General features: G+C 32.0%; 9 protein-coding genes and 1 long non-coding RNA gene across 26 annotated transcripts in view; 2 read left to right on the plus strand and 8 right to left on the minus strand.

Annotated features, from left to right (window-relative positions):
- Positions 1-8,578: 8,578 nt before the first annotated feature.
- On the minus strand, positions 8,579-32,654 carry LOC139513732 (uncharacterized). Of its 2 annotated transcripts, none has more exons than XM_071302486.1 (4): positions 32,521-32,654; positions 31,904-31,964; positions 30,844-31,074; positions 8,579-9,558 (listed from the first exon to the last, which is right to left on the minus strand). In XM_071302486.1, exons 2-4 carry the CDS (start codon positions 31,938-31,940, stop codon positions 8,696-8,698), a joined length of 1,131 nt encoding a protein of 376 aa, XP_071158587.1. In that variant the 5' UTR covers positions 31,941-31,964; positions 32,521-32,654; the 3' UTR covers positions 8,579-8,695. The 2 variants fall into 2 exon arrangements, with proteins under 2 accessions (XP_071158587.1, XP_071158588.1); XM_071302487.1 differs by lacking the exon at positions 8,579-9,558 and adding an exon at positions 26,624-27,540.
- A 4,402-nt stretch (positions 32,655-37,056) lies between these two features.
- LOC139513734 (uncharacterized) lies at positions 37,057-58,689 on the minus strand. Of its 5 annotated transcripts, none has more exons than XR_011662505.1 (4): positions 58,464-58,562; positions 40,292-40,405; positions 39,675-39,746; positions 37,057-39,047 (listed from the first exon to the last, which is right to left on the minus strand). XR_011662505.1 is itself a non-coding variant. In XM_071302492.1 (4 exons), the coding sequence occupies exons 1-4, from the start codon at positions 58,672-58,674 to the stop codon at positions 38,920-38,922; spliced, it is 399 nt and encodes a 132-aa protein (XP_071158593.1). In that variant the 5' UTR covers positions 58,675-58,689; the 3' UTR covers positions 38,903-38,919. The 5 variants fall into 5 exon arrangements, 3 of the variants coding, with proteins under 3 accessions (XP_071158593.1, XP_071158595.1, XP_071158594.1); XM_071302492.1 differs by lacking the exon at positions 58,464-58,562 and adding an exon at positions 58,590-58,689 and having other exon boundaries at positions 38,903-39,047; XM_071302494.1 differs by lacking the exon at positions 58,464-58,562 and adding an exon at positions 57,904-57,934 and having other exon boundaries at positions 38,903-39,047.
- Positions 58,690-59,147: 458 nt separating this feature from the next.
- On the plus strand, positions 59,148-87,207 carry LOC139513729 (protein boule-like). Its single transcript, XM_071302484.1, has 11 exons — positions 59,148-59,263; positions 69,788-69,910; positions 70,147-70,238; positions 70,554-70,611; positions 71,254-71,337; positions 72,332-72,350; positions 75,389-75,519; positions 76,749-76,832; positions 77,306-77,356; positions 78,152-78,316; positions 81,765-87,207. The coding sequence occupies exons 1-11, from the start codon at positions 59,261-59,263 to the stop codon at positions 82,152-82,154; spliced, it is 1,200 nt and encodes a 399-aa protein (XP_071158585.1). The 5' UTR covers positions 59,148-59,260; the 3' UTR covers positions 82,155-87,207.
- A 2,128-nt stretch (positions 87,208-89,335) lies between these two features.
- LOC139513727 (dynein heavy chain domain-containing protein 1-like) lies at positions 89,336-198,577 on the minus strand. 9 transcript variants are annotated; one of them, XM_071302473.1, is made up of 102 exons: positions 198,472-198,577; positions 195,331-195,503; positions 193,947-194,048; positions 193,536-193,623; positions 193,022-193,123; positions 192,099-192,269; positions 191,447-191,537; positions 190,591-190,664; positions 190,140-190,238; positions 189,543-189,692; positions 188,847-189,016; positions 188,339-188,449; positions 187,379-187,426; positions 187,037-187,120; positions 186,542-186,631; positions 185,872-185,952; positions 185,424-185,581; positions 184,822-184,987; positions 183,967-184,196; positions 183,482-183,635; positions 182,451-182,625; positions 178,511-178,729; positions 177,932-178,054; positions 177,403-177,564; positions 176,608-176,673; positions 175,294-175,395; positions 173,888-174,085; positions 173,004-173,192; positions 170,895-171,138; positions 170,402-170,473; positions 168,889-168,924; positions 167,478-167,638; positions 166,322-166,456; positions 164,454-164,549; positions 163,541-163,901; positions 161,985-162,158; positions 161,168-161,387; positions 160,552-160,706; positions 159,700-159,897; positions 158,987-159,243; positions 157,755-157,887; positions 157,120-157,232; positions 155,185-155,298; positions 154,324-154,462; positions 151,772-151,968; positions 151,464-151,601; positions 150,396-150,501; positions 149,716-149,996; positions 149,275-149,475; positions 148,826-148,867; positions 147,900-147,935; positions 146,201-146,395; positions 140,113-140,380; positions 139,469-139,513; positions 138,250-138,415; positions 137,792-138,018; positions 136,636-136,801; positions 136,272-136,461; positions 135,654-135,752; positions 135,254-135,470; positions 134,868-134,999; positions 134,289-134,467; positions 133,671-133,854; positions 133,024-133,203; positions 132,563-132,678; positions 129,983-130,235; positions 129,371-129,520; positions 128,251-128,319; positions 127,766-127,798; positions 126,461-126,541; positions 125,148-125,323; positions 124,819-124,912; positions 124,239-124,381; positions 123,219-123,314; positions 122,288-122,459; positions 121,943-122,017; positions 120,956-121,123; positions 120,313-120,470; positions 119,659-119,868; positions 118,871-119,041; positions 118,410-118,505; positions 116,974-117,119; positions 116,074-116,344; positions 115,651-115,773; positions 114,062-114,863; positions 113,262-113,406; positions 112,421-112,459; positions 110,765-110,955; positions 110,274-110,459; positions 109,369-109,553; positions 108,599-108,911; positions 108,051-108,295; positions 106,692-106,793; positions 106,331-106,429; positions 105,779-105,947; positions 104,795-105,009; positions 104,369-104,549; positions 103,513-103,637; positions 102,792-103,079; positions 102,155-102,324; positions 101,411-101,966; positions 89,336-90,330 (listed from the first exon to the last, which is right to left on the minus strand). In XM_071302473.1, exons 2-102 carry the CDS (start codon positions 195,486-195,488, stop codon positions 89,968-89,970), a joined length of 16,593 nt encoding a protein of 5,530 aa, XP_071158574.1. In that variant the 5' UTR covers positions 195,489-195,503; positions 198,472-198,577; the 3' UTR covers positions 89,336-89,967. The 9 variants fall into 9 exon arrangements, with proteins under 9 accessions (XP_071158574.1, XP_071158575.1, XP_071158577.1 ...); XM_071302474.1 differs by lacking the exon at positions 176,608-176,673; XM_071302476.1 differs by lacking the exon at positions 121,943-122,017.
- Positions 198,578-198,722: 145 nt separating this feature from the next.
- Positions 198,723-229,049, plus strand: LOC139513733 (coiled-coil domain-containing protein 34-like). 3 transcript variants are annotated; one of them, XM_071302488.1, is made up of 6 exons: positions 198,731-198,865; positions 209,806-210,069; positions 210,417-210,949; positions 216,823-216,840; positions 223,929-224,603; positions 227,886-229,049. In XM_071302488.1, the coding sequence occupies exons 2-5, from the start codon at positions 209,822-209,824 to the stop codon at positions 224,072-224,074; spliced, it is 945 nt and encodes a 314-aa protein (XP_071158589.1). In that variant the 5' UTR covers positions 198,731-198,865; positions 209,806-209,821; the 3' UTR covers positions 224,075-224,603; positions 227,886-229,049. The 3 variants fall into 3 exon arrangements, with proteins under 3 accessions (XP_071158592.1, XP_071158591.1, XP_071158589.1); XM_071302491.1 differs by lacking the exon at positions 216,823-216,840 and having other exon boundaries at positions 198,723-198,865; positions 223,929-224,601; positions 227,930-229,049; XM_071302490.1 differs by lacking the exon at positions 216,823-216,840 and having other exon boundaries at positions 198,726-198,865.
- Positions 214,431-221,840, minus strand: LOC139513728 (mRNA export factor GLE1-like). Its single transcript, XM_071302483.1, has 12 exons — positions 221,736-221,840; positions 220,454-220,884; positions 220,040-220,240; positions 219,708-219,809; positions 219,115-219,483; positions 218,674-218,846; positions 218,271-218,401; positions 217,522-217,641; positions 217,084-217,238; positions 216,300-216,500; positions 215,873-215,971; positions 214,431-215,267 (listed from the first exon to the last, which is right to left on the minus strand). The coding sequence occupies exons 2-12, from the start codon at positions 220,880-220,882 to the stop codon at positions 215,064-215,066; spliced, it is 2,184 nt and encodes a 727-aa protein (XP_071158584.1). The 5' UTR covers positions 220,883-220,884; positions 221,736-221,840; the 3' UTR covers positions 214,431-215,063.
- Positions 229,050-231,131: 2,082 nt separating the features above from the next.
- Positions 231,132-233,913, minus strand: LOC139510724 (uncharacterized). Its single transcript, XR_011661973.1, has 2 exons — positions 233,833-233,913; positions 231,132-231,645 (listed from the first exon to the last, which is right to left on the minus strand). It is a non-coding gene; the product is annotated as an uncharacterized lncRNA (long non-coding RNA).
- A 4,502-nt stretch (positions 233,914-238,415) lies between these two features.
- On the minus strand, positions 238,416-241,434 carry LOC139513692 (uncharacterized). The gene is made up of 2 exons (XM_071302405.1): positions 241,391-241,434; positions 238,416-239,428 (listed from the first exon to the last, which is right to left on the minus strand). Exon 2 carries the CDS (start codon positions 239,423-239,425, stop codon positions 238,523-238,525), a length of 903 nt encoding a protein of 300 aa, XP_071158506.1. The 5' UTR covers positions 239,426-239,428; positions 241,391-241,434; the 3' UTR covers positions 238,416-238,522.
- Positions 241,435-261,824: 20,390 nt separating this feature from the next.
- Positions 261,825-273,082, minus strand: LOC139513693 (uncharacterized). Its single transcript, XM_071302407.1, has 5 exons — positions 272,947-273,082; positions 267,407-267,584; positions 264,475-264,623; positions 263,487-263,607; positions 261,825-262,090 (listed from the first exon to the last, which is right to left on the minus strand). The coding sequence occupies exons 1-5, from the start codon at positions 272,984-272,986 to the stop codon at positions 261,922-261,924; spliced, it is 657 nt and encodes a 218-aa protein (XP_071158508.1). The 5' UTR covers positions 272,987-273,082; the 3' UTR covers positions 261,825-261,921.
- Positions 273,083-283,396: 10,314 nt separating this feature from the next.
- The window catches only part of LOC139513694 (uncharacterized), a 9,665-nt gene continuing 4,703 nt past the window's right edge, over positions 283,397-288,358 (minus strand). For both annotated transcript variants that reach the window (XM_071302409.1, XM_071302408.1), the window contains exons 5-7: positions 285,707-285,868; positions 284,808-284,892; positions 283,397-284,098 (exon numbers count right to left, since the gene is read on the minus strand). In XM_071302409.1, coding sequence (XP_071158510.1) covers positions 283,854-284,098; positions 284,808-284,892; positions 285,707-285,868 — 492 coding nt within the window. In that variant the 3' untranslated portion in view covers positions 283,397-283,853. The remainder of the gene's footprint in view (positions 284,099-284,807; positions 284,893-285,706; positions 285,869-288,358) is intronic.

The following is a 288,358-nucleotide window of genomic DNA, read 5'->3' on the forward strand; positions in this document are numbered from 1 at the left end:
GCATACATAAACGATCAAGGCTCCAACTCGTATTTCCGTATTACACATAGGATCCCATGAAAATAAAGATCTCATTTTGAATTTAGTGCTTTGCTGTAAAAAAAATGTACATAAAAAGTTTGGCACGACCTCCGAAAACAACAAAAAATAATAATAATAAAAAATTGTGAAAAGTCAATGAAAAATCGCTGGCAAAAGTAGACCGTTTTTTTTTTTTAATCTAATATTGGTCAGTTGAGCTATTGTTGAGTCAATGAATTAAAACTCGCACATTTCTTGTTAATTATGGTGATTGTAGATTGACAGGGGTGGATTTATGCGGTTTTAGCTTGAAACTTGAATTTCTCGCTTATTTTAACACAAAATATTCGCCACGTTTTGCTTGCCATGCAAGATATCTACATTGCACCCTCTTTAGAAGAATATTCCAATAACTTCGATAATTATACCTCAAAAATGTTTTAGCCTCGCTCCGCTTTTGGCGAAATTTTAACATTGCGCCCCCCCTAATCTGAAATCCTGGATCCGCCCCTGATTATTGTTTCTTTTTTGTAGTTTTACACACGTGTAATTTTTTTGTTGTTGTTGTAACATTATGTGACATGTGAGGAGTAAAAAACATGGAGACAATTTTAATTCCATATTTTAGTAAATTTAGGTTAGATTGATTCAATGTTCAATTTTGGGCTTCACATATGCTGCAACTGATTATTTTAATTTTGTGAGAACACCATTGCACAAACGACTGTTCATAAAAAAAAATAAAAAATTATTATTTTATAAGTAAGCATGGGATTATTTTGCATATCGTGCTGCTGGTATCCACCGCAGCCGATACCCCGCTGCTGGTATCCACCGCAGCCGAAACCCCGCTGCTGGTATCCACCGCAGCCGAAAAACCCGCTGCTGGTATCCAACGCAGCCGAAAAACCCGCTGCTGGTATTCACCGTAGCCGAAACAATGTTGCAGGTATCCACCGCATCCTATAGTTAATAGGTTAATTTTTAGAATAATGTTTCAAATTATTGTTTAGATTGGGTAGATTTTTTATAAAGTGAGTAGCCCCCGAGAAAGCCAAAAAATAGATACATTTATTGATTATATTGTACTATAGACAATAGCTTTTACTGATTGTCATTTAGAGAACATGTATGCTTATACAGTCATATAGATTTAACATTTGGGTTGTCGTAATTTGTCTTTGGTTAGTCGTTTTTTCAAGTCACTTATACTTAGAAAAGTATGATTGTATAAAGTTGAAGTAAATAGTCCTTGAACTTCTCTGTCACGGCCCACTTCAACGCTAAAAACTCCTGTTTATGTACGGGATTATTCTTTTCAGCTCTTGTTAGACCTCTGCTTGCATAGGCTATTACATTGTTTAGTCCATGATGTTCTTGGTATAAAACTGCTCCTAATCCATTTTGACAGGCATCGGTATGTAATTTGAAAGGCTTGTTGAAGTTTTGGTGGTGATGATAAATGTTGTTTTAGTTGACGGAATGCTGTTTCTTATTCTTTATTCCATATCCAAGGTTAATGTTGTTGCTTCTGACCTTTCTTTCCTCTTATTTTTCTTCCTGTTGATGGCCTAATGTCAGTGAGTGGACGTGCGATCTTTGAGAAATCTCGTATGAACTTTTTGTAATAACCACGAATCCAGAAATTGGCGGATTTTTTTCGGATGTTGTTGGTTTTGGCCAATTGATCTTTCTAAATCCGGTTCTACTCCATCCGCTGATACAATGTGTCCGATATATTTCACCTTGCGTTGAAAGAAATTACACTTCTTCGGAGACAGTTTTAATCCTACTAGTTTTAATCCTACTTCTCGGAGACGTTGTAATACTCTTTCTAACCTATCCAGATGTTCTTCGAATGTACGAGAGAAAATGATCAAATCATCCATGTAGATAAAACAGATTCTAGTATGTAAATCGCAAATGGCCAAATAGTAAACGCAGTACGCTGTTTGTGTTCTTCGGAGATGTCTACTTGATGGTATCCACTTTGCATAACTAAAACTGTAAAGTGAATATTCCCTCTTAGTGAATTTAGCATTTCTTCAATGCGCGGAAGAGCGTACGAATCCTTTATTGTCCTGTCATTCAACTGACGATAATCTACGCACATTCGTATTTTTCCATCCTTTTTCCTAACTAGTACAACGCGACCACGGGGAGTGAGAGCGTCTTATTATTTCTGCCGAAAGTAGTTGTTGAAGATGATAATACATTATATGTGTGACAGTTGTCATATGGTCATGTTCGTTGGTCAATGGTAGTATTTATGTATGTATTTAATGGCTCTGCAGACAAACATTATGTGTGACAGTTGTCATATGGTCATACATGTTTGGGTTTTGTGATCAAGTATTTCTACTTGGATTTGAAAAATAATTGGGACATATGGGTTGCCAAACTACGGACAGATCTGACCATTTTTTATCAGTGAAATGATATACAAAATACATGCACATATATATAGGAAGATGTGGTATGAGTGCCAATGAGACAACTCTCCATCCAAGTTACAATTTATAAAAGTAAACCATTATAGGTCAAGGTACAGTCTTCAACACGAGGCCTATGCTCACACCGAACAGCAAGCTATGAATATATAACTTGAATGAATGGCAAATTATGCATTTATATATGCAAGTTTGGGGGCCCTTTATAACATGCATGTATATATATATATATTCATAATTTGCCATTCGTTCACTGTATATATTTGTAAGACAGAAACACAGGTGTCGTCTCTCTAAAAAAAAAAGGCATGGATATATATCTGATTATGGTTTATAGGATTTTTTGCGTGAACCCCTGAGGGTTCACGCATATTTATTAGTTAAAATTTGGTCTATGGAGGAATATTCGGAAACTTTCTTTTTGTTCATTCGGAACATTTTTTCTTCTTATCTGTGTTAGCATCCTGCAATTAAGAGCACCTCCATACGGGGTATTCAATATATTTAAGACATGGCAATAAAGAACTTTACACTGATTGCTTACTCACTTATATGCTATATGATAATAAAATATATAGTTGAAAATCTATATAGAAAAAAACGAAATAGCTATCCATACGTATAATTTTTAAAGAATAATAATGATTCAAAACATGGACACATGTACCTCAGTCTTCCAAACATTCATAAAATTCATTTAGAAATAATTAATGAGGCATTGCGAACTGGTCAACTAATATGATACAATGTACATTAATTAATGTTCCTTACGACCGATCATCAATAGGTGTTACTCTCCCACGGGATGGATTGAGATTGAGAAATTATTTGACCTAATATTATTATTGAATGCGGCATAACTTTAGAATTGAATTCTAGATACAACGGATTTCATTAATAAAATAGAGTTACACACAAGATAATAAGGGAATGCTTTCTTATTGCCTATGATGTAACGTAAATGTACTCAAATATGATCATGGTAATTTAAAAGAAACGGTTATCAATGCAGTAGAATTAATTGATGCACAAGAATATCCTTCAAAGATTCCCAACAAAAAAGGTTTAACTGCATTTGTTAAATTATTTGTAAGAAACAATGAATTTGGGTTTAATGGACAGTTATACAAACAAGTTATAAGAGCGCCCATGGGTGGTATATTTTCACCACTATGCACATATATGCATCAAATTAATGGCATTTTTTTTTATGCCAAACAACGATAATAAGCACAAAAAAAACCAGGCTCCTGATTTCGGACAGGTACATTAAGTATACATGTATAAGCAGCAAATAAAATGTACTTGCTGGATCCAAACCCATTTCTTATGTGGAACAGGGTTTTACGGCATGCACAAACAAATGATAAGTAAGTTGCTTTTGTCTTATTGGTAGGAATAAACATTCCATATTCTATGAAGCAAAATAATCCGTACTTTAACGTTTAATCCCGCTACAAATGTTTGCACCTGTCCTTAGTCAGGAATCTGATGTACAGTAGTTGTCGTCTGTTTATGTAGTTCATACGCGTTTCTTGTTTCTCGTTTTTATATAGACCGTTAGTTTTCCCATTAGAATGGTTTTATACTAGTGTTTTTTGGGGCCCTTTATAGCTTGCTGTTCGGTGTGAGTCAAGGCTCTGTATTAAATGCCGTACCTTGACCTATAATGATTTACTTTTATAAATCATTTCTTGGATGGAGAGTTGTCTCATTGGCACTCATACCACATCTTTCTATATCTATCTAATATGGGTTTTTTTCACAGAAAAGTAAAAAAATGGCTGTTGGACTTCGGTGAAATATTACCTATACCAATAAGAACCCTAGAAGTGTCATCCATTGGTAGTATTTTGACCTTTCACGTTGGTACAAATTAATATAGAAATAAAAATATTAAATATCTCCTCATGCATTTTATATTTAACACCACTCTCAACATACCTAAATTTGTCCTGATTTACAATAAAAAGAAAATATTATCCTCCACACAGATGATAATGAAAACACTGAGGTATAATTTACAATTCAGTTGAAATAAGATTTGCATAAAAAAAAAGTTCTAAGGTTCACGTATTGACTTTTTTTTCTAATAAAGCAACTTGTTTTTCTGTTCAGAAGGACAAGTTCACCCCAATTCCTTAGTACAATGACAATGTACCACATACGTTTCATAAGTTTTCCCCGCAAATATCTTGAAATGTTATTGCTGATGAAACACCCTACTAATAATGAAAAGTGAGTCTTTTGGAAATAATGTCAAACATGTTGAAACTGTGACCATTTAAACTATAATTTTGATATTAGTCCAAGGTTGAAGTATGGTCAAAATTCACTAGTAGAAAACATATTTGATTCTTGGCTATCTAGTAGGACTTATTGGGTTAGGTATATAAGTATAACCGTAATACAAAAGAATTGACAATAAAGGAGTATTTAAACCAAGATTAATAAGGGTTCCATTATGAGGTACGACAGACACTTAATATACGTGTTAAAAGAACCAGCAACAATATCAATGTAACCAAACGACATCTAGAAAGTAACAGACAGTCTTTTCGTACGAGTTGTGTTTACATTTGTCATTTCGGGGCTTTTATAGTCGACTATGCAATAGCGGTTTTACTCATTGTTCGAAGCTGTACGGTGACCTATAGTTGTTAATGTCTGTGTCATTTATTATGACTGTCTTGTGAAGAGTTGTCTCATTGGCAATCATACCACTTCTTATTATTTATATATTAGACAGGAGTAATACATATATACTTTAACATACATACCCGGCCTTGTCAGACACATATATATTTATTGTCCGTATGAGGACTTCTGTTGCCTTTATTTCCTTCATATCATAACTGGTACTGGTAAGACAGCTAGATGTGTCAGAGATAATATATAGCAGAGTTACTGCATTTGGAAATTATCGCTCAAAAACTTTATAGCAAAACTTATAGAAAAATCCATTTCATTGCATATAATATGAAATAATTGCCACTGGACGTTAAACAAACAACACTTAATCGATCATCACCTACAAGAAAACTGATCTGACCCGGAAGTACGACATATTCTCCTTTTTACATGTTATTGAGTTTTTAGGCAAAAGTTTCCAAAAATAACCAGTTCGCTTAAAGTGTCATACATTGTTTAAAAAACCAATGAATACGATCAGAATGATACATTTTGTGTTGTCTTTATAAATACATGTAACATTTTTCTCAGGTATGTGTGAATTTTCGAACACTGCATTATGTGCACATTCTCCAGGTGATTATTTGGAAACTGTTATGCAATGGTGAATGTTCCTTTGTACTGCCGATGGTATTTACGAAGAAATTCATGTAGAGGTTCAGTGGGTGTTCCTTTGTACTGCTGTCTGCCGATAGGATTTTTGGAGATAATCAGTTTATAGGTTCAGTGTGGAACTGTGTTGACGAAGGATAACAAGTCGTAAGGGACAGTTCTCCTATTGGCCTGTTTGGATCTCTTGATCGTATATTGTCAGAAGTTGATTATTTTGCAGTTTTGTATAATTATGTAAACTCGAATTTTGATAATAATATAATTTGAACTTAAATGAATGTTCTTACAATGCTTACATATATATATATATACTCGTCTAAACATCAACCCAACAATGTTAGATCTGTAAATTTGCTTTCGCAATTTTTTTTGTTCTTCCCTCGCCGGGATTCGAACCCATGCTACTGCGATATCGTGACACCAAATCGCCTGCACTGCAGCCGTCTCGCTAGACCACACGACCACCTGGGCTCTTAAAAATATATTATTTTATTTGATCAATTTTATTTGGCAATCGCCAATGGCAGTCAGCAGGGTTAAAGAACATCAGTTGTTCAACCTGTTAGTCAAATGCGTTTTGTTTAAATATACTTTTTCGCTTTTTTGGTCTTTTAGAAAATGTTGTTTGTGCTGTATTTAGACCCTTCTACAACGAAATTTGCTTTACATGCACACGTATAAAAATTATCCAACGCAATCATAGGTTTGAACGTAGTTTTCAATTTAGACTTGTTTATATTTTTTCGTTTGGGCTTGTATCATATTTTCCCTCCGGTTTATATGATCCGTTCATCCTATATTGACTCTTAAAATTCAAGAGTCTATCTTAAATTGAGGGTAAATTATATGGCCTTCCAAATACCGTTTCGATCCCTAACATCACTGAAGAGACATATATTGTCGAAATCTAGATCTGCTGTACAAAAAAAATATTGACACCTTATGTTTGTGGCATAACATCTGGGCCACAAGTTCATTGTTTTCTGTTTAGTATTAAATTTATATTAAGATCCATTTTATAACATCTCGTGATCAATTTTATTTGGCAATCGCCAATGGCAGTCAGCAGGGTTTAAGAACATCAATTGTTCAACCTGTTAGTCAAATGCGTTTTGTTTAAATATACTTTTACACTTTTTTTGGTCTTTTTAAAAATGTTGTTTGTGTTGTATTTAGACCCTTCTACAACGAAATTTGTTTTACATGCACGCGTATATGAATTGCGGTTTTTATCCAACGCAATCATAGGTTTGAACGTAGTTTTCAATTTAGACTCGTATATATAATATATAGCATGTTGTTTCCAAAAATGAATGTGTGCACAATTATTGTAAATAATTTAAACTAAACAAACCTTAATGTCAGGAAAAAAATGAAACTTACACAACAGATTAAAAATGTTCAGCTTCAGAATTAGATAGATTGGTTTTTTCAAGGTCATGAATGCATGCGTGGGTCATGGACCAACTTTTTAATAAACACAAATTATTGTTGGGTTTTTTCTGACAATTCAAACAAGTCAAGTAGTCAGTGAGAATAAAGTCAAGTAGCCAGTGAGAATAAAGTCAAGTAGTCAATGAGAATAGATACTTATTTGTGCGTGTTAACCGTAAGAAACATCACCTAGAGCAACTTTTTATAAAGAAAAAATACTTTTAACAAGTAAAGCAATCGCATTGAATCCGTATATTTTATAGCGTAAAACAAGTATAAAATCTTTTTTTTTTTAAATTGTCATTTCAGGGCCTTTTGAAGCTTTCGTTGTAGGTATGAGGTATAACTTTTGCTCATTGTTAAATAAAAAAAAAAGGTCAATTGATGCACTATATAGTCTCTTCCTGAGAGTTGTCTCATTGGCAATCAAATTACTTCTATTTAAATTCAAGATGCAAATTTTGTGTTCGCAGTTACTACTGTTTGCTAGTTGAAAGCCAAATATTACAACTAACAAATAAATAAACTTTTCCCAGACTAAAGAATCAATCAATACCCATCCAACAGATTTAATCTTGTTTGTAAAAACCACAACCTAGTATCGACAAGATATAGTACGATAACTGCATATCCATAAATATTTAGTTTTAAAAAAAATTGATTGAAAAAAAATCTTTGAAAGAGTATCTGCTTTCCCCATTATGTTTTTATCGCGCCTTTCTTAGATATATTAACGGTCTATGCTGTTGACTTTTCGTCCTTGATCCTACCAATCATACCACATCTAAATATCGTAATGTCTATAAGTCAAACTCTAAGGAAAAAAGTGAAGATCAAATCGTCTTGTCTTGGACATGGACTTGTATCGAAGATAAACTCATCGAAGATACAGGATTGAAATTTTATATTTACACCAGACGAGCTTTTCGTCTACAAAAGACTCATCAGTGACGCTCGAATAAAAAAATGTTAAAAAGGCAAAATAAACTACGAAGTTAAAAAGCATTGAGGACTAAATATTCCTAAAAAAAATATGCCAATTACTGCTATTAAGGTAATCTATTCCTGAGATAGAAAAGCCTTAGTATTTCAAAAATTCAAAAAAGTTTTGTTAACAGTTAATTTATAGTTATGAACATAGCAATGATAACTCAAGTCAACACAGAAGATGATTCTTAATATTCTTATACATATTGTTATCCGTAATAAATTAACTTTATATCCTGAAATACATAATAATCAAACTCAATAACTCCGAAATCATTTTAATTTTGATGTCGTAACGGGTGGCAACAAAACTAATCAGACAACAAAGACGTAAAGACGTAAGTTGCTCGAGAAGATTTGTCTGCGGAAAAAACAATAAAATATCCATGATAAATATGTTTATTATATATATACATATTACAACTATAGTATTTTCGAAAAGTTCAAGTTATTTGATGGCAGAAGAAATCAGCTATAGCACATGTATGAATGACTGACAGCTACGCATCGAAATTGGCATGACGATTGAATCCCCACATCTGTTGTCCAAAATAAGGACTGCCATGATAACTTTGAACATGTGGATTATGAAAACCTTGGTAATACTGATTATGTCTGTACACGTTTGGATTGTTGTTGGAACGTTGCTGCAAATTAGATTTTGGACTTTTTGCTGAGAAATTAGGGTGTGCCACCATTTTTTGGTGCTGATGATGTGGAGGTGATGGGGGTGGCTGAATATAAGCTGTAGATTCTTTATTAGGCACTGGTACAATGGCAACACCAGGAGGAACGTATTGTTGTGTTGGAGGTGGTACATATGCCATTTGTGGTGGAGTTGGTGGCCCGGTGGGAGGTGGTACATATGCCATATGTTGTGGTGTTGGTGGTCTGGTTGGTGCCGGTACGTATGCCGTTTGTGGAGGAGTTGGTGGTCGGGTGGGTGCTGGTACGTATGCCATTTGTGGTGGAGTTGGTGGTCGGGTGGGAGGCGGTACATATGCCATTTGTCTTGGAGGCGGTTGTTGTGTGGGTGCTGGTACCAAAGCTATTTGTCTTGGAGGCGGTGGTTGCGTGGGTGCTGGTACAACAGCCACTACCGCTGGGGCTTGTTGCTGCTGTGGTGGAGCTACAATAGCAACGACTTTTGCAGGTGGAGGTGGTGGTCGAGGATTCGCTACCACTACAACTGTATTGTCACCATCACTACCAGGTCTCGCGTGATTACAGTAGGCATACTGGTCAACTGGATGTTTAGTGCAGTGTGCGGAATTGTCTTGTCCACAAAAACAATTATTAACCAAATCAAAACTGAGAAAAGCTTCTCCATTATGATGTTTCTTACCACCATCGATACAGCTACCTGAAAAAGCAATATCGATTTATCAGTCTATAATCAAGTCAGTCATCTAAACAAGTGGATTAGAGACTATAAAGAGCCAGTGTCGCTCACCTAGGTCTACTATATGCCCATTTTCAACAACTGATACTCTCCCACATTGTAGAAAAGAATATAAATCACAACTAAATTTTCTTTTCGGTTGATTTTAAATTGATTTATTTTTTATTTTTTTAATTTTGTTGCTATTTACAAAAACTAAGGACATTGGCAACAATTAGAAAACAAATAACAATTTCATCAGTTGACCAAGTTGCTGCATGTCTTGATTTGCGGATCATTTTTGCTTTTAAATTTCTATCTATCTAATAGTCCAATATGCAATGCAAAGGGATGAAATTAGTCATCATTAAGACCAATAACTGATATACTGAGTTGGTCATCAATGTTTACTGATTTGTATATCTTGTTTTGGTATGGTTTTTGTTCTTAAAAAAAATCTTTTCCTCAATTTGATGTGGAGGGGGGTTATATTGTGGTCAAGCTGATGACCAAAAAAAAAATCTATCTATTTCCAGATTTTCCTATACCTTATATGAAATTGATAGCGCAAAAAAATATTTGTATCTTGTCATGCTAATTTTTTTCGTTATTTTTGTCTTTTCTCTGGCTATTTCAGTTTTCAAGGTAAAAGGTAGACAAACATTAATTATTTTAGAGCTTTCAAGAGAAGTCGTCTGCAAGTTTTTATACAAATGGCAGTAAGTAGATCTCAAGGTTCTGATAATTGTTTACCTATTAGGTCAAACTTTCTATATTCTTAGCGTTTTCCAGCCACAAGGTTCTATTTTTAGTCACATGATGGGAAAATAACTCACTTTTCCCTTCGGAGAGTGTTAGATACAACAAAACAATATCAATTTAGAATACGATACACCAGTTACCAAAATAACACTATATCAATTTATCATACAAAATAACACAATATCAATTTATCATACAAAATTACACAATATCAATTTATCATACAAAATAACACAATATCAATTTATCATACGATACGGTTACCAAAAAAAATAAGGAAAATATCAGTCTAGTTTACAATACAGTTCCCTCAAATAAAGCAATATCAATCTAGTTTACAATACAGTTCCCTCAAATAAAGCAATATCAGTCTAGTTTACAATACAGTTCCCTCAAATAAAGCAATATCAATCTAGTTTACAATACAGTTCCCTCAAATAAAGCAATATCAGTCTAGTTTACAATACAGTTCCCTCAAATAAAGCAATATCAGTCTAGTTTACAATACAGTTCCCTCAAATAAAGCAATATCAATCTAGTTTACAATACAGTTCCCTCAAATAAAGCAATATCAGTCTAGTTTACAATACAGTTCCCTCAAATAAAGCAATATCAGTCTAGTTTACAATACAGTTCCCTCAAATAAAGCAATATCAATCTAGTTTACAATACAGTTCCCTCAAATAAAGCAATATCAGTCTAGTTTACAATACAGTTCCCTCAAATAAAGCAATATCAATCTAGTTTACAATACAGTTCCCTCAAATAAAGCAATATCAGTCTAGTTTACAATACAGTTCCCTCAAATAAAGCAATATCAGTCTAGTTTACAATACAGTTCCCTCAAATAAAGCAATATCAATCTAGTTTACAATACAGTTCCCTCAAATAAAGCAATATCAGTCTAGTTTACAATACAGTTCCCTCAAATAAAGCAATATCAGTCTAGTTTACAATACAGTTCCCTCAAATAAAGCAATATCAATCTAGTTTACAATACAGTTCCCTCAAATAAAGCAATATCAGTCTAGTTTACAATACAGTTCCCTCAAATAAAGCAATATCAGTCTAGTTTACAATACAGTTCCCTCAAATAAAGCAATATCAATCTAGTTTACAATACAGTTCCCTCAAATAAAGCAATATCAGTCTAGTTTACAATACAGTTCCCTCAAATAAAGCAATATCAGTCTAGTTTACAATACAGTTCCCTCAAATAAAGCAATATCAATCTAGTTTACAATACAGTTCCCTCAAATAAAGCAATATCAGTCTAGTTTACAATACAGTTCCCTCAAATAAAGCAATATCAGTCTAGTTTACAATACAGTTCCCTCAAATAAAGCAATATCAATCTAGTTTACAATACAGTTCCCTCAAATAAAGCAATATCAGTCTAGTTTACAATACAGTTCCCTCAAATAAAGCAATATCAGTCTAGTTTACAATACAGTTCCCTCAAATAAAGCAATATCAATCTAGTTTACAATACAGTTCCCTCAAATAAAGCAATATCAGTCTAGTTTACAATACAGTTCCCTCAAATAAAGCAATATCAATCTAGTTTACAATACAGTTCCCTCAAATAAAGCAATATCAGTCTAGTTTACAATACAGTTCCCTCAAATAAAGCAATATCAATCTAGTTTACAATACAGTTCCCTCAAATAAAGCAATATCAGTCTAGTTTACAATACAGTTCCCTCAAATAAAGCAATATCAATCTAGTTTACAATACAGTTCCCTCAAATAAAGCAATATCAATCTAGTTTACAATACAGTTTCCTTAAATAAAGCAATAGCAATCTAGTTTACAATACAGTTTCCTTAAATAAAGCAATATCAATTAATGAGACGATACATAGTCAATCAAATTATATAAAAACAATATCAATTTGTCATACTTTATTACAAAGTCTTGAAATAAAGCAATACGACACAATAACTTCAAATGAACAAATTGTAACTATGGTTTTAGAATGTTAAGCATTTTCGGCCAAGTATTTGATATATTTTACTAATGCAGTGATTTGCAGTGTATGCATTCTAGGCTTCTTAACTTAAACTACAAACCATTAAAGGGCGGACAGATTAACAGCACCTTCTAACCTTTCAAGGGTGTTTAACGTGCTCAGAGTGTTGCACTCTCTATATACATGAAATATCGGATGTACAGTTACAGGTACGGTGGCAGAATGCGGCCATGAAAGAAAAAAAATTATGTTGTTCCCTCAAGATACTATGTCGTTCCCTCAAGATGCTATGTCGTTCCCACAAGATAGTTATTTCGTTCCCTCAAGATACTATGTCGTTCCTTCAAGATAGTTATCGCGTTCCCTCAAGATACTATGTCGTTCCCTCAAGATAGTTATCTCGTTCCCTCAAGATAATTATCTCGTTCCCTCAAGATACTATGTCGTTCCCTCAAGATGTTATGTTGTTCCCTCAAGATACTATGTCGTTCCCTCAAGATGATATGTCGTACCCACAAGATAGTTGTCTCGTTCTTTCAAGATACTATGTCGTTCCCTCAAGAAAGTTATCTCGTTCCCTCAAGATATTATGTCGTTCCCTCAAGATAGTTATCTCGTTCCCTCAACATAGCAATACAATTATATTGATTTATTCTTTATTTCCAACTTCGAAACGGTGGAGTAAAGACGTGGAGTTACTTCCAATTCACTTTTTAATCAAATGCGGAACAAATTATGCAAGAACGAGAAATTAAGACCACCGACACGAAACACGGTAAATAAATAAGGGTAAATACGAAGCACGCACATCGAACCAAACACGAGAAAACGAGAAATAAAACACCAAATCACGAAAACACGTAAAATGAAAAGGCCGAAAACGTTGCACGAAAATAACCCTTTACCACCCTCTTAGAAAATAAAATTAAAAATGAGCCACAAAATGTTTTATCATCTCCTATTCCTGGATTTCTAATACATTAACCTAACTGTTTGTGTTGTACATGTGCATATGTATGTAATCAGTATCTTCCTTAGATTTAATTTTCAAATGTTAAAAGGGTGAAAAATAATTCCTTTTCTGTGTATCCATGGCAACATTCTGCATTTATTTACCATAAAATATTGCAAAAAGGGGGTAAACATGCTTGTCACATATCCCCCCAAAATTTGGATCAAACTAGAATTTCAATGCCTTTGAGTGATACCTTTTTAGAAACTGTTTTCATAAATCTTCCTAATGATCAAATAAAAAATGGGTGTCTTTCGCCTAATTTTTTCGTAAAATCTAATCACAAAGTTCGTGCGACAAAAAGTTGGAAAAAAACATTACAAAAATTGCCGGACCAATGTATGGTATGGACATACAAATACGGACTGTCATACAGAAAACAGCCTATATTACATACATTATATGATCTTGGTGTTCATATAAACCCAATACGAAGGCTATTTTAATACTCAGCTATCCAAAAATGAATTTTATTGCACACTAGCTCTTACATTTGAAAAATCCTCAGGGGCCAAAATGCGAAAATACACATCTAACTGTGGAGTGCTACCTTTACTGGGACTCCGGGATCGGGTGTTTTTAAGCTCGGGATTTCGGGATTGACCCTTTCGGATCCGGGAATTCTTTTTTTCGAATTACGGGACGTCGGGATTTACTTTATTTAAATTCGGGATTTCGAGATTTCGTGTTTTTAAGCCCGGGATTTCTGGATCAGGACCCCTCCTATCCCCTCTCAGTTATTCTCTTTAAATACAGAATTATTATATCATTATTATTATGCAAATATTCTACTTTTGGGATCTGGCCACGTCTACAGTTCCGCTTCGAAGGGCGAAATGAATCATATATCAATACAATTTTAAAATCTAGAGGGAACCAGATAACTATCTTGAGAGAACAGCATAGTATCTTGAGGGAACGACATAGCATCTTGAGGGAACAACATAACATCTTGAGGGAACGACATAGTATCTTGAGGGAACGAGATAACTTTCTTGAGGGAACAACATAACATCTTGAGGGAACGACATAGTATCTTGAGGGAACGAGATAACTATCTTGAGGGAACAACATAACATCTTGAGGGAACGACATATATATAGTATCTTGAGGGAACGAGATAACTATCTTGAGGGAACAACATAACATCTTGAGGGAACGTCATAGTATCTTGAGGGAACGACATAGCATCTTGAGGGAACGAGATAACTATCTTGAGGGAACAACATAACATCTTGAGGGAACGACATAGTATCTTGAGGGAACAACATAATTTATTTTTCTTTCATGGCCGCATTCTGCCACCGTATACAGGGGAGGTAATGACGTTGCTAACGCAAAATGATAGTTTCGCGACGTCAAACTGAAACAGTTTGTGAATTAGATGCATTTTTCGACGGATTTTTATAATTCAAACTGATTTAAATTAAAACAAGTTCATTATCCCTTATCTTTTAAAATGACATTTGGTTTCATTATGTCAGTCATTTCAAAAAAATGTACATTTTTCGGTTATTGTCTATTGTCTGTTTTATTTGTAAGTTTGACATATTTTTTTAATTTAACATAATAGTTTACATATTGTGCAAGATAGTACATGCAAATATTAGTGTGCAAAAAGTTTCATATTTTTTTTATATTCGTTAAAGTATGAAAATTCGACAATTTCCATGCGTTCATTTTTGATAAATAACATTTGCTTTCAAATTATCTGTACATAAAACTGCATTTAAAGGTAAACAGAATGATTTTTCTACATTTAGTAACATCATAATTGAAAAAAAATAACTTTCCATGTTTCAAATCATGACAACTTTTATTCCACAGTCCATGGAATGTTTGTTCATCATAATTTGTCCTTCCTGTTACTATCTATTTGTTTACGGAATAAAACTAGTTTCTCCCTCAAATAACGGCGGTTTTTTATGGTGACGTCGTAGGCGTAGATACAGGACGTAACGACATGGTGAAATTTTTTATGTGGAAAGATTTTGGTCATCAGAATCTAAAGATCGGTAGGTATTGATATATGCGTACCTTTTGATAATGTCTTTAATGTTACCAGTTGATAGATAGTTTTTAATTGCATAAGACTAATGAAACACTTTTTACTGTAACTTAGGCATGGGCCGGAAGTATAAAAACACTACATCAATTATTAGGGAGCGACTATTTTAAAACCAATTTAAGTTATGTACTAATTTTTCCATCCTGTTACTGTCCTTCCTGTTACAAAGACAGTGGTAACAGGAGGGACAAAAATGGTAACAGGATAGACATACTTTGTAAGATAACTCAAAATGCCTCATACATTATGGCAAATAAATTGTTTCACATATTTATTACCGTACGGTATATTAATTCATAAAATGAACATTTGTATTGAGGTATTTCCAAAACAAGTCAAGTGCTACCTTGACTGGTAACAGGATGGACAAAATTATTAATTGTGCAACTAGTATTTAGAATTCAGTTGCCGATATTACTGTACAGGTATTATTCAAGTGTGTCATATAGAATACGCATTGTTTCTTTTCAATACTCTTTGAATGCTTTACCCTTAGCGATTTGTACTTAAATATTTTCTTTAGTACCTGAACCTAATTTGGTTCATTTTGTTCCTTGATGTTTTATTTTGTTCTGCTTGGGTTGTAAAACTATCATTATATTTTGCCAACTATTGTACTGGTTTCCTAGAGACATGATACTTTCTCGTTACAGGCAAATAAAGATACAGACCTTGCGAGACGACAGCAACACTTATCAAAAACAAAAGAATGTCTTTTATTCCAAAAAAAGGGGGGTGCACAACATATAAATGTCAGTATATTATACCTCCGGTTGTGGTTTGAACTCCCCTGCCCTATTCATTGAATAACAATGTGAAAATCCCTTCTCCGTCACATATATATTTCACAGCTACCACTATCATACTTAAATGAGATGATATTAGGAGATACAAATATTAGAACACCAATTTTAATCTACAGTAGGTGCGCATTATGTACGTATTGGTCGACCCATTATTTGATATAAGAATTTCTACCCATTGGTTTATTGCCTTCTCAAAGTTGCAGGTCATTGATATATTTGCCATTCCAAATATAAATACGCACACCAGCGGCAAATCTGTGTGTATTATTCATTTTTATAATTTTCATAATGACATACCCCCCTTTTTTTACGCCTCCGTGCTTTTCTTAGCCAACATAATTGATAGAAGCTGCTACAAAATAATTGAGAGACGCTGCTACAACTTTAAGAATATAGGCTATCATTCCGATTCCAAACAAAATCAGACTCTCTTCATGAACTTATGGAGATGATCCAAAAATCCAAGAACGACAAGCCTTCAGTGTTAAAATGTGTCAGAAACTAGATACATGTACTAGTATATCAGAATCATTGACAATAAGAAAAAAAATATTTTGAATTTCCGTTCAGTTGTATTGTTGTGTTCTTTAACATGCCCTCTATCCTGTTTATAACATATTAAACTAGTTTTGCTTTTTACGACTACATCTTTAACCTTCTCTAAGACGGTACGATGGGTGGTTGTTCTGGTAATTGGTTAGCCTCCAGTAGACACTTAATAAATGAATAAGAACTAACATTCTGAACTTGGTCTTAAAAGCGGTAGTTCACAGAAAGTCATGTCATCTTATGTACTGATTTTTACGACTTGCGGCAACCAAATCTTACTTCATATATATACTTAGCGAAAAAAACTAAAAACACCAAATGAATACTGATTTTTTTTTTTTGGGAGGGGGGGGTTGATACACGTATAAATTGTTCGTGTATAATGTTAAGATACTTATATCTCCCGTTCGTATCCCTATAAAATTCAAAATCCAGTTGTTTGTTATTGATTTTTGTGACCTAACTTATGTTTTGTCTCTACTGTTACCACTTTGTCCTCCCTGTTACTGCCCTTGTTCGTTCCTGTTACCCCCAAAAATGTGTAAAATAATTTTTACAATCAATATAACTGATCTATTGACTAAGTTTCTCGTTAGTATAATTGAAAAGGGACATACTAGTAAATTTTCAATGCCACTGTCTCCACAATATTTTTTTACGAGTGTTTGAAAAATAAGAAATGAGATGAATTTCCTGAACGCAACGACTATCTGCAGATTTTTTTTGGATAATCTACATAAATGATAAATGTAAATGTGATTTCAAATGAACGCTGCTATGCAAATGTGAGCCACACTTTTCATTCGATATTTTCTTTTCTATTATCACTTTTGCTATCAGTTAAAAAAAGTAACAGGATGGACAAAATCTGGCACAAGCTGGCACACAATTTTAAAATAAAATTTTCTCAGGTGTTGGTAAGATTGCATTTTTTGAAAAAATATTAACAAATCCATATGCTATTGGTTTTTTAAATTAATTTGCATTTATTTTAACTTTTTTTTTCGAAAAGTTTAGATTCCGAATTTGTACTTTATTTTGAAATGACTGATGTAGGGAAATTATGTGTACTAAATTTTATTAAAAAAAGACAACAATGCAATCTTTTTAAAGATAAATAATTATACTGCAAAAAATTAATCAACATTTGCATCTTAGTTAGCCAAGTGCAACGGAGGGGAGTGGATCGTGAACCTTGGCTAGCAAAGATGGAACATTTGATAAATATACATTGGAATTGACATTCATTACGCAATGAAATGTATCATTCATGATGACACGGGGTCCCACAATAAAGTGCACAGGTAAATTAAATAAAAACCATTTCAAAATTGAGTTAAAATTGCTCATATTTAGACGGATTTTCTGCCTTTTTGAATATTTTTTTATTTAACGGCCGTTGTTGTCTTATTTTGTTTTTTGGTTTCTCGATATATCGCCTTAATGTTTGCTGGCTTATTGTTCGCTAGCTGTTGTTCGCTAGATGCAGCCTGGTGTATAATATGGCGAATTTATATAGTTTTAATTATAGTACTTGACGGTCCGATAAAATGATATAGTTTTATTTTAGGTAACTGTATTGTACGAAATATTGATATCCATTTATTTTAGGTAACTGTATTATATGATAAATTGATATAGCCATATTTTAGGTAACTGTATTATATTATAAATTGATATCGCTTTATTTAAGGTAACTGTATTGTATGACAAATTGATGTAATTTTATTTATGTATCTGTATTGTACGAAATATTGATATTGCTCAATTTTAGGTAACTTTATTGTACGATACATTGATATTATTAGTTACACAGTGTGCAATTGTCCTAATACGAGAATTTATCGGTTCAATAAAATTCATATCGGGTGAGGCGAAGCCAAACCCGATATGAATTTTATTGACCCGATAATTTTTAGATATTAAATAAAAAAATGTGAAAAATAAAAAATATTATGACTACATAGCAACTCAACTGTTTTTTTGTTTTTTTATTAGGTGAATGGTATAAGGGAGATAATTCCAATTGACGTAATAACTAAGGGAGATCATTCCAATTGACGTTATAAATAAGGGAGATAATTCCAATTGACGTGATAAAAAATTGTACTGAAATTTATTAGGACAATATTGCGAGAAATTACTCTAAATCAGGATAATGCTTTATTTTAGGTAACTATACTGTATGATAAATTGACGTTTCCAAATTCTAGGTAACTGTATTGTATGATGAATTGATATAATTTTATTTTAGGTACCTATATTGTATGATAAATTATATTGTTTTAATTGAGGTAACTATATTGTATGATAAATTGATATTGCTTTTTTTTTATGTATCTGTATTGTACGAAATATTGATATCGCTTTATTTTTGGTATCTGCATTGCATGATAAATTGATATTACTTTATTTTAGGTAATTGTATTGTATGATAAATTGATATTGCTTTATTTAAGGTAACTGTATTGTATGATAAATTGATATTGCTTTATTTTAGGTATCTGTATTGTATGATAAATTGAAATTACTTTATTGCAGGTATCTTTATTATAGATAGGTTGATATAGTTTTATTTGGGTAACTATATTGTATGATAAATTGATACAGTTTTGTTTTAGGTAACTGTATTTTATGATAAATTGATATTGTTTTATTGCAAGTGTCTGTTTTGTATGATAAATTTATAGTTTTATTTTAGGTAACTATATTGTATGGTAAATTGATATAGTTTAATTTTAGGTAACTGTATTGTATGATAAATTGCGCATCTGGTGTAAGAAAATTGGTACCGTTAATTTTATTACTACCACTGGGTCGATGCCTCTGCTGGTAGACTATAAGTCCCCGAGGGTATCACCAGCCCAGTAGCCAGTACTTCGGTACTGGCATGAAAATACGGATTTTTTTGTGTTATTAAAATTTGCTGTTACAAAATGATAGAAATTATTATAAATTAAGGAATGTATCTCCCTCATGCAAAGCTCTGATTCCTTTCACGGATTTGGCTATACTTTTTGGACCTTTTGGATTATAGCTCTTCATCTTTTATATAAGCTTTGGATTTCAAATATTTTTTGGCCACGAGCATCACTGAAGAGACATGTATTGTCGAAATGCGCATCTTGTGCAAAAAAAAATTGGTACCGTTAATTTTATTGATATTGCTTTATTGCAGGTGTCTGTTTTGTATGACAGATTTATATAGTTTTAATTTATGTAACTGTATTTTATGATAAATTGATATTGCTTTATTTTAGGTAACTGTATTGTATTATAAATTGATATTGCTTTATTTTAGGTATCTTTATTGTACGAAATATTGATATCGCTTTATTTTAGGTAACTATATTGTATGATAAATTGATGTAGCCATATTCTAGGTAACTGTATTATATGATAAATTGATATAGCCATATTTTAGGTAACTGTATTGTATTATAAATTGATATTGCTTTATTTAAGGTATCTTTATTGTACGAAATATTGATATCGCTTTATTTTAGGTAACTATATTGTATGATAAATTGATGTAGCCATATTCTAGGTAACAGTATTATATGATAAATTGATAAAGCCATATTTTAGGTAACTGTATTGTATGACAAATTGATATTGCTTTATTTTAGGTATCTGTATTGTACAAAATATTGATATCGCTTTATTTTAGGTAACTATATTGTATGATAAATTGATGTAGCCATATTCTAGGTAACTGTATTGTACGAAATATTGATATCGCTTTATTTTAGGTAACTATATTGTATGACAAATCGATGTAGCCATATTCTAGGTAACTGTATTGTACGAAATATTGATATCGCTTTATTTTAGTTTACTATATTGTATGACAAATTGATGTAGCCATATTATAGGTAACTGTATTGTACGAAATATTGATATCGCTTTATTTAAGGTAACTGTATTGTATGATAAATTGATATAGCCTCATTTAAGGTAACTGTATTGTATGATAAATTGATATAGCTTCATTTAAGGTAACAGTATTGTATGACAAATTGATGTAACTTTATTTTAGGTATCTGTATTGTACGAAATATTGATATCGCTTTATTTTAGGTAACTATATTGTATGATAAATTGATAGTTTTATTTTTTGGCAACAGTATTGTATGATAAATTGATATTGCTTTAGTTTAGGTATCTGTATTAGACAAAATATTGATATCGCTTTATTCAAGGTAACTATATTGTATGGTTAATTTACGTATCCATATTCTTGGTAACAGTATTGTATGATAAATTGATATAATTTTATTTTAGGTATCTGTATTGTATGATAAATTGAAATTACTTTATTGCAGGTATCTTTATTATAGATAGGTTGATATAGTTTTATTTGGGTAACTATATTGTATGATAAATTGATACAGTTTTGTTTTAGGTAACTGTATTTTATGATAAATTGATATTGTTTTATTGCAAGTGTCTGTTTTGTATGATAAATTTATAGTTTTATTTTAGGTAACTATATTGTATGGTAAATTGATATAGTTTAATTTTAGGTAACTGTATTGTATGATAAATTGCGCATCTGGTGTAAGAAAATTGGTACCGTTAATTTTATTACTACCACTGGGTCGATGCCTCTGCTGGTGGACTATAAGTCCCCGAGGGTATCACCAGCCCAGTAGCCAGTACTTCGGTACTGGCATGAAAATACGGATTGTTTTGTGTTATTAAAATTTGCTGTTACAAAATGATAGAAATTATTATAAATTAAGGAATGTATCTCCCTCATGCAAAGCTCTGATTCCTTTCACGGATTTGGCTATACTTTTTGGACCTTTTGGATTATAGCTCTTCATCTTTTATATAAGCTTTGGATTTCAAATATTTTTTGGCCACGAGCATCACTGAAGAGACATGTATTGTCGAAATGCGCATCTTGTGCAAAAAAAAATTGGTACCGTTAATTTTATTGATATTGCTTTATTGCAGGTGTCTGTTTTGTATGACAGATTTATATAGTTTTAATTTATGTAACTGTATTTTATGATAAATTGATATTGCTTTATTTTAGGTAACTGTATTGTATTATAAATTGATATTGCTTTATTTTAGGTATCTTTATTGTACGAAATATTGATATCGCTTTATTTTAGGTAACTATATTGTATGATAAATTGATGTAGCCATATTCTAGGTAACTGTATTATATGATAAATTGATATAGCCATATTTTAGGTAACTGTATTGTATTATAAATTGATATTGCTTTATTTTAGGTATCTTTATTGTACGAAATATTGATATCACTTTATTTTAGGTTACTATATTGTATGATAAATTGATGTAGCCATATTCTAGGTAACTGTATTATATGATAAATTGATATAGCCATATTTTAGGTAACTGTATTGTATGACAAATTGATATTGCTTTATTTAAGGTATCTGTATTGTACAAAATATTGATATCGCTTTATTTTAGGTAACTATATTGTATGATAAATTGATGTAGCCATATTCTAGGTAACTGTATTGTACGAAATATTGATATCGCTTTATTTTAGTTTACTATATTGTATGACAAATTGATGTAGCCATATTCTAGGTAACTGTATTGTACGAAATATTGATATCGCTTTATTTAAGGTAACTGTATTGTATGATAAATTGATATAGCTTCATTTAAGGTAACAGTATTGTATGACAAATTGATGTAACTTTATTTTAGGTATCTGTATTGTACGAAATATTGATATCGCTTTATTTTAGGTAACTATATTGTATGATAAATTGATAGTTTTATTTTTTGGCAACAGTATTGTATGATAAATTGATATTGCTTTAGTTTAGGTATCTGTATTAGACAAAATATTGATATCGCTTTATTTAAGGTAACTATATTGTATGGTGAATTTACGTATCCATATTCTTGGTAACAGTATTGTATGATAAATTGATATAATTTTATTTTAGGTATCTGTATTGTATGATAAATTGAAATTACTTTATTGCAGGTATCTTTATTATAGATAGGTTGATATAGTTTTATTTGGGTAACTATATTGTATGATAAATTGATACAGTTTTGTTTTAGGTAACTGTATTTTATGATAAATTGATATTGTTTTATTGCAAGTGTCTGTTTTGTATGATAAATTTATAGTTTTATTTTAGGTAACTATATTGTATGGTAAATTGATATAGTTTAATTTTAGGTAACTGTATTGTATGATAAATTGCGCATCTGGTGTAAGAAAATTGGTACCGTTAATTTTATTACTACCACTGGGTCGATGCCTCTGCTGGTGGACTATAAGTCCCCGAGGGTATCACCAGCCCATTAGCCAGTACTTCGGTACTGGCATGAAAATACGATTTTTTTGTGTTATCAAAATTTGCTGTTACAAAATGATAGAAATTATTATAAATTAAGGAATGTATCTCCCTCATGCAAAGCTCTGATTCCTTTCACGGATTTGGCTATACTTTTTGGACCTTTTGGATTATAGCTCTTCATCTTTTATATAAGCTTTGGATTTCAAATATTTTTTGGCCACGAGCATCACTGAAGAGACATGTATTGTCGAAATGCGCATCTTGTGCAAAAAAAAATTGGTACCGTTAATTTTATTGATATTGCTTTATTGCAGGTGTCTGTTTTGTATGACAGATTTATATAGTTTTAATTTATGTAACTGTATTTTATGATAAATTGATATAGTTTTGTTTTAGGTAACTGTATTGTATGATAAATTGATATGGCTTTATTTTAGGTACCTATATTGTATGATAAATTGATATGGCTTTATTTTAGGTAACTATATTGTATTATAAATCGATATCGCTTTATTTTAGGTAACTGTATTGTATGATGAATTGATATCGCTTTATTTTAGGTATCTGTATTGTATTATAAATTGATATAGCTTTATTCTAGGTAATTACATTGTATGATACATTGATATAGCTTTATTTTAGGTAACTGTATTGTATAATAAATTGATATTGTTTAATTATAGGTAACTATATTTTATGATAAACTGATATAGTTTTATTTTAGGTAACTGTATTGTATGATAAACTGATATAGCTTTATTTTAGGTAACTGTATTGTATGATAATTTGATATTGCTTTATTTTATATCTCTCTTACGTTAAACAAACACACGAAAAACGAATAACAGACAGCAACAGACGACATCCACTGTAACATAAACTGTAAAAAACAGTCGAAAATAGCTTGACCCATCAGAGACGACATATAAACAAAACACAAAATGCTTTTCTACTAGTATGTGTAGTTACTAATAAAGAGGGGGGGGCAAGGGGGGTCCCCATAACAGCAAAACAGTGAATTGATTTGGTGAAAAACAGATAACAAGGAATTGAAAAAGGACAATAACAGATAACAGTAAATGAAATATGAAAATAAATCTGTCCAGGACCAATCCAGTACTTAGATGACTCGTAGATCTTAGTATATAATTTGAGGTATGGACCTAGAAAATTGTAATTTGTGTAAACAAGACGTTTCGGCCGTTGAGGCAGTTCTGCCTTGGTTGATTTTTTTCCGTAACTTGTACAATAAGTTATAGTATGGATGTTGAATTTTTCTGAACAAAATTACTAGTTTCTGTTTTTGATATACGGATATTTTTAATCTATGGCATTTGAGGGATCAATTTTTAATAATTTAGGTTTTTTTATTTAACTTTTGAAAGTAGTGCAGCCACACTTTATTATCAATTTGATTTTTAGATTATTTTTATTTCTGAAAAGCAATATATATACTTTACAAGTAATAAAAAAAAAATGATGCACAATCATTTTTTTGTATTTAATGACCTCATGATAAAACTTACTTATAAAATACAAAAATACCCAGATCAGTGGAGACAGGACATGTAACTGACACACGCATGCCAGTTATGGTTATTCTAATAATAGAAATTGACTCAAGTGACAATTCTGATAGTATAATAGAAATTGGACCTAGTGAAAATTTGGATGACACCAAGTGAAACACCAATCATGCATCTTTAAGTGAAATTATAGAATTTGGGTACAGCATTGGAGAAGCTGTAGGATTTTTAAAAGGGTACTTGTCGAAAAATTAAACTAAAGACACATCTTTATTTGCATCAATGGTTTCTGAGCTTCAATTTTCGCCATGTGAAGCAATTAAAAAGCTTTTAAAAATATGGTGGTCAGGGTTCTCTTTCATGTAATCGAAAAGAGAGGGAGTAGCACTTATAATATAAATGCTAAAAGAAAAAGATGTATAATTCCCAAAGACATAATTCAAACCCATATGATACCACTTAGTAATGTAAAACAATTCAAAGGAGAAAACTAACTGCCTAATTTATCCACAAAAATAGTGAACGAGAAACTTAGTAACACAGTAACAAACTACAACCACTGAATCCAGGCTCCTGACTTGGAAATAGGCACATACAGAATGTAACTGCGTCAACTTAAGCATACTAGTTGGTGTCCAATCCTCCCCTAATCAGGGACAGTGGTGTAATAGTACAGCATAAAGATTACTATGTGGTCATTGAATAAAAAAAAATCTATAGGGTGTACCAATGCTTTTTTTTATAACAAAATCCATACTATAAGTTATTGTACAAGTAATAAGTGAATTATAATTTGTACAAAATTTTACATGTTCACAGACAACGGAATTTATTACAAAGGATAATAATAATATATACTGGAATGGTCCTGGGTCCAATTGATTTTAATATGTTTATGAGATGTATGTTACTGAAATTCTTCTGCAAATACAGGGCCACCCGATATTACCAGTAGAAAGATCCCAATAGATATGAATTGTAAGAAGATGTGGTAAGCGTGCCAATGAGACTATTATCCATTCAAATCACAATTTTCAATTATCTTCAATTTCTACGGAAGATTGGCTGTCAAAATGCTAACATTCCAATTTTCAATAACAGTTAACAGCAAATAGATTCTCACAATAACAGATAACAAAATAGATAATAGTCCTATAACAGCTAACAAAGAATAAGACAATAACAGTTAACAGTAAATATATTTTCAGAATAACAGATAACAAAGAATTAAAATGCCCCATAACATCATAACAGTTAAACCCCTTGCCCCCCCCCCCCCCCCCCAATAAAGGCTAGTTCAAAATCAATTCCAACTAATGATTAGATCATTTTTTCCAAAAGACCAAAGATCAGTCAATACACATCCTACGTTTTTAGTTTAAAGACGTCATAAAAAGTTTAAGAACATCAAAAACTTGTGCAATACCAAAATATAAGTTAGTACATCGTATTGACAGGATGCAAGACATAAAACAGGGGTGAATGATGCCAGAGTGACATTCAAGCTACTTAAACGAAAACAAAAACAAAAACTGACACCGCAATGGCTAAAACAAAAAAGATAAACAGACAAACACTGCCTAGTACACAGAACACAACATAGAAAATTAAAGAATAAGCAACACGAACCTCACTCAAAACATACTAGCAATACATATATCTACGTTGTAGTTTAAATTTATTAAAACAAAATCAATGATAGCATGTCTTTGTATCTCTTCCTTTTCAGCATTATGTTTTATAGCAACATTTATATATCTCTCCTAACGTTTATCGCGCTATTTATAGCTCTCCTAGCGGTCTATGCTGTTGAAAAATTGTCCTTTACCGGACCATTTAATACAGGATGACTCATTAGCAATCATACCACTTCTGAAAATCATGATGTCCATCAGTGAAAATGCCCATGAAATAAGGAACGACCAAATCATATCTGACATGGACATGCAAGATTGATTTGTAAGGAAACTTAAGGTCCTTATACGTTTTGTATTCATCCGTAAAATACTCAAAATTCATATTCTAAAATAAATATCACCAATCAATACAAAATTATTTAATATGATAATTGTAGCTACAATCACTCCGAAATCCTTTCAACTTTGTGGTCGTCTCGCCTGACAACTGATAGAACAACACAGTAGTAAATTGTTCGAAAAAAATGTCGGCTTAAAAAGAAACAATAAAATATCCATGAAAATTGTTTATATATTTTTCTTCAACTACTGTTCTTTGGAAAGATTTTAATTTTCTGAAGACAGGAATTAAAGTCAAAACACTTGTTAGAATGGCTAATAGTTACGCTTCTATTTCCTTATTAGAATTGAATCCCCACATCTGCTGTTGAAAGAAAGGATTTCCATGGTAACCATAAAACTGTTGATTATTTGGAAAGCCTTGATAATACTGATTATGTCTGTACAAATTTGGATTGTTGTTGGAACGCTGCTGCAAATTAGATTTTGGACTTTTTGCAGAGAAATTAGGGTGTGCCACCATTTTTTGGTGTTTATGTTGCTGCATATAAGCTGTCGATTCCTGATTATTAGCAAAAGCAGAACCAGGAGGAACGTATGGCTGTGATGGAGCTGGTACGTATGCTCTTTGTGGTGGAGTTGGTGGTCGGGTGGGAGATGGTACATATGGCATTTGTCGGGTAGTCGGTTGTTGTGTTGGTGCTGACACAAAAGCCATTACCGCTGGGGCTTGTTGCTGCTGTGGTGGAGCTACAATAGCAACGACTTTAGAAGGTGGTGGTGGTGGTCGAGGATTCGCTACCACTACAACTGTATTGTCGCCATCACTACCAGGTCTCGCGTGATTACAGTAGGCATACTGATCTACTGATTGTTTAGTGCAGTGTTTGGAATTATCTTGTCCACAAAAACAATTATTAACCAAATCAAAACTGATAAAAGCTTGTCCATTATGATGTTTTCTACCACCATCAACACAGCTACCTAAAAAAAGTAATATCGATTTATGAGACTATAGTCAGTCAACTAAACCAGAGGCTGTGAAGAGCCAGTGTCGCTCACCGTGGTCTATGTCCATCAAAAAGCAATATCGATTTATCAGTCTTTACAAGGTCAGTCAACTAATCAGAGGCTACAACAAGCCAGTGTCGCTCACCTAGATATTGGTAATCTTCAACATTGGACACTCTCCAACAATTTAGACTAGAATAGAATTCATAAGCACAGACAAACGACGGACGCCAAGTGATAGGAAAGCTCACACTTGTCTTTTGTGACATGGGAGCTGAAAAAGTAATATCACCTTTTGGTCATGGGAGCTAAAAAAGCAATATCAATTCAGCAGTTACATTAAACAAGACAATACAGACGATACAGTGTCAGTAAAACTAAAAATAAAGCAATATCAATTCAACACCCAGTACAACAGTTACCTTAAATAATGCAATATCAATTAGGCATACAATACAAGAGTTACCTAAAATAACGCAATATCAATTATACGATACATAGTTTGACAGATAAATATTTTGTCCAAATAATCAATTGGAGGAAACTCGTCTTTACAAAGTAGAAAGTGTTTTCTTTATTTTACTAACACTGCCATTCTATTTTTGATACGTTATGTTTATAAATGAGCTATCTATACTTTGTTCATGTCGTTTCTTATCCATTTTGGATATCATTTTTGTTACTAGATAATTTTTATACGTTACATATGTACAACAATGGTTAACATTCGTATAAGACTTATCTGGACAAAAGTAGCGTTTTACCTTCCTTTGTTTTAAAAGACTTATCTACTTGTACAGAATCATTCTCCGTTCATTTGTTTAAAATACTTATACCTGATACCTGGACCGAAGTAGCATTTAATTTCTCTCTTCTTTATTTAAACTACTTACGTGGATCGAAGTAGCATTCTCCTTCCTTTGTTTAAAATACTTAGATTGATCGAAGTGGCATTTTCCCTTCCTTTGTTTAAAAGACATACCTGTCCAGAAGTAGCTTTTCCCTTCCTCTGTTTAAAATACTTACATCGATCGAAGTAGTATTCTCCTTCCTTTGTTTAAAATACTTACGTGGATCAAAGAAGCATTCGCCTTCCTTTGTTTAAAATACTTACGTGGATCGAAGTAGCGTTCTCCTTCCTTTGTTTAAAATACTTACGTGGATCGAAGTAGCATTCTCCTTCCTTTGTTTAAAATACTTGCGTGGATCGAAGTAGCGTTCTCCTTCCTTTGTTTAAAATACTTACGTGGATCGAAGTAGCATTCTCCTTCCTTTGTTTAAAATACTTACGTGGATCGAAGAAGCATTCTCCTTCCTTCGTTTAAAATACTTACGTGGATCGAGTAGCGTTCTCCTTCCTTTGTTTAAAATACTTACGTGGATCGAAGTAGCATTCTCCTTCCTTTGTTTAAAATACTTACGTGGATCGAAGTAGCGTTCTCCATCCTTTGTTTAAAATCCTTACGTGGATCGAAGAAGCATTCTCCTTCCTTTGTTTAAAATACTTACGTGGATAGAAGTAGCGTTCTCCTTCCTTTGTTTCAAATACTTACGTGGATCGAAGTAGCATTCTCCTTCCTTTGTTTCAAATACTTGCGTGGATCGAAGTAGCGTTCTCCTTCCTTTGTTTAAAATACTTACGTGGATCGAAGTAGCATTCTCCTTCCTTTGTTTAAAATACTTACGTGGATCGAAGAAGCATTCTCCTTCCTTTGTTTAAAATACTTACGTGGATCGAAGTAGTGTTTAAAATACTTACGTGGATCGAAGAAGCATTCTCCTTCCTTTGTTTAAAATACTTACGTGGATCGAAGTAGCGTTCTCCTTCCTTTGTTTAAAATACTTACGTGGATCGAAGTAGCATTCTCCTTCCTTTGTTTAAAATACTAACGTGGATCGAAGTAGCATTCTCTTTCCTTTGTTTAAAATACTAACGTGGATCGAAGTAGCATTCTCCTTCCTTTGTTTAAAATACTTACGTGGATCGAAGTAGCATGCTCCATTCCTTTGTATATAGACTTACTTACCCTGAATAAGCATTATCCCTCCATCCTTTGTTTAAAATACTTGCGTGGACTGAAGTAGCTTTCTTTGTTTAAAAGACTAACATGGCACGAAGTAGCAATTTGCCTGCCTTTGTTTTAAAGACTTATTAGGACAGAAGTAGATTTCTTCCTTCTTTTATTTAAAATACTATCCTAGACAGAAGAAGCATTCTTCGTTTCTTTTTAAAGACTTAATATAGAATGAAATTCAAAACAGTGTGGCTGTGGCCATTGATTGACACATTAATTTCATCCATTGACTGGGGCAATTTACATGAACGTTTGTCTGTAACGACCACTGTTCACGACGTACCTACGATAGACATTTAAACTGTGGGGTCACCAAAGGTTTCTTAACGCCTTAAATTATAAAATAATTCAAAAAATTAATCAGGAATAACGTTTATGTTTTGATTTATATAATTGATATAAATCAAAACATCGTGTTATTTCTGATTAGTTTTTCGAATTACTTTATTAAGGTGTTGAGAACCTTTGGTGACCCCATAGTTTAAGTGTCTTCAAAAAGTACAAAGTGAGCAGTGGTCGTTACATACAAACCTTCACCTAAATTGTCCCAGTCAATGGATGAATTTAATGTGTCAATCAATGGCCACAGCCACACTGTTTTGAATTTCATTCTACATGTCGCATCGTATTCTCCTTTCTTTCGTATACAAGTCTTACCTGGACAGAAGTATAGTGTAGTATAAACAAATGTATCCAAACAGAAGCAGCATTCTCCGTGGCTGCTTTCATTCGACTTTAAACTTCGTTTAACGACATTTTAGGATAATATTAGCATTCGTCGTGCCTTCTTCTAAAAGACGTAGGATTTTGACAAGACAAACATTTTTAATTAAGAAATAAATCAAAAACACAGCTAGAGAACAAGATTTTTTATTTAACAAATGTTGTATTTCTTATTTTCAATAGAAGTTTTACTTTCCGTCTAAAAAATAAATTTTGATCAAGTAATTCAGAAAAAAATTGAACAAATAATAATAATAATAAAAACATGCCCCTCCCCTACCCACTTCCCACACACACAGATCATTGGTTGATGCCTTATCTCGACAGTAGCATTTGCTTAGTCCGAAATTACAGCTTGTCTGGCCAAAACAGCCGTTGGACGTCATAGTAATCTCGGACTAGCATTTGTTTTGCCTTGATTTAACAGACTGACCTGAACAAATGTATAACTTGTCGTTCTTCAATACAGAAAACTTACCCGGGCAGTAATAGCATTTCCCGTACAAATCCTTCTTTTTTCCTCGGCATTTTGCAGGCGGACAATGATAGAATTTACAGAACTGGTAACCTGCTGTGTTAGTAATACATGAGCTCTCTATGCCCTCTAAGTCTGGAATTCTCTCCCCTGGGCAATATCTAAGACACTCTCCAAAATGTGTAAAACATGGCGTTTGTGGTTCTAGTGGAATTGGCACCAAAGCAAACACATCTAAAACAATAGGCAAGGATAACGTATAAGTTTATAACATGGCCGTGTGTTCCTGTACTGGACAGGGGAGGATTTGATACTGAAAACCAAAGGAAATACAGCTAAATTTAATATATAGAGAGATTATATATAAATTTATAACATGGCAACTTGTTCCTGTCTGACCTGTCTGGGCGGGGGGGGGGGGGGGGGGGGATTTAGTACTGAAAAGGCTGGTTTATTAAACTTCGCAACAATTATCATGAAGATGGAAAACAGATATCGTAATTTGGCATCTAAAGAATGTTTGTTTTGCTTTTATTGTTACGTTCTTGGGTTGCAGTTTCATTGACGTGTACTCATCTTATTTTACTATTCAAATAGTATAATTGAATATTACTGTCAAATGATTTGTAATTGTGAACACCTATGTACTAAAAGTTACCTCAATAAAAAAATCTAACTCTAAATATATACAAAAAAATATAAGAATAATATCACCCTGAGCAGTACAACAGATCACGTCAACTTTGAACACCCGAAAAACTGGCGTACAAACATGGACGAAAAACAAAGGAAAACACAAATATATAGCAAATATATTTCATCGTCTAGTTGTTACCAAAGGAGACGCGGAGGAAAATATGCCAAAACATCCGTTCTCTACTGTTTGAAGGTTGTTGTATCTGGAAAGTGAATTGACTCTTTCCCCGATATGGTGTCAAAGTTATAAAAAAAGTTCAAATTGTATGTTTTCCTGGAAAATTAATAGGAATTCTATCTCTGAATAATATTGGAAGTGGGTATCTTACTGTGATCATTATTCGAAATTCACAAAAATATAACTTACTGACAACACAGATAGAGGTGAAGAAAACAAAAAGCATTCCAACTGTTCTCTGTTGTCTTTCCTGTTGTAAATGAAAAATAATTCAGACAAATTGTTATCTGTATCAATACAATGCATGACAGAAATGTTTTAGCTAATTTCCAATCTAAACAATCAAGTTGATATATAGTTTGTCTCGTTGGCAATAAAACCACATTTTATTTTTATATTTTATGTTAACACGTGTTAATGTACAAAATGTATTAAAATGTACAGCATGTATGCAACATGTTTAATTAAAACAGAGTAATTAATATCATGCGACATATTTGTCAAATAAAAATTATGAAGTCGTGTTATCTTAAATTGTTTTCAAAAATACTCTTAGTTAATCTTTAAATGAATAATTTAGAAAACGTGATTTTGCAGAATTTAAAAAAATAGTTCAATTGTATTTTAATATCATATTGCTATGTATATTAAATTCCTTTTTTTACACGGCTGTGATCAGTTTTTATTTATTTATGTGTGGATGTCACTGAGTGTTGTTTGGAATATGCTTTGTTAATACCAATTTTTTTTTAACTGAAATATAAAATATTAATTGATAGAACTAAATATCAAAAACATAAACTCACCCGTTCAAACTGTTTGGTCAAAAGATGCTAAAATCCACTAGAAATTGAAATAAAACGTTATGTCCTAACTTTGGCGATGACATCAAAAACGTGACAACAATAAAATGTACATTTTAATTACATATGAACCTTTCAGTCCTTCCTTGCAATTTGTTTATTAATTAATGACCGCATGAAATAATATTCATTAATTAATACACAACATTTGACAAGTTTATTTGGACCTTTCTATTAGATCCATTTTATTTGCTATTCACACGGTTGTGGTTTTTCTTTTTTGGGGCATTCATTTATTTTGGTAAATTGTTTTTTTTTTTTTCACGAAAGCGGCCATTAAAGTAAATATATATCACAACACATAGTAATTAATGGTGACCCGGTGTCCACATAAAATTCCGTATTCATCTTTTCAAACTATCTGTTTCATATCTAAAATTTAAAAATGAAATATGGCAATGCTAATTCGTCTGCATACCGAGTATCATTGACCTACCACTAGCATGACTAGTGGTTGTCATTAAACTGACATTAACTCGCAATAAAACATTGTTGACGCCGCCGCCGACGCCGAAATCAGAATACTCGATTTTCGACTCCATCAAGGCAATCAAAAAAATGAAATGCATGATTTGTAGTGATTTATTGTAGTTTTGAAATAGAAGAGTCCTGTTAATAGGCATATAGACAGCATTTAAAAGACTACGGACATACAAATGTTCGCTATGTAATAGAAATTGTCGTTGAATCGAATGTTCCTTGGCCACACCTTTCAACCATATTTTAAAACTGCCCAAAAGTTACCAGTTAATATCTGAAATTATAAACAAGTCACCCATTCATTGATATATTTATTCTTAGAATATTGGAGTCATTTGTCACTTGTTATCGTATATTGGTATGTGTGCTAAACAGAAAAATAAGATACCTAGGGACAACCATACACAAAACAAACGGAAATGGACTTCTATAGGTGCTCGATATGCAGACAGTTACGAAACCACTATAGTTGCCATGCACGTTAATTTGTGTGATGAAGACGAGAAGAAATCCGCACCGTCAAGCAATCCTGATAGAAATCACTAGCTCTGGAAAAACATATCAGGTGTGATATAAGTTCAATATTTTAGTCTTAGATGCATGATTATTTATAGTTGTTATTGGCTTTGAACAAGCCCAGACTGTCAGTAACTGACAGTACTCTCAGATATGTACTGAGTGTCCTTTTGTTGTTGGGATGAACAAGTACCCGGTCACGCCAACGTGTTTTTGTTATCTGTATTTCTACTTGTATCCATCTGCTGAGTTGATATTATAAAAAAGAAGATGTTGTATGATTGTCAATGAGACAACTATCCACAAAAGACCAAAATGACACAGACATTAACAACTATAGGTCACCGTACGGCCTTCAACAATGAGCAAAGCCCATACCGCATAGTCAGCTATAATAGGCCCCGATAAGACAATGTAAAACAATTCAAACGAGAAAACTAACGGCCTTATTTATGTAAAAAAAAAATGAACGAAAAACAAATATGTAACACGAAACAAACGACAACCACTGAATTACAGGCTCCTGACTTGGGACAGGCACATACATAAATAATGTGGCGGGGTTAAACATGTTAGCGGGATCCCAACCCTTCCCCTAACCTGGGACAGTGGTAAAACAGTACAACATAAGAACGAACTATAAAAATCAGTTGAAAAGGGCTTAACTCATCAGATGGACAAAAATACAAGTGAGCCTTTTTCAACTGATTTTTATAGTTTGTTCTTATGCTGTGCTGTAACACCACTGTTCCAGGTTAGGGGAGGGTTTGCGTCTTCAAACGAGTTTAACCCCGCCGCATTTTGTATGTATACAAGTGCCTGTCCCAATTTAAGTCACTGGTTGTCGTTCTTTGTTGTGCAACATATTTGATTTTTGTTCACCTAAATTATTTTGTACATAAATTAGGCCGTTAGTTTTCTCGTTTATTTTTTTTTTACAATTTATCATTTCGGTGCCTTTCATAGCGGACTATGCGGTATGGGTTTTGCTGAAGGTGACCTATAGTTGTTAATTTCTGTTTCATTAGTCTCTTCTGGAGATTTGTCTCATAGGCAATCATACCATATCTTTTTTGATTTTAGGTCTTTATAAAAGTAACAAATAACTGAAATGATACAAACAAGTCATACTCAGGTATCATGTCCAGTGGCGGATCCAGCAATTTTTCAAAAGTTGGGGCCCACTGACTGTACAAGACACCTCTAGTCATGTATCAGTGGTTTCTTATATAGACACCCCCTAATTTGTCTATTTCATTTACTTTTCCCAACATAGAGCTTTATTTGCTATTGGCAAAGTATACATAGAACTTCAATCTAATTGAGATAAAGTTCTCTGGTTTCGATACACTCGTATGACTATAATATACGAGCACGCGAGTTGATATCATGGATCAGAATTGTAATTAGATTGCGAAACGCTTGCCGCGTGACATTTTGTAAAAACATCAGTCCAGATTTTTGTTTTAATGCTGTCGCGACGATGTGACTTCTGCGACTTCAAAATAGGCATACTAAAGTGTTTTTGTGCTAAATACTAGTATGCAGAATTTAAGAGTAAGAAGAGACTGTCGTGTACACAGTTCGGTTTGAAAGTTACGTCCTTTTGTCAAGATTGACTTCCGGCCTAATGTTTCTCGTGAGTCAGAACGTTTGAAACACGATTCAGCTTATATATCTGCCAAGTTTACAATAACACGTACTAACCTTCCTTCATATTTATGTAATATTACGCTATAACTTTCTTTTGATAAAGTAAAGATAAATATAATACTGTTGGTTACCCATTCAAACTATAGTATTTTTTGGGAACCTTTATAGCTTGCTGTTCGGTGTAAGCCAAGGCTCAGGATTCAAGAAGACCATACCTTTTATATACGTAGAGTTTTCTCATTAGCAATCATACCACACCTTCTTTTATTTTTATTTTTTTTTATATTTGACCCATAATGATTTACTTTTATAAATTATGACTTGGATGAAAGTTGTTCCATTGACACTCATATCACATCTTCTTACATCTATAGAATGTAAATATGTGTTTTATTGACTTAAAAAACAGGACAATTAGTTTTTCATGCAAAGTCAAATATCTACATTTTTCTCGAAACAAAAGCAGCGATTCCTGTATTCAAAATTTGCAAAAAAGTGCATTTAATGACAAATTTTAACTAAAACGAAAAACCAACATATTTATACAATTTATAAACACATGACATTAAGTGAAGTTCATATCAAGTGGTAACCTTTTGCACGTGTGACATTTCGTGCAATTAATGTTAACTCTTAGCATATTTTTTTCATGTGATTACGTTGTCTTATTCAAAATTGCATCTTTTAGAATATACAGAAAACTCAATTGAAATAATACTGACATGAAGTTATTGCCCTTTGAAGTTGATCGCCAAACTATCAATCAATAAATAAATCAATAATTCATATTATTTATTATACGCTACTTTATGTCAGTTTATTCATGATATATTCTTTACATATGTAACTGTTTGTAGTAAGTACGACAAGAACACCCACATGTTTTCGGCTCAAATTTTATAAATAAATAATTTCTGAAAGTTAAACATGTTAAAAATAATCTACATGTCTGTAATTAAGAACATGTCAGTATACATTAGTACTTACCTTATTTATATAATACATTATCAAGTTATGTTTGATCTTTTCGTCAAATATTTGCTACTGTAAAGTCGTTTTTGATTTTAAGGACAAGTAAGTAAATTAAGCCAGGGATTTGGTTTCCATAAATAACTTACAATCTCTACTAAATTCGTTCATCGATACAAAGGGGTGCAGAACTACATTTTGATTTTATTCATATATTATGCATATATGTAAAATTGTGAAACACTATTTTTCGGTATATAATCCGGATTCGTTCAATTTCCAGAAGAATTTGACAAATGTTAAAAATTTTAACCCTGTGAGTGGAAAATTTGCATGATGAATTGCCCTCTACCTTTATGGGGGGAGGGGGTCTTTTATGTTATAGATACGATTCATGTAAACAATCGCGTTAATAAATTAAATATTGCTATACAATTCAGGGGCGGATCCAGGATTTTAGATTAGGGGGGGGGGGGCAAAGTTTAATAATCGCCGAGCGGAGAGAGGCGAAATTATTTTCAGGTATAATTATCAAAATTATTGAAATATTCTTATAGAGAGGGTGCAATGTAGATATATCTTGCCAAGCAAAACGAGGCGAGAAATATTTGTGGTAAAATTAGCGAGAAATTAGAGTGTCAAGCTAAAACCGCATTAATTCACCACTGTCAATCTACAATCTCCTTAATTAACACGAAATCTATGAGCTTCTTTTCATTGACTCAACAATAGCTATCCTGAACAATAAAACAAAAAGTTCTACTTTTGCCAGCAATTTTTAAATGTCTTTTCATAATTCTTTTTTTTTTTTTTTTTTTTTATTGTTTTGCGGAGGTCGTGCCAAACTTTTTATATTCATTATTTTTTTTTTACCGTAAACCACTTTAATCAGAATGAGAACTTTACGAAGATATGTTTATTTTCATGATACCCTGTGTAATACGGAAGTACGGGTGGTACCTTGACCGTTTATAATGCATGCTTCGGCAAACTTTACAGGTTGCAAATGAGAAACATATACTGTAAACCAACTTATTTTCGCCACTTTCGCGAGTAGAAACATAACGTGAATATAAATCGTCGCCAATATGTAAAACTTGGATATTTGCTTATCTAGTTACATCAAGTAAATTTGAAAATCGCGAAATTATATCTTCACTAAGTGTGATAGAAAGGGCAAAACGCAAAATAAAGGATCCGCGAAAATACGTTGGTTTACAGTATTGATAAAGATATTAAATAATGATACAAATTAATAAACTAATAAACCTTTCGCTTGAACCAGTATTTCTATCTTTCATTAAGAAAGAATATAACCTGGACAGTTTTCTTGTCCGTGCAATGATAAAATAACCAACCCAACCGTGGGTAGGGCACTTTTACCTACTTCGTGGGAAAGTGAGGTAGGAATGTTTTTGAACTTCGAGTATCAAAGAAATTGTTTATAAAATCCGCAACTACACTGTCACAATTGTTTTACTTTAACTGCTAAAAGCCTATAATATTTGTCACCAAACGCAGTACCAAGTTTGACACCTTTCTTTGAAGTAATGATTTATAGAACTTATAAATAAACCGTAGGTTAATTTATTAGTAATCACGTTGATTCTGTTAAACTTACTGTTTTATATACTGATCTATACTTCTTTGAATGTTAAATGCGACAACATTAATTTACCTTCGTCTGTTCAGATACTCTATTAAGCCGAGGACAACCCATGCGTTGCAAATTTTAAGGGGCGCATGCCCGACACGCCCCCGCCTAAACCCGCCCCTGCTGAATTATTAACATATATGTGTACATTAAGTGGATACTTATATATGGTGTCATATTCATAATGGCACATGCACAATCATACAACACCTTTTCTTTAATTTATATAAATGGTACCTATGCCAGAAACAATTAATGAAAAGGGTAACTTTACGGACAACAAAAATAAGATTTCAAAATGCATTTTTGGGGGGAATTTCCATGCATAGTCAATAAATGATTTGTCTACAATTTAATAAACGATCGCAGTTATCTTGTCTTTAAAGCGTTATTTTCGTAATTAACATGTTTAATGACTCATAAACCAATTTGAACTAATAACTTTCGATCCTATCCTATATATCTACATCAGACGATTAACATTCTTGATCTTTTGTTGTTTTCAAACTGTTACGCCTATTTCATACGAAATTGGTATTATTTCCCCCACTGTAGAAAATGTCTACTTCTAATGATATTTTTAGTTCAAGTATCTGCTGTTTAAGATATAAAACAAGCTGGAGAACAACGAAGATAGCGCTGCAATAATTGTGTGTCATGTTTCTTTCTTAGTTATCAAAACATAAACAACTGGTTAAAGTCCATAACATTACGTAAGATTACAATTGTCGCAAACTAGTGACTTTAATAGGACTATACTATAGTACACAGCCAATAGCCAACAGCAGCGCTCATGAGATCCCAATGAATCTATGTGGAAGTCATGCAAATTCTTTTTGGATATTTGCATAAATTTGTTTTGTAAACTTATAGAGTAACATGGAAAAATTATGACTACTTCTTTTTACAAACTGATAAAAAGTCTGACCTCCATCATTATGCAGCCAATTGTGCTGAAATTGCATTCGATTTTATAGTATAGCCTCAATTTCTGTGTTAGGGTTTGTATTTTATAAAACTCTATCTCGGAGGTTTAACGTAGCAATTACAAGAAAAAAGTAAATAGCATATCAGGTGTACCTGTTATACTTGCTTTCATAGGCATAGATACCCCAGTATCCACATGCAAGTCCATATGTTCCATAGTCTTTTATAACAGATCCAACTCTGTATGACTTGTTTCCATATATACACATGTCTAAAAATATATGGTGATTTAAAGGAAAAAAAGATGTTGGGTATTTTCAGGAAGACAGCTGAGCCTGTCACAAAGAAGAACTTAATTAAGACACTTATTATTTGCTTACCTGTCCCAAGAGAAGAACATATATGCGGTGTTTGTACATTTGCCATATTTCATTGTTTTGTTGCTTGTAGAATTTGATAGTATTTGGATTTATTTAAAACTACTATAGGGATAACCAACCCACCCCCAACCCCCCCCCCCCCCCCCCAAAAAAAAAATGGAGGAGGAAATACAAACTTTGGTTGCATAGTCTATTAAAACGTTAAAAGTTATAAATCTCATGTCTTAATTGCTTCCTTTACAGATGTTCTTCAATGAACTTCTTTTTTATGAAACACTGAAAAAAGCTGTATGTCTTTGTACCAAAGGCAAGAATTTTAAAACATCTCAACCATATATTTTTGTATATGTTATTCAGTAAACCTTAAAAAAATAACGATTTCAATCTTTGTTAACAGAAGACACATTGAGCATAGTCTCGCAGGATAACCTTATACCCGCAGTGGTGATTGGAAACAAATTCAGTGAACATTGGACCTATACCCCCTTTGTTGTGTATAATATATTGAAGTTCCTCACCTTCTTCTTTGTGTGTTGTTGGTTCTGTTGATGATGTTGAAAGTTTAGTTGTCTTTTGGTTATGTGATTCGTCTTAAAATGAAAGATTTAAAAGTCTCAACGAACTTAATAAAATTGAGAAAGGAAATGGGGAATGTATACATATAGATATAAAAAAGATGTGTTTATACATATAAATTCAACAAACTTCGAATTGAAAGCCGGTAAACATGCAAGGAACTTGTAAGTGAATAAGACATATCATAGTCTTATTTCTTTTATCTTTATACGTTTTAAGAATAACTTACATATGGTATTCTTCGTAGGGCACCTGCCTCGGGGAGGATGAACCTACAACTCCTTACACCTATCTTAAATCTTTACTCAATATCATGTTAAAGAGGACTGCTATGACGATGATAAGATCTTCTCCTATTTGTCAGTTTTTTGTTCTATTTGTACTTTTTTCTATTATTTTGACTGTTCCACATAAGCAGGATAAATAATAAAACATACCAACAAGGCACGTACATATATCTTAACTTTACATTTGACTGCCACATAAACAGGTTTTAAAAACCCACATTATTTAATGTTTAAACTACTTTTTCCATCTTGCAAAGGTTTTAAAGAAATACCTTGGTAATTCTCCCAAGCTGTTATTCCCCATTTTCCACACTGAAGTCCATAATTTCCGTAGTCGTTTATCTTTTCACCAACTTTATAGTGTTTGCCTTCATACACACAACCAGCTAAACGTGAAAAAATATCATTTATGCTATAAACCGATCAAACCACACTTTCTGAAAATTGAATGTCACAGGGTAAATGGCCACTTGGTCTTTCTAAATAGGGCGTTGAATATTGTGACTAAATAACATGTAGCAAACCATTTATTTCACACTGAAAGTACATAATAATAATAATTCATTTCAAATGTTAACTTAAAGTTTCCTTATAAATTGAACTATGAATAGGATATAAGTACATGCATATGATAAGGCCTAAAAGAAAATGTGCTTACCTGAAAGTAGGGGAAAAGTTAGGTCTCCCTTATGTAGCGTGTGTGCTAAAGTGTGTGAAACTCGCATTAGTACGAGTTCACCGTATATATAGTGCTAGAAAAAGTGGCGATGTTGCATGCATAATAACTTCGTGCAGAGTAGTATATAGAATAAAGTCTTTTTCTAACTGTCCGTAATGAATGAATGAATGAATGAATGAATGAATGTATGAATGAACGTAGTAAATATATAGTACACACAACATATAGTGTAGTACTAGTATATAACTGTACCCTAATAAATAGCTACGGTGACACATTCTCGGCCCATGGGGAAATTTCGTCCCCGAAATTTTTATCTCATAGCATGACTAGTTCAAAAGGAAAATATAATAGTAAGTAAAATTATCTGCCATAATACATAGCAATGACAAATTCTTTACACACACACACACGAACAAAATGAACAAAACGAAATCATATGATCCCGAATTTAGGAAAAAGGACAAGTAAAAAAAAATATTCATGTGAAATTCCATCATACCAAAGATAGGCTGCAAGTGCAACTCTACCAAGGTAGAATGGTGGAAATTCATAGCATGACACATATAGATCTTATCCTTGTATCAAAACTCTAAAATAGTATCTACGAAAAATAAAAATGAAATAACGCAATATATTATATAAATATGTAATGTATACATGAACACAAAAGACAGTAACCCAACAAGGATCATTTCACAGTGGTACCAGACAATTTTGTTTCATTTTCCGAAATGATTCTCTCCATATACAATCTAATTAAAAACCGATCTCTCATGCTCCCGTTTTCTGATATGTCGCGTGGGACATATCAGAAAACGGGAGCATGAGAGATCGGTTTTTAATTAGATTGCTCCATATACTGAAACCATTTACAACCAAGATCCTCCGAGGGATGTACACCATCCACTAGCTTGGAAAAGATATATTTTATCTTATCACCCTTTTTCTCGTGTACATACGTGTGAAGGAAAGGAGTGATCATATTGTTTCTACAATTAAGCTCAGTTATGAACTTATTTATTTCCCGCAAGATCTCGTGTAACTTTTCTTGCATTTTTGGATATTCCTCCTCATACAATAGATATTTTGTTTTATTTATCCTAAGCCTATGGCTATTCCAATCCCGGAAACTAGACGTTGTAATAGTTGTGAATACAACTTTTCCCCCAAACTCCTTAATTCTACGCTCAGTATCCGAAATAATATCTTTCATTTTAGAAACATAATCAACTTCCAGATCTAACCAAGACTCTTCGTATAAATTAAATTGATCTTTTTTCCTTCACACGTATATAAAAAGAGGTAAAGCTTTCATCAACTTATATGAATCATAGTTTACTTTATGTCTAAACTTGTCAAAGACCCGTCTTAGTTGCATATAATTGATAAATTCAACAATATACTTACCGTTTTCTTGATGTTATATTTTCGTTAAATTATCAAGAACTTTCTAAATAAACTGCCGAACTTAGCCCAAAGGAACGTACTTTAAATAAACCAAATATAAATTATAACAACGGTCCTTTCCCTAGATTAAAAAAAAAATCAGTTTTACACGAGAAAACTGTACACTAAAAATTATGACAGAAGGATAAGATTTTTCGTTCCCTGTTGTTCCTTTTTTGGACGGGGATGTTCCATTGGCATTATCTTACGGTATTTATATATCACAACTCGATCGCTTTTCCCCGTGTCTGTTGTGACGTTTTGGATATCAATGAACCTGCTCTATGTATTACTGCATGGTAAATTAATTATTTATTAAGTCAGGGATTTCGTTACCACAAATTTCTTAAAACCTTTACTAAATCATTCAATAAATATAAGGAATTGGTTTTGAAGTTTGGTTGTACATGTAGAAAACTTATTTCAAATTGAATAGCATATCCTCATTTTCAACTGAATTTTATAGTTTGTACTTTTGTTGTATACTGTTACACCACTGTCCCGAATAATAGGATGTGTTGTGTCTTCACAGTCTGTATGCACCTGTTCAAAGTCAGGAGCCTGTAATTCAGAGGTTGTCGTTTGTTGATGTTTTACATCTTTGTTTTTTGTTTTTCGTTAATCATTTGTACACACAACTAGGCTGCTAGTTATCTCGTCTGAATTGTCATTTCGGTGCTTTTTATAGCTGAAATTGTGTATGGGCTTTTCTCGTTGTTGAAGGCCGTATGGTGACTTATATTTCTGTGCCATTTGGAGAGTTGTCTCATTGACAATCATATTACTTATTTTTAGATATAAAAGTCCACTTACGTTTTCCTGGTTTGGCATGCACGAAATGAATAAATAAAACAATATGCAACAAAATATGCATTGTGAAATACATAGTGAAGGTTTAGTCCATACACAGATGCAGTTATCTCTGGATATAATTATTACTGATTGTGACAAATATCCGGGCATAACATCCTGCATGAGATTAGAGGTGAAATTGACAGGAAAATCGATTTGTTAAGCAGACACTTAAAATTATTGATAACCATGTATAAAACATATAATGCACATGTACTATATATTAGTACTTACATTTTTTATGTTTAGATATGTACATCAAGTTGCGTTAATGTGATGTTTTACTATAAATATATTCTTGATTTTGACTTGAATTAATACTTTTTAGGGTATATTAATTTTGAGAGTTTGTTCTTATGTTGCATTAACTTTCAAGCAAGGACCAAAGCTCATAAACTCGGTAATTAATGCAACCCTTGCTTATTTGTCGTTTGGGAACCTTTTATAGCCGAGTATGTCAAATATGTGTAATGTGAAACTCTCTGAGGGTAGAGAGATACCTGAAACAATTTATTTGGCCTAATTCATTTGACAGAAGAAAGAAAAAAATAAAGTTCAGAATTAACAGTAAATTATGCAATTTTATTTCTTTATTTCCTTTCATATAGTCCAGTCTGATGCTTGGTCCATAATGATACAACGAATACTGTTCACGGGCCAGTTTTCCTTTTTTTTATCTGCCGAGAATCTGTTATGTATTATGTATAGCACCGTGCAGAACACCACATGAGGGGTGTCGGCTATGTTTGACACGGTATGGTGGTTTTGAAGCGAAGAAAAACGATCGTGGTTAGTTAAGTTTCAAAAGCTTTTTTGAAAATTGTTTGTTCTAAATAATGTATTACACGCGGTATGAACCGAACCATAATCTATTTCCAGCAAGCAGAAACAGACGTGTTCAGTGCTCTGCTTTACCAAACACCTCTCGCTAGTTTTACGAGTTGTAGATTTTAAGTCTTCATATTCAAGTTTCAGGATAAAAACAACAACTTTTAACGATTTTCCTCGTATGATTTACACAAATGTCCTACCATGATATTTAACGATAACCAATTGCCATCTTCTCAGTAAAAATCAGATTTATCGGTTTTAAGACAAGAACAATCAAAACCAAGGAGTAAACAAAGACTCACAAAACCAAAGGACATTTACATCAACAGTTATAAATCATAAATAAGAAACAACACGAACTCCAATAAAAAAACCGGGAGTGAAATCAGGTACTCCGGAAGGGTAAGAATTTCCTGCACCGTATACGGCACCCGTCGTGTTATTTCTTTGTTCAGTTCGGTAATGATGGAAGGTTATTATGACTGAGGAAGAATCTCAGATATGATTTCGGACACACTTTTGTCATGATGGCCAATTAGCTCATGATGGCGACCGTAAAATTTCTTGAGTGATGACCTTAATTTGATTGATTCATATCCCTGTCTTAGCAACTTTTGAGAAAGCAGTATTCCTCGTTCAACAAAATCAACGTACTGTGAGCTAGCTCTAGAGTAACGTATCAATTGAGACACATATGCTCCATATGCTGGTGCCGCTGGGATGTTGCTACACAGAAATGGAAAGTTGACTATAGGAAAATTAAAATCATCGCGTTTGTCATAAATTTTGGGTATTCAACCTACCATCAGTAGTCATTTCGAGAAAAAGGTCTAAATATGAAGCAGATTTATCAGATAATTTTTTTGAGGTTAAAATAATCAGTTATTGAAATATTCTTCTAGAGTGGGTGCAATGTAGATAGATGTCTTGCCAAGGGAAGTGTGGCGAGAAACATTTGTGGTAAAATGAGCGAGAAATTAAAGTTTCAATCTAAAACCGCATAATTCAAATTACAATCTACATTAACCATAATTAACAAAAAAATCTATCAGTTTCTGTTCATTGACTACCTCTATATATTTACCAGAAAACGGGACTGAACAAAAGTAGAATAGAAACAATTCTGAGTACACAAACTGATTCTCCATATAAAAAAATTAAACGAATTTTATGTCAATGGTTGCTGGGAAAACTGGTGCTAACTGATTCTCCATATAAAAAAAAAATAAACGAATTTTATGTCAATGGTTGCTGGGAAAACTGGTGCTACATTACTATAATTTAATCGAATATATTCGGTGGAAAATGAAGTAGGGACGTCGTATATGCACGCATACAGACAATATTGTCAAATGAAATCGGTTAACTTAAAAATTTCAATACCGAACCAAATATCAAGTGACTGACTGACCGATGGAGGGACAGAGGTAAAGCAATATGTCTCTGTTTCTGCGAAGAACATTTGAGGTTTGATGACAAGGTATCCTTAAAAATTGTAAAATCAACAAGCTACTAACAACCCTAACTAATTTCTTTAAGGTCTAAGGGATTTCATATTGCGTATATAGGTTCATATATATATCCATTGAATGATTCAAGTTTTATTAAGCCAATGGATTTAATAGTAACATTCGTCTAGGATATTTCCTAGCAAACATGTCCAGAACAGCGTGGATGTCAATGTCAATATCCTTGCAGAACTAAGGCATTAAACCGATCCTCACTCATAGAACTTCTGAAGGAATTCTTTACGAATCGAAGTGAAGAGTTTGCTCTCTCTACTGAACTAGCTGTAACGGACGTAAGCAATAGCAAATTCAAGACCTTTGTAATGTTCGGGAACAACAATGGGCATACTCTGCTGTCAACAAGAGTGTCTTTGATGTTATTGGGGTTATCCGTCTGTGAAGACCATTGCCTTTGCCATAAATTATACTCTTGTTGAAAGCTTGAAGCCATCGGCAAATCATCTTTGTAAACCTCCAAAAGATCGTCAATTTAAGCGTCTCTGTTGGTTTGTTCTAAATGAGCCGGTATCAAAGCCATCGCTTTAACTGCCTTCTGAGATAGACTATTAAAACGACTACTGTACTCTTGGATCAAAGCATCAATATATGGTAAATATACGGCCCTTTTAAAGTAAACTTGTGGAGTATCTCCCGGGACGTTACTTCGCTGAGTCTGTCTACCACAGTGGCGAGTATAACAAGTTCGGTGTCTGCTACCTCAGCCATCTGTTCAGCTTTTTGATAAACATTATCATACTCTGCATCATTTCCTCTTGCCGATATCAACACACTCTTAATGTTATCTACCATTCAGTAACCTTGAAGTAAGTCTAATGCAGTGCCTTGCAATTTCCTACTCAAACCATTCAAATAACCGTAATAGTACATGGCAGTTTGGAAACATACAATAAAGGTTGCATTTGTAATACGCTTTAGAAGTCCCTGTGACTCTGTAACGGCTTTGGTATCCCATCCTCTTTCTGTACCGATTGCTGATAGACAATCAATAACGGGTTGATACATTGCGTTAAAAACTTGTATTGTAGTAAACTTCTCTACCCATCTTGTTTCACAAAAGATTTTAAACTTGGCACTTTTGATTTTTGAATCTTCTTCCCTGGTGTTGTTTACATCAGTAATACACTTTTCTAGACGTCGACATCATCGAGTATCGGAAAAATATCCCTAACTGTTTTAACGCATCCAGCATAATATGGATTTCTTTTTCTTTGCTGCTTTTGCATAGTACTAAGTTCAAATCATGTGAACTACAGTAGTGGTAAACGGTGGTCCACTCTGAAATTAAGCAATTCTTTGAAATTTCCCTTGTTAGTACTGCTTCCCTTATCAGTATCGTCATCCCTGTGGCCACGCAGGGCAATACCTTGTCGTTCACAGAATTCCAATGACCTGATTATGGACATGAGTATCTGACGGTTTCGCTGAATAATTTCTTGATTTCCAGAAGTTAGTGTTGCATCAATTCTTGATGAAGGCTCAAGATGTGTAGTACGAAAAGCCTCAAGTTTTGCCATCGATGACTGATGATAGTCTGTTGTAGTGTGCATTTTCATGTCTTCTTTTGCGTGTTTACAATCTCTGTAGGGTTCTCGTATTAATTTGATGGGTCGTCGATGCGATGAATCCGGAAACAAACGACAGTCCAAACAATATAGACCATCTTGAGAAACAGAATATGATATAAAATTAAAAACGGAGAACCATTCCCGCACACATTATCTTTTGAAATTTCCAGATTTCCTTCTTTTATCCGTGTAAGTTTTGGACGGGAACTTGAAGGAAATATGTGGTTCTCTCTGGCAGTATAAACGGTATTTCATGTCATCTGGAGCATCATGATCATAGTCATATATATCACATAAAATAGAAGCAGTACTACTCAATTGAGATTGTGTATTTATATCATCAACGGGAACGTCGTCGTTCCCTTCATGGTCACTATGATCACTTGCATTTTGCTGACATTGAGTCACAGGTGTACTTTGTTCACTGCTTGTTGTTGCATTTTCATTCACTTGTGAATCTACTCCAGCTTTAACCGAAGGATCTTGAACGTCTTCACATGGTGCAATCGGTGAGTGAACAGTATCTAGTGGATAACATGCCTCGAATGGCATATCTGACGAAGACAGCGATTCACACATTTCTCTGATATAAGTAACAAGCTGATCTAAGGAACGAAATCTAAGTACAACTGCTTTCCCATCTCGGACCGATTTTCCAGATTCATCTCTGCTATGCGAGTCCATTACCAAGTACATCTGATCAGCTGTCTTTTTTGTACTAATTGTACAACTTGGATAGTTCCCAACTGTCATAAAACACATATCTGATTCCTCATAGCAGCGCTTAAGTGCTCCTTTGATACTAAAACACAAGGCGTCCAAGTGTTCTACTGCATGAGCTGTTGATCCGCCTCTCGACTCTATAACACGAAAGAGTAAACTTCTTCCCGCAAGATTAACGGTACTACACTGCAAATATTGCAGACGCCTGACGCGTCTGGACGCGTTCCAATTTTAAACACAATATGTTCAGTTATTAACATTAGTGTTCCACATTGAACGCTAGCGTTAAAGAATATAACACATTGTGTTCAGTCTTTTAACGCACATATTCAAGACAAGTGTTCTAAATTGAACACTAAAAATGTTCTTATATTGTAATGGGGAGTGAAAAAAAAATTTATCATTTCAGAGTCAAACAGACGATGAATAAGGGTGATTCGTACTATGATTTGACGATAAATGTATTTTAGCTGTATCGGCATATAAGCAAATTATAGTTTGGTAAAAAAAAAATGAAACATTTTACAAGAGCGTATTTATAAGCGTGCAAATGATTGATTTTTAATATGAATCTTTTTCTAAACGACTTAAGTTCTTAAGGTATTTTTTTAACAATGTAAATGCGTAAATGCTCATGAAAACGTTGCTCTTGTAAAAGCGTTCTGGTGTCGAACATGATGCGTTCAAATTTACCATTTTCCCTGAACGCCATGTGTTCCAAACATATCCGCGTACATAACAGCGCGTGACGTATTAATGTACCGGAAGTTTGGTTTTTGATCGTGATTGAAGAAGCTTCACTGAAGAAAATTAACAACAAAACTTGATACAATAGGTATGTTTATCTATATTTATCTACACATGACGAACATAAAAAATATTTTTTTTAGTCATGAAATCAACAAATGTCTACTTGGACAGGACACACTGAAGTATAAATGGAAGAACGTTTTGTTCGAACATAAAACTGCCCCCTCCACTTCCACTTAACTGTGCTGTCATAATTCGATTAGCGGTTCTTTGAGAGATTACATTCAAATTATCATGTTTAAAAAAAAAAATTAACCTCTGTAAATTTATACGTAAATGTTTTAAAAATGCTATCGTTGCTATCGTAAATGTGTTCTGGTCTCGAACATGATGCGTTCAAGCTAATCGTGTTCTCCGAACGCCATGTATTCCTAACACGACTCAAACATTGTGTATAGAAAGCATTAAGAAGATCAAACGATCATCTACACTTTTGAGGATGTACATTTTTTTAATTAAATAAAACCAATGCATAAAGATTTGTTCACAAATGCAAAAACTGTCATGACATTGCAATGTCAAGACAGAAGTTTGTAAAAAAAGGCATACTGCAACACTAATTTTAAATTTCTCATGTATATGTTATTTATAATAGCTTTGTAATTAGTAATTCATTTTAGCAAATGTCCACCCTTGTGCACTGCATTCATGTATTGTAATGTATTCCTATGTTACTTTTATAGGGTACACACCCAACTATACTGTACTTAAGGGTAATTGTTCGTGCATACCTCGAGAATAAAGAGAACATGTTGCAGTTCAAGAGATGACTACTTATCCTGCACCATAAAAGTACTATATGTAAGTTTAAGAATTTTGAATAGGAGTGCATGTCCATTGACTTCTTACAAGTGTTGTCAGTGGCGTAGCCAGGGTTGAAATGATGTGGATGTTTCGCCGAGCGGTGCGAGGCGAAACAAATTTTGGAGCTTCTTATGCAGAAAATTATTTTTATTTAAGCACATGTACTTCCCCCAGAATCCGACACTAGTTAGATTTTTGTTTAAATTCAAAATATCCACCAATTCATATATTTATATTTTTAACTAAATTTTATTGTTTCCTCGAAACTACCATCATTCAATTCATAAATATTTGATGTAAAGTTTCCCACCCAATCTTATATTTGACATATCAAAAACGGACCCCATTACAGCGGCACTTCTGTATAATTTAGAAACTTCGGAATATAGGAACTAAAGTGATTTCTGTTACCAGGAATTTGAGTCTACAACCTTGAGTTGTTGATTTTTTATTTATACTGAGCTAAACGTGTTGCAGGAGACATAAAGATTCCGGGCGTCCAATCGTCCGGTCTTGTTAGCACTCTCATGTGTACAATTCTTGTCAGATTAAGTGAAACTCCTATCATAAGCAATGTCTTTAACAATTTGGAAAATAAGTCGTAATCAAATATTTTTAACTAGTTATGACCCTTTGAAATATAAATTGTAATGGAAATCCCATTTCATTTGCTGCGAAGCTTTTATTTCTCTTAAGATATTGAAAAGAAAAAAGAAAAAGAACAAAAAAGTGCTTTTTTAGTTATTCCCTTGTTCCTTGCCCTTTGATAGATAAAATATGACATCTAATGTGCATGGCGGGGAACATTGGATCTTTGTTCTTTACTGATTGAAAATATAATTAGTATTTGAACCTAGATAGAAAAGGGAATTCATAAGCCCAGGACTTATCACGATCTATTACAAATTGATTTTTTTTTATCACGTCGTTTACCATGTCGCAAGAAACAATATCAGGATATGGTGTTTTAGTTGTTAGTTGCTATAGTCAAATGAGAAGCCATCACTCCACTAGGTTCAATTTCAGATGAAACATGTCCACGGGTCTGCGTATCAGTCCACTCCGCTTGCATTAGCCGATTACGTAGACTTCTTTTTACGAACAAAAGTTAACTTGAAACACTATTCTGTGGCTATCTTGTTTACATAAACTAAATTATCAAATGAAAGACCAGGCATACTGCTTCGTAAATGACTGGACGTTATCCTCATATCCTCAGCCTTGTGAAATTTGGATACTTCCGAGTTAATAAAATTAACGGTACCAATTTTCTTGCACCAGATGCGCATTTCGACAATACATGTCTCTTCAGTGATGCTCGTGGCCAAAATATTTGAAATCCAAAGCTTATATAAAAGATGAAGAGCTATAATTCAAAAGGTCCAAAAAGTATAGCCGAATCCGTGAAAGGAATCAGAGCTTTGCATGAGGGAGATACATTCCTTAATTTAAAATAATTTCTAATATTTTGTAACAGCAAATTTTAATAACACAAAAAAATCCGTATTTTCATGCCAGTACCGAAGAACTGGCTACTGGGCTGGTGATACCCTCGAGGACTAATAGTCCACCAGCAGAGGCATCGACCCAGTGGTAGTAATAAAAAACTGCTGCTATTTTTTTTTGTGAAAATGATGTGGATGCTTGAGCATCTGAGCATACATGCAAGCTACGCCACTGGTTGTTATTGCAGATTTATCAATAAAATGTGCACCATTCACTTGTTTACATTAATCAGAAAGCTATTTGAGCTAAATTTGATGCAATTTCATCATCCGTCAATTATCCGTATACAGATCATAAGTGAAAAAATTACTAAATATCTTTCAAAATAAAGCCAAATGGTAATTAGTTTCTTGAAATGTTAGCAGTTAATTTAGTGACAAGTCTAAGTTGACGATAAAGTTTTGCCTAAAAACATAATAGCACTTGCTGGACACTTTCTATCATTTTTTTAAAAAGATATAGAACACGAGAGCACATTTGACCACTCAATTACCACTCATTGGCAAATGCATCTTATCTTATAATGCTGACAAGTATAATGGAATTACAAAAACGAAATAAGATTTTCTAACATTCTTAAGGAATGTCGACATGATGAATAATTTGTTTACTCATACACTTCATATTTCACATTTTAGAACTTACGGTTGATGGATAACAAGGTTAAAGAATAATTATAACCCAAGGAGACGAATCCTCTAAAAATGGAAGCTCAAAATCAGTTGTAAATGACTCAAATCATGTTTAAAAGTGTCCAAGGAAGCAGTGTTACATGAACACCGACTCGACTACTAGCTTCATATACACAGGGTATTTTATGTTTGATATTGACTATCTGAGTGCTATGCAGCCAGTGGATTATGGAACATTTTGGTGATAAAAGAGTCAGTGGCATCAGTATTTTGTAAAGAAATTCAGAACAGTTCTTGACTTAGGAAGTTGCAAACGATGAGTTAAACATAAGACACTTGACTTTGTTGTAACATAATAATTTTAAATATATGACGAACATTTTGTTTATGAGTAAATATTTGGACACATTTTGCAAATTACAAATGTTATATTTCTAACTTGTCTAACTTGTCATTTTAAAGTTGCTTCAATATTTCACATTTTATTGTACTTTTTTTTTTTAAATGTTGCCTTTTTTAATCAATTAAAGACGTTTTTAATCAATTAAAATATTTGTTTTACAAGACCACAATAATGTTTCAGAGAATATAACACTTTTTCTGGAACATGTAAAATTGTGTTCCAGTAATATACACTATGTGTTCTGGATATTAACACATATTTCTGGAACACAGTCCGAGCGTTCCAGAAGTGTTACAAGGCTTAGAACGCGTAACGGCATACAATTTTGCTCACAAGGACATGTTCCAGATTCAAACACTAGGCGTTCAAGAAGTACACGCTATCCGTTCAAGAATAACACATAGCGTTCGAAAGATGCACACATGATGTTAAAAACTGGAACACGAAAGTTAATATCTAGAACACTGTTACGCGTTCCAGATTCAAACACTAGGTGTTCAAGGAGTACACACTATCCGTTCAAAAATAACACACATAGCGTTCGAAAGATGTACACATAATGTTAAAAACTGGAACACCAATGTTAATATTGAGAACATCGTTACGCGTTCCAGAAGTGTTACAAAAGGGCGTTCAAAAAGTGTTCAGATTCTTAACACTTTTATTTACAGTGTAGGTATTTCATTTATAAGCATATAACCCCTATGTGTGGATATTGAGTGGTATAGATCTGTACCAAGTTGAAGGATATGATCAACGTCAGATGGAGTAGATGGTTCGTGGGTGACAGATGCCAGGAAACACAGGGAGACACAAACGCATTGTCTTCCACCATCTACTAGCATACCTTGATGGTGTGATCCTTTGCAAACCAATCTACAATCATGACATCAGCACTTGTAAACTCATCTATACTGAGCCAAAAAAGTTTAGCAACAAAAAATATAAAATTTTATTTTATTACAAAATCATAACAACATATAATTTTAATAAAAAAAAAATGGAATTTTGACATGTCAGAAGCAACATGAATGTTTAACACTCATATTCATTAGGATATTTTTTTTTGTATGGAGCGCGGGAGGGTCAAAAACCGGTAATGAGTATACTGATATTCAAAAACAATTTCTCGGCCATGCTCTAAGTGCATCAATGAAGGATTGGCAGGCACACAAGGCACACTTAGTCAATGCACTACTCTTGTGGCCAGAAACACATTGTCACATGTTGACGTAAAGCGAAGGCAGCGCTCCTCCCTTGACGATGGTTGTTTTCGGTCTACGACATATCGACCTATCCTGTGTTGTTGCAATTTGTTGATATCTGTTTTTTAGTCCCTAAACTGTTGACTTATGCACATTAAATCGATCCACGACGTCAGTAACACTCATGCCGGCATCAACCATTCCAAGAGCCATCTGACGGTCATTTTCGGAGAGGCTTGGTTGACGCCCCATGCAATTTTTTCAAATTTTTATGTGTTTTTCTTACCAGTTGCGGGTTTCTGAACGTTAGTGCAAACACAATTTAAATTTCGTTTTAAAAGTACAGGTACAGAAGGTAAAACATCAATTACACGTGCAAAGCTGAAATGGCGCGAGATCAATCACCTGGAAAAAAGTACGATTGTTTAAAATTACAGATAAAACTAAAGATTAATTATATCAATGATGTTTAATAAAAAAAATTTCGAAAAAAAAGTGTTGATAAACTTTTTTGGCTCAGTATATTTAGTAATATTAGGTAAAATCTACACTAAACCTTGCAAGATTTGGCTTTTCTCATTGTTGAAGGCCGTATGGTGACATATACTATAGTTTTTAATTTCTGTGTCATTTGGTCTTTTGTGGATAGTTGTCTCATTGGCAATACCACGGCCGACACTCGGCTAACCGAGAGATTGGTCGGTTAATCTATATTGAGTATGCGGCTATATCGGCGGTTGGTCTGTTAATCGGGTTGGCTAAAGTCTGTTAATCAGGTGTAATCGAGAAAATCATTGCAAGGTCAATATGTTTCATTGTATAACTTTTTAATTATATTTATATCATAAAAACTATTCATGTCTGACAAAACGATTTGGAGTACTGAATCCAGTGGTGTAATTATTTTTTTTCTAGCTTCAATAAACGATCTATAAAATTAAAAGGCGAGTTACTCATCGGTAAATTTATACACATTTTACACACACACAATGTACACAAAAATGACAAGTTGGTTGAGTTTACTTGCATGCAATATTTTGAACATCGGAAAAAGACAGGCATTATGTTTGTTTACCATATTAACATCAATATGTGAAAAATCTACACGAAAAACTGTATTTTGGTGACATAAATCAATTTTTGATAAAAATGTGGTCTGTTAATGGGTCGGATGTATAAAACCCGGTCTGTTAATTGGTCTGTTAAGAGTTATGAATGACATTACAAGTATAATTTAATTTTTAAGTCATTATTTAAAATCAAGTGTGATCTAATCACTTCAAGTTGCTACTTGATCTTAATCTACAATAAACTATGGTGATTTGTTGCCATTAATGCATCTGATATTACATGCATTGTATCATCACATTAAGTTCCCACACGTTTTCCTAAAGTACTGATAAATCGATTGGTAGTTACTTTGTAGTGATCATACATCGCGGAAAACTCAAATTAAACGTTTAATATTAGACTATAAGACCATGTGCATAATTTAGTTTTCACTTTTGATTTTTTTTTTATCAAATGAACTGAAATATGTTTATAATGCAAACAAACATAGACAAGCCTTTCAACATCAACCTTTCTCTACACCACCGTGAAGGTCACTCAATAGAAAAACAAGCACGTTTGCGGACTGCGAGTCGGCTAAATGACTTACGATATCATAGGAATACATCATTACTCGAAAAATAAAATTAATATTATGCATTTATTGTGATTTCCAGGAATATGATTTTTTCTTTTTGTTACACATTAAATCAGCACCCAACACAAATATAAAAAAATCTTACTAATGTCAATTTCTTGTTTAAAACCACGCCTTACCAACGATTAGAAGACAACGATCATTCCGTACTTGGTACAGACATTTCCTAAGGCGGCAGAAAATGAGAATGATGACTTGGTACAAAAGACAATACATACCTGAAATAAACTCCTTATAGATACCAGGATTAAAATTTTATATTTACGCCAGACACGCGTTTCGTGTACGAAAAACTCATCAGTGACGCTCGAAAAAAATGTTTAAAAGGCCAAATAAAATACGAAGTTGAAAAGCATTGAGGAAACACAACTAATACCGGAGTCACACATCAGCGTATAACTCCGGCGTGTTCAAAATCATTTACGCTGCCAATACGCTAGTAATTTTGGATGCATTTAACCTGTCAATCATATTTGTAACGTGTGCAAAACGAGCTTTAGGCGTGTATTGGGCGTACTAGAAGCGTACTTAAGCGTTTATCCGGCGTTCAAGAAACGTATGTTGCCGTATGTTGTATGCTGCATAAAAATTTCCTCGGGTTGTAGATAGCGTTCATCAAGCGTATTTACTTTCCTTCATTGGCTAGAGGTATAGGAGGAGGGTTGATATCTCATAAACATGTTTATCCCCGCGGCAATTTTGCGCCTGTCCCAAGTCAGGAGCCTCTGGTCTTTGTTAGTCTTATATAATTTTTAATATTAGTGTCTTGTGTATAATTCGGAGTGTATTATGACGTTATAACTGATCTAGTATACATATTTTTTAAGGGGCCATCTGAAGGACGCCTACGGGTGCGGGAGTTTCTCTCTACATTGAAGACACATTGGTGGCCTTTGTCTGTTGCCTGCTCTATGGTCGGGTTGTTTTGACACATTCCCCATTTCCTTTCTCAATTTTACCTTTGTATTTCGACGTACTTCAAACTTATGCAACGCGCTTTGAACGATTGCTAAGCGTTCACATGGCGTGCAACTAACGTATACCGACTTGTCAATTTTCTCTGTACGTTTGGTGCACGCCGGTCTATACGACAATGTGTGTGACGCCGGCATAAGGTAATCTATTCCTGAGGTAGAAAAGCCTTAGTATTTCAAAGAAAACGCATTGAATTTAACCAGCTGCATTGCAACACATGACAGATTCATAGATGTTACAGACTTTGAACAGACAAAAAAAGGCTGATTAATAACTTGGCGTAAATAATAAATTCGTGCGAATTCGAGCGGCCAATCAGTCAAGATAACGCTATATTGAAGTGACACACCCTTCAATGAAATGCAAAGAAATTAAATTAAAATAAAAGTGCTCTTTCTATAAGGATACTGTTGCACCGTATTGTAATTTTTTCGTCACAAGTACATCTCATTTTTTTCAATGTGAAAATATAAACTTAAGCTAGTAAGACTATAATATATATATATATATATACAACTCGTCTAAACATCAACCCAACAATGTTAGATCTGTAAATTTGCTTTCGCAAATTTTTGGTTCTTCCCTCGCCGGGATTCGAACCCATGCTACTGTGATATCGTGACACCAAATCGCCTGCACTGCAGCCGTCCCGCTAGACCACACGACCACCTGGGCTCTCAATAAAAGAGCTTTCGGTGGGCATGTGTTACCTTTCCACGTCAGTTTTAATCTAGCGGCGTACTACAGTACATGATATAGAAGGCATGAAGATGTTATTGTTACAGATCAGCTAAATTATCTATAGTAAAGGATCCTACAAATTAATGTAAGATACAGTCACAGAAAATAATTATATTCATAAGTACGTCTGAGTCAGTGACAACCCTACAACAGATGTATCCATCGGATCGCCATCAATGATGGTGATACATGGCTGTGTACATAATGTATATACAACTCGTCTAAACATCAACCCAACAATGTTAGATCTGTAAATTTGCTTTCGCAAATTTTTGGTTCTTCCCTCGCCGGGATTGTCGTAGCTAAATAACTCTTAACTGACACGATTGAAATTGTCCAACCCATTAACAGACTGTATTCCCCTAATATTCATTAAAATGTGGTATTACTCAACTTATATAACAATTATGAAATATTTATCAATGACAATTATTTTTTTAGAACCAAAGTACTATTTTGTGTCCTTTAAATCATATCTAAAAATGTTTTTTAGCCTTTTATCCAAAATATTGCTATGCGTACAAGCATAAAATTCACATACTTGCGCGACGCCTTTTCGTTTTACTTAAAACTGCGCAGGCTATGCATTTTGTTTACTGGTGGAAAATGTTCTATGATAGATATCATTTTGTCAGACACTTTTCTTTTTTTGAAGTGGTTCTCATAATATGCTGAAAATCTGTATATTTAACAGAGTTTAACATTAAATTGTGAGTTTTACTCTTAACAGACGTATAACCAACCCGATTAACAGACCAACCGCCGATATAGCCGCATACTCAATATAGATTAACAGACCAATCTCTCGGTTAGCCGAGTGTCGGCCGTGAATACAACAAATCCAAGTTTTAAACGTTTACAGCCCTTACACGGCCGGTAGTTGCGACCTACAGAGATACAGGATTTCCACAAAAATAATTATCTCTTGTTTTGCACAAAGTGGATGTGTCTAAGCCAACTGTACATGGTTTCAATAATGTGGAATTAAATCGGTGAACTTTAAAATTACTTTAACTCTACATAACCACTAGCCCTGCCAAACTTCAATTTAAAAAAAGACGAAGGAAATGTGAAGAGTTGGCTGATAGACAGGCGGACCGACAGACGCAAAGTGAGACGAAGCAAATGACGATAGCTCATCTGACCAATATAAGATTTTGAAAACGAAAATTATAACTGGTACAGTTTATTTGTCAATTCATAATACATGTACGTGTTTTTATTTTTGTTCTATTTTCGGAGGTCGTGCTAGACTTTTTACATACTGTAAAAAAAAAATTGGCCGCTAACCACTAAAATCAAAATGAGATCCTTAAAAAATTGTGCTTATTTTCTTGGGATCCCATGTAATACTGTAGTACCTACGGGTTTGGTCCTTGACCGTTTATGCATGCTTCGGCAAAATTTATATGTTGCAAGTGAGAATCATATATTGTCACAGAGATGATAATGAGTCAAATTAACAAACTAACCTCTCGCTTGAACCATAATCTTTATCTCTCCTTTAGAAAGAATCTAACTTAGACTGCTTTCTTGGTCGTGCCATGATGAAATAACCCAAATAGCGGGTAGGGCACTTCCACCATCTTCGTGGGAAAGTGATGTAGGGATGTTTTTGAACTTCGGTTATCAAAGAAATTGTTTATTAAAACTGCAACTACAATGTCACAATAATAATTGTTTTATTCTAACTGCTGAAAGCCTATGATTTTTGTCGTACCGCGTTTGACACCTTCCTTTGAAGTGTAACAAGTTTATAGAACTTAAATAAACAATAGGTCAGTTGATTAGTAATCACGTTAAATAATTCTGTTAAAGGATCTTAAATTACTGTTTTATATAGTAATACTTGTTTGAATGTTAAAACAGATTGAATGCAACGACATTAGGCTAGCTTTCGTCGTCTCTTCGGATACTTATTACGTGCGGACAACCCATGCTTTGAAAATTTTAGGGGGGGGGACGCACGCCCGCCACGCCCCCGCCTAAATCCGCCCCTGATATATACCTACTCTAAATAAAATTTACTTACTTACTTACCGACACATACGGTTTTGGTTGGGAACTTGTATCGGTCCACTCGATTAAGCTCAACTTGAATATTTATATTGAGTACATCAGAGTTGGGACACAATAAATTGGTTAATGTGTTGAATACCAAGTCGTCCTCTTCCTCTAGATGATTGTGTTGGCCAGCGAACAATGGCATGGCATTTTAGTGTAGCCCCACCCCCCTTCTGCATGGTACTGTTATAAAAACAAAGTATTTGTTTAACTTTTTTAAAATGGGAACTTTTTGAAACATTCGTGTATTAGAAAAAGTAAAACTACAATACGTAGGTTGGTAAAAGTATTTTATTTAAATTAAATCATCCTAATATGCTCACTCAAACCGCCTTAAGAGTGGACTATGTAGTGGATGGATATTGCCAGGGGAGTTCACTGCATGGCACCTGGACAATTTTGGGGAATGATAACTGCTCAGCAGGCGCGAAATCATCCGTCACTTAGGATTAGATTATTCCATTTATGATGGGATGGTGGTGCTTTGTTATTTCAAAACTAGTTAATATAGAGGTTCAAAAATAAAAATGATATTCAAATATCATGATTATTGCATAAAGTTTATCATATTATTCCTACAAAGTCCAACAGTTCACGTTTTTACGTATTTTTAGACATACTAAAATATTCTGAATGACACATCGCCCCTCTTTTAGTTTGGAATATTCCAAAAACTTTTCTTGCACACATTGATTAGATTCGGCTGCAGATCATCGGCTGTTGTTGACTTAGAATCAACTTGGAAAAGTTAAAAGATCACAGAAAATGGTAAGATTTCACTTATCAATAACCTTGATTCATATATTTTGTGATTTATAGAATCCATTGGTGAGGTACTTTAATTCAAGAAAAAGTGTAATTTTCCTTGAAAATGAAGATTTACACATTGGAATGTCGTTTATTTTTTAACATGGTAATCGTTGAGTGTCAAAAATCTGGATGCTCAGAGAGTTTTTTCTCGACAAGAAACTCGTATTTCCTGACATAGAAGTTATAGTCTATATATCCGATGTTATTATTTATTGCATGGTTTCTAAATGACACTACTGTGCATGCTCTCTGTCATATTTTTATGATCAAATGCTTATAACAGAATATATATACAGGTTGAAAGTTATATTTAGAATATAGTAGCAAACCATTATATTACTGTACACCAGGGCATGGTTTATTGGCTATTTAGGACCAACTATAGAATTGTGTTGCCTTGTACAGCTTTGGAACTCCCCTAGTCCAAATAATTATGCCTGGCAAGCCTATTTTATTTTTTTCTGGGACGCCTTCCCAATAAAATAGCCTTGCCAGACGTTATAATTATTTGGACTAGAACTTCAACTCCCCTCTCAAATGAGGGATATCCCTTAAACAACTTTACGAGGGCCTGTCCCTCAGACAAGGGGTCATTTTGCTGTTGTAGAAAATGAAAAACTTTATTACTTCAAAGGTGGGAAATTCAAAATATTGAATTTTTGGAACTTTTCTAAAAAGGGGGTCCACTTATTTTTGATTAGATTTAACTTAGGGACGTCATCATAAGATCAAAAAGAGGATCCATTTATTTTTAATGAGATATAACTTAAAATAAGTAGGAATATTACAAAATTCTTGGACATGTTTTGACCATATCAAGACATTTCTAACAATTGTTGTAATTTTATAAATTTAAATAAATCTTCTAAATTTTATGGCTCTTGACCCAAGAAAATGTTACTCTTATGGAAAAACTGGGCTGTTATATTTGTGACTGTTTTGAATTAAGGAGATCAGGTATGAATAGAATAGAATAGAATATTTTATTTACCAAATTAGGGCCCCAGGAGGGCATATGATACAGACAATATTATTATAAACAATAACATATGCAATACACACACAGTAAAGATATGTAACAAGTGTTATGAAAATAATAAAATAAAATAATATAACACAGAAAATACACTCAACGAAATAGTAGCAATGTATTATTATTCAATGAATACTATGTTGAAAATGACTCAAGTGCACCCGGTAAGTGTATCTTCACTTTGAGAAGACAAACATGAGGCATTAGTAGTTTGTGCGGAGAAATGTCAATATATAAAAATACAAAAAAATACAAAAAGAACCCAATAAAAAACAAAGCAATTAAGCACTCCCACATTTGACTATGAGGTGTACTGCAAATAACAAAGTTTATTTAATAAAGGATATTTAATATGACTTATCTGCAGAAAGCACCAAGAGTCGGTGCTTAAAGGGGAGTCCCTACTTGTACTTAATGCAGATGAGTCAAGCTCCTTAATTATTGAAAATATATTTTTAAAACATATTTCTAAGATTATAGATTCTGTGTCCAGCCAGCAAAGATCATCAAGGGACGGTGCCAAAGAATTTGAAATTCTTCTTATGATCTGTGCAGGCTTAACAGGGTATCCAAATTCATATTAAAGAGTTATAATGAATTAGTTATTGCAGATTAAGTTGTACTTTAATTCTTAAAGGGAAACTTCGCAAAAAAATCAAAAATTGATATTATGTTTATTCTGTATAAAAATGCTCAAATTCATAGATATTAACGTTTTATTCTGCTATATAAGAGATCACCATCGATTTTAAATTTAGAGTATCAATTCTCTGCGGTCAGCCATTTTGTCACCTTCTCCGATTTGCAGTCACGATATGTCTAAGGACCAAAACTACAGTAACCCGATGTAGTCGTAATTGCGTGTCGATATCTCGTCAATCGTACGGTTGTTTTATCCGACTAGTTAACTAGTTAACTAACTTGAAAATGTTCTTCTTTTTTTTTTTAAATAACCATGATCTCTTATTTTTAGACTGATAATATAGGAATTTAATAGTGAAAAAGTCAAAATTTCAAATCATAAATAAGTCTCCCGTGAAACTTGAATTGTTTTCGGAAATCTAATTAGTTCATAATTCTTTTATGTAATAAACTTTATTCAAATAAATTAGGATCTTCGCTCCACTGATCACCCGCATGGCTAAAGGTATTACTCCCAAAGATATTGACTTTGTAGGGGGTGTGAGGTGACACGTCCAGGTATTCAAGCGATTTCCTGTCGAGTTTGCAAATTCATGCATCGTTTCACTTCTTAGTGTATTGATAAGTGTACACGGCCGATAACTTATAACTTTCCATTTTGAACTATTAGGTGTATAATATGCATCTCTATGTTACGTGTCCGAAAGTGATATTACTAAACTCATACGCTTGTTTATGAATAACATTTCTGATGAAAAGAAAATTATTTATAAAAATATAAATAATACCCCCAAAAAAAAAAAACAGATTTGATGAAATAAAAATTTATATACATATTTTTTCATAGGGTAAATTTGGTAAAATGTAATAGATACTCGTTGTCAATGGTGAAGGCCAGAAATATTGATTTAAAAAAATGTACGCACTTGTCGACCATTCGTATATACGCCTGGATTATAAGTTACGGACCTATAGCGCAAATTAAAACATATACATGTATACATAGAACATAAGAAAGAAACATACATTTTGCGTAAATTGGGGTAAAAGTTTTGTAAAATGACAAGTCCACGTATGCCAACAGTATGTAATCATCAAATGACGATAGACTGTAGTATACCAAAAGAAGAAGAAGAAGAGATTTAAATACAGGTCGATATATAACTTTATTTGGCTCATCGAAGTTATGGACATTTATATATCAATTAGATGGTTCTCGAAAAAAGGAAGACATTCGCCATCATCACAATTGTTCCGACATGCATGTAATATATACGCAACTGGAAGTACACTAATACCGAGGGATGTGAATATTTTCCAGGAAAACTATAGAGTATCAAAGTTTCAAATCAATTTCGGGATTTATTTTCTCTCTTGATATTCAATGACAGCAATTTAAAGAATAAACTGCTTGTCCGTTTTAGTGGTATTCTTGCCAGTTGAAACAGACTTATAATTACATTTAAAAATAGGGAAAGATGACATTTAATTCGTTCATTTTTTTTAATACATCGTTGGTCAAATAGCTAAAGTATTATATATAGTTACGGTGTGAGACAAAGAGTATTTTAAGAAGGACATTCCCGATTATGTATAAATTTTGTTGATGTTTTTCACACTTGAAAAGCATATCTGTTCGTAATTTGTAGATTTCATTCCAATTTGATCCTTTAATTTCCTGTCAATTTTTTAAAACATCTGTTTTCAAATATATCTGAAGTATTCATGTGTTGTGAGATTTAAAATATTTTGATGAGCAGTTTAATTCCTCAATAGGTAATTAAAGATCACTTTGGATGGACTAAATTATATAATTGCAATTGTTAATGATCTGTTTGAAATATTTAAGGCTGCCGTTCCTAATTTGAAATAGTACAATTTTTAGTTCATAAACTCGTGTTTAGAAGGCTATTTTTATTTATAAATTCTTCAATTAAAATAATTCAGTATTTTATCGTTACTAAAGTAATCAAAAGTCATAATTCATTAAAAGTGATCTTATGCAAAATATAAAAATATACAACAGCTATCCAGTTATTGTGCGATCTTATTATTCCCGTTAATTAATTTTAATTATTTTTTTTTACATTCATGTGTCTGAAACTTTGTCTGACTCCCGTTTACAATTGATACGAAATGTTGTTCACACCTGAAATGCAAGTGAACCGTGACGCCTAGATTTCACTGAATGAGGATCAAAAGATTAGAATTAGATAATGCTAATCTTTTAATTACCTTGAGTTAAACTATGCATTCCACATTCTTTAGGTGTCACAAAACAATACACATTTTATTGTTTCCACCGTACAAGCAAGTGAAAATGATTGCTGGAATGAAGCAAAAAGGTCAGAATACAAACATGTATTTTTAATACACTATCGATCATGTCAGTTTCGTATGTTTGTTTCAAGTATTTTTAGAAAAAAAATCATAAAAATGTTCTATTGTATGATTTACTTTATGATTAAAATTCGTTTTAAAAAATCCACACGATCTTATTTTAAAAGTTGCATGGCTATCACTTATTTTTCGTTGGTTAATAGCTACATCAAAAGTCGTCGATGCGCTTTAAATCGGGTTATTAGATGGTTAACGAACAAGACTTAAATGAGATATTTTCACTCCCGGCATGCATCAAAGACTTAAACTACGTCACATAAGTCGGGAAGTTTCAAAAAATAAAATTAATAATTCCCAATTTTCTTCTTTATTAGATTTCATATCAAAATAAAACTTGGTGAATATGTTTTTTATGGTATTATGAACATAATAAGATGAAAAGTGAAAAATCACGAATTATCCCTTTAAGTATCTTCTATATATTTGTAAAATGCAAATAGTACATTAGGATCCTCATTATTCATTATCCAAATTAATTTGTTATCAATATTTAAATTTTGAAAGTTTGGACATGATTTTAATATATTTTGCATCATTTCCTCTCTTTTTAATAAATGAGTGTCACATTTAAATAAAAAATGAACTTCATCCTCAACCTGAACACTGACACTAAGTCAAGTAAATAATTTGAGAATAAATACATATACATGTATAATGTAATTTTATTATTCTTTTATTCACAATATATATGTGGTTTTTAGCTTGATTCTGACCAATGCTTATATTCCAAATATATATGTATATGCCTCTATTGTTGTTGTTACCAATTATGTAAATCAATTGTATCTGATTTTATGCCCTTTATGGGCCCTGTAATTTTGGAAATAAAAATATTCTATTCTATTCTATGCATATATTAATACAAGATGCATGTATAATTCTTTAGGGAAAGTTTCTTCAAATAACATATTAAACTATATAAATAAAAAGTGGTTTTTACAACAACAAATTTTTGTTATCACTTGGTTATTCACCAACCTAATGGCAAATAAGGGTCCCTGTTTTTTTGCAAATAACATGTTATAACATGATATATCTGTTCAATATAATCTTCCATGTTCAAGAAAGTTCTTAAACTAATGGATCCAGATTGTCTGATAGGGTTTGGTCATTTGACCAGTGCACATCTCTGAACACCCCAAAAGACCACTAACCCTAAGGAAAACAGGATTTTTGCAGAATAAAATGATGAGATTGATTTTGAATTTATAAGTAAAATTTTAATCATCATTTTTTACTTGTGCGTTATTGTAGAGAGAATGCGTAGAAAAAAGATACAGTTCCATACATGTTTAACATTAATTACTTTAAAAAAAGCCATTTGCCAATGTAATAAAAAGAATATAAACTGATTAAAGAATTCAAATATAGAAAAATATTCAACTCGTGAGCGAACAACACTGATATTTAACTCATGAGCTACTCGCATTCGTGAATTAATGTGTTGTTTGTTCACTCGTTGAATATTTTTCTCTATTTGAATTCTTCGACTAGTTGTTGAATATTCTATAAATCATTTGTCTACTTTTTAATTTTTAAATATGAAATTGATGAAAACATTTTATTTAGATAAAGATTATCACAATAATCACTTGTATAAAAAAGTGATATTAAAGACTAAATGTGAATAGTTCTGGCATCAGACTTTGTATTCAAAGACCAGTTGAGATGACTGTTTTATTTGGTATTCTAGTTATTATTTATTATTTAGAAAATATTCATCCTTGTTCAGAAAGTAAGTGAAATAGAAAAATAAAGATAAAAACAATATATAATTGTCATATTGGAGTCTTTAGAACTGAGGGAGTTAAACCCATGTCAGACAAGCTTATGAAGGTTTTTTTTACATAGATTTATAATTGAACTCTTAAAATATGTTCTATTATTCTATATATTGTATTGTATTACATGATTGAACCTTATGCCTTATGGGTTTAATTTTTCAATAAAGATTATTATAATTTGTCTAATAGATGGTATTTTCAGTGGCAGATCAAAAAATTTCATAAGTGGGAGCCCACTGACTGCTTAAGAGGGGGCCCGCTCCAGTCATACTTCAGTAATTCCCTATATAATCGACCATTTTTTCTCAGAAAATGGGGGCCGGGCCCCCTGAAAACCCCTCTAGATCCGCATCTGATTTTGTTATGTTCATTGGTGAAATGACCTACCCTTTTGTGTACAAATAACAACACAACACATATTGGCTATGTTGCACCCTAAATGCATTTTTCTCAAAATAACATTTATTCCTAGAAAAACTCCCTGGATAATCAAATTCTTGTACAAGGTTGCAGTACTGAAAACATAGACTATGCAATTTCTAATACATTTCGCTTTTCATCTCAAACTGTGCCACTCAATATAAATTTTCATAAAAATAATCCTGAAATGAAAAGTTCACATGCACTTCCAGTTTTCTAGGATTTTAATAAGGAAAGAAGTTATCAAAAATTCACTTTCCCACAAGTTTACTGAACTTTCCCTGAATTTTATACTATTTTAAAAATGTTTTCATAACTATGTTATTAATCGCATGTATGACCATGTACAGTCAGCAATGGTCAGTGGACAAAAGTGAGTTTCAACTAAAAAAATGTCCTATCATTCAGGCCTCTACAATAACTTTTTTTTCAACTTGTCCCGTAGGACAAGTACATACCAAAACTTACTTGTCCAAATGAAATTGTTACTTGTCCAATTTTTTTTTAAGTAAAAATAACCTTTTTACATCTCAAGTTGATTAAAGGAACAAAATGAATTAAAGCAATAGAACAGAATTTGATGTATTTCTTTTTTATGGTTAATTAATGAATACACACACAGGCACTGGTCTCAGAATTTATTATATAAAGGTATAAGACGAGTGCCTGTGAATACACATTGACATATCCGTTTTTTTACAGTTTATATGAGAAAATACAAAACTGGCAGAAGGTTTAAAACGGAACACAAATTAAACCTGCAATTGCTCCTCAGTGAATAAACCAAATAAAACAGCTAGCAAATAACCCTAACCCTAAACCAAATAAAACAGCTAAACAAAGAAAGAAACATATTTAAGATGGAAAAAAATCTGGGGTTGCTATTGCCTAAATATTCAATATTGTGTTGATGAAAAACCCAATACATTAAGGAGCTTGGTGGTGAAAAACCCAATTTGATATTAACATGAGGGGTGAATTGGAATTGATAATGCAATTAAAAAACTTTATCACCCAATTATATATGAAAATGATGGGTAAAAAACCCAATTTGTGAATTCTTATCTGGAGCTCTGCATGGTGTCTATTGTAAAAAATCACTCATTCTCATGATGATACTGATAGATTTACTTGGTAATTTTTTGAAAAATATTAGTTTTAGTTTGAGTGGGATAAATAGGCAGTGGAACCTTCCCATTAAGCCAAACAAATGAAAAAGAAGAAATATAAGCAGAAAGGAAGGCTTGGCTGGTCTTTTTCTGCAAGATATAATTGACATATTATATTGCTTTGTCAGACCATGACTGACAGGTCAAAAAATGTTTTTGCAAATTCAGACTACACAAAATACGTCGGACCTTTGGACAATTTCGGTGAATAATGGATCGGTCTGGTAAAATTTTGTTGAATTCCGGTCCGAATATCTGGTGTTTTTTTCATGGATTTTTCTAAAATTCTAGCAAAATTGCCAAACGATCTCAAATTCATTTTCATCTTTATTATTCATCACAGCGATGTTTATTTTGTTCAACCGCTAGCTTTATGCCGAACATCGCCAACCAGTAATGTGTAAATCGGGGTAAAAACATATCTGACTGTCAAAAACAACAATTAATGGATGCCATCATTGGCACAACCGGAAATGTAAATAAAACTGGATCAGATTCTAGGAACGGATAATGATAATTCCGGGTTTGCCGATTTAAATACAATAAATGAATAAAAATCCAAGCAGATCACAAAATTTAGCTATGAAATATAAACACTAGAATTGAAAACCGAAAGATATATGAAAAAGAAAGAAGAAACAGGAAACAATATTTTATACAGAAACTCTAAATTATGTTTATTTCACAAACATTGTCAAAATCCAATAAAATGGGACATTACTCTTCACTGAATTGCATTCAGGCAATTGTGCACAACTTTCATAACAATATACCCTCTTGTTACATCATTTTGTTTTATTTTGTGCATTTTGGGGAGGAGTAGGGCACAACAAAGTCATATGTTTGTTGTTTTTTGTCGGATAATATACAATTAGATGTAAAAAAAATTGGTCTGGTAAAATTTCATTCGGTCTGGTAAAGCTAGGATGCTTGCCAGACCGAATGTCCTGTAAAAATAAAATTCATTCGTGAAGTCTGAAATTAGCTTATTTTACACTTCTAAAATGGAGTCAAGCTTTTTGCCAGTGGGGCCATTTGTGTTGTATCTATACATCTTGATTTTTTCAGGCAAATAAGTTTATTAACTAGATGTCCTCAATGCTACCAACAGTGAACACTTCAGGCTGATCAAACATCAGACATTTCATAATTTACTGGCCTTGATATTGACATTCCAGTGTGTGAAACCTTTTTTTTCTTGAAACTTGCCAAATTGTCGAGCGGATTTTCATTTCAACTCCCCAAATTGAAATCCCACTTGCCAGCTTGGCGAGTGTCCAAAAATTTGAACTCGCCATCATATTAAGAATTATTGTATTATTATTATTATTATTGATTACAGTGCTTAAGGGGGTAGACCTTGGTTCAGGGAGATAACTCTTTAAATCAGTAATGCGTTTGTAAAAGTCGAGTTTCGTCAATGAATTTTAAGCATTTACCTGAAACAGATTGGAAATAATCTGTGTATCCAGGAAGCTTAGAACATATTTATGAAAATTGCTGACACAAACGTACTGATGATTTTAAGAGTTATTTCCCTTAACCTAGGTCTACCTCTTAAATAAAGCACTTATCTAAATAAACATTTACTCTAAGCGCTTTACAATGCATAAAAAAACCAATGATACAATAGAATAAAAAATAGAGACCATAAAAAATACAACTCAATATATGAAAATTGAAAATTATTCAATAAAAATAATTTTAAAATATAGACAAATTGTTTTATGTATTAAACAATTTTAGAAATAGCTCCAAAGTTGCTACTGTTACCCTAACTAATGCTTTTTGTCGAGCCTGCAACTTTTGTTGCAGAAAGCTCGACATAGGGATAGTGATCCGGCGGGGGCGGCTACGGCGGCGGCGTTAGCTCACTTCTTAAAAGCTTGATATTTTAGAAGGTGGAAGACCTGGATTCTTCATACTTTGTATATAGATGCTTCATGTTACGAAGTTTCCGTCAGTCACATGTCCAATGTTCTTGACCTCATTTTCATGGTTCAGTGACCACTTGAAAAAAAAGTTGTAATGTTGAATTCTCTCTTATTATAAGTAATAGGATAACTATATTTGATATGTGCTTACCTTGCAAGGTCCTCGTGTATGTCAGACAGTTTTCACTTGACCTCGACCTCATTTCTTGGATCAGTGAACAAGGTTAAGTTTTGGTGGTCAAGTCCATATCTCAGATACTATAAGCAATAGGGCTAGTATATTCGGTGTATGGAAGGACTGTAAGGTGTATATGTCCAACTGGCAGGTGTCATCTGACCTTGACCTCATTTTCAAGGTTCATTGGTCTCTGTTAAGTTATCTTGATTAATGTTAAGTTTATGTGACCGTTGTAATAAAGCTTAGCTTTATACTTAGGACTATCAACATAATATCAATGATTAGTATAGAAGGCGAGACATTTCAGCGTGTGCACTCTTGTTACAATATTTATGCTATGAGAAAAACAAATATTGTTCTGCTATGTACACTGTAAAGATTATTTTGCTGACCTTTGCCTTCTTTTCATGTTATTAAAAAGCTGGATTAAGGTTCATCAAATGGAGAAATATGGCCGTATTTTTACCTCAAAAACTACTCTATGTACAGACTTACCTGTGCAGTTTGAAAAGTTTTAAGGCCTGGCATCCACTAGATGTGTAAAGGTAATTGCATTTTGTGTTTCAGAAAGATAAAATCATTTTTGGATTTTGATGGGCATTTCTTTTGGTATCATCTGGGCCCCAGTTTAAATAGAAGTCAAGGATAACAGTATAGATTTTGCAGGAAAAATGTTTTTTGATACAATCTTTTTGATGGCTTAATTCAAAGTCGTCACAGAAGATCTACTTGCCACAAGGGCGAGTTCTATTGAACCTGGACTCACCAAATATGATTCTTACTCGTATTTGGCGAGTTGGCGAGCGGAGGTTTCATACACTGCATTCTTGTATACTTTTGACAGTTCTGTGGGACAATGTACTTGAATCCTACATGTAATTAAACATGTTAAATAAGCTAATGTGTTTTTTCTCAATTGTAGTCAACATCAGCAGACATATCCCCTTGCATAACCCCATCAACAACACCTTTGAGTGGGACACATGCTCCAAAATATGGGACAGTGATTCCAAACAGGATATTTGTTGGTGGCATAGCAGCAAATGTAAGTTAATCTATAGTCATTGTCATTTGAATTGCTTTCTCCATTTGTTAATATTTTATTAGTAAAACAAATGTCTCATTAGTATCCCTATATGTGTACACATTGTTTTGTAGACCTACAATGCATACATTTTATACATGTTTATCAAGTCCCATTGATATGTTTATGTCTGCATATAAAACATAAATTTAAACTGGACATGATTAATCTGTTAAATGTTCCCCGATTGTTTATAGACAACTGAAGATGAATTGAAGAATTTCTTCTGTGCTTATGGAGCAGTCAAAGATTCCAAGATTATTGCTGATAGAGCTGGAGTTTCTAAAGGGTAAGTAAGATTTACAAAAATATATTTTAAGCTGTCATGCATGTACTCCTATTAAACAAAAGTTCTGGAGTGAAAACCTGATTGCATTTGTCACATCAAACAACAATTAATAACACATTGTGCAGATAGTCTGAATTGTAACATGCACAAAATGTAGTGGTCTGAAAATATTCAGGAATTCTGCCAGAAGTAAAGTATAGATATTTTAATTGTAAGGTTGTATTTACATGATTAAACTTGTTGTTAAAACTCGAAAGATGTATTTCTGTAAGAGTTACTGAAGTTATATGTACAAAGAATTTGTTTTTAACATAGGTATGGCTTCATTACCTTTGAAAACCAGGAAGATGCTGACAGAATAATTAAAAATGAAGTAAGTGGACTGTATATAGTTGGAATACTGTATTTCTTTTTCATTGATTTAAAAAAAATTGAAATATAAAGGAGAAGAAATCTATATTCCAGAATAATTTTGTGTATATATTTATTGTAACAATGTTTTAACAAATGCAAATTGAAGTCATCCGGAAAATGATTTAAATAGAATTGCTTTTAGTGTGTCTGTCTATGCATCTTGAATGTTTTTACTTATGTATTTTGCTATAAGATGTTTTTACAAAGATGCTAATGGCTTGTGTGAGTTAAGTTTTTTTTGAGTAAGGACTTGGGTTTTGACTATTTTGTCAAAACTATTCCATAAAACTCTTATTTTAAAAACTTGAATGTTTTTACTTATATTTTTAATTTCATGGGCCAAATAATACTTCTTTAATAAGGAGTAACCCGTCATAACAATGATCACTGAAAGTAAAAAAAAAGAAAAAAGATTAAAAATTGTGACCAGAGTTTATATAGCCAAGTTAGTAGTATAAGTTACATTCAAAATTGTCCTGTTTTTTGCTTGCATGCCTTCATTTCTCTACACTTATGAATACTGTTCAAGTGTTGCAACAGGGTATAATGAATTGCTGTTCTTAGATTCTAGTGATTACCTTGATATTGTTCTTTATTTTAGTCGGAGAATTTGGTATTTAGAGACAGAAAGTTAAATATTGGACCAGCAATAAGAAAACAAGTCAGTTTGGAACAAGAAGCTGTGGTTAGTTACTTTTATATCATTTTAAATGTTCTTATGACAGGATTTTTAAAGACTTGTCTTTATTGCTGCTATTGATGCAATATTAGTTACTGACCTATTGATAATCTGATATCTGAGAGTAAATTCTGTTTTATCATTGTTTTTTCCGCTCATCAATTATTTCAAGACTTATTTTAAAATTAACATTTAGTCATCTATTTTGATCTGTCCGTAATTTCAGTATTTAAAAGAATTGAAATTTATTCGCTTTTTTTCATTTTTCTTAAATGACCTACTTAGTTATTTCCTGGCAAATAATTGTGTACATAACCTTGATGGGTTTGAATATTATAGCCATCAGAATTTATTATATGATTATAAATAAGGAATGAAAACCAACAATCAATTGGAAGTATAACTTCTTTTTTATAATGTTTACTTGTGGTTTTTAAATATGACTGATAATAGTTTTCCTGGTGCTATTTATTTAAAAATTATTTAATATGACCTATGATTTAGGGTCAAATCTTGTACTTGTTGAAAAATAGGGGGAGACTTGCATGTATATGTATTGCATAGTTATTAAAAGCAAAAGTTGTTTTATTGCATAAGTTTTAAATTTAAAATCTGGGCTTTCAATAGGCTTATTGAAACTTTTTAAATGATGTGAATTGTCTGTATTTGATCAATATGATATTCAAGTGTAATTCCATTAAAAAACATAGGAAATGAAAACTAATAGTCCAGAAGCAGTGAGTAGTTGACATCTGCCTTCTTGTGTCTCAATCTTTTCATTTTTAATTGGCACACTTGTGAAAAATTAAAAAAGTTGATACCAACAGTTTGTTATAGAAACATATTGAGATACTAAACAAGTTTTAAAATATAAATCAATTATTAGTGCCTTTCAAAACGATGAAATATATACTCATCATCACTGACAAAACTTCAAACAGTGATGGTGGTTATTTTTAATTAGAAAGTTGTTATATAATTTGCATGCTTTTTGTTACAGATAATTCCCAGAGCCTATGGTAAGTACAAAAAGAAGTTTAATGCACATCAACACACTGTGACAACATACTGCATGATAATTACACCTGAGTGGTAACAACATCTATAAATAGATACCTGATGATGACTTTTACAGATCACTTCTAGATAATAATGATGAAGTGGTTTACCTTGGAATTTATTTACCTTCTATAACAGGAATAATATCAAATACTAAGTGGCAATAAAAATTACTATTGTATTAAAGAAGCATGGGTATTGCTGCATACAGAATGTGGCGGGTTAGACATGTAAGCAGGATCCCAACCCTCCCCTAACCTAGGACAGTGGTGTAACAGTACAATATAAGAACACACAATAAAAATTCAAGTCTGTTTGAAGCCACTATTAAAATTCAGAATTTAAAACAAATTTTAAGTTAGAGAGGGGGTCAATATTTTTTATGCTCCATTTATGGGCATTATGTTTTCTGGTCTGTTCGTTTCGTCCGTTCGTCTACCCTGCTTCAGGTTAAAGTTTTTGGTCGAGGTGGTTTTTGATGAAGTTGAAGTCCAATTAATTTTAAGCTTAGTAAAACATGTTCCCTATGAAATTGTCTTTTTAATTTTAAAGCCAAATTAGAGATTTTATCCCATTTTCACGGTCCACTGAACATATAAAATGAGTGCGGATGGGGCATCCATGTGCTATGGACACATTCTTGTTATTTATTTCAAATGATTGGTATAAACTTAACTGTGAAAGAGTGTTATTAGTAATTCGAAATGGAATTTATTTGTGATTGATTGATTGGTGCTTACTTGTAAGTCACCTCATTAGAAACTTTTACAATTTTCTCACTGTTATTTTCCAACCATTGGTATGTCATGGGAGATTATTGAGATTCTTTATATAGGAATAGACTGTAAATTGAAGACTGGTTATGATTTTTTAAATAATATGATTACAGAGTTCCCAATTTTTATTTATGTTTTAGGATTTATAAGTTATTTAAGATGAACACCAAAGTTTTTGAGATAAGTTGTTTGTAACTTGGTTACATTTTAATAAGTCTCTATACTAAGAAATGATATGATTTTTGGTATGAAAACTTACAATATTTTGTTATACAGAGTAATCTTATTTTAGATATCTTGGACAGTCACTTCCTGTTCAATGATATTTAATTTTATTATTGTACATGCTAAGCATGTTTTTTTATCGTTTTGCACCTGACACTTTTCATTTTTTGCTCAATTACAAAAAAAAATACAGTACTTAAATTAGAATGGACTAATGGTGAGGTCTGTTAAAGTAACTATTTCTATGAAAAGTTACCCTTTTTCTTCAGCTTGAAGACAGCACCCAAGAGTATATAAGGTAGTTGATGCCTGAACGTTCAAGCCTGCTGACTGATGTTACTTTGTTTCTGTTCTGTACACACAAAAACACTACCGTTATCTTTTTTGCAGTTTTTTTGGCATGCAGGGTGCACTATCGAATTGAATTAGTATTTTATTATTCATTATACGATTTTCCCAGGTAAAGAAGACAAATCTAAATCTTTTGGCTATTTTGAAATTTATCTTCTCATAGCATTGTAATCATTTATAAAGGAAAATGACAAAGACTTAATTGCTTTGAAATGATGCATAAAGATTGTATACATTTTATATGATTTACATGTACATCGTGTGCATGTATTTGGCTAGTTGGTTTGGTTTCATTGAAATTATTTCTCAAAAATGTATTGTTGAAAACCTTTGGACTTTTAATTGTATTATTGTAAATTAGATGCATATTTCAATCTTTTATGCATCCAAAGCACTTTCACAAATCTTTGTCATGAGTGTCCACACTGCAAAACAACAAATATTTTAGTTATCTTGTGTTGTTAGTTTTAACTTTCAATATTTTCAGTTGCAAAATTTTGTTCTGAATTAAGAACTGGGGAAAGCGCCATAACAAGTAGTTGACAGTCACTTTTTGGATATAAACTGAAGTTTATTGCATTTTAAAATTGTTGGTTATTACCCATGTTTTATTATATAATGATGTAATCCATGTTGTTGTTTATAGCAGAGTTAGCATGAGTTGGACACCCAACCTTAGCGTAACAACACTTCACTAGTTTGTGTTAAGTCCATCAGAAATCAGTCATACAACTTCTCTCAAATCCTTCTGATATTCAAAGGAAATGTTCATATTAAACTTTGACAAAGTGTATATTATGGGTCTAAGCCATTCTATACACCACAACCTTTTGGTTAGTGTGTGGTATATATAAATTATCTGGTAATATAAACTGTTGGTAATTTTACTGGGGGGGTATGTTGGCAGTTAGATTTGTATGACTGGTTTTAAATGGTGTTGAAATTATCTGCATATTGCAATCGTGCTAAATATACATATACTATTTGATTTTACTGTCGGGTGCAAAAGGTCAACATTACACAAATGTAAATAGAAAAGTATTTTTCTTTTTTGTTTAAAATTGTTTTGATATAAAAATAAAGTTATTAGGTAATTCCCCATAGTTGTGCAATTCCCTCAAAATTAAATGTATTTTGTGTGTCTGAAAATGAGAGGTGAAAGATATCAAACTCTCCAGTGCTTTTCTGGACAAACCTTTATCAGAAACACTCAAATCTGAACATGTGGAAGCAAGGGATGAGAAAATAGGCAGAAATGTAAAATACTGGTTAAATTTATGATTTGATTTCTGTAACACCACACATAATTTTTCTCATAAAAAACCCACCCCACCATCAACAAAGTAAGATCTTTCTGTAATGACATTTTTAGTGATGCAAGAATAAAACTCTCAGCATTTATATTGCCTAAAAATAAATCTTCATTTGAAGTTGTTTTAATTTATCTGATTTATCCTTGCAACAAGTTTTTCTTAATTTGAAATTTGTTAATAACATTAAAGACAAAGTTTGTTATAAATATTTTAAATTTATAAATAAGCACTTGACAGTAAAATCTGCACCATAAAGCACAACCTATATATATATATATAATAGTTTGAATGTATGTATATATTGTATGAATTGCTAGCTAACTTTATTTGTAGATCCTACCCTCCCAGCAGGATCTGTCATGTACTCTAATGGCATACCATATACATACCAGAATGGACTTGCCATATTCCAGCCCCCAACAGAAGGAGGCTACCCTATACCTCAGCCACAGGTACAATCACAGGTAAATATTTTCCAGCAGAATTGAATCTAATGCTATACTTAACCCTTTCACCGATTGCTGCCCAGACAGAAGCTACTCTGAGACGATGGCTTCCCTGGTTACTATATCTGAAGTGGGAGATCTTCATAATAAATGTCAATAAAAACTTGTTTGTAGTTATCATTCACTAACACCATGTTCACAGTTTTGTTCATGTTTTGATAATTTTTTCTTCATAAAATGTTCAAATTTTCAAATTTTCGGCATTATGTAGGTGAAATTCTCAAAATTTTGCTCTTTGACCCAAAAGTGTAATTTTTTAACCCAAAACGGCAAAATTTTTAAAATTTTTATGAGGCTGTACAAATTCCTCACACTGAACGATGTCCATTCCAAGTGTTTTGTACATAAACAACATTTTATGTAAAAAAACTATACTAGTTTGGCTTCAATTCTTCCATATTCTTTCAAAAAAAAATGTTCCCTCATTTCAAATTCTCGTAAATTCCGTAAATTTCCTCTGATTTTGACACGGTTTTCAACAAACAGAAGCGCCATGTTTACACTTTCATCCGGGTATTCATCAAAGAAAGATAACTCATGTTTGCACTGTTTTGAGCGGGAAATATAAAAGAGGTATTTCGATCCCGGTAAAACCGGACTCATTGTCAGCTGTCTGAAGCGTGAATCCCAGTAAATCGGGACTCATCGGCGAAAGGGTTAAAAAACATTTTTTTTTATCATCCTGGACTAATATTCCAGTCCTTAAGGAGGGGAGGTTCCCAAGTCCAATTACAGGTTAGTATTGACTATTCCAAGTATATATATCTGACATTTGCCATTTTCCCTTGATTTCTATTTCACATCCTTCTGGGGTTAATTTTGCAGGTTGATCATTAGTAGCTATACATGTCAGGTAATTTTTTGAATTATCAAATGGTCTATAAAGGACTATTGTGTCTGTGTCATTACCTATAGGCCTTGACTTTGTGGTGATATTCAAGTGGTTGGTTAAAAAATGTATAAACCATAACCCCAAGGCCAGTATGAAATGTGGTATGTTGGTAAAATTTTCCTGCAAAGAGGCCTTGCTTCGCTTGCCATGTACAAATAAAGAAGTTTTGGTTAAACCTTGTTTAGACAGAAAAACTAGGGTGCTTCAGATGGGTATGCATTTGTTGCTTCACAAGTTGCACCTGCCATATTGCTCATGCCAGAATAAGATTTCTGATTGTTTTATTTATCTTCAGGCAGCAGCAGCATACTCTACTCTAATGTTACCACAGGCTTCACCTCAAGCATACTATATTTCACCACAGTATGCATATCAGCCAGTAAGTATTTTAGAGGATCTTAAGTCACCAAGTAGATATCTTCTCATAAGATGTGGTATCAGTGCCAATGAGACCACTCTCCATCCAAGTCACAATTTGTAAATTAATAGGTCAAAGTACAGTCTTGTATAACATTTGGGAGTACAATAAGTCACCATAGTGTCTTGGTAACATACAGGAGTACACAAATTGTGTCTTGTCTTGATAATATTCAGGAGTACACAAGTAGATTATTGTAATCATTGCAACTGTGCAAACCAAAAAAAATATTTTCTGGATCTGAAAAATATGAAATAAGTCCAGAATTTAATTATCATAATCAACAATCTTGATGACAACTGCATGAAGGCTGAATGCTGAAAAAGTGAACCATATTTCATATGGAATGTTGTCAAACTTTGGCATTGTATACTTTGGCAGGAAAAGCCCAGAGTAAGTCATACACAATTTCATGTACATTCTTAATCTTGTAGGTCACACCACAGTGGCAAACAACAAATTCTCAGTGGAGATGGGCACCACAGGTAAGATGGACCAAATTATTTTTATGCCCCCTTTATGAGCATTATGTTTTTCTGTCTGTTTGTCCGTTTGCTGTTTAACTTCAAGTTCAAGTTTTTGGTAGAGGTAATTTTTGATGAAGTTGAAGTCAAATCAACATGACATGATCTTTTTATTCGAGTTTTGACCCCTATTTAACAGTCCACTGAACATAGAAAATGATAGTGCGATTGGGGCATCAGTGTACTGTGGACACATTTTTGTTATTCAATAATTGGCGTAAAGGACCTTAGTAGCTTTTAAAACAAAAAAGCTTATATGTAACATAACACAAGATAACTAGATTTTATCAATTTTTACCTAACTGTCTATATTTAGTCTATTCAAATGGTTAAATTGAACAAAAGTATTTGTCAAAAGACAGCAACCAAACCAAAAATAAACAGAATACATTTAAAGGACTACATACAGTCTTCAACAAAAGAATTGTTTTTATTCACTGTCAAATTCCCCCAGTCTAGAAAAGATATGATTATATTTAACAGATACAATTGGAGATCTGCCATTATCTAAAAATTAAGGTTAAAAATTATTTGTGAACATTTTAATTATGGAACTTTATCAGTTGGGTATGTGTATATTTTTCAAGAAAGGAATTTTAAATAGCAAAAAAGCATCAGAATTGAAAATTTTGCCTCAAATTTATGACTAGTGAAGGGAAAAAGAAAACTAGTAGATCTCATATTTATAAATGAAAGTAATATTTATTTTAATATATATAGTTACTTGTTTTTAACTTTTTGTTTAAACTTTTGTAGAGTCCAACACAAGCAATGACTGGATCTCCAGCTTATTACTACACAACTATGCAGACTGCCTCACCTGAGCAGCTTATGTATGCCCATCAACAGCCACAGTTAACCCTCCCGACAGGTGAGGTGTCTGATCCTGGCACTGCACTGATAGACGCTTCCTCTATGGAGGTAATCCCTCACTATGCATATTAATCCTTTAACCAAGTTACAGAACTAGAGTCACAATGTAAATGGTATATGCAGAAAATTGTAACAACTTGGATGGAAAAAATCTCTCAGTAGTATCTCACAGTTCTGTAACTAATTTGCATAATTCATTGTTTCATAAATAAGTGATTGGTATGTTGTAAGTTGTTACAAGTTGAGAACTTCCAATGTTATGACCTGAAGTATATGTGTATCTGGATATTGTTGTTATTGATAACATTGTACAGTAAAGCAAACATTACATAAAGCAAGCTGTCCTCTAGGAATGCAGTGGTGCATGGTCTGATCATTCCATTATTATTTATTTCCTTTCGTGATTAATTTGTGATGCCTGCTTGTGTGTTGATTGATATAACTAAAAAGAATATATTTATTTACTATTTATTTATTTCAATGTTAAGTTTATTTTGAGTGTTTGATTGAATATATTCCTGTTTTTGTTTTAATTTGGTTTCCTCCTTGCTTTTAATTATCCTTGGGACATTTTAGACTTGGATTCAGGGTTCTGGATGGTTTTAAGTTTATAGAATCTACTGAAGATGCTACTCCTGATTTTTATTGAGATTTATGTTTGAAGTTTTAATGATGGACAGAAGATGGTTAGCTTGGTGAGACTGCATGTGTGTAATTAATTTCTTCACTTTGTAGGTACGAGATGCTAACCAAAAGTGTGTCATGTCCTACCCATCCATGATTCCAAGGCTATTTACATAAACATGTATTATGCATTTATAAACAATAGTGCATGGTGGTTGTCTTCATTGCTCTCTTTGTAGCTTAGTGTAGATTTCTTGTAGTCATATATAGTATTAATCATGTTAATTGCATGAATTTACAAATATTAGTGCTTAGATGTGTAATTTTAAAAAAAAACACTTTTTGAACAAATTTTTGGAAGTAATTTGATGTTCTGGTTGTCATGTTTTGTTTGGTTCAGTCATCAGTTTAATTGAATTTTTGGTTTGTATGTTATAAAACAATGAACAGCTTCTGGGAAATCCAACTCAGTTTAACTTGTTGGTATTTACAGCATTTTTAACCACATCCTTTTTGCAAAACTAGGGGATTCTAATTTGACAATGGCTGTGTAAACTGCTTGTATATTTATGGCAATATATCTCAGAAGATAGAAGACCTGAATACTTCATTCCTTGTATACAGATGCCTCATGTTCTGAAGTTTCCATCTGTTATATTTTCATTGACCTCATTTTCTTGGTTCAGTAACTTCCTTAGTTTTTTATCACATGATTTTTTTGCACTAATAAGTAATAGCCAGGATAACTATATTTGGTATATTGGGATCAGTACAAGGTTTACATGTCAAATTGTAATGGTTCATTGATCAATGTAAAGCATAAGTCATCTATATATGTCAAGTGCACACGTCCATCTGGCAAGGTTCATCTCATTAACTATGATCATGGATAATGTTTAGCTTATGTAATACTTGTTTAAAAAAAAGCACCCAGCAAAAAGTTTTTTTTTTTAAAGAATAATTCATACAAATTTGTCGCACTTATTTCTTTCAATAGTTTGTAAAGAAGGAATAAATGTTGAAAACTACCAAAGACCTTCTATCAGCTGTCCGTCTTCTTGGTGTATATATATATTTTGATATTCTGCATATTGTTTCACCTCACTAACATCTAATATCTTGTCATCAACTGCATATACACCATTACTTAAATACATAATGGGCTTTAATTTTGTTTTTCATTAGTGATTTGTTCTTCACAATTAGTATTGCACTGGAGTTTAATGGTGAACATATAGCAAAAACAATTTCTTGAAGAAACATGAAAAGGCAATATTATAGTTGATGCTTAGTTTAAACAGCTTTTTAGTTCACATTCATTGTGCGAAATATGTACTACTTGCTTAAAAGGCATTTGGACAGTGTAAACTTTTCTCTAGGTTTTTGTTATTTAAATAATGGTTGAATATACTTCCAAGTAGATGAGTTATAAGGGATAACCAAGGAGGTTATATGAGAAGGAGAGTGAACACTCTGCTTGATACAAAATTAGCATCCCCAAGATAGCAGTTCAATCAGAGAAAAATGATAAAATTATAAAGAAACCGACATGTTTATCACCTAGTTGACATGGCCCTCTGATGTACCGGCTGTTACCGCGAGCAATTTCGGACTATTAGAAAATCGCATATGTCACGTGATTGTTATCAGTGACTGGGTCAATAAAGTTCAGGTGTATTTTTGGTAACAAAGCAGTGTATAGGTGTTTATGATATGGAAAAAGATTTGACGCCCAATTTCAAAATCAATCGTCTGTCTACGGTGAAAAAAGATAAAGAAATGACAGTTATGAGGGTTTAAAGGAAAGTTAGTGTGCGATTTTTATTCAACACTACATTGCTTTCAACAAAGATTTTCGCTTCACCTTTCAATTTCTGTTTATGAGAATTGGCAGGTAATAATCATAGAAAATATACGAATATGCTAAGTATATTAGTTACGGTGACCGGTAATGACCGGAAGGAATATTTGCAATTGAAACAGAGAAATTTATCGAGAACAACGTAAAAGTGACTTTCTGTTGATATAAACATTGACGACAATAAGATGGATATTAGTTTCATTTCTATGGTAATAAGTTTTCTTTTAACATAAAATTTAATTTTTAATTACTTAATAAAAAATTTCACATCTTATTAAAATGTCAATAATTGTACTTGCTGTCAGTTTATGACACCTCAGGTGTTTCTGTTCTTACTCGGGTATGTAATTAGGACAAAATCTCCCTCTGTGACAGAGTCTATCTCAACTATTTAACACCCACTTGCAGAAAAGTCGGTAACATTTTATGTGTAAATATCGTCTTTCGTCCTCTCTCCTTCTCATATAACCTCCTTGGGATAACTATGGAAATTAAATTACAATGTGACAAAAGTTTCAGGGCTTTTAATCAGATATAAGATGCAGCTCAGACAGTTACTTGGCTGTTTATACTAATTAAAATATAACAAATTTAAAAAATGTGGCTTTTGGAGAAAACGACTGCAGAAAAAACCCACTTTCATTCACCAACTATTTAAAAAACATTTTGAGGTTTCAGCATCATTGAACATTACAACTGAGTATAATCATTCAAAGAATTTGTCTGCCTAGCTTATTGACATGTCCATGAGTTTTTTTGGGGAAATAATTTTTAGTTATTTTAACTACTTCTTTGGTTATAAATTTAGCAAGTCATTTATGCGAACCAAAAAAAAAAGGCAAACAAAATTATTATTCTATCAAAAACAAAAAAATAATTTCTGTTCTGAATTAATGGAAACTTATATATAAGACTAAAAATTATTTGGCAACAAAATATCAGCTAGTATATATGTATAATTGCATGTAATATATTGACACATTAAAGCTTGAGGAATGCACCTTGTTTCAGGGCAGCTTAGTCCCGGTGTGCCCTGCAGACCTGCCCCGCACATATGTCTCTGATGTGCCTGTAGACCAGCCTGTGAGCACCACTGTACCTGTCTATCCGTCATCAGTCTGTTCTTCAACACTGCCCAGTAAGTCTACTACCACTGTACCCTCTGTTGCACCTTACACCAAGAAAACCGTAACCACAATCCCAAGAAGGACATTCAGCAGTCCTACAATCCTTGTAAAGCATGGTCACAAAGTTCAGAGAGTGATGATGCCTGCTAAACCTGTTGCTAACACTGGAGCTATACCTTTATATAGACCTGTTGAGATGGGGGCTGGGGATGCCTCTGATGCATGTGCTCAGTACAGCTACCTTGCAACTTCACCACCTCCAGAGTTCAAATGAAAGATACTAACAATTCATGACAATTTTATTTTTTATATGCAGCATGTAATATAATTATCAGGAAAGAAATTTTAAAAGTGGGTATTTTATTGGTACATTTTGTTACATGCATATGACTTCTTTTATCCAATCCATAATCATCTGGTTTATTGCATTAAGAATCTCTTGTACTTTTAGAAATGCTTGGTTAATCCTCAAGTTAAGGCCATCTTTTTAAAACATTTTCAAGAGATGCATGTATTTTTTTTCTTGTTCAAAGAAATCTTTATTTTGATAAAATAAATGGAACTATTTTTCTTATTGTAAAAGTGTATTCGAAATTAAAAAAAAACCCGGGATAGATTATTTAAATTTGATATATTGTGTAAAGTGTTTTTTAATTTTCTCATTAGAAGGTGGTCTTAAATTGTAGGTTATAGCATGTCCATGTTTAGAAAATGTCTATAAATGGTTTTCAGCTTTTAATGTCGACTCATTTGATCTCAAGTTTATTGTGTTGTTCATTAAATGATTGTTTGAAAATATAAATGATTTCAATAAGGGTGTATTTCCTAAACAGAATTTATGTGTTATACTTTGTATTGATTAATATTTCAAAAGCTATTGACTGACCGCCTAACCTCCTTCCAAAAAACTTTACTCTTTTTTAAATGTAAACTGCAAAAAAAAAGTGGAGCTGAAAGCCAAGTATTTAATTTCCATGGAACATATTAATTTGCTGCTTTAAAATAAAATGGCACAAATCCTTTAAAGAAGCATTACAATAAACTGCCAGTGCATCTTTCTCACTTTTTTGTTTTACAAATAAAGACCTTGTGATTTTTTTGGAGTTGTTTCTTTTCATGTTGTCATTTTTTTTCAGTAAATAATATTTTCAAAGTTATGAAGATGTTTACATTCATGTTCATTGTGAAAAGAGCAAAATTGCATTTTACAAGTTTTTGATATATTATTCTTCCACAATATTAATCTTCCCTTAATTTAACTAGCATTGGATTATTCTCTTGTTACTAATAAAAATGTAAAAAAATCATCATAAAAACTTTTGGCTAAAAGAAATAACTCCAAAATAAACTTGCTAGCAGTTTGATTTATGTAGTGAGTAGATGGGTATAGTGTTTGCATCGTAATATAATAAATGTTCTACATTATTTCACTGATGACTTGGGGTGTAATAATAACATGTACTATAAATTGTTGAATTTATGTATTAAGGGGTGGAATTAAACGCTCCGTTACCTGCAGTGAGCAGAAATTGTACTGGGCTACCTGTTGATAGTCCGCAATATGTCTGCTTAGCCACAAGAATAATCTTGTATCTTCCCCTGACTAGTACACTAAAGGCACAGCATTAAACACAAACATTATAAACATGTTCTCCATTAGTAAATTTAACAATAGCAAATCATTTTATTTGTTATACTTATAAAACTTGTGCATTTCATTTGAAGAAAACTTGCTTGTCAATAGATCTTGGAATTGAAACTTTTTTAAAGGATTTGTTTCAACACTAAATGATTTTGCTGCTGTGCCTTTATTGTGTAGGAATGTAAATTATTTATGAAACTTTTTCTGTTTTTTTTGTTTTTTTTGTTTTTTTCTCAATTCATGACAGCATAATCCAGATTGTTTAGTCTTATGTTAAACATCTTAGAAGTTATGATAAACTGGAAGTTAGGTTATTTTAAATTAAAAACCAATAGCGGATTTTTATGTAACTTTTATGCTGTTGTTATTAAATTGTTGACTTTTGTTTAAAGATGTGAAGTACATTTTGTACTATATCTGTATTGAACCTTTTAACCCAAAACAAATTTACATACAACGATCATGTATTTTTTACAAATTGTTGTTTGATACACCATTTATTCTGGAAAATTGTTATTATACAACTAACTATACAAATGTTTTAATTATTGTAATCGGATATGTTTGTTAATGTATGTTCTTTACGGATAAAATTATTTTATAAGAAAACAAAACTTGTTCCAAGCTTAATATTTTTAATTGTGAAAATTATTAATTGTTTCCTGAGATGAGGTCCTCATTAAAATTCTTATTTATCTTCCCTATTGGAACGAATGAAAGTAAAAATAATCAAAAACTTGTCAAAAGTAAATTCTGAATTTTAGAAGGTATTGTTTTTGCAGGCAGTATGTTTCATTTTGTCTTGGGGTCATCAGTTTTGAAAAGAACTTGTATATTTATATGAACTTTTCTTGATTGTCATTTTTGTGTCTTACAAGATCATTCCCATTTTTGTACATGTTCATTACAATGCTTTAAAAATTGTTATGTACATTATATGATTCTATGCATAATGGAGAAGTGCCTTGTATAACATGTAAATTTACAGAAACTTTGTACTTTTGTATGATATGATTGTTTGATGTATGTATTGTTTGGTATCAGTGTCATCTTTTTATTTTTGAGATTTCAAATAATGCATTACAACCACTCATAGTGTGTTGTAACTTTAAAATATATGAAAAACTTGGGAAAAAAATGTAGAAAAACATGATGTAATGTAACAGTAGACTTAATTAAGATTGTATTATGTATAGTTATTGACAATTATTATGAATATAGACCACTGCGTGGCAGCTACACTGGATATTGGTTCTAGCTGACACAGAGAGAGGTTGTAAAATTTTGTAGTAGAAAATTAGAGTTCAAACTTTATTATTATATGTTGGGAATTGACCTGTTTTCAAAAAAAGTCTCGGAATGTTAAAGAAGATTAAAAAAAAAAAACCCATCTCGTACAGGAAAAAGAGTTGTTGATTACTTAAGTTTAAAAAAAAGAGATTGTTGATTGGATATATATATACATATAAGCTATTATTCAATTATGACCCACTATTACGACACAAGACCATAATTTTCAAGAATTTTGTTTTAAAAGTAAAGTAAATCACAAATACTGTGTTTTGACAGTGTATGACAACTAATTTATTGATGTGTATGGCAGCCTGCATTTACAACCTCTCTGCTTCAGCTAGAACCACTATCCAATGTCACTCCCATACAGTGAAGATATGTTTTACACAAATAATGTCAGAATTCAGAAATAGCTATTCATCACAGATTTGTTTTACAGTATTAAGGTGTTAAGATTATTGTCTAGTCCATTGTTAAGGTGCTATTTTAAGTTTGGAAAATTTTCTGATGTTGTGAAATATATATCAACCGTCCAAAAAGACCAGCAATTGTTTTTGTTGCATGGACTTTTTGAACCGTCCAAAATCTGACAATCAAACTATATTAAGAATTTATATTTTTTTTTTATTTATATGTAGTGTTAGTATACCTCTGGTTTATGAATGCTTGTTGTGTGTAATTGTCTCATTTCATGAGAATATAGTCTTGTCCTTTTTTACTGAATAGATGACCTCCAAACAATTGAATTGGGTTAGACTTTCTTCTAAGATTAACTGTTTAAAGAGTTAAGCCCCTAGGAAATATTAATTATATATAAATTTGCATGACACGTACATTTCCAGTTGGTTTGTTATGAAATTTTTACCATAGATTCAGTGTTCGTCCATCAGAAATAGGTTGCTCTTTGACTAATACAATAAAATGACATTATGGGTAACATGGTCTCAACAAGCAATAATGATACATCTATATACTTCAATAATTGATTATGCAACCAAAATACCTCACTGGGAACTGATTTTTGATCTTTAATAGTTGAAATAATAATTAGTGATGTGGGCCAAGTCAATAAGACAGTAATTGAAAGTCGACATCTTTTTTAACCAACTTTAGTTAGCTTCTGCACTCTCTTGACAAATATTTTAGTGTGCATGGTTAAGCTTTAAATTTCAAGATAAATCTACTTTAATGTGTCCTTGAACTTTAAAGTGCCCTTGAACCTCAAGTACTAGAGTCAAAAAAGCATTATTTTGTTCAGTGAAATTGGACATGTGACACAGTGAGCTAATTGAATATGGTTCATTGTTCAGTTTAGATGAGGGTTTAATTCTGTTATGGCATATAAACTCAGGGTTTGTCTTAACTAGAGGTATAATATTGGTTGTGTGTTGTTGTGTTTGTCATTATTTTGATGTATATTTTGGTTTAAGTTATTTTGTTGGCATAATTTATTAAACATTTTGTTTTTTCCCTTGAATGTGAGATATCCCATTCATTCATTTATATTTTTTTATATTTCATGTTTTTAAAAATGTTTAAACATATTTTTTTTGTTTTAGAAAATATATTTCTATATATACATCATCCTCATATCTATTCACCTTAATTTTTTGTAAAATTTGATGAAATTTCCACTATTATACAAATAAAGAGAAAAATATCATTTATAATCAGTTGAAGCAAGGCCTGACTTGTGCTGCAATAGCTTTGTCTGTAAAGACCGCCCTCTGGCAGACAAAATTAATTTTATCAAATATTTACCTCAACTACATTTAAGACTTTTTAGGGTAAAATTTTCCTTCAGATAAATTTGTTTATTACAGAATAATCAAACGCCTGAATCATATTTTAAAAGGAAATAGTGCTTGGTAATATATTTTGTAATTTGTATCTAAAGAAAGGCAATTGAATAGGGGGTAACTTTCATATAAAGAAAGGCAATTGAGTAGGGGGTAACTTTCATATAAAGAAACTAAGTGTCTATTAAGATTGATATGTTTTACTTATTATACTTTTGTGCTTATACTATGTCTTTGAAATCCTATGTACATTCCACATTTTAATGATTAATGTATAAAAACCATAATAAAAATATTTTGAATTTGTATTTCAGTGTGAAAATCAGTATACTATATGGAGAAAAATAATTGTCATTTCTTTGCATTTCGTATAAAATCATAAAAAAAAAAGATTTAATGTTATGATGGGAATTGCACCTTGATTAAAAGAAATGCTCAGATATTTTCTTTTTCTTCATAAACTGAGTTGTCTTGTCATATTGTCACAGGGTATCATTAGCCTTACTGGCACATCTTATTGCTTAACCCTGTTTGTGTGAAAATCATGTGTATGTATGTACTATGTATGGTCAAGTAATAAATGTCTTGTCTATTTTGTTTGTTATCACTAAAGCCATTAGGTCTAAAAGAACAGGCAACACTATCTAAGGTTAATTTTGCTGAAGGAACTGCAACTTTGGCTTTAGTGCACTTGACAAAATAAAAAAAAGAACGAAAATTTACAGAACAAAAATGTATTTTGCCAAAAGCAAATCAAATATTAGGTATGATGAACCACCATCTTTTGACAAATATTCAAATCATTGACTATTATTAGGTAAGATTGACCTCCAGCTGTATTAGAAAAAAAATCTCAAGAACATTAGGTAGAATGGACCAATTACTTTGTTAGAAAACATGTACATTATTTCAGCATGCATCATGCAGCATAGCCTGACCATTTGAATAACCTTGCACTAGCTAAACTTGTGAAATATGAAATTGACCAGCCAAAACTGTTTGTGGTGAATATAAAAAAATGGCCTTCAACAATGAGCAAATCTCATATCAAAGTCTGCTATAAAAGGCCCAGAAATGACAAAACGTAAAACAAGTTGCTGCCTTGGCATTGGAAGTGGCAAAATACACTTGGTATGATTTCAAAAGGTTTTCCATTGCAAATGACCTTTATAACAACTATTTCATGAAGTCTTTAACCGTGAATATTTGACATGTTTTACCTGTCACTGAATTTAAGATTGAAAAAAAGTTCGAGGTTTCCCTACAGCTACATGCATCCAACAAAAATAAGGTAAAGGTCGGATGTCAAACGAGTGCACCCTGCACTTCACAACATAGCCTTATAAATTTGAGTACCGGTACAAAACAAATTTAAGATTGATTACCTTCAGTGTTACTGAGAAACTGATTGAATATAAAGAAGGATATAAATTGATAAATGGGCCATTATAGTTGGGTCCAAGGTCAGTTCAACCCATTCATGACTTTCAAACCTTGCAATAGAATCTATAGACAAAATGTAGCTGACTTCCAGTAACTGAAAAGGGTGACTTGAACCGAAAATGTTCTTAAATGAACAATAAAATTTAGGTCGATGCCAGCTGAATTGAATAATGAGGTTCTTCAGAATTCTCTCTTGTGCATCTTGCAATGGTTCTAATCACTAAATACAGTACCTAAAGTAAATGGGGAAGAAAAAAATTGAATTGAATTGAACAAAGAAAAAGGTAAAAGTCATTATAGAGTCCCCAATTTGAGAGAAATAACTATGACTGGAAAATGTAAGAACATTTCAATTCCGAAATTTTTAATTGAAGGACAAGATGAAGATTATTGCACTAGAGAAATCCTGCAAATAGAGCCACACTAACCTGATCTAAAACCAAAGATGAACTTTGATGCTGGTGTCAGTCCTAACCCCCTGGCTAAGAGTTTGCTACAAACGGAGCACCAAGAAATGTATACCATTATAAATGCACCATCCTAAATTTGATCACAACTGAGAATTTTTCACAAATTTCACAGATAAAATTGAGAATGGAAATGAGGAATATGACATAACATGACTTGATTATGCAAAAGCAGTTACTGTCGAGTGTGCGACTTTTGAGTTTTGAGTTTTGGTCTATTTTTCTAAAACAATATGCAATAGGTCAACTATATTTGGTGTATGGAAATGTTTTATGATCTATATGTCAGTCGCACATGTTTTATTTTTTCATGGTTCATTGGTTAACAATAAATTTTCTTGGTTAAGTTTATGTTACAGTTGTAATAAAGCCTATCAACATAATATTAATGATTAGTAAAGAAGGCGAGACATTTCAGCGTGTACACTCTTGTTTAGTTCTTATGTATCGTTACCCCACTGTCACTGGTTTAAGAGCTTTCTCATATCCCAACTACATTTGTACATTCCTAATATGTGTGCATGTCTCATGCCAGAAGGTTGTATTCCAATGATTGTAAGGCAGCCTTGTCCTTGGAACTTTGTTGGATACAGTGGCAGATCCAGAAATTTTCATAAGTGGGGGCCCACTGACTGACCTAAGAGGGGGCCCGCTCCAGTCACGCTTCAGTGATTCCCTATATAAGCAACCAAATTTTTCCCCAAAAAGGGGGGGCATGGGCCCCCCCTAAATCCGCCACTGGGATAGTTTTCACATTGGCAAGCCTGTCACATCTCCTTCATTTTATTATATTAAAGCAAAATATACAACATATCTTTCATATTTTATTGTCTTAAATAAAACATATCTGATATCACAGATAACCAGTAAATATTATAACTCAAAAACATATCACAAGTTGGCACCACGTTTGGTTCAGCAGGTTGGAATGAAAATGTTGGTTATATATAATAAAAATCAAATTCACATTACATTACATATAAAAAAAATATTGTGAATCCTACATGTAAAATATTTTAAGTAATAATAAAAAATAAATAAATAAACAAATCATAATTTTAAAAGATAGTTTTCAACAAACACAAAATTCAGCAGTATTAAAAGACATTTACAAGATCAGACTATAAAGTTATAAACAAGTAAAGCTATCACAGTTCAGCAAGAATGGTTTGTCATTAAGCACAATTATTACATACAATTTTGTTTTCTATTTAGAAAGTCTGGTTTACAAAAAATCTTCAAATGTCTGACTGGAACCCAGTTTACACCTCTTACTGGAGGCCGCCTCAGGGTCAAGTTTTAACTGTTTTAAGATTTACATTTTATCATTTCATAAAGATTTAGAACTTATCACAGAGTCAATCCAATTCTTTTTTCTATTTTGCATAAACAGCAGTGAAAAATACTGAAATCTTCCAAACTTATAAACTAATACAAATATCATTATTTCTGATTGCTGCTCAGACTACTTGACAAAAATACTCTATGCTGGCACCAAAAACTTGCTGGATCAAATGTTGGTAAAGGCAGATTTGTTACCAGATAATTATCACCATGACTACGAGGATCATCAGAGCAGTAAACTGGACAGTCATATAATGCATATTTTCTTGTAAACTTGGACGGAGAACTGACATCAACTGGTTTTAACCAGATATAAGGCATACTATGAGCTTGTTGATTTTCAGAATCATTTTCCATTAAAATGGCTCGTGTGGAATCCCATAATGCATTGTGCAATCGTAAACCTGTGATGTATACCCCATCTTTAGGTGGTACAGAAGGTTTAATTCCTGTTGGCATCACCTGGAAAAGACAAAAAATACTTTTGAGATGTTTGGATTTATTATTATTACTGTTATTATCATTGTTGTATATTTTATAGTAATTGCTAAATTGTTAAATAAAAACAAACTAAATGAAGAATGTGTCCATGGAACACAGATGATGCCCCTGCTTGCATATACCATTATAAAGGGACATAACTCAAGTGAAAATGATACAACCAAAATTTGAACTTGATCTGTGTTTTGTAGTAATAAGCATGATGTATAAATTTCATAACATTTGGTTGAGGCAAACTGAAGTTAAAGAAACTAATTTTGAGACATACCCATGCAAAAACTTAATACATCTCTGTTGTGGCTAGGACATACACATTGAGTGTCATTGGAAAATACTACTTTTTGCACAACTCACAATTATATTTTCCCCATTTCAATTCTCAATTTTATTATCATCCCAATGACAGATATCATTCTTCTTCTCTCATTCTTGTAAGAGACCACACACTTTGTAGAGATACTCAGTGTAATTTTAATTTTAGAATTAGAGGAGGATGTATAAACAGTTTCAGTATTTTTTTTCAAAATTTGTAATAATGGTAAAAACATAAAAAGTGATAATCTATGTTTTCATTTGACAGAACAAGAATGTTCCATCACTTCTTCCTATACATCAATGGTGTTTATCATCCCTGGAGACACTACATCAGATATAACAGCCACATATATATGTCTCTGGTTATAACTACATAACAATATATCAATTATCTGGAATTGTCATTTAGTTTTCTCTCCTTTACAAAGTGTCTATTCTATTTATTAGATAGATTTGATATAAGCATGATACCTATGTTTTTTGGCTACAGTGTGTATGGTATAGTTGTAAGTTTGGTGTAATTTTCTGCCTCGTTATGTACCTATTCTTATCGTTTGGAATTATGTACTTAAGTCTAATCACTGTGGATTAATGGGAATCTGTTTTACAGTTCAAGGTTAACTGTCAGGGACTTACAGAATTTGTGCCAAACATCATCTGACAAGCTTCACGTTCTATATAGGAATATCTATTGGCTTGTGTTCTCATAAAATGTTCAGAAACAAGAATGTGTCCCAAGTACATGGATGCCCCATCCCCATCCCCACTATCATTTTCTATGTTTAGTGGACCGTGAAAATGGGATAAAATCTCTAATTTGGCATTAAAATTAGAAGATCTTTTCAGAGGGATCATGTTTATTAAGTTTCAGTTCGATTGGACTTCAACTTCATCAAAAACTACCTCAACCAAAAACTTTAACCTGAACTGGGACGAACGGACAAATGGAATAAGGGATGAACGAACGGACGGATGAACGGACACACAGACCCAAGTTTCAAGTTTCAAATATAAACAATGTTTTAAAAGAATATTGATGGGGTAAAGTGGATTTAGGAAAGGGGGAGGGGCGGTTTTTAAAAGCACATTTAGAAGAGGTTATTTGATGTCAAAGGACTGGAGTATTGCTGTCTGTTAAAAAATATAAGGGTTGCATTTAAATATCTACATTAAAGACAGACAGACTTTAAATTTTATCAAGACAACCATCTGTGGCCTGCACATGATGTATGCTTAGCTTAGAGGCTTTAAGACTTTCATAGCATCATTGGATCTTTAATTTGGAATTCATTTCATAAACCACTAATTGTCTTTTCAACATCTTAAACTTACAACTGTTTGTGCAAATGAGTTGAAATATATCATCAGTTGATCCATGTTAAGAAATAAATTTGTTTCACAACTTTGAAACAATTGGTCCATTGATAAGCACAGTTAATGATTAATATTAAGTGACATGTTGATATTTTAAAAATCTATGACACTACTGTAAAGACAAAAAAAACTAAAATTGGAATTGTTTTGTTTGATCCCTAAAGCAGCATAGAAAACACAGGTTGCTCCACTATGTAGTACACTATAAATATGTAAAGTAAAAGTTCTATAACATTGTCTGGTGTAATCATAACAAATAAAAACTTATGATCAATGTTGTGTGGGAATAATTAGATTAACAGATTCTTTGTGGTTTAATTATAGAACAAGGAACAGAAGATAAAATGAAGTAAATAATCTGATGGTAGCTATTGTTAGGACAAGCCAATATTTTTTTCTGGTATCACATCATTATCTGATAATTACTTTTCCTTGATTCCAATGTGAATTAATCTTCAATTTGTTCAACTTAAATTGCTTAAATCTACTTCATTTGAATTCTGTTGCATAGATGTCTCACTGGCATCTATACAAATCTGACCACATCTCCTTATTTCATAAGTATTCTTTAAAAGTAATTTTCATTGATTTACTGTAAATAATATACTAGGTAAGCATAAGTATATTTATTAAGGAAACATAATTTGAACATGTTTATTAAAACTTAACTTTAAGGTATCTGTATGGCATGGTACTTGTAGAATACTTTTTTTTTATTTTGTTGGAACCAGAAAAAAAGATTTTTTTAAATGACACCAATTGGTAACAATAAAGTTCAACAGTTTGACAAAAATCCACATTTCATGGAAAATGAAATTTTATAAATATTTTCTTACATCAACAGTGGTTTTGTAGGTCTGGAGAGTGACTGAGTCGAAAGACAAAAATGCAACCAAGTTTGGTTGTTTGGTAAGAACATCATTTATGATTTAGAAAAAAGATACATCAAAGATAACTGTCATCAATTTAGTTCCAATTAAGCACAAGTAATTCAAGACGAGATTTTGAAAAAATTCAATGAACCACAACTTAATACCAAAAAATATTGTCTAAATAAGTAAAAACATAGTGTTGCAATTTGTTTTCTTCAACAGTCAGAACATAATTGTTCCAGTTAGTTGTCTAAACTAGTTAAAACATATTGTTCCAGTTTGTTGTCTAAAACAGTTAAAAGATCATGCACAAGTTAAAATACTCAAAATATATGCCTCTGGCCTATGTTAGTCTTGTATTATTTTTAATTTTAGTTTCTTGTATACAATTTGGAGTTTAGTATGGCGTTCATTATCTCTGAACTAGTATATATATTTGTTTAGGGGCCAGCTGAAGGACGCCTCCAGGTGCGGGAATTACTGGCTGCATTGAAGACATGTTGGTGACCTTCTGCTGTTGTCTGTTCTATGGTAGGGTTGTTGTCTCTTTGACACATTCCCCATTTCCATTTTCAATTTTATTCAGTTGGTTGTCCACAATAGTCAAAACATTGTGTTCTATCTAAGCTGTCAAAAGATTGTGTTCCAGTTTATTTTCTTAAACAGTCAAAATATAACAGTTGAGTTATAAGTTTTTAGTCTTGTCTACGTTACAGTCAAAACATTGTGTTCCATTTTGTTGTCTAACTTAGTCTAAGATTGTGTTCCATTTTGTTGTCTACCTTAATTAGTCTGAGATTGTGTTCCATTTTGTTGTCTAACTTAGTCTGAGATTGTGTTCCATTTTGTTGTCTAACTTAGTCTAAGATTGTGTTCCATTTTGTTGACTACCTTAGTCTAAGATTGTATTCCATTTTGTTGTCTAACTTAGTCTAAGATTGTGTTCCATTTTGTTGTCTAACTCAGTCTAAGATTGTGTTCCAGTTTGTTGTCTAACTTAGTCTAAGATTGTGTTCCATTTTGTTGTCTAACTCAGTCTAAGATTGTGTTCCAGTTTGTTGTCTACGTGAATCATAACATTGTGTTCTAGTCAATAGTATTTGTTAGTTTTCTAAACTAGTCAATACATAGTGTTTCAGTTTATTGTCTACAACAGTCAAAATATATTCAGATAACATGAGGAATATTGGAATATCCAATTAATTCAAATGTTCATTGTTACTTAATAAGAATATTAAAATTAAATTAAATTTCAATTATAATGGAGTGGTGAAGAGGCTTTATTTAAGTTATACATGTAGTACCGAAAAATCATCTATGTAAAATCCGAACAGAAAATAAAACCATTGAAGTATCCTGGATAAAGTTCCTGCTGATTCCTGACAGACAAATTAAGTGACAAAGCATGTAGTGAATGTAAACATCATTAAACAAATCTCTAATGATTATAACAAATTTATAGAAATACCAAGACAATGTTCACCAACAATTGATGATGATGCTTACAACAATGTACCTCTACAAAAATAATACAACAATTGTAATCTTGTCTTGTTTCATTATTTCTTATGTTTCTATGATAATGATCTACATATCTGTCTCCATGGGGGATCTACAGGAGATCGTTTCTCAAAGTTAAAGAGAAATTTATTTCTTCACAGAGCAGGCTATCAGTTGGAGTTATATCAAAGAGCTTTTAATAGCATATCTCATAACAATGCATCAACTTCCCCATAAAAAAGTCTGTTCCACTAAAATTCTCATAAGGAATACTGCCATATTGAACAGTCTTATAATGATTGACCATACAAATAGAATTGTGCTTAGATAACTCCATATTGTTGAAATCATTAACCCTACTTAGACCAGAATAATTTTCTTCAAAAATAATCTTGAATTCAGCATACAAGTAAAAATTTCTAACAGGAGTGGTACATACAATGAATGCCCTTGTCCTCCCTGGCTTCTTTCATGATAAGTACAAGTCAGGTATGAGGAGTAGTTTTTGTACAGCCTTAAAATTTGTTTTGAGAGGGAAGGATTTTATAAAAACTAATTTTATGAAACAAACATAAACACCATCACTACAGGTATTTAAATTGATTACAAGATAAGTCACCAAGTTATACTTCAATCCAGTTTACAATGCAACAGTTATGAAATATCAAAGAAAATATACATTCTCATTTAATCAAATCAAATTTTTTGTTAAAGAAATTATTGATGAAATCTTTTTGCAATTGCAATTTAGAACTATGATATTAAAGTGAAATAAGAGAAGATATTATCTTTTGAACTTTTCAAGATTAACATATAAACGTTTTAGTAGAGCTGGCAAATTGATATAACAAATGCTTCTAAAAATAAGATACAATTCTAAAACTTTTTTTCTCACTATTATATAAATTATCTATTTTAATTGAAATAACAGACTTTACATAAATACTTCAAAGTGTTTAAAGTGTTCCGAGATATAAATCTTCTTTCTTTAATCTGTACAAGCAGTGATGTAGTGATCTGGTACTGGCTAATTGGAGATCATCCAGTAGAATTGTTAAATAATCACAAAACCATACATCAGAAACACCGGGAGGAATTATTGAAAAGCATAAGAATAAATGCTGAGATTGAAAAGAAATTTATATGTTTTGTGTCTTTCTCCTTATCAAAATTACTTTTATTTAAAAAAAAAAAAAGAACTAAACTTTTTATTTTTTTATTTATTGAAAATGAAAGAATAATAGTCCACTAAGAATTATATCCAATTGCTTGAAGTAATTCTTACTGACTACATGTAGTAAAGAATCCAGTCATATCTAAAACATCTAACAGTTTTGACATTACGACAATAATTGAATTACATAATAATTTCTATTTACTGTAGGGGAGGGAATTAAGCTTGGTTAATAATCCAAGTATAATAATTTTCTTTGACTAATTGTTTCTAGATATTTTCTCTAATTATGTTATTAAAATATTGGAAAGAGGTAAAATGTTCATGTCAATCCAAACTGAACACTTCTTTTTTATAATAAAATACCATTTTGATTACACAGACAAACACTTCATGTCTATTATCTATCCTATTCCTGGGAAGTATCAATCATATAGGGAAGAGAGGGATACGTATAAGCTATAATTTCTGCATTTTTGGGCATTTTTTTATACCATGTTTAATATTTCAAAGAAAAAACTAGTTTGAATCATTTTTAACAAGTGAAACTGCGAGCTACTGCTCACTGATGATACCCCTGCCGCAAGTGGATAATATTAATAGTGTAAAAATATGCAACTGTTCGGTAAACAGGAAGTTGTCGAGTGATGAATCTGAAAACGCATCACACAGTATAGCTGACTTATATAAATCATGAAACCAAATTTCAGAAATCCTTGTATTGTAGTTCCTGAGAAAAATGTGACGAAAATTTTCAACTTGGCTATCATGTGTAAAATCATACAAGTGTTTGGTAAACAGGAAGTTGTCAAGTGATCAATCTGAAAACGCATCAGACAGTATAACTGACTTAGATAAACCCTGAAACAAAATTTCAGAAATCCTTGTATTGTAGTTCCTGAGAAAAATGCGACGAAAAATATTCATGGGACGGACGGACGGACGGACTGACTGACGGAAGGACAGACAGAGGTAAAACAGTATACCCCCCCTTTTTTAAAGCGGGGGTATAATTATTATTTTTATCAGAATATTTTTTTTCAGATGTGTATTTTCCCTTTAGTTATTTTTGCGAAATGTGACTATGGTGACGTTACATTCAAGTGATTTTTTGCAAAAAAACAAAAAAAAAATCAATAGGGCTGTTAGTTTTCTCATTTAAATTGTTTTTCATTGTTATTTCACGGCTTTTATAGCTGATTATGGTATGTGGTATGGGTTTGCTCATCGTTGAAAGCCATATGGTGACCTAAAGTTGTTAATTTTGTGTCATTTTGGTCTATCGTTGAGAGTTGTCTCATTGGCAATCATACCACATCTTCTTTTCTTATATTGTGATATTCAGATATCATAATCATATCACATTATTAATATTTAAAGTTTTGTAATGAAAAAAAAAGTATTGACAAACAGACATAAAGCCAATGGGAGATAATTCTTATTGTTTGTATTTTTTTATTCAAAAAAGTTTAATGGGAGCATTCAGACAGAAAGGCAAGTAACCAAGTTTTTATTGTTTGTAATTTTTATATGACCGCAAAAATTAAAAAATTTTTGGTCGTATATATTGATATCACGTTGTCTTAGTCTGCAACGTCAGCGCTGCCTGTATTCCGGATAATAACTTTTAAATAAGTAAAAAGAAATCAATAAAATTTTAACACAATGTTTATAACCACAAAAGGAAACTTGGGATTGATTTTGGGGGTTATGGTCCAAAAGGGGCCAAAAACAGCATTTATCTAGTTTCAGGACAAAAAGTTGTGTATTAGTAATTCAATTGTTCTGATATTGTACCACAATGTTTAATACCATAAGTAGAAGGTTAGGATTTATTTTAAGGGGTTATTGGGAAAACAGTCTAGGAATTCAGGGCAAAAAAGAGGCCAAAAACAAGCATTTTTCTAGTTTCGAGATAATAACTTGTGTGTAACTGTATGGATCTCTGTGACATTGTACCACAAGGTTCCATATAACACAGGGAAGGCATGAAATCAGTTTGGGGTTAATGTTTCCGAATATGTATGAATAAGGGGCAAAAAAGAAGCATTTTTCTAGTTTACAGACGATAACAAGTGTATGGATCTCTATAATTATTTACAAGAAGGTTTAATACCACTAAAGGAAGGTTGGGATTGATTTTTGGGGTTATGGTCCCAATAGTATAGGAATTAGGGACCAAAAAGGGGGACCAAAATAATCATTTTTGTAGTTTTCAAACAATAACTTATAACAGGCTATTATTTGAACTTGGAATTATTTTTAATTATGGAATTCACATAATTTCTTGTGTTTAATTTTTTTTATAAATTCCATGTTTATTTTGTATTATGATCTTTTGAGCGGTTATATATAATAACACTTTCCATACAATGTATTTTGGTTAGATAGTGTTGTGCGCGGCACAGTACATTCTATTGAAAATATACTATTTTCTTTGTAATAGAAAGTGTTGTGTGCAGCACAGAACATTTCAGTACAGAACAATCATGGAATTTTTTTAAAATTTCAATAACAAGAAATCAAGCAAATTCCATAGTTAAAAATAATTCCAAGTTCAAATAATAGACTGTTTTATGTTTAAGTGTATGAATCTCTCTGAAATTAAACCACAAGTTTCCATACCATGAAGGGATTGTTAGTATTGACTTTGGGGGGTTATGACTCAAAATGTTTCGGAATTAGGGGCAAAAAAGGGGAAAAACTAGGTATTTCTGGTCATTGGACAATTAAGACAATTTAGAAGCAGTATAATGGAGGTAATTCTAAAACATTTAACATACAATGTTGGGTATGTTCAGATTTACCTCCCTTACACTACTTGTATATTATGTATAAAGAAATTTCCGGTTTTGGACTAATTGCAAAAAAAGGGGGAGTGGTAGTTGTTTTCAATTTTATTTTTTAAATTTCTCAAATTCTAAATTTTTTGAAAAGTTAAAAGAAGAAATCTTTAATTGCACAATATTGCGCAATAGATTTGTAAGATCTGGACATTTGTTTTGTGTCAGAAACTCATATTATGTCAATCGCAATCCAAATTCAGAGCTGTATCAAGCTTGAATGTTGTGTCCATACTTGCCCCAACTGTTCAGGGTTTGATTTCTGCGGTCGTATAAAGCTGTGCCCTGCACTGCAGGGTTGTGGAAATATTTGTTGTGAGCACTTGTCCCTGGGCAAGTAAAACTATAAATTTTCCTTGTCCGGAAAATAGTTACTTGCCTGATGATCCCAATAAATATTGAAGTATTTCTTGTTAGCTAATATGTGATTCTAATTTTGCAGCAGTTTTTGAATAAAGATTGTAGCCAGTAGGTACATATACTCAATTTGAGGAGAGGACAGTAATTGAAGAAATGTAAACTAGTAAATAATATATAAACCATTGATGTTGCGGTGTTTCTCTCAACTGACACTCTTGTTATTGATTATTTATTATTGTCTTGATGAGCAATTAAAGCGTTCCTTTTAATTTACCACTTCGACAACAAATTATATTGACCTTTCATCAATAAATAGGACAAAAACTTAATTTATTTTGCAAATTTCCATCCTAGATAGCCAGAGGCAATCTGATATCCACAATGTCTGAATTTCTCTGTTTTTTATTTTAAATACTCTGTGTCCTCCATTTGCGTTTTATGTTTTCTACTCGACTCATTACTCTTTTTGTCTTGCTTGCCCGGCTTATTATTTAAAAGTATTTATCAATCTGAATTTCATTACAAAATTTAAAGAAATGACACTTCGGGTAAATGATGGATAAAACCTAATCAATGATCCTGGGTCAATGGACAAAGCCAATGCAATTTTACGCGACTCGGGTTTGTATACTTATTTTAATTTATTTTGGTAATCCGTCTATTTCCGGTATTATGTAATATTTATCGTCATGAACATTGATGTTTTTACTAGCTGACCATTGGTTTCTTTTACATAATTTAAACATTTTTATACGTTTAGAAATCAATTTTATATTTTTGTTGGAATTAATCTTTGTTTTGTATATTTTTTTACTTGTCCATGGGCAACCAAGACAAAAATAATTACTTGTCCGGTTGTTCAAACGAGTCGGGCGAGTCGGGCATAGCATTTCCACACCCCTGTGCAGAGCACCCGGTTTTATTAAAGTTTAATGGGAGCATTGACAGGCAGACAAGTTACCAAGGGGGGATAATCCTAATAGTTTGTAATTTTTCCATTCAAGTTTTTATTGTTTGTAATTTTTATATTAAAGTTTAATAGGAGCGTTGACAGGCAGACAAGTAACCAAGGGTGGATAATCCTAATAGTTTGTAATTTTTCCATTCAAGTTTTTATTGTTTGTAATTTTTATATTAAAGTTTAATGGGAGCATTGCAAGCAGACAAGTAACTAAGGGGGGAAATCCTTATTGTTTGTAATTTTTCCATACACGTTTTTATTGTTTTTAATTTTTATATTAAAGTTTAATGGGAGCATTGACAGGCAGACAAGTAACTAAGGGGGGATAATCCTAATAGTTTGTAATTTTTCGATTCAAGTTTTTATTGTTTGTAATTATTATCTCAAAATTTAATGGAAGCATTGACAGGCAGGCAAGTTACCAAGGGGGGATAATCCTAATTGTTTGTAATTTTTCCATTCAAGTTTTTATTGCTTGTAATTTTATATTAAAGTTTAATGGGAGCATTGACAGGCAGACAAGTTACCAAGGGGGATAATCTTAATAGTTTGTAATTTTTCCATTCAAGTTTTTATTGTTTGTAATTTTTATATTAAAGTTTAATGGGAGCATTGACAGGCAGACAAGTAACTAAGGGGGGATAATCCTTATAGTTTGTAATTTTTCCATACACGTTTATATTGTTTTTAATTTTTATATTAAAGTTTAATGGGAGCATTGACAGGCAGACAAATAACTAAGGGGGGATAATCCTAATAGTTTGTAATTTTTCGATTCAAGTTTTTATTGTTTGTAATTATTATCTCAAAATTTAATGGAAGCATTGACAGGCAGGCAAGTTACCAAGGGGGGATAATCCTAATTGTTTGTAATTTTTCCATTCAAGTTTTTGTTGCTTGTAATTTTATATTAAAGTTTAATGGGAGCATTGACAGGCAGACAAGTTACCAAGGGGGATAATCCTAATAGTTTGTAATTTTTCCATTCAAGTTTTTATTGTTTGTAATTTTTATATCAAAGCTTAATGGGAGCATTGACATGCAGACAAGTAACCAAGGGGAGATTATCCTGACTGTTTGTAATTTTCTGTTCTTATGAAATTTCAGAAAACCACCTTCCAGTGCAATGAGCTTGTAAATAGAGGACTGATACTCAATTTAAAAGAATGAATTAATACAGGAAAATAAAAAAAATAATGCTGAATGGTTTTTGTTAAAGTTAAAGCCTTTATCAGAATCACAGCTAATAATTGACTTACAATAAACGTTCTTCAGCAGAAAATTGATAGGGTCCAAAGACTCAAAACCTTCCATTGTAGTCATAAGGCACCATAATATTTTTTTGACATTAGGGACTGCTTTGATATTGCTTCATATTTACATTTGTTCAAAATAAACTTACTTTAGTTAGGAAATGTAGTTGACATGCTCCAGAACTACTTCATGAAATAATCAATATGTAGTCAAGATAGAAAAAGACAAAACAATCGTATAGTTATTAGTTGTTTTTGGTGACAAGTGCATATTAAAATGAAAATAACAGCTCTTTGAAAATCAAATTTTAGTCAGTGTATGATCAGATTTCGTTTTACAAATAGATAACCAGGTATGCTTCTTGTGTTTTAAGCTGAATAATTCTTACCTGCAATTCAAACTCTACTGAGTTGATATCAACAAAATGTTTTCTGGCAAACGTCTGCTTGATGGCCTCTATAAATCTGTCGGGCCTGAGAAACATGGAGAGATTGTAAGCAACAGGAGAGGGATCATTCACTAAAGCAGACATGATTTGGATCTTCACAGGAATTTCTTTTATCCATTTAGTCAGACTACTGCATGATGGGAAAGTTTGAGCTAGCCACAACTGTGGTACTCTATCTCTGTTCATTGAGTGAATGACATCATCATAATGTGATGGTGTAATTATTTCACCTTTTGACCTCCGCTGAAGTAAGGACAAATCTGATTGAACAGTCTGAATTAAAGTTTTATATCCCTCCACTTCATAATGAGTAAAGACATCAATAGGATACATTTGATTTTTGTTTGTCTCTGGTAATACAGAACATTTCTGTAAAGTAGATATCAGACTTGGTAATATACTGTCCACAGATACTTCACGATAACTAATGGCCGTGTTCACACGTAGTAATAACTCTGGAGCTCCAATCACTTGGATCATATCCTTTATTAGTACCCTGAAAATAAAAAAACAAAACATATTATGAAAGCTAACTGATTGAAAGAAGTGTAACTGTATTTATCAACTATTTGTTTCATGGTGATGAACTTGTAACTATTTTTATACTTAATGTATTGTAATTTTCATTTAAAATCTGCTTACATCAAATGTGGTGGTGTATGTGAAGCTTTGTAAACCACTAACCTGCTGTGAGTATACATGACATCTTTATCAGCTGTTTCAGGGAGACCATAGTTCTTGGCTGTCAGTTCCTCCAGTGAGTCAACAGCTTTCTTTAGAGTGAAGTTCTCTGGGGATTCCATCAGTAATGTACTCAGTAAGCCAACAATGTCATTGGACCTTTTCTCTGGGATCTGAAATATCAATAAATTTATAAATGTCTAATCATGTGGATTCATTTTTTTTTTGTGGGTACCAATTTTCGTGGATTAAAGAAAACTTGAAAAAATACTCGTGGATATTTAATTGTGTGGTTTTGCCTAAGTCTGCATAAAAGCCTAAAGAAAATTTGCAATTCGTTGAACATTCAATTTTGGTGGTTCACCTGTACCCACGAAATCCATGAAACTTTGTATCCAACGTATAATAATGAATCCACAGTAATACAAACATTTTTATGAAAAATGTTATATCTTCTGATACTCCCAATATTGTTACCAAAGACAAATCATTATTTACTTATAAACAAAATATGAGATTTTCTTCTCATTACAAAATCCAAATAGACCTCTTTCTATAGTAATAATCGTTCAAATAATGGCATTACAGCTGTTGTCAAATTGTTTGAAAGTGTAACTTTGAGTAAGTTAGGCTGACTAACCTGTTTGCCAGTGGCATACTGAACCAGTATACTGACCAAGGACTGGACAACTTTAGCATCAGTACTATCAGTGCAATGGTCAGAGTAAGCTTTAGCCACCATGTCCATTATTTTTTCTGTCGATGTAGACTTTGACACCACTTTTTTAAAAACATCAACAGCCATGGCCATGTCACTCAAAGTCCAATGGTGGTCATTGATAAATGCATTACGACCATAGAAACTTTGTTGTAACAAGAGAGAATGGAGCAAAGCCAAAGGCATTATTTTGTTTTGCTTCCCAGAAACCTGTAACAGATTAAAACAAATATTAAGTTAAGAACTTTCATTTTAACAAATATAAACTAGAACACACCCATGATACCGCAGGTATGACTGAATTAAAGTATATAACTATGCGTAAGCCTTATTTTAGCCTGGATTTTTTGTATTGGTATTGTCATCTGATAAAGTTATGTTGATTATAAGATGCACAGTTTTCTCTCCTTTCAAAATCTTTCTGTTTAAACCTGCGACCTGGAACCTATCAATTATTGGTAATATTAATTATTAAGAAAACAAAGGGCATGGAATGAAGTAATTTTTAATCAACAGCATTGTCCTATATTAGTCATAAATAAAGTTAAATTCTTTGACTCACAGTTTTACGTCATGCTGGCTAACTAATTGGAAATCACATCATTGTCCTATATTAGTTATAAAGTAAAGTTGAAAAGCTTACACTGTCATTAATATGTTTCCAGTTCTGTAGAAGGAATGCCACACTCCTGTATGATTTCTGCATGGTAGATTTAAAGTTACCAGTCTTCTCACATGTCACTTTGATACCATACTGTACAAGAACACCTGCAATTCATATTAAAAAGACATTATAGTGAGAGTTAAAACAAATAATGTTTTTTTGGTGTAAGATAACATTGTTCCACAGTGAACAGACTAGAGAGCATAAATATTTGGAACACACAATTGTCTTATTAAGCTCAAACTGGACTCACATCTATCAAAATTATAATGTGTCCATAAAAATTATGTTCTCCTAAAAGTCCAAATATTGGCATTCATGAGAGAGAATAAAATTTGTGAAATAACTTGTAACAGAGAAAATATCACTCTTATAAAAAAAAAACTCATTCAGATGTTTATAAGACATTAGACTGACTTTAATATATATTAAGCTACTTTTGATTTTAAATTTGCTATAAAGCTTTAAAACCTGCTAAAATAGCCTCATTTTGAGATCTTGTTATTAATATTAAGACATGAGCCACATCTGCATTTTGTTTTGTTTATTAAAATGTTAATGTGTGTTTAAAATTTTTGGGTAAAGCCTGGGCTCAAATCAATTTTTGTTTCCTATCTTTGATAACATCATCATGCCTCCTCATTTATTGTCTGGTTTTAGTAAAGTCCTAATATTGGTCATATGCTTTGTGCAGATAAGTATAATCCACAATCTATTTGACTAATTGATAAATTAGCATTAACTAAATGTCTAGTGAAAAATATCTCATACATATTAAGGGCAATAAACACAATCTGAATGTATTGTTGATATGTTGTGGATAAGTTGTTCCTACCTGGAATGAGTCTACCACTGTCTGCCTGTGTAGTAATCCACAATCTAAATGTATTGTGGATATGTAATTCATTGTCTTCATCTCCAGTTTTAGAGAAAGTAACCAAGCTATTTACGTCATCAGATATATCTGTTTTCTGTCTCTTTCTCTCTTGTTTTATCCATTTACTGTATACAATATCCTGTTAAAAGTAAAGTTACAGGGATAATATACTACACAAAGATTTAAAATAGCTGGGAAAAAATGTGATTGGAGAAAATTTCAGGTCCTGAAATTCCTAAATCACAAAGTGGTCTGCAAATTTCATTTTTGGATGTTTTAATTTTTCCGTGAATTTACATTCTATACAGTCAATCAAAACATGAATAAACTGAGAGAGATTTGTTCAATTAATCATTTATTTTTAAAACTTAGAAATATATTTACCTTTAGCAAAATATAAAATTCTTGCTCTGGTTCCTCAGCTAAATGATAATTCTGTAAAAGTAACCAGTATCCATTCTGTATACAATCCTCTAATGCATGTCTCACTTCACACATTTGACCTGGTACCCCGAAGTTCATTACTCTTACTTTACCTTCCATACCAATTTCCTTAGCTAACCTCTTCACCTCATGAGTGGGACTAACATAAGAATAGCCTGAAATAATTGTAATATATAAAAGACCTGAAATAATTGTAGTATATCAAAAGACAATTACCAAATGAGTATGATATACCTCTGCATATCATTATTTACCCACAAGGAATTGAGAACAGAATTTTAATAATCTAACTGACAAATGTTTAACCCTTATTTTTCTAGAGCTTTTGTTTCTTCTAAATTATTTTTTACTTTAAAACAAGTTATAAAAGAGAGGGAACATAAACCACAGGAACATTAAAACTAAAAAACAAACTGCCAAAACGACCAAAAGACATACACAGTATAAACACATCATAGTCAAATAAAGAGCAACATGAACCCCACCAAAAATGACTGGTGATCTCAGATTCATACAGATCCTGCTCAACATGATGCACCTGTATGTTGCTCAGGTTAGTACAAATCCAGTGATCAGTCTAAAATAATCACTTTTTTAGACAAATGAAACTTATTCTTGAGTTTTGCAACCTTGTTCTGAACACCTATTTAAACAACATCATCATTTGATACAGTACAATCATGGTTCTTCCAATCTGTATTATGGTCCTATTTCCCTGCTTCGTCATTGTTCGTTAGGCATATCATCTTTAACAATGGAAAAGGGGTTAAGTAAAGAAATTAAAACAAAAATGCAAGACCATTGCCCAGCTTTTAGTAAATGTTTAGTCTAGTTGGTTGGAAAAAAACCCAATGAGCAAAGAATATTTAAAGGTATTATAGATGAGAACAATAAATCTTGTGAGTGAACAACCTATATACTGACCTTTTGTGGCAGATGATGATCCTTTATCATGTGATGTATTTGGCATCATAAACACGACTGGTGTAGTATTGTTAGTGTAGGCATAGACATCTCTTATGTTGTAATTGTCTGGTAAACTTCGTACACTACCCATCTCATATAGGGTCATGGCGCTTGCTAACTCACACAGCTGTAAGATAACATAGTAAAGTATATATTAATGTCACAATCTCTGGCTTACAAGGCTCATTATGAGCAAAGTTCTAAGTCTGAATCTGTGTCAACTGTTTTATATATTAAAGTTTTTGTCATTTGGGAAAGTTAATGTCTTCAATAGTCTTTGTTAAATTGACAAACAACTTTTTTAGGCTACTACCAAATAGTGCTGATATAAATATGTGAAAACCAATAATATTGAAATACTTATAGATCTAGTATTATGTTGTCATTACACATTAACATTGTTCAAAGTAGCTGCTGAGCTCACAACAAATGAACTTAAAATCTTGATTTTACCTCAAGTGATACAAAAACTTCATAAAAATATGTGAAAACCAGTAATAGACTATTTACCCTTTGAGGTGCACAAATTTTCCACAGAATACATTTCTGGAATACTGATAGTTCCTGCATAGTCATACCAGGCACTGGGTTCATTATAGCAATGGGATGCTAAAAACAGTGTAAAATATCATATAAATTCACATTAATCAAGACATATAAAAGGTTTACAAAGAAACTGTTGACAAACAAAATAAAACCAGAAATAGTAATGGTTTGAAAATAGAGATTCTTCATCAAATGAAAAAAGATTTTCTTTTTTTGTAGATGAATCATTTCTCATGTTAAACTTCATGATATCTAACTTTGGTAGTTATAAGTGTTAGGATTAAATAAGAGCACATGGTAATAAGAAATGATAAGCATCACCTACCTGGAAGTACTCCTGCCACTGTATACCATTCTGTATCAAAGACTTCCTCAAACCATGATAACAATGGTGAAGCTGTTCTAGCACTAAACAATCTATCCATATCTGTAATAACAATTTAATGTTAGCAAAATTAACAATCTATCCATATCTGTAATAACAATTTAATGTAAGTAAAACAGTCTATCAAAATCTGCAATACAGTAACAATAAATATTATTAAAGTCATAAGAAACGAGTAACCGGTGAAAAATAATGTTCTTCCAATTCTTGAACCAATGCATACAAACATCATTAACTTAGTCTTCTGTGCACGAATTTATCATTTTTTTCGTGTAAATTTCGTATAATCGTTTTTTTTTTTTTCAATCGGTCAGTGTTGTTGTGAAAATATGGCAGGTAATTAAAGTTCGTGTTTAAGCCGAAGTTTAACGATTGTCACCTGTTTGTCAACAATAGACAAAAATCAACAAAAAAGCATGGAAATTGAGCACGTGTTTAACATGTAAATTGAGATAATAGTTTATTTTAAGTACATCCATGCGTATTGCGATCACCGGATTTTTACGAGATGGGTCACACTGAGGTCACTTTGCATACGGAAAATATGTCGGAGGAATTGCTTCCTGGAAGGAAGCAATTAAAATAAAGTAAACTTCTTCTAAATATGAATAAATTAAAGAATTTTCTTCAGAAAAAAGTATATGTACATAAGTTTTGTAATGAAAACTATCCATTGAGTTATAAAAAAAACATATGCATTATTTTTTTTAATTTGAGGTTTCTTATGACTTTAAAAACAGACAACAAATCAGTTTACTTTATATTAATGATATCAGCAAAAGAAATCTGAACTTTGGTAAACAACAAATAATATTTCTATATCTCATTTAAGGAGGTAGACATAGGTTAAGGGAAATAACTCTTAAAATCATCAGTACGTTTATGTCAACCATTTTTTAAGAATATATTCTAAGCTTCTAGGTTACATAGATTATTTTCAATCTGTTTCAGGTAAATGCTTAAAATACATGGATGAACTTGACTTTTACAAACGCTTAACTGATTTAAAGAGTTATCTCCCTGAACCAAGGTCTACCCCCTTAAAATATCAATATAAGTTATCTGAAATAAATAGGAGTTTATTTTACAATATAACAAAAAATACAATATCATTGTAAACCAATATTTCATAATACACATGTACCAACTATAGTCACAAAAATTAAAAAATGCAATGAATTGTCACTGATAGATGTTTGTTAGTTATACTTAAATGATCTCCTGAGGCCTGATGTAACAACATCATTTCATTATACAATTTAAACCCTCATACTTCTATACTTGTGCATGAATCCCTACCTGTCCTGCCATCCAGCCTGGTTTACTGTCCATTAAAGGTAGCTCATCTATTCCTTGTTTATCAAAATTATTAATAAATAAGCTTAATTCCTTGGTTGTGGCTTTCCCAGACATTCTTAACCTTTCCATGGAAACCAGTAACTGAAGCAATTGATAGTGTTGTTCAAACATCATCATAGACACATATTTAAAGATGGCTGCCGATGAAGCATCTGCTAACTCTTGTGCTCTGGCTTGAGGTGCTCCTGTGTTACAAAACAATATTACCAATGTGACATAACTTTGACCAATATAGTACTGATGATTTTACAATGGTTCCTACGTACTGTAGAATCTGAACATCTTGTTATAGCAGTAGTAAATGATAAATAGAAGCAATGTTTCGAAAAAAATAAAGTTTACCAATAAAAAACAATCTTAATCTACATAAAAATTATGTTTTTAAAATATATTTGTTTTTTTGATAATGCAGACCAATAATTACAATATCTCTAGTTATCATATAAAATGTTAAATAATTTCCGGGTCAAAGGTTATAGTTTACTTACCCACACTTCCCTTGCCCCTGTCCCTACTTTTCATCACACAACTGAATATCTCCACGAATACACTGAATGGTAGATAATAATAAGGATGTAGCACACACATCTTCTTTATCATGTTGTATAAAACAGTGATGTGTGTGATCATTATACGATAGTGTGCAAATTTCTCCTCCAAGTGGTCTCCCATGAAACGAGTTTCTTCTAGTATTTGCTTGTTCTTATGAATTTCCTCATGGCAAGCTAGCAGAGAATTCAGCATGGTCTGATCTTCCAGCAGTGGTCCATCTAAGTTTAAGGTCTTCTCTCGAATCAGTTCCTGTATAGAAAATAGAGCATATAAATATCTATATATAATTATTTTGCAAGTATGATGTGTCTTTTGGTTTCTTGTGGAGAGTTGTCTCATTGACAATCATACCATATCTTCTTTTTATATGGCAAGATGTTTGATAGTTACCTTGTGCATGTTGTGGGACATATTATTTAAAAAAAAATGTTCTTGTAAAGAGTTCAATTTTTAAGACAAAAAGGATAACAAAAACTATAAATCTCCTTTAATTTCTGTCAAATAGTAAATATCTGGGATTTTTTTTTGCTTTGTTTGCTAATGGCAATTCACCACAAAATTTACCATACATGAACATTTCACTTTGAAAGTATAACAATAATGAACACAATAGAGATCTAAATGAATCTTCTCCAACAAACCTGACCCTAAAATAATCTGAAAAATATAAGCCTTCTACAACCATAGGCAGGAATTAACAACTTACATGTTCTTTAGCTAGCCTTTGTCTGTGTAAGATAATGTCATTTTCATTGGATCGTTTTTGTCCCTCAAATTCTTTCTTCTCTACTTTCATTGTTTCACTGAGTAGGTGGTTCATTATAGCTTCATCACTGAGGGCCATGTTTATTACACACATTCTGTGTATTGGGATACTGTGTAATCCATCACCTACAATATCATATTTATGTGGTAATTAATAAAATTCTAACTGCTGTTTTGAGACTGAAAAATTCTTCTTGTCACTGAAATTTTTTACTGGTCACTTTTAGCATTCAAATACAATACAGTTTTTTTATACAATTGGAGTGTATGTTTAAGCAAGGATTTGTATAGATCTTTCTATACATATCCTTGGTTTAAGGTAGTCTTACTAAATTACAAACATTTTTTTTTTGCTAATTTGAGAAAAATGTGATTCATATAATGCTTTTTTAAAACTATAATATAAAGTATGCCTATAGACCTTTTTTTTCAAGCTACAGGTTTTGCGAAATGGTCAAATGTTGAATAAATTATACACGAACAAGAACACAACTTTAGTGTGATAGAAAGATCATTACAAGATAGAATTTTAAGATAAAATATCTTAGATAACATTTAAGATAAAATATCTAAATGTAAGTTATCTCCCCTTATAAACAATGTTGAAAAATTTGAATCATACAAATGTTCTAAATTTAAAAAAAAATATGATGTAACAATAAGATAAAACACATAATTTTCTTTCTTTAGATGATGTCTTCAGAATGAGTTACATTCCTCACTAAAAATTTGAATACTTTATTACAGTTCTATATATATAGCTAGATTGTTGAAGACATCCTATTCATTAATACAGTTGTAAAATACTAATACTAATAAGTTATCTCCCCTTCCTATTATATTTACCTTTGAGGAAGAGTGGAACAGATGTACTAAGATATAGTTTGAAGTTTGGATGATATCTGAACTCATATGTTCCAACTTTGATGATTTTATTTCCTTCTTTGTCAACAAAGAAATGCTTCAGCAATAATCCTCTAAATACTGGATCTAAGGATTTTCTCTCAATATGTGTAATCAGAATTGTTATACCTATAAACAACAAATAAGAATCCATTATAATGTATTAAGACTTTCTCTTTATATTTCTGGTTCTTTTGTTTGGTCATATTAGTTTTGTTAACATTATGATTGACATTCTAACAGTTTAAAGGATCAAATATTTACAATTCATGTTGAATAACAAATGTATATAAATTTATACACAAAATAAATAAAATACTGCAAAAAGTACTTTAGTTGACAATATGGGGGTTGTTTTATTTTGACCAGGAGTAACTGTTGTACTTTTTAAGATGTCACAAACAAAAGTTGAGTTCTAAAAAATCTCTACTCACCATGTACAATGGCATTTATAAGTTTACTGTCCAGTGAGGGATCATCAGCTTCTATTATCCACAAATTACTGTCTGGACGATCTAAGTTCTGTTCAGTATGGAGACTGAAGTTTTCCCAACTATTAGTAACAGAGGTCACAGGTCGAAGTTCTTCACTGTTCCATGTGTTACGTGAATGTCTTCCCATTGTACTGCAATCATAATAAATTAAACTTTTGTCAAATCAAGTGGGTAATGCCAGAGAAAATGCTTGGAGGAGTAATATTAAAATAATGCTTCATAAAATTAGTGAATCAGAAACGCATTTCTGGATTTACCTTCATCAGGAACTCTCAAAAGCTAAAATTACCAGACAAGGATTAAAAATTACTTTAATACATTTGGAGCTTTAAGGCCAAAAAGAGACATAAGAATAAAGAGGGGCCAACAGTCAACTTTGCCAGTGAGTGTCAGAATAAAGAGGGGCTAACAGTCAACTTTGCCAGTGAGCGTCAGAATAAAGAGGGGCCAACAGTCAACTTTACCAGTGAGCGTCAGAATAAAGAGGGGTCAACTTTGCCATTGAGATTCAGAATAAAGAGGGGCCAACAGTCAACTTTGCCAGTGAGCGTCAGAAGAAAGAAGGGCCAACAGTCAACTTTACCAGTGAGTGTCAGAAGAAAGAGGGGCCAACAGTCAACTTTACCCCACATTCAACTTTGCCAGTAACAGTCAACTTTACCAGTGAGCGTCAGAATAAAGAGGGGCCAACAGTCAACTTTACCAGTGAGTGTCAGAATAAAGAGGGGCCAACAGTCAACTTTGCCAGTAAGCGTCAGAATAAAGAGGGGCCAACAGTCAACTTTGCCAGTGAGCGTCAGAAGAAAGAGGGGTCAACAGTCAACTTTACCAGTGAGCGTCAGAATAAAGAGGGGCCAACAGTCAACTTTACCAGTGAGCGTCAGAATAAAGAGAAGTCAACTTTGCCAGTGAGCTTCAGAATAAAGAGGGGCCAAAAGTCAACTTTGCCAGTGAGCGTCAGAAGAAAGAGGGGCCAACAGTCAACTTTGCCAGTGAGCATCAGAATAAAGAGGGGCCAACAGTCAACTTTGCCAGTGAGCGTCAGAAGAAAGAGGGGCCAACAGTCAACTTTGCCAGTGAGCGTCAGAATAAAGAGGGGCCAACAGTCAACTTTACCAGTGAGCGTCAGAATAAAGAGGGGCCAACAGTCAACTTTACCAGTGAGCGTCAGAATAAAGAGGGGCCAACAGTCAACTTTGCCAGTGAGAGTCAGGATATTAGTTTTTAACTACAGATGCTTTTTATATAGCATAATTGATGACTACAAAATATTAACTACTTGTACATCTTTGAAGGTAAACCAGCCAACTAAACAATATCACACTAATTAAATGTAAGTTTACACATCAAGATAAGTCATATGAGAAAATATCAGGTTAATAAAAAGATAAATGGTAAACTGACTGAGTGTCAATGAGAGTGAGTGATAAGTAATAATGCTAAAGCTTAAAGCCTTAGAAATAATCATTCAAAACTGATTTCTGAAGGTAGATGCAGTATACTGCTGCATTGCTTCTTATAAATATTAAATTTGATTAGCTGAAAACTACTGAATTATAATACCACTACAAGAAAGAGAGCGATCAGCTGACTTACGACTCGTCTGATTGAAAATGAACTCTAACACTGTCATCTCTGAAATACATAACTTTTCAAATTGTATTTAATCTGCAAACTTATTTTATCTGCAAACTTATTCAATCTACTATGTATTTCTCATACTTCATCAACTTCTGTCTCATTTATGAATTAAAAAAAAAAAAATTGTTTCTAAAATAATCTGGAATTCAGGGGATGGGGTAATCAACAATCTACACACTTTTTAGTGACATAATTTTAGAACAAATAGATAGGTAATTTAACTTTTTCACTTCTTGAAAATCAACCAACAATCAATCTTACTATTAAAGTTTTGGGTTCATACAGAAATAAATCCCCAAAAATAATGAAATATTCCAAAAATTAAAACTATGATCAAAATTTTAATAAAATTTGAAATATATTATACATTTATTCTTTTAGGAAAATATTAGCAAAATCTTCATTGAAATGACTTAGGCATTTATCTACCTCAGAGCTGTCATTAGTTTTAAAATATTTGAAATCTAATCATTCTTAAAAAGGTAGGAGATCCTTAGGCAAATATATTTTTCAGGTTAGGTGAAATATTCTATCACTATATTAAAACCATTTCATGATTCTTGAAAAGGTTACCTAAAAATCTAGGTAGAAAATAAAATAATGCAAATCAAGTTACTTTTAATGGTTGCTAAATCATCTGGTCTATTTAAATAGCAATGAAGGTAAAACTTATACATCCAGGACCAAAATAAAAGACCTACATCTTTCTCAACTTCAGACCCTAAAAGAACTTTTACATTTGTTATCAAAACCTTTGACAAAATGGATTGATAATAAATGTAGGGTGAGATCTTACCTCTTAGTATAATCTGTAGTAGTAAGAGTATTGGTAGATGCTGTACGGTCATCAGTATACACATCAGAGTAAGTCAGAGTTGTTCCACGACTAGGTGGTAACTGACCAGAACTACTCTTACTTCTGTTGGATTCAAGAGGAATTCCTTAAATAATAAATATCATTTTATAAAATCAGTCAAAAATACTTAAGGAATTATTGTAATATTTTTCTGTCTATGAATAACATCAAAAATGTGGTGCACAATAAATAACCTGCGTAGCAGATTATTTTACAGTGTGAACCACATTTTTTATGTTATTTGGAATAGAAATAAAAAATATTACAGTTATTTCTTATAATTTAAATCTAAATTCCATTTTAAACCAGAGTAAACCATGAAAAAACGTTGATGACGTCACGTCACATTACTAAATTATGTCTACAAGATGATAAACAAAACAACGTCAGCCAATCAGAAGATGTGTTACATCCAAAATTAAATTATTTCTTAATAGAACAATAATTCACAAAGCAAACCATTTCAAGGACAGCTATAATTCTTTTTGTGGAAAGATTTTCTGAATCAAAATAACCTTAAACTTACCAAAATATATTTTACAATTGAGAATGGAAATAGGGAATGTGTCAAAGAGACATCAACTTGACAAAAAAACAGAAAAAATAATCTTTCACCATCTATCTGGCTTTTTACAAGAACAAATAAATAAAACTGACAATTGAAAAGATAAATAATTATTAATTCTAATGTTTTGGCAGAATCTAAATTTGAAAAAATCAGGAAATAATTTTGCACTCACCATCTAATTCATCAGGAGTACTCTCTTGTACATCTTTCTCTGTAAATACGTTTTTACTATTCTGAACTGTCTTTACCCATAATTCAGCCTGATTGTCTGGATCAATCAACATTGGCCAGCAGTGCTTACGATTGTGACAACTCACTCTCATCAAAAGTGCATTCTGTATGGAATGTAGGTCAGTTGGTAGATTGGACAGACGCCAATTACTCAACTCATCAAAATCACTGAGAATCTCTTGTAGAGTAAAATTATTCCTATTCATTAATGTGCTCTGCTCGTCCTCATCATCAGAATCTTCGAACTCAATAGTTTGTGTCTGATCATACTCAAAACTTTCTTGTTTCTTCAGTTCTGATTTGTAATATTTACTGGTATCGTAGACAGCAGGTGGGTATTTATATGTCTTTATTTCTGGTAGTGATGGCATGTCCAGAGTACTCTCACTACCTACACTACTTTCTGTAACAGTACGTGACATACTACTCGTTGTGTCAAACTCTTTATGTCCATCAAACAAACCCTCTAAGTTGGAACTTAATGGGAAAACATCTTCTCCAAGTTTCTTTGTCATTTTGTAAATTCCATGTTTTGATCTGTCCTGCCAATCATGCAGAAGTTCTGCTCGCCATTTATCCTCCAGAGGGCCATGATAACAGACACAAGCTGCTGTAATCAGAGCATCACCAGGTGATGTGAGCACATTACGACGGGCCTTTCTCAGCTCTGATTTCCACAAGTAATGCTGCATAGACATATGTTCCATCAGATTCACAGCTCTGGCTATCTTTCTCTCTATGGCCTATAACAAATATCTCAGTGCTAATAACATATATAAAAATATCAATAAAATATGATGTATTTTCACTTTTTCACTAAAAATATGGAGATTTTGGTTTCAAGAATATCACATAACAATATTGAACTCTTGTTCTCAATTTAGCTGTATTTTTTTTTTTGACAATCCTGCATACCATCTGGTATCTACTTTTAAAAGGGAACGCTAACAGCACAAAAATAACGGAGTTGGTTTTGGCAGTTCTTTATTTCTTTTTTTTAAATATCAAATTATGTAAAATATCTCATCTAATGATGAACAAATATCAGCTGCCTCTAAACCTCATCTTGTTTACTGCAGCAATTTGAAAGCCTGAATACTTCAATAATTGAAACATAATTTGTCAGTCCCCAAATCCTTTTTAGCAATCAAATATTGGTACAAATCTGTCAGTTTGTCTACATGTTCATTCCATGATTCTAAACATCACTATGAACTGCATTTCCCAAAAGTAAAATAAAAATCATTCTTGCAGTAAACTTTACTATATCCCAATTGAATTTCTTCCCCATTGATAAATATCTTGGTATCCCTCAAATATACAACATTACTGTTTAGAAACCCAAGAATTCAATGTGACGTTTTGCAGGCGTGGGTAAGGAACTTCTATTGTAACATCATTCTATTATGTTGTTGGTACTTTATATCTCAATGTGCTACTGCAATACAATTATACAGCTTACAACTTTAGTTTCATTTACAATATTATGGTGCCATGACCAGGAAACTAATTTCCGAATTACTGACTAACCTGCATATGCCTCTCTATTGTCTTTGCTCTCTTGACAGCAGCTTTGTGTGATGTAATCACCCTCTCTAGGGCACTCTTTATTCTGTTAGCTTCCACTCTCAACTGTCCAAGCTTAGCTTGGGCCTAAAACAATAAAGCTGTTATTATTATTTTGCAATACAAAGACAAAAACTACTGTCAGTTTTTTCTAAATATGTCAGGTAAAAATAGTCAAGCTTTGAGAAAATAATGTCTTTATGGAATTTTTATCTCCCAAATTTTAACCAAAACAAATCAATTTTGTTATTTTGTAAGTTAACAGATTTTTTTTTACCATTATGTGAGATTAAATGATTAAAAATATCATCTTTCAGACTTTGCCCAGTGAACAGATCTAACAAACAAAAAAGTATTTTGTGCATACTTAGCAATTGTTTAACAAACCTGAGTAAATTTATCCTCATGTTCCAGTAAATTACGTAATCTTGGCTGCATGTTACGATGTATGTGTGCATATTTATATACAGCATGTACCCAGATACAAACATTAGTCGCTGACAGACTGACTTGTTTGACTAAGTCAGGATCAAACAGAGGATTAAAGACAAAAGTCTTCAGTTCTTCAAAGATGTCATCTGGGATGTGGTCCTTGTCAAAGAACATCATCTCTTCCATAAAGTTATCTCTAATCAATAATAACTTAGCATTCTCCCAACTGTAAATAAATATATATAAATATAAATGTCATATTAGACATAAAAGGTAAGCAACATTTAAAGACTTCCGGACTACTGTATTGATGCACAATTCACAGTAAGTGAAAATAATTGGCATATAGGCAATCATACCACATCTTCTTGTTATAAAGAGGAAATATAAAATATAACTGTAACCTCTTTCGATTGAGATATTGTGCACAAATGAAAGTAATGCAAATGTGATTAAATTTGTAGCATTTACAAATGGTATTCTTAAAAGTATATGGTGGGAGATTTTTAGAGCAAATGGTCATAATTTTATTTTTGATTTTAGCTTGGAAGTGAAAAATATAGACCTTATTCATACTATAAACCATATTGATCTCATAAAGAAATGCCGGTTAGGACCTTTAAGAATCATCATGTAAATCAGGAAGGAGAAAATGAGTATGAGAATTGAAATTTGATGATAAAATTAAACAAAATCATTAAATAAGAGAAATAACTGTTTTCCTTTCTGACATCTAATCAATACTTATATGACTTCCAGTAACTTTGGAAAAAAGCTTTAATGACAAATTATAAAATGTCCAGCTACTCACTATGGATAATAGAGAAAATCTTTGATTATAAAATAAATACTTACTCTTGTGGTACTTTGAATAACAAACATAAAGCTTTGACAACAAATTTGACAAGTTCTGGTGGTTCTCTGAAAGACTTGACTTCCTCCAGATCATTTCTATTGATCACATTAAGGGCTGTCAGAGCTGCTTGGTAGTTGGGGTTCACCTGTTCAAATTCAAAAATTACATGTAAATTGTTTTGTCTGGGTTGTTTCTAAGTAAAGTTATACTGATTCTGTTGTAAGTTAGTTTTAGGAGATAACTGTATTGTATTTTAAACTCTGACAGCATCAATTGGTGATTTGGTGGTCGCAAAAGTAACAGGTAAACAGGTATTTGCGACCATCAAATCACCAATTGATGCCGTCATAGCTTAAAATACAATATTGTTATCTCCGTTCTAATGAAACTGACAGAAAAGATGTCAAATCATACATTTAAACTGAACTTTAAAAACAATGTTGCATTAGAATATCAAATGATATCTTTAATAATTAATTGATATTCATGTAGATATGCCTTTCTATCAATAGCAAAAATATGGAAAAATAAAAGAAGAATAAGATGAAACTGGGTTAAAACTATACATAATTATAAATAAACTCAGATGGTTGATTCTCTTTTTTGTGCCACCTCTGCCTTGGATTGCAGCATTCAAGATTTGGTCCAAAGTGTGATCCCATGTTATGGTACTGTATATCCATTTCAAGTCTTGTGTTTGAGTCAAATTCCAACTATATGTGCATAATTTCAACTAACTCAAATCACACTAATTTATATAATAACCACAGATTAATTTGGATCAACTAATATAACTGTGGTTTTGTAATAAAGCCATATTAAATGTGCAGGCAATATGCATTCAGCCAAAGCTCACTGAATTCAAATGTCTATTTTTTTTAAATACTCTACAAATTGTGGAACCAATATACCAGTGACATCATATTCTAGCAAAATAAACTACACACAAAAAGTTATAATTTTACCCTATACTGTGTCGCAGTGAAATATTCAACAGACTCCGAACTAGGAGATCTCTTGAAGAACGACTGAAGAAAAAGATTTACATGGTACTAGGTATAACTTAAATATGATATAGTTTTTATTTGCCTGTAAGTCCATAAATGTACAGTATTTCTCATATTGTGTCCATTTAAAATTGTACATTATTTTTGTATTTCTGCTGAATATGTCAGATATCCAGAAAGCATGAAAATGTTGCACAGAAACAACAATACAGTTTGAAAAAAGTAAAGCATAGATATATGTTCCTTTGCTTATCATCAAGAGGTTTAGGTTCACTATTTTAAGGAAAAATTTTGCAAAATAAGAGAAAGCAAAAGAATCGGGATATCACTTTCAGGGCAAAATAATTGAAAAAATCAGATTATATACAAATATGACACTAGCAGTTATAAATAGATAAATATCAGATACAATGTAAACAAGTGCTTACCCTATCAAAATCTGTTTGTGCCTCTTTTCTCAGTTGTTCTAGAGGTCCCTGTAAAGCTTCAATTTTCTGTTCTTGGTCTTTACATCTATCCAAGGCCTACAATATTTTAACATAGAATCTTTATTTATTGTTCCACTTTCCTACATCATTACTTCTATTAGTAACACAGTGAGGTTCACATATTCTAAGTCTTTCTTTCTTTCTTTCTTTAAATTAACATTAAATTATTATATAGTTTCTAGATTTTGGGATAAAATACTGCTGTGCTAATGCTAATTATACTGCATACCAAATATCATTGTCACATCATTAGTGGAAAACCTTTAACTCACATTCATCAACACTAACATTGTTTTCAATTGAATTTTTGATTAAAAAAATTATGAATGAATACTCCAAACCACATCCATACTTGTAAGTACAGTAAGTATTTATTCTAAACTTGAGTATAAGATATTTACAGCAATATATTGTTCTTTCTGGTCCTCGACTCTGGCCACCAGATCTTTGATTTCATCTGTAGCAGATTTGTACTTTGGTGTCAGTTCTGAAACTTCTCTTTTGTATTCATTTATACTTCCAAATGCTTCATTCACTTTACCTAAAGCTTGCTCGTGTTTACCTATATTCTCCTACAAACATTAAAACAAGGTTTAATATGTATACCAGAATCTTATGAGAATATAGGGTTATTCCCGAGTAGAATTTTATATTGCACGAGCTTGCGAGTGCAATATATGTTCTACGAGGGACAATATTCCCCAATATTCATGCAATAACCCCTTTATTGTATAGCAATATAATATTTAAAAGGAAAAATGGGTTTAAACTAAGATTTTGTCGTTGATGACGTCATGAATTTTGAAGATTTATTTGACTAGTGCAATATTAGAATTTATTGCACGCTAACTTTTGGTTACTTTCTGTGGGAAATATTATATATTGCTATAGCCATTACAAGAACTCTCATCCTGATATTGGATACATATATTTGCAGGCAGATATCACAATATCTAATCTGGCATTTTAGTCCAAGCTGTGTTTGCATATTTAACTGCATTCTTTGGAAAATAGGTTTATATCATTCTAAAATATCAGAATTGTTTTCAAAAATATAAGCTATACAACTTGATATCTATTATAGAATTAGAAGAATAAGAATATTATATCAATGATTATTTTAATTCCTTATCATTTTCATGTGTTCTTTATTTGTATTAAATAATATCTTATAAATGGCAACACTCACAATTTCCATTTTGACTATATGAGCTGATATTAATCTAAACAGGTGAACAAACTCCATGAAGGTTAAAGGAGAATAGAATCTCAGTGGCTCCCTCTGGTGGCAAAACTGTCTTTCTATTACAGCCTTAGATGAGAGGTGCATGTAAGCCATAGCATGGGCTGTCAGTGAAATCTGGTCCAACATTCTTGTAGGATGCCATGGTATAGGTACCTGATGATGAAAGATAAAATTCTTGTAAAATTTTAGTCAGCAACAAAATAGAGCAGTCAAATGTTGTATACTTGAATAAAAAAAGGATGGCACAATGTCATTAGTTACAGTTTATATAGTGGTTGGAACATGAATTGTCTATTATAATGTCATTAGTTACAGTTTATATATTGGTTGGAATATTGAATTGCCTATTTGATATAGGTGATTAACATTTCACATTTTCAATCCACACCTCTGCTAATGAACTGTGAGCTCTAAAACATGTGAAGTATGATCTTACTTTTGACATTATCTCTTTATGACAACATGTCTTTCTGTAACCATGACCTTTTTGTCAAACATCAACTTATTTTACTAGTTCAACATGGATTTCTGATATATTTGACTCCTGACCATTAATTCATGAATCAGAAATTATCATTTTGATCTTTGACTCCTTACCTTTGTCCTCTGATCCCTGAGCCACACTTCAGCTATCTTGACATAAGCTTCAAATGTCCATGGCTTGTACAGGTCTACAGAAACTGCATGTTTTACAAGTCCTGGATATTCACTAAGTTTACTGTGTAAATTATTGAAATTACTGGAGAAACTATTTCCTGAAGAAAAGTAATAGAATTGTTATTGAACTCACGGTTAAATCAAAACTTTATCCAGCTGATCCTTGTAATAAATATCACATACATATTTTTTATGCAGAATTCTAAATGTTTGAAAACACTGTCATTAATCTCATTATTCTAATATTTGTCCATATCTTAATAAACTGCTAACAGTTTGCATTGAAATAAAAAATAGTATTTGAAAACAGAATATATCAGGTTTTGAAAATATTAAAACTGTGTTCAAATTCAAAGGAAATTTAACCAGAATTGAAGGCTACAACTGTTGCCTTTTAGGAATTTCCATATAGTAAATCTCATCCTGAGTTTTAATAAAAGTAAGTCAAATGAAGGTGATATCCAGGTGACAGAAATAATTTAATACGTGTTCTCTTTTAAAAAAATGATTTAAGATTTTGTACAGATTTAACAAAGAAAACTGAGACACACAATCAAACAGGGTCAATAGATGACTTTATTACCTTTACTACTGAGACAAACAATCACATGAAGGTTATGTCTGACTTTCTTCAGGAATCGTTCAAATGCTTGTTCTATCTTATCTACTCTCTTGGTCTGGACCCCACCAGGCATCATATGGGAGACTATAGACTGTATCTCATCTTCATTGTATAGTCCTGGACTTGTACCTAAATTATAAACAACAATAAAGTTAATAAGTAATAAGGGAGACTTTAAAATGTATTATATCGGCAGCTTGGCTATTCTTGATAAAAAAAAAAACCAGCACTGTTGAAAGGCACTTTATCCTGTCATGATTTCAGACAGTAATGTTGTCTAACAAAAAAAAAACTATTTTTAGTTGCTATGACCCTGATATTAGGTCAAAATCATATATAATATTACTTTCTTCTATAAAAGGCTGCAATCCCAAAGTGTGTGACCAAGCATCTGAAACCCCAAAAGACTGATTGACTGATGGGATACAATCTGTATACTTTTAAATTGTGGTATGGGGTATGAAAATGAACTATGAATATGATTTAAAAAAAACAAAACAGTTGAAACTTATCAACCAAACATGGAAATTTAATCTAGCCTAAACAAAATAATGTTCCTTGACCCTGAATCCTCAAATACAACCTTTGTTGACATATCTGTATGTAAACTTTTCAATGAACCAGAATGTGTACTTTAATATGGAACATTACATGCCACAACCATCAACAATTATGTCTATTTAGATGAAAACAAAGATTGTCAATGAAATGTGTATGCATCTTGTTCTCCTGTCCCTATCTATTTTCTTAAATAAAAATCTTGGAATCATTTACAAATGCATCACTTGTTATCTTAATATCTTTGTACTAATACAACACAGTATTGGCAGAATTTTGCCATTGTTTAAAGAAAATTCAACATCAAATATATAAGTATAACAAAATAAGGAAAGATTGTAATATAAAACAAACATATAAACATGCAAAATATGTGAAATGAAACCGAACTTTGTTTGACTAATAATGATTTGTCTGCACATATGGTATACTTCTCTTTTGATGTATACAGTCCAGGGGAAGTACCTTCATATAAATAGAAACACTATACTATAGTTTCTCTATGATTGCTCAAATAAATTCCTTCATTTAATATTATTTTAACACATAATAGGAAATACTTGTCTATTTATATTATTTTCTGAAAAGAATTATAAATATTATATCAAAATAACACAAAACAACAACAAATAGAAGCAATTTAAATTTTGATAATTAATGAAATTTATTAGATAAGACATTCATTTAAAGATACAAGTTCAATTACTGATCACCATAGAAATAAAATAGACATACCATCAGCCATAACACTGCATATATCTTGGAGACATTCTGATCCAAGGTCTTCGTGTACCAGTAGAACAGAAGGTTTACCCAGAATTCCACTGTGGTAACATGATCTTTTGATGTGTTCTCTTACTATCAATAAGTTTTTACTAGGATCAGACTGGGACTTTGGTTCAAATAGCTGTAAAGAAAGAGTAATACAAAATTATACTTTAGAAAATATTTGTAGTAGTTAATACTGTTAATTCAGAATGTAATGAATAACTAGATATTAATGTGATATTATGCGAGCAACCGTAAAATTAGTTTTATTAAAGTTAGTAATGTATGTTACTAGAAAAAAATAATATGCAAGTCTTGAATAAATATTGCAACATTCATCTTTTTAAATTATTTTCTTAAATGGCAATGAATAATGGAAGTAACAAATTCATTTTAATTTACCTGTGATACAATTCCCCAATTGTGTAAACAAACAATAATACCTTCACCAACAAACTATCTACATTTTCTTTCTAGAAAAAATCAAACCAATTCCTGATCACCGTCAGTACAAATGTACTAATATCATCAACCTGTGTTGTGTTTATCAAATCTTTGACACGACCACATGTATAACTTACCCCTTTACATCTCTTTCTACAGCAGTCTGAGGGCGCTTTCTGATAAATTATATCTTGGGGTTAAGTATTGCTCAAAGTAATTTTATTTTTTTTCCATTTCTTATGTGACAATTGTATATTTTTATTTTACATTTCAATAACTGATGTATCTCACTTGTAGTTCTCATTGCTTTAGAAAACTCATTTAACTCAGAGATTAAATTTTCCTTTTAAAGTGTACAAACTATAAAGATTTCATTTGTGGTAATTTTTTTTCATGAATTATGCCGAGATATCACAAGAGATGTCTTTAGTTATATACTTTAATGATATCTTACCTTACAGTGAGCTATATAAGCTGCCAGTCTAGCAAGGGTACACCTTCCAGTAGAATAACTCATACCCAACAGAACAGCATGGCCTCCTTGTATTGCCTGTAAAAAATATCAAGATTATAACATCATTTCTAATCAAATTTTGAATTCATCAGTACCCTTTAAAGCCTATATATATATAGCATTAATCATTCCCAGCAAGATACTGCAAAGGTAAAATATTACTATTGCTATTTTACTCAAAAACAGTTAATTACCAAATCTTTGAACTAGTCCTTCTTCCAAGGAAGGGGGGATAACTCTTTCATTTATTTATAATTAAGAGACGCAAGAAATGAATAATTAAGAACAGAAAAAACTTATTTTTTATGTTGCGCAAGTACTAATTTTGTGTCATGAATAGATACCCCATAAACTTTGTTTTTCTATTGAACTATTAAACTCTCAGACTGTAGTTAGTGTTGTTTTTTTGCTGGGATGTACAATTACTTGTCCACATCCATTCTGTGTGGTTATTTTTAGATGTATTTCTATTTGTATACATCTGATGAGTTTAGCCTTTTTAACCTGATTTTTTATAGTTTGTTTTTATGTTGAATTGTTACACCAGTGTCCCTGGTTAGGAGGGGGGCTTTAAACTGTTTTTACCCTGCCACATTCTGTATGTGCCTGTCCCAATTCAGGAGCAGGTAATTCAGTTGTTGTATTTTGCTGTGTTACATATTTGATTTCGTTCAATATTTTGTACATAAATTAGGCTGTTAAGTTTTCGTGTTTGAATTTTTTGGCTTATTGTTGATGTGTCATTTGGTCTCTTGTGGAAAATTGTCTCATTGGTAATCATATATCTTTTTCTTTCTTGATATCAACAGAGGTTTCCATTGACAAAAAAAACAAACTCACATATTTCTAACTGCATGTCTGATGGCTTCAGAGAAAAACACTATAGTTTCTGCAAATTACTGCCTAAATGTAAGTCTGATAGCTTCTGAGAAAACATAAAACCTAAATTCTGTAACTCACCAATACTCTACTAAGCCTAGCTGCATGTCTAATAGCTTCAGAGAAAAACACTAAATCAAGTCTCTGTGAAGTGCCAGCATTATATACATTAAGACATGTAGATAAGGCCTCAGCTAAACTCTCCTCTGTCCCATCCATATAAGCTGAAAATATTGATTATGTTATATCTATATATTATACATTATCATGCAAGTAAGTTACTTTCTGTTTCACTTGCTTTGGAAATTACATTTGATTTTACAACAATGGTTGAGCAGTGGTTTTGATCTTGAATTTTGCATAAGTTTTTTTGCTAAAATTAAAAGAAATCAGCATATCCACTAATTATGGATTTTAAGGTACAATGTAGTGTGATGAATAATATTTGGAATAAAAGAATTCAAATGAAATCCTATAGATGTATTTCCTGAAATATTGTCTGTGTATCAGTCAAATTAACAGGACATTAATGGAAGATCTTCATAGTAGACACCTTTAGAATGAGAAGAAGATTTTTAACAAGTGATGCATCATTTGACAGAGAACTTGTATTCTAGTGAGATATCAAACTAAAAAACACTACACAACATCAGAAAATTACCTTTTTCAATGGCCATTCCAAGTGTTTCTGTATGAGTTGTCATATAAAACTTGGAGAAAATAAAATCAACCAAGCTAGTTGATGATCCTTTCAACTGTAAAAAAATTAGAATAAAATGGATAATTCATAACTAAAACCTATTTATTTCAAGACCATAAAAGAAATCTGCTCTGTGATAGCTTTATTTGATAACAGAAAAGAAATAAAATGATCCAGAAAAGTATCAATAATTTGGCTGTAAATTAACAATCTGCTCAAATTTTAATTCCTTTGTCATTTTTGAAGGATCTAATCCTGTTCATCTTTGTGTAAATTGGTCTTTGACCTACCTCATCCATACTCATTAAGGGTCCAAAGTAAGCTTCATGTTCCCAATCAGCTAGTAGTCCAGCTTTAAATGTTACAGACTTGGAGAACTTGAGACTTCCCTGGCTGGACCTGACTTGTTTCAGATTGATCTGACTTCCTATGTTACCAACTCTACTGGTTAAAGGTGCACCAGGTGCTATAATAAAATATCAGGAGAGATTCAAAACAACAATGTAAGAAGTTATTATGTATTGAAAGACATTCCATCAATTACTTACAGTAAGCCAGAAAAAATGTGTGCTTTTTGAAATGTAGGGTTAAAAATATGACAGGCAACAGTGGACTTCTGATATATCTAAAATTTAAAAAATATACTTGACAAAAAATTTAAAGAAATAACAAAGATTCAATCAAATTTTTGATTGATGTTGTTAAAATATGGAGGTTACTGGACAAAATTTTACTATGAAATGACAGAAATAGGACATCAAGTAATTAGTCCATTCATCAAGAAAATACAGAAAAAAATGCATTTATCATAGAGAAGCTTTTTTCCATTTTTCATAACATTCCATGAACGTTTGACAAAGTTATTGATGTCTAAAAACCATTTCTAACCTCAGATTGAACGTAGATATTGTTGCCGTAGACAACAGAATGTAGGATCACTATGTTATAGCTTCCATATCCCAGCAGAGGCAACAAAATGAGAGATATTACAGAAACACTTAACTTTCCAATAACCTATAACCAAATATATATATGCTTCTAGTTTACATGTGATTGTCTGAATCACTTATAAGGGAGACATACAAAATACAATGCTTCTAAAATAAAATCATTATTCTTATTTTTAAGCTCTAGCAAAACACAACTAACAGAAATAATAAAAGAAGAAGTATAGATATCTAAAGAACTACAGAGTATAAGAAAAAGTTTTAATCTACTTTTCTTTCATCACAGTAAGATCTATGTATAGTCAATTTTACTTTCACACATTTGTTTTCAAGCTCTATGATATTCTAATGAACTGTTAAAATACTGTTAGAACATTTGTTTATTATTTTAGGTAAATTTTACAAAGAAAAAGGAATTTGGGAAGGACATCAAACTAGGAATTCCAGTAATAACATATGTAAGTAAGGAGGGATAGTTATTATTAAGATTAATTATTTTACAATAAAAAAATTTGTTGACTATATCTCATCAATGAGATTCAGTCAAAACATTACCATTAAAAAATGTTATCATGAAAGCAATGAACAACACTGCATCTAAGTTTTTTCGTCAAAGGGAATTAACAATTTGTATCCTTTCATTTTATTACAGTTACCTGTTTGATCTGTGGGAGGGGCAACTTTAGTCTTAGCCACACCCATCTGCTCATGCTCAACACTGTCTGTACCACTTGACTCTGTAGGGGGAGAGGTTAAATGTCAGAGGTTATTAGTATAAAAGTTGGAGGTCAACAAATAAAGGAATGCTTTAAAACCAGTTCTATATGATTCTGAATGTATATAATAATAAAAGTTAGATCAAGTTATTAAAAGCAAATACTTGTTAACTTCAAATTGCAGCTTTGGCAATGATCTATGCAATTCCAATATTACAGAAAATAAGTGTGTGGGGAGATTTCTATTATCCTTAAAAGAGATCCACACATGTGGGTGAGACAAGACTCCTAAAGTGAAGTCTTATTCATATTGTTGGGTGTGAGAGGAAACATTTAATTTTGGTTTTTCATCATGGGCTCAAAACTTATTTGTATGTACTTGAAATGTTAGAATCGGTCAGTTAATTCATATGAATAATAGAACTGGTTTCAAACGTTAACATAGAATCTGAAAAAAAGAGGTAATTAAAATCCTTGCCAGAAAAAACAAGTTAAGAATTAACTTTTTCCATATTCTCTGGAATATCAATACGAAGTTTTCTTTTCATCATCACCACATTATATCAAGGCTAGATGTGAGTAAGATTCTATAACAAAGGTTTTCTAGCAAAGAGAAAATGAGAATTGAGTTCTATAAATCAGAATAGACAAATATAAGTTCCCCATATAGTTGTAGCCATTCATAATATTCAAACTATTTTCTAAGAAAACAGAAATGTATTATATATCATTACAAAATACTGTTCTGAAGTTTCTAATGGCAATGAAGGTACACTAGCAGCTACATTTAAACAGAAATCTTATTGGGTAGATATATAAAATGTTCAATCTGTAGTGTGTATTGGGTAGATATATAAAATGTTCAATCTGTAGTGTGTCTTTTGATTCTTTAACATCTCTCAATTTAATTAAAGAATTTTAGTACTTATATTTGATATAAGTACTTTTATGTGCAAGTTTATTCTCACTATTGGTAAATTTCAAATATATTTTCATGAACTTCAAGTACACTGAAATTCTTTTATAACAATAGCGGTACTGATAATCATTTGTACTTTCACGAAGTAACCGTTCATGAAAACAATTAACTCCAAAAACAGTCTTAATAATTCCTCATCTTTTCCATTTCCCAAAAGGATGATGCTAAAAACAAGAGTGTGATATTGAGGTGCATTTCAAAATATCTACCCAAAAGGTTAAATGAAGTTAAACAGCTACAATCAGATAAGGGGAGGTAAATCTTACCTTTGTTAGTATTGACTGTTATTCGTGTACTGGCTGGTAAAATGGAATTAAAATGGAGGATTATATATACATGCACATATTAGATCACATAAACAGTAATGTTACTAAATGTATAAACAGCTAATTAAGTAAAAACTATTACAAAGTTAACTTTCTACACACATTTTTTAGTTATTTGTTATTTGTTTCTCATGCAAGTAGGTGTTAAAAAACATTACAGATGAAATATACAAGTTGTACATTTGAAGACTGTTCCTTAGGTAGAAATCTTGAAGCAATGATTCTATTAAATAATTTATTTGTTTCAGAAACCATATTGTAATATCAATGGTGTAAAGGTTTATGTTTGCTAAAGACCCAGTTAACCTTGTGAAAAAAATAAAAATATATAAAATTTACTACATACTACTCTGGACATCAAAATATCAATCTACATAAAAGCATAGCTAGTAAATGGGAATAAATTGTGTGAATGTTAAAAATACCTGTAAAATAAGAAGATGCTCTGCTTTCTGATTGTTGTTTCGACACTTCTGTAAGTGGTGTTTTTTTAGCTGTAAAACATGGATTAGGCATGCAGTTAGGGTTAGATTATGGTGTTAGCTAACAAACAACTATAGTATGGTAAACATTAAGTATTATGAACAAATAAATCAAACATATACTGTGGATTCATTCATTTTCGTTGGATACCAATTTTTCGTGGATTTCGTGGTTACAGGTGAACCACAAAATTAAATGTTCCACGAATGACAAATTTGCTATAGGCTTGTATGTAGACTGCATCAAAACCACGAAAATAAATATCCATGAACATGCAAGTGTTCCCTAATCCACAAAATTTGGTACCCACGAAAATAAATGAATCCACAGTAACAGGAAATATAGAAATCCAAAGAGACCCTAAATACCAGCTAAAAATATTTACAAACATATATATTTGCCTATTTAAAACTTTGATTTCAAGTTTTTCTACTATGTTTTATATGTAGTAAAAGTTGCTACTATGTCATTCATTTACTTTCAAGAGTGCCAATTTATATCAAGGGGACATAAATCAAGCTAAGATAATCAATCAACCAAATGCATGATTGTGGTAAAGTTTAGCATACAATTTGTTCTTTGTTGTTGTTTATAGAAAAGGTTTATGATGCCATTTGACAGTCTATAAAAGAGAAACTAACAATGCAAAGGAAAGAAAAAAATTCTCAAAGGTTCATTCAGCAGGTGAGCTAAGAATAAGATTTCTCTGTTTTATACAATATAAAAGAATTACCTTAAGTTAGTTACATACTGACAACAATAAGTTAAAAATTATGTTAAATCTAAAATGTTTATTGTCCAATATTAGTTTGTTAAACATTGCACACAGCCATTCAGAAAATGATGTGAAATGACCACAAAAATACTCTAATGTTTCAAATTGATATGTATCTTCCTTTACCAAGTTCTAAGCATTCTTAATATTACAAGGCTACAAAGAAGGATTACATGACTAATATCCCATACATAAGGCCAAGAAATTCTTCTTTGTACACAAATAACTACTGATTTTGCTATAACCATAACAAAATAAACAATGCTCATCCTTGAACTATAAAGTACCTCTGGCTGTATCTATTGTTTCTGTTTCTGTCTCGTCCATTGAATCATCTTCACTACTTTCACTTTCCTCCGACGGGTCTGACTCATACTCCGACTCCGATGTAGGATCAGCATTAGTTGTTCTATTGGTTCCTAACTCTGTATCAGCTCCTAGAAATCGTCAAAGCAATAATTATTAGGTTAAAGCACTGGACTGATGTTCCCTTGTTTCTTTCCAAATTCTATTAGTTTGATGTAATGCAATTGACAAATAGGAAAGAAATAGTACATGAACTGTCCAGTAAGTGGAATCAATAATCTCAAGGTACTGAAAAATCTTAATGGTATATACTATGCACATCTGTATATAACAACATAATAATGTTACATGTTCTAGATATGTAAAAACAAATAAAAAAATTGTAAGTTAGGATTACAGTTAAAATATCTCATGCTTAAGAACAAAATGAAACCCAGATTTTGCTTATACCAACCATAGGCCCCAGCAGTATAAACAATGACAGATTTAAAACAAAAAATCCTTAAAAAATGTTCTAAACCTACCTGAAGACCTAGTCCTAACTATATCTGGAGATCCCCTTGGACCACCTCTTAAGATTGATATAAACCTACCTGAAGCCCTTGATCTTACAGTATCAGGAGTTCCCCTTGGCCCGGGTGTAGTCTCAGCAGTTCTATGAGTAGATTCTCCTAGAGGTACAGGTGTATCCATGGGTGTGACGAGTTTCTCTGAAGACGTGGTAGTCTGGTCATCGTTCTCTCTTGTTGTAGATACTTCATCTACAGCAGTTAATTCATTATCTTCCTCCTCGGATTCTGGTTCTGATATAGGTGGAGAGGTTGTGGTCTGGGGAGTACCACGTCCCTGTTATATAATATTTAAATGCATATTTAATAGATAATTATTGATGTCAATTTTTGTTCTTTGAGAAAAATTAGTTGATATATTGAATTCAGAATTTTACATTTCATCCATTTGCACTTTTCAAAGTAATTAAAAATGTACCTTTCTTCCCATATTGAATTTTGTAGTTTACCAAAAAAAATATTACAAGCCACATTCGATAGTTAAAAATATTAAAAATTTAAAAGTTTTGGCAAGCCTGGAATTTTCAATTTTGTAAAGGAGTAGGTTCAGTAAGACCTCTTTTTGGCCCCAAAATATAGCAATTCAACAAAATTGTGAAAATGTAATCTTTTAGCTATTTATTGGAAAGAAGAATGGTTCTGCTACACAAATATGGGCTGTTTTTTTAGAATACAATGCACATATATCGGGTACTAACATCATTAAGTCGTGCTAAATTAATGAAATCTTCACAATTTTAGCATTTTAGTTAAATTTTAGACGGTTTCCGTCTTAAGGGCATACGATACACTTTTGATCCTGTATTTAGAGTTTGATGAAAATTTGCATATAGGCTATTTTTTGACTGATTAAATCAAATATGTAATAAAAAATATATCTTCATGTGCTACTTTTTGAGTTAAATGAGGTCGAAATTTTGTATATTTGTTCAAAATTCGGATTTGTGGCCGTATTTTCCTTTTCGAAAGAATGACATAACTTTTTTTGTTTTAAAAGATAAACACAAATTGTTTTTTGTTATAGCGAACCCTATGATAGTTTTCCATAGATTCACCTGCAAGTTACCTGTAGATTTAAACTTTTGGCAGTTCTATTGTCCCATCTAACAAATACAACAGGTATTGTTCTCTGTATAGTTTATTCACCAGGACCTTTAAATTTCTTCTAGGAGAAATATATCACTCATTGATTAATATACCTGAACAAAACATTGAACTGTCAATGATGAAAAAATACTAAGAAAGGACTCACAAAACTGCATGTGGTGTTGTATTTATTCAATACCAAAAACTCGTTTTTAATGTGTTCAATATTAATAATGATTTAAAAATTAAAAGTTGATTTCTGATCAAATATTCAATAAATATTTTTGTGTGTTTGATAAATAAAAATTTGAATATTATTATTTTTAAATTAAGGTCTTCATAAACATAGTCTATAAATTAACAACAAAAAAACTATTCAAATTCATTGGAAAATACTAAAAAATGTGTCTAAAATAAACTTTTTTTATTAAATCAGATTTTATATTGAACAGATTGAAAATATATTAATGATATATTGAATAAATACAATATTGCATACAGATTATGTGAGTTTATAGAAGTATTTCAATAAAAAAACAGATAATTTTTTGGTCAGGTAAATTAATCAATGAGTGATATATTTCTCCTCGAAGAAATTTAAAGGTCCTGGTGAATAAACTATACAGAGAACAATACCTGTTGTATCTGTTAGATGGGACAATAGAACTTACAAAAGTTTAAATCGACAGGTAACTTGCAGGTGAATCTATGGAAAACTATCATAGGGTTCGCAATAAATAATTTGTAATTTCTGTATTTTATAAGTATTCTAAAAATGTATGCATTTTTTATTCGGTAATCACTCATATTTATCAAATGGTCATGAATTGAGGAAAAAACGTCATTTTTTGCTGTATAAATTTCTCAAAATTAAAAAAATTGCACTATTTACAGTTTTATAAAATTTGGTCCACATAATCTCCCTGCAAAATGAAACAAAATATCGTTTAAAAAAATAGGAGTCCATGCACTCGTTTTCAAATTAAATCAGTTTGAATGATAAAAATCAGTCGAAAAAAGGATCTTTTCCCAATATGTCACAGTTTGACGTCGCGAAAATAACATTTTACGTTAGCAACGTCATTACCTCCCCTGTAACTGTATTGTATGCCCTTAAATGAAAATGGCCGCATTCGTGTTCATTCATAATATTGAAATGTAAGTTGTTTTTGATGATAATACGTAACATATATAAAGGTAGAGGATGAACACTTTCATTTTCGACAAAAATCATTGGAAAAGTGACGATTTTTTGCATATTTGATAGATTTTTCATATTTAAGCTTGAATCGGAGCGTTTTTAATGGCTTCATCAGTTAAAATCTTTCACATAAACTAATTGAATCAATTGAAATAGACACTTAAGTGTTTAAAAAGTGTCTAAAATATTTCGTTAGATGAACCTGAAATTTGAGGCCAAAATCGGCCCTTACCGGACCTACTCCTTTAACTATCTTGATTGGATACATATACTAAGCAAAAATGTGTTTTGACAATTTTTTGTTTATTAAAACTTACAGTTTGTGAATGAGTTTCTTCAGAAATGGCAGCCATCTCTGATTTGTGATCATCTCTGGGTAAACAGAAATATTTCAGAGCTGTCTCCTCTAAAGACTTTGAAAACCAGTTGGAATCTATAAAATATCAAGAATTAATATGATCTTATCTATATTGTATCAAAACGTTACATCTATATATACAATAGTTAAGTATGTATCAATCCATTATATGATATTAGAAATGATGCAGCTATGTACATCAAGAATATATTAATATACTTCATTTAAATATTACTTCAAAAAAATATATATCTGTATGGCCTCGGTCATACTTACATTGACATGAAGTATGAATATTACAAATAACCTTGAACTCACAATAAAAAATTAGTTTGTCTTTTAGCAGCCTATCAAAATTTAAGAATTTACAAAGTTTCTTCTGCATAAAGTAGCAAAACAAAACTTTGAGCTTGAACCCACCATCAGGAGAAACAAGTCGGTCAGCAAACATCCTAGTACATTCATGACACCAGAGTTGACCTATGACCTTCATCATAGGAGCAGATGACCCTCCCTCTATAACATATCCACCGCTGGCTCCACTGACTGTCCGCGACTTGGACTCTGACCATGATGTCTGTCGGGATACTCTACTGCTTCCTGAGGAATAACACAAATCTTTTCTCAAAATTCTCCATTGCAATTTACATACATACAACAATTCTAGTCAGAAGTGTGCCAAAATGTGTCTATCTTTTTATAAAGCTGTCATGTATATGAACAGTGTAAAATATTCATAGCTCAAATTTCATCTTAGCTTTTAAAAAAAAACCATTTAAATGATCTTGATCATATTTCTTTCTTTTTTTTTTTTTTTTAAATAATATTATATATTTATTCACCAAATATGCTTGTTACACCAAGAAACCAAGCTTTTCTTGATGTATCCTGTTATATTCCACTGGTTACCTAGGTTAGTAATCAGTTGCTGGTATATAAGTATATATTATAAAAATATGTATAAATTTCTTGAAATACAATTGTATAACATTTTCTACTCTTTTTACAAGTTATTACTGAAAGCAATGTCCAAGGAGTTTATCAAATTAATGAAAAAATTATCCTACTTGAATCTCCATCCTTTTTCTTTCTCAACATTTTCCTTGACCTTGACCTTGGTGACATCAATAGAATACCATGAACAACTCTGGCCACATCATGCAAGCTAAATAAATAATGGGCATTGGTTGGTGTAGGCCGGAGCTTTTCCTTTATACGACCATACAAGTCCAGCAATCCTAAAGTCATTGCCTAAAACATATAATTTTTTTTTTATCTATAAACAACATTGTCAATGCTAAATCAATCAAAAAATCTTACAATAAAGTGAGCGAACAGATTTCAATATAAAGATAAGTATTAAAACCTGTTATTAGTTTTATTATCAACCAGAATGTCTTTTTCTCTAAGTTAAATGGGAACAAAAGTTTCTTTAAAAGTTCATAAGAAAGTCTTTCCTTTGTGTAAATTTACATACTTTTTGTAAAGGCACAACACTATACACTTTAACAGAATACTTATTCTGGACATAGAAATATCTGCTAATTTTTTCAACTTTATAGTTTTATAAATATACAAAGATCTAAGCAATACACAGTTTTATAAGTTTCTACAATAATATAATAATAATGAGATGTGGTACGATTGCAGATGAGACAACAGTAAAGAAACTATTGGTAACATACCCTGGCAAATTCAAAATGATGCTCTACACTATATGTGGGAAATTCTTCTAGCCAGTTCTGTAATGCTCTACCATGCATACTGAGGAGGGTTTCAGGTGCAGGAGTAAACACGGTTAGATTGACAAAGAGGCGTGTCAGTCTAGTCGACATCACATGACTTGCTTTCCCTAATCCATATCCTGTATGAATAAATACATTTAGATATACAGATATACTCTAAAAAACATCCTTTTTATGGCAACTTAAGAATAAACCAATAGGTCATATGCAAAAAGAAATGAACAAAAAATTCCATGAATCCATTTAGCATTGGAGAACTCTATTTACAAACTTCTTTTTGAACAAAACATCCTATGACTTTGTCAATTTCTATTGGCAAAGTTTGGTTGAGTAATTTCTAATTACAGAACATTCCACAAAATGATAAACAAATTAGAATAATTCACCTTTTATAAACCTAAAATGCAGAACAACGAAAGATACAATAAAATCCCTTTCCAAAACAGCTGTTTTTCCATTATTCATTATACTGTAGACCAGTGAATAATACTTGAGCTTTCAAGAGTCAAAAAAGTTTACCTGCTACACTAGGTGGCGTTGTAGAAGCTAAAAACATGGCCTCTTCCATGTCCTGGAATTCCTTTCTCTGTCTGTCATAACATCCGCGTTGAGTTAATATTTGACGTAACAATTCCAAAGGTGGCTGATACCCTGTATACAGAAAGAAGTATAACATGAAAGAAAAACATATTGAACTTCAACAAAAATTGGAAAATTCCTTTAAAATGTTTCTATGGTAATTCATTGTAAGAGATTTTTATACAGCTAAATGATAATTAACTTCATTGCTTCCTATGACAAGGCTCCAAAAAATTAATCAGTAAATCTCTGGAAGTTTAGTACAATAATGACCATATACTTTAATGAAATAAATAACTACTAACAAGCTTATAAATGTCACTTACCTCCTTCAACATTGGTAGGTGCTGTATTAAGATCATCTATGTAGAACAGATGTGTATGTTTTCCTCGTCCAGCAGTTACTCCTGACGTGGGTAGGCTGTTAGCTATCTTATGTTTTAGTTCTAAGATATGTGATACCATTGTATTCTGGAAGATTGAACTGGTCATACCTCTGGACATCAGGATATTGGTACTGGTCTGCTTAGACAACACAGTATTCTACAATACACATAGGAATGAACATAATATGTGACAAACATTTCCATATAACAATTGGCTTTGTAAGTGTTTATCTTTGTTTTGCAATATGAAATGAAATGATGGACCCTAACATAGGCCATTTACTGTGCCAAAATATTTGTCTATAATCAATTATTAATTTAACTTATTCATAATAATTACCTGTATTAGAGTAGTCTTGCCAACACCTGGTAGTCCTGTCAGTAACACAGGGTGTTGAGCATTCAGCATCAGTTCTATTAAGTAATTATACTTCTCAACCTACAAAGTAATTCATGTATATTCTGATATTAAAACTTAAAGATTGATTGAACATAACATTCCCTAAATTGTTACCAAATTCTAAATATTTGACACCTTGATATTAGTTCAATGTATGATTCAAAAGATATCATCCAGAATCAAGATTTTTATCAATTTAAAACTGTTGTGATTCAAATCTTCAAACTACGGACTAATAATCAAGAATGGTTGTTCCAAAGTTGGTTATGATCTGAACAGAATGTCCAGAAACTCAAATCATTGAAACAAGGTTGAGCATTCATTATAATAGAAGTCTGACAAAATCACAAGAAGGCTTTAAAATATATTAGACATTTGAAGTTAAAACATAGGTTATGATTCATTAATATTTTTTTTTATTGTAAAGTGGATTTTATAATTTGATTGTTTGTTCTTCTGATTCTCGGTGGTAATAGCTATACACTTATTGATTTGTTTGTTTAAAAATCTTGATATATTGTTTCATTTACTTTGTAAGCAAAAAAACAAGTAACTTACATCAGGAGTTATCATATAGCCTCCTGCTAAAATCTTAGACCGTTCTTGCTGTTTCTCTCCCCATCTCAAGAATGTGCCTGTGGTTTCGTCTAAACAATAGTCAAAGACAGTGGCTGGGAAAGGGATACGAATAGGATGTGTTGCTCTGTACATGGCATCATGGGAAAACTTGCTGAATTTATCCTTGAATCTGTCATAAAAAAAACAAATAAATTCGTAGATGTAAAAATAAGTATAAAAATTTCCTAAATTGTGATGTTTATACAGTAATATGGATTGCAATTTTTTTTCCATTTCACAGCAGAAGAGCTTCTTAAATAAAATCCAACATAATTAATAGAAAATGTCAAACATTTTAAATCACCTTTCATGTATGTGTCCTCCAAAGCTCCAGATGTAGGAAAATGCAAACATTCCTTTCAGAATTTCCAAATAATTTGGTAAGAGGTGCTCTATTTGAGAACTACTGGTCATACGGCTGGTTGCCTGCCGAGACGGTGCCATACTGCTTGGAGTTTTACGATTATCATCTTTAAATAAACAAAGGTAAAACATACTAATTTTTAAGTAATTTCCTTTCTTCAGATGCAAGACAGATACAAGACATACCCCTTTTAAAGGCATAATATGCATTACTTTATTATTCAATATATTTTAAATCAATTTGAACTAGCAACATGTTTGTCTGAGTTAGTAGCATAACTTGTTGCTATATTCGTCTGCTGAAACTATTTGGTGTATTATATTTGTTTCACTGTTGAATTTGTTTTTGTAATCTTTCCAGTACTACAGCTTGTTAAGTGGCAGAACACTTGGGTACTACTTGTGCTAACCAATCACAATATCCATATTTCATACCTTAATTGAGCTATACATGTAGTACATTTTAATTTTTATGATTTATAAAATCTTGTGTTTTCATCACTGATCATAATATGCCGACCTTTACATGTTCATTTTTATGTCAGGTTTCCACAGACATTTACTCAATACCTTTTTTTTTCATATCTTATGTTTCTACAAGAAAACTAGATCAAAAGATGTCAAAATTTAGTAGTAGTATTATTAAAGCAAAGATAAAGGATAATAATGGAACTATTTTCATACCATCATGTTCCATTTTATTAAAGTAAAGATAAAGAATAATATTGGAACTATTTTCTCACCATCATGTTCCCTTTTATTAAAGCAAAGATAAAGGATGATATTGGAACTATTTTCATACCATCATGTTCCCTTTTATCAAAGCAAAAATAAAGGATAATAATGGAACTATTTTCATACCATCATGTTCCATTTTATCAAAGCAAAAATAAAGGATAATAATGGAACTATTTTCATACCATCATGTTCCATTTTATTAAAGCAAAGATAAAGGATAATATTGGAACTATTTTCATACCATCATGTTCCATTTTATTAAAGCAAAAATAAAGGATAATATTGGAACTATTTTCATACCATCATGTTCCATTTTATTAAAGCAAAGATAAAGGATAATATTGTAACTATTTTCATACCATCATGTTCCATTGACTTCTGTTTCTTCTCAAAATCATCCCTGAGAAACATTTTATCTAATAGAACTGATAAGATCTTTAGGAATGAACTGATCTCCTGTATCCCTGTGTTTACTTCGTCTGATACGGAACCAACATCTGTCATTAGAGCTGAACAACATTCATTCTTAAGAAACTTTAATGTTGGAGGAAATATGTCTCTGCCTAACTCTTCCCATACTTTAAATCTAAACAAAAAATGCAATGTATATAAATAAAAAACCTTCATAGACTATAAATTTATATCTTAAAATACTTACCCAGAATTTTTTTGTTTTTTCTTTACCATAGACTTTTGAACATTAAAGGTTTTTCTTTTATGTCATTTTATTTTGTATTACCTTTTAACTGATCTGATGAACTAAATAAGAAATTAAATGATCAAATAAATGCATTCTAGTAACATAGAGAAAACATACGCTGCTGAGGTCAGGACCCATCTTGATTTAGCAGTTGTTCTCCAGGATTCAAATAATGAATTCCAATGAACAGTGTCAGAACCAAAGTTAATAATAACACAACGAGCCAGAGTTGCTGGAGAGGCATCAGATAGATAATTTGTCTCATAAATCAGTGCTGTAGTGTCTGGAAAGAAAAATTACATGTTACTTCAGAAAATACTGACTGTTTTATCAGATCCATAGCAAAATGCATTCAATTAAATATGCATTGGTCTATATATTGTCCATGCAACTAATTTTTTTCCCTTTGAAAAAATGCACTATTTCGTTACGAGAAATTCCAAATTCCACAAAGGCGGTTTCAAAAATCAGACAAAAAGTCTTTTAATTAATATTATAAAACTTAGGTTATAGGCTTATTACTTATTTACAACAATAATAAACTAACAAATAAGATAAACTGATTAAAATAAAAATCATTTAAAGGAAAGGTTTCTAAATGTAAGTTTAAACTAGATGATGAATAAAATTTCAATTATTTTGGTGAAATGTTATCTACAGAAAAACCACTGCCACATAAAATAAATAATCTGCACTTTCCTTTTCAATATAAGTTTTCCTAGTACAAATGTAATAAGTTAAAGTTGAGCTGTCAGCCATTTCTCACAAATGATACCCCTGGTATTTGGTAAACAAAAAAAAACTGGTGAAAGTTTAGTAAAAGTAAATATTTGTTATTGAAATAATAAAGTACCTTAATACTGTCTTTTCTCATATATTTTTTTTATTCAAATATAGCATAATTCTACATTATATAAAATATATACAACAACTTCTAATATAACTAAAACTAAACTGAATTGTAATAAAATATAAACATTACTAATTTCACTTATTACTGTGCAAACCAAGCAGCTATCAGAATATCAGGATATCTGGTTCCACAAATATATCTCAAGAAAAATCTCAAATCTTCATGGATTCAAAAGAACTAATGCAAGTAAGCTTAATACAATTTTACTCTATTAGCTAAACTCAAATCTACTAAGAAGGTGGAAGTTTGAAAATTTCCTAAAAAAAATATTTTTTCAGTAAATAATGAGAACTAAAGAAGAGTATCTCATTAGGTGATAAACACATTAGAATGAAGCTCATAAAAGATGGCTTCCTAATAGTGGCTGAAGCTAAAAATAGCATGCTATGGTTGATTTACACAATAACTAACTAGTCACTGTACCTTCCAATGGTGGCCACACACGTGCCTGTTTATGTCCGTTACGTTCTAAATATAAAGTCATCTTTTTCTCAATAAATATTATATATAAAACCCTAAATCATGTAGGAAACCTCTAATAAAAAATATGTCGGGTAGTCATAACGAAAAGATAGAACTTATGTTAATTTTTTAATGTTAAACTGAAAAATATTGACAGGCAAAGCATTACATTGCCTAAGACCTAGCATTTAGATTCTATTTGTTTTATCTACATGGTACATTTGGAGATGTAAAGTTAATTCCAACTTTAAGCATTCAGGATCAACAAAATTGCCTTCATAAATGCAAATTTACAATTTATATCTGTCCAGTTAGAAATGATGGAAAGGAAAAAGTGCCAAATATGATGTAAATGAAATGACAATGGTCAAGGAATGAGACCACAGAAAAAGAAAGGTTTTTGTTCAGTGGAATAAAGCTATCAAATAAATTATGAAATGATATTTGTAACGCATGAAGTTTGTCAAGAATGACTGATTTTAACTCTAAAACATTTGATATCACAGATGCAAACAGAATATCTCTGACAACAAGGACTTTTATCAACAGAACTATCCCTGTCTGCTATTTTTTGTCATAGCTTATGTTCTGCATATCAATCTCACCTTGCAAATTAACACTTCCCCCATTGGCCACTGATAGTTTATTTTCCTCATCAAATAAAGTATTGATGCTCTCTGTCCAAACAGGGTGCATAACTCCGTCTAATACAATCCACCGTACTAACACTGAAGGGAGATCCTGTCCTTTATTTTTTTTGTCCTTTAAACCACTGATGTAATTTCTTACTGCATCAGATAGAAATGATGAGTCCTTTAGGATCTTGGGAAATAGTCCACCCTGCCATATCCCATCAGAAAAGGCTCCAAGGAACTACAAGTAAAACATTAAAAACACAGCTAGTACAGAGCAATAATGTCTCAAATCTTCTCTAAATTCTTGGTCTAAATGGCTTCAAAATTTGAGATAAGGAATATAGTTTTTCCCCTTGTTATCTCTATGGCATGCCAATTGTTTTTTGTATTTTTGTGTCATTCAATTAGCCTGGCTCATGAATATATTTTTGGTTAATTCAAACAAATGTACTGCATAAAATTTGCTAACTGAAAAAAATATCTTTTTATTAATCAAATGAATGTTCTGTATTTATCATCTAAAACTAAATGATGAACAAGAAAATAAAATAAATATTTTTAACGTCCAACCGGAATGTGTTATTATAACCGCCATCTTGTTTACATTGGAAAAAGAAAGTTGTTCAGACAACGTCATCCATCAAAAAAATAAAATAATGTCAACAGCTTTATTGAAAGCCCTCTTGACCAATCATATAAATGTATTTCCTAATACTCAAATCATATAAGAATTATTTGTTCATGGATCTTTTTTTTCTTCAAATTAATCGTACAAAACAGTTAGGCTATGGTTTTGAAGTTTAACTGGTTATTATCAAACAGTATCGATATTGTAACATACCTATCAGTGATTTGATATTGGTGAATGACAATGGCATGTCTTTTGATATTGGTGAATGGCAATGGCATGTCTTTTGATATTGGTGAATGGCAATGGTATGTCTTTTGATATTGGTGAATGACAATGGTATGTCTTTTGATATTGGTGAATGGCACTGGCATGTCTTTTGATATTGGTGAATGGCAAAATTATGGTATGTCTTTTGATATTAGTGAATTGCAATGGTATGTCTTTTGATATTGGTGAATGACAATGGTATGTCTTTTGATATTGGTGAATGACAATGGTATGTCTTTTGATATTGGTGAATTGCAATGGTATGTCTTTTGATATTGGTGAATAACAATGGTATGTCTTTTGATATTGGTGAATTGCAATGGTATGTCTTTTGATATTGGTGAATGACAATGGTATGTCTTTTGATATTGGTGAATTGCAATGGTATGTCTTTTGATATTAGTGAAAGGCAATGGTATGTCTTTTGATATTGGTGAATGGCAATGGTATGTCTTTTGATATTGGTGAATGACAATGGTATGTTTTTTGATATTTGTGAATTGCAATGGTATGTCTTTTGATATTGATGAATGACAATGGTGTGTCTTTTGATATTGGTGAATGACAATGGCATGTCTTTTGATATTGGTGAATGACAATGGTATGTCTTTTGATATTGGTGAATGGCAATGGTATGTCTTTTGATATTGGTGAAAGGCAATGGTATGTCTTTTGATATTAATGGATTACAATGGTATGTCTTTTGATATTGGTGAATGACAATGGTATGTCTTTTGATATTGGTGAATTGCAATGGTATGTCTTTTGATATTAGTGAATGGCAATGGTATGTCTTTTGATATTGGTGAATGGCAATGGTATGTCTTTTAATATTGGTGAATGACAATGGTATGTCTGTTGATATTGATGAATGGCAATGGTATATCTTTTGATATTGGTGAATGGTAATGGTATGTCTTTTGATATTGGTGAATGACAATGGTATGTCTTTTGATATTGGTGAATGACAATGGTATGTCTTTTGATATTGGTGAATGGTAATGGTATGTCTTTTGATATTGGTGAATGACAATGGTTTGTCTTTTGATATTAGTGAATGGGAATGGTATGTCTTTTGATATTAGTGAATGGCAATGGCATGTCTTTTGATATTGGTGAATGACAATGGTATGTCTTTTGATAGTAGTAAATGGCAATGGCATGTCTTTTGATATTGGTGAATGGCAATGGCATGTCTTTTAATATTGGTGAATGGCAATGGTATGTCTTTTGATATTGGTGAATGGCAATGGCATGTCTTTTGATATTGGTGAATGGCAATGGCATGTCTTTTGATATTGGTGAATGGCAATGGTATGTCTTTTGGTATTGGTGAATGGCAATGGCATGTCTTTTGATATTAGTGAATGGGAATGGTATGTCTTTTGATATTGGTGAATGACAATGGTATGTCTTTTGATATTGGTGAATGGCAAAATTATGGTATGTCTTTTGATATTGGTGAATGGGAATGGTATGTCTTTTGATATTGGTGAATGACAATGGTATGTCTTTTGATATTAGTGAATGGGAATGGTATGTCTTTTGATATTGGTGAATGACAATGGTATGTCTTTTGATATTGATGAATGACAATGGTATGTCTTTTGATATTGGTGAATGACAATGGTATGTCTTTTGATATTGGTGAATGACAATGGTATGTCTTTTGATATTGGTGAATGGCAATGGCATGTTTTTTGATATTGGTGAATGGCAAAATTATGGTATGTCTTTTGATATTAGTGAATTGCAATGGTATGTCTTTTGATATTAGTGAATGACAATGGTATGTCTTTTGATATTGGTGAATGGCAATGGTATGTCTTTTGATATTGGTGAATGGCAATGGTATGTCTTTTGATATTAATGAATTGCAATGGTATGTCTTTTGATATTGGTGAATGACAATGGTATGTCTTTTGATATTGGTGAATTGCAATGGTATGTCTTTTGATATTAGTGAATGGCAATGGTATGTCTTTTGATATTGGTGAATGGCAATGGTATGTCTTTTGATATTGGTGAATGACAATGGTATGTCTGTTGATATTGATGAATGGCAATGGTATATCTTTTGATATTGGTGAATGGTAATGGTATGTCTTTTGATATTGGTGAATGGTAATGGTATGTCTTTTGATATTGGTGAATGACAATGGTTTGTCTTTTGATATTAGTGAATGGGAATGGTATGTCTTTTGATATTAGTGAATGGCAATGGCATGTCTTTTGATATTGGTGAATGACAATGGTATGTCTTTTGATAGTAGTAAATGGCAATGGTATGTCTTTTGATATTGGTGAATGGCAATGGCAAGTCTTTTGATATTGGTGAATGGCAATGGCATGTCTTTTGATATTGGTGAATGGCAATGGTATGTCTTTTGGTATTGGTGAATGGCAATGGCATGTCTTTTGATATTAGTGAATGGGAATGATATGTCTTTTGATATTGGTGAATGACAATGGTATGTCTTTTGATATTGGTGAATGGCAAAATTATGGTATGTCTTTTGATATTGGTGAATGGGAATGGTATGTCTTTTGATATTGGTGAATGACAATGGTATGTCTTTTGATATTAGTGAATGGGAATGGTATGTCTTTTGATATTGGTGAATGACAATGGTATGTCTTTTGATATTAGTGAATGGCAATGGCATGTCTTTTGATATTGGTGAATGACAATGGCATGTCTTTTGATATTGGTGAATGGCAATGGTATGTCTTTTGATATTGGTGAATGGCAATGGCATGTCTTTTGATATTGGTGAATGGCAATGGCATGTCTTTTGATATTGGTGAATGGCAATGGTATGTCTTTTGGTATTGGTGAATGGCAATGGCATGTCTTTTGATATTAGTGAATGTGAATGGTATGTCTTTTGATATTGGTGAATGACAATGGTATGTCTTTTGATATTGGTGAATGGCAAAATTATGGTATGTCTTTTGATATTGGTGAATGGGAATGGTATGTCTTTTGATATTGGTGAATGACAATGGTATGTCTTTTGATATTAGTGAATGGGAATGGTATGTCTTTTGATATTGGTGAATGACAATGGTATGTCTTTTGATATTGATGAATGACAATGGTATGTCTTTTGATATTGGTGAATGGCAATAGTATGTCTTTTGATATTGGTGAATGGCAATGGCATGTCTTTTGAAATTGGTGAATGGCAATGGCATGTCTTTTGATATTGGTGAATGGCAATGGTATGTCTTTTGGTATTGGTGAATGGCAATGGCATGTCTTTTGATATTAGTGAATGGGAATGGTATGTCTTTTGATATTGGTGAATGACAATGGTATGTCTTTTGATATTGGTACATGGCAAAATTATGGTATGTCTTTTGATATTGGTGAATGGGAATGGTATGTCTTTTGATATTGGTGAATGACAATGGTATGTCTTTTGATATTAGTGAATGGGAATGGTATGTCTTTTGATATTGGTGAATGACAATGGTATGTCTTTTGATATTGATGAATGACAATGGTATGTCTTTTGATATTGGTGAATGACAATGGTATGTCTTTTGATATTGGTGAATGACAATGGTATGTCTTTTGATATTGGTGAATGGCAATGGCATGTTTTTTGATATTGGTGAATGGCAAAATTATGGTATGTCTTTTGATATTAGTGAATTGCAATGGTATGTCTTTTGATATTAGTGAATGACAATGGTATGTCTTTTGATATTGGTGAATGACAATGGTATGTCTTTTGATATTGGTGAATTGCAATGGTATGTCTTTTGATATTGGTGAATGACAATGGTATGTCTTTTGATATTGGTGAATTGCAATGGTATGTCTTTTGATATTAGTGAAAGGCAATGGTATGTCTTTTGATATTGGTGAATGACAATGGTATGTCTTTTGATATTGGTGAATGGCAATGGTATGTCTTTTATATTGGTGAATGGCAATGGCATGTCTTTTGATATTGGTGAATGGCAATGGTATGTCTTTTGATATTGGTGAATGGCAATGGTATGTCTTTTGATATTGGTGAATGACAATGGCATGTCTTTTGATATTGATGAATGACAATGGTATGTCTTTTGATATTGGTGAATGACAATGGCATGTCTTTTGATATTGGTGAATGACAATGGTATGTCTTTTGATATTGGTGAATGGCAATGGTATGTCTTTTGATATTGGTGAATGGCAATGGTATGTCTTTTGATATTAATGAATTGCAATAGTATGTCTTTTGATATTGGTGAATGACAATGGTATGTCTTTTGATATTGGTGAATTGCAATGGTATGTCTTTTGATATTAGTGAATGGCAATGGTATGTCTTTTGATATTGGTGAATGGCAATGGTATGTCTTTTGATATTGGTGAATGACAATGGTATGTCTGTTGATATTGATGAATGGCAATGGTATATCTTTTGATATTGGTGAATGGTAATGGTATGTCTTTTGATATTGGTGAATGGTAATGGTATGTCTTTTGATATTGGTGAATGACAATGGTTTGTCTTTTGATATTAGTGAATGGGAATGGTATGTCTTTTGATATTAGTGAATGGCAATGGCATGTCTTTTGATATTGGTGAATGACAATGGTATGTCTTTTGATAGTAGTAAATGGCAATGGCATGTCTTTTGATATTGGTGAATGGCAATGGCATGTCTTTTGATATTGGTGAATGGCAATGGTATGTCTTTTGATATTGGTGAATGGCAATGGCATGTCTTTTGATATTGGTGAATGGCAATGGCATGTCTTTTGATATTGGTGAATGGCAATGGTATGTCTTTTGGTATTGGTGAATGGCAATGGCATGTCTTTTGATATTAGTGAATGGGAATGGTATGTCTTTTGATATTGGTGAATGACAATGGTATGTCTTTTGATATTGGTGAATGGCAAAATTATGGTATGTCTTTTGATATTGGTGAATGGGAATGGTATGTCTTTTGATATTGGTGAATGACAATGGTATGTCTTTTGATATTAGTGAATGGGAATGGTATGTCTTTTGATATTGGTGAATGACAATGGTATGTCTTTTGATATTGATGAATGACAATGGTATGTCTTTTGATATTGGTGAATGACAATGGTATGTCTTTTGATATTGGTGAATGACAATGGTATGTCTAACAACCAAGTAATGTTCTTACCTCCTGAGGGGAGACTGCAGTTGGATTCAAGGTAACAACATCAACTTTAGGATATTCTGCTACTTCCCTTATTTTATGAATTGCTAAATCTTGAATGGCCTCAGTCACTTTTCCTATGACATTTGTCATCCTCTTTAACTTCCTGAAATTAGTCTTGTCTGCTTTGGGTTCCGGGGCTGATAAGGCTGACAGAAACTGCAGAAAATATCAATCATAAAATAAGTAGCTAGCAGACTTAAAATTTAGAGAGTTTACCTTCATTAAATTTACATTTTAAATTTATTTATGTAAAAAATGCCCCCAAATATTATGAAAAGGAAAGATGAAATAGTACTAATTATTTTTCAGTCTTACATGCCAGAAAATTAATATGCATCCCTGAATTATATTTTTGATAAATATCAAACTAAACAAAAGATTTAAAAGATCCTTAAATTGCAGTAGACTTCCTCGGACACCTCTGAACTGACAGATGAAAATTTGTATTAGAAATGAAAAGCTTAAAAAACAATAAAGCAAAACCTAAGGCTATATTTTACCATGCAGATATAAGAATACAGTTCAACAGAAAGATCATTCAGAATAAAGATATACCAATACAATACACTAGAATGGAAACAGAATATAAACAGCAACTAGTTAGAAAGAGAAAGTAAAAAGCATCTAGCCAGTAATTCTACAGCATGAAGCATCTGCATACAAATACAAAAAAGCTATAAAAAAACTGGTATGGGCCAACCACATTTCAAACATTAGGTATTCTACAATTTCATGACATTTCCATATGCATTTTATTCAAAAATTTTGAAAATCTAAAAGGGTTTAGATTTTATTGTTTTGGGGCAATCTGAGACACTTTAACATAGTAATTTTCTTTTGTGCAGAAAAAAACCCAGGAATGCTTAAGATATTGAAATAAGAAAATGTTAAATGATTGCTAACTAAACCAACGTCACCAAAACACCAAAGGACACTTAGGACTACAGGTCACCTCACTGTCTTCAACAATCAGCTAAAGACCAAGCCCATGTTGTAAGATATAAAAGGTACCGGGATGACAGTGGAACAATTCAAGTAATTTCAAATAATGGCAAAAAATGTCTACTACAATCATACATTGCCATAGATATCAGGTTTAACTTTACAAGCAGAAGAAAAAAAAATTTACAACTTTTGAATTACAAATACTTTTTTTAATGCAGTTGCCACTTCTGGATTGTCTCCAGTTTAAATGTCAACAATTTTCAGCCACTCTCACTAATTAATAAGTATGAAATTAGAATGTAAGTTATATTGGGAAATTTATTTATCACTCTTTTTTTTGTGAGATGCCTTCAACTAAACTTATCAAATGATTGGAAATACCATAATCATGGATGGAGCGAAAGACCTTGATAACTAAGAGGTAATGAAAATAAATACCAATCAATCGCACAAATACTCTGGGATAAAAATTGTTAAAAAATAAAATCTGAATCAAAGAATATTTGGAATAACTATAGCTCAATGCAGACACTACCAAACAAGATTTATTAGGAACATTGTTATAACAACAATTCAGCTAAAACAATTCTGAATTTATACTGTAAAGCTAAAAGAACAGATATTAAAGAGTTTATAATAGCTAGCAGCAAGCTACAACACACATTATAAAATTAGTATCAGAATTGATCACATGGTCAGTCATGTGACAACTTACTTCCTCATCAAGTTCACCAACTTTATCTAAGGTTTCCTGTTACATAGAAAATAACAGTCATTTTATTCAGTTGTTTAAGTATTAAATCCTAAATATACCTACAGTATTGCATCTTACATGCATGTTTATTTAAAGTAGTTTTTATTAAACTGTCATTTTACTAGCAACTAGAACATATGTACAGGACATGGGTTAAATCTGAAATATTGGTTTGTTATATATTGAGATAATAAAAACAAAAAGATATCAAAGTCAAATTGGAGAACATTTTTCAATGTGTAAAAACTTAACAACTTTAAAATAACTATTATTAACTTCTACTACTACAAGCTTTGTGACATTAATTTGTAGTTATATGTAACTCTTGTGTCAGTGGAAAAAAATTCTTAAAGTGAGCATGTTTAATTAAGAGATTGACTCAACATATCATATCTAAACTAAAATGTTTTTATGAATAAAAAAAATGATTTTAGGATCCAACCAAAGACTAAGTAAATAAAAATATTCTGTTACTCTTCTTCATGTAGATAATTATGTCATAACAAAAAAAAAACATCAACTCTCCTTTATGTATTGAAAGTATTTACAAAATTTGTCATCTTTAAAATCCTTAAATAAATTTAAATTTATCAGTAGCATTGATTCTATAGACAGTAACACAGATATTAATATAAAGAATTCTAAGTATATCAATATGATTTTATGTTGGTCTGATATTACTATACTTTCACCCCCCCCCTTTCCCCCCCCCCCCCCCCCCCCCCTTTTTTTCTTCTTCACAAATCACAAAGCAAAATCGGTGATAATGTTATAATGATATTATTCATGCTAGTGATCTGTGTAAATAGTTAATTTCATGCTATCGATGAAAACGAGTCTACTATATATGTACAAAAAGGTCACATGTCTATCATGTGACAACTTACTTCATCACCCATTTCATCCTCACTACTGCCACTTTCATTTTCCTATACATTAAAAAGTTTGAAACAATGATCAAAAGTGAAATGAATCACCTGAAGAAATTGTCTCCTTACTATTAAACTCAAAATTAAACTTTAAAAATAAAAAATAAAACTTAACATTCACAAAAATGTTGCACTCCCTAAGCTTTAGCCTGAATGTCAAGATAGGGTGTCAGATGTTGAGTAAAATAAATTTTGCTCCAGTATATATTGTTCTGCCATTAATGTTACCTGTTTTTTTATGTTATTTATAAAAAAATTGATCTTTTAGGGTTTCGTTTTTAATTATACACTGGATAAATGAGTATACAAGAAAACATTATATTTTTATATTTTGTTTAAGATGCTCACAAGTTTAGAAGTTTCTTATTTCCCTTATCTTTTTAATTCTTGTAGAATGTTTTACAAACCTTTAGCTTTTTCTTCTGATGGAAGATAAGGTCTCTGTCCGTAGCTAACTCATCTTTGGAATGATCTGGAGCAAACAGGAGATAATTGAGCCTGTTGATAGCTCTGGATAAGGTTTGAGTAGCTGTTGATTTACCACTACCAGATGGTCCAGAAAGGATAATACCCTTTCTCATCTCTATAGCAGAGTTCATATGTAACATCTGAAATATAGGTTTTATGGAAGAAATCTAGTACTATTTTTTCATGCAAATCCAATTCATTAATTGTCATATAGAGTTCAAACTAACAAAAATGTATTGCTTATGAAAAATTTAAGCACTACAGTTTTCATTCACAAAATAGTCATCTGGAAAATTTTTAGTAAATTGAGATTTGAGACATTTAAAAAATATCCATTGCAATTGAAAACTATATCATTGTATAAACAATATATTACTTACCCTAGCTATCATCTCTTTAGTAAGAACCATATTATCTTCCTTGAACTGTTCCTTCAGAGATTTGACCAGTTCATGGTTATAGACGTGTTCTGATGTTCCTCTTGAACTGGCACACATTGGGAACGTATCTCTAAGATGGTTCATAAACACAGTTCTATCATCCTCGTCCTCCAGACTAGGAGATATGACAGCCTTCAGAGAGTATACCATGCAGTGCTCCTCTAATGATTTATCTACATCACGAGAGGAATCAGAGCTAGGAGTCTCACCAATCTCTCCTTCTGAAAAAGTCAAAAGCAACATAAAGAATTTAAAACATTATAAGATTTTATGGTAAAACCTGAAATTTAGCATAAAATGGAATGAATTATACAAATATAAACTTCGAATGTAAATACATTCTTTTGATTTTAAACATTACACTTTCTCAACAGCAAGGTTAAGTGCAAATGGAAAGCAACAGTTGTTAAAAATCAACTAAGTTATTTAACAGACTGTACATACTATGGGTCAACAATGTTTTTTCATACATGACTGAGGTCCTCAATTAAATTAAAACTGCTAAAATATGTGTGTACTCCTCTGGTCTGTAAACATTTCCAAATAAAAAAAAAATGTTAATGCCCGCTGCACATATCATTCTCCATCTCATTTTATATTTTTTGACAAAATAACCATACCTCTGAGTTCTTCAATAAATCTTTCATCCCTCAGTTTTGCAGTAGCAACTTCTGCTAAGTTTTTGATGTCCTTTAATCCAAACTGATACTGGGTTTTTCTTGGAAGCTGCAATACACAACATTGACATTATGAATACGATCAAAGGAGATGTTAGGTGTTCCAAAATTCAGACAGCAATGCAACAACAGAATTAACCCAAAAGACAAGAAGTTAATCAAGTTTTAAAGTCGTACATGAAAAATCAACATTTACAGCCGATTTCATTGAGTGTGTAGCCATAGGTAATATCTTTGGTTAGCTTGCTTGTTAGCTGAACCGTGAAGTCATTATAAAGTCAGGTATACTACCGTTCTTTTGAAGTAGCCTAGTCCAACAGACAGATAGATCAGTTATCTGCTGGACTAGTCCACTCTTAAAGGAGGGTAGTTTGCTTGACATAACAATGACTTCGCGGTTCAGCTAACAAGAAAGTTAACCAAAGATATTACCTATGGCTACACACTCAATGAAATTGGCTGTGAATGTTTAATAAGCATTGAGCTGTCAAATTGATAGGAACTGGGTTTTCTGTATTTTGATAGGCACTTTCTGGATCTTTTGACATGCCATATTTTATGCCTATTTTTCAGTCTATCAAGAATCATAACTCCTGAAGGGCAAAAAGGTGAAATAGTCAATATCAAACTTGACCACCATTTTGTCATCAGTAACAGCATATTAAAATTTAAATAGTATTGGCTGAAAGGTTCATTAGTAATTACACAGAAAATGTCATTTTCAATAAGATCAAGGACCATAACACTTGAGTCGTAATAGTGAAAATTATCAGTATTAAACTTGACCTCAATTTTGTAATCATAAACAAGCAATCATAATCTAAAAATCTTAGATAGCATGATTCATAAGTTGTTGAACGAATGGTTATAACATAAGAAAGTGCTAAGAAACCTATAAATATCTTAGAAAGCATGAAGGACTTTGTCTTGCATAATCATGTCAAGGAAGGCATTAGGGTATCTTTTTTGGAATAATTATGCCTTACAAATTGTGTTCATTATGATATTTACCTGATTTTTTAACATCTTGAGTATAAATGTGATTTTTCTGGCCAGAGGTTTATATTCCTGGAAACCATGACAACACAAAGTTGTTTCTGTTATCATGTAAAAGTCTGGTACTATAAGAGCACAAGGTCTCAACAGATTCTGTAATAGAAACAAACAAACATTAAAGAATATGTTATCAAGAAGTTAAAAGTGAGAGGAGTGTTTTATCGTACATGCCTCATTCCAAAACGCAACAGACAGTCTTCCTAAGAGATATAAGTTTCTATATTAAAATAATATATAATTGTGTAATTTTTTATGTATCCTACCTTAAATACTTCTGGTATATCCACATAAGCTGGATTGCTTGTATTTATGGACATAAAACATGAAAAGTTAGCACTGGCTTGGATAAGCTTCCCATTGAACATGATGTTACCAAGCATCTGCTGCTCATATTCTGTTTCCTGGAGAAGCTTGCTATAATCTGGTGCTGTTGACCTTTTGTTTTTACTTTTAACATGTTCTGAAATAAAGCAGGAGCAAATATAAGGTTAGTTATAAATAAGCAAACATATATATGTGACTCAAACACCTGTTTTAACTTTAAAAAGAAAATGATTGAATTCTATAGTGTCAATACAGTTCAGAAGAAATGAAATTTTTGGTTTAGAATACTCCTTTTTAATATACATGTATTTCTTCTGTTATGGAATTCTTTATTTTATTGTTTTTCAAAAAAATTTCCAAAATCATTTTCCAATGAGCAAACTTAAAGCCCATAGAAAAGGTAAAGTAAATTTAAAATTATTGTGAGGTTTTTATTAATGCAATGATGTGGCTGGAAGAGTATGGCAATATTAAGAACTCAGATTTTATATCTGATACATATAGATATGTATGCTGCTTTTCCCCTAAATCACAATAAGATACCTCACATTTAGTCCATTCTTTGAAATTCCCAATAATAAATGCAAGTAATAATTTCGTTAAATGTTTAATTTTTTTTCCAATGTTGAAGTCCATTCAAAAGGTATAATGACTTAAGTATGAGTAGTAATAGAGCTAGCTACAAGAGTATTTAACTCAGCATATATTATTTTTAGGAGTGAAACATTTTGGTTATAGAAACAAAATAAAACAAAACTAAACAATAAAGACATATCAATGAAACAACTTACAGACATGAATGCCACATAAGATAAAGTCAATGAAACAGCAATTAGTAAACAAAATGGACATTTACAGCTGGTCGATTGTTATTATATATTCTGTGCAGTTTTTAGATGTGCATCAATAAAAACAAAAGTGAAGGAAACAATAAGGTTATGGTAATTCAGGGTTGGTTCTTACCTAATATTTCATCTAGAAATAAATATAACTTCTTGTCAATCAAATCCCAAACACAATATGGATACAAATGTGTTTGAAAAAATCGTAATATGAAATTTCACTGGATTATAATCCATACACAGTAAAATAAAACTCTTCTTGGTATAGGTAGTGTATATATTTAGCCATACCTGTCAACCTCTGAAAATGAAAAGTCAGGTCATGACCTGCATTGAGAAAAAAAATCTCAGGTCATAACGCGTACGACATTTTGCGGGCTCAATTGAAGAACAAAAATATGTTTACATATAATTTATATAGTCAATATGTATATGAAACAGTAAGAACATGTATACAAGTTTATTTCAGACTATTGTTATATTCCATAGTAGCAGACTTGGCATTCTTTAAAAGAACTGCACTTGGTTTCAGTTCATAGCAATGCAAATGTGTATTCATTTTACAAGAAAGAAGAGCACACAGTGTATCCTTATTAAGATCAGCCCTAAACTCTGTAGCTATTTTCTTTACTAAAGAAAATGCCCTCTCACTGTCTGCATTGCTGTTTGGCAAAACCAGTAATGTTTTAGCAAGTTTTGACAAAACAAAAAATCTTGGCTTGTTAAGAAAAATGTCATGCAACTTGGACATTTCTCCCCAAAATGTACCAATGTCAGTTTCAGGGGAAGTGCAAAGTGGAAGTTCATCTAATGGGGTCAACTGATAGTCACTGAACTCATCTTGTAGCTGTGTTGTCTCTTCATATCGTTACGTAGCTCAGGTAAACAGTCCTACATTTTGACTTTTGGTTACATTGAAAAAGACCGATAAAACCGAAGGTCGTATTACTTCTAAATACCGGAAACAATTCGGTAAGAAATCCGGGTGAAACGGGTAATGTTAGAAATTCCCGGGACCCGCCGGGTAAAGAAAAACTCCCGGGTGAGAGGTGAAAATAACGGGTGTCACCCGCAAAAAACGGGTGAGTTGACAGGTATGATTTAGCTTTAAGGTGGTACCTAACACTACAGGGAGATAACTCTGTAAAATCAGCTAAACGTTTTAATTACGTTGTGTTGTAAAGGGAATATTAAGCATCCCAATGATCAAAATTAGTGTTTGTCAAACTGCTATGTAACCAGTGTAATTTTTCAGATAAATTGGTTGGTTCAAATGTTTCTAAATTTTTATATTTTTGTCGAAAAGTCATAGTAAATACTTTGAAAAAAAATTTAAATGAGCCAAATTAATTTAAGTTAAGGTATTGGTACCACCTTAAATAAAGGAAACCAAATATCTTGCTTGATAGCTAATATTCCAAATAATCCATTTGCTATGATAGGTCCAGAGCTAGTAGTTCAGAAATTCTACAAATCCTAAACTGATGACAGCATCTCTTTTGATAATATACATTTACGTGGAAGTAAAACAAAACACTGTTGATGGCTAAAACTTTCCTACCAAACAATATTTGGTTACATGCCCACAATTTTTGCAAAAATTCCCTTTAATCAATAATAGACTTTCAAGATATAAATTAGTATTATACCATAGAACAATGGTGGTGGTCTGTTATTCTTGTATAAATCTGATTCTTTGATCTCTATTTCTTTCTCTATTGAATGTCTTCTTCTTCTGTCTTTCTCTGAAACCCAGGCATCTTCAAAGTATGTCACAAGACCTTTCTCCTGTGGAAAATAAAATCTAAACATTAAACGACAAATACTATATAGATGATTGTTTTATATTTCTGTAAGATACATTTGTAAGAAATATGTTCATCAGACAACATACATGAAAAACTTAAATGGCACATACTAAGCATAAAATAAAACTCATGCTAACCTCAATCTAATTGATTTAAAAAGTGAGTTTATGTTAAAAGACTGTTGTGGTAAACATGAAGTTTAACCAAAGTCATTCAGGCATGTGTTGTACTTTATATCTTAAACATGAAGTTTAACCAAAGTCATGCAGGCATGTGTTGTACTTTATATCTTTATATCATTCCACTAAACATGAAGTTTAATCAAAGTCATGCAGGCATGTGTTGTACTTTATATCTTTATATCATTCAGGCATGTGAGAAATGATTTGAAGGCAAAAAAATTTAAAAATAAAAAATATATGGGACTTCCTTATATTTATTTCTCATATAATATATCATATCCCTTAACTTTGTTAACTTTATGTACCACACCAATTCTGTCTCTCACTTGAATAATAGTAAAACAGTGCCTACACTGGAACTGACATCATGTGTTCACATATTGAACTCCACAGTCGTAAAACAGTATTATAATACTTATTACTATGGTAGACTTCTAGGCATCGAATGATACAGTTTTAGGTCTTATTACGGTATATGGTTAGGAGTGTAGGCCAGGGATCAAATATTCAAGGTACTTACATTGAATCCATGAGGCACAGTATTTTGTCGTTCTGTTTTCATAGAAGCTGTAGGCAGGGGATGAAGTGTTGTCAAAGAATTTCTGCGTATAACTTTGTCACCAATGCCTGCTTTCTGTAAGTATCAGACAGTATGGATAAAAAATCTCGTAAATATGTGATAATTTGAGATTAAAAAAAGTTTGCTGGAGATATTAATTTATTTTATATATTTTATCTTATACTATATATTATTCATTTAATTCTATCAACACAACTATTCTAAGAATGTTTTGTTTTGTTTTGTTTTGGAAAAGCAGTTATGTTTCTTAGATAAAATAACAGTATGTTGCATGAGCAAAAAGAGCTTGATCTCACTGAATCAATTGTAGGCCATTAACTATTGACAACATATTATATATGGTAAGAGATCATTTTACTACAATCAAATTGTACACAAAAAAATAATAAGGATTTTCTGTGCAACTTGTAGAAGATTTATGATGTTTTAATTCCCTACAAATATATAAGAAAGTCATACAGTTTGAGAAGCTGTTCACTGTAAAAGCAAGCTAGCTAGCATTATGGTGATTTTGTAGGCTAAATATATCATTTATCTATCAGCGCAGAAGTATTTGTAACAAAATCTATGTGTGATAATATCTCATAGCATGAATTTAACACTGCTGATATTGTCTATTTGTGAACTCGCAAATCAGTTTTGTCATATCATGCATAAGGCCAATTAATATTAATGTTTTTAAATTTCCTTTATTGGTTTTTATCTTTATCACCCTTACCTTTATTTTTAAGTCCATTCCCCTTTTTTAAATCATTTACAAGAGAAAAAATTGAACTGTAAACCATTTTAAGTGACCGATACTATTAAGATTGTTACAGGAACATTTAACTATGATAGCTGTGAACATATTGAAATCTAAATTGTCCAGAACAAACATTAACAATTCTTAGGTGTAGTTACCTCATTGTTACTTCTAATTATTAATTTCAAAATTTCACTTGCAATAACACAGGTTCAATGGTTTCTGAAGAAAAATTTACTGTCGGAAGTGTAAAGTAAAAAATGTCAAAATAAGCTGACTTTAATATTCCTTGGCCTAAGCAGTAATGCTCAATCTGGCTGTTCTAAATAAGGGAGATAACTTGCAATAAAGCTGATATCCTACAATAAAACACTGACATACCACTGAATACATCTGTAAATCAAATCAGTTATAAATGTTATAAGGGGAGATAACAAAGGTTAGTCAATATCCAGGAATATACAATGTTTAAGAAAAAAATGGATATATTAAAAAATATAAAAACTGCTACAAAAAAGACTAACATAGGAAAAAAATTAGTTCTGATTTATATCAGACAATGGCATAAATATTATGGAAGCAAAAAGGAAACTGAATAAATTAAAAAACAAAATGGTTATGCATTTCAACATGTTAAATCATTAAAAGGATATAAAAAATAAGCTTAATATATATGCTTAAAAAATATGTATTACAGTAAAACTTAATCTCAATGTGATGGACATGTAATATCATCAAGGATGAAGAATAACCACAATTCTTATCAGTAATTAACTAATTTTCTTTTAAATGTGGGTATACAATACAAAGAAGTTTAATTCAATCAGGGAATTACTGCCTGGCAGATTAAAATATTGCTTACATGATACAACTAAACATTTTATTATAAGTTCTTGACCAAATATCAATTTGTCATTCCGAAAAAGCTGAGTAATATGTTATAAAATGTACGGAAGACAATGTGGATAGACTGAGCAAAGGGACAAGGGTCTTATCCTACCAATACAATGAGTGGAGTTAAAATATTTTTAAATTATAATTAGTATTACAGGTATTCCAAGTTTTACTGTAATTTCTTTGTTAGTAGAAACATATTTTATCGAAGCAGTAAAAGTGGATATTTGAGCACTTACTTTATCAAATCTTGGTTGACCTCTAATCTTGTACTGGTTTTCACTACAGACTTGTAATGTCTTCAGGGCCGTCCTGATGTAGTCAAAGTGTTGAGCTGTTACAGACATTAACCCTGTCATATACAAAATATAAGTGTTGAGCTGTTACAGACATCAACCCTGTCATATACAAAATATAAATTAGTTGCTGCATATCAAGTTATTGTGTGCTTGTTTGTCTTGAAAGACAAAATGCTGTTATATACTGAAAACACAATAATCTTCAAATGAATAACAAATGTATTCTTATTTTTAATTTAGGAATTTTTTATTTTCTATACCTTGAAAACCATCTGACTATAACTGGTTGAGGGATAATTATTTTTCCATGACTGTATTATGCCTTACCTCTAGTTAGTCTGTCTATGTCATCAAACAAGACGCCAGTCCCTGACTGTACCATGCCTTACCTCTAGTTAGTCTGTCTGTGTTATCAAACAAGACGCCAGTCCCTGACTGTACCATGCCTTACCTCTAGTTAGTCTGTCTGTGTCATCAAACAAGACACCAGTCCCTGACTGTACCATGCCTTACCTCTAGTTAGTCTGTCTGTGTCATCAAACAAGACGCCAGTCCCTGACTGTACCATGCCTTACCTCTAGTTAGTCTGTCTGTGTCATCAAACAAGACGCCAGTCCCTGACTGTACCATGCCCATCATATATTGAGTCATCATTGGCAGTGTTATGTCTTCATTACAATTGACAGTTACAAGATTTCTACCAAATAACTACAAAATATTTGAATGGTCATTTTTTAGGCATGATTTCAAACAATATGAAAGAAATTTATCAACACAAGTGCACACCCTGAAATGTCTGACCTAGACCTCAGTAAAGCTAATGATCATGATTGAAAAAAAAAATATATTTTCAAATGTTTGCTCCAGATGCAATCTTTTCTGTCAAAGCAGGCAAAACTAAAATGCTATCACTGCCTTTAAAAATAAATAATACTTATGAATCATAACTTTGCTTAAATAGTTCATTGTGAATTTCAGATATTGCAGATTAAAAGACCTTTACAGTATAACTTCATTAGTTAGAGCATCAAACAGCAATACAATGTCTTGTTATCAGTTTCCCAGAGTTTATAGGCACTGAACACCAATAAAATAATGTACCTGTATCAGTTTTCCAGAGTTTATAGGCATTGAACAGCAATAAAATAATGTACCTTCATCAGTTTTCCAGAGTTTATAGGCATTGAACAGCAATAAAATAATGTACCTTCATCAGTTTTCCAGAGTTTATATGGACATAAAGTTAAGACAACATACCTTCATCAGTTTTCCAGAGTTTATATGGACATAAAGTTAAGACAACATACCTTCATCAGTTTTCCAGAGTTTATATGGACATAAAGTAAAGACAACATACCTTCATCAGTTTTCCAGAGTTTATATGGACACAAAGTTAAGACAACATACCTTCATCAGTTTTCCAGAGTTTATATGGACACAAAGTTAAGACAACATACCTTCATCAGTTTTCCAGAGTTTATATGGACATAAAGTTAAGACAACATACCTTCATCAGTTTTCCAGAGTTTATATGGACACAAAGTTAAGACAACATACCTTCATCAGTTTTCCAGAGTTTATATGGACATAAAGTTAAGACAACATACCTTCATCAGTTTTCCAGAGTTTATATGGACACAAAGTTAAGACAACATACCTTCATCAGTTTTCCAGAGTTTATATGGACACAAAGTTAAGACAACATACCTTCATCAGTTTTCCAGAGTTTATATGGACATAAAGTTAAGACAACATACCTTCATCAGTTTTCCAGAGTTTATATGGACACAAAGTTAAGACAACATACCTTTATCAGTTCCTTAACTGTTTCTGATTTACCAACACTAGCTGGTCCAATCAGAGTAGCACATTGGAAGTATTTAAGGGCTTGTGTCAAAGATAAGAAGGCTCTGTCAGTCAATGGTGTAAGAACCAGTCTCTGTATTGGACCTTGATATTCATAATCATAACTAAACTGGTTCCCTAGTTGTTGGAGATAACACAGACTAAAATGATAATCTGTGGATACAGTCGTCTTAGTCCTGGTCAGCATTGGTGGTTCTTCTACAAAAAAATACACTTAAGCTTCAAAATTTTATAAACATTTATATGTTGAAAATGCTATCAGTTTACACTGGATCAGTGTTTTTTTTCTGAACTTATAGTTTACCAGCCATGTTTTCAAATTCCCCATGTGAAATTTCAAGCAAAAGAGGACCTAATGCATTCTGTATTAGTTTTCACTCCTTTGAATGTTTGTTGGAAGTACTATTCACAGATTCAACCATTTCTAATCAATTATCATATTAATGATGTAAATGTTTTATAAATTTGGTTTATATGAATTCCTTGTGCAGGGCTATACTTAACAATAAAAGTATCAGATAGACAGACAGAAAAACTGGTGAACAGACAAGATCTTTGAAGTATATGACCCCCTTCATAAGTAAGCTATGATAAAAAAAAAGTTTTTCAATAAACTGCTTGACTTAATTATCACTAAATAAGTGTAGAACAAACCTATGGTTGCCTCAACTCTTGGTTTGGCAAGAGTTGTCTTTCTTACTCTACTTCCTTTCCTTCCTACTTGAAATGGTAGTATCTCTACATCTACAGCTTCAGTCTTAGCTCGGAGGACAGTATGGATGTCCATACGATACCTCAGACTAGCCTGCCATTCAAAGTTGCCTTCATCATCAGTTCCATCAGCAATCATTTCTGCAACAAAATAATGTATTGTATGTAAACACACTGGGAATAAATAGAAATGTAGTGTATAGATGAAGGAGATGACGCTCTATATTGTTCACTTTTTAATTAAGGTAATAATTATTTTCATGGTTTGTTTGCAGGCTTGTTTTGTCTATTCTCAATGATATAGAACTTCCAGTGAAGCTGCCAAAAAATTAAATAGTCAAATAAATTTGTAAATATGAATACACAAAGGATGTTAATTATTCTCACTAAATATGAATACAAGTGTTATTTTCTATGTCAAGGTGAAAATGTAAAAACAAGCATTTAAAAATGTATGTATCATATGTATGCTACAACAGAAGGCACATCAAAAAGATTTTCATTCAAAGAGCTATAACTCTGTTAAAAGCCACAATGTCTATATGAAATATAAGATTTTTCAACAAGGCTAATTAGCTGTTTTTCAGACTACATTAGTCAACTTGAATGCAGCATTTAATTGTTAGAGAATTAATATTAATGATTTTTTTTTTGAAGTGGCCATTATATAGATGTCATTAAGGTCTCCTCAACAACTCATGAGAAACAGTTTAGTTTCTGAAAAAATCAGAGAAGATTGTGGAGCAAATGATAAATGTAGACCAGTTTGTGAATCTTATATAAACCACAACTTACTATCTAGCATATCTCTCTGATGTAGTGTCTGTTTTATCAGATTACACAATAACACACTCAATCGTTTCATGACATCTTCTGCAACATTTCCCTTCATACCATACGTCTCTCTAAGGACTTCCACATACTGGTCTAACTTGGAGGTGGTATTCATTCTAGCATCACATAAAGATATATCAAATAACATTTTTATAGAAGTGGAGTTCATATCATCATGACATTGTGAAGTTACATTAGAATAACAATTTCATAAACTACCCCAACCAGGACAGTATTCATCTTATTATAACACACAAAGTTACATTTAAACAATAATTGAAAACCCTGGTAATATCATATAAATATTTCAAAACAGTATAAATATCATAAATTTACCAATTTTAATCATTTTCTGTTAATAGTATAAAAAAAGCAAATATAATAGTTTGCAATAATAACAGAATTAATTTATCATTTAGTGATTTTAGACTTTGTCAAATGAAACTATGAAATTTATACATCTATCTTTAATCTCTTTTGAACAATACAAGTAAAGTACATTTAAACAAAAGCAATCTTTATTACTTTTAATTCTAGGATGCTTCTATTAAAAATATTAAATGATTTTATGCATTACCTTAAAAATTTCATTTCCTCAATGTCTGCCTTCTCAAAACATTTAGAAACTGATCTTGCCCAGAGGATAGCTTCAGACACAAGGACACACTGAACAGGGAAACGTAACAGCCAGTGACGGAAGGTCTGTTTAATGTCTGTGGTTATCTCATGTTCTCTAGGAGTTAATGGTTTATTTAACTTGGCTAACTCCTCTAATAGATGTATTGGCTGTCGAGATCCTGTAGACAATCAGACATTGTGTCAACCTTCATTTTATGTTTTTCTATTCATTGTAATTTGAGTACATGAACATTTTATTTATATTACTTAATGACTCAGTCTAGATTTGCACAATAAGAAATGTCTGTTTTGGGACATTTTTTCTCTCTTTCTCATTTACTGAAATATAAGCCTAACTTCTCTGTAAGGTAAAATTTCTAATTCTGGAAAAAAAGTTATACAAAAGGAAATCTTTTGTACTGGAGACCTTGTCATGATTTTGATGAAACTAATTCCTCTACCATTTTTTTCTTAGTAATTTGTAATTTTGTCATATCATATGTTTTCCTTTTCATTTGCCAGATTTTATGAGGTGTATCTTGAGCAAAGTATTTCAAATGATATTTACTGGGTTTTTTTTAATGTCTAATCAGGTAAATTCCCTTTACAATAAACAATTTAACCCTTGGTCTGATATCTACAGAAAAAAATATATGGAATGGGTTACACAAAAAGTTTTAATTTTACTAGAAGTTAACCATACTGATCCTGGCATAAAAACCTCCATTTTGGTTTCTATATAAAATGACATATTTTATAACAATCATTTTTAATACCTTCTTCCATCCTGGCTTGTACACAGCATTGAAGGATAACGGTCATGGTATTCTTCATGTTCTGTTCCAGACATTTAAGCCATTTGGTTGCCTTCTGATGTGCCTGTACTCTGACAAAGAATGGTACATCTTCTTCCAATAATCCCTTCATTCCAGTTAACTCCAATTTGTCAGCTGAAATGATAATAAAACAACTTTTGAAATGTGAAATCCCAATTAATATTAAATTAAAATGATTTTAACTGTATCTAAATAATCACAATTATCTTTTGACTCTTGTCTTATGTGACTTATATCATCTTACCTACTTTGTCTCATGTGACTTATATAATCTTACCTACTGTGTCTTATGTGACTTATATCATCTTACCTACTGTGTCTTATGTGACTTATATCATCTTACCTACTGTGTCTTATGTGACTTGTATCATCTTACCTACTGCAGGGCTTCCAAAAAACATTTGAGCCAGCCGGACATTTTATATTGGATCCCGATTTTAATCCCTTAAGACTAAGTCACAAAAGGCAATTATGGTAATCAGATGGCCATTCCAATGATAATGACATTAGATTAAAAAACGATTTTAAACTTTACTTTGTTTTGGATGTTTGGATGTAAACTGTTAAATTGGTAGTGTATCATTCAAAGTGTGCACATCAGCGTGCTCATATCTGCCATAGACTCTTTATTTGTGCAAAATGACATGACAATGGTAAAACATGGACCGTAAACGGATACGTAAAATCCGTGTACGTTTGCAAAGCATGACTGAGTGAAGAAGCTCTTTCCACGTTATTTCTTCAACAAAATGCTTGAAATGAACGTTAAGATACAGGTATCAATGATAATTTTAGCATTTTGAAGAAATAAAGGATGCATAATTATCATTTCCCACCTTTGCACATGCGCACACGTGTTCTAGTTCATTCGACGTAGTTCTGACGATTTTTCATTTAAACCTTTTAAATTTTTTTATCAAATCATGTAGATAAACTAATTTCTTATAATTTTAATCTTTTGGACTAAATCAATGAGCTACAAACCGCTGAAATGTAAGAAAATAATTGTGAATAGACCAATCAATTTATACGATGTCCGGTACTGAACATAGTTTACCTGTCAACTGAACAGGTAGATATCACCTGTCCAACAACTAATTAGCCTTGATTAAAATTAGAAAGTATTGAAGTAGAGGTTGTTTTGATAGTAATTAATCATCATGTCACTTTTATGACCGGAAATGTGTAGATGTTAAAGGCAAAAGGTTGGGTCAAAAAGATCTTGACTTATGTTAAAATGACCGAAAAAGCCTTGAAAACTAAAATGTATATGACCGTTTCATGCTTTGCCCAGCCGGACTTTTACCGGACATTAATCAAATGTCCAGAATATATAACCGTTTTGGAAGCCCTGACCTACTGTGTCTCATGTGACTTATATCATCTTACCTACTCGGCTACTGAACTGAAATATATTGTTAATTATTTGATAATTTGTACCTGTTATATAATAAACATTCCTAAATACAAAACTTATTTAGACAAACAATCTTTACCATTTAATGCAAAATCCAAATTAGTATTCATGCTTGCTATGCCAGAGGGTAATGCATAACTAAGATCTTGTATTCCAGGGAAAACTTTCATAGCACAGTCCTGCAAAGCTTTAGGGTTTCTAGATATACCCAGAACCTCCACTAGTTCTTCATTGCTGATGAAATATAGACGTGGGAACTCCATACGAGAGAGTCCCATAAGTGTTTCTAGGTCCTTTAATATTTCTTCTTTAGACTGAATCAAACCAAGAAATAATGTGCGGAGGTTATCTCCCTGTAATAGTCGATAACCTTTCTCTCCACGCTTTCTGTTGACAACAGTTAAAACTTTGGAATCATTGGAAACTACTCTCATCCAATCCTACAAATAAAAGACAGTCATTTAATCATTGGAAACTACTCTCATCCAATCCTAAAAGACAGTCATTTAAATGCTTAAAAATTTTCATTATACAATACTTTTATTACAAATTATATGTATGAATTTCAGTGTAATGTAAAAAAACCTTGTTTAAAATCATAGGTATCCACAAATGTTACCGTCGATTGCCATCATCAATGCACATTTTATAGAAAAAGGAAAAATAAAACTAAGAGTAAGCATTTCACAAAGGACTGTATGTATACAGACCTCTATAATATTGATAATAATCTCAAGAGGGTAAGTGTCACAAACACTATTCTCCTTTGAGGCTTTCACAATAAACTCATCTGATGTACCATGTCTGTATAAACAAACATTATATATATATAATTCTACAGAAATTTGCACTGCATGCAAATATTGCAAATCTATATTCACTAAAATTGAACTTCTGTAATAATAGTAAACTTTGGAAAGAAAATATAAAACATCAACAAGCTCTAATGCATTCAAACAATACTCATATGATTTTAAAGATAAATAACTTACTTTGAACTGTTTGTGAACATTCTCAAACTTTGAATTCTGTCCACCAAATTTTTTAAACAAATCAGGCTTTTCAAATACTTTGAGAAGGTATAGCCACTGAAAAAGAATTTATAAATTCTGTAAAGTATCAATTAAATTTGTAAGGGTTCCTACTTTTGCTGTTAGTCGCAGGTTCAACAGAAATGGGGGAAAAAAATATTTAAAATTTTCCTCTTTTGATTGTAAGAAGCTTCTGGTCAAGTGTGGTAAAAAAATTCATAAGGGTTCCGTGGAACCCAGTGTCTCGCCTACTATTTCTGTAAATCGCATGCTCAACAAAAATGAGGAAATAAATCAATAAAATATTCCTGTTGATACTATCTTTTGATTGTAAGAAGCTTCTGTCCAAAATTGGTAAAAATCCAGGATAGTTTATGAATCTAATAAATGTTTAAAAACTTTTAACTGCAGACTGAATTTAATGTTTACTGGAAGAAAACAAAATTTCCTTGTAGATACTAGCCTTTGATCATGAACAAGCTGTCCAAGTTTGGTACAAATCCAAAATAGTATAAGAAAGTTATTGAAATTTTAAAACCACAGAGTGAATGTGTTGTTTCCTGGCAGAAAATCTAAGTCCATTTATAAGTTAAATACGGAAAAAATGGAATTTTATTTTTACAAAATTTCCTTCTGGATACTATCTTATGATCATAAACAAGCTTCTGTCCACGTTTCCTAGAACTCCAAGATGGTTTAAGAAGGTTATTGAAATTTCAAAAACTTTAACCACAGAGTGAATATTTGTGGCCGCTGCCGCCACCGTCGACAGAATGAAGGATCGTTTAGTCTCGCTTTTTCGACTAAAGTAAAAGGCTTGACAAAAACCAGGATAGTTTATGGAAGTTATTAAAATTTCAAAAATTTTTAACCACAGAGTAAATATTTGTGGACGCCGCTGCCCACAACAGAATGTAGGATCGCAATGTCTGGCTTTTGCTACAAAAGTCACAGGCTTAACATTGTCAAGTCAAGCCTCTGGCCTTTTTTAGTCTTGTATTATTTTAATTTTAGTTTCTTGTGTACAATTTGGAAATTAGTATGGAATTCATTATCACTGAACTAGTATATATTTGTTTAGGGGCCAGCTGAGGGACGCCTCTGGATGCGGGAATTTCTCGCTACATTGAAGACCTGTTGGTGACCTTCTGCTGTTGTTTTTTCTATGGTCAGGTTGTTGTCTCTTTGACACAATCCCCATTTCCATTCTCAATTTTATTGACAATAAAATGTGTTTAAAGTTCTATAATATTTAAAATATTTTCATTAATGTATTTATAGATGATCCTTGATCATCTCAACGAGATTGATTTTCTCCCTTGAGCCGGTATGGCAAACGCGAAAAAAGCAATCAAATTAAGATGATGACCAATGATAATCTGTTTATCGCTATTTTGCCTATGACGACAATGTCAATTTCCTTAGCAACGCCACTTGCCTTCTTTATTTCTAGCGATAATTTTCCATCTCAAGCTAAAAGCATGATATGAAAATTATCTCAAAAAAAAAGATTAAAGGAAAAATGCACAAAATAGCGATAATGTTAAATAATACAATTAAGATATTAAACTTTTCAAAAATATTCACTTGCTTCTGACAAAAAAAAATATTTATGCAAATTGGATTAAAGATTTCAAAGTGGTTAGGTTGCAGAAAGTAGATAAATCTTATTCATCTATCTTTAATCTAAAGGGTGAGCCATAGGTCTTCAATATCCTTTTTCTCCAGGTAAACCACTTTCAAATTATTTCATACGTTTCTTAGCCAGATGAAATACATGACAGATATTTATTTTGTTGGCTGTGTACAACAAGCCTATCATATCGTACCTTTTTCTGACAGGTGAACCAAAGATCTGTAATTTCTTCCACCTGTTGTAGAGAACTGTTCCAGAATTCTACAGAATGTCTCATGTCCCCCAGATAAGGTGACTGCATCATTCCCTTTATACTGATACGAGTATCCTACAACAAAGAGTCAATATGTTACTAATATGAGTCCATTTTTCTATCAATTGGATTGAGTCTGTTTTATGTATATTTACATACAAAATTGTAGGACAGAAAATCACAGGACAAAAAGTTACCTACAAAAAGTCATGGACAAAAAGTCATGGACAAAAAGTCACAGTTCAGTTTTGAGATTATTTTTCTTTAAATAGGAAAACACTTGTTCAAATAAAAAAAATTTGTATTTTTCTTGAACTATAATATATACATCAACTTTGTAACTAAAATTTATTCAAAAAATATTAATAATGATCAAATAATTGTTAAAAAAAACAAAATGTCAAAGTAAACGGCTTCATGACGCCAAGAAATATATCCTTTGTATGTTAAACATTGAATAAATTTTCATTTATCAAGGCTAATTAACAGTTTCACAAGACTTTTTGTCTTTTTGTCCTAGGACATTTTGTCCTATATGATTTGTGAATTTATGTCCTGTGACTATCTGTCCATTTACCACATATATAAATATAATATCAAAATATTCAATTAAGCTAACTTTGCTGAAATAAAGAAAGTAATGGTATAAAATACTTAGGCCAAAAAGCAAACATCATGGAATGACTTAAAAAAACTATTCCTCAATAATAAATATTAACTGACAAACTTAAAAGTGGTATTGCAAGAGGTTTTGTAATGGGGTATCTTCATGACGAATAAAGGTACAAATTGTTGCCACATGACTTTAATTGTAATTTTTGGTGCATGACAATAAAATGTACACTTTCTTTTATAAATAATCGGCTTGTTTTGACAAATCACGTTCATTTTTTCAAAATTATGGTAATGATAATTATTAGAGACCTCTGATGAATCATGATAAGGATATATAAACAAATCATAGTAAAATTCTAACTAATTTTCCTCTAACAGTAGTCGTATGACAGTTTGACGCCTGATGGTAAAGGGCATTACTACCCTCTTACAATGGTGGCATGGCACACTTTTTCTATCTTCATAGTTGAATTTTCTTTACCTGTAACTGATATTTGAGCTCATCTACTTCAATAAGTTTATAGAAATCATCTTCAGCAACATTCATTCCTTTAGGGGTTCCTGCCAAAGCAGCAGCTCTTTCTTGACGGTACTTCTCTAACTTTGTACGCCGACGTGGACTTGATGGCTTCTTGGGAGGTTCTAGAATCGAACAAATACTAAAGTTATTTGGAAGATTCAGAACGCTTGTAAAACAAATACCCGTTAATATCAGAGTTACAAAAGAATTACCCAGTATGTGAAAATACAAGTTAAAATAAAGAAAGATATGGTAAACTAGAAATATTCCAAGTATAATTAGATGATCGTTCCTAAATAAGTTATAGAATATACAGAGAAATAAAAGCAATATTAACATCTTGGTATCAATATAACACAATAAACTTTTAAATGATCTGAAGGCAGTTAAATTATTAGAAGTTAGTTCTGTTCTCTACTAAATGTATTTTATACTTTATTCATAAGTTTCACTTCATATAAAATCTTTTTTTTATTTTCTAAAATGTGAATGGAAATGAAATTGTACTGGGTCATTGTCCTGTTACCTTTCCATATTGTATGATTTTTAAAATGGTAATGAATTATTAGTTTAAACACAAATCCATCCCAAATTCATAAATATTAAAAGCCCCATTAACAAACGGCATACACAATTAATTGTTGTGAAATTTCTTTTTATATAAATGGAAAAAATAAATATTGCAATACATGGCTTTCATTGGAATGTCTCAATTATGATTATAATTACTTATTTCAAAAATAAATACTGAGTTACCAATTCTATAATTGTTCTGCATTTCATAATGAAATTATTGTTGTAATTTTTTGTACCAAGAGTAGCTATTTGATAAGTCATCTAATGCTAAGTCTCTAACAGCAAGATAAAGTAGTACACTATTTGCATAGTAAGTCAGATTTAAAAAAAATATGAACAGACAAACAAAGAATATCAAAGTTAGATTTAGAAAAAAAACAGACAGAAAAAGATAAGAATTTTTTATTGTGAACAAAACAGTGCCATAATAAATTTTATCTATAATTTTTTTTCAACAACTTTTTTTTATTTCATGACCAAAAGTAATTCTATATGCCCCAAACATACTCATGAATGTGTTCATACAGAACAACTCTGGACAAAACTTATCTCATTATCATTTAAACAGCAAAATGAAGGCTTTTTTCAAAAGATTTTTTTAAACATAAACTGTTATAAAAAAAATTGGAAAAATTTATCTTGGCACATAAGATAAAGAGTGTTAACAAAATCTGAAACAAAACAACAATGTACATAAAATAATTCTTGTGACAACAATTAAATAACAAATGTTTATGGGATTATACCTACAACCTGGTAATATTAAAAGGGGTGAGGGATATCACACAATAATTACCAGCAATGCTCTGAAGGTCCAATTCACGTTCAGCTTCTGTTAGTAACAAAGTAAAACTACACTATGTACAATTACAATTATATTATGTATCTAATACACATTCGTTCTTCATACTTTTGATGGTCATTATTCTTCTATATCTACTTTTAAACAAAGTACCAGTCATACTGGATTTCCATTTATAGAACTTTTTATTTAAACGTATTAAAACTCTTTGAAAATAAAATCTCCATGCATCCTTCTTAAGTCTAAAATACATATAAATTGTTGCCAAAATTTTTCGTTTTCAGTGACACTTTAAAGGAATATTTATGTTCAGCATTTTTAGATGAAATGTTACCAACAAAATTATTTACACTGAGCTGTTTTTCTTGATCCTATACAATAACTATCTACATCTATGTACTTTATTAGTATTACCCAGAAATCTAATATTAACTGTGCAAATGACAATACTGCTCTATACCAAGCCCCGAACTTTTCAAAACCTCAATCATACCAGAAAACTCTTATTTTTTAGATAAGTAACCTTGATTTTGATATGATAGCCAGTGAATTATTCCTGTATTTTCTTTTATCAGTTAAATATTGTTCACATTTCCCCATCATAGCTGTGCATGCATATTTTGAAAAAGTATGTATGCAGTCCCAATACTGATATAGTCTTGAACAATAAACACTGTCATACATATATATTACCAATTTGATACAACATACATGCAATGTTTGCTTTGAGATATATATATATATATATACTGACCAGTCTTAAATGCTTTATCTATAGTCCTCAACAACATCTACATATTACTAGGGAAATCAGCAAAAATAGGCAAATTTTAATCCAAAATATGTACAATGATTAAAATGAAAAGCTGAGGTATTTTCTATATACAGCAGAATATCAATTACAAGAATACTGTGAATAATTATAAAACAAATATAGACCCTGTATTCATCAATAATAGAAACATCTGTTTAACAACTAAAGATATCAATCATATTAATAGTCTTGAAAGAGTCCTAGAAATGAGAGTTCTATTGAAATTCTACTTGTGAAATACATCTTTTGCTGAAAACCCTTTCACAACTAGTATCAAAGTTTGCAATTTTGAATTCTGAGAGTGATAAGTTATACCATTTAAAGTTAATATGTAGTAAAACTTACTTGATAGAAATAGAAATTCTTTATTTGACCAATCATGGATCCTTGTCGTTTTTTAATTTTTCTCAATGTTTTTTTTTTAACAATAAAATGATAAAATACAATAATATAGAACTTTTTTCACGTATGAACTCATTTTATTGCAAACTAACCATTAAAAAAAATGATATATTCTATTTTCATAACCACTTCAGAAAAATCAAAATTGTAAACTACTGTTCCCTAGGTGTCTATAATCTCCTGCAACTAAAGACAAGGTTTCCCATGCATGATTTACCAGTGGTGACTACGTAAAGCAACTATGATATATAGAATAGCCTCCGTGTTGCTGAGTGCATGCACTTTTCTTACCTGTAGGTGGAGTTTGAGCATATCGTACAGTATCATTTTGCATTGTGTACCAGTTTGAGGACAACTCTGGTTCTATAGGTCAATTAAGAAAGGCGGTAAAATAGATAGGTCATTTATATGCAAGTTAAATGGGAACATGAAAATGGGGAAGTGATTTTAGTATACAGATTATAATTAATATTATTTCTTGTTTGTAAATAAGAATTGTCCAAAGGGATCAATATGTTAAATGTAGTGGGGGATACAATAGGGTGATTCCTTCAAATACGGTACATCATTCATATGCAAGGTTCACACCAAATGAATCACTCTTAAAAAAGATTAAAATGCTTTCTAATAACAAAAAGTTCAAACAAAGTCTGTTCATCTCAAAATAAAGATAAAAATTCAATAAATTTGAAAAAGTAAACTAAAAATCCTTCACCCAGTAAGAATTTCTACTAAAAACTGAAACAAGGCATAAAACCATGGTAACAGCTACAGTTTGTTTTACCTTTTGAACTCAAGACGCTATCTGGGATATGTTTGGCTAGTTTAAATTCTCTCTCTTCCCAGAATTTACTTATTTGATTGATTTTCAACTCAAGGTCATATTCTGCTATAGCTCCAAGATAGATGGAGTGTATTAACTGATCGTTCTCTTCCAGGTCATAGGTCAAGAGATCACATACTGTGAACTGTTTGTCTGAATCATATGATTCATTCATGCCAACAAATATGGCCTTCCAATGTCTTTCCTGAAAAGAAGAGAACAATAATTACATTAGATGTATGTTTCATTATAATATTTTATTCTGATTGGCTAACTGCACATCAAATGTTATTCCGTAAGCAGTTGCATTGCTCAATACAACTTTTCATTCATGATAACACGTGCTCCAACAATAAAGTGCACAGGTGAATTAAATAATAAAATATATAAAATTCGTGTTTTCATGATCATGGCTAAAAAATGTAATTATAAGTATTGAATGCTTCTTTTTGTAACTTTATAGGGTTGTAAAAGCGTTGACCGTGCGTACATTTTTAGAATGAAGCGCTTCCGTGCTTCATACAAAATGTACTTCAGTCAACGCTTTTACACCCCAATAGAATAGAAAACTGTCTGACGTGCATGAGGACCTTGCAAGGTACGCACATACTAAATATAGTTATCCTATTACTTATAATAAGAGAGAATTTAACATTACAAAAAATCTTAACTTTTGGACATTGGACATGTGACTGATGGAAACTTTGTAACATGAAGCATCCATACACAAAGTATGAGCAATCCAGGTCTTCCACTTTCTTAAATATAAAGCTTTTAAGAAGTAAGCTAACCCCTCGGCTGTAGACACCGCCACAAGATCACTTTCCCTATGTCGAGCTTTCTGCGACAAAAGTCCCAAGCTCGACAAAAACCAGTGAAATTTTTAATAATTTGTCATAATATAATTTATAAATTACATCATGTAATTTTCAATAATATAATGACCTTTTATGGGTCACCAGGCTTTTTTCATGGCTACAGGTTGTGCAAAATTGTCAGAATTTGTATGCATGAAAACCCAATATTGTTTGATAAAAAAAAATACATCCAAAGAATTTAAAGATGAATATGAAAAAATAGCTCTTTATAATATGCTCTCAGATAAATTAAAAAAAAATTGGGTCACTGGACTTGTTTTCTTGCTACACAATAAAATAGGTAAATTCACAACATATTCTATTGCAAATATAACTTAATTAGAGTTATAGAATTATTTCCCCTTATATCTGAGTTACCTCCCCTTAAATGATCTTAAGGAAGTACACCACTAATTAATGGCCCCATTGCTTTCTATGTTAAATTCCTCAATTTCGAGTGGTCACAGCTCTTTTATCTTAAGTTCAAATAAAGTGACAATCATTGCATGTCAAAGCAACACCTTCTGGTGTCCTGTACTGAAAAAATCAACATACCTTACATTGCATATAAGAAAGAACTGGTTCCCGGAACTTCGGATGTACCAAAACAGGTACTTCCGATCTGACAAAAAGGCAAAATGTACCCTCCTTTTTAAATTTTATGCCATTTTTTTATTATTCAAATTTATCAGTCAAAAATTGTTCTGCAATGATCACCAGTCATGCAGCTTTCATTTGATACCAAAATTAATTAAATATTCTAAATATATTGAAAGTTATGTCCATGCGTAGAAACTATTTTGTGTTGAATATGTACTACTTTCTGGTATGTGCTTTCTGGCCGGGCCTGAATTAGTGGTGTTACACCTTAAATGGCAAAGTTGAAAAAAAGTGAATCAAACCAAAAATTATGTTTTTTTGTAAAATACAGCTGTAAATATGATAAAACACATACTTACTATATTGACACCAAATGTTTTACATATAAAATACATACTACTGGCCAAATCTAAACATTCCTATTAAGATCTAGACAGATTGTTGTCTGCTTTTTTAAAATCCAAGATGGAGGAAGGCACCCCAGCTACCTTAGTTATTTGGCAATTCACCTTTTAAAGACTGGCAGACTAATTTAAGGCTTAATCAGCTATTTTATGAATTATTGGTAAATATACACATGTCTAAGGCATCATCAGCCAGTTGATCTACATACCTTCAAAGCATCATTGGCTAGTTTATGAAGTATCGGTAGATCTTTCTTGAATTCATTGAGTGATGTAAACCAATGACTCAGTAATTTTTCTGCCTCCGGAAGAGAAGATTTTCTATCTAGGTAAGGTTTAAGTTGAGCTGCTGCAGCTTGCCATTCAATCACTTTCTCTAAAGCCTTCTTTATATTCATCTGTAACCATCAGTATACATCATGTAGCATTATTCAAGTATTTAGAGGAAAAATATTTATTAAAAATGTTTGCAAAGTATATAACAAACTCAAAACATTTACATGTGCCTGTTCAAAGTAATGAAAACATTTATCAGTAGTTTCTTACCTAATATGTTTTTGTATCTAATTATTTGGAGATTTTGGTGATGGTGGCAGATTTTCATTATTATTGATTAATTTTTCACTAGGGTTTCAGACTCAGGATGATGAAGAGCATATTGTATAGACACTTGTGTTGTTGGTTTTCTGCCACATCAAAATATACTTCTCCTTTTATTGGAATGTATGGCCAGGTCAAAGTACTAATGACCTTTGATACCAACTTGCAAATTAAAAGTATATTTTTCTATTATAAAACATGAACATAATTGATTCTTCAATTTTTTTTCTCTTGAAATCTTTATTCAAGGAAGAAGACCTCATAATTTATGGTGAAATATTTCAGCAAAAAAAAAAAACAATATTGAAATACAAACTATAAAAAGAGAAAAAGAAAGTACTAGTTCATATATAAATTGTTTTATTATTTGATTTTGTCATTTGATTAGGGACTTTCCATTTTGAATTTTCCTTGGAGTTCAGTATTTTTATGATTTTACTTTTTTCTTCTACTAATGTGGTTCCTTGTAAATATAACTTTGATAAGATCTTACCTTTTTGAAAAGCATTTGCTTCCAGTCCTTGATAGCATGTCTAGAGACTTCAATATACTTCCATAACTCCTGCAGTACATCTATATTGACTGTGATCTCGTTTAGGAAAGTCAAATCATATGGTTCACCTACAATAGCCTCTCTCCACTTACTAGCCTGGTGTAATTGTTTCTGGACATGGTAAAATTTATCTCGGATCTGTCAATATAATACATGTATTAATAAATATAATGTGGTATGAACAGAAATGTTTGTATTATTTCACTTAATTCATGAAAAATTTAATACTATTGCTGATTTACATCCTGTTTATATATTTTATTACAAGAGTGCACATTGTTGAAATGTCTCAACTGCTGTTCTAATGATTGAATTAATGTTGAAAGTCTGGAAATTGCAGGTTTTGATATTGTCAATGATCCATAAATATGACGTCAAGATCAAGTAATCCCCTGACAAACAGATATGTACATTTACAATCATTTCATACACCAATTATAGTTGACCTATTGATTATAGTATCTAACCAGATGGGGAGCAGCTTTATACGACCGCAGAGTTCGAACCTGATGAACAGTTGGGGCAAGTATGGACACAACATTCAAGCTTGATACAGCTCTGGATTTGGATTGTGATTAAATAGTTGACACAACATAGGTTTCTGACACAGAATGAATGTGGTCTAAGAACTTAAACTTAAAAACTGAAATTTTTTAAATTGGACATTTACCTATTATGGTCCAATATCCAAAATCTAAATACATGGTTAGATTCAGCATATCATGGAACCCCAAGGATTCAATTTTTGTTGAAATCAAACAAAGTAGTTTAATTTTGGACCAACTTGAAAACTGGGCCCATAATCAAAAATCTAAGTACATGTTTAGATTCAACATATCAAAGAACACCAATTATTCAATTTTTGATGAAATAAAACAAAGTTTAATTTTGGCCCCTTTGGGCCCCTAATTCCTAAACTGATGGGACCAAAACTCCCAAAATCAATCCCAACCTTCATTTTATGGTCATAAACCTTGTGTCTAAATTTCATAGATTTCTATTTTCTTAAACTAAAGTTATAGTGCGAAAAACCAATATGTCTTTGGACGATGAAGACAACGAAAACGCCGCCGCTAATGTCATACCAATATACGACCGCAAAATTTTTTTGCGGTCTTATAAAAATCTGACAAAACAAAGAAATCTCAATATTGACCAATAAACCATGAAATGAGGTCAAGATCATATGAAAACTGCCAGACAATTATGAAAAATAGTTTTATACACAAAATATTAACACCTGTGTGATGATAATGTAGATTGCAGTTATAAGTTTAAGACAATGTACATCACAGAAATCAGTGTAATTACAATATGGACTACAGTTATTAATGTAAATGACATACTCTTCTCATTTCAATAAGGATCTTTGAAGCATTCTGTTCTGGGTCTAGGAAGTGTTCTGATGTTGCCATTTTAGCTAATTCTCTTGCTTCCATATCCAGTTTCTGAAAATAAACAATAAATATAAAAGACATAATCTATACTGTTAATTCTGAACGTCTGCAATGAATAGCTTCTAATGATGTAATGACTAACTTAACTATTTATAATAACCTGCAATAAGCATGCCATCAAGAATAGTCCAAAATAAAAGAAAGAAAAAACTAAACTAAACTAAAACAAATAATTGCAACATATGTCCTATACTTTATTGAAAGATCTTAGATTCACATTACCCAAATAGATAATTTCTTTTTTTTTTTTTTTATATTTGATATATGTTGGCATTGTAAGTTTGTATAATTTTAAAATGACAATTGTAATGATTAATTCACTCTAACACATAAAGTCATGCTAATCAGTGACTAAATCAATATTTTAGTTTACTGACAATAAATTCAAGTTAAGGCAAAAAACATCTGTTAAAAAATGTCACACTCACAGAATATTTTTTTTAATATCAAACAATGAAAAAATCCAGAGCAACATCTAACAAGGCTGAGTAGAGGTAAAATTATATGAATTTATTAGATCTCAATACAAAATAACAGAAACTTTAAAGTTTGAAATCTCAGAACGGTAATACACTAAAAACTTTTGGGGTTTTTGATTAATTATTCCAACACATAAAACAAACTTTTTTAAAGTGATCCTTATATCAAATTAAAATGGTCTTGTTAACCTTAAAGTAATATTTACATGTAATATAAGACAAATTATTGGTATTCTAATTCATAAAAGATTAAACAGGAATCAGCCTTTGTCAAATTATCTATTAACATCAATAAAACCACAAATAATTTTCATAAAGTATTGTCCATTGATTTTGCTTCTTTTTTCAGATCTAAAAAATACACCACAGGGAAAGCCAAAAACTTGAAATAACCTCCTATTTAAAAATACAACAATGAAAACAATATTTAGTGTACCAAAAATCTTTCTCTCATAGCACTCTACAATGTGAAAGGAGAAAAACAACAGTATTTCCTTAATTGTACAATAACAATGATTTGAGACATGCTAAAAATAGATTAAATCTGTGACTGTTAACATCATATACATTCCCCAATCTTGTACTTTTTTCATTCATTCCAGTAAACAACAAACCACAACAAGATTTCACCACAAACCTCAAATGTATTAAATGAAAGGTTATTTAGCTAGCTGTAAAGACAAACATATGATTATTAAAGCTGTTCTCATCTTGTCCACAATACCATATAAAGACTGGGATTTTTCAAAGCTCTCATTTTCTGTTTCAAATTCTTGGCTCTGGAAAGTCGCTGTTTAGATATATACATATTTATCAATACAAAGCAAAACTATTATTTTTTTTATTCAGACCATTGTATCAAAATTATATTTTGTCTTTTCTTCTATTTCTATATCAAAGTAAAAAGAAATTCCCCTCCATTCTGATCATGTTAACAGATTTTATAAAATAGCCAGTATCAGTTGAATACCTGATGCTATCTTATTTGTATTCACAATAAGATCAATACTTTAAGGTTGTTGGTAAAATTGTATACAAGTTTTGTCTCCCTCCTCCAAATGTCCCACTTGTCTATTCTATGAAACAAATAATGTCATATGCTACTGGCAGATAACCTCACTATTTTCAACGGACTCAAGCTAAAAGCTAAAAGATATCTAATTTTTTCTTTAAAGTCTGGAATTTTACTTGGTTATTTCTCAGTAATGTGTTTTGTTGCACTAATGAATCACAAAGAGTGTTTGGTCACTGCTGAGTAACGAGTTAGTGCTTTGAGGATATCTAAGTGCAATGTTATAAGTGGTGCATCATACCTTATGTATATTTTCTAACCGGTGAGTCATTAGTGGTGTTTTATTGATTTTTATGTGTGGTACATCATACTTTATCAGAGATCTCAAATGGATGAAATTGAGCAATGGAGGAACTGGTGAGTCATGAGTAGACATGAGTGGTGTTTTGTACCATAAATGATGAGTCATGAGTGGTGTTTAATGATTTTAATGCATGGTAATCATACCTTATGTGTATCTTCTAACTGGTGAGTCATGAGTGGTGTTTTAGTGTTAACAAATACTGCAGCCTCCTGCATGGTTAACATGAATTCATCCCAGCGAGCCCGGACATTACTGTCATCTCTTTCTTCCTCAGGTGTTAATTGTCTGTACGTCATTCTAACAACCTAGGAAAGGTAAATAATAAACACTTTTATTGTCATTTTCCAGAAAAAATCTCAAGAAAAAATTATTTTGAGACATATCAGCAAGAATAGTGTTGAATTATTAATATTATTTCAATGTGTGTTTCATTTTTTGTGGATTGAGGGAAAATTGTAATTTGATTCACAAAAAGGAAATTCTCTATGAGAAACAATGAATTTATTATTCCATTATTTAAACATTTCAAACTGTAACAAACACAGAAACTAAAAATGTTTGGACAGGCAATTCGGAAAATGTACCAGTAGTTTGAAGAAGAAAAAAATCTAAGTGAAAGTAATTTTTAAAGTCTATACTAAATAACCAAACATGTTGGTATGTTTACAATACCTCAAACAGCAATTTAACATATTCACATCTCTGTTGAAATATAGGACTGTTTTTCTTATACAGGTTAAAGTTTTTAGCATATGTTGCAAATGCATCGATCTCATCACTTTTATCTTTCAAACTCTGCAAAAAAAAAACAAAAAAACATTTAAACAAAGGTTTCACCTTGTGGAAGCATCATGTGACTATACTAACTTACATCAATGACCTATCATGTTTCTGATAAAATATATGAACAAAGAGCGTAGAAAATTGAGATGAAGAATTTCTTGGGAAATAGTTTTTTTTAAAGAATCTTATTACACCTAAACAATCTATTTCTAAAAATCATTATTTTACCAAAAATCATTATTTTACCAAAAATCATTATTTTACCAAAAATCATTATTTTACCAAAAATCATTATTTTACCAAAAATTGTTCCATCATAACTATAAGGTACCTTCAACAATTAAAACTATTTCATACTGTAAAACTAGCATTCATTATACAGATCTAATGTTCTAAGTCTTTATAAAAATGTCTAAAGAACAAATTACTACCTTAACCTGTTCAGAGAAGATAAGAAATATATGTTACCTCAATTGTTTCTTTCATTTCATCACAGAAGTTATTAGCGAGAGTTGTAGCTTCCTCAGCGACAAACATTCCTACTTCTGTATAGATATCATTCAGCCTTGGTATTAAATAATCATGTACAGCTAAACAGTCCACATAAAATAAACCGTTCTCTGTGGTGAAGTTTCTCTCAAATATCTTCACTTTCTCTGACCAACTTCTAATGTCATTCAATTTTTGCTGCAATAGTCAGAACAAGTTCAATACAAATATCAAAATAACATTTCAGTAATTATTTTTTCAACTGAGCCATAAAATTGATCCAAGGAGCTTCCACAATAGGCAAATTTTTATTTTACCTTACATTACCTTACATTAGCAAGTATCAAAAACAACTATCAAATAACAAATATGGCCCAAGACCACAATTAATGACCCCGCTTTTTGTTGTCCACGAATATAGTTCCTTTTAATTAGAGTGTATTTTTCCTTATTTTTTTTTCTTTCCCTTCCTCACTCATTTCTTAGATATTTTTGGGTGGAAATGAAAGAAGAGAGGTGAAATAAATTTTTGGATGTTGTATTTAAACTGATTTTGATATGGAATGAGTGATTAGGCCAAGTGCAAAAAGGTCATATTTACAGTTTTCGGAACATCTCTTGACTTGTCAATAGGGGTATGGATGTGTATTGGCTAAATTTGTAAAAGTGATTGTTTCAATCTTTCTGAATTTTGGATATATATTTGGACTAGGGCTATACATTACACACACAAAAAATTTGACAAAAGTGCATGGTGCAATTTTTTTTAATAATACAAAAAGTTATAAAGAACTGATAGAGGAATTAATTGTGGTCTGTGGCCTAATAGGTGCATTTCAGCAAATTTTGAATTTTTACTATCTTCTCTGAATGATCTATTTGTATTAATTTGTCAAACTACATGAGAAGAAATGATTTTCACTTTCATTTGATTGAAATTTTGTGAAAAAGTCACTTTTCAGGTTAAGGGGGTTCGCGGGTCTAAATCATTTATATAGGATTTCTCTATATTTTTCTATAAATGAACTTTATCTTATACATGTAGTTAATAGAAAAATGAAATAAAAAAATGGGGTCACCGTTCATTTGCGCTCCCAATCTGCCTTCGAAAGAAGCATACATCTTTTTAAAGTGTTTTTTTTTCTGTTGAACAAATAGAAGAAATAAAGGTAATATCGAAATAAAAAAAGAAATTTATTACAGAAATCTCTCAAATTTTACAATAATTTAGTTTAAGTACAGCATATATCGTAATTATATTAAAAAATATAGGTCACCGATGAGTTAAAAGAGATATTTCAATTGTAAAGCCAAAAAATGGCATTTTTCTACCAAAGGGAGATAATTTGGAACTTTTTTAATGATGTTTACATTTTAAAAGTCATCTGGGGCCAACACGAATTAATTGTTTTGAATGTTTTTTGTACCATATGATAAAGTAACAACTACAAAAGGTAATAAATAAAATTTGTAATGAAAAACAAATGTTTATTTTTTTTCTGAAATTTTTATACCCTCGAGCCTCCTTAAATGACCAAACTGTAGCTTTTTCACTTTTTTCAATATTTTTGCAAAAACAGCATGCTTAATTTCACTCTGACAGGTTTTTTCTGATATCTATTTGTGTTTGTGGTATTTATTTCAGTTGTTTTACTCATTTGTGAACTCTGAACACAAAAAAAAGTAGATAAAAACATAAAAAGAGTGCAAAATGTGCTGTTTTAACAGTCTAAGTCTAACAGTCAGTATACGTAGCAGGTGAAATGTGAAGTTCTATGCACTTAAAAGTTGTATTCCTAAACAGATTGCACTGAATCTATATCAAAAACACTTATTACTGGTTGTTTAACCATTTCTGTTTCACAGACTACCTTTATTTTCTTCTGTTGGATAGCTAGTGGTTAAAATATTTGCCTTTTGAGGCTGAAATTTCATTCAGGTTTTAAACAGTAAAGTTGATAAACTTTGCATCAGACCATACTGTCTACATATATAGTTGAAAGTGATAGTCTTGTTACATCCAGGCTCCATGTTTTGTCATATCTAAGCAAAAAGAAGCATATCTCCATCTCCCATATCATTTATATGCTTTTTAATATGCAAATGTGGGGAACGGCCTAAATTGACAACCTGTTTTTTTAAGCTTGACATTGCTAAAGACCATTTTATCCACATGTGTTATGCTATTTGAAACTTATATTACCATTAAAAGTACATTTATAACATGTTAAAGTTATAGTGATAACTTAACAACTTCAGAAAATTGTGGTTAGTGAAAAATATTACATTTGATATAAGGCCTCACTTTATTTGAAAACCTCTATTTTTTGGCACAGGCTCATATAAAATTAACTTCTGGCCATTTTTCGTAAGTCTGATACATGAAGTATGCTATCTGTTGCTTTAAATAGATGATAACTTATACATAGAGACATTAAAAAGTGTTAGTTTTGGTATCTTTTGGTTTTAAGAAGCTCAAATTTGATAGTTGAAATTGTTCTAATTCAACGCCACAATTCAACACCCAAAGTTCAGATATAAAAAATGCCACATTTTTTTTATTTGGTATCATATGGCTTTGAAACTTTGTAAACTGTTTTATAATATACTATTATATCCCCATTTCCATTCTCAATTTTAAGCTTAAATCATGCCAAGTTTTATTAGAATTGGTCAAGTTTTAGGCCCCTAATAGGCCCAAGACCACAATTAATGACCCCGCTTTTTGTTGTCCACGAATATAGTTCCTTTTAATTAGAGTGTATTTTTCCTTATTTTTTTTTCTTTCCCTTCCTCACTCATTTCTTAGATTTTTTTGGGTGGAAATGAAAGAAGAGAGGTGAAATAAATTTTTGGATGTTGTATTTAAACTGATTTTGATATGGAATGAGTGATTAGGCCAAGTGCAAAAAGGTCATATTTACAGTTTTCGGAACATCTCTTGACTTGTCAATAGGGGTATGGATGTGTATTGGCTAAATTTGTAAAAGTGATTGTTTCAATCTTTCTGAATTTTGGATATATATTTGGACTAGGGCTTTACATTACACACACAAAAAATTTGACAAAAGTGCATGGTGCAATTTTTTTAATGATACAAAAAGTTATAAAGAACTGATAGAGGAATTAATTGTGGTCTGTGGCCTAAAAGGTGCATTTCAGCAAATTTTGAATTTTTACTTTAACATCTTCTCTGAATGATCTATTTGTATTAATTTGTCAAACTACATGAAAAGAAATGATTTTCACTTTCATTTGATTGGTGCAATTTTTTTAATGATACAAAACGTTTTTAAGAACTGATAGAGGAATTAATTGTGGTCTGTGGCCATATGTTACCTCAATTTGTATGGAACAACAAATGTGTCATCTCTATTTTTATGGAATAACAAATGTGTTACCTCTATGTGTATGGAACAACAAATATGTTACCTCAATTTGTATGGAACAACAAATGTGTCACCTCTATTTGTATGGAATAACAAATGTGTTACCCCTATGTGTATGGAACAACAAAGATGATGTTACCTCAATTTGTATGGAACAACAAATGTGTCACCTCTATTTGTATGGAACAACAAAAATGTCTCTTTTTGTATAGAACAACAAATTTGTTACCTCTATTTGCATGGAACAACAGAAATGTCTCCATTTATATGGAACAACAACTGTGTTACCTCAATTTGTATGGAACGGAAAATGTGTCACCTCTATTTGTATGGAACAACAAATAGTTTACCTCTATTTGCATGGAACAAAAAATGTGTTACCTCTATTTGTATTTAACAACAAAAATGTCTCTATTTATATGGAACAACAAATATTTTACCTCTATTTGCATGGAACAAATATTTTAGCTCTATTTGTATGGAACAACAAATGTTTTACCTCTATTTGCACGGAACAACAAATGTGTTACCTCTATTTGGAATGCTGGGACTCCTTTGATCTCCTTTAAAGATTTATCACTCCATTTTTTACAGAAGTGATGTATCTCACTAAGCCAGCTATGATGTTTACAGTACTGGTCTATCTCATCTAAAGCTTCTAACATCAGGTTTTCTTGAAACTGTATGGCAGCTGAATAAACCTTACTGTAAAACAAACAAAGTACTTATTTGTAAGTGGGGGGATGTGATATGATAGCCAATGAGACAACTACCCTCTAGAGTCAGAAGGACCAAGTCTGTAAACAACAAGAAGCCACCACACAGCCTCCAACAATGAGCAAAACTTTGATGCATTATAAGCTTCATTTTAAAATAAAAATTATATGGTACGTTAATCTTCTTTGATCATAACATAATAGGTCAAATTATCTTCATTTTACTAACATTGATTAATATTTTCAGAAAGAGATGTTTTAAGCAATAGATAAGAAAAGGTTTTTTTTTATCAAAAAAGATTTCTGTGTGCTTACTCTTGTTGTAATTTCTCCTCTAGATTAGCCTTAGTAAGAGGACTGTATTGTCCCATGAACTGTTATCACAGAGATATGTCTCTCCTTTTTGTAATTTTGATAATGCAAACCATTTAAAGTCAATAGACCATGACTGAGGGGGCTGAGCCAAATAATCTCCATGGCAATGAGATGTGGCAATGCTAACACATCTGCATACCAAAAAGCATTGATGTACCACAAGTTGATCCCCATAAACTGACCTAATCACAAACTAATACATGTAAAGTAAGCAAACCATTAAAAGTCAATAGACCATGACTGAGGGGGTGAAGCTAAATAATCTCCATGGTAATGAGATGTGGCAATGGTAATTCATCTGCATACCAATTACCATTGACCTACCACTAGTGGTTCCCCATAAAACTGAGCTAATCACAAACTAATACATTGTTGACGCCGTTGCCGAAAACATACCTATGTCTCGCTTTTTGACTCTGTCAAGGTGAGACAATAAAACCTTCTCCTCTAACCACTAGCTGTGTACTTACTCTTGTTGTAATTTCTCCTCTAAATTAGCCTTAGTAAGAGGACTGTATTGTCCCATGAATCCTTCTCCTTTAACCACTAGCTGTGTAGAATCATCATGAAGTACCAAGTCTGGGGTTGCAATACCTAATTCATCCTCCTCTTTAGATTTTATATCTGCAAAAGAGAATCAGATTATCCTTTATGAATCCATGTTTACAATTTTTTTTCAGGGGTAAAGAATTTTATTACGATTTTAAAGTAGGAATTTGTATCCCAATAAGTCAACATCAAACATGTTGAACAGGCTTTTCCCTTTTTAGTATCTACACTATCACATATGCAATATTAACTCTCTCAACTAATCATTTGGCAGATCATATACATATTAATACACCTGGTTATAATTAAACATGAGCTCAGGCAGTTCAAATCATGCCATCTTACTTTCCATTGAACATGAGTGAGCATGTGCACTGAACTTAATATCTTAGATTAGTCCACTTACCGGGCTGAGGTAAATCAGGTACACCAATACCCTCATCATCTCCTCCTGCTATAGATTTAGTAACCTGATTCTCCTCTTCTATAATGGTATCACCTGCCACTGTTTCCCCTGCCTGTGACTGAGCTGGTAACACACTGTCCCGTCTTTGAGAACTTACTGTTAGGGCAGTTAAACTCTCTCGTCTTAAAGAAGCCATAGTGGCAGCAGCTGTACTCTTTCTTCTCTCATGCCTATAATATAATATGTTTGAAAAATTAAGAATAAGCAGAGAGTATTTAATTCAAATAGCAAATTAAAACTAAACAATATTGAATCAAATTCAAAACAACATATTTCTTAAATGTGAAATTTAGGATAAAGGTCATATAACATGTGTCTAACGTTTGTATACTACTCACAATTAATCCACTTTACAAATTTTGTTGTTCTTTTATATATAGTGAGTTAGGTATAGACCTGATCAGGTACATTTGACCTTAGAACTGAAGCATGAAAAGAAGGTCAACATCAAGTGATAATGACTAGCTGATAAGGTCTTATCATTGATGCCAAATATTGCTAACCTGTAATGCACAGCTGCCAGCTACAGAAAAATAGATCACGTCATAAAAATTATCTTCATATTAAATGAAAATGATGTCTAGAATGGGTAACAAGGTCTAAGCATTAACATTACTTGAAATTGATAATGACTAAAGATATCTCTTCCATAAATGTGTTAGAAGGAGAAAAGAAAACACTTTTCAACTATTGTACATTAAAAATACAATAAAAACATATATCATAAAACACATAACTTACTTAAAAACAAAACATAATTAAATAAACTACTGGATTAATTATCTCCTCACTTACTTTTCAGCAGCTTCAGACTTAATATGATCTGTTTCCTCAGATTGATAATCAGGCAGGGAACCATCTATAGGAATTGCATTAGAGCACAGCACCTTAGGAATGCCCTTCAGAGTACTAGATAATGCTTTTATTAATTTGTCCTTATTTGGTGACAGTCCAAGTGTATCTAAACAAAAATATATGATCTATATAAATTTTAGAACAAGATAAAATTGCATGCACCTTTAAAGTTTGTAAAAATATCTTAACAAATATTTTCATATATTATTCCTCATTATATATAGGTATTTACTTTACGTTATTTTATTTTGTTCAGACACCTGTCTAATATTGAGGACTATATATTGACCTCTAAATGTCTGTTCTTGTGTTGCTGCCTCATGATATATATCATATCATACATCTCCTTTTATTTATATGCATATTTGTTTGATCCAAAACTTTAGTACCTTTATAAGATAACATTTCATCACCATCAATTTTATTTAATCAGACTTTCCAGATCCTGTAATATTTTAATTATCAAACCCAGTGACATTACCAGTTTATCAATAAGAAATCAACTATAAGATCATAAGGTATAATACTATCTGTTTACTGACCTTGCTTTGTAAAAACCAGGAAAACTTTGAAGAAACCTTCTGTTTCTGAATGGTTCTTCAACACTTCATTAACAAACTGTATAACTTGTGTTTTACAAATCTCATACATATGTTCTACAATCAGCTGATCTGTAAGCTTGACAAAGTTACCAAGACGTCTGAAACAAAATACAGAATTATACAAAGTTTCAAAATATCTAAGGAGGTTGGGATGCCAAAAACTTTGAAAATTACTTAGACACATAATATTTGAAATCGAGAATAGACAGAATTTCCATGATTTTAGAACTTTCATCAAAAGTATAAATAAATTATATATAGCGGATAACTTTTGCCTCATGTCAAATTATTAAAGTGATAAATAATTAAACATTTGTAATGGTTATGTATTATAATGTCAACAGTCAATCTGTCAAGTCTAGAAATTATCTAAAAAGAACACACATACCCTGTTTCATTCCTGGCTTTAATAAGGTTAACTTGTCTTTGTTCATGCTTTATCCTCTGCAGGTGAAGGGAGTCTTTAGAACTGGAATATTTAAATATCTCATTAGTATGGCACCTATTACAAACTAAACAAATCGGACTTTATATTTTATTTTATGACTTTAATATCTACCAAAAAAATATCCCCTATTTTTTCCTTAGTAATAAATAATATACTTCTGTAGATATCCTGAATCCTTTCTTAACATTTATGTTTCAGTTTAACAAATAGCAATTCTAATATAATTCTAATCAAACAAATTATTTGTTGTGTTAAACAACATGGAGAGTATACGTAATCTCAGATTATTATAGTCATCAGGAATCTGCTGTTCAGTAGTTGTTCTTTGTTGTTGTAGTTCATAAGTGTTTCATGTTTCTCGGTTTTTTTTTATATAGATTAGACCGTTAGTTTTTCTATTTTAATGCTTTTTCACGAGTAATTTTTGGGGGCCTTTAATAGCTTGCTGTTTGGTGTGAACCTAAGCTCTGTTTTCAAGACCGAACCTTGAACTATAATGGTTTACTTTTATAAATAGTGACTTAGATGGAGAGTTGTCTCATTGGCATGCATACCACATCTTCCTATATCTATACTAATACCTGTTGATATATATAAAGAGGTTACTTACAATACAGCTTTCTTTTTGACTTGTTCTTCACAGTGATGTAGTTTCTTGAAGGATGCTTCAGCAGTAACATCCACCATCATCTTACAATATCTGTAATGGTAATATATTCTATTCAGGATTTCTACAATATTAGTTTTGGCGGAAGGTTTTACATTCTAAACATTTTAATGATTTCCTTGCAATCTATTGTTTTAAAGTAACAAAGAGATTTGTAACATCGATCTAACTGACATTTATCACCTGAAGTCTAGAAATGTAAAAAGAAGTTTACAACCAAAATTATTACAAAGACTTGAATCCAGGATTTTGAAAAAATAGGGGGAAGGAAAGTAGACAATGTTAGGAGTAAAACTTGTAATAGCTCTTGCTCCATAAAAAGGGGAGTAGGGATATCCTAGCCCACCTCAATCTGCCCTTTGGTATCTTATGACACCAGAATTCTGACAGTAAAAGTCAATACTCTTCAATCAATAAATTATATAATATTCTACTTACCCAAAGAATTTTTCTATTACTTTCTCTGCTTGCATGTTCTTGTAGTTGACTTCACTCTCAAATTCTGGTAATAAGTATACTTTACTGAAAGACAAACATATATGTTAAATACAATAGTCATAAAAGAAATTGATTTAAGGATATTTGCTGCTGAAGCTAGAATAAATATAATTTCCAGGACTGAATTATTTGTTTTCAATAGAGGATGTGCAACATCTAAAAAGTATGGAAATATATATGATAGATCTGTGAATATTTGTGAGATATTTTCCTATGTAAGTAGATTACATTCCTCCTCATATTCAATATATATATATATATATATGGGCATTGTGTACTTACTCTTTTTCAATGGGTAAAAATTTAACAGTGACAAGTTCTTTTAGTAACCTGTAAAAAAATAAACGTTATAATCTCCAGCTAAAAGGTACTATATCATTAACACTGAAATATACAATGGTAAAATTACAGACACAAGTTTACAGAAGAAGTATAACACCACCCCTGACGTAAATTAAATACAAATCCACAAATATGTTAAAACCAAAACCTCAAATGACAGATATGTCAAAATAATTTAGTCAAGCTAATTATTATTTTGTAATTTTTATCAATATGAGTGTTTTACAGTATACCAAAAGAAGAAATATTCACATAATTTTTCATTTTGGAAAAATAAAAAATAAAAAAAAGCTGTGCTTTTTCTATGAATACAGGCATTTTTTCTCATTTAGCGCTCATGTCTTTTGCAGCCAACATTACAATATGTGTTTATCTTATTTTTGAAGGCTGTATGGTTACCTTAAATTGCTAACATCCACTTTACTTGAACTTTGGTGGATAGTAGTTTCATTGACAATCATACCACATCTCTTCATCTTAAATTGGTTTTTTTTTCTAACTATCAGTATACATGTATATATATATATATATAAATTTATATGAATAAAAGCTGATAAATGAATTTATTTTTTGTTAAACTGTCAGATATCCATTTGTTCAAGAACATGTTGTATGTAATTCGCCGTTTCAGAATCTAATGCATCCTGGGTAATATTTTCAAAAGCGTACACCAAAGCGTTTTGATTGGTTTAAAACGTCCTAAACAATCGAAATTCAACCAATGACGTAACGTTATTTTCACTTTGGGGTACGAACAATGAAATTACCCATGATGCTTTAGATTCTGAAACGGCCAATTGTTTCTGGAGAATATGTGAAAGTGAACTAGATTTTTGTGTTTTTTTTTTCTCCATTTGGGTCTACAAGTCGATAACTTATAGAATGACACTCCTCCATTACCTTGAAACCTGTATGAGAGCAGCACCAAATGCAGGAACAGCTTGCAATAATCTATTATTCAGTTTTTCTCTTTTCCTCATAAAATCTAAAGTATTTCTATTGTATCTCCATCTACAAAGGAAACCATCTTATATCAGTACAAAAAACTTATTGCGTTTAAAATAATAATAATTTTAAATAGATTTATATAAAAAATATGTGCCCCATCAACAAATCAACAAATATCATGCAAATTGAAAGCAGAAAAATCCTTTCAACTATAAGGAATGAATGCATTAAAATGTTTGTGAATGCAGCTTAAACTTTCTTACCAGCATTTGTAATCAACTTACATAGTAAAAACTTTAACATTTTCTGTACAGTATATTAATTTTTGTACCGATTTTAATCTTATTTATTACACTCATTGCAAAGTAACATAAATAAGGGTACAGAAAAAAGTTATCTCTGATTTTTTTAAACTAATTATTTCATTATTTTCTTCTTCATCTAATAAGCAGAAACCTACTTTTGAAACATCTTCATGACGAGAAAGTTTTTGAAGAAAGGTACTTTAGAAACAGCATTCCACAGGACTGCTTCTCTTTGCCAATCAGATAAACTCATAGTTTCTGAAGGTTGATCTGGGTACACATGTAAAACTCCAAATGTTGAGAATACATAATGTTCTGTGTTCACCTGTAAAATATAAACAAAAATAGCATCATGTGTCTAGTATTATAAAGTAGAAAGATTGACTTCTAGAGATTCTTTGCTTGTCAGCCAGCATTGTTTGAAAAACAATCATATTATTGATCTATTATTAATGAATGTTTGCATATAATTAAGTTTATTATAAACTGTCATATTTTCATCTTTAAACATCTTTTTGGCTGTTATTCTTTCTTCTTACACACGCATATTTCTTTAAATACAAATTATCTCCCTTTGGGAATCTAAACTGTTGCCTAGAATGCCTACATTTACATATGTAAAAGAGTTCAAAACTTATTCAAAACATACTTCTTCCAAAACAAAACCTTTTAAACTCTGAAAGTGAGCTTGAAATGGCTGCTGTTATAAAATATGTTCCAAGTAAATGTACATGGTTCTGTGGGAATGTTCTTCATTAAAGTCATTTTTCAGGTACACATATCTTTAATTTAAAACAACACTCGATTACAGAAGTATATCAGGTTATAATGTCTTTATAGATATAATCTACCTTGTTTTTCTGTACAGATATCAAGTCATAGGGATTATAATGTCTATGTGGAACTATGTTAAAATGAATTGATTCTATTTTTCCAACATGATGAAGTTTAGCGAAGTATTCTACGGCTTCTCTTCCAGTCATCACAAGTACTTTCTCCTCCTGTAATAAACAAATACTATTAATCTTTGTCAGTGTATAATGAATCTTTCCTCAGAAAATGTATATAACTGTAAGTATAAAGGTTTTAAAATTCATTATGAAGAATTTGTCAAGCAGGCAGGGTCTTTAAAACACATTAAAATGTGAAAGTTTTTATCTATTACTTTTTCTTCTAAAAATAAAAAGGTTTCTTAAAAAAACACATATACTAACTTGCTATTGTTGATTTTGAAATTTCATTCACCATGCATATACATTTGTAGAAGTATTCATAAGTTTAATTATGATTTAAACAGCTAAACATCCAGTATATAATAGCACAACTATGCCGTATAAAATTTTGATGTGGCATGTGTCCCAAGAATTTTAATTAGTTGTCATTATTTTATCTTAGTTTAGTTAGATTTCGAAAAAAATTTCTCATAATATTTATGTGTTCCAACTGACCTCAATTCTAGGAGTCTTTTTCTCTTTCTTTCCATACAGAGACGTCAGAGAACTCCTGGGCGTTGAAGCTTTTGATACTGGTTCCTTTTCAGGTTTTTCCTACAAAGTTAAAATCAAATGATTAAATAATCTTCTGATTAAACATAAGACTTTGGTCAAATTAAATGGCATACAAATTGTAATATTTTGTAACTGAAAATCCTCTCCTTTTAATCAAAGAAAAATGCTAGCTTTTTATATAACTTATTTTTTATGTAATGTAACACATTTGAAATAAAAAATATAACATAGTTCAGTCCAACCTAAGACCACAAGAATAATGTTGGCCTTTACATTAATCCTCCAATATTTCTGAAATAATTTCACTTTTCGTTATGTAAGTAAATACCAATATTTGACCCCTTGGCCACTTACTTATGTAGCATCTTAATAAATACTTTATAATACTAACTTCATCATCTTCTGGTATTTCTGTCCTTAATGCCTGGGTTACTGTTCCATAATGCTGACTCCAAATAGACTCTCCTATTTAAAAATAGAATTAAAATTCTTGTTAATAGGATGTCAGATATTTGGAAACATCATATTTTTTTTATTTTCTGAAAGTTTTTTTATTAAAGAAATTTAAATGAAATTGAGAATGGAAATGGGGAATATGTCACATAGACAACAAACACACCAATGGGTCTTCAGCGCATACGTTAATCTAGAGAAGAGAACATATTTTAAACAAAGTAACTTGATAACAATACACAAACAACCACTACAAATTTGCAAGAAAATGTCATTTAAAAAATATCTGAAATATAAGCAAAAGAAGATGAAAAGTATACATTCTGGATACAACAACTGAACATGAACAGTACAGAGAACCTAGAGAGTATCTTAAAGCCCCAAGTCATCACACTTAACAAGAAAATGACTTCAAAATACAAAACAAAATTGTCAAATGAATAAGATTGTTAATTATACATTAAACAAGACCAAAACCTGGGAAGTGAATGCACAGCTATCATAAAAATTGCCTTCTAACTACTACTCAAAATTATTAAGCTCCAGATCAAATATTTAATCATTCCCTTTGACAGAAGCCAAGAAAAGTTAGACAAAATTATCCTTGTAAAATTTCACACATCCCCTTTCAAAGAAGTAAAAACTTTGACATAAGCTTTCTTACCAATTTCTTTCAAACAGACAGACAGACAGGGTCAAGCATTTACAAGACCTGTTATTTACCTACAGCAGGGCAGGTTTAAATGTAAGATTTGGAAAGCTATTTCTCCAGTAATATTAGATTGTGTACTTACGAGCAGCTAACTCTGCTGCTACATCTGCAATTGATCTGCTCATATCTCCTATTGTTAATGGTTTAGCCAGCATGTATTTATCTTCTCTGTGCTGAAAATATGCAATGTATTTTTTTTTATTTTTCTGCATGTTTTATGTGTACATCCCTTTGGTGAATATAATATTGACAAACACTGTAAATTTTATATGTTTTATAGACTTAAGATCACTATGAAAAGAAAAACATCTGGACACTTTGTAAATACAAAATTTATATATTGTTTTTTTCATATACTAGCGCTAGGTTAATAGGCCGTTAGTCCATAAGAGTATCATCATTTCAGGAGTCAGCAGTTCAGTACTGACATGATTTATAATATACTATTCTAAATTCTGTTCCTAAATAAAGTAATTAATAGTCAACCAAAATTCCAACTTCCTCAGCATGGTTGATCTACGATCCATTTGGATTTTATCATATTTTTTTTAATCTAGAAAAGCACTTATGACACAAAAAGATTATGAAGAGACATTTTCAATTGCATAAAGGGGACTGTTTTCTATTTTCCTAATCATTTTTCTCAATATAACAAACATGAAGAGTTTTCTTCTGGTCCTTTTATAATTCATTACAATTATACAAAGAAGTTACAAAACTTAAGGACAACCTACCGAAACATGAGTTTTATACGGATTTGTTCCATCAGGAAGCTGGAAATATGCCCTGGGTGATTGCATTGACTTTTTGGGAGAACCAGCACTGATCTTCATAACTGGAGCTGGAGGTACAGCACAATAATTCCTCGCAGGAAAGGCTCCAATTTGTCGAATCTTATCTACTTCCTAAAAATAAAATACAAAAAATTACTAAAAAATGTTACAGAAATTGGATAAATTGGATTATATGTGCATTAATTATAATAGTTGATAATATTCTTTTCCTCTGTCTGTAAAGATGTTTTGAACATTGAATCAAACTTATTTATAATCAAATGTATATGTATATTTTATGGTAAAATGTTCAAAACTTGGTTTTTAGTAGATAGTTGATACAGACATCTCCTTATTTTCATACTAATGGTACATGTATGCTTGTTTTTAATATTTGGATGAATGTTTTTGACAAGGAATCAGAAGTTTAGACTGGTCAGTTTCTGTAGGGCTATTTTTGACAAGAAACTAATTCAAAAAGATAAGTTATTGGTAGAAATATTTTTGACTAGGAATCAGCTCAGAGAAGTTAACTGTGACAATGTTAATGACCATGTATCAGTTCAGATAGGGTGGGTTAACTGTGAGAACATAACCAACAAGGAATCAGCTCAGACAGAGAATCCCCATGCATTTGCATGTTAAAGCATATTCAGAGGTCCATAGGTGGCCTGTTGTAAGACCAAATATCCGTACCTGTCCCTATCCAATATAATACCAATTTTCTTGTGTCAGTCCAAATTTACGACCTTCATCTGTTGCAGCTCCTATAACAGGACCTTTGTTTTGTATTTGTTGTAAATTTTTTCTCATTATGAAATATTTGCTAATGGCCATTAAGTAACCAACTTTCAATATATATCAGCTCAGAGAAATAAATATACCTTTGAGAATATCTTTGACAAGGAATCTGCTAACTGTAGATCAAAAAGTTTTTCTTTGTTGTTGTCAGCATGGTGAATCAGTCTCTCTATGTAATGGTACATCTGAAATAAAAAAATATTGAAAACGGTTTAATTATGTGGTACTGGTGGCACTGTTTTTTTATCTGTAGAATGTTCTTTCAATTCCCATTTCCTTGTGACAATGGTCATAAATGGTGCTTTTGAACTTCCTACATCTTTGTACTTAGTCAAGCTTTAACCCTTCCAGATACATGTCACATAACATTATATTTCGAAACTAGCTTCCGGACGAATTTTTGGCATATTGCATGGTTTTCTCATGGACAAGCTCTTAACTCATTGGCAAAAAAAACAAAAACACACTAGCAAGGTTACCATTAAGGATGCCTTTCTCTAAATCATCTTGTATGTTCTGTATTATTGAAATGTGAAAAAGGTTATAATTCCACTTATTTGTTATATCTTTCTATCTACCATATAAAATACAACTTACTTCTGTTTTAAGGTCAAACTTCTCGAGATATACTTTATAAGGTTCTACAATTCCTAAAACTTCATGGAGATAAACCCAGGAATCTCGACTACAACACATAAATATTGTATTAACTCTGTATTAATAATTAAACATGAATTCACATTTAAATCATTTAAAAATATAATTAAGTAAATATTACGTCATTTTAATTTGTTTTGTTTATTTCATACTTGGTACATTGTAGTAAAATACAAAAGCAGATATGTTTATCTGAAAGTAATCAATTTGTGTAAATGTCATATCATTAATAATCTTTCAATAATATCACTTGTTAACACATCAAAATATTTCTTATTAAAGCCATTACCTCTTTGACAAGACGTAGGTATATATACAGGTCATAGTTCAAGGTTGTATAAATATTATTACCTGTCTTGTTGTAAAGCAGTTATAAAAACTGCCACCAGGTCTTTCTTTAACATTAAAACATCTTCTTTCTTCACTTCATTAGCCTCCATACACTTGTTGATTCTATTAAAAGAAAATCTGTTAGTTATACTCTAATTCATATTTCAATTATGACTAGTGTTGTCAACTGTTAACCGGAATATCGAATACCAAAAACATTAACCGGTTAACCAGACTTTTTTCAATTTTGATATATTTTGATATAAATTTGTATTTTCTTCTCTACTTCTACTACCAATACGCGGCCAGCATCAATTAGTTGATTATTTTGACACTTTTGGATACGCATTTAAAATTTAGACAAGAAATAAGTATTGAAATCATTAAATAGTTATGTTTTATTTAAAAATTGACGTCATGGTAATTAATTTGACAGATCAATTGTCCAGTATATAAATTGCTAATGTTAATCCAAAAAACATAAAATTAAGTAAAACTTATCTATCAGCTCAGGGCAAGATCTAAAGAATTCATAATTAGTATACATGTTTTTTTATCAGTAACTTTAAATCAGTAATATGATTAAATTTTACGATTTACTTCATTATGTCATATTAAAACACTCCACATGATTTTCGTAGACAACAAGAGAAAATGATAGAATCTTCGGTTTCAAACATATCCAATTCTACGATATCAAGACGTTTTTTTTTTTTAATATTTTTTCAATCTGAAGTTACATGTAGTACAAACGCCATAGTTGATATGGTGTATTTGATTATTAAAAGTGGAACTTCGCCAGGAATCCTCTTAAACAAGCCTTATAATATCAAAGGACAAACATCGATTCATCGTATCATAAAAACGTAAATTTATGACATGGATGTACGGTTGTCACATTGATAGGCATACCACATCTTATATCTATGTGTAGCGTACTATCAACTTAAACTACCTGTTAACCAGTTAATCGGTCAAACGATTATCAGAGTAACTGGTTAGGCAAAAGTGTACGATTTGACAACACTAATTATGACTAATTTTACAAATAAAACAACATATATATAATGAAAATTTAAATATGATACTACATCAAGCTTTAGTCAAAATCTTAAAAAGTAAGCTCCAATCCCATGCAACTTGGTCCTGGAATTGATTTAACCATTTATCCTTCAAACTTTTATTCCATTTGCATTGTAAATTTCTGTCTATAGATCCTAAGTTACTTATAATGACTATGAACTTATACATTGTGACCTCATATTAATAGTGATTGCCCATTATATGTGACATATTCAAATAAAATTGAAAACCAATTTTAAAAACTTTGTAACGTAAAGTATTATAATTTATAATTAGTTGTGTAATGTTTGGTATCAAGGAAACCTTATCTTTTCCAACAAACCTGTGTCTTGTTTCTAGTGCCCATTGTGATGCTTTCTGTCTAGGTGTGACTGATTGTGGACCATGCAGGGGTGCTATCAAACTGCTTTGTCCTTCCCTCAAAGCAGGAAGAGAAGGGGTTGTCCCTTTTTCTAAGGACATGTCCACCTTAGAAGTCATGGCTACCTGTTAAGTCTGGCAAATAAAAAAATGTTATATATAGATCAACAGCAATATTCTAAGACAACAATTAAGCATCATCATAAACAAAAGTTTATATAAAATTCACTAAAAAGAAATAAGCAAAAACCAATTTCATACTGTACCGTATTTGTTCATATACTACCAGCATGTTTGTCTAAAACTTTTACAACATGAACTTCTGTTAATGCTTTAATACATATTACATTGTAAGTGTAACTCATTCATTGCAGGCAAAAACAAAATTAAACTGTATTAATATAATGTATTATCTATTATGTAATAGTTTGCATATATCTTATGTTGATGAAATTATAAAATAAGTACATGTATCCTGTGAATGTGTTCGAAAAAAGTATAACGGGACATGAATCTGATAGGCTTATGTTTGTATTTTGTTATATATATATTTGAACAGAGCCTGCAGGGAACAATAAGCTATAAATTTGTCATTTTGACTTTTAAATTATATACTTTTTACAGACTTGCGAAATTTATATTCAGCATTAAACAACATTTGACATAAGTTTGGAATGGTACGAAATTAACTGTGACACAAATTTGCTTATAATGGAATGAATTTACAATGACACAAGATAACTATATATGTACATGTAGATAATAAACTTTTAATATTGCTATTTCAGAATCTGGTACATTTGAACTATTGGTGTCATACAAAAATCACCATGATCACATTTCCTTTGTGGCATCAGGCATTTTTATTGTGACCAACACATTGTAAGGGAAACTTTGTGAAGTCCAGCTATGGCAGAAAAATAGATATATTGCTGATCACATTTATTCAGCTGAATAGCACTCAACCAGATGCTTTCAAAAAGGGGGTATCAGGTCTGTACGCTCCAAAACACAAATGCCTGCCGTGTCCATTTGCACCAAATTTTTATTGAATTATCAGTTGAATTATTAGTTGGGTTTTTAAATGCATATAAAAAAATGTTTATCAAATTATCAAAAGAAGTTTAGGTTTTCAATAATGTATTGAACAGTTTAGACAGTTTAAAAATTACCATTCCCAACTTATGTCAACTTTCTTTAGCAAATGAAATATTTTTTTGAACAGATCCAGGGTGGGAACATATCTCAGGTGCAAACAATGTGGTGTGGACGTGACAGGGGGCAAACAAGAATGGAACGAACATCTGTTTTTTATGTATGGCCCCATATTCAGCAGGGGTAGAGCTGAAGATTGAAGCATGCCACCTTACTGCTATAATTTGGAAATCTCCCCAGGACAATCTTCCGCACTTGAACTATTGATGTCAAACAACAATCTTTTTCCATTATAGCAGGGATCTCCATGGCCTGTTTAACGATGGAGCCCCGCCATCGTTCAAATGTCTTGCGCCATCGTCAAATGACTCGCGCCATCGTTAAATTGTCTTGCGCCATCGTTAAATTGTCTTGCGCCATCGTTAAATTGTCTTCCGCCATCGTTCAAAACTTCATCGTTTTTTGTAGCCCGACGCCATTTTTTTTATCAATTATAATCAAATGCATGTAATTGCATAACCCTTAGGCTTTTTATGTTATAATCCAATACAGTTCTAACGCCTGAGGGATATCCGGATTAAGATCACTAATTACTTGTACCTGAGCTTGTACAGGTAGATCAACAAACCAAACAGGAGAATACTATCTGAGGATAGACGATCCATTTGTCGAAGTAATCAACTAAGTTTCAGCAAATGATTATGATCATTTAGATTAAATAAATAAATTAATAAATTAATCCAGTTACAAAGAAAACAGTTTAACAAGTCGAACACGTGCTTTATTTTGACTTACGCAATCAGCATCCCCCTTTTTTAAGAAGTACAAAATAAGACGCAAAACAGTAAATATTATTTCATCGTAAATAAATCGAGTACTGCTGTAACGATAATTTAGAATTACTTTAAAAGTTTAAAAGTAAAAACTTAAATATTTCCTGTAAAGAAATATCGTATCTAAATTCTGAATTCATTTCGTATATTACAATCAAATTTATACATCCGCGTTTCCGGTTTCTATTCAGACTCGAAAGATGCATGTTGCGCCTCATGTTGCAGAGCATCAATTTTTCCAGATAGTCATTAAAAACCTTTTCATTTGTCGACGTTTGCTTTACAAATCTCTTTAACCTTTTACATAACCCGTACGAATTGTTTTGTTGTTGCTGCAAATCAGCCATACCAGTAATGGGCTCTGAATTTGACAGTGTCCACGAAAAATAAGCTCCACATTAGATGATTTTTAACCCCCATAACAATTACCAAAAATAAAAGAAATCTGCATGGGGACCTTCATGACAGCTTTTGGTCATTCTCGACTAAGGGGGGGGGGGGGGGGGGGCCATGATGACTTTGCATTTGAATGGTTAAAAACGGCAATAAATGAAAATATTGATACTTCTAATTCTATAATGAAAATTCAAATAAATATAATTTAAATAAGCAATGAACTAGCATTTTCACCATTCCTTGTATGGAGGGATAAAATACTTCCGATCGCGCTACACTGTACAGCGTAGACAAGGTTTGTAATGGTGAAAGTTCCTCCATGGTTCAATTTTCATCCATGGAGATCCCTGTTATAGCGTCATATATTTTGTGTTATGATTTTGAAATTTTACGGGAACTTTTCTGATGTTTATAAGTAATGGCAGACATATAGCGATAAGATGTAGTCCGTCGCATCATCAGACTATTTTTAACTTGAACCTCAGATGTCACATCCAGTATTGGCAATAGCGAGATACTACTCAACTAGAAGATCTGTAATGTATTGTATTGGAAGAATAGTCCTTACTATAGTACTATAAAGTCATGAAAGTATAAAGTGGCAATGCCAATGTCATGGCAGGTGCTTGTCACTGTCAGATTTGAGTAAATTTACTCTACAATACACCAGAAATATGTTTTCATGTGGGGGTCATATCATTTCATTAATTAATTCGTACCCAAACATAGAACAAGGTAAATTGTCCTATCGATATTGTTCTTGTTGTTAAATTTTCGCGTCTGTTGTCAGGTCGCCATGTTTAAAATTTTAAATTTACAGGGTAGAAGTGAATATTATTTTTATCTATATATTGTAGATTCGTTAGAGTTCTCTGAATGCATTGAAGGTATTAATTTGAAAACATTTATTTCGTAATAATTTTTCTTAATCCTGAGTGTTATTTCAAAATTTAATCCAATTAGACGCTGCGAAATTGCACTTCCTGTTTACCCTAGCGCCAGATGAAAATCTAAGTTTTGACTTGCGAAGTACAGAAAGGCAAAAGATAAATTCTTTAAACATTGAAAAAGAAGAAATTTGAAATCATATTTTCCTGCAACAACCGAAAATAGGTAGCCATAATTTAGCATTAATTCATTTAAGAGAATATCCAGAATGATCCACTGTCTCATTGCAAACAAGTAAAAATTTTCAGTCTAAAATGATATAGTACATATAAATTGCAAATTTATGCAAGCCATAATCTTGCCGTCAAAATATCAATTTCAGAGAGTATGAATGCCCATTACTGTATGACGTCAAACGACCATCTTCAGCTAACGTTAGCGTCAATCTGGTTTAAATGTTATCGTGATTGGTCAAAATTATATCCTTATCATGATTAATCTCAAAGGGTACAAGTCAAATCGGCACCTGGTCAAATCGGCACCCATAGAAAAAGTCAAATCGGCACCTGGTTAAATCGGCATCTAGTCAAATCGGCACCTATTTGTAATATTGTAACATTGGCGACGAGGATAAAAACAAAAGTTGGAAATGTTAAAAATGTATTTCAATGGATTTAATAATTAGTGACACTGATAATCAAACCATGGCTGCATCTTTACCAATTTTTCCGAGTTTTCCGGTACATGAGAATAATGCTGAAATAAGGTGGCGTAAATGGATAAGTAGACTTGAAAATTTATTCATCGGTTTAAACATAAAGGACAGCAAACGACAAAGAGCACTCTTGTTGCATTACGCTGGAGAAGATGTCAACGAAGTCTTTGATACCCTTGACAATACAGGAGAAGACTTTGCTGCCGCTAAACACAAGTTAACCGCTTACTTTGCTCCGAAAAAGAATACAGAATATGAAATCTACAAATTTAGACAAGCCAAACAAACATCTGATGAAACTATCGACAGTTTTCACACGAGATTACGCCAGCTAGCTGTAAACTGTGAATTTACGGAAACATCTAAAGAAGTAAAATCGCAAATTATCCAAGGTTGTCATTCAACTAGACTAAGACGAAAGGCTCTTCGGGAAGACACGACCCTTGAAGGATTAATTTCATCAGCTAGAGCGTTAGAACTTTCGGAAAAACATGCAACGGAAATTGAACAATCAGACAAACAATCCGCAAATGCTGTGAGAAAAGGAGTTGGAAAACGTAGAAACGGACCAAGATTTCTACAGACACAAACTGACCACAACGTAAAGAAAAAGAATACTTGCAGAAACTGTGGAGGTGATTTTCCACATGCAAACAAGTGTCCGGCATTTGGAAAAAGTTGCAACTCATGTAAAAAGTTGAATCATTTCGCTTCTGTATGTAGATCCAAACGTATGGATGGAACTAGCACTTTTAAAAGAAAAGTAAACAAAGTTGACAATTACGAACATGATGATGATCGTGATAGCAGTTCTGACGATGGTTACGTTTTTGGATTACGAGAAAATACTGTGAATAAAGTACAGAAAGGACAACCGAAAATCAACGTGAAAATCAATAATTCTAATGTGGATATTTTAATTGACACAGGATCAAGTATTAATGTTATTGATGAAAGCACATTCGAGAACATCAAGTGTAAACCCAAACTTTCTCACGCCGACACTAAAGTCTTCGCATATGGTTCAGATAAAAACTTGAAATTAATGGAAAATTTCACGCTACAATAGAGACTGACCATAAAATAACAACCGCACCGGTGTATGTGATGAAAGGAAGATACGGGAATTTATTGTGCTACGAGACATCTGTTGACTTAAGCATAGTGCCAGTCATTTCTTCAGTAGCAGATAAACATGAAATATTATGCAATAAATATAGCGATGTGTTCAATGGAATTGGAAAATTAAAAGATGAAAAAGTGAAAATTCATATTGATGGAAGTATAAAACCTGTAATTCAACCTCATAGGCGTATTCCGTTTCACATTCGCAAACAAGTAGAAGCAGAACTCGAGAAACTCGAAAAACAGGATATAATTGAAAAGGTGGATGGACCAACACCTTGGGTGTCCCCGATAGTTGTGGCCCCTAAACCGAAAAACAAGAACGAAATTCGATTATGCGTGGATATGAGAGAACCGAACAAAGCTATTTTGCGTTCACGTCATATTACACCAACACTCGATGACATGATCTTAGATTTAAACAGATCTACAGTATTTTCGAAAATGGACCTTCGAAGTGGATATCATCAATTGGAGTTAAACGAAGAATCACGGAACATCACAACCTTCACGACACACGTAGGATTACGTAGATACAAACGACTCAGTTTTGGTGTTTCATCAGCCGCAGAGTTATTCCAAAACACACTGAGTAATGCACTGGAAGGATTAGATGGAGTCCGAAATATATCCGATGATATAATCGTATTTGGAAGGAACCAGGACGAACATGATCAACGATTGGAAAAACTATTTGCACGACTTAAAGAAAAGAACTTGACATTAAATAAGGCAAAATGTGAATTTAATAAGAACAAACTTGAATTCTATGGTCACATTTTCAGTGCAGATGGCATATCAGCCGATCCAAGAAAAATAAGCGCTATCAGGAACACAACAATACCAAAAGACGTTGGTGAAATTCGTAGTTTCCTAGCAATGACCAATTATGTAGGACGTTTCATTCCAAATTACTCAACTATTACCGAACCGCTCCTCAGATTAACAAAGCAGGATTCCAAGTGGGAATGGACATCTGAACAACAGGAATCATTTGACAAGCTAAAGAATGAACTTGTTGCTGACCGTGTGATGTCGTACTTTGACCCTTACAAAGAAACAATGTTGATAGTAGATGCAAGTCCCGTTGGATTAGCTGGATTATTAACACAAAATGGGAAAATAATCGCATATGCAAGCCGATCATTGACAGACGTTGAAACACGCTATTCCCAAACAGAAAAGGAAGCATTAGCAATTGTATGGGCAATTGAACATTTTCACCTTTATTTGTACGGACAATCATTTACATTGGTATCCGATCACCAACCGCTTGAAACTATATTCAATAGTCCAAAGGCAAAAACACCAGCACGCATTGAAAGATGGAGATTAAGATTACAGGGATATAATTTCAAAGTACAGTACAAACCAGGAAAGGTGAACGCAGCTGATTATTTATCAAGACATCCGACCCCGAATACATCAATCGCATGTAAACATTCTCAATTAGCTGAAGAATATGTCCGATACTTAACTGACAACGCTGTGCCGAAGGCAATGACCCTTAATGAAATAGCTGACAGTACACAAAAAGATAAAGATCTACAAACTGTTATTACTGCATTAAAATCAAACAGGTGGGACAAGCATGAGAGTAACACGCTTGATACATTCTCAAGATTACGATACGAATTAACAGTCGTTCCCGTTAATGATATGGAGATCATACTTCATGATAATAGAATTGTCATTCCGAAAGATTTACAGATGCGTGTAATTGACCTTGCACATGAAGGGCACCAGGGCATAGTACGTACAAAACAGTTGTTACGTGAAAAGGTATACTTCCCTGGAATAGACAAACTTGTAGAACAAACGTGTAAATCATGTATACCATGTTTAGCGTCAACCCCGAAAAATGTTTTCGAACCGTTACAAATGTCTGAGATACCGAATAATGTATGGGAGAATCTCAGCATGGACTTTTGTGGACCGTTTCCGAATGGATATTACGTTATGGTAATAATTGATGAATACTCAAGGTATCCTGTAATAGAAACCTTAACCAGTTTAACCGCAAAATCCGTCATACCGCTATTAGACAAAACTTTTTCAATTTTTGGAATACCGAAAGAACTGAAAACAGACAACGGACCGCCGTTTAATTCAGGAGAGTTCCGAAATAATGCAGATAACATGGGTTTTAAGCACCGCAAAATAACTCCGTTATGGGTTCGCGCTAACGCTGAAAGTGAAAGATTCATGAGAACTATAGGAAAAGCAATTCGTGCAGCTCAAACGGAACATCGTAGTTGGAGACAAGAAATACACACATTTCTTCGCAATTATAGAGCAACACCACACTCAACAACTAACGTGTCCCCGGCGGAACTTTTATTTGGAAGGAAAATCAATACAAAAATGCCGAACATTTCAACAAATGACCAAGACGACAGTGAAGTTCGAAAAGAAGACCACAAGAACAAAAGTAAAATGAAATTATACTTCGAGAAAAAACATTCAGTAAAAGTACCTAATTTTACAGTTGGAGATACAGTACTAGTTAAACAGGAAAAGAAAGATAAACTATCTACCCCGTACAATCCTCAACCATTAACAATCAAGAATAAAAAGGGTAGTATGATTACGGCAACGAACGAACAACAAAAAGATATAACTCGAAATTCGTCACACTTCAAAAAGGTTGGGAAATCTAAGATAATGACTGATGAGGAAATAGAAATCATTGATGATGACATTATACCAAACACACCATTAAGAAGATCATCACGAGAAAAACAAACACCGAAACATCTCGATGATTATGTGCGTTAAAGAGCTGTGTTACAGGCACAATAATCCTGTGCTCTTTCTGATGTATCAGTTAGGTTTGATGTTGATTTATATGTTTGTGAATTTATGATACAAATCGATTTTGTGGAATTTACTATTCACACTCGTAATGATAGCCTTATCCGATTGATCAGACGATCCACTAATTATATTGACATTACAGTACGCGTACCAGATAATTTACATTTATCACAGACTATAAAGTTCTAATTTTCTATTGATACAATTTTATGCATCTTATCACTTAGTTTGTTTACACAGACAGTTAAAGATTTTATGACTACACAGACAGTAATATAATTAATTAAAGTAGAAGTTTAATCTGAGAAAAGAAGAGATGTAATATTGTAACTTTCATTCATTCATAAATATCTATACAGTTCAGAGTTCACGCACGTGTTGTGTTGATGGACATAGCAGATAAGGTCGCGTCGTATTGCTTTATGTATTTGTGTTGATTACTTAGCTCGAGCATTATATTAAAGTATGTTAATCAGTACACATGGCTTGTCTCTTAGTTAATATATATAGGCTACCAACGTTACACTATTTAAAGTCAATTCGGCATCCAATAATATTTGATATAATATATGGGACTGGGACTATTATGCTAAGTTAGTAATTTAAGTATACTAGCATAATAGTCCCAAATATAAATAGATATTTCTAAAAATGTATAAATTCGATCATGATTTATTTTGTTAAAAAGCATCAAGCTGTAAAAATAGATAAATTTTCTTTTCAATTAATAAATAACTTTAATCAAGTACATAGTGAAAACACAATGTAACACCAGCTTTTGTTTCGCATATTTCTGTCATATTTTAATTATCAAGTGGGTGAAATAAAAGGAAGTCAATAGGTATAATTTGTATTGCCTGATATAAATATTTTTTCAATATATTACAAAATACAATATATCATAAATAATTAAATACACAAATGAAAATACATAAACATAGATATATAACCAAATTTTTTGGCAAACATCCGCCACTATGAATTTATAAACGGAAAACAAAAAAATTTAACAAGGGAGGGAGGGTAGGTAATTTCAACGTAATATCAAATTCAAAAATGTAAAGAAAACACTTTGCAATAGTATAAATAAACAATTAACAACAAAGGAAAAGTTTATATCCAATAAAAAGAGCGAAATAATATAGTGAGTAAATTTAATGCAAGAGTTTATACTAATGAAAATCTAGTTTGAACCAGTGTGATTACTGAGGTGTAAAATATAAATTTCACTGTTTTGCTAATTAAATAATTTAAATCTTAAATTAAACCAATTATCAAGTGGGTGAAATAAAAGGAAGTCAATAGGTATAATTTGTATTGCCTGATATAAATATTTTTTCAATATATTACAAAATACAATATATCATAAATAATTAAATACACAAATGAAAATACATAAACATAGATATATAACCAAATTTTTTGGCAAACATCCGCCAAGCCTGCAAGGCCGCCAAAAAAAATTAAAGATAAAATAATAACTATCAAAACAGTTATAATGATGATAAAAACCAGACATACTATCATCACTCTTTTTTCTCACTTCAAATAAGCTCCATCCTTTCAAAATGTGTATAGATAATGAAAGGACAAAACAGCAAACCAACTCAAAATATATGTAGATCTTGAGTAGTTAGAGGAAAACCAGCATCATATTCAGGATGCAAGTTCTCTGAAAAGAGAAAAAAGAATAATTACAGTAAACAATATACATGTATGAAGTAAATAAAAAACACAATTGTAACACATTACAACTTATATACTCTGATGCTTAATAATATTGATTATCTTTTTTCTGAAAAGTTCTGTACCAGCAAAATTTAAATGAAGCCCATCTCTCGGAGCAAATAAGGAAGCATCTGGAATATTGTCGAGTAAGAAACTCCTATACAAATTACAATATAATAAATTATTTCTTTTACGCAATCTTTTTAACTCAGTATTAACTTTATTAACTTTAGCTCCAGTTTTCATGTGATCAACTGGTCTAGGGAGAATAGAAGTAAAGATCAACTTAGCAAATGTCATCTTTTTTAACTGGTGAATTAAATCTCCGAAATATGATATAATAGTATTTACGGATTGAGACGAAGAAATATTATTAGTACCAACATGAACTATAACGAAATCTAATGAAATTAAATCTAATTTCCCAGATGAAATTAACTCAGTAAGACGACCAATAGTGGCCTGAGTTGTACACCCATCTATTCCACTAACATATTTAGGTATAGACGCTGACACAATGGTCGCCCTTTTTTCAAAGAAATTCCCTGTAAAAATTTATAATAAAACATCTGAAATATGTGCCGTCATCTTTTCTGCTACTGAAATCTTATCATCTAATGAAAATTTTAAATATCTTTTATAAGCATCGCTTTTCCAATCTCCGTACAATTGAATTAATTCAGTAGGTACTTCGGCTGCAAAAGCCCAGCTAGCCCCCCCTCGCCTAAAACTATGTGTAGAATATGAACAAGCATCTAAACCAATCTCAGTAATTTACTGTCTCAATATTGTCTGAAATTGTCTATACGTGACAGGTACACATAATTTATGTTTTATAAAACAATAAGCTGGACTCTTATCAGAAGTACAAACTAAAGACTTCATATTCAAAAAAGCTTGAACGGGACACAATGGAGAATCAGGTATCGAGACTAAAGGTATCAATAATTCTCTCTCACCAAACTGAATGGTTTTTGACCATTTAACACTTATCAATAATAGCTTACGCTTACAATCGAAAAAAATACTATCCCTACAAAGCTGCTTATTATGATCAAAAGTAGAAATGGAGTCTGGCACCAAATTAGATTTAAAAAAAAAATTTAACAAGGGAGGGAGGGTAGGTAATTTCAACGTAATATCAAATTCAAAAATGTAAAGAAAACACTTTGCAATAGTATAAATAAACAATTAACAACAAAGGAAAAGTTTATATCCAATAAAAAGAGCGAAATAATATAGTGAGTAAATTTAATGCAAGAGTTTATACTAATGAAAATCTAGTTTGAACCAGTGTGATTACTGAGGTGTAAAATATAAATTTCACTGTTTTGCTAATTAAATAATTTAAATCTTAAATTAAACCCACAACTATATGATATAATCTAATAGCGAGAAAAACCTTGTACAAATTATAAATTGTACAAAGTTATATTTTGTACATATCATATATTAAACAAATTTAACATGGGTGCCGAATTGACTACATCAAGTGCCGATTTAACCAGGTGCCAATTTGACTAGGTGCCGATTTGACTATACTGGGTGCCGATTTGACCAAGTGCCGATTTAACCAGGTGCCGATTTAACTAGAATTCATCTCAAATTAGTTTGAAAAATTATTAACATGATTTGTCAAAATCAGCTGATTTTTTTATTATCATTTTATCATCATGCTAAAAAAATCAAGAATTTTTACGGTTCACACGGTTATTTAAACGCTTTCGGTAGATCCGGCCCATATGTAATGTCGATCTGGTACCATGTCAATCCGGCCCATATGTAAAGTCGATCTGGCCCCAATAAAAAATATATTTATAAGGAATAAAAATAAAGATATTTATTAATTGACTTTTGTAATTAATAAATGTTTATGATTTTAATATAATGTAAAAGGTGTACGGTAAAAAAAATAAAAAAGGCCTTTGAAAAATATTTTCTTTAGAGGAGTACAAAACAATTAGGTTGATTATGTTTTTATTACAAGTTTTCAAGATTATTGGGTATAATTATAATAAAACGTATATAAAAGAATTCAGACATCAACATTAATCAACAGTAATTAGCATTTTACTTTCAATTGACTGTGATCCTAACAAGTCTTTCATCTTGTGTAATAACAAATAGTTACATACACAACGGTTCAAGACGATCCCCAAGTTGATATACAAACTTTGTTTTTCTTTGAAGTTCTTAAAATTTCTGAAAAAAGTGTTATAGAAGCCTATGATGTTACCTGAAAAAAAATATAATTATTTATTATTATATACACAAACCAGAACTTTGATTAATCAGGATTTGATTAATAATAATAATAATATTTTATTCAATAAAATATCAGGCATATTTATTATTACAATACACAATATATATACCATACATAAAAACAATACTAACACTTAATATGGTAAAATATATATTGGCATTTTATGAGTGCAGTATCCTTAAGTGAACAATTTGCTGATATTTTATCAGGGATAACCCATGAAAGCTCTAAAGCTTGTTTCCAATGGGGTCCCTTCATGTAAACGGCTTATAGTATTCGGCATACCAAAAAAAGATAACACACAAATTAATATGACATAAAAATTCATATAAAAAGTAATTTATATAAAAATATGATTAATACTATAAAAAATTTCTTAATTTTTTTAACCTTAATTGGCAACATATTCCAATCTTGTATGCCATTAAAATAAAATGTTTCTTTTTGTTGACTCTTTACTGGAGGAACCCAGAATCTGTATTCACTATTTTGTGTGAAATGATGATGTTAATGTCTCACCTTTGTATAATTTTAATACATATAATTAGGACAATGGTGGTAATAAATATTATGTACATGGTTTAATCTCAATTGTTTAACACGATTTTTATGCCCCACCTACGATAGTAGAGGGGCATTATGTTTTCTGGTCTGTGCGTCCGTCTGTCCGTCCGTCTGTCCCGCTTCAGGTTAAAGTTTTTGGTCAAGGTAGTTTTTGATGAAGTTTAAGTCCAATCGACTTCAAACTTAGTACACATGTCCCCTATGATATGATCTTTCTAATTTTAATGCCAAATTAGAGTTTTTACCCCAATTTCACGGTCCACTAAACATGGAAAATGATAGTGCGAGTGGGGCATTCGTGTACTGAGGACACATTCTTGTTAATATTAACATAACCAATCCTATTTAAAACATTATGGTTAACTTTTGATCTATATCCAGTGTTTTTTATAAATCTAACACATTTGTTTTGTAATACTTGTAACTTATCTTTATATTTTTTTCTGACATCAGCATACCATGCAGAACAGGCATAGTCAAAATGACATTGAATTAAAGCTGTTACTAAAGTCTTTCTTGATTGTGTTCTGATAAACATTTTGCCTGTCTGTATAGGAACTTCAATCTTGAATTTATCTTTTGAATAATATTATTCAAAAATTTTTCTCCAGAAAGAGAATTATCTATATTAAGGCTTAAATATTTCACACAATTTTGCAAGGAAATTGTGTGATTATTACAAGTAACATCAAAGTTACGAATTTTATATAATTTACATTTTGACCCAAACAGAATAGTTAATGTTTTCCCCAAATGAAGTGATAATTTATTATCAATCAACCATTTGCTACAAGATTCAAGTTTCCTACCCAGTTTCTCCGATATAACTTCTAACTGGAAAATAACTTCATATTTTAAATCTGTTGGAGCTGCTAAACAAACAGACACAATATAACACTCATTTTTGTATCGATCTAAAATAGTTTATTATCTGGTACTCCAATACTTCACCTACCTGTTGTCATCCATTATTGACACTTTTTTCCAATTCCATTTATACTGTTAAAATTTGTCACAAATTCCTCCAAAATCGATATAGTTTATTCATATTTTTTTATGGGGCCGGATCGACTTGGGCCATATCCACGTTGGCTGGATCGACTTTGGGCCGGACTGACTTCAGGGCAAATTCAAATCGCTTTCAAAATCGGTAAAAGGGAGACAACTTACGATTTTCAAGTCTCACAAGTAAAATGGCGACTGACAATTAAAATATTGAACAACCTAGGACTAATATTATTAATACTGTCATGGTTTTATTGTAATAAATACAATGCGGACTTTGACCATTTAAAGATTTAACTTTCAAAACATGAAATTAGACATTGAGCGTCTGTTTGAGTTATCAGTTTACATGATTTTCATCTGAGGATGTTGCGTAATCACTCAGCTGATTTTTTAAAATTTTTATTTATAACCAGTCAATCAATTGTACTATCCGGTAAGACTTTAAAAAAATTTAAAGCAGATCCACATAAGCTTATCACATATCGCAAGCAACAAATTGTATTTAAACTCAATTTCAATTTGACAGCACAAATGATATGAATGAATAGATAACTAAAATGTACTACATTGTCTTAATCTTTTTATTAAAATTTTTCAATATATACATTTTATACAATATTATGTAAAACAATGCAAGTACTGTGGATTCATTTATTTTCGAAGGTACCCATTATCATGGATATTCAATTTTGTTTATTTTGGCAAATTCTGTATACCTTAAGCTTCCTTTAGAAAATTTGTTATTCGTAGATAATTTAAATTTGTGGTTCCACTGTATATAGTGAACACCCTGACTATATTCCTGGTATCAAAATTGATTAAAATTCAAACTGCTACGCTTGCGTAAGTATTTGTTATTTGTTTCTGTGCTTCATATAAGCATGACAACTATCTGCAATTGGGTTCATTGCTGAAATGTCAATTTTCTAGCCTTCTTTACAGGTTACAACAAACCAGGATGAGTTTAAGGCCCCGTCCAGTCACTGCCACAGTTACAAAACCAAAATGGATGGAGCCTCAGGTGACAAGGCCTAGATCTAGGTCATTAGAATCCAATGGATCTACTGCATCTTTGACCTCAGTACTTGATCATGACAGTTATGAAAGTTTGGGAGAAAGTGAGGACGAATTACATACAGAGGAAGGGGATCAATATACCAGAAGTGATATTGATAATAGATTACATGAAGACGTTAAAAATAAATGGTAATACCTTGCAATAATTTCTTCAAATATATGTTCAAGATTGGTTCAGATTTATAATATTATATAATGTTTGTGTAATTTGTTTTCCTCATTCTACCTAAAAGTTAAGCATCACTTTATACAGTATCAGGATGTGTACTGGTATTTTGTTGGCCAGACCTACACTTCAAAGTTATAAATTCAATGACTGTTGTTGTTTAGCAAGTTTCAAGTTCAAACACTTTTTTTCAAGAGGTGAAAAAGTAAAAGAAATCCAACAGTCCAAAGTTAGAAAATTTGAAGAAAAAAAACTTCCTTATACACATGTTATATGAAAATGAATTGATAATTTACTTGTCTTTTTTCAGCATTATATCAGAATCTTCTTCGCAATACACAGAACAAAAAGATCCTCAGTTATCTTCATGGGAAAAATGGTTGATTCAAAAAAGTAAAAGTGAAAGGAAGAAACAAAGAGAAATTAGGAGAGCAAAAAAACAAGAAAAAACAATTAAAGAAAAGGAAAAACAGGATAAGGAAATGAAAGAAAAAAAAGCAGAGGAGAGGAGGAAAGAATGGTTAGAACAAAAAAGTTATGAAGAAAAATTACGTAAAAAGAATGATAGACAAAGAAAAAGATTAGAAAAAGACTTAAAGGAAGATGAAAAGAGACGTATAGCTGTTAAAGCTGAGGGTAATTATGATGAGTGGATGGAAAGAAAAAAGAAAGAAGAAAAAGATTTAAAAAAAGAACAGAAACGAAGACAACAAGAGGTAGAACATGCAAAGAAAAAACAACAAATAGACGCACAACATAAATATGAAGAATGGTTGCACAGGTCCAAGAACAGACCCAAATCTGTTCCAAATAGTTTTGGTTATACTTCTGGAAAATTGACAGGTATGTGATAAATGTATCAATGTTGGGGTTTTGAGGGGCTGTTACCAAGGATAATTTTTTTTTTCAGCTCAGGGTACGAGAAAATGGTGTTTGAGGGATGTTTTTTTTTAAAGAAAATAATACTGCTTTGAAAATTACTGTAAGGAAGCTGTCAGTTAATAAAAAAAGTGTGTATTTTCACTTACTTGTTATGCTAGTGTTGTTAATTACATCAAACATGACTAAGACCAACTAAAAAGGAATTATTGTTAAGTCGTGAACAGATTTCCTGGATCATGATTTTGAATCTGGGGTGGGTGTCCTCATTTTATGGATAATCTGAAAGATTACCAGACTTGTACAATTACCATGATTACTAGAACTTAGGACCAAAACTTCAATTTCTATGCCCCACACCTCCTTCCCTTCATTTGTTCGTCTATCTGTTCGTTCGTCTGTCCGTTCAACCATTCGTTGTCTGTCTGTCCTGCTTCAGGTTAAAGTTTTTGGTCAAGGTAGTGTTTGATGAAATTGAAGTCTGAACAGCTTAAAACTTACAAATGCTTAGTATAATTGTTCCCAATGATATGATCTTTCTAATTTTAATGCCAAATTAGAGTTTTCACGGTCCACAGATCATAGAAAATGATAGTGCAAGTGGGGCAGTCGTGTACTAAATATTGACACATTCTTGTTTTAAGGTAATTTGACTTCTATTTTCATTTTTACTTTGATTACTGATCATTGGAAAGATTATAAAAGTTAAAGGAGTTTATGAAGCAATGCATTAATTGAGTTATTGTAATTGGATAAAATCTGCTGAAATTGATGGTTGTGTTAATATATATTTTACCACTGCATCGAGTGTAATACGATATTTATCCACTCGAGACAGTTAAATTTTCAAATTTAAAACGCGAGGTTTGCCCGAGCGTTTTAAATATTTAAAATTTAACTGTCGAGAGTGGATAAATATCGTATTGCACGAGATTTGGTGGTAGAATCTGTTTCTCTAATGATTTTCTAACATTATGCAGGCAAACTTATTCCTTCTTTTCCAATGATCTGCAAAAAGATGTGTTCTTTCTATGTGACGTCATCAGACATGGTCACCTTTTTTCATGCCGTCACAATAGGAATTTCAGAGGAAAGCAAGAAAATTAGACGTCATAATCGGATTTTAACCAATGAAGTACTGAGATCAAACGAACCACAAATTGATTAAATTTTTTTATACAATGGGTGCAGAAAGGGATAAATTGACGAAGAATTAGAGAATGCATTGTACATAAGCATATGTAGAAGTTTACTTATTTTAACAGCAATAATGTTGACACAAAAAATTAATAATTATCAAATGAATAAAAATCAAAGTTGAAAATGTACATTTTAGTTTGTTTGTACCACAAGTTCAGTGTTCATGTCAATTTCTAGGTTGTTTGTACCTCAAGTTCAGTGTTCATGTCAATTTCTAGTTTGTTTGTACCACAAGTTCAGTGTTTATGTCCATTTCTAGGTTGTTTGTACCACAAGTTCAGTGTTCATGTCCATTTTAGTTTGTTTGTACCACAAGTTCAGTGTTCATGTCCATTTCTAGGTTGTTTGTACCACAAGTTCAGTGTTCATGTCCATTTCTAGGTTGTTTGTACCACAAGTTCAGTGTTCATGTCCATTTCTAGGTTGTTTGTACCACAAGTTCAGTGTTCATGTCCATTTCTAGGTTGTTTGTACCACAAGTTCAGTGTTCATGTCCATTTTAGTTTGTTTGTACCACAAGTTAGTGTTCATGTTCATTTCTAGTTTGTTTGTACCACAAGTTCAGTGTTCATTTCTAGGTTGTTTGAACCACAAGTTCAGTGTTCATGTCCATTTCTAGGTTGTTTGTACCACAAGTTCAGTGTTAATGTCCATTTTAGTTTGTTTGTACCACAAGTTCAGTGTTCGTGTCCATTTTAGTTTGTTTGTACCACAAGTTCAGTGATCATGTCCATTTTAGTTTGTTTGTACCACAAGTTCAGTGTTCGTGTCCATTTTAGTTTGTTTGTACCACAAGTTCAGTGTTCATGTCCATTTCTAGGTTGTTTGTACCACAAGTTCAGTGTTCATGTCCATTTCTAGGTTGTTTGTACCACAAGTTCAATGTTCATGTCCATTTCTAGGTTGTTTGTACCACATGTTCAGTGTTCATGTCCATTTCTAGGTTGTTTGTACCACATGTTCAGTGTTCATGTCCATTTCTAGGTTGTTTGTACCACATGTTCAGTGTTCATGTCCATTTCTAGGTTGTTTGTACCACATGTTCAGTGTTCATGTCCATTTCTAGGTTGTTTGTACCACAAGTTCAGTGTTCATGCATGTCCATTTCTAGGTTGTTTGTACCACAAGTTCAGTGTTCATGTCCATTTCTAGGTTGTTTGTACCACAAGTTCAGTGTTCATGTCCATTTCTAGGTTGTTTGTACCACAAGTTCAGTGTTCATGTCCATTTCTAGGTTGTTTGTACCACAAGTTCAGTGTTCATGTCCATTTTTAGGTTGTTTGTACCACAAGTTCAGTGTTCATGTCCATTTCTAGGTTGTTTGTACCACATGTTCAGTGTTCATGTCCATTTCTAGGTTGTTTGTACCACATGTTCAGTGTTCATGTCCATTTCATGTCCATTTCTAGGTTGTTTGTACCACATGTTCAGTGTTCATGTCCATTTCTAGGTTGTTTGTACCACAAGTTCAGTGTTCATGTCCATTTCTAGGTTGTTTGTACCACAAGTTCAGTGTTAATGTCCATTTCTAGGTTGTTTGTACCACAAGTTCAGTGTTCATGTCTGATTTTGATATTGATTGTACCACAGGTTTAGTTTTCATTACAGATAGTTATTTTGATTTACCCATAGTTCAATGTTTATGTCAGTTAATTGATTATACCCCAGATTCAATGTATATCATATTATGATTTTGATTTTATTGCATGTACATGTTCTGTGTTAATGTCAGAATCTGATTTTTTTCATGCCACAGGTTCACTAGTACCATGAGAACTGTACATGTTCATGTCTGATTCTGATTTTGACTGTACACAGGTTCAGGCCTTGTTAACTTAGTACTACAAGTTCAGTGCTTTTGTCACATTCCGATTTTGTTTGTACTGCAGGTTCAGTGTGTACCGGTATGCCCTATTGTAATTTTGTTTGTACCGCAGGTTCAATGTGTATGTCCTATTGTGATTTTGTTTGTACTGCAGGTTCAGTGTGTACCGGTATGTCCTATTGTTATTTTGTTTGTACCGCAGGTTCAATGTGTATGTCCTATTGGGATTTTGTTTGTACCCTAGGTTCAGTGTTTTTGTCACATTCTGATTTTGTTTATACTACAGGTTCCGTGTTCATGTAGAATCTGTTTACCATTTTTAAACATGACAGTCACAGTCTATTTTTTCTATGTAACTAAAGGAAATTTCCACATCTCCTTTAGTAACTGATCGTTACCATATACTTCATTTGAAAAAAAAATCCTTTAATTTTATTTAAAATAAGAAATAAATAACTATATAACATCAATATAAAGAAAAATCTAAAAGGCTTTATAAAAGTGAGCTACAACAGGTACAAAATGTATATAAGTAACAAAGAGTGTATAAAACAATTAGAACCATTTAAAAGTATTGCAGTAGTTAAGATAAGAATTGAATATGAAATTTTAAACTAGAAGTTAATACAAATATTCAAGTTAACATTGCACTTCACTTTGCTGTAGTTAATTGTATGTAGGTGTAAAAATATATGTTATCATTTGTGACATGCATCGTATTCAATATGATATACATCATGTACATGTAAATGTAAAAACTCTAGATAAAAATTACTTTTAAAAAAAAATAGCAAACATCAAAACAAAGAATAGATTTCAGTTAAGTAAGCTATCACATTTATCTCAGGATAAGAAAAAGTTCTAACTTAAAACAGTTATCAATTTCCTTTCTGTCGTGGTTGTGTATGACAACCCTAAATATAGTATTAATGAATATAATATACCCTTCTACTTTATGCAAGAACACAATTAGTTGTATTAAATGCAAAGCATTAGACAAAGTTATGTTCAAATTATAATATCGTTGTAAGTATGTTCTGTATGTTTGAAGTTTTATGATTCAACAGCTTGCTGTGTAGGTTGTTGTTCTTGTTGAGTAGTCTCCCCTCCCTGAACTTCCTGTTGTGTAGAGAGCTCTTGTTGCTGAGTTTCCTCTTTTCCATCAGATTCCTGTTGAACTGATGGTGGTGACAACTTATCTTTCATATCCTTAATGACATCAGAATGCTCACGATAATCGGAAGGTGTTCTTTTTAACTGAAAAAAAACCAGAAATATAATGAATTTGGTAAATCTTCAAAAAGAAGACTACATGATATATATAAAGTTATAATTTGAACTTTTCTGTATATATCTAATGGACAATTTAATTTCTATAAGGAGTTGAGATACTTGTACATGTGTAACTGAATGAATTGGTTACTTAATTTCTATATTTTCATTTTAGTAAAATAAGAGATGTATGTGTTAAATAAGCTCCTCTTTTCCTGACATCATAGAATGTGACTTATTACAAAATAGAATTGTGGAGCAGAAACTGTTTACCCTTTGTGAGCATTGATTTCAATCCAAGTTGGGGATAAATGATCAATCTAAATTTTTGCCTAGTATTTTGTTGATTTGTCACCATGTTGTTTGGTTTTTATTTGACATAAGGTTTTTGTTTGTTTTTATTTGACATAAGGTTTTTGTTTGTTTTTATTTGACACAAGGTTTTTGTTTGTTTTTATTTGACATAAGGTTTTTGTTTGTTTTTATTTGACATAAGGTTTTTGTTTGTTTTTATTTGACATAAGGTTTTTGATTGTTTCCTTAGTATCTTTCAGTTCAGTCAACAAGATTTTATTGATAATTCTACATACCACATCTTTGACTGTTGTATCTGCATCATTGGCCAGTAGTAATGTTACTAAATCTTCATTGTTTAATCCCATAGCATAATGTAAGGGTGTTCTGTTCATCTTGAGAAAGATAAAAACCACAAGTCATAAAAGTCTAATATTCATTGAATGGCCATATGTACATGTCTTGTCCATATTACTGAAATTTAACTTGATATGAGAAAAATATTGTCTGTAGCAGAGGAATAATTCAGATATTTAAAATTAAAATGTAAAGTTAGAGATGCAGTACAGGTTTTCTCCTGTGTACAATCATGTAAGGAGGAATTTTTTTTTATGAAAAATGACTTACTCATGTTACTAGAGATTGTTTATAAACACAAAGATGATAGGCTTTGCATTGGACTAACATTGACTAACTAGTAATAATAATGACTAAGTGACTTACATGATCTTTACATTTGACTGTAGCAGGGAAAGACTTTGCTATATATTCTACGACATCATTATTTTCTGTTAGCACTGCTATATGTAACGGACATCGACCCATGTTGTCCCTAGCTGTAGCTAATTTTTTACGTTCTAAGGTTTGTTGAACATCTCGTAAAACACCCTTTTGTACAACTGAGAAAACTTCCTGTATTTTTTTCTGAAAAATGACAACATATATTTCACTATTTACATGTACCATAAATTTATAGATAGTTTTAAGGGGCTGGGCAGTCCTTTTCTCTTTTTTTCTCTCACAAAAATCAAATTATACGTAACATTAGTAATAGATAAAACAATTTAATTTACCTCTGACATGCATTTCTCATTGTGAATTTTCAAATGACCGTCCTGACAGAAATTATTTTTAGTTTTCAACATACGCAAAGTTAAAGCAGAAACTATTTTAGACGAAATGATTAATGTACTAAATAAATATCTGGCTGGACAATGAATCCTTAATTATTTTCCAACTTTTGTAGGAGATTATATAATCGAAGGTAAGGTATCTACATAGCTAGGATATATATATATAGTCACAATCCCTTTAGCTAGACATTATTTTCCACAATATTATATAGATTGAAGTGTATGCACAAGGTTAAATTCAATTTAGAAATGTCTTTATTTCAAGATGTCTATTCCTGAGGCAGGCAGTATGATAAAAAATAACCAACAATCAATCAATCAAAGATAAATTTAAAATATAGAGTTTTCCTGTTTAATAAAAACATTTAACTCACCATATAGTCTGGTAGAGAAGAAGTAAATTGTTTTAAGTCCTCTGATTGGTCAGTGATAGATTCCAGAATAGATTCCAGTTTGTCATATCCTTCTAACACTAATTGTTCTAATTCATCAACATTCTCTTCCTTTAACAGATCTCTTACATAATTATCTACAATATACAATTAAAAAGATTGATATGTGTATTCATCAAGTTAATATATCACCAATAACATTTCAGCTATTTCATAACCCACAATATATATCAAAGTTAAAACAATCTTGTTTTCACAGTCATTGCAATAAAGGATTGGGGCATAAAAAAGGTTATAAGTTCAGTGTATTTTAAATTAGTGTATCCCAATAACAATTCTAAATTGGTTTTTCTGATTTGGTAAAAATGGTATATTTTCATAAATGACTAAATGTATACACATGTATACAAATGTACCAACCTATAGCCTGTACATTATCTGTGATTCCAGCCACCTCAGCTATATCCCTAGCTGTCTTTTGATCAGCATCACGTTCAGCAATACTATATCCCATGTTAATCAATGTTCTCATGTCAGCACCTAGTACAAGTAAATGATAACATGAAGTGATGCAGTATAAATTTTTATTATACTACATGTAGTACATATTTTTCTTTTTTAATCCTAAAGCTGGATAGGTTTAAAATAAAATTGTTTGGTCATGTGGAGCAGTTTTCCATGTTTTAGATATAGAATAAAAATAACATTGTAATCATTTTATATACTTAGCTGTGCAGTATGTGTTTTGCCCATTGTTGAAGGCATTATGGTCACCTATAGTTGCTAACATTTGAGTTGTTTGGTCTCTGAGGGATAGATGTTACCACATCTCCATAATTTATATTACAGCACAAAGTATGTGTAATGTAATATTGGAAATCTTTAATAATGTGTCTCCTTTTTCTGATAGATTTACCAGCTATTGTATTTAGTTGCTTTTGTAGTTGTGAAATGTACAATATATGATGCATAACTCATGACTGACAGAAAAAAATAGACTGGTACCCTCGTGCATTGTGTAAACTTCTGGGGAATATACATGTATGTTTGTCAAGTCACATTTTATTGGGAGAATTATTCTTCATGTGTGTAACCAAAATGGCTGTAAATAATATCCTCCTACAACATAATTGGGAGATATCCAAAAGTATCAAGGGAGATAATTTTACCTTCCTGAGCTGCCAATCTGTGTAACTCTGTCTGTCCTTTACTGTCTTTTTCTTTACTTGGAGTTTCTTCCTCCCCTTCCTCTGTCACAGTCTCAAGATTGGGTCGTTGTGCCAAAGCTGCTTCCTTAGCTCTGTAGTGTAAAACATTGACATTAAGATATATTAACTTACATACAAGAAAGTACTGGGAGATAAAACTCTACTACAGCTGCTTATTATATATGTCAGACTTTGCATGATTTTCTTACTCCCTCCTACCCCCTAAAAAAAACAAACTATATTCTATATCTTCAAAAACGTTTATTTCCCCCGAAAAGTTTACGTGAACAAATATAACTCAAGATATTTCAATACATACAACAACATATCTCATACTCCAATAACTACGAATCGCAATACTTACTTTCTTTGGAGCTCCTCTTGTTCCTTCTTCTTTTTCTCTTCCTCTTCTTTTATTTTCCTTTGTCTTTCTTCTTCTTCAAGTTGTTTCTGTTCTGTCTTTATCCTTTCCTTCCTTTCTGCCTCCAAGACTTTCTCTTCCTCAGCTTGTTTTAAATTTTCAATTAGAGCTTCTTGCTGAAATACAAAATATGTTTCTGATACAGCATAAATCAGCAAAAAATTAACATTGCAGTAAAGGATATGCATGTAATTCAGCACTAGTCAGCCAAAATTACCATGGCAGTATAAGATATGTTTAATTACGATACAATGCAAATGAGCATAAATTACCATATATATAGCAATAAAAGAGACAGAAATTACCACTTAGATTTGCAGCTGAGAAAGGGAATATTAGATCTAGTATACAATGTATGTTTCCTGATGATTTAATCTGTATTACCTGCATGTTATGGTCCATATTCTCTCTGTATTTATATAGCCACTTTGATAAATACTCAATGGGATCTTTTGGTCGTTTCTCAGCCAACTCAGCCAAAGCAAATGTTAATGCTGATCCTAAATGCTCGGCTACATATTTTCCATCAATTGTTGTTGGTTTGGTGCCAGTACGTGGCCTGGTATCTTGAGAAACATATATGCGACGATAATTTCTGGCGCTGCCACAACTTTTCTCTGAGGTTTCTGTTTTTTCCTCTGTCATGTCTGTTGTATCAACAGCACTATCCAAGGATTCTTTGAGTTTTTCCTTCAAAGCTACAACTCCAATTTTCATTGGATCATCATAGTAATCTTTTGGTGTGCAGCCATTCTGAAATTACATACAAATCATCAGTTTCACTCTGAATTCTAAGAAAACACAAATAGTTTATTTTCATCCTGAAATTTGCTAAAATGATTAAGAAATTTACTTGCAGTGGGAAAGAAAGACAGATTTTGGTGCAATGTATTATCACAGGAAACAATGGAAAGAATATAGAATATTGCTAATTGAATCAACATTGATTTAATGGTGTGCACACACTGTAAACTTACAATATCTTTGATAGTTTCATCCCCTCCAGCCTCCTTTAGAAGTTCATACATATGTCCACCATCATGTTTCCCTCCTGCGTAATGAAATGGTGTTCTTCCCATCTGTTAATATAATCATCGTCATATCAGTCATTTACATTGATCATTCAAATTTAAATCAAACTTAAAAAACATCTATAATATTAGATCATTGTTTTAAGTTCTATCACTTTATAAGACATCAAAATGAATTATCTCCCATTGATTGATTCAAAAGGTTAAATATCAAAATATCAAAAGCATATGACACTAAAGAATTTAGAGATTTTGATATATTTAAGCCATACACTTACCCCATCTTTGAAATTTATTGCATCTTTAAATTCTTTGACCATTTCATGTACTACATCCATTTGAGTCAAAACAACAGCTTTCTGGAAGGGAGGTAATCCAGTTTTGTCTGCAGCCTCTAATAATTTCTTTCTATCAAGTAAATTTTTGAGCTCTCTGACTTTTTCCTGTTCAACGGCCTCATGTACTTGCTTTATCTTTTCCTGCAATTAGAAGGTCTCTCATTATACTTGTAAGAAGTGAATGCAAGTTGCAGATTTTTAAATGTTGTTACTTATTCAAAGATATATATTGTATATATATTGTATGAGTGAATTTACGCACAATTTAAGCTATATGAGTTTGGTAATATTTTCCTTTTTTGACTAAAGTCTTTAAGAAAATTGTATAAATAAAATTGCAGGGGACATATTTACCTGAAATTCAGGCAGTTTAGACATAAAACCTTCTAGATCTTCTGACACAGCTTTAGCCTCTTCAATCGTAACAGGCCAGACTTGCCATCCAGACAAACACAGCTTTTCTAGTTGGTCCATATCACCTTTCAAGATAAGTTCCTTAACGTGAAGATTCAGGGCTGTCTCAGCTTCATCTGAATAGTTACATGTAGAGATAAGATCAGCTACTGTCTGTCCATCACTACCTCGAATTGAAATATCAACTTTCTCTAACAGAAGTTTAAAAATATCAACTGGTACTCCTAATTGAACAGCTGCATGGAGATAGGTTGACCCGTCTGTATTTCTGACGGATGAGTTCTCTCCCTTGTTTAATAGTTCTTTCACATCGTTGATATTTTTATCCTTTATGGCTTGATAAAGTTTACTTGTTTCAAAGTCTGCCATTTCTGAAAATAGTTATAAAATTCATGATCATTTTTTCACCAGTATTCCATTTTAAACCTTTAGACAGTATATTTGAAGACTTTAAAGATTTGGACATATAATTGTAAGAGTGGATTGTTGATATTATTTTATAGAGTTTTGATATTAAAATGGTTTTGATGTTTCCTTTGCATAAAATAAACGATATACAGTCAGATCTAGTACACTGTATCTAACTAGAAAGACATTCCTTCCAAGCATTGCAATTTGATAAACAGATATATATATATATATTACTATATGTATTTTTTGTTGGTTTTTGATTATTTGTTATGTTTGTTTGGTTTTTTTTGTTCTTTTGTTGCTGTTGGTTTCTTTTTATTGATGAAGGGGGTTTTCCAGTGTTTGTAAGTTATAGAAAATTATTGTAGAAAATGGATAGTAATTGAAAATATGAAAAATAGCATTACAAATTTTAAAAACTACATTAATTCTCATCTTCAGGTCCCTTTTTCTTTTTACCGGTATGAATAAAAATTGAAAGATTTGATATATAATCCTAGGCCATTCAGATGTCATTGAAACATAACTAAGTAATTTCTAATTGACACAAAAATGTTGTTATATGTTTTCAGAACCTATAAATTTCATTTAATGAAGAGAAATAATTGTACTGAAATATATTTTATCTAACTAAAGATAAACTATACATAATGTATAAACTATCTGTTAAAATATTCATAATTATTCAAAACTCCCCCTATTATTGCATTGCCTATTTACATAAAAACCTGCTCATGTTTCCAAAATGAAATATATATGCATTACCCCTATAACCAATCACCCATAAAGATCAAGTATAATCTATGATTACCTGTTATAAACAATAGGTGTTTAGTGTAATCCAATGTTCATCAACAATTTACCTGATCAGACAGGTGTAAGGTTGTCAAGTAGATTGTTTACCTTGGTGATCAATGGGGCCACAGTGGGAGATTCAAGTCATTTAAAAGCCTTTTAAATTTACCTGTAAATAGTATTTATTTTAATTGAATATGAAAAGGCCTGTAAGTCTTTGAATAGACATATTAACATGAGAAAGGATATTAATAATGGGATATTTTTTTTTAATCAAATTTATATTTATGTATTACAGCTTATATGTAGCATTTCATTAGATAATTATTGTTTATTTTAAATATTGTAAGTGGTGTACAAAAATATGAAAGCTTTGCTGTTCAAAAATTATTAGTTGCAATAACCAAATTTTAATATTCAACAGAATTTTGAAAACTAAACCCTTATTTGAACAGTTTGTTTTTCATCTGATAAATTTCTACTTTCTAAAGAATGTAACACATAGATAATTTTCATCACTTTCTTGTTATTATTTACTATACTTGGAAGTTCAGTAAACACTAACAGGATACTCTGACAGAGTCTGACTGGCACTGTAATCTGACAGTTTGCTCTAAAAGCTATAGTGCATTTAAAGATAAAAATGTATTTTAGTTTTTTTTTCTAAATGAAAGGGTAAATCTCAAACTGTAGGTGTGTGATAATGAGGAAAAGTTGTGAAAAATAATAATAAGACTTTTCATTATGAAAAAATAAGCTGGGAAAAGGGATTGGAGTTGGTTATTGAATAGAATTAGTTGTCTATAAGTGAAAAGCATTTTGGCTAGTGCTTTGACAAAATAGCTTGGATTTTTTTCTCCCCAAGTTTTTGTAAGACTGAATCACTGAAAAGCTGAGATGTATAAATTGATTAGTAAATGTGATTATTGTCGAGCCTGCAACTTTTGTTGCAGAAAGCTCGACATAGGGATTGTGATCTGGCGGCGGCGGCGGCGGCGGCGTTAGCTCACTTCTTAAAAGCTTTATATTTTAGAAGGTGGAAGACCTGGATGCTTCATACTTTGTATATAGATGCTTCATGTTACGAAGTTTCCGTCAGTCACATGTCCAATGTCCTTGACCTCATTTTCATGGTTCAGTGACCACTTGAAAAAAAAGTTCAAATTTTTTGTAATGTTAAATTCTCTCTTATTATAAGTAATAGGATAACTATATTTGATATGTGCGTACCTTGCAAGGTCCTCGTGTCTGTCAGACAGTTTTCACTTGACCTCGACCTCATTTCATGGATCAGTGAACAAGGTTAAGTTTTGGTGGTCAAGTCCATATCTCAGATACTATAAGCAATAGGGCTAGTATATTCGGTGTATGGAAGGACTGTAAGGTGTACATGTCCAACTGGCAGGTGTCATCTGACCTTGACCTCATTTTCATGGTTCAGTGGTTATAGTTAAATTTTTGTGTTTTGGTCTGTTTTTCTCATACCATATGCAATAGGTCTACTATATTTGTTGTATGGAATGTTTGTTAAGTGTACATTTCTAGCGAGCAGATGTCATGTGACCTTGACCTCATTTTCATGGTTCAGTGGTCAAAGTTAAGTTTTTGAGTTTTGGTCTCTTTATCTAATGCTATTGGTGTATGGAAATATTTTATGATCTTTATGTCAGTCGAGCAGGTTTTATTTAACCGTGACCTCATTTTCACGGTTCATTGCACAGTGTTAAGTTTTTGTGTTTTGGTCTATTTTTCTTAAACTATAAGTAATGTGTCAACTATATATGTTGTATAGAAGCATTGTTAGCTGTACCTGTCTGCCTGGCATGGTTCATCTGACCAGGACCTCTTTTTCAAGGTTCATTTGTCTTTGTTTAGTTATCTTGGTTAATGTTAAGTTTATGTGACAGTTGTAATAAAGCTTAGCTTTATACTTAGGACTATCAACATAATATCAATGATTAGTATAGAAGGCGAGACATTTCAGCGTGTGCACTCTTGTTAGGTATAATGGCAGCAGAGTACAATTACATCATGGATTATGAAACCCTTGGAATTAGAAAATAAGAAACTATTATACTATTGGTCAAATCCATAAATATACTATTAAACTCAACAAATATTTTTTGCAAAGAACATTTACAGCTAGTCAATAGATGTAGATATCAGACCACTATTAGTATATTAAACTAATGATATATTGTAATTTCAGGTTACCATGACACTAATGCATATCCAGTGCCAACATTCTACAATCCATTACCATGGCAACCAATACCTATTCCAAGACAGAAACAAGAGAAAAAAGTCAGACCCAAAACAAAACGATATGTGTGGAAGCCTGAAAAATATTTGTAACTGAAAGTTTGTTTAATATTTTAAACTAGTATTATTTATTTATTGTTCCAGCATTTTCAAAGTGTCTTTGAATTCTAAGAGAACATCCCCGGTTAGGAGTATACTATACTATACTCTTAATATTGTTTCCTCGAGTTTTTCTGTGTAAGGCTGGAACTTGTATCTTCAATAAGACATAGTTGCTGAAGATGTGAGGATCATGATCTAATTAGAGTGATTCTTTACAACATTATAATAGGTTACTGATTTGTTAGTGTACAATATAACATAATACAAGTGTGGGAAATATACTAGCTTTAATTTTAATTTTAAAAGAGACTTTGTAGTAATGTGATTCCATATTAGTTGTAAAACTACTTCGGAAAAATAGGATTCTAGTCCAATATGTTTCTTTCTTAAGATTAAGTGAAATTATTATATAGGATTTATTCATAAGATTATAAATCAAGGCAGTGAAAGCAAGACAGTGTAATAAGTAAAATGTAGATTTTCCAAGTTCAAAGGTTCACTGGTATTACAGAGTAGTGGTGTAGGATTTTTGGAAAATGACGCGTCAGCGGCATTGTTCCAATACCATTGACCAGAACAACAGGAAGTCGATTATTGCCTCCGCCTACCGCATTCGGTTTCATATTTACTATTTTACAAACTAACTGGTATCTGCTTGTATTCCGATACACTCGAACAAAGTGTTGTAGTCGGACGGGAACCAGTTTACATACTTTATTTTATTTACAACAAAAATGTTGACCTGTCCATAGAAAGGCTTGTATAGTCCGCGGTTTTATTCTCCAAAATTGTACCTTCCAGTGGGGGTGCGGACTATAGAGTACAATAAGCAAGAAATAAGAGAACAAGTTCAATATTCGCGGCGAGGTGGTTTGTTTACGTTTAGCCATCTTTGTTATTGATATTGTAGAGGGCGCTTTCATCATTTTTCAAACTAATAATTTTAACTCATCCATATTAATAAGTTATTTCTATTTAATATCAAATTAAAAGTGATAAATATAAAACTAAACCTTTCATTACAAAATTTCTCGTTTCTTTTCAATGCATTTAGAATTTGTAAACTACAAAACGTAATCGGTTATTGTTCATTCCGTTTTGGTGTTTCATGCCGACTTAAATGGTTTGTATAAGCTTAAGACCCTTCAAACATTAATGTGATAGGTATATTAAAGACTGTTCTACAAAAGGAAGGAACTATTTCATTTTCAAAGTCGTATTAAAGTGAAATCTGTCATGTACGGATTTCGACTCTCATCGGTTAATTTCTTCTTTACGCGTGCTTTTTAAACTTCCTGTTGAAACATCGCAAGTTTCAAAATTGTTTTGTAAGTGAATTAAACTTACTTTAACAATCATGAAGCGTTCTAGAATCATTTTCAAGCAGTTTCTACTTCTGTTTGATGATCGAAAACAGGGTTTCTCAAGAAAATACCGCAAACGATCGCAGAGGATTTGAAATGTACAAGTCAACTCGGCACCTGGTTAAATCGGCATCTACTGTAGTCAAATCGGCACCTTTTTGAAGAAAATTCGGCATCCAATAATATTTGTAATAATATTTTATATTAATTAATAACTTTTACCAAGTACATAGTTAATATGTTGTTTGTGTATAAGGGTAAACAACGAATCCCTTACCCAAGCTGTTGTTTTAACAATGAGACTATTAGAAAAATAAAATGGAAAACTATGAGTCCCTTTCAATAAATAAAACTTTCATGCAAAATAATTAGCAAATTTAAGGTGTTTTTTTTTCAGGAAAGTTTAAACCAACAATTCTGTAAAATGCTCAACTGGTTAAAAAATGCATAAAAAAGTATCCAATACCTTTAATTCCTAAATATACCTTATAAATACACATTAAGTTGAGAAAAATAAATATATACAAAATGTACATGAACCGCCTAAAATGTGAAAGTTAGTATTTTTGGACAATCCCTTCCTTAGGTATTTAACTCTTTTTGATTAAATGCTGAAAAAAAAATTCTGGCAACCCCTTTTTAGCTCACCTGGCCCAAAGGGCCAAGTGAGCTTTTCCCATCACTTTGCGTCCGGCGTCCGGCGTCGTCGTCCGTCGTCGTTAACTTTTACAAAAATCTCCTCTGAAACTACTGGGCCAAATTAAACCAAACTTGGCCAAAATCATCATTGGGGTATCTAGTTTAAAAAATGTGTCCGGTGACCCGGCCAACGAACCAAGATGGCCACCATGGCTAAAAATAGAACATAGGGGGAAAATGCAGTTTTTGGCTTATAACTCAAAAACCAAAGCATTTAGAGCAAATCTAACAGGGGGAACATTATTTATCAGGTCAAGATCTATCTGCCCTGAAATTTTCAGATGAATCGGACAACCCGTGGTTGGGTTGCTGCCCCTAAATTGGTAATTTTAAGAAAATTTTACTGTTTTTGGTTATTATCTTGAATATTATTATAGATAGAGTTAAACTGTAAACAGCAATAATGTTCAGCAAAGCAAGATTTACAAATAAGTCTACATAACCGAAATGGTCAGTTGTCTCCTTTAGGAGTTATTGCCCTTTATAGTCAATTTTTAACCATTTTTCGTAAATCTTTGTAATCTTTTACAAAAATCTTCTCCTCTGAAACTACTGGGCCAAATGAATCCAAACTTGGCCACAATCACCTTTTGGGTATCTAGTTTAAAAAATGTGTCCTGTGATCCGGCCATACAACCAAGATGGCCACCATGGCTAAAAATAGAACATAGGGGGAAAATGCAGTTTTTGGCTTATAACTCAAAAACCAAGGCATTTAGAGCAAATCTGACACGTGTAAAAATGTTTATCAGGTCAAAATCTATCTGCCCTGAAATTTTCATATGAATCGGACAATTCGTTGTTGGGTTGCTGCCCCTAAATTTGTAATTTTAAGGAAATTTTACTGTTTTGGGTTTATCATCTTGAATATTATTATAGATAGAGATAAACTTTAAACAGCAATAATGTACAGCAAAGTAAGATTTACAAATAAGTCAACATGACTGAAATGGTCAATTGACCCCCTAAGGAGTTATTGTCCTTTATAGTCAATTTTTTAAATTTTTTATAAAATTTATAAATTTTTACTAACATATATGCATTTTCCACTGAAACTACTGGACCAAGTTCATTATAGATAGAGATAACTGTAAGCAGCAAGAATGTTCAGTAAAGTAAGACGTACAAACACATCACCATCACCAAAACACAATTTTGTCATGAATCCATCTGCTTCCTTTGTTTAATATTCACATAGACCAAGGTGAGCGACACAGGCTCTTTAGAGCCTCTAGTTTATTTTTACTCTTTTTGCTTAGAATACTGTTAAAAATAAATATTTAACATGGGCGACGAACTGACTTTATCAGGTGTCGATTTAACCAGGTGACAATTTTACTATACCGGATGCAGATTTGACCAGGTGCCGGTTTGACTAGAATTCTTTGAAATTACCTGAGTTTCATAAGAACTTTGATAAAAGTAACAAAAAGATTATTTCCCTAAAATTTTGTGCGAGAAGGGGATTCGGACTATGTACCAGTGAGAAATATACAACATGTACAAGCCTTTCTATGGTATTTATTTGTACAATTCAGGTAGTCTTGACCTATTCATTTGTCTTTAAAAAAATCAGCCAGTTGTCATCTTCACTTCACACACACACATACATGTATACGAATATCAATTATATGCTTACGAGACATGTTGCATTGTTAAACTAATTACGGTATTTAAAAATCAAGACTTGCATAAAAAAATATCCCAATATTAGAGACAGTGGCGTCATTTTTCTTCAGAGCTTTCAGCTCTTTGATTATAAAGACCTTTAGTTAATGATCAGTTTGAAATGATTACAAAGGACTAGAGGTATCTGATTGTCACTGTGTTACCAGTGAAGCTTTCAGTATTCAAAACTCATTATTTTTATATTTAATAGCATGTTCTATTATATAAATATAAGTTGTGCACCTTTTAGAAGTTCAGGTCTCCAATACCTTATTTAACCTTTTAGACTTTTTGTAGACCAAATGCACCTCTCTGTACAAAATTTGTGCATGAAACACCAAATCCAGTATTTTGATTGGTCGATAACTGTTCTCATTTTTTTTTGAAAAATATATAATACTATAAAAATAAGAAATCCAATAGTCTATTAATTATGAAAAACAATTATTTTATAGTCTAAATTTTTTAAAAACATAATAGGTTTTTTTTTAATTTTTATTTTATTGTTAATGTGAATATAATCATCATAAACCTAACTTTCTTTTTGTTTTCAAATAGTACTATAATACTATCAATCACATGGGAATAGATGGAAGTGATGATATTACTTAGCAGTACCTTTTTTGTTCAACAAATTATACAATATAGAAAAATTGTTCAAAAAATGAGATTGTGCTCTTAGGTTTTGCTTGTGTTTGAAAGCAGCATTAGCCATGTTAGCTGCCAAATGCATGTCACATTATTTCATATATATAATTCTTGTACATGTTTGAAAAAACAAAATATTCTGAACTTGGTAGCTTATAAAGGAATTAGAATGTAACTTTAAGTAATTTTAGACTTAGTTTCATACAATCATCAGATGTATAATCTTATCAGAAATCAATTTTGCTGTATTGAGTGAAGCTTTCTAGCTATTTTGTTTAAAGAAAGTCAATGATGTTCTTAGCCTATCATCTGTTTGCAGGCTTTTGTCGTATTTCTGGTAAATAGTTTTTATATGTTATTTCATTATATACTTAGTATCATTCATGTTATTTCCTTTCTATATGAACATAAACATGTAAAAGGTTGATTGATGTCAAAATAGAGATGATTTACAAACATATAGTATGAATGAATGACTGATTAAAAGATAGTGATAGTTGTTGATAGTTATTAGACAATTTGTGTTATTATATTTTTTATTTTGCTAACTCTGTGATATTTAGACAATAAAATTGTACTTACAACCAGTTTGTCTATAGATATCACTAAAAGTTTGTGCTGACATACTCTTTTCATGGTATTCACATGTTTTTTTTCCTGCTTATCAAACCATAGATCTTGTGTCATGGTCATACTCCATATTTTTGTTTTTCCTAATATTGAAGAGTTTTATTATCTTTGGTGCTGTGTCATGGTCATGCCCCATATTTTTGTTTTGTCATAACAGGATTGTAGAACTGACATAGTGTGTGTTGTATGGCGATACTCCACCTTTTTAGTTTGGCCTTACATAACAGAGTGAAAAAGCTGACATAGTGTTCTTGTGTCATGGTCATAATCTACCTACTAGTTGGCTTATGTAACAGAGTTGAAGGCTTGAAAAAGTGTGTGTCTTGTGTCATGGCCATACTCAACGTTTTAGTTTAGCATTATGTAACGGTGCTGAAGAGCTGACATAGTGTGTTTTATTTCATACTCTACCTTAGGTTGGTCTTGTGTAATGGAGTTGAAGATCTGATAAAGTGTGTTTAGTTTGGCCTTATATAACGATGGTGAAGACCTGATACAGTGTGTTTGGTGTCAAGGCTATACTCAACGTTTTAGTTTAGCATTATGTAACGGTGCTGAAGAGCTGACATAGTGTGTTTTATTTCATACTCTACCTTAGGTTGGTCTTGTGTAATGGAGTTGAAGATCTGATAAAGTGTGTTTAGTCTGGCCTAAGGCTTTACTCAACGTTTTAGTTTAGCATTATGTAACGGTGCTGAAGAGCTGACATAGTGTGTTTTATTTCATACTCTACCTTAGGTTGGTCTTGTGTAATGGAGTTGGAGATCTGATAAAGTGTATTTAGTCTGGCCTTAATATATAATGATGGTGAAGACCTGATACAGTGTCTGGTGTCAAGGCCATACTCTCTACCCTTCTAGCTTTATGAAACGGAGTTGAAGGCTTGAAAAAGTGTGTGTCTTGTGTCATGGCCATACTCAACGTTTTAGTTTAGCATTATGTAACGGTGCTGAAGAGCTGACATAGTGTTTTATTTCATACTCTACCTTAGGTTGGTCTTGTGTAATGGAGTTGAAGATCTGATAAAGTGTGTTTAGTTTGGCCTTATATAACGATGATGAAGACTAGACATAGTGTGTCTTGTGTCAAGGCCATACTCAATCGTTTAGTTTTGCCATATGAAACTGCGTTGAAGATCTGACATATTGTGTTGTGTGTCATGGCGATACTCCCCCTTTAAGTTTTTTTTTTAAAGGAGTCGAAGACCTGATATACTTTGTCCTGTACCATGGCAATATTCAACCTTTTAGTGTGGCCTTACGTAAAAGAGTTGAAGAGCTGACATAGTGTGTTTTGTGTCATGGCAATATTCTTCCTTTTAGTTTTGCCTCATATAAGAGAGTATTTTAGAGTTGACATCTTTCGTCATGGTTGAACGTCACCTTAGTTTGGCCTGACGTTTGCTCATTGTTGGAGGCTGTACGGTGACCTATAGTTGTTAATTTCTGTGTCATTTTGGTCTCTTGTGGAGAGTGTACCCACTAACATGTTTAACCCATCCACATTTATATGTACCTGTCCCAAGTCAGGAGCCTGTAATTCAGTAGTTGCTGCTTGTTGCTTTGTTACATATTCGTTTTCAGTTCTTTTTTGTGTGCTTAAATAAGGCTGGTTGTTTTCTCATTTGAATTGTTTTGCATTTGTCATTACGAGGCCTTTTATAGCTTATTATGCGGTATGGGGTTTGCTCATTGTTGAGAGTCGTACGGGTACCTTTAGTTGTTAATTTCTGTGTCGTTTGGTCTCTTGTGGGGATTTGTGCGATGACAATCATACCTCATCTTTTTTTAATACGTATTGAGTGATTAGAGCGGTGAGAATGGACTCAAGTTAGATGTCAAATGAAATCGATGGAATCGGTTCTAGATTTTACCCATCGTTTTACTGTCCATGGGTTGACTAGTTGTTGCAGTAAAAACTTATTCAGAAAAAGTAACTTTACTAGATTTACTATTAGATTAACTTAAAAGACTATTAATTGATCTAGAACGAATAATGAATGAACATTATGCACTAGTTGTGTTATACAAAATCATACAACATCTCTATATTTTTATTCACTGTACTAGGTGAACTAGAACACGTAGACAAGTTATTTTTAATTATGCAGACTTTGGGTGTAGGTCAGGTTCTTGCAAACACAATAATTACATTCCTTACGCATAGCATTATTTTAATGAAAAAGCTGTGTAGTAAAACTATAATGCTTATTCATGAAAGGTCTTTTATATATTTAATTTCAAGATAAATGTATTCACTAAACAATAAGAATCTTCATTATTCATAATACAATTTAAAATAAGCAATCCAAAGTAAGCCATTATTGTCTCATTTTATTGTATCGTTTGATGTCTTTGTAACTTTGTCTCATCTCTTTGCACATGCTGCTAGTGCCCTCTCACAATAGCGAATGCAGGCTGTCTTGTTCTTGGCATAGTTCCGGCATGTCAATTGACAGTCAGCGAATCGTAACTGACAACAAGTTGTATTTGCTTGGGCTGGTGACGCCACCAAAGCCAATCCAAGAAAAAACAGTGTAAATATGTATTTCATCTGAAAAAAATTAAAAAGACTGTGTTCATGTTTTAAAAGTTCAGAATAATCGTAGAGAATTTTTATTACAAATTTTGTATCTGATACTCATCTTAAATAATGTACACACTTTGTTGACTCAACTTCTTATCATTGTTTTTATTGGCTCGCGTTGACGGATATACTTGGTCATTCAAGGGGAACCATTAGTGGTAGGCCAATGTCAATTCGTATTCAGTCGTATAAGCAATAGCACATATCATTTCCATGGATATTATTTGGCCCAAAAAATCCTTCAGTCATGTTCTATGAATTTTGAAACTTTTGCTTAGTTTACATGTATTAGTTTGTCATTATATAAGTTTAAAATGAACTGCTCAATGCAATTTGGTATGCAAATTTATTGGCAATTGCCAGTATAGTTTGAATGGAGATTATATAGCCCCACCCCGTAATCATGGTTCATTGACTTTGAAACTTTTACATATTTTACAAGTTAATGTTTGTGTTTAGTTTGTTTAAAGGGAACAACTTATAACAAGTCAATGGTATTTGGTATGCAGTTGTATTAACATTGGCACATCTTATCTCCATGGAAATCGTTTTGCCATGTACCATGGTTCACAGACTTTGAATATTTGCATAACTTACATCTTCAAGTTTTGCTATTTAAATTTCAACATTTGCATTATCAAAATAACAAATAGGCGAGACATATCTCTGTGATAACAGTTTATGTTGAAAGACTGTTAAACGAAGTTTTTTTTCTACGAGTATCACATATAGTTAACATATCCATAATCCATGAAAATAAGGTCATGTCCAAGTACCCGGCCATTTCAGTGTATTCATCTGATGACTTAAGTCTTTATTAACTGATTTTTATAGTTCGTTCTAATTTTGTACTGTAACACCACTGTCCCAGGTTAGGAGAGGGTTGGGATCCCGTCACTTTCTGTGTGTCATGATGTGCCTGTCCCAAGCAAGGAGCCTGTAATTCAGTTGTTGTCGTTTGTTACTGTGTTACATATTTGTTTTTCTGCTAATTTTTTGTACACTAATTTTAAATAATTTCGGGTCTTTTGTAGCTGTTTATGTGGTATTGGCTTTGCTCATTATATGTATTGAAGACCATACGATGACATACAGTTGCTGATTTCTGTGTCGTTTGTCACTTGTGAAGTGTTGTCCATTGGCAATCATACTACATCTTCTATTTTTATATTTGATACAAAAACTTAACCTTGAATACTGATATACTTGAATTAAAGACGAACTCTGTCTGGTAGACATGTATATCTTGCAAGAGTATCCAGTCCCATACTAGTAAACTAAATATTGTTATCCAATTATTCATAATATGTGAGTATGTCACATGTCAGTGATCCACGAACACGAGGTCAAGATAAATAGAGTTACGATAAGACGGAAAGATCGTACCATAAGTTATTTGTATACAAGGTATGAAGCATTCAAATCTTCTACCTTCTGAAATATAAAGCTTTAAAGTATATACAAATCGTGTACGTCACTGTCGCCGCTGTCCCTGACTTTAATACTATGTCTCTGTAGGTAAGACTCTAAACCGTAAGCGATCGAACCTTTTTTTTAAATTCATGTTACCTAACACCTCCTCTTTTGCAAAATCAATAGAGAAATTAAATGCAATCAAGTAGGAGAACAAAACTATGTACAAAACTATTAACATAGGCAACCATAGATATAAGGAGATGTGGTATGAGTGCCAATGAGACAACTCTCCGTCCAAGTCACAATTTATAAAAGTAAACCATTATAGGTCAAAGTACGGTCTTCAACATGGTTGTTTTTAATTTCTTTCCATGTAATTTACAGTAAAATAAGATACTGATATCTATCAAACTTGATTGGTGAAACTCATTGTCTGTTCCAGAAATAAAGAATAAGAATCGAGTATTATAGTCCGGGATAAAATGCAAAAACTGAATTTGTTTCAAAATCGGGTAGATTTGTGATGCATAATTTAACAAACATTGCTGCAATATAGTGCCTACAAACAAACTTTGAAGTCGTAGCAGAATTTACAATTGAAGAGTTTATTAAGAGGATTTTTGTTTTAATAACTGAAATATTTACACAGTACACATTACAATATATGTATACCATAACCATGCACCTCTTTATCTTTGAATGTTAAAATGTTTTCATAATTGGTAATGTTTTACTTACTTGCATTTTTAGTCGTAGTGCTTATGTCTTGTCCAAGATATACAGTTTTTAGTGGTAATGATCTCTATTTATATATATACTTACGATAACAGGTGGTATGACTAGGAAAACAATGCTGTACATGTAGGCCTATTGAAGCCTCTGGTTATTACAATTAATTACTATATTACGTATCAAATTTTTAAATTTATATTTGCCAGCTGCATTGCTTGATATAGCCCGTAACAATATTCTTTTAAATTGTAAATTATTGCTATGTGGGTAAATGGGGGATGTTCCTTCATTATTGAAGACTGTAAAGTTTACATTTTGATCAAGCAACTTACATGCATATAAATATTTCGAACTCATTAAATTCAACTTTTTTCATGTAAAATTCGTATGAAATGTACCGTAGAACTACTACTTTTGAGTTTTGAACAACATGAATAGGCACAATTCACCATATATTTGTGGTATACATTAAAGTACCCTCAATTAGTATTAACATGAAATTGTTTGTATTGATAAGTGAATATTTAAAGATGAAGCACTTGATACTTTTATTACCAATTCAGATGATTTTTAGGTATAACCTCATTGGTAAAAAAATTGTTCTACTTCTAAAAATTATTTACATAAGGGTTAAACGTCTCCTAAAACCCAAAGAACTGTATTTGTGTGTTGTTTTCTTCTTACTTACACATGTAAGATGTAATTGTTTGTATTGTGCCGTTGGTGTAATTATATAGTTCGTGGGTTAAAACATACATTTACCATTAAACATGTTAAACACGATTTTGCCTTGTATTTACGACGTAGTTAAACCAAATATAGATACGACGTAGTTATAAGGTTAAAACTGATTCGAACTTCTTCATTATGTAAATCAAAACCCCTCAAGCATCCTTTATATAAATAAAATGCATTACGGAATCAAGTGATAAAGTCAATGCCGTAACAGTTCTGTGTAGAAGTTTTAATTATTAGTATACTTACTTTTATTTGGATCACACACTTCAGACTAAAATAAAGAAATTTTTGGAAAAGTACGAAAATTTCTTTCTAAAGTGCAAGAGATTTACAAGTTTAATTGTTGTTGACTATTTTCACAAATTTGCATTTAATCTAAACATCTAACCCTAACCCTAACCCTAACCCTAAGTGTATGATTATTTTTTTTAATTTTTTTTCTTCAAATTTTCTCTATTTTTTTTTCTTCTTTTGTTGTATTTTTATTATTTTCAAATTATATTTTTTCCTCTTTTCTATTTCTGTTATATAGTTACTTATTTATTCATTTTCCATATAATTGTAACATTGCATTCTTTATTCATGTAATCGTTAACTGGAGTTGGTATTTCAAGGAAACGGATTAATATAAGCTATGAACAGCCTGTTTCCGAATCCTATTGTTATTGTGTATTTTGTATGATGATATATTTGAAATGATGATGAATAAATATGTTTAAAGTTTAAACTCATTATTATCATCATATTATAATACATAAATGATTACATTGTTGTTGGTTTTCTGTTACAATCCAATAAAGCCCTTAAGCCCAAGTCCCACTAGACCACGATCGCACCACGCTCACCGCGATCTAAAATAAATTTGGTGAGGTCGTGGTACTGAGCGGCATGAAAATGTAAATGTTCGTTGCTTTCACGATGCTACTACGTCCTCTCTACGCTTCTACAAAGATCCCGCTACGATTATACCACGTTCTCACCGCGCTTATTCTGCGAGCTCACTACGCTTATCAAGATCTTTCTGCGCTCTTCACGTTCTCACTACGACCATACCACGAGTTATCCGATTGCAACACGATCTTACTGCGATTATAACACGTTCTTACCACGATTATACTACGTTCATAGCGCGATCGTACTACGTTCTCAGCAATAACGTCAACATCGTGTTCCATATCAATACAGTTCAATTCCTTCTATTTCTGATTAAATCGTAGATTTATCGGAAACAATACAGTCATGCCACCAAAATCTACCAGAACACGTGGGCATGGTGGTAGGAGTTGATGTAGAGGCAGAGGGAGCAAAGTAACGAACCCTGTTCAAGCAGAGATGTCGGACCGACCAATCCAACCTAAATTACAACCTATTGCTGTTCCATAAAGCTCAATGACGATATTTTAGTGAACGATAGCAGAGATGACATAGATGTATCAATATGTATAGGAAGATGTGGTATGAGTGACAATGAGACAACTCTCCATCCAAGTAACAATTTATAAAAGTAAACCATTATAGTCCAAGGTACGGCCTTCAACACGGAGCCTTGGCTCACATCAATCAGCACGTGGTTGAGCCGTTAGAGCAAATGGATAATTACATTCAAACAAACAAAATCTAGGGAACATTTTTATATATTTTATGTGAAAATGACAATGAGAATGATGGTCGTAGTGTGAACGTAGGCAGGTCGTAAGAAGAGCGTGATGAGGACGGAGAATCGTACTATGGTCGTGAACAGCGTGGTATAGTCGAAGTGGAAGCGTAGTTGGGTCGCAGTGAGAACTTGATGGTCGTAGTGAGGTCGTGATAACGTCGCTGTGCGATCGTAGCGCAGTCTCTCCGAATAGAATCACGCTTTCGCTAAGATTGTACAGCGACCTTTGCGATCTTACTACGATCTTAGTGCGCTCTCACTACGCTTCTACTACGACCTGATTTCGCCACGACTGCACCACGATTTGTTTTGAACATGTTCAAAGTTGGCCACGCTCTTCACGATCTTGAAGACCTCACCACGATCGTGATACGATCTTACTGCGATCTACACGATCGCACTACGATCATCAAAATTTGCATTTTTTTTTCACAGATCGTAGTGCGATCGTGGCCTAGTGGGACTGGGGTATTACTAAATTGTCACATTATATCGCATCAACTGAAAGTCCATCAATGTTTGTCCATAGTAAGTTTTTTTTATCTCGTTATAGAAGTCTAACCAGTAAATAATATTGACATAAACGTCTAAAAAAACCTCTGCAATCTTAGTTTAAATTAATCTTTAAAAGCTTCGGAATCTAAACACTTCAGATCAGCCGAAACAAAGACCCAAATAACTTCTGGCTTGAACAAGCTGACAGATGGTCTTTACTAGTGCAAATTAAGAGGTTCAACATACAAACACGAACAACACTGTTTGCTATCAAAAGATTTTGAAACGTCCTAGAAATCATATGTTTTAAATACTTTGATGATAGTTTAAACATTGATTTGCATCTCTTCTATCAGCCTATTGCTGCCTGTTACCTGTTACCTGTTACCTAGTCTTTATCTTCCTCCTCTATCAGGTGCTTCGCTTCTATAGCGTACTTCTTATTTGCACCTTATTTGCACCCTAACCCTTACACACGGGGCACTCATCAAATCAGTATACGTAATTATTATAAATCAATAAAAGTAACATATATACAGCATGCAGACTAATCCATCACCATGTAATCGTCACTCAACCTCATTAGCTTTTAGTAAATGAGAGTAATCTTAGATTGGTGTTGTGTGTGCAAAAAATATAAATTTTTATCTTTAATGTGCTATTTTCTGAAGATACTTCTCTTTATCTATTAACATTATGTAAATTAGGCGTAATATAACACCATAAACAACTTGCACCATTTAATTATTAACATCACTTATGTTAACTCAACCCAGCACATGAACCTACTATCGAGTGGTTGTCATTGTTTGTTGTCTATTCTTATTGTCATTCGAGTTTAATACTGAAGTTTGTTTTCCACCTTTGCCGTTCAGGAGCCGAATGACCCTTGAATGATTGGAAAATAACCATTTATATCAATTCCGTGCATTAACAAAACAATCGTTGCGTTTCAACTTTGTTCACAAGTCGAAGCCTTGGAGGTCGTGAAAAGTAGAAATCGTGTGGGAATATGACTGTTGTTTGCTCTTTTATCATATTTGAACTGCGTTATTGATTCCACATACCAACATATGGGATAATGTTTACCAAAATTGAGTCGACATTGGAAAATATTAAAAACTTAAGGTCAATAACGGTATTGACTATTTTCATTTTTATGGTTCAGGAGTGAAAACACTTAAATATACAAAGCATATTAGCAAAAATAAAGACAAAAATACAAAAACTATTAGAATAATAACACAACGAGGGATAAATAAGTATACAGTCACGTCTAATGGATATCACACAGAAACAACAGAAACAGTATTGTTCATTAAGACAAATAAAATAATAGCATAACACGTTAATAAGACGATAAACAACGTCTGTACCATCTATACTTTTAAGACCATCGTGTTTTATTTGTGAAGTTGATACGGAATATTTATCAACCCCGATGTACCTTTTTTTTTTAAAAGGACGAGACAAGTCATCATATAAGTATATGAATAGACGTAGACATGATTATTTTGTAATGCAGATAGCAATCTATTATATAAGATATAGTAATATAAGAATTATTAGCAATGAACTAGTCATATTGTTCTATACTCTTACGATTTTTGTATAAATTTCTCTCCAATTGATATCTACATTAAACACCTAAGATAATGTATGGTGTCGTGAGATGATACTTAAAAAATAATTTCTGTACTTAAATATTTCATATTATTTTTATTTTTATAACACACAAATTGTTTTGGTAAAACAACACACAAGTAAGAATAAAAATTGTCAACGCATTTATCAAATTGACAAATATCATGTAAGTATTTGTATATTTTCCCCAGACTGCAAAATATCTATTAATGACAACCATGGACGGTCCATTCGCATGAGTTCTAAGAACTCCTCCTTGTCTTCCTTTACATTCAATTGAATACGAACTCCCATGTCAAGAGACCGAGCTTCTTTATATGCCCACAGTCTCTTGTTACCATCCGTGACCCAATACTTCCCGAATACTTTATAAACAGTGATGGGATCTACATTCTCTCCGTTTACACTGTATCTTAAACCGAGTTTCAAATTTGCAAAATAACGGTTAATTGTTATTGTCTCCTTGGTGTATCGAATTTCCAATGGATCAAGGTGTTCAACGGTTCTGGATGTTGATAATGAAAGATTTCTTATAGCTGCATTGCAGTCAGAGAGTTCAGAATAATCTCTTCGTGGAATTTGTTGATTGTAACTTGCAAGAGTTCTAAGCATGCTCAAGCGTGAAGTTGTAATATTGTTTCTTGTAAAATTTTGGTCATTTGCTTCTGATTGTTTTGAAAGAAATGTGTCTGTGTCTATGCTTGATACTCGTTGGTGCCATTTACCAGTTGCAAATCGTCGAGGATAAAATCTTACTGTCTTTCCACCATTTAAAGACTTTAATTTCCGGGAAGGAATTTCATAGGTCCTGTCCACAGAAATTGTTGTGCATTTTTCAAGTTTTTCAAGATGGCGGAAGACCCATAACCGTCTGTTATCAGCAGTTACCCATTTCCCGTCCATCCACATGACGCGAATTTTGGGTATACTGTTGATACTACATCGTTCTTCCATTAACTCGTCTAATGTTTCTCCTATATTCTTTCCACCATGACGACTATTTTTGTCGAATCGACTATTGATTTCTTCCTGGCTAAAGTATATCTCTGATGGTCTTAAATCCATTTTCTAATAAAACAAAAGGTTTATAGCCAACAGGATTTAAAACATTCTATAAGGTTGCAAAGTGTTCTCTTTAGTGTAAATAAGGGAACACTTAAACATATTTCAGTTTCTCGGGATCTCTAAAGGGTACATTCACACAATCCCAACATAAAACGTTTTTTAACGCTTCTGCAAGTAACTACGACTACACAATGCACAATTTTATTTGGGGGCCAGCTGAAGACCATTTCCAGGTGTGGGATTTTCTCGCTGCGTTGGACACACATTGGTAGCATTCGGCTATTGTCTGCTCTTTGGCCGGGTTGTTGTCTCTTTGACATATTCCCCATTTCCATTCTCAATTTTACATATTTGTCAAATTGGCCAATTATATCTATTTCTACAACAATCTAGCTGTAAATATCGGACAGGCTTAATCTAGTTGTAGAATATTGCATTTGAACAGGAAGATTCTATGTGTTGAATATCGGGCATGAAGAAGCTAGATGTAGAATATCTGATTTGAAGAAGCTAGATGTATGATATCTGATATGAAGAAGCTAGATGTAGAATATCTGATTTGAAAATCCTAGCTATAGTATATTTGATTTGAAGAAGCTAGATGTAGAATATCAGACATGAAGAACCAAGCTTTAGAATTTCTGATTTGAAGAAGCGAGCTGTAGAACATCGGCTATGTACAGGAAGAATATAGTTGTATGACATCGGATCAAAAGAAGTGCTATGTGGTGAACATCGGATGTGTACAGAGATATTCTAGCTTTAGATTTTGCTGAAGATTGGAAGAAGCTAGGCGCAGATCATCGAATAAGTACAGGAATTGCCTATCTGTAGAATATCTAATAAGAAGCTAGGAGTAGAACATTGGCTATGTACAAGAAGACTCTAGCTGTAGGACATCGGTTTTGCACAAAAAGAATAAAGCTAAAGAATATCTGATTAACAGAAGCGAGTAAAACATCTACACTGTACATGAATAATCTAGTTGAAGAATATCGGTTCAGAAGAATCTAGGTGTAGAACATGGGCTATATACAGGAAGAATCTAGGAGTAGAACATGGGCTATGTACAGGAAGAATCTAGGTGTAGAACATGGGCTATGTACAGGAAGAATCTAGGTGTAGAACATGGGCTATGTACAGGAAGAATCTAGCTGTAGAATATCGGCTAAGAAGAATCTATGTGTAGAACATGGGCTATATACAGGTAGTATCTAACTGTAGAATATCGGTGAAGAAGAATCTAGGTGTAGAACATGGGCTATATACAGGAAGTATCTAACTGTAGAATATTGGTTAGGAAGAATCTAGGTGTAGAATATCGGTTAAAAAGAAGCTAGGTGTACAACATTGGCTATTTACATGAAGAATCTAGCTGTAGGACATCGGTTTTGCACAGGAAGAATAAAGCTTAAGGCGATGTGATTACGAAGCTAATAGAACATCTGCTCTGTACAGGAAGAATCTAGGTGTAGAACATGGGCTATGTACAGGAAGAATCTAACTGTCGAATATCTGTTGCATACAGGAAGAATAAAGCTTTAGAATATCTGATTAGATGAAGTTAGGTGTTATGTTCATAACTCAGGCCGTTAGTTTTCTCGTTTATTCTGTTTTACACTAGTCATTTCAGGACCTTTGATAGCAGGCATTCTGGTTTTGGTTTTGCTCATTGTTGAAGGACGTACAGGGACATATATGTATTCATTTTTACATCAATTGGTTTCTGCTTGGGAGTTATTTCGTTGGCAATTGTAACACATCTCCTTAATTCTATATAAGAAACTCATATTTGAGATGGCGATATACAAAAACAGTTTAATATTGTATATTGATCAATTCTGAACTATCTCTAATGTACATCGGAGAAGAACGATTTTTAATCATTGTCAGCCAGGTCGTTTTAAACAATAAATTAAAGAACATAACATATCATTATAATTGTAGTACGAAATATATACATACCCTTTATAATCTAAAATGGCGTTATCTTGTTTTATTTTCGATTCCAGAAAATTTTCATTGAAAAATTATCGGAAAACACCTTGTCTATTTTTAAATTGTATACGATCAATGGAAAAACAATATATTGAAATAAATACAGATACGTATAAACTTCCTTGGGTATGGTATTTAGTTCTGAATTTCAAAGGTCAGATAGTTATAAAAATTATAGAGCAAAATCAGTCAATATCAAATGTTTTCCCTTTACACGATAACTGTGAAACCAGTACTTTGACTTCCAGTATAGATTTTTTTTTATTATCATCGATATTTCAGCCTTATTAGTTGAATAATGATATTTTTGAACAAGTATTAGTTATGCATATTACTGACAACTCTTTGATTTTACACAATGCGTTTTCTAAAGTAACAGTTTTGTAGCAGACCCAGCAGTAAATAGCATGCACTCCTTCTGCCTTTAAGATCAACATCTTTCTTTCGGTAAAGTCATAGTTTTGTTTTAAAAAGTCACAGAACTTACAGTAAAGTTACAATACTCTCAATAAAGTCCCAATACTCACAGTAAGTCGCCGGTCTTTTAGTAACATGCAGTAAACTGATGAAGTGAAGGACCGCAAATGGAAACAATTGATATTCCAAAACCATGGAAAAATGTAAAATCACCAAAATACTAATCTCCGAGGAAAATTCAAAACGGAAAGTACCTAATCAAATGGCAAAATCAAAAGCTTAAACACATCAAACAAATGGACAACTGTCATATTCCTAACGACTTAGTACAGGCATTTTTTTATGTAGAGAATGGTGGATTAATCCTGGTTTTATAGCTAGTTTAACATCTCACTTGTAAGACAATAAAATTCAGTTGGAAGCCAATATAACCTATAGGAATTAACGAGTTATCTATATAAAATAAAAAGCAACAGTAGTTTACCAAATATCGTTGATCAATTCTTGATATACAACCAAATAAAATTAATCATAAAAATGCTGAACTCCGAGGAAAATCCAAAAAGGAAAGTCCCTAATCAAAATTGAAATGGGAAAATCAATAGCTCAAACACATCAAACGAATGGATAACAACTATCATATTCATGACTTGGTACAGGCATTTTCTTACGTAAACAATGGTGGATTAAAATTTGTTTTATAGCTAGCTTAACCTCCTCCTGTTATGACAGTCGCATCAAATTATATTATAGTCACAAGGATGCGTGAACAAAACAAAGAGACACAATAGGTAAAAATGTCAAAAATAGGGGTACAGCAGTCAACATTGTGCCATAATTTTAATCATCAAGTAAATTGAATTGAGGAAATTGCACGAATATAAGGAGCAATTTTTGTTAGTAACTCTAATGTAAAGATAAAAACGAGACATGTCAGCAAGTAGGGCTGCATTATTAGTATCCATTGGATACGGACTGTTTGTTGATGATTGGTGAAATATCAACCGCCAAACTAAAAAAACTCTTTTCATTACAAAGTCCCGGACTTTGAAGATACCATCTGCGATGTATTTGGTGTTCCGAAGCATTGTGGTTTCCGTCAAAGTACGACTTTTGCATTACATGTCATATGTGGAGCAGGATCTGATTACCATTCTGGAACACCTGAGATCATCCCGGTTTATGTTGTCCAGCTTTTATGAATTTGATTGTTCCTTTTTATCGCTCTTTTCTATTCTTAAAAATTGAAATTGTAACTTCGAATCCCCTTTTCGTAGAAAAAAATGTTGAAAGAGTTTTGACGCTATTTTCTTCATATATTCTTGACTAAAATGAAAGTCTAACCGTTTTTGAACCAATTTGTCTCCTTAAAAGAATTGAACATTTTCAATTGTTGTTAATTTAATTATGAACACAGTTTAGTGCATTTCCTTTTTATTTTTTATCTGTCAAACCACTTGCAGCGTTAAATTATCTCTTGATCTTTTTATTCATCGTTACACATCTGCACATACTGACTGAATTTCCTGCTATTTTTAGTTTACTGTTACTCATCTACATGTCTATATTATTTCGTATACATTAAGTCTGGCATGCTTTAAGTTAGTCAAAAACTACCCAAGAAACAAACTATAGGTTTGTTAATAATGTGAAGTAATAGGCAGTTACTGTAGTTTTTAGATTTGTTTCCATTTGATGTTATTTTTCTCATTTGGTCTGACAAAACTAGCGTGTAAATATTTGTGTCTTTTGTAAAATTAATTCAGATCATTATAATTGACAAATATGAAAACATACTTGCAAATTCACCCAAGATTTGTTGAAGATAAAGTTTGCTTTGCATGAACACATTCAGATCCTTTAAAATAATTCAATACTCGGTTCTGATTTGTATCATATATATATCAAAGAAGTTTTAAGGACTGCACAACTATCAGTTTTAATTGTATTCACATCTATGTTTGTTTGTTTGCGCCCTCGATGTCTGAACACACACCAATCATAAGTACATTTGTAAAATAAAACGTCCGTCGGAGTCAGTGACAACTCTACAACAGATTTATCCATCGGATCGCCATCAATGATGGTGATACATGGTTGGTACATTATGTATATACAACTCGTCTAAACATCAACCCAACAATGTTAGATCTGTAAATTTGCTTTCGCAAATTTTTATTCTTCCCTCGCCGGGATTCGAACCCATGCTACTGTGATATCGTGACACTAAATCGCCTGCACTGCAGCCGTCCCGCTAGACCACACGATCACCTGGGCTCTACAATAATAAAGCTTCCAGTGGCCGTGTGTTACCTTTCCTCGTCAGTTTTAATCTAGCGTCGTACTACAGTGCATGATATATAAGGCATGGATATGTTATTGTTACAGATTAGCTGAATTATCTATAGGAAAGGATTCTACAAATTAATGCAAGACACAGTCACAGAAAATAATTATATTTATAAGAACGTCTGAGTCATTGACAACTCTACAACAAATGCATCCATCGGATCACCAGCAATGATGGTGATACATGGCTGGGTACATAATGTATATTCAACTCGTCTAAACATCAACCCAACAATGTTAGATCTGTAAATTTGCTTTCGCAAAAATATATATATATATATATTATATATATTATATCAAATCAACAGGCATTTTTCATCCATTGTTTCTTATTTCATCGGACCATAAATTATACATGATATATAATTTTGTTCATTGAGTGTAAGTTTGTATTTCCTTGGGATATTTTAACGCACATTATTTTTTACGAGGTCCAACCCGTTTTGTTTATAAGTAAATATCTGTCTGTTTTCCTGTTCTCTCTTATATCTCTTCTGGTTAGCTAAGTTTAATATTTGTAAAGTTTCTTGCTCGGGTCAACACCCTAACTACCAATATTATTACTTAACTTAGAAAATAAAAAGATCTTGAAATATTTTTTACACATTTTGTGAATCCTTTCCGAAAATGTTCATTCACGTATTCTGAGTTATTCCGATAACATCTTCATTTACGATACATTCACAGTAAAAAGATCTTGAAATATTTTTTACACATTTTGTGAATCCTTCCGAAAATGTTCAGTCACGTATTCTGAGTTATTCCGATAACATCTTCATTTGCGATACATTCACAATGTGAATAAGCAACATTTTATAATTTTTACGAATTATAATGAATTAAATCTATACATAGCTAGCATTCAAATTACTTCTATTTTTGCTCAAGGTGGTAAGTGCATCGGAATGTTTACAGCAATCATTTGGAGAACCATAGAATACATGTACAGTACAGTAGCAGTAAAAAATGACTGCTGAAACCGCAAATAGTCCATGCAATAGATCTTGCCATTATGATAAACAAATTTCCGGTTTAATCTAAGAAAAGAAAAATAACTGTAAACACGACATTTGTCTATGTTAGATATCCACTTTAAATGCTATGATAATTTCTGTAACAGCCATTCAATAACACAGGTACTTAAATTATACAATGAGGTCATCAGTGTCCTCCCCTCCTCTCCAGTATTTATAAAGACCGGACACACCTTTCCAAATAAACGATGCAACAGTTTTTGTACCATTCCAAGAAGATATTCCGATATGATACACAAGAAGGCGTGACGGTGTTGAATACGTACAAGCATTAATGCTGTCAACTCTCTTATAAGTTTCCCCTCCTGGAAGAAGTCCATTGTGTATTTTTACATCATCCCCGGTGTTATTTGCAGCAAATATAAGTTGATTCTGGGATTCGAAGTCATCCCATACTAAGACTGGTATACATGTTTGACTGTAAGACTGGAGTGCGATCTTTTGATAATTTCTAAATACCCACAGTCTTCTGTTATCTAATGTATACCATCTTCCATGTACATTCTTCACTCGAATTGTCCTTATATCAGAAATCTTCTCTACACCAGCAACCAAATTATCAAGTCTTTTACCAATTAACTGTCCATCTTCGAATCGATTCTCTATAGTTTCTTGACTGAAATAAACATCTGAAGGCTTAAGCTTCAGTTTTTCTCGTTTAGCATGATCGCCCATTTTCATTTGATATGAAGTCAGTTTTAACTTATTTTGACTACTTTATTCACTTTGAGTGAAAATTTTCACATGGTTCTGTGCCAAAAGTATTTATATCTTGTGGAAATTCAGAGTTTATAATTAACGTTAACCACTTTCGTTTATATGTACAGGCGTCACATCTGTAGTATTACATCACTGTTTATTCTTTGTATTATTTAAGAACATATATATAAAGGGATTGAAAAGCGAAATTAGAAAATGAAAAAGTGAGATGATATCACGAAAGGAAAATATTCATTGGTTTAAGAAAAAGAAAAAAATGCGATACGAAGAAGACAGACAATGAACGTAATCCTGATCTGAAAAACTGGCAAATGTACGAGAAAAATTAACATACATTTGAAAGTAGTTTTGGATCCAGGTTAAATCAGACAAATAATGCCAGTAAGAGCACACACCTTTTATGAAGGAAGTCCTGGGTACATATACAATAGAAAATTGATTGTAATAAAATGAACGTAACTATTATAACATGTATTGTTATGCATTTATTAAACGAAACTAACCTACAAAAAGACATAATTTCTAATGGAATAAAAGGACAAGTAGTCACAAACTAGTTATGGGAAGATTAAATATATCCAGGTTTGATTGAATCGTTTGAAAACAGTCGACCCATATCTGGGGCCTGTTTATCGAAGCTCTTTTAGGATAAGGACGTGTCCTAAGACCAACTTAGGACACATCTTAGTCCTAAATGGGTTTATCAAACATGTCGCAACTTAGGAAAATCCTAGGAATTGTCCTAACTTTAGGATACCAATTTAGGTGTCTTAAGATGGTCTTAGGATGGTCCTAACTTTAGGATACATTCGAATTTCGTCTTTTGTTCATTTTCACGCGTCTTATTTTTAAAGCAGTAGTAAAAATAGTTGAAATTCTCCGTAATGATATGAATAATGCACGAGATTTGCATTTGAACTGTTAAAGAATGAAAATGTAACACTTCGAATTCAACTTACTCAAAAACATGTTATGATTTTTACGTATTATAAATCTTGTTTACAGGTAGTTTGTTGATTTTTTATTTTTGTGTCATGTTTTGTTTCATACAGTTTAAATGTACAATTATTTTACAAAAAATATTTATTTCCTTTAATTTAAAACTACATATTAGTTATTAATAGATTCTAATTAACCATATTTTAAATAAAATTATTGATAAAATATGATGTCATAATTTTTTTTTTTGCATATTCGGTTTGTATTTTCTTTTCCGCTAATACTTAGGACATCAGTTAGGACGTCCTAGCTAAGATATTCCTAAGATAGTTTCGATGTGCATGCTGAGACGTGTCGTAAGTAGGTCCTAACTTTATCCTAACTTCTGTCCTAAGAAATTCTTAGGACCGATCTTAGGACAGTTTCGATAAACAGGCCCCTGAATTACATTTCACAAACGATGAAAAAAAAAACACAAGACAAATGAGTATTAACAACATTTAAATACTCAAAATCATTTAGATATTCAATCTTTTAAACTTTTTCGAAAGAACACAGTTAATAACGTTTGATTTAATAGATACGTATGAACTAAGAGATCAGATAAACATAACACATTACAGATAAAGTTAAGACAACTTCTTTATAAGGAATAACATAATGGTATACAGTATATATTGAACATATCTAAGGATGTATATTATTCACAAAAGGATTGATCTATTATAGATTTGGAAATTCCTACATCTGTAAATACACATAATCATTGAAAATTTACTTATCAATTTCTAATAATATATATATTTTTAATTTGACAAAATATCGAAGATCAATAATCATTCATAACAAAACAAAACACCAATTATTTAGAGAATGATTCGGGGATCCAACAATTTGTTTATTCACGGTTTAATGAGCTGTCTTGTCTGATTTATGTATTATTTGGAATTTGGTTTTCAGTATATTTTTCAGACTGAGTTTACATTAATCGGTTGTCTTATTTACAAATTCTTTTGAAAATAACCGACTTAGTAAGCTAAACCATTGAAACAGTGTTCTTATGTTGTGATGTTTCATGACTGTTCCATGTTAGCGTATATTTAAAAGTAAAATCACAAAATACTGAACTCCAAGGAAAATTCAAAACGAAAAGTGCAAAATCAAATGGCAAAATTATAAGCACAAACACATTAAACGAATGGATAACAATTGTCATAATCCTGACTCATAAAACGTAAATAATAGCCACTTTCATCGTGTGCCTTTGCCAAGTCATATGTGTGTAGTCTAATGGTTGTCTTTAGTTGAGATTTTGATAGTAGCCCAATTCAAGAATGTTTATTTGTAATTTTTGAGGTAATTTGTCTTAACCTTTGGTGAATTGTTATTTCATTGCTAATCATACCTTACTCCTAAATCTTATATTGGCTTATGAGACCAAGAGCATCTGTTTTACCTGGGCAATTAATGTACAGAACATAAATTCATAACTAAATCGCATTTTTGTTCATTTTTTTAAAAAAAATATTATGAAATAATAGCAGCAATACATCTGGCAGTTATTACTTTTTTCACTTGTATATTGATTATAAGAATGATGCATGGATATCGACATTTAATTTAAATTGAGGCTGATTTTTTTTATTCGATTTTACAATCCATTTCTACTATACATATATGACATTATATTTAGATATTTGGAAATTCCTTCATCTATAAATAAATGTTGCACAATATCAATTGAAAATTTTCCAAAACGCCTTTGAAATGTATATCTAAACTTTTAACAGATTGAACACGATTGATGATCATGCAAGAAAATCATATTATAAAGGACTTTCAATCTGGGGATCGGAAGTTTTAAGTTGGAGTTTGAACTAGCTTTAAGTTCTTTTTGTTTTAACTGCTAGTATACTATTAAGGGAAAACGATACTATTACATTTTCCAAGCTTTAAGTTGGCCTTTTGTGCAGGTGAAGGAAGTCAAATTAGGAGCGCTGTGATTGGTTGTAAGGGTACAATATATTTTTTATTTACCTATGAATAACTGCAGTGTGCATATTAACGATATCAATTTTAAAACCTATTGAAATATTTTCTAAAGAATAATTCAAAGAGACTTTCAAAATTTCATAAATTTGGTGCAAAATGACGGTGGACATGGATAACATAAACAAGATCCGTTGGAAATTGGTCATGATACTATTTGTCTTCAATTTTTATAGTAGAATAATAAAGTTCTGACACCACACACAACTGTTTTATCCAGGTTTTTATTATAAAAAGTGGTAAATTTAGAAAATGTTAGTATTGTCGCCTATGGTCGAATAAAAAGTACTGTTTTCCCTTAAGATAGTATTTCGTAGGCGTTGTTCTTTTTATAGTTTAGTTGATCTTTTATGTCGTGTTGTTACGCCACCACTGTCCTTTGATATGGGAGCTTTGAATCATAGCAAACACGTGTAACCCTGCCACTATATTATATGGCAGGCGTTATTCAGGAATCTTAGATCTAGTGATTGTTGTTGTCATCGGGCATTAATTGGTTTAATAAATATCAGGCTGTTGGTCTATTTCTTTATTTGGAAATATCTACTACGATATTCGTACATTGCACTCTAGAGCTATACTATTCAACAAAAACGGACGCGGATACCTACAAATACATACCCAAGCAATGCCTAATAAAGTTACAAATCTGCTGTAGATTATCTTCAGGTCATCAGTGAACTAAGAAAACGTTTTCTCTTTCATTCCATACGATATTATTTTAAAAGAAAGCCTCAAATATATTGTAACATGAATAAAACCGAAATGAGGTTTTCAATATGTAGGGCAACTGGACGTGAACTTTTCAAGCAAACACTAGAACATCTTTACCGCTTCCGCATACATAATTATAAAAAAGAAAATGTGGTATGATTGCCAATGAAACAACTGTCCACAAGAGACCAAAATGACACATACATTAACAACTATAGGTCACCGTACGGCCTTCAACAATGAGCAAAGCTCATACCGCATAGTCAGCTATAAAAGGCCCCGATATGACAATGTAAAACGAGAAAACTAACGGCCTTATTCATATAAAAAATTGACACTAACAGAATTTTAGATTTATACAACTTCAAACCATTCAGAAACAACCTGGAAAATTAAATAAAAAAATCGGAGTTTCTCGTAAAATTTGAGGAATGTCTTGAATTAAGGTAGCACAATACAAAGATCATTTAATTCCAATCTCCAACTTTTAAAATGCTGTTACTTTCTTAAGACTGCATATAGATTAATAGAATAATAGGTATGTATAAATTAATCTTTTAAATGAATGCAATATGTTTGTTATGCAATCATTATGTAATCAATTATTATGCAATTAATGGAAAAATATTGGTCAGTTCACTTGAATGAATTTAGTTCTATAATCTCTATAACTAATCATGAAATTTTAACGAAATCTTAATCAACACAGCAGGAGCTACACAAGAATATCTCAAATTATTGCTATCGTATTTTATTCTATCATAAATCTGTAATTAGTGTAAACATCCTTACCACATAAAAGTAGATAATGTTTGATTAGATGTAAAATTTGATATATAATTTCTATCCAAAATCTGAGACACCATTTTGTAGATAATGGCTCTAGGAACAACATATAATATAATCAACTCTCTAGGGGTATCCATGAAGAAGCTACTTTCAATTGAAAGTGGATATTTCTTGTAAAATTTTGAAGACACAATTAACATTATAATTGATTACATAATTGTTGTATAATACTAATATTGCATTAATTTGATAAAGTAATCTGTTAGCTATCAATAAATACCACTTTAATAAATTTTCAAGCATTATAAAGAAAGTTACAGCATTTTAAAACAGGGGAATTGGAGGTATCAAATCTTTGTATTGTGCTACTTTTAAAAAGTAAAATAACAAAAATACTGAAATCCGAGAAAATTTAAAATGGAAAGTCCCATATTAAATGGTAAAATTAAAAGCACAAACACACCAAACGAATGGACAACAACAGTAGGATTCCTGACTTGGAACAGACACTTTCTTAAGTAGAAAATGGTGCATTAAACCTGGTTTTATAGCTGCTTAACCTCTCACTTGCATGATCAGACAACTTGTAATCATAGTCTAAATGACAGCATCATTGGCAATGTCAACATTTCTCACACTACCCTTATCAATATCATGTTGATAAATAAAAAACGTAATCATGTGTCTCATAGAAATCGCGTTAACCACAAGCAACGAAATAACCATCTTTCTAATGTACATTTGATAATTTTTTTTCTATGTTAGACTTAGATCGACGTCCGACCTCTTATCGACGTCCGGCTTTTTGTCGACGTCCTATCCTCAATTCGACGTTCAAATCTGATGTCACGTTTTCAAATCAGTGTCTAATATTTTAACCCTCTAATCGACGACCAATGTGACGTCACGAATCGATAGTTCAGAGGAGTCTCCACGCGTCGCGATAGCAGATTGCATGAACCAGAACGGTTTTCTTATACTGTTATCAAATTAAAAGGAAATATCAGAAAATGATAATGAGACAATCACCGACATCATATTTCTATTACATGCACATGCATATAAATATTTTGGTGAAAAAAATTCATACTCCCGATTTACGTTGAGGCTTTACTTTCTTCTTCACATAAATAAAAGGCATCAGGTGGACACTGGTACATGACTTTCTCGTTGTATTGAAGATACATTTCCGTCCTGTACCAAGTCAGGAACATGGCCATTGTTATATTAGAGTTCGTTTCTGTGTGTGTTACATTTTAACGTTGTGTTTCCGTTGTGTCGTTTGTTTCCTCTTATTTTTGAGTGTGAATTCACATTACTATAAGACGTGTCACGGTACTTATCTATCCCAAATTCATGTATTTCGTTTTGATGTTATATTTGTTATTTTCATAGGATTTTGTCTAATGCTTAGTCCGTTTCTGTGTGTGTTACATTTTAATGTTGTGTCGTTGTTCTCTTATATTAAATGCGTTTCCCTCAGTTTTAGTTTGTTACCCCGGTTTTGTTTTTTGTCCATGTATTTATAAGTTTTGAACAGCGGTATACTACTGTTGCCTGTATTTGGCAGTTTGTGTTGTTGTCCCGTTAACGAATTCCAAATTTCCATTCTCTAAATTTTATGGTGTACGACAATGAAACAACAATCCAAAAAGTAAAGAAAAGTACAGTAAAGGGCTATATACATACTCAACCAATTACCAGAATAAACACGTACAGCCAATCGTTGAAAAGTATTACAATTTGGACTTACATTTTACTACAGCTTTTTAAGTGTCAGTTTCAACCCACGCTTTAATAAAGTTTCGCTGTGACAAGTCTATAAAACGGACGTCGATTAGAGAAAGAAAAATTGGACGTCGATCTAGGAACAACAAAAAGGACGTTGATTAGAGTGGCATAAAATTGGCCGTTGTTTCGGATTTCTTTTATTGTGACGTCTGATTTGGACGTTGATTAGAGACCGGACGTCGATCTGAGTCTTTCATCTATATTTAAAAACAAGAAATCAATTCTTTTGCAAATTGTGCAAAATACCAAATTACATAATACCTATACCAGGTGTAATACAATATCGTATTTCAATCCAAAATATGATTTTATTCAACGCAGACTGTTCCCTCGTTTTTATTAATCTTATGATCAGAAAGGTACTTTTTCTAAAAAATAAAATACATTAACAGAGGCATTTGATATACTGACGTCTGATGTGAATGACGTATAATTTAAAGTTAAACTTCCATTTAATTACCTTAGCTGTATTTGGCAAAACTTTTAAGAATTTTGGGTCCTCAATGCTCATCAACTTAGTACTTTATTTGGCCTTTTTAACATTTTTGATTCGAGCGTCACTGATGAGTCTTTTGTAGACGAAACGCGCGTCTGGCGTATAAATGAAATTTCAATCCTGGTATCTATGACGAGTTTATTTACAACCACTGGGTCGATGCCACTGCTGGTGGAGATTTATTTCCCCGAGGGTATCACCAGCTCAGTAGTCAACACTTCTGTGTTGACCTGAGTTATCATTTATATTATTACCGATTGTGACTGTTTTGCTGAGTGTGAATTCGCATTACTATAAGACGTGTTACGGTACTTATCTATCCCAAATTCGTGTATTTAGTTTATATGTTTAATGTTATATTTGTAATTCTCATCCGATTTTGTCAAATGTGTTCACGTCTTTTCTATTATATGCATGTGTTATGGTAAAGAAAATTAATCACCGCCTTCATTAATTAGATTTTATTTTGTTCAACGTAATCTGTACGATGGTTTACATTTGAAGTTAGATTCAAAACAAATTGCTACCTTAGTTTGCTATTAATAAGTATTGAAATGTGCATTGTTATTAAATGTAATATCAGTATTTAGTTCAAATAATTAATAATCTTAAATCAATCCTTATTCTATCTTATGCAGTTAAATGTGACATCATTTTTCATTTTTTGATGATCTGTTTTACAATATCAAATTTGACGTATTTTTTTTGTCATTTTTTACAATTTCTAATATGACGTCACTTGGCGTTGAGGTTCAAACTTATTCGGATATGCTGCATTTCGTCGGGTTATGTAGTGTATTTCGGTTGTTTCCTGTTATTAGTTAATACTTCAGTTTTATCATATATCTTTTGGAATACCTTTTGTTAGCTATTATTCGTGTGTTTCTTTGTCAATGATGTTCTCCTATTTATTTATATTGTAGTCCTGTAATGTTGTGTTGTCATTTTAATGTTATATTTCACATGGCCATAAAAGAGGTAGGTTTGGTATGCCACAAAACCAGGTTCAACCCACCATTTTGTCCTTTAAAAAATGTCCTCTACCAAGTCAGGAATATGGCCATTGTTATATTATAGTTCGTTTCTGTAAGTGTTACATTTTAACGTTGTGTTTCCGTTGTGTCGTTTGTTTTCTCTTATTTTTGAGTGTGAATTCACATTACTATAAGACGTGTCACGGTACTTATCTATCCCAAATTCATGTATTTGGTCTTGATGTTATATTTGTTATTCTCATCGGATTTTGTCTAATGCTTAGTCCGTTTCTGTGTGTGTTACATTTTAATGTTGTGTCGTTGTTCTCCTCTTATATTTTATGCGTTTCTCTCAGTTTTAGTTTGTTACCCCGATTTTGTTTTTTGTCCATGGATTGATGAGATTTGAACAGCGGTATACTACTGTTGCCTTTATTTATATGTTCATAATTATAAGTTAGCTGTAATCAAAATTTTGAATTTTTGAAATACTAAGGCTTTTCTACCTCAGGAATAGATTACCCTAGCTGTATTTGGCAAAACTTTTAAGAATTTTTGGTTCTCAATGCTCTTTAATTTTATTTGGCCTGTTTAACATTTTTTGATTCGAGTGTCACTGATGAGTCTATTGTAGACAAAACGCGCGTCTGGAGTTAATGTAAAATTTTAATCTTGGTATATATGATGAGTTTATTTACATATTAACACGTGCATATTAATTACATTTTAGGATCATATCTAAATTTAAGTGGTTGGTGGGTGGGTATTTTTTGAAACAATATTGCTAATCCTTACGGAACACAATTGTCTACGTCTTCTATTCTCTGCTGTATCGTGGGAAAGAAAGAATGACGTCACAGTTATCAAGGTTAAAATAATCAACGTCACTCATAGTACATTAATTCCACCACATCTCCAAAAACGTAAGCCTATTTTCTCCGATAACCGGATTTATTATTCATTGGAATAAATCTTATTAGGAATAAAAAAAAGCACGAAATGTATCCACTACCCAATCATTTTTTAGCTTTAAAATAAATGATTTAAGAAAGCGTTTCAAATAAATTGTACATCACATTAAATAACAGTATTCTGATTTTTCTTTTATAGATTTTCCTTCTATTGAAACAAAAAAAAACCCAACACTTTTTTAAAACAATTCGAGGATGCACAGAGGTGAAATTGAAAAAAAATATAAACAATTCAAAATTGATACTATAAGTCGGAAGACCATTACTTAGGAATCAAAATAAGGTAAAACTATTGATAGGATATTGAGGTCATTATCGAGGCTAGACCATAACTGCGACATCGCAGGATCTGAATTAGAGAACGTATGCCTGGATTTCTTGAATTAGTATTGACATTTGGCTAGGTCAAGCTGATTAAACGTTATTCTCTGTACAATGACGAAGTTCAGGTATCATTATTACTCGTGGCTATAGCAAATCCTTAATACATCTATTGGTACCTTGCTAAATTGCCTCCGTTGATATTATGCAAACATCCTATAGAGCAAATAACACGGATGATTAATATCATAGCCATAGTCGTGTTCTAAGTGACACGTACATGTGTACAGGTCTGATGAGTGCCGTAGGATGTCAACCGGAGTTTGGAGTATGGATTGAAATACTGAATTCATGGGATCGAAATGAATGTTGTGTAAGCCTCGAACGTAGGAGGTTGTTGATTTATACTTCACTGTTGTCCGCCATTCACACTGAACATAGTCAAATACATATATATATATATATATGAGTAGCTTGAAGCCAGGATAATATTGAAAGGTAGAACTTTATGCTTCAACTCAGCGTGCCCGTTTTGTAAAAGCTGAATAACTTCATACAATATAAACAAATTACATAACATTATTTTCAACCTGCATATGTATGTGATAGTTGCTGCTGTACATTATGTTCTACTTTGTAAGTATATTATAATGGTTGTGTTGCGTTCGAAACTAGATTTTATGAATTGTCAATGTTTTTTCGTCTAATCTAAAACAGCTGGGATGTAAAATAGTTATCCCATTCGGACTTGATGTGTCATTGTCAGATCACCCTCAGGCTTCCGGCCATCGGGGTGATCTGACACTGACACACCGCGTCATCATGGGATAAATATTACAGAATACCCAAAGTCTTCTGTTATCCAATGTATATAAAACTTTTATGGACACTCCTCCAGCTTATTGTAAATCTTATATCAGAAATCTTTTTTATCCATCAATGATCAATCAATTCATCAGATGTATTACCAATCAATGCTCAGTCTTCCAATCGATTCTCTATATAATCATGACTAAAATAAACGTATGAAGGTTTAAGCTTCAGTCTTTCTTGTTGAACATGAACGCTTGTTTTCACTTGATATCAAGTCAGTTTTAACAAACTACTTTTTTTCAACAATGATTGAAAATTTTCACTGGATTCTCTGCCAAAAGATATTTATACCTTGGGGATATTTAAAGTTTATAATTATCTTTTATCATTTTTGTTTATCTTTACACGTAGAGACACCATATTTGTAGTATTACATTACTGTTTATTCTTGTACTTCTAAGTACAGATGTGTGAAAGGGTTGAGAAGCAAAATTAGAAAATAATTGTTCAACCTTTTGATTTTGTTAAATAAAGTTCTTTCTCATTGTATTTATTTCAAAGGCCTTCGTAGATTTTTGTCTAATTTGATTCACAACTATAAAATTTCTTTGAAATAAAAAATAGTATTCAAACCATAACGAGTATGAGCCTGTTAAAAATTCGCAGCTGCCATATTTTTCATTTTTCATGGACAGAATAAAAAAAATAATTACAGTTTTTGATAGAACTTCGGCCAGAAATATTAGGACGAAAACAAGTCGTGATTTCGTCTCCAAAGCAGTATCACAATCAATAGCTGTATTTAACGTTGCGAAAAATCGCGTGATTGTGAAAATTGCCCCGAGTTAATGACAATTGATATTATTTTGCTGCAGAAAAAAAAATGAATTTAGACCATAATCAATGTATTAAATAAATTGACAGCTACGTAGGCCAATTCAGAAGTTCGAAGGAAGAACTGTCCAAGTCTGTTGTTTGGGTAGACACATCAGATTTTCTCGTAGGGTAAAACAGTATTTCAATAAAAAAAATAAACCGTACATCTGTGCATTTGTTTTCTTCAAGACATATTTTACTTTTTTATAGTAAAACATGAAGACAGCAAATAAAGATTCTTCGAAGTTCCAAGTAATTATGAAATAATTACACCTGTCTTCAACCTTGCTTATATTTTTTTCTTAAATAACCATGACTACGTAAATAATAATAATGCTTAAATTTACCCAAGAGAGCTTAGTTTATTTATACCTTATGAAAACATCAGCATTTGTGCTTTCTAATATTTGGATATTTCAGTTTCCCATTGCAAAATCAAAGCTTATATCGAATAAAGAGAGGATTTTTCGTATCTTGTTGGCTTTTTTCTTTTTTTTATTGTGATGTTCTTTTGATCCCTTTTAATTAAAGGTGGCTCGGGACTATTCGACTGCGCATAATTTCACGCATGAATTACAAAAGTATTTGTCGTAAATTCGATATAATTTTTTTAAATATTTTGATTGATTAGAAATGTTAAATCATTGTAGTTATGTGACTAATAGAATATTTTCGTTATTATCCGTATTTGTTAAAGGGTCAAAATAAAATTTCACCCGCCAAAATTTGGTTTTAAGGCAAAATATTTTTTTTTCCTTATCGGTGACCTATGTTTTTTATTTGCTCATTCTATGAAGCTATAGTTCAGCTTTTTATATTACAGTTTTGGACCAAGTGTATTTGAACGTTTTTTTGATATTCCGATAAAAATATGTCTAAACCTCTATTTTCCCTATCATGTCATTGAAAAATGGTCCCCTTTACATACCTGTTTAAAAGTAAAATTTTGATCTTGAATGGTCCGTGACCCCCTATTTTTTTCGATCAATTTGATACACTTTCTGTAAAGAATAAAATAACAAAAAATACGACACTTCTGATAGAAACTTCGAATAGGCCCGAGCCACCTTAATTACGAATTGAATGCTTCTTTTTGTAAAAGCGTTGACAGAAATTTATATTGTAAGGAGCGCGGAAGAGCTTCATTGATCATGATAAGAGAAATGTAAGCTTAGAATACTTGATTACAGTGATTGCCGTGATGATTCTTTTTGCTATTTACACTCTGAACCTAGCTCCCAGGGGCGTAGCTAGAAAGAAACGATGTGGAAGCAACTACCGCCGAGTGGAGCGAGGCTAAAAAATTTTGGGACCCTATTATGCATAAAAATGTATGAATGTAAAACTATTAATAAATCTTCTGAATAGAGTAATACATAAACAACACATATTTGTGATACAGAATTTACTCAAAATTGTCCAAAATCTGCTATTCGGGTCTGGGCAGAAACAAACTACTCTATTACTTTGACAATATTCACACTGAAATCCCGATGAATATGCAGTAATGCTATGAAACTGTCGTTGTTCATTGTTGATCGTACATTTCTTTTTAATTACATACGTAGTACCGTGATTGATAGATCTCCATCATGGCATGGTAGCACTCGTGAGATGTTATAAACCAGCGTACGTGTTCGGCATCGAGCGACATCCCAATTGAATTCGTCAAAATTACATACCAGGTCAGTTTCGTATGTCTCAGACAATATTGAGATTTGTTCGTTTGTGATATTTCCTACAACACGATGAAGCAGATACAGCGCAAAGAAGCGATTTTCTGAAAATACTTGACGCGACTTCACTCTCCAGTTCCCTTGTCATATGGTGTATGAACGCAAAAAATAATGAGATTTTCCAATACTGTTTTGGCATGGTTGCAGGGTGATTGGCTCCGCTAGTCTGTCGACCACATCGCCTCGGCATATTTTTAATGATATCGAAGGGATCTGATAATTCTAATGCCGATTGGTACATCTCATTACAAACTGATGAACTGTACACTGTAAAATGTGTTTCAAATTTACATGTCTTAGACTGAGTATTACAAATTCAAATCCTGTAAAAGATACCAGTTACCTTCCGATTTTGTCATAATCTCCAAAAAAAAATATTTAGAAACAAAATGTCGTTATTAATAATATTTCATCAATTAAAAAAGTGACACCATAGGTGTTTCCTTTAACATTCAATTTATATAAATTTTTATTTTGCCATTTCTTTCTTGCATGCCGAATGAATGTGCACGCAACTGTGTGTTAGCGTATATATATCATGACTCGAACACTGGTAACTGGTCCGAGACCACAATTATTTCGTAGTGCATTTCTTTTAGAACATAAATGAAAATAAAAAAAATCCCACCTGCGCTTTCTCAAAGAAACCTTTACAGTGTGTTGTACTACTTTTGGGACAAATTATATCAAAATTATAGAAACCTTCATCGCCTCTAACTCAAAATATGGACAATTTTATCTTTAGGGCGTCTTGAAATCTTTTGACAGCTTCCGAAGTACTATTTTTCAACCTTTTTCACCTGGACCAAATCACTACTTTCCTTCAAAATTCTGGACCCAAATTTTTTTACAGTGTAATTTCACCCCCTACTTGCAATTTGAGGCATTAAACATGGAGAAATAAATTTGGAAGGGTTATAAAAATTAATGGCAAGTAACCCACTGTCAACACTAGGGACAATCAAGGGACGACAATTGTGGTCTCGGACCAACTAGGTTGTCAAACTAATATCCTGGGATAGATGGAAAAGACACCAACAGTCTCCGAACGTTAAACAAATATCATAATCATAATAGTCTTAGTTAATACATACATCACGCTGTCCGATTCCGATTGACCAACTCATCTCTCTCTCTTGTTTTTTTTTTTTTTTGGAGTGAAAACGACGTGGATGCACGTGCTGTCGTGCCTCCGGGTAGCTACGCCCCTGGCTCCTATGATTTTTACGGTAGCAGCCAATAACTACTGAAAATTTAGGGGAAATATATGTCAGGGGGCATATCTCTAAAACAGGTTGTTACATTTTCTCCAACTTTCAGGGTAAATACACCTAGTCATGTTGATCATTATTTACATTTTACACTTTTACACTTTGAACAGCGGTATACTTCTGTTGTATTTATTTTAGCCAGATCCTTTTTGAAACAATGACGATGAACGCGAAAAGGTTACAAATCAACACATCGGGGACAGTTTTTTTTCTGTAATTGATATAGATTTAGAAATATTAACCAAAACTGTGCTTTGACTCGTATGTCCATTTTTTTAGACAAGGCAGTCGTGTTGGTTATTAAAAAAAATCTAGGCGAAATGAACAAGCTTTGTAATTGACATTCTATAGAATAAGCAGAGAAACTAAAAATTAAGTGCAGTGAGCAGTTTTAGTGGAGAAAGGTGTTTAAGGAAAAACTAGTGGGTGACGGACGCAGTGATGGCAAAAGCACACATCGCCTTTCGAGCAAGGTTAACTAATAAACAAACAACAGTCATTCATTGAACTTGAATCTGGACCAATAAATTATAAACTCACTCTTAAAAACATCTTTGCTACCAGACATAAGTCGTTGCAAACTTGAAAAGATTGAAAAGAATTGTGCCACTTAAAAAATTAAAAAAAAAAGATGAAAAGCAGATGGGGCCAATCATATTAGTGAGATAGAAAGAGTAATACGCAGTATTTTGTAGACTCCCAAAAGAAAAAAGAATTCATAACTCATAACAACTTCTCACATTGATATATGATATCTCTGCGAAATTTAACCCAATTGATATATTTGACATCCTCGAAAAGTGTCTATTTACTTTCAAATAGGAAGATAACACCGTCTTCGAAAGGAGTTGAATTTTATCTAACGCTTAACTAATAAGGAACTTGGAAATAAAAGTGAGAGACCAGATTTTGTTATGCAATATCCAATAGAAGAATAACCAGGATGATAAAATAATTTTTCTAATTTGGTTTTTGGATCAATACTATAAGTTAAAACACAAAATTTCTTCTTCATTGCTGAGTGTATCAATGTTTAACAAAATCATAGCAGTGCGAGCATAATCAACGGAATAAAAATCTTCTTCACTGTCGATCAAGATATGTATATCAATGTTGATATAACTTAATTTCACCTTCACTTTAAAAATTAAATTTCAAAAAGCCTTTAATCTTACATATCCATATAACATTATTCCCTGAATGACATGAGTACCAACGTTGATTTCCCTGAATTTGATTTATACTGAAAGATTAATGTCAACATTTTAAGATTCTCTAAATGTTTTTTTTTTGCTTTAAAAGTTTTCAATGATAATTATATTTTCTAGGTCTCTCCTACGCTTTCGTGAAGTCTTCAAAGTGTCAGTATTTTGGAAGTAACTTTTAAGTATTCGCAGACTATTTGTTATATTTCTAACTTTCTATTTTGAATTGTGATTTTGATAGATATCAAAACTGAGACATAATTTACCCTACAGTTAAAGACTCAAACGAGACATTAATCCCAAATATCAAACGTTAAGAGACAAATTGCAAAAGGTTAAAAGTGACAAAGGGATCAGAATTTCTTCCTGCATCAAGGAGATGAGAAAGGAAAGTATAAATTGCACAACAAACTTATTTTGTTAAACGAATACAAACATCAGTGCCAGATGAAAAGAGTGTCAGGAGATTACATAGAAATATCTCATCAACTGACAATGTCATGACAAAACATGAGAAACGAACAAAAGACAAACAATAATAAAAAAACAACTCATGTAAACCTTAAGTCCTGAACACAACCAAAACAGGGACAAAATTAGTATTCTAAATAAAAATACAAAACGAAATAAAAACTTTAAGTGCCATGCATTTGTTTTTGTATACTATTATTAAAAGATGAGAATTTTAATCACTCCATGAAAAAGTCTTGGTTTCGGTTTCGACTTATGACGAATGTCTATTAAAAAGCAAAAAATGATTCCCAAAGTTCTGGCACGCAAACACTTTGTTCTTCGTAATATTTTCCTCCAAACATATATTATTAGTACTTTTTCAATTCGGTCAAGAAAGCGGTACAAAAAAGAACGCAGGGGGGTTCGAACTAAAACGATAAAAGAAACGTAGTTTGATAACAAAAAAAGAAAAAAAGATACAGATTGATTTAAATTCTCTTTAGACTTTATTTATTCAGAATGTTGTTATTTCATATTGTTGACTGAAAACAATCTGATTAAAATCCGAGGTTGTGATACGCTACTGTGCCAGTGACACATATTTAACAATTAGACATACGTCATCTAGATGACTTGTGAACATTTCTGTTATTGACTTTGTACTTTCTGGTGCGCACGAATCAAACTGACAACTACATGACTTAAAGCTGTTGACTAAAGATGTGAACCAAGATTTAGGATCGTCTTCTCTGCAAAAAATAAAACACACAATAAACTTTCTCATTTATGTGTACACTTTTTGTTTTATTATTTCATTGCAGTATTTGCTTTTTCGTGACTTCCTTCTCAGAAATATAACGGGAAAAGTCAGAAAATTCTTGCAAACCCATTAAACCTTTTTTAAAACTGCCATAAACAATATACTTTGGCATGCCTTATTTGTTGCATTACTTTTCACTTAGAATTTGAAGTTCTATAGACAGACGCTGTTACATCTGCAAAGCCCCACATCAAGGAAAGATATACACAGTGAACACAGACGTTAGTTTTACGATATTGGTCATTTAGAAAAGCTTAAATAGCGTTTACTGTTTATTGACTATATACTAGACTGATTATTTATATTTTTACACAATTTGATAATTTCAGTTAAATTATACAATACATATAATGACGATACTCTTCTGTAGCATGTACAAATGTTTTTGATTCGTTGAAATAGCGTACATGTTTTCTGTATTACAAAAAACATCATCGTTCGAATTCAAAGTTACATTTGCTTTGATATTTTGGCGAATAAGCAATGGATTTTGTTTATGAATAAAAGACTGCTTCTATATAAATCTGAGTACCAATTGAAGTGATACCTAAATACAAGTAATTCATTTCCCTTATCAATCTTATTGTTATCGAAAGATAGATAAGATTGACAGCATCATTTATAATTGATAAATCACAATCACAAAATATGACAGCCAGAAGAAAGAGGAGTGATGTTTTTAATCGCCGTGGTGGGGACGGGATTGTAGCCCGACAAGTTGAACAAAAATGACAGTCATATTTGATATAAATATTCAAAAAACGTCGACCAAACAATGAAGGCGTCCTTATAACTTTCGAAAAGATTAACGAACTACAGATTCAAAATTGAAAAGATAAATACATAATTCATATAAATGGCAAATAACAGAAATGCCAAACCCGAAGTAATATTGAAAACGGAAGTTCCTCGTCAAATGTCAAAAGCAGAACCTTAAAAACACCAAACAAATGAATAACAATAATTATTGTCTTATTCCTGACTTGGTACTAGCATTTTCTTAAACCAGAATTGATAGCTAGCAAAACTTGTATGACTGTAGTGCATAAAAAATTCCATTATATTGACAACAATGGGTTCACAAACAGACATAGTATTTAAACATGTCAAATAGGGGTACAGCAGTCAACATTGTGTTTTCTCTTTCAAGAAATGTGTATACACGAAGCTTGAAATAAGTAGATCATTTATGTTAGACACATAATGTCATTACTCTCCGCAGTCGTGGAAATAGTTTATTTGGATTTTATCAAGCAGCTATTCATGTTTGTTCAATTGATTAAAATCTTTCATTCACTTGAATTAGAAATGGCAAATATACTTACGCACAATTGAGGGAATCAGGTATACTAAAAGATAAACCACGTGTGGCACCTTTAATACAACCAACAAATGCATGTTGTGATATATGGTTGTTACTAGAACATGTCAAAAGGGCTTTTGCATCTGTAATACAAAAATATGGGAAGCAAAGTTTATATAAACGGATAGAGACTTGTGTTAAACGTAAAAAAGTATGGGAAGCAACGTTTATTTAAACGGATAGAGACTTGTGTTAAACGTCAAAAAAGTATGGGAAGCAACGTTTATATAAACGGAAAGAGACTTGTGCTAAACGTAAAAAAAGAACCAAATGATTAATGTTACAGATACTTGACTAATATGTGTTTCTTTTATGACTATCGGCTATGAAAAACAAATTCACCGTTTTAACCATCCATAAGTATGAAGACGAATCTGCGCGCACTCAACCCAATTTACAGTTCCTGTAATTCGTAGACGAATTATTGTTAAAAAAACTATAGACAGAAACAAATATCGTGCACTTATTGTTTGTTTGTTTGTCCTTTTTAATTTTTAGCCATGGCGTTGTCAGTTTATTTTCGATTTATGAGTTTGACTGTCCCTCTGGTTTCTTTCGTCCCTCTTTTCTTTGGGAGTGACACAATTGATTATGTATATCAACATAAGACTCATTGCTCCACTGACAGCTATCTAAGTAACATAACTGGTGCATTACTTCTCAAATATATATTTCAATATACAATCCTCAAATGAAACATGTTGATCCCTTTGGAATAAAGGTTAATCTATAACCATCGATTGCGAAAAGCAACAATTATGTAATCAATCGACAATTACTTGAGACGTGAACAGCTAGGTTCATGTCTTCATACATCGTTCACAATAATTCCGTTCTAAACCCTATTGTTTACAGTTATTATAAAAAGAAAATCTATTTAGCGTAAAACATTTTTTCTCTCTCTCAATCAAAGAGAATAATAACATTTTTTTATATAGTCGTTACGTTACCTTTCATTTTCTCGTCTTCACAAAATGACATGCCAATGTTCTTTATATGCGCCATTACCTCCAAATAACGTCTTAGTCGTTCAGCGTTACACAAAATTCTCAAAGCTGCGATGTTGTTTTCGTAAAATGGAACAATCTTGCGAAACAAGCTAAACAGAAAAACTTAAATTGTAATAAATGTCTACTTAACACCAGTAATTAACAAGAGTACACACGCTGAAATGTCTACTTAGCACCAGTAATTAACAAGAGTACACACGCTGAAATGTCTCGCCTTCTTGAATAATCATTAATATTATATTGATAGTCCTAAATATACCTTTACGACAACTATCACATTAACTTAACATGATTCAAGAAAATGAGGTCAAGGTCATATAAACCCAACAAGAAATACGTGTACATCTTACAATCATTCAATACACTAAGTATAGTTGACCTATTGCTTATAGTTTCTAAGAAACAGACTTAACCAAGAAAACTTAACATTGACTAATGGACAATGAAATTAAGATCAATGTCAGATGAACAGCTTACATGCACATCATAAAATATTTCCAGACACCAAATATAGTTGATCTATTGCATATAGCGTTATATATAAAAAAAAACAAATATCGAAAACTTAAATTTGACCACTGAAAATATGGTCAAGCTCAGATGATACCTGCCAGCTAGACACGTACACCTGACAATCATTCCATACACCAAATATAGTAAATCTATTGCATTCAGTATAAGAAAAACAGACCAAAACACAAAAACTTAACTATAACCACTTAACCATGAAAATGAGGTTTAGGTCAGATAACACCTGCCAGTTGGACATTACACCTTACAATCATTCAATACACCGAATATACTAGACCTATTGCTTATGGTATGTGAGATATGGACTTGACCACCAAAACTTCAAACTCCAAAAATTCACCGCCGTCGCTGCCACCACCCCTGCCGTTGCCGGATCACTATCCCTATGTCGAGCTTTCTACAACAAAAGTTGCAGGATCGACAATAAATGACTTGATAATTTGACTTCTAAAAAAGTTAATTTTGTGTTATGGAAGTGTAATATGCCGTAATCGACTAGATATGACTATCTGATAAATTCAGCAGAAATGAGTATAATAAATTTAGGTGCAATATACATACAGTGGCACCACGTTAACAATTAACATGTTTTTTTCTCTCTATAAATTCAGTTTGTCTTTTTGAAATTGCCTCACCAACAAACAAATTCCCCATGTATTTATCAACTTTACAAAAACTTTTATCACATGCATATTTAAACGTTTAGAAATAGATGATCAAATGTATGGTTAAGGTCATTAGTCTAAGACAAAATAACAAAGCCATTACTCGACGAAAAAACAAACAACAGTCCACAAAACCTACATGTTAAACAACATATAAACAAAAATGGGTGATCTTAGAAGCTCTTGATTGAAAAGCATATCCTTAGCGGAACACGTTGAACAGGAACAATTTTAAGCAGTAATAGTTATGCTTAAGTCATATTATTAATCGCAAAACCATCCTTTTTTGTCTTTTGTAGTCTTATGTAGACGAAAAGCGCGTCTGGCGTACTAAATTATAATCCTGGTACCTTTGATAACTATTCTCACAAGGCACTTATGATAGTAACTGAATGTCGAAGTTTCAAGTGATATTTTTTTTCGAAAGCTTAACGGACGTTATAATTTATTTCGTTGACCGTTGACCGTTATTTCAATACAGATACCTGCGAGTAATGTGTTGTTGACTCGGTTTACTATAAAGACAAATCAAAAACGAAAATTTGAATCCAGAAATGACCAAGCCTCGTTGCTGCGACAGGGTAATCCTCTCCTACTATGTATGCATCAACTGCCAAGAGAATTAACACCTCAGTTTAAATGTCAAAATGGAGAATAGGAAACATTCGTAAAATAACCGATTAGACGACTGTTATTTAAAGATCAAAGACAACGAAAACATTTCTCTAGTAATAATGAAGTTGAAACCAATCAATTAAAATCAATCCAACATCTCGCAGTCTACAGTAGCAAACATTGTTGGGCTTAATTAACGACACAGTATATGCAATGAGTGAATTCAGTACGGTGTTATATAAAGTTATAGGATTTAGAACGTCTGTCGTATATATTTGTGCTTTTTTTATATAAGATTCTGAACCGCAATGGTACTCATAACTGCGATTGTCAAACTGAAGTGCGATGATGGCATTGTGAGGTTATCTTGTTGTTTTCTTGAGCAAAGTGAGATGGTAGTAATGCTGCAGTGCGATAGACTAAATGTTCTATGTTTTCTATACGTTTCATTGCATTTCCTGTCCTATTTGTAACGGTGTAGTGTTGATAGTAAATAGCTTAGTAAAAAAAAGCTATCGTTCGTACAATCGTTCAGAAATTATAGAAGCTCCATACGAAGGTTATTGTCCTTTACAATCTTTGAAATGACTGAAACGTGAAAGTTGTTTGAAATACATATAAGTCAGAGTGAAGAAAAATAAGTGAAACATATAAACGGCTGCTGTGATTGAGCGACAGGAAATGAGATAGATCACCGGGAGATGGTTTTTACCGCAACTGGAGAAAACATTGCATGTTTGATATTTATACATACTTACTTTAAAACTTGTTTAACTCTCATAATAATTGGACATATGTAAATTTTAAACTAGGAATCGAATCACGTGTCATATGGGCCATTGTACATCAGCGAAAGGACCATCGCACTTCGCCACAGATTATCGCATTTCAGCGACCATATAGTCAGATCATATGATTTAGCATGGACGTCATACGAATTTGTACTATGCATGTATTTTTGAATGGAAATTGCATTCTAAATAGCACGAAAATCCATGAGAAACGCTATATGCTGAAAATATTTGAGAATAAGAGAAAACTTAATTTTAGTGAATTCTCACCCACAATAATCATCTACCATTCTTGGATCCAAATTATACCCTCCCGTCAATCTATCTGTTTGTACATAACTTTCAAAATCTGGTATTGTCTCTTGTGAAGCGAATTCTTCTGCTAATTCTCCAATTCTTTCTGTACATCTTTGTGAAGGAATGGGTGGCGGTACTGCTTGAGCAAAACCTACAATGAGAATGATAACAGGGGTAGACGTCATTTAATCACGTTATAACTAATAAACCTAACACCTTAATTTAACCAAAAACCAAACAAATTCAGTAACATGCTTCACGTGTCTTTATCAAGAACTTTTTTCTTACGTTATTAGGTCTTTCCACTTTTCGTGGAAAGACCTTTTGTTTTTCTTCTGATTATTTATTTTTTCTTCTGCCGTCTGAGATTTTTTCAATCATACAACCTATCGAATGGATTTTTGGCCAATGATGTTTTACAGTAATGGGGGTTTTCAAAACTCACCCTGTGTGACCGAACACTTATTCTTATAGGAGTTACCTCCCCGCGTCCCCATATTATTGTTATCGCTATATCTCTAAAACCGTAAAAGATTTTAACAAACTGTTTCACCAAATTGTTCGTCTACTTTTAAGAATGATTTGGTTAATTTTGACTGGAGTGATCGGAAACATCTTATGGGAGGTATTTCCATTTGAAAATTTAAGATAGGCGATATGTTGGATGAATTCACACATTATTAGTCGTAGAGGCAAAAGTCTTTTGATATGGAGTCCTTCGTCCATTTGAAGAAAATTGAGATCAAGGTCAAAGGTCAAGGTCATGTTCTCATTTTTGAATTTTGCTTGTTATCTTTATTCAAAAGAAACCGTAACAATTAATATGATGTGTTTGCCAAATAACTGTTTACAATAGGGCGCAACTTTAACCCGTTTAAGTCGAAGTGTTTTAGTCAACCCTTATAGGAGTTTTCTCCCCTTATGTATTTAAATAAATATTACTCCACAATCAAACAAGTGATTAACCTGGAGTATTTTGATTTGAGATCTCTGACCTATGACCTCGATATTGAGGTCAAGGTCAAAGGTCAATTTGATGTTATAGATTTTGACCTTTGCTAAAATTTTAACTGGTTCATTATAAAACAATTCGGTCTTCTGCATTTGGTTGTAGACATTTTATCATGTACCAGTTCAACCGGAAATGACCGTTTTTTTACCGGAAGTAGCCTATTTCAGACTACTCCTATGAAAAAATAATTGTTTTTTTTTTAATACCAGTTTGAAGTAATAAATAACATGAACAAGAGTGACATTTTTCAAACACTGTTTTTAAATCGATTCTTATTATCGAGGTGGAAAGACCTTCAATTGTTCTTTGACGAATTGGTTTTTAATTATACTTTGTAATTGTAAATAACAATAAAAAAGGGTAAATATATATATCTTTACTAGGATTTCCAAGCATATTCTGTGACGTGCGCCTTGTCTTATAAAAGAGAGGCGAAAGATACAAAAAGGACTTTCAAACTTATCAGTCGAAAATAAACTGACAACACCATGGCGCAAAAAGAAAAAGACCCCCAGACAACAGAAAACAGACAAACAATAGTACAAAAAACAACATAGAAAACTAAAGACTGAGAAGCACGATCCCCACCAAAAACTAAGGGCTCAGGTTCTCCGGAGGGAAACAGATTCTACTCCACATGTGGCTCCCCTCGTGTTGCTAATTTATTTACAAACCTGGTAAGAAGTCTAAATTGGTAAGTACAATTTTAGGAAAAGGGCACGGGATTGTAGTTGTGATATTTGGAACTTATCTACTATCATCTGTGAAACAGATATTTCATAACAGTCAACCAACTCGTGTTGGTGTCCGTACAATTTAAGAAGGGACGATTTAAACTTCACCAAATGGAACTATTGGTTTAATAGCTTCCTTGAGAGGATCAACCCTCTGTCAAGGAAAACATGATAGGAATAACAAGCCCTGGATAGTCGTTCACCTGAGAGATACATACTCCGTATGCAGGTGCTGGTGGAATATTGCTACATAGAAATAGAAAGTTCACAATTGTGAAGCTGAAATCATCTAAATTATCTTAACTAGGGTATTTGTTTTCTTATTTTTCTGAAATGATAGCAAAAATTGTGCACATAACGATTTGAGTTATCCATAAATACCATCTATGATCACAATCCCCTAACCACTGATACTTGATACCGATTAAAGCACAATATAAAGAGTAATCGATTATAGGATATAATCGATGGTAAAACAAATCAGACGATTATTCTGGTATCTGAAGATCTTAGACCGCAATACATGTCGTTAGTGAGCTGCGACACAAACATATCGTATTGGTCAACCCGTGATGGTGACCGTAAAGCTGTTGAAGTATCGATTTCAGACGTTCTTCATGGTAATTTGTGTATATTTTATATTTGTATTTCGTTTATAAATTTATACATAAATCTGGTCGTTAGTTTTACATTTTTTTTTATTTTAGAGCCTTCTAAAGCTGACTACGTATACGCGGTATGGGTTTTGCTCATTCTGGAAAGCCGCATGGTAACCTATAGTTTATAACTTCTCTGTCATTTGGTCTCTGGTGGGGAGTTGTCTTATTGGCAATTATACCACATCTTCTAATTTTTATAACGTAGATAAGTAAACACAATATGATTGGACAAAGGTTGTATTACTGCTGCGAAATGGAACAATTGCAAATAAATATAAACATCACGTTTACTTTACATTCTTGTTTGATTTCGTCTATCAGTGTCAATTAACTAGAAAAGAATAAGATATTAAGCAGACCTTCTAGGTTTGGTAGATATAGGAAGATGTGGTGTGAGTGCCAATGAGACAACTCTCCATCCAAATAACAATCTATAAAAGTAAACCATTATAAGTCAATGTACGGCCTTCAACACGGAGTCTTGGCTCAAACAGAACAATAAGCTATAAAGGGCCCCAAAATTACTAGTGTAAAACCATTCAAACGGGAAAACCAATCTAATCTATATAAAAAACGAGAAACAAGATACACGTATAAATTACATAAACAAACGACAACTACTGTACATCAGATTCCTGACTTAGGACAGGTGCAAACATTTGCAGCGGAATTAAACGTTTTAATGGTACCAAACCTTCTCCCCTTTTCTGAAACAATAGTATAACATCGCATTATAGAAAAACACACGATAAAATATCAATTTGAAGGTTTTACTCAATCAAAAAACGTAAATTAACACACAATGAAAGAGGGACGAAAGATACCAAAGGGACAGTCAAACTCATAAATCTAAAATAAACTGACAACGCCATGGCTAAAAATTAAAAAAGACAAACAAACAACAGCACACATGACACAACATTAAAAACTAAAGAATAAACAAAAATTAAAATCACAAAAATACTGAACTTAGAGGAAAATCAATTCGGATAGTCCATAATCACATTGCAAAATCAAATAACAAAACGTATCAAAAACGAATAGACAAGAACTGACATATTCCTGACTTGGTACAGGCATTTTCAAATGTAGAAAATAGTGGAATGAACACGAACCTTACCAAAAATCTGGGGGTGATCTCGGGTGCTCCGGAAGGGTAAGCAGATCCTGCTCCACATGTGGCACCCGTCGTGTTGCTTATGTGATAACAAATCCGGTAAATAGTCTAATTCGGTAGGTCACATTCATGAAAGGGAAGGGGATTGTAGTTACGACGTAAGGAACATATCCGATATCATTTGTGAAACGGTTATACCATATGAACTGCGATACCTCAATGCAAATACATAGTTAATAAAATATTACGGACAAACATTCAAGGCTAAAAAACAAACAAACAAGTCCAAACAAAGCCATGGCAAGACACCACCGCGAAATACTTAATGACCCTTAGAAAATAATCACTTTTGAAAAAAAACCAGTTTTCATAATATACACAGGCAAATGAAAAATAACCTTGTTGTTTTAGGTATACTACTACTGTGTATATAAAATTTTCCAATGATTAGTAATACCATGAAAGTTCTGTCAAATAAATACTTTTTTTATATCAAGTTTACTGACAAAAACTCACTGAAATGACAGGTTACCATTAATATTTATGAAAGCAAAATTAAGAAACTTTGCAAAATGTTTTTTGTCTTTTTATCTTTGTAGGATTCTGATTCATATGATTACACATACAAGACATTAAATAGGGATGCACAATTAGTACAAATTGAAATGAAAATTTGTTTGTTGACAAATCAGTCGGTAAAATAGTCAAGCATTATGAGGGTATAATTTTCAATGTATTTGTTGTTTGATGCCACTTTCAGCACTAATTGTACTATTTCGTGGCGGTCAGCTTTTATTAATGAAGGAAGCCGGCATGCCCGCAGTAAAAACTACGACCTCTGTAAGGAAAACTAGCAATCTAAGAGAATGAAGATTGTAGTCGAGCGCACCTGCATCGTGGGGGATTGGAACTCACAATCTCAGTGTTGACAGGCTAGTGATACAGTAGGTCGACTAATTAGACCTCAGGGCCAGCGAGGCCCTTAAAGAAAGTGAAATAAAAGGTAATAAGGTGAATGCGTTGACCGTAGCAGCAATTTGTCAGGTATTTTATTCATAGTTCTAGACAAAACATTCAAATATGAATGAAGATGATGTTGTTCAATAGTTTTTCATTTGCATTTGATTGCTTAGTACCACTAAGGACTAATTGAATGGATGATGTGATGATAAACTCTACCTCCATCTTTGTGAAATACATATTTACCATCTTTGACGAGATTTGAATCCTAATTGACAACTTTTGTGTATTTATTGACCAAGAAAAAAGTACGGGTTTTGATCTGAGCGTCACTGATGTGTCTTGTGTAGACGAAACGCTAATCTAAAGTATTACATTATAATCCTGGTACCTTTGATAACTAATTACACCACTGGGACCATGCCACTGCTGGTGGACGTTTCATCCCCGAGGGTATCAACAGCCCAGTAGGCAGCACTTCGGTGTTGACATGAATATCAATTATTTTGTCATTTTTATAAATTTCCGGTTACAAAACTTAGATTTTTAGAATTTTGGGTCCTCAATGCTCTTCAACTTTGTAATTGTCCGGTTTGATAACTATTTTAATATGAGCGTCACTGATGAGTCTTATGTAGACAAAATTCGCGTCTTGCGTATTAAAAAGTAAAATCACAAAAATACTGAACTTAGAGGAAAATCAATTCGGAAAGTCCATAATCACATGGCAATTATAATCCTGGTATCTTTGATATTTATAGGTATAGCAATTTAGTCATAGGGTTGAAATTCAGCTACCGCATAACAAATAAGAATTTTTTAGTTTAGTTTAAACAATATTTTATTCAAATAAATTGAATTGGATTGGGCTACAGGCATAGCCTATGTAAGCCCTCTCCACTCAATTTTTTAGTAAGATTAAGTAAGAACTTAAATGAACAATAAACGTATATATCAAGCCTTTTAATTCTAATAAAGAAATATAAAAAAGAACGAACAACGATAAAAAAATTAAATTAAAATTAACTTACACGCTAACATCAAAACCAACATTTTGACAAAATACATCATCTTTGAACAATCAAATGTCTATCTTTGTTGAGGATCCTCTTATAAGGGGATGTATATATACTATTAAACATATAAATAAACTCGAATTAAAAATGGCATATATTAGGTTTTGAAATATAAAAGCAACTATTACAATCATAATAACTGTGAGATGTCTATGACATTTGAAAAAAGTTTATTGCCCAGTTTTAATATATATTGATAATATGTTGTTGTTAGTTAGGTTAAAATGTGTGTCATATGAAACAACATCCAACCAGAAATTTACTGTTTGCAAAAGTATGAATTATTCGAAATACTAAGTATTTTTTTATTCCAGGCATAGATAACATTAGCCGTATTTGGCACAACATTTCGGAATTTTGGGCCATCAATGCTCTTCAACTTTGTACTTGTTTGGCTTGCTAACTACTTTTATTTGAGCGTCACTGATGAGTCTTATGTGAACGAAACGCGCGTCTGGCGTACTAAATTATAATCCTGGTACCTTTGATAATTATTTACAGCTGGTTCTTACAGTCTTTTCTTATGCTGTGCTGTTACACAACTGACACAAGTGGAGGGTATGGCGCTTAAAATATGTTTACAATCTTAACCTTTATTCAGGAAAAACTGGGAAGTTATGAAATATAACCTTAATAAAATCATTTTAACTGCAGCCGACTTAGCCTGATAAAAGAAGAATACTATGAAAAAATAACAAAAGAAAGTTATCAACATCGAAGTGCTGACTACTGGGCTGTTGATACCCTCGGGGGTGAAACGTCCACCAGCAGTGGCATGGTCCAAGTGGTGTAATTAGTTAATATAGGTACAAGGATTATAATGTTATACTTTAGAAGCGCGTTTCGTCTACAGAAGACGCTCAGATCAAAACCCGTACTTTTTTCTTGGTCAATAAATACACAAAGGTTGTCCATTAGGATTCAGAAAGTATAAGTTGTGATATGATTATAGTCTTTAGAAAGTATAACAAGATTTTTTTTTTAAATATGGAGGTCTGCTAGATGACTCAATTTTTTTAAATAAGTATGAACGAATACTGTTACATGTTATACAGTACAAGCTGTTGATTTTTAAGAAAGTGTACTGATTTACGAGTTTCAGATAATTTCATGGATCTAAGTGAACGAATATCTAAGGTACAATACAGAAATTGGACAAATATGTCATTGAAACATATTTATGTGACACAACAAAATTATATACGAATAGATTGTACTGCATTACATGTATCAGTATTCGTCCATACCAATTTAAATCAAATAAAGTCGTCTAGCAGGCCTCCAGAGTTTTTGGAAAATTTTGTGTTCACCCGAAGAACCGGTTTGACCACACATAACAATTTCAAGTTTTTTTTTACAATTTACACAGTGTGTATATGTTAAGTATGTTTAAATGAACATATTTTCTCATAATTTAGGACTTCATTTATTATAGGTTGAAAAATACAGGCAAAGTTTAGATGTTTATTAAGTGTCCTATATTTAGACTGTAGTGGAACCTTAAAATAAAAAGAAATATGGACCAATTCAAGTACACCTCCTAGCGCATCGCTCGACATAAGTGACTCAGCACGAGATTTTAGGAGGAATTCAAAGGTTATTGAGGACTTCTTGAAAACAATAAATGCTAGCACGTCAAAGAAAAACAAGTGAGTATTTAATTTATGTTTAAAATTTTGAGTGTTCTGTAGTTCTCTCTTCATGTACTGTAGACCTGAGTTCCGTCATTGATATTGCTTTTGATAATCATAAATAAAGCTGATAAGGATGGTGCAATAGTAATATTGGTCAGAATATATTACCCACTGCTCAATGATAAACAATATTATCGAGAACTCAATATAACCACATATATATATATTATAGGAAGACAAACACTTACCAATACATGAATTTTCATTCATACGATCCTTCGAACACGGAACAAGTCCTGTCCGGGCCGCAAATAACATTACTAAAAGGCAAAACAATTGTTCCAAATACAGACATCAATTGCAAAACGATAACATAATTTTTGGCCACGAGCATCACTGAAGAGACATGTATTGTCGAAATGCGCATCTGGTGCAAGAAAATTGATACCGTTAATTTTATTACTGTATTGTATGCAGCACTTGCAATGAAGGGTAAGGACAGACTGGTAATTCAATATGCCAAAGAGTCCGTGTTCACAGACAACATATACGAGATCAAACCACACGAATGCAAGATATGAGCGAACATTTAAAAATGGAAGTAGTAGAAAATACCGTATCTCCGTTCTAAAAAATGAACGAATCTAATAAGTATAAAAGACTGGCAAGAGAAGCACACTTTATAAAGGTCTTTCAGCCTATATTAAACGGATCTACGTAAACACGTTTGATTTATCTCCACTTACCATTATTGTCTGATAATAGAAGTACTACTGGAGGATATCGTTCGTGTGAGGAAAAATGCTGCAAATTCTGCCTACAGATGCATCACCGATAAAATTTTCACAGTAAGGCAACCGAAAATAACTAAAGGACATTTTGCAATGTTACCTGCATAAGTATAAATGTATTTACATTCTAGAATGTTGGGTTTGTGTCCACAAATATGTTCGTGAGTTAAAGCAACCTTTCCACTAACGCCTCAATGGCCATATGAGTGATATCTTTAAGAAGCCTCTTCTCCTAGTTTCAGCATTTAAGACAATCGGGTCACAAACTTGATGACTTTTACCACAAGAGAACAGAACATTCACTGGAGTGTTGCCGAGCAACAGGTTCTGGAAAGCTAAATCATACATCATCCAGACGGCATCAATAAGAATTGCTAATCGTTTTAATATTTATTCACTTTGGAATGTCAAGAAACACAGTCACGAGTATCGAGTTTTGTTTATATTATAATGTTCAAGATTTGGGATTTAATCAATAGACCAAAACCTACCCAAATTACAGAGCTTTTTACACATACAATCAGTATTGTTAAAATAATTGACACTGACGAAAGCTATTTGTTAAGTCGAATTATTTGTCAACACGATTTAATAAAAACATCTTCCTATGATACCATCTTATATTAGTGCCTTTATGCAAATATTTCGACTTATATATATAAACAGCTGATCTGAAAGATATACTATCTACTTAGCTATATACATCATATACTGTGTTACAACTCTAGATAACGCCATTGACGAAAGGCATTACTCAACTAAAGAAGCTTTATTAACAAAACAACCGACTAAATCTTCTAGTAGCTATAAATAGTGCGTTACCAGCAAGGATCTGGCATTAGTCCATTCCTCTTTCCATTATAAAGGCCTTTCTGGATCCAACTGTTTTGTTGTAATAATGCACACTTTCAAAACTCTTAACGCAGAAATTACATATCCTGAAATTAACTTCTACTAGTAAAACATATTTATAAATCTGATTATGGCTTCTTTTATTTAAATTTTAATGAGATTTTGATCAAGAGTCACAAAAACCGTGAATACGAAAATCCCTTATAAAGCATCAAATAGTTCCATGCTGCTTTCTGTTTATCCTTCATAATTACAAGACCAGAAAGTAGAACAATGTGTTTTCAGATCTGTGGAGACGAAATCAGATTGAGAATAAAACTTTCACATAAAAGAGATGACTTTAATTTTCTAATGGTCCATCTTTTCATTTAGCCGTATTCCTCAGCACCAGCATTTGTTATTATTTCAAGATTGGTCAAGGACTAGCGTTTTCTATCCTGTTTTCATTGTTTATGTTATTAAACTGTCAGAAATAGCAATTCTTCAATCAGGTCTATTAATAAGGAAAGTTTAAATCTTTGCATCTCCCTATTTTTTTAATAGATTTTTTTTCTCCAAATCATTTCTTTTACACAACTAAAGCAAAGCATATTAATTTATATTGCATTTTGTACAATACGGTCGGTGATATCATGACCGTTCCCTACATTATTAGTACATCTATTCTTTGGCACACTCCCATGTAAGAAATCTCATTACTTGTTTATTTTTTTTTAATTCATTTTTATAATTCTAGTATTAAAGACCTATTTTGATGTTGTTAAATCTGTCCTTGACAACAATTTTACATAATTTGTCCATTTGTAAAATAGGTTATTACTATATAATGAGTAATTATGAGAGTTAACTGAACGGATATGAGTGATTGATGAAATTAAACATAAATGTCCAGAATACCACTTACTTTGATAATTTAACAATTTAAAATTAAACTGTGTTTAGTCGGTTATATTTCATTTTTTGTCCTGAAAATTATATTAAATTGTGATCCTTTGTAGTCGCGACTAAAATAACCGAGATATTTTTTTCCATATAAAAAACGGACGATGAAAAAAGTTGTATTAATTAAAAATTATACTTATAGCTCATCCTACTCAATATATTTATTAAAGTTATGTACACCGGTATGTAAACATTACCACGTGTACTTGTTTATAAATTTACACGTGTTTGAAAGTATATAATAGGTTAAATGTTTTTCATTGGTCGAGTTAGAAATGACCATAATATTTGAATAAGGTCATTTCAAATATTTCGTGCTATACTTTTGGCGGTTTTGTAAATTAAAGATATTGTCATTCGAGGTTCGCTTTTTGGCGCAGTAAAGTTTTGCAATCTCCCACCCGACTTAATGTATTTTATTTGTGTTATTTTTTTATTAATGTGAATAATGTGTGTAAGAACAGAATCTTTATTTGATTCATAATATGTATTTGCGTACATAATAAAATTTGTTTTTATTTTTGTAGATTGTTTTTTTTTGTGTTTGTTACCTGCAGCGGCCTAGGCAGACAGTAACACTGATGAACATTTATTACATTGCATTTGTCTTTAATAAAATTAAAGCTTTGCTGCACACTGTCAGGCGAGCTGATCCCATACAAAGGTGTTGAGTTTATTTTGTAAATGTTCGCTTGAAGTTATGAATTAGAACATAATTTAAAATATGTTGGACACTATCGATTGAAAAATGCAAATATAATCAAATATTACAACGCGGAGAAGTATCGACTTTAAAGTATTTGAACAGAACAGTAATACTTCCATGGTTAAACTAATTCCGGGCATTGCGAGTTTTGTTCTGTAGCTATAAAAACAGCATGCTGAGAGAAGTCTGAATATTACATTTAAGGTTCATGTGGACCCTTTGGCTAAAATGGCCGTATTTTCACCTCAAAATTTACTTGTGAGTACAGACAAATCTGTGAATTTAGAAAAGTTTCAAGGCATAGCATGCCCTAGATAAATAGAATACAAATGCATAGTATGATTTAGAAAATTCATAACTTTACTGGATTTTGCTGTGCACTTTTGTTCGTCCCTGAAGAAGATGATAAAATTAAAAAAAAACTGAGTTTTCCTTGAAATGGTACACTCAGGTACACAGTTTAAATCACCAATTATTGTCAGGTATCTATTGTCCATCTATTGTCCATGTCAATCAAAACAGCTCATTTCAATTATTACCTGTAGGAAAGTTCTCAAACCTGTTTCACAACTTAGTTTATTTTGGCACTTTCTGGAGGAATGAAAAAAAAGTGAACTGCAAAATCCTGGTAAGTTTTTATTTTTCTAAAGCATGAAACATATTTGAAATTTATTTATCTAGGGCACGGTATGCAATAATTTTTTTTACAGATGCGCAGGTTTGTCTGTACTCAGAGTAAATTTTGAGGTGAAAATACGGCCATTTTAGCCAAAGGGTCCACACGAACCTTAAAACAAATACATGTATAAAAGAAAAGAAATGATATGGAGTATCCATGCATTGCACAAAATATATAAATGCAGAGCAAAAAACACTATAAACAAAGGAACAGCGCTTTTGTTGCTGTTCTTTGTCTCACAATAGAACCTTTAACACAGATAATCCAAACTCTCGCCATATATGCATTGATGAGTATACATGATATATATATATAGACAAATGTACACGATGAAATGTTCGTTTACCTCATTTGTTATTGTCTTTAAAATAAAGGTTTTACCCAAAGTATCTCTAAACGTAACATTAACTTCATGCAGGAACTTCTTAGGAAGAAAGATAAGAAGTTAGCAATATCATAAAGGAGGCTATTAAACCAAGAGTTCCAAATGGTGAAGTTGAAATCATCCCTTCGTAAATTTTACGGCCGCCATCACGAGTTGGTTGACCGTTATGGAATAACCGTTTCACAAATGATATCGGATATGTTCCTTACGTCGTAACTACAATACTACAATCCCCTTCCCTTTCATGAATGTGACCTACCGAATTAGACTATTTACCGGATTTGTAATCACATAAGCAACACGACGGGTGCCACATGTGGAGCAGGATCTGCTTACCCTTCCGGAGCACCTGATATCACCCCTAGTTTTTGGTGGGGTTCGTGTTGTTTATTCTTTAGTTTTCTATGTTGTGTCATGTGTACTATTCTGTTTGTCTTTTTCATTTTTAGCCATGGCGTTGTCAGTTTGTTTTAGATTTATGAGTTTGACTGTCCCTTTGGTATCTTTCGTCCCTCTTTTTTAACAAAGATCCATGTAAATGAAGTCAAAGTATAATAAACATAAACAAAACGAACATGTACACAGTACAATCATCCCATACACAAAATATAACCAACCATTTGCATATATAATCTAAGAAACAAAATAATCGTAGCGTTGACCATGAACATCAAGTCATGGTCAAATGAATCCGGCTACAAGAATATTTTCATCATACAACGAATATAGTTAAATAGCTATTGCAAATAACATTAAGCGAGACACATTTTATTACTACAACTTATCTTGACATAAATAATCCATCAAATAAGTTTAAGGGTAGATGAACACTGACAGATACGTGTACACAATGAATTAAGTTCACATATCAAATGTAGTTACTTACAGTATCTGAGAATCAGAATGACCAATACAAACTGCACATTGATCAAAGAACATTGAAAATGAAGTCCAGATGAACCCTGCCACATCGACAAATCACAACCATGAAAATGAGGTCAATGTTAAATTAAACCTGCATGATAAATGTGTACACCTTTTATACTGAAAATAAAATTGCTTATATAGAATCTGAGAAACATACCTAACCACAAAAACTTAAAAAGGACATATCAATCATGACAATGAGATCAGGGTCAGATGAATCCAACAAGTTGACTTACTGCTTATTCGTATTATAGAAAACACTCATCAGAAAACTTTAACTTGATCTCTGATCAATGAAAATGAAAATGAAATTAAGGTCAGATATACCCTGTATGTCGGACATCAAGACCTTGGAAAGGTCTCATATGCCGAATATATTTAGGATTTAACTTATAATATGTGAAAAAATTCGTGATAAAAAATATAGTTATTTTACACAAGCAGTGATGGTAATGTTAAACCTTGCTATACATGTTCCTCAATATTGACGCAGATGGACGACTCCACACGGAAATCTATGATAAACGGGACGATTTCAACTTCCCAATTATCAATTTCCCATTTCTCAGCAGTAACATACCCTCTGCCCCTTTGAATGGTGTTTACATATCACAATTGATACGTTATTCTCGTGCATGTTCACACTATACGGACTTCATATACAGAAGTGTGCTTCTTACACAGAAACTGCTTCAACAAAGTTATGAAGAGGACAGATTAAAATTGACACTCCGTAAATTTTATGGACACCATCACGAATTTGTTGATCCATTTAATGTGTCTTTAACCAAACTAGCTAAGGACATTTTTACCACATGGTAGATTGTGGTTTGTCATTACGTCGTCTAATCTTTTAATTACCGAACGTGACTTATTCCCGATTGTGACTGTTTTGCTGAGTGTGAATTCGCATTACTATAAGACGTGTTACGGTACTTATCTATCCCAAATTCATGTATTTATTTGTAATTTTCATCGGATTTTGTCAAATTGGTTGACGTCTTTTTTTTTATTAAATTCATGTGTTATGGTAAAGAAAATTAATCACCGCCTTCATTTATTAGTTTTGATTTTGTTCAACGTAATCTGTACGATTTTTATGTTTGAAGTTAGATTCAAAACAAACCGGACATATATATAATATAGTTAATTGCTATTGATTAGTGTTGCAATGTGCATTGTGTTTAAATGTAATATCAATATTTAGTTCTATTATAATCTTAATGCAATCCTATTTTTATCTTATTTTTTAGAAATAATTTTTCAAATATGACGTCATATTTGTGCTGTTTCAGAAATTCAAAATGTCTGCAAGACGTAATATTGTACCTTTTCAATACTTCGTATGTGACGTCATGGTTATGACTTTTTGCGTTCAGGCCTGGTTTGTCACTGAGTCGGGTGTGTCTATTTTCTGTGTTGGTCTTCAATGTATTATGTATCATGGTTTTGTTTTCTGTAATTAGTTAACGTCAGTTTTATCATGTAAATCTTTTATATTCATTTGATAAAATTTACTGTTTGCAATAGCATAAATTGATCTATATAATAAGGATGTTCTTATCACAAGCAAAAAACCCTAGCCGTATTTTGCACAACCTTTTTCAACTTTTGATCCTCAGAGCTGTACAACTTTGTCCCCCCACCCTTTTTTTTTTACTTTCGAACTTTTATATCTGGGCGTCACTGGTAAGTCTTGTTTGGACGAGGCGCGTTTTTGACGTAATGAATTTTAAACCTGATGCCTTTTGTTATCTATTATTCATGTGTTTCTATGCCTAATACGTTATGCTATTTATTTGTATTGTAGTCCTGTATTATTATGTTGTCATTTTAATGTTATATTTAACAATGTCATCAAAGTGCTAGGTTTGGCATGCCACAAAACCAGGTTCAACCCACCATTTTGTTCTTTAAAAATGTCCTGTACCAAGTTTGGAAAATGGCCATTGTTATATCATAGTTCGTTTCTGTGTGTGTAACATTTTTACGTTGTGTTTCCGTTGTGTCGTTAGTTTTCTCCTATTTTTGAGTGTGAATTCACATTACTATAAGACGTATCACGGTACTTTTCTATCCCAAATTCATGTATTTGGTTTTGATGTTATATTGGTTATTCTCATCGGATGTTGTCTAATGCTTAGTCCGTTGCTGTGTGTGTTACACTTTAATGTTGTGTCATTGTTCTCCTCTAATATTTAATGCGTTTCCCTCAGTTTTAGTTTGTTACCCCGATTTTGTTTTTTGTCCATAGATTTATGAGTTTTGAACAGCGGTATACTACTGTTGCCTTTATTTTCCTGTTGTCCAAATGATTGGGTGTGCAAAACATCCAAATTAATTAGTCCGCAGGATGATTGATTTTCAAACTGCATTCCAAGAAGGAAAAAACAAGTCCAAGAAGACTATGCACAACATTATCTGACCCCCCAAAAAAATCAGTCTTGATCTATAACTTGACATGGTTATATACCAATTATCAAATCAATATCTTCTCTTCAAGGATGCTAAAAAAGTACGTAAATCCATTTACTGTGGTGATTTTTTTAAGCCAAAGCACCATACCTCTGCACAAAACCTTCAGACTGGAACAAAATTTAAATTTAATCTGTACCTTTTCAAACACAATGCAAATAGACCAAATCATCCTACAAAATTAGGAAAGGGAAAGGCAAGTGTGAAAGGGACAAATTCAAACAATGATGACAGATAAAAATAATATATAGACAAATATATGAACACACCACAAAGTCAACGCTGGAGTATGTCTCAACAGAATAATTGTCGTAACTGACCCGTTTTTTAAATTTTAAATTTCTGTTCATTCTCAATATACGCTGATTTCAATTGGCAGTCTAAATTACCCGACCTTAATTCAGGACTGCTTCTTTTACAAGACATATCTATTGGTCATTTGCTCTCGTCCTGAATATACATGACATATTTGCCATAAGACATTGAGAAACCAGGAATCAATCAATCAATCGTACAATCGTGAATTGGAAACCACCGGTAAATTTACTGAAAGAAGACTTTTCTGATCTAAAACTCCTAAAAACAAATTCCTATTGACATAGATAGATCGTATCAAATTTTTGAATTTTTTGAACTACTAAGGCTTTTCTACCTCAGCCATAGATCACCTTAGCTGTATTCGGCAAAACTTTTAGGAATTTTGGTTCTCAATGCTCTTCAACTTCGTACTTTATTTGGCCTTTTGAACTTTTTGAGATCCGAACGTCACTGATGAGTCTTTTGTAGACGAAACGCGCGTCTGACGTATATACTAAATTTAGTCCTGGTATCTATGATGAGTTTATTCATAACCATGTTTGTGAGGTCCGTCTCATGTGAACATGCACTAGGTTAACGTATAAATTAAAATATTTATTAGCCTTAAGATGGTTTAAAGGATTTTTTGTTGCTGATATTTGGAGAGCTTACGATTGAAAAGCTAACTTCATCGTCTATATCTAATGAATACCGATATATGAAAATCCAAATTTATTTTAAAAAGAAATAAGAGATAATAAACCGAAAAGGTTAGTTATTTCGAGCCAGGTACGGAATCAGAGCTGTGAATGAGGGAGATATATATGTATTCCTTAATTTAAGATAATTTTTAAAATTTTGTAAAAGCAAATTTAAGAACACAATGTTCGTATTGTCATGCCACTACTGAACAACTGTCAACTGGGTTGGTGATATCCTTGGAAACTAACAATCCACAAGTAGAGGTATCGACACAGCGACAGAATTACCATTAGAGGTACTGCTTTTATTACAATATGTGCATGGTTACTCGATAGATGTTTCAAGTATTCAAGGGAGCGCATGTTCATGGTCCAGAATGTTGGAATGTTATGTATTTCTTTACTGGATATACCTCTCATGGTGCAATCTAATCGGCTGTAGGCTGAAGTGAATTTAGACAACACTACTTCTGTTATTTTTTAAATCTTATAATAGTTCCATTAAATACTGAATCTGTATTGAAAATGGTAGAAGGATCTGATAAAACATTACAAACAAACACTGTACTTCTACCTTGGGAATCAATCACAATGTCCTTCGCTGTTTCTATTTTTAGTTCCATACCACCTGTCACATCAATATTCGAACGCATTGTTGATATATCTTCAGATATGCTTCTATTCTCTTCTACTGCAATATCAGGAATCAGTTTTGCATCTTCAATAAAAGGTCCATAAATCATATATTGCCACTCGTAAAATATCTTGTCAAAATCATGTCAAAATATCAATTGCAATGTCGTCATGTCAATAAAGATATGTTTACTATTATGTAATGAGAATGAGTGTATATTGAAGAGTTCTGGTACTGTTGTCTTTCATATGTAATTGCTAGACCGTTTTTGTCAATGATTTCAACAAATCCTACATTACAGCTAAATCAAAATAGAAACTGACATCAACTTAATATAAAACTAGAAGATGCTGTTTGAATGCAAATGACAAAATTTTTAATAGGAATTTTAACAACGAAGATATTTTACAAGAATTTTAACAACGAAAACATTTTACAAGAATTTAACAACGAAAATATTTTACAAGAATTCAATAAGATATGCTAACTATGATGTAATGGTGTATATAAAGGTACTTTTGTCCTTACTATGTCATTGCTAGAACGTTTTTGTCAATGATTTCAAGGAATCCTAATTACATCTAAATCAACATAGAAACTGATTTCGACTCATTACAAAAAATAGATGCTGTATGAATGCAAATGACAAAACTTTTTTATACGAATTTTAACAACGAAGATAAACCCAACTATATATGCGACCGGACGACCTATTTAGTTCAGATACATAGTGCTACAAACGCAATGTTAAATCCTATTTTCAAAGACATTGTTATAAGACATAGCTGAATACCTTTGTCTTGTGGTGTTTTGTCGTAAATACCATCGACATCAGTGAGGAATATAACGTGTCTGACATCGTTTTGCTTTGATATCGTCTGAAATAAATAATGTGAAATCATTATATATTTTTAAAGGCTGTGTTCCCTACTGAATGAATATTTTCAATTATTTAAATAAAAGATCAAAGACTTTGTTCAACTACCGTCCGCTATTTTGAAATTATATCAAAAACTTTTGTACTCTTTCTCTGTAGTAATTTCCCTCCTTAACAATTGTTTACATTCTTGTCTTGGGTATTGATGGCGGGTAGTTACATCATTGAGAATGATATCATCAGTTCTTAATTGAATAGTGACTGATACAAGGTTAAGTTTGTTATATCTTATACATGAGAACTTGAATTCCGGAGTACGAATTATAATACAATTCTATTATCTACACCTTTTTGTTTTATTGAAATCGTTGTTGATGGACTAAGATCTATAAATAGCCTTTAAAAAGTTTTAATTTTTAGACTATGATATCTTGACTAGTTACAATCAATCTGCTCTTGCATTTAAAATATATACATATCTGTAGATGCTTACCTCATTAACACACGTTACAAGTTTTTTCCAATTTTCCTACCTCATGTTCAATGATTTGACACCTTGATACATAACATGGGAAGACATTATTGATGATCTGAATGATACATATAAACGTATTATAAATAATACGAATCTCATTTGTTAATAGAGATAATGGCCAGTGTCCTAAGCTACTTTAGTCACCTGTCATTTGATATTTTATTGTATTGACTAAGAAATCCTATTCAAACAGAAAATAAATTAGATTTATTAAAATCAATGATTCGTTAATTAATACATTAATAATTGGTACCAATGGATACGTCATACACATGTTTACCTTAATGATGGTATCCCCACTCAGGATAATACATCCTGACGTCGTGTCAAACACACAGTCACCGTGCAACACAGGTACAAACCCATTCGCCAAAACATCGTTGACAATTTCGATGTTATGTTGGATTACTTTTCTGTTGTCGGTTTTCCAACATCCAAAAGCCTAAAGGAAAAAACAACAAACATTACTGTGCTATTGAGTTTTTTGCATTCTTGTCTTTCAGATTTGCTTATCTACTCTTCTATATGTCATTTTGTTATACTTTGTTTAAATAGTTGTATATTTTTATAATTATTAAGATTATATTAACACAAATTTTGACTGCCATACCACCATTTTGTATTTCCTACTGTGGATTCATTTTCATTCCTAGGATATATATTTTCGTTAATTTCGTGGGTAAAAATGAACCACGAGATAAAATGGTCATCGAAATACGAATGATATACTATTTTATGCAAAATTTGGCAAAACCACGAAATGAAATATCCACAAAAATACAATATTTTCCCAATCCACGAAAATGAATGAATCTACAGTATTATATAGATATAGGAAGATGGGGTGTGAGTGCCAATGAGACAACTCTCCATACAAATAACAATTTAAAAAGTAAACCATTATAGGTTAAAGTACGGCCTTCAACACGGAGCCTTAGCTCACACCGAACAACAAGCTATAAAGGGCCCCAAAATTACTAGTGTAAAACCATTCAAACGGGAAAACCAACGGTCTAATCTATATAAACAAAACGAGAAACGAGAAACACGTATATATTACATAAACAAACGACAACTACTGTACATCAGATTCCTGACTTAGGACAGGTGCAAACATTTGCAGCGGGATTAAACGTTTTAATGGATCCAAACCTTCTCCCTTTTTCTGAAACAATAGCATAACATCACAACAAAGAAAAACATACGATAAAATATCAATTGGCAGACTTAACTCAATCAAAAAACGTATGATTAAACAATGAACGAATAAATTTGATCTGCGATATCTGAATACAAATGCACAGTTAATTAAATATTAGAGACAAACATTCATGACCAAAAAGCTAACAAACAAATTCTAAAACAGGACATGACTGAGAAATATTTAACCAATCAATGTTCACTTTAGAAAAAAAAACAAAACGTTTTTTTTATAATCTTGAAGTTTATACAAATGTTGTAAGAATAAGTGAAAAATTGAAGATATTACAAATAATTAAAGCTGGTGTACAGACAAGATCCATATAAATAAAAATAACAAAAAAGCATTATATAAACAGTATCAACAGGTCGAATTAACAAGAAAATACGATTTGAGAGTACTCGCAGTTACTGACAGCTAGTTAAAAGACAAAACCAATTAATAATAAAAAATCATGCATCAGAGACTAAAATCGACTAAAACACATCACAGGGATTTAGTATTTTAACGTCATTAATAGTCAAAGAAGACATGACTTGTGCAATGCCAAAAATAAATGTATCGACAGGTAGTAGTATAGTGAAGAGCGACTTCTATAGAAATAAAAGTTAACGTGTCTGTGTCTCTATACATCTCGCCTCAAAAGATAATGAAATTTAGTTATGTTTTAATTTGCTAATGACAATATCAATATTAGTGCCAATGTGAACTATATTCAGAGATCTTATTACAATATTGGTACGATAACCCTTAATTATAAGTTTGTTTAAAGGTTCGATGAGTTTACAAGGATCACATAGTGATTTCCTCGCTTTAAGTACAATATTACCATAAAATTTAGGATGTGAAATACCATTTTTAATAAGCTTTCTACAGGTATAGCCAAATTTACTAATCAAATCTTTGTATCTATGAAAGAATTTAGTAAAAGTTTTACGTAATTTATGGTATCGAAATCCCTGACACAACAATTTACCAGTGATGCATTGATTACGTTCGTTAAAATCTATGACATCAGAACACACACGGGCAAACCGAACGAGTTGCGATATATAAACACCGTATGATGGAGCCAAAGGCACATCGCCGTCTAAAAAAGGAAAATTAACAATAGGAAATGAAAAATCGTCTCTTTTGTCATAAATTTTAGTGTGAAGTTTCCCGTTTGAAATTGAAATGTCTAAATCTAGAAAAGGACAACTGCTGCTGTTTATTATGTCTGTTTGTTTGGCGCACACGTTGTTGTCAATGTAATGGAATTATATGCGACTCGTACAAGTGAGAAGTTTAGCTAGCTATCCTATACCAAGTCATGAATATGACATTTGTTTTTCATTCGTTTGGTATGGTTTAGTTTTGATTTTTCCATTTGATAAAGGACAATCCGTTTTGAATATTCATTGGAGTTTTTGTTTTGTTTGCTATTTTACTTTAAACAAGGATTGAAGCTTTATAACATTAAAAATATGTTAAATATGGTAATATTCTGAAAGTTACCATTATTATTGTGGCCTGTTATCTATTTCTCATATCATAATGAACGGAATGCAGTATAAGTGATACGAAAAATTTGACCATTTAGTTGGCTTTTTCTGCAATATGTTACGAAATTAACACATTTATATTTTCTAATCGTTAGGTCAATGATACTGTCAAAAGTCACATTTAACCATTGGCAATGGAGAAAAATGCCAACACTTTGAAACCGAGTGAATATCGAAGGCAAACAAA

Source organism: Mytilus edulis, chromosome 2 (genome assembly GCF_963676685.1).
Source record: "Mytilus edulis chromosome 2, xbMytEdul2.2, whole genome shotgun sequence".
Taxonomy (NCBI): domain Eukaryota; kingdom Metazoa; phylum Mollusca; class Bivalvia; order Mytilida; family Mytilidae; genus Mytilus; species Mytilus edulis.

What these genes read in the sequence shown, in the direction of transcription:
- LOC139513733 (XM_071302488.1), top strand. Translation starts at nt 209,822, where the DNA reads ATGAGTTTAAGGCCCCGTCCAGTCACTGCCACAGTTACAAAACCAAAA. An exon ending in GAAGACGTTAAAAATAAATG is followed by an intron (nt 210,070 to 210,416) that starts GTAATACCTTGC and finishes GTCTTTTTTCAG; the next exon opens with CATTATATCAGAATCTTCTT.
- LOC139513693 (XM_071302407.1), bottom strand. Translation starts at nt 272,986, where the DNA reads ATGATGTATTTTGTCAAAATGTTGGTTTTGATGTTAGCGT. An exon ending in GTTGGTTTTGATGTTAGCGT is followed by an intron (nt 267,585 to 272,946) that starts GTAAGTTAATTT and finishes TTCTCATTGTAG; the next exon opens with GTTTTGCTCAAGCAGTACCG. An exon ending in ATGGTAGATGATTATTGTGG is followed by an intron (nt 264,624 to 267,406) that starts GTGAGAATTCAC and finishes TTTTCTGTTTAG; the next exon opens with CTTGTTTCGCAAGATTGTTC.
- LOC139513729 (XM_071302484.1), top strand. An exon ending in ACAGAATAATTAAAAATGAA is followed by an intron (nt 70,612 to 71,253) that starts GTAAGTGGACTG and finishes TCTTTATTTTAG; the next exon opens with TCGGAGAATTTGGTATTTAG. An exon ending in AGCCACAGGTACAATCACAG is followed by an intron (nt 75,520 to 76,748) that starts GTAAATATTTTC and finishes ATTTATCTTCAG; the next exon opens with GCAGCAGCAGCATACTCTAC.
- LOC139513692 (XM_071302405.1), bottom strand. Translation starts at nt 239,425, where the DNA reads ATGGATTTAAGACCATCAGAGATATACTTTAGCCAGGAAGAAATCAAT.
- LOC139513732 (XM_071302486.1), bottom strand. Translation starts at nt 31,940, where the DNA reads ATGCTTTTTGTTTTCTTCACCTCTATCTGTGTTGTCA. An exon ending in CACCTCTATCTGTGTTGTCA is followed by an intron (nt 31,075 to 31,903) that starts GTAAGTTATATT and finishes CTATTGTTTTAG; the next exon opens with ATGTGTTTGCTTTGGTGCCA. An exon ending in GAAATGCTATTACTGCCCGG is followed by an intron (nt 9,559 to 30,843) that starts GTAAGTTTTCTG and finishes TTGCTTTTTCAG; the next exon opens with GTAGCTGTATCGATGGTGGT.
- LOC139513727 (XM_071302473.1), bottom strand. Translation starts at nt 195,488, where the DNA reads ATGACTTCTAAGGTGGACATGTCCTTAGAAAAAGGGACAACCCCTTCT. An exon ending in CCCTCCCACAGATCAAACAG is followed by an intron (nt 125,324 to 126,460) that starts GTAACTGTAATA and finishes ATTTTATTATAG; the next exon opens with CACCTGGTGCACCTTTAACC. An exon ending in CAGGGGCAAGGGAAGTGTGG is followed by an intron (nt 108,296 to 108,598) that starts GTAAGTAAACTA and finishes TTTGTAACACAG; the next exon opens with GAGCACCTCAAGCCAGAGCA.
- LOC139513734 (XM_071302492.1), bottom strand. Translation starts at nt 58,674, where the DNA reads ATGCAGAAGGGGGGTGGGGCTACACTAAAATGCCATGCCATTGTTCGC. An exon ending in TAGAGGAAGAGGACGACTTG is followed by an intron (nt 40,406 to 58,589) that starts GTATTCAACACA and finishes TTTCACGTTTAG; the next exon opens with CTGGTTGTGTGTATGAAGGC. An exon ending in AACAACACACAAAGAAGAAG is followed by an intron (nt 39,048 to 39,674) that starts GTGAGGAACTTC and finishes ATATATTTTTAG; the next exon opens with ACATGTGTATATATGGAAAC.
- LOC139513728 (XM_071302483.1), bottom strand. Translation starts at nt 220,882, where the DNA reads ATGGCAGACTTTGAAACAAGTAAACTTTATCAAGCCATAAAGGATAAA. An exon ending in CAATAAATTTCAAAGATGGG is followed by an intron (nt 219,810 to 220,039) that starts GTAAGTGTATGG and finishes TTATATTAACAG; the next exon opens with ATGGGAAGAACACCATTTCA. An exon ending in ATATGGACCATAACATGCAG is followed by an intron (nt 218,847 to 219,114) that starts GTAATACAGATT and finishes TTTGTATTTCAG; the next exon opens with CAAGAAGCTCTAATTGAAAA.